Below are 246,247 nucleotides of genomic sequence, written 5' to 3'. Positions count from 1 at the left end.
CTCACCTTCCTTTCCCCCAAATGTGGCCATTTCTTAAAGGTCATTCCCTGCTGTTTTCTTCTCTTTAAAAAATGTGTGGTAAAATATATATAACATAAGATTAACCATATTAACCATTTTTAAGTGTATGGTTTAGTGTTAAGTATGTTGACTTTGTTGGCAACCAATGTCCAGAACTCTCTTCCTCTCATAAAACTGAAACTCTATACCCAGTAAACAACAATTCCCAATTTCCCACTCGACTCAGTCCCTGGTAATTTCCATTCTACTTTCTGTCTCTATGAATTTGACTACTCTAGGTACCTCCTTTAAGTGGAATCATACAGTATTTGTCTTTTTGTGACTGGCTTACTTCACTTATCATGATATGATGGTTAATTTTATGTGTTAACTTGGATGGACCATGGTTCCCAAATATTTGATTAAACATTATTCTGGATGTTTCTGTGAAGGTGGTTTTTAGATGAGATTAGCATTTAAATCAGTGGACTTTGAGTAGAGCAGATTATTCTCCATAATGCATGTAATCAGGTGAAGGCCTTAACAGAACAATGGATTCCCAGAGCAAGAGATTCTGCCAGCAGACACCCTTTGTACTTGAACTGCAACTCTTCCCTGAGTCTCCAGTCTGCCTGCTGGCTTACCTCACCAGATTTTGGGCCTGCAAAGCCTCCACTTTGTGAGCCAATTCCTTAAAATAAATTTTTTGCTATACGCATCCTATTGAATCTGTCTCTCTGGATAACCCTGACTATAATGTCCTCAAGGTTCATCCATGTTGTAGCAGATGTCAGAATTTCCTTTCATTTTAAGGCTGAAAAATACTCCATTGTATATAAATACCACATTTTGTTCATTCATCTCTTGATGGACACAGGCTGCTTCAACCTTTTGGCTATTGTGAATAATGTGGCTATAAACGTGTACAAATACCTGTTCAACTCCCTACTTTCACCACTTTTGGGTAGACACCCAGAAGTGGAACTGCTATATCATATGCTAATTCTATTTTTAATTGTTTGAGGACCCACCATACTGTGTTCCATAGTAGCTACACCATTTTACATTCCCACTAGCAGTGCACAAAGGTTCCAATTTTTTCATGCCCTTACTAACTCTTGTTATTTTCCTGTGTGTTTTATAGTAACCATCCTAATGGGTATGAGGTGGTATGTCATTGTGGTTTTGGTTTGCATTTCCCTTGTGATGAGTGATATTGAGGATTTTTTCATGTGCTTGTTGGCCAACTATATCTTTTCTTCAGAAAAATGTCTATTCAGATCCTTTTGCCCATTTTTCTTTCTTTCTTTCTTCATTTCTTTACTTATTTATAAAGTTTATTTTGAGAGAGAGAGAGAGAGAGAAAAGAGAAGAGAGAATGAATTCCAAGCAGGCTCCATGCTATTATTGAGGGGCCCAACATGGGGCCCGATCTCACAAACCATGAAATTGTGACCTAAGCCAAAATCAAGAGTCAGATGCTCAACCAGCTGAGCCACCCAGGCACCCCTCCTTTTGCCCACTTTTTAACTGGGCTGTTTTGTCTTTGCTGTTGTTAAGTTGCAGAAGTTCTTTACATATTCTAAATATTAGCCCCTTATTAGATACATGGTTTGCAAATATCTTCTCTCATTCTGTAGGTGGCCTTTTCACTCTGTTGATTGTGTCTTTTGATGCACAGAAGTTTTAATGTTTATTGTCGTCCAATTTATCCATTTTTACTGTTGCGCCTATGCTTTTGGTATCCTATCCAAGAAATCATTGCCAAATCCAAATCCCCTCTGTTTTCTTCTAAGAGCTTTATACTTTTAGCTTTTACATTTAAATCCATTTTGTGTTAAAATTTAACTTTTTTTTTTAAAGATAGTGAGTGAGCAAGTGTGGGAGGGGTTGATCCCATGAACCTGGCATCATGACCTGAGCTGAAATCAAAAGTCAGATGTGCAACTGATTGAGCCACCCAGGTGCCCCCATTTTGTGTTAGTTTTTATATATGGTATAAGGTAAGGGTCAGACATCATTTTTGGCATGTCAATGCCTCCCCTCCCCCCTGCATTTTAACTGTTCACATCTTCAGAAATTTTATCACTTACCAAGGCTTTAGTTCTTTTACTCAGGGGTGATCAAATCCATATACCGAGCTTCTATCTCTTTCCTGAACTCTAGTCCTCCATTTTCAAACACTGCTGAATACCTCATGGAAACATTGATGGGGTAGCCTATAAATTCAGTCCAATGAATTAGATCAACCTATTATGTGAAGAAACAGAGTGTATCCCATGTCCACGAGAGTGTGGCTTAATGAGGAAAAGTCATACACCTAGATATGCACTGGACATAGTAATCAAATAAACTAGGGCTCAGAGAAATAATATTAGGGTGCATCTTCCACTGTTCCAGGAGAGGCACATGGATTCTTGGGGATGGGAGAAATCTGGTCTCTAGAGTTTTTCTCTTAGATGACAGGCACATTTCATGGGATTTTCCCAGTAAGTAGGTGATACATTTCACTCAAATTTCTATGTTTTCCTTGTTCTGATTCTATGCTTACCAAGAAATCTTCCAATTCACATTGGCTTCCTAAATAGAAAGAGATAAATTAGCTTCCACTCACTGGAAACAGCTCCGTTATAAAGGAATCCATTGGTATGGATGTAAATTTAGTGATCATGCATTTGTAGTCTGACATTTTTTTTTATATTTATTTTGAGAGAGAGAGAGAGAGAGAGCGAGCGAGCATGAGGAGGTGAGGGGCAGAGAGAGAGGGATAGAGAGAGAATCCCAAGAAGGCTCCACACTGTCAGTGCAGAGCCTGATGCGGGGCTCAAACCCATGAACAGGGAGATCATGACCTGAGCCAACATCAAGAGTTGGGCACAACTGACTGAGCCACCCAGGCGTCCCAGTTATCTGACACTTTCTGAGTTTACTAAGATAATTCAGCTTCTGGACTGATGCTCAGTCGGTATTTATTGAATGGATGAATGTTAAGGCCAGGCTATACCTTGGAAAAAAGATGCCTTTGAGAAATCCTGGTTCTGCCTGCAGCATGGCATGTAACTAATGTGTACCCCATCAAACTGCATAACAAAGACAGAATATTCCTACCCCCCTTCAAAATGCATCATCACTCCTGACCTCCTCATTTTTGCTCTACTTCCAATTGCCAAAAGCCTAAATCTCAAAATTTGATTTACACTTAGGACCCAAGTTTACTTATTATTAGATTTTATTTATTTACTGTTAGATTTAGAGCACAGCTGTATCTACAGGGGATCTAAGGAAACTTAAAATAAAAGCATAGGAATGGTAGGGGTGGGTAGCTCAGTGGGTTAAGTGTCCGACTTTGGCTCAGGTCATGATCTCGCAGTCTGTGTGAGTTTGAGCCCTGTGAGCCCGGTGTCGGGCTCTGTGCTGACAGCTCAGAGCCTGGAGCCTGCTTTGGATTCTGTGTCTCCCTCTCTTTCTGCCCCTCCCCTGCTTGTGCTCTGTCTGTCTCTCTCTCTCTCAAAAAATAAACATTAAAAAAAAAGCACAGGAATGCTAAATTAATATTAGTAACAGCTAACCTTTGTTGAGCTTTTATAATGTGGCATGCAAGGTACCTTAGCACCTTATCTCACAAGAATCCTGTAAGGTCGGTTCTGTCACTATCTCCATTTTAGAGCTGAGAAAACTGAGGCTCACTAAGGCTCAGAGTGCTTAAACAGCTTGCAAGTTCATTGAGGTTGTTAATAGTGGAGCAGGGATCTGAATCCAGATGGTCTGACTTACTAGAGCATGGACTTAAAATGATCAAGAAGTAATAAGAACAGAAAAAGAAAAGTATCAAAAAATGCTGGTCAATGAAAAACTAAAATAGCACACATGTAGCTTTGAGGTTATTAGCAGCAGAGGCAAAAAGGCATATATAATGGGCTTAAGCAGCTCTCACTGTTGAGTTATAGAAAACGTATTTGTACGTGAATAGGCAATTTTTTCTCCCTGGATTTGAGTTTTGAGAGGAGTTTGTTAAGAAGGTCTTGGAGTTAATTCAGTGAATGGCACCATCTAAAGCTATTTAATAAGAAATGCAGAGGTGGTCTACATAGGGCTAACAGTCTTGATTTTACCTTTGGGACAAAGCCCAGGGTCCAACATTAGGAGTGTCAATCTTGTATATAAGCCATAGAGTGAGGATGAGGTGAAGACAGAGGGTCATATGCAGGTTTATGGCCTAGCAGTAACTGCCTCCATCCCCTCCGTTCCTACCGCTGGCACTCTTGAAGTCCATGTCCCTATTGCATTGTCTGCTTTTCTACCTAACCTGGCTTCTTTGCTTGCTCCTGGTCTCTCTCCCTCCCAAACACCCTTTGAGATAGGGAAACTGAAGGACTTCATAAAAATCTGCTTTTTTCTCCTTTTCCTGCTTCTATTCTTGCTAGGACTTGCACCCACCCCCACCTTACACATGCCTCATAGTGCAAATAATGTATGTCTTCTTCGTAAGAGACAACATCTAAGGAAGGACCAGGTATGAATGACGGGAGGAAGCCATCCTATGTGTTCCACTGGCACTAGACATCATGACACCAAGACCCTCTGGCTCCACGTAATAACACTTGGGCCCTCCTCTTTGTTCTAACCGGTTCCTGGATGCCTGAGGACACGTACAACAGACCACACTCCTAGATAAAAACCCAGACCCCAAACATAGACCAGACTCTCTCTCCTTTCCTTTCTGAGTCTCCCAGACACTTTGTCTGTAATTGTACTCTTTCTATACTTTCAATAAATTCTGCTTTCATTTCCTGCTGGCTCAGGTTTGATTTTTTAAAAAAATAATTTATTGTCAACTTAGCTAACATACAGTGTATACAGTGTAGTCTTGGCTTCAGGGGTAGATTCTCGTGATTCATCACTTACATACAACACCCAGTGCTCATCCAAACAAGTGCCCTCCTCAATGCCCATCATCCATTTTCCCCCCTGTCCCAATTCCCCACCCCCATCAACCTTCAGTTTGTTTTCTGTATTTAAAAGTCTCATGGTTTGCCTCCCTCTCTGTAACTTATTTTTCCTTCCCTTCCCCTATGGTCTTCTGTTAAGTTTCTCAAAATTCCACGTATGAATGAAAACACATGATATATGTCTTTCTCTGGCTGACTTATTTCATTTAGCATAATACCCTCCAGTTCCATCCATGTTGTCACCAATGGCAAGATTTCATTCTTTTTCATTGCCAAGTAGTATTCCATTGTATATATAAACCACATCTTCTTTATCCATTCATCCATGGACATTTGGGCTCTTTCCATACTTTGACTACTGTTGATAGTACTGCTATAAACATTGGGGTACATGTGCCCCTTTGAATCAGCACTCCTGTATCCTTTGGATAAATTCCTTGTAGTGTCATTGCTGGGTCATAGGGTTGTTCTATTTTAAATTTTTAAATTTTTTGAGGAACCTCCACACTGTTTTCCAGAGCGGCTCCACCAGTTTGCATGCGTGCTTGGTCAAAGAGGACAACCTTCCCCGATAGAGGAGGACCGTTCTTCGGTCGAGGGTATACAAGTAGCTGCGTTCCCCTGCTAGAACCTCCAAATAAGCCACCCCCCCCTTCCCGCCAGCACTGCCGAGTCCCTGGACCTGGCCTGCTGGCATCACCTTCATACTGCTTCCAGTTTAATATTTCCAAGACATTGCCTTTGCAACTTAACCTCTGTGTTTAAAAACATTTTAGTGACTTGCAAATTGCCTACAGTATGTTAAAAAGAAAACCACAGGCCCAAAATGCATCACTTAGGCCAAGTCAGTAAACCAAGACTCAATACCTGCCCTAACTGCAGTTTCAACCTCCAGGAATTGTAACCTTTAACTAGTCAGCATGGAATTTCCTGGTCAACCACTAGGAAATTTACTGATATACTCCTGCTCCAGTTGGAAGGGGATGGTGGTGGGCAACCTTGCCTAAACAAATTCCTTGCTAACAAATTCATTTTTTTTTTTAAAGTCTTCTTTGTCTTTAAAATCCTTTCTTTTGTTTAACTTAGTGGAGCTCCCCTATGCTTCCTAGATGGGATGCTATGGATTCAAGAACTGTTTAAAAAAGCCAATTAGATCTCCAAATGTACTTGAATTTTGTTTGTTTTTAACAAGTATGAAGTCTAAGTGTACTATTTTGCTGTTTAAAGTCTTCTACCACCAGACCCGACTTACCTTCATGTCTTATCATCTTCTATTTCTCCAATGGTGCTTCTTAAATTAGAGGCTTCATACCAGGAGTGGGGGGTGAGGGAGGTGGAGGAGGGAGGTGGAGCTTTGAAGCGATAGGGCCAAAACCTAGCGAGCATTTCAGACCACAGCCTCTAGGGGTCTGTCATGACCAGGACTCCCAGCGCCAGAAAAAAAGCCCAGCCCTGAGTCTGCCGCGCAAGCGCAGTGGAGCAAAAGGAGACCAACTCCCACCCACCCCTTCGAATTCAGGGGTGCGCAGGCGCAGTGGTGCGGGGGCGTGGCAACGCAGCACGCTCCTACCAGAGGCCGACGTTGAGGGAGAGGCGCCGCGAATTCAAATTCCGTAGCGTTATGCTCAGACTCCTCAACTCCTCCCTGGCCTGGACTTCGCGAAGCAGTCCCTCGGGCGAAGACGGTGAGCGTGGTGCCGTGTGAGAAGGCGAAGCGAGAGGAGAGAGGGCAGGCGCTGGTGGAAACGCAAACACGGCGGGCTGTAGTGCAAAGGGGCAGGGCGAGTCGGGAGCGGGAAAGCGTTCTGGAACCGGGGGGGCGGGGCCAGTGCATGATTGGCAGGCTAGAAACCAATGGGAGGGGTAAGGGCCTACCAAGGAGGGTGGGACCTGTAGTTGACGCCCCAAGCGCTTTTGGAGTGAGACTAGCTAGCACGCGTCTGGGGGCTTCAGATTAGCCCGGCTGTGCTAAGCGCTTTTCATAAATTGCCTTATGCAGCGGTCACTACAACCACATGTGAATAAGTGCTGTTACCTGAGAAGACTGAGGCTTAGGAATATTCACATAAGCTGCGATCCCAGACCTGGCCACCCGAGCCCAGTTCCCATACTGTTAATGGCTCCGCCCCACTGCCCATCAAGGAATCAAGGTGGAGTAGAGTCCAGTCAAGAGGACTGAGATGAATGGAATTGACCAGCTTGTTGGAGGAAGTGTCATGAAAGTGGAAATAAATACAAGTAGAGAGAGAGAGAGAAGGCCCCAGCAAGGTGTCACTGTGGGGGTTGCAGCCCAGGCTGTCTCTCCCGGCCTTGGAGCATTGCCGTTGTGCAACATGCTATGGCTTTGGACTAGCAGCAGGTGCAGGAAAGCTTTTCTTTTGGGGCTGTGTTGTCTCCCAGGTGTGTGAAGTTCAAGTATTTTCGGAGCCTAACAGCACAATAGTACCTGGAACGTACTTGTGTCAGGTTGCTGTAATAAAATACTTTAGGCTGGGGAGCTTAAACAACCGAAATTTATTTTCTCACTGTGGCAGAGTCTGGGAATTCTAAGGTGCTGGCATATTTGGTTCTTGGTGACAGCTCTATTCCTGACTTGCAGATGGCCTCCTTCCTTATCCTCATATGGTGTGGAAAGAGAGCTCCTCTCCCTCTTTCCTCTTCTTATAAGGCCACCATTCCTAGTAAGGATTAGGACCCCACTCTTAGATTTTGTTTAACCTCAGTTTTCCCCAAAAGCCCTATCTTCAAATACAGTCTATATGGGGGGTTAGGCCTTTAATACATAAATTTTGGGGGGACACAATTTAGTCTATAGCAATAGTTTATACACAGGTAAATAATGAGTGATAATTGGGTACCCGAGGAAATGAACTCTAAGAATTAATATGTCCCTGGGGGCTTTCATGTATCTTATGTCCTTTATAAGTGTATGGCATGTGCCTTGCCACTGGTGGGGATTTCTAGGGAGAACTCGTGTGGGTCGTGGTTGTCCTCCACAAAACCAACCTGAAGAGGTCAGAGTTACACCAAATGACCTTAATAGCGCTTAGTGAATCCATGATTCAAGGATTTATGCAAACCCTTCTTTAACTTGTGATTTGGCTTGTGCTGCTTTGGGAATAATGAGATCCATAATTACCACCCACAGGGAAGTGAAATAATAATTGCTTTTCTTCTGTATTGTTTCATGTTGTCATTCTGAAGTTTAGTAACCAAGCCTTTCTTTTCAGTCTGCTTGCCCTGGTGGGAGGAAGAGGGAGGAAATATAAAGCCCAAGGGCTTGGAGATCTGGCAGATGAGGGTTCACATCTTGAGTTCAAGCACTTGCTGAGTGACTGGGCAAGTCTCAATCTTTCTGAGTCTCAGCGTTTTCATCTATAAAATAGAGCTAATAAAAATATCACACAGGGTTGCTGTGAGGTTATGTGAAAACAGTTTGAAATTATTAACGGGCCCTTGGACTAGATATTTTAGTCATGGGGACTATTCTACCCACACCTCTGAAGAACAGAAACCTCTACCTACAGCCACCATGTCAAGCTGGCTATTCATTCATTTCATCAAGATTTATTTGAATACCTAATAGGCGCCAAAGTACCTATTCTGGTGCTAGGGGCAGGGAAGAACAAGACAGACAAGTTTCCTCCTTTTATGCTGTGTATATTCTGGTAGGGGAGGATTGTAAATAAGTTCAGCTAGTGCTAAGAGCTGTGAGGAAATTAAATACAGGGTAATAAGACAAAAGAGTCATTTAAAGTAGGGTGGTGTGTGTTTGGATGGGAGTGTTATTTGACCCACATGGGGTGGCCAAATAGGGAGGGAGTCATTTTTTTTTTTTTTTTTTTATTTTATTTTATTTTATTTTTTTTAATTTTTTTTTCAACGTTTTTTATTTATTTTTGGGACAGAGAGAGACCAAGCATGAACAGGGGAGGGGCAGAGAGAGAGGGAGACACAGAATCGGAAACAGGCTCCAGGCTCCGAGCCATCAGCCCAGAGCCTGACGCGGGGCTCGAACTCACGGACCGCGAGATCGTGACCTGGCTGAAGTCGGACGCTTAACCGACTGCGCCACCCAGGCGCCCCAGGGAGGGAGTCATTTTTAAGGAGGTAAGGGGAGTCCTCTAAATGTCCATTGTTTCCCACGCAGGGGTGGAAGGGAGTGGTGGACAGTAAGCACGAGGCCCAAGCTGATTATATCAGGCAGGGTAACTCATCAGTCTATAGGCTGACCAGTGAGTGATCTATTTTAAATGGAGAGGCAGTGCTGACTAGATTTTTCTCTTGGGATTTAGAACTAAGAAACATGGAAAGATTTTTCCCTTGGCATTGAGAGTTGGAGCTAAAAGGTAGAGGGTGCGAAGAGGCCCTGTGCAAGCTGAGGTTTTGGGTAAGCAGAAGCTATGAATAAGCAGAGGAGGTCAATGAGTGGCTCCATGTGGCATGTGACTGAGTGGGAGAAGGACAATCCATGGGTGTTTACTTGCTGGTGAAGTTCTTGGAGCCCTCTTAGAATCCAGACTACTTTGTAGTTGTGGTCTGCAGAAATCACACTCTGCTAGTGCCTTAGGTTCTAGGTTTTGGCACGTTGTCTCAATTTTTAATTTCTCAATATGTATATTTTCAGTAGATCTCCCTTTTACTTATGCTAGTTATCTTTTGCCAGACGAATCTTACTAAAAGAGCCATATGGATCTTGGTTTGGATCCCTGGTTTTCCTCTTATTAGCTGTGCCTTTGAAAACTAATTTCTGTAAGCATTAGTATCCAGCAACTGTATCCTTAGAGTGTGGTACAGGTTAACTGAGATAATAGTAGTAAAAAGGCCTGTGAACTGATCAAAATTTGTTAGATACCTTCCTCTTTTATTCTGATCTGAATGGTTTTTTGATTACATGCCTCCCTCTCAGTATTGACTTGTCCTAGTTTTTAAAAGTCACCCCCTTTTTTTTTAAGTTTATTTACTTATTTTGAGAGAGAGAGCATGCATAAGTGGGAGAGGGGCAGGGAGAGAGAGGAGACGGAGAATCCCAAGCAGGCTCCACACCGTCAATGCAGAGCCCCGTGTGGGGTTCTGTCTCACAAACCGTGAGATAATAACCTGAGCTGAAACCGAGTCAGACGCTTAACTGAGCCACTCAGGTGCCCCCAGAGTCACCTTTCTTGTAGTTCTTTCACCTCTGTAGTCATTTTAGGTGTCCCTAAACTGGAAGAACATCATGGCAACTACCCTTCTTTCATAAATGTATGGACACTGTCGTTAGTCTTATTGAGGCCAGTTACATAGCAAGTGGATTTCAGATTGATAATTATTTGTATTTAGAAGAGATGGGCCTGCCCAATAGTTTGGAGCAGTGACTTCCAAAAAGAGAGTGGGAACCAGGATGGAAGAGTCAGTCCTCCAAATGGTAATGAAGGAAGAAAGGGTATGGAGAAGCTATCTCAGAGAAATTTGGTTCAGAAGAGGAGGGAAAAAGGAGGCGCAGAGTTCTTAGACCTTGGCCTGGCAAGGAACAAGAAATGCTGTGGTCTCAGTATTGGAAGCTCTGGCAACCAGGTCTTAGTCCCTGTGAAGAGAGCTTCTCCCAGCCTGCAACCAGACAGAAAACTCTTTATTTCTTAAAGCTGGAGAAGTTTTAGGAGGAGGCTCTGGTTTATGCTGGAAGTGGAGGCTAGGACGAACTAAGAAGCACATTAAAGATACCTGTGAAATATGTATGTATACGTGAACCTGTGCCTCGGAAAGGACGTACTGTGCGTCATGATCTTCCAGATCTTCCCAGCAGGCTTCAGTGAGGCAGCTGTGCCAGGCGAAGGCTGCACTGTGGAGATGTGAGAGAACCATCCTGCAGAGGTAGCCAGGAGTGACATCCTCGACATCAGGGGCACAGGTCTCTGAGAGGAAGTCTGTGCACTTTTCCTGGAGGCATTAGAAGGGTGTCTAAAAAGCGAAATAATCCCAGGTAAAATGGCAGGGCAGTTTCTGTTCAGGGGCTTTGCTAGGCTGCTTTCTGTGTAACCATTTCTGATAAATGTCACCAAGTGGATTACATGATTTGGGTATGGCTTCGTGACGATACCTGGAATGGAGAGAACGTGGTCTCTGCTGGCAAAAAAGTGTATAACCTAAGGAGAAATTCCATAACTAGTATTGAAACTGCTCTTAGGAACTGTTCTAGATTTCAAGCCAGTACTTCCAGGTTTATTTTTTCCCCCTAGGACCATGGCTAATAAAACCCAGGAAGATGGTGGCATCCATTTCCCTTTTCCCTTCACACCCTATTCCATCCAGAAAGACTTCATGGCTGAGCTCTATCGGGTGTTGGACGCTGGCAAGATTGGAATATTTGAGAGTCCAACTGGCACTGTAAGTATGCATCATCAGGGGCTAAGAAGTGTCCTGAGAGACCCCTGATTCCGACACTGCAGAGGCCACCTAGCATGCTTGTTAGTCTAGGCAGAGATTTTCATGGTTTGACGTCAGGCAAAGTAGTTCTCTCAGTTTATCTTTCTGAGTAATAGTCACTTCCTGTATTAAAATGTTAAACAGAAGGGCACCTGGGTGGCTCAGTCAGTTGAGCCTCTGACTCTTGATTTTAGCTCAGGTCTTGGTCTCGGGGTCATGGGTTTGGCTGAGCCGTGTTGGGCTCTGTGCTGGGCGTGAAGCCTACTTAAAAAATAAATAAATAAACACAGCCCCAGAATCTGAGAACAATTAGGCTAAAGAATTTGAATGCCAGTAGAAACCAAGACCTGTAGCACTAAAACTTTCCAGATTGTTCTGGGTACACAACTGCTTTGATGTTGAGAAACAAATTAGTTTGGCTTTTTCACAGATTAAACCTATCGGTTTAGTCTTTAGCAACGAGGGTACTAAGTGCTGAGGGTTCCCATCAAAGGGCCCTGAGTTTTTCCTTCTGGGACTGGAATGAGAGAGGGATTTATCAGAGGGTGGCCTTGAGGAGGATTAGGGCTATGGCAAGCAGTCCCAGCCTCTTGCCTCCCGCTCAGAAAGCACCGTGTGATGGTGAGATGCCTGCATTGATGTGAAGGTCCCCCAGTGAGGCCGCGACCTCCTGGAGGCCGTCCTCCATGTCTCTGTCATCCGGTGGAGCTCGGCATTTTCGACCCACGGAAGGTTCTTAACGCAGTGCAGCAGTCCACTACCAGTCCACTGAGGTGTTTCTTAGTATTAGCAGAGGCTTCCTGGTAAATAGACTTGGGTGTTTCGAGTCCTTATTTGACCATTCTGCAACAGTTGGTGGTGGTGAACATATCCCTCTCCTTTTGTGTAAAGTGATCCCAAAACATGAGTCAAAAATAATGCATGTCATTTAAAAAGTTAAATGTATTAAACTTGGTTCTTTGGGCAGGTACTTATAATTCTTTTAACTGTTTACCAAGAAATATACTTGCATAGCACATTTGAAATTGTAAGCTTTGTGCTATTTCTTGATTTATGGATTTAATCATTGTACCTTCCTCTTGTGAGAGCTAAGATGCAGCTTTCTTACCATTTCTTTTCCTTCCCTCGCCCCATCCTCCCGTTGTAGTTAGATGGAAAGTGTTAGCCTCTCCTAAGCCGGTATGCTCTGATTATGGGTTTTCGTCTTGAATAATTTTTATTTTCCCAGGGTTGATAATTGCCTTTTAAAGTGTGTCTAGCTAATATGCCTACACCACTTTCTTTCACACCATCCAGTGGCCTCCGTAGGACATTCCATACATAAAATTACTGCTTAGTCTGGCTCCTCAGCTGCCATAACAAAATACCACAGATTGGGTGGCTCAGATGACAGAAATTTATTTTTCACAGTTCAGGAGGCTGGGAAGTACAAGATCAAGGTTTGGGCAACCTCTAGCTTCTGGTGGAAACTCTTCCTGGCTTGTGAGGGCCTCCTTCTTGTTGTGTCCTCACGTGGTAGAGAGATCTTTGGTGTCTCTCCCCGTTTATAAGTAGACCAGTTCTATAGGATCAGGGCTCTGTCCTTAGGACTCCTTGAAGGCCTTTTCTCCAATACAGTCACATGGGAGATTAGGGCTTCAACATGAATTTGGGGGCAATATAATTCAGTCTATAGTAATTACCAATTCCATTTTACCCTGCAGACTTCCTTCTTGAAATTCTCCCATTTGTTCTTACGATCTGCTTCACAACTATTGTACTAAGATTTCCCATCTCTCCTTAAGAATAAAAAAAAAAAAGCAACATTATGAAGTATAATTGACATACAATAAAATGCACGCCTTGTAAGTCCACAAGTTCAGTGAGTGTTGACAGATGGAAACCCCCATATAGCCACTGCCACAATGAAGATGCCAAACATTTCCACCAGCCCAGAAAGTTTGTTGTACCCCTGGCTGCTGTTCCTCCCCTCACATCCTGCCCCAGCCTCAGGTAGTCAGTGATCATTTACCATCTCTGTAGATGAGTTTTAACTTTCTAAAATTTCTTGAAAATGGCATCATATCATAAGTACTCTTTTGTGACCAGCTTCTTATGCTCAGCCAGCATAATATTTTGGGGATTCATCCATGTTGTGCGTATTCTTAAGTTTTTTCTGTGTTTGAGTCTCTTGTTTCCTGGATTCGTTATCTTCTTTGTTTTGGTAGAGAACATTCCTGAAGGGTTGTATGGGAGGTAAGATTTTGAGACTTGCTGAAAGGGTATTAATCTGCCTTTCTCTTGATTGATACTGATAGTTTGGTTGGGTATATAATTCTAGCTGCAGAACACTTTTCCCTCACAACTACTCCCTTTCCTCTCTAGTTTCCATTGTGGCTACTAAGAAGTCCATTGCAACCTGCACCCCAGTTCTTGGTGGTGACCTGACCCACCTCATCCTCCAAAGTTTTCAAGATCTCCTCTATCTTTTGTATTCTGAAATCTCATGTTGATGGGTCAGATGTGTGTGTTCAGTTCCTTGTGTTGGCCACTTGGTGGGCTCTTTCCACCTGGAGGCTTCTATCTTTCCATTCTGAGACATTTTCTCACATCTGATAATCTTCCTGGTACTCCCATTCTTTGAGTTTTGGACTTGCTGGTTAATTCTGTAATTATGTTTTCTTCTAATTGCCCATCTCTTTGGGCATCCTGGTTGGGTTTTGTTTTGTTTTCTTTTTGCTTTAAATTCTGCTTAAGATTTCTTTGACTTTGCTGTCCAGTCTTTCTATTCAGTTTATTTTTATTATCGTAGCCTTAATATTCAAGAACTTTTCTTATTCTTTGATTTTTAAAAATAGCATCCTGTTTTTGTTTCATGGAAATAATATCTTTGTGAGGATATCAATTATAGCAGTATTTTGAATTTTTGTCCCCCCCTGTATCATCTTGTCATGCAGCCTCCTCCCTCCCCCAGTTTTGGTTCTGTGTTTTGTTGAGAGGCTTTCCTCAACTGTCTGGTGATCTTTGGTTGTCTTCTATTGGTGTTCAAGAAAAAGCTACCACAGGGCTGATGGACAGGCCTGTGGTGCAAGCTGGCTGTGGACCACTGAACTGGCCTCTCTTTTGGGGCCTCCAGTGATCAGTGTCTGTGTGATTTCTCTTGAGCCATCCAGTTTTTCCAGAGAAGTCTCCTCTAAACTCTTGCCTTCTAGTCCTAGGCTGATGGTTAGTATTCTCGAGGGTGTCCTGGGGAAGTGGCTTCAGGTGCATGGTTTTTTGCTTAGTGTCCTGGTTTGATTTCAACTCTCTTCTCCACCCTTCACTTGACCTGCTGTCTCTGGGGCCCTCCTGGCTTAGCTCCTCCAGAGGGTGCACATCCTATCTTTTGCAGAGAAGATCTCTGCAGGCACTTAGGCTTACAGTCCTTTACTCTGTCACGTCCAGTTCTCTGCTTTTCATCTCTCCTAAAACTTGTTACCCTCCCTTCTTCTACTTTCTTTCTGTGGGGTTTAAGCCTCTTCTTCCTTTGGTGTAAATTTAGTGTGTTTCAGAAAAGAACACAGAAGAGCATGTATTTATTCTGCCCTGTTTAATCTGAAGGCTTCAGGTCCCCATCTCAGCCCTCTGCCCATTCCGTGCATCCTCTTCCTCTTCTCAGCCCTTTGTTGTTGATGTTTCTGATTCCAGGGCCTCATATCTTTGTTGTGTCTTCAGCTACCATCACATTCTGAGCCTGTCTGCATCTCACTTGGTAAGCTCTTTCTCCTGTCGCCATGTTGTTACATGCCAGGCCTCACCTGCTGGGCCTCTGCCCTGGGTGGCCACCTCCCCACTTGGGTCCTCATGATGCCTACTAAACTTGGACATGTCACCTTTTTAGCCTTTCATGACTCCACCACGTTGTGCTGACCTTCTGACCTTGTGCCCCCTGTGCCTTGTGTAACATTGCAATTTTGGGCACTCTAAAACCTGGAGTCCATGCTTCGCAGAGAACTGTGATGCCCTGCAGGTCCTGCATTAAGTTTGTGCCTGTGGGGATTTTTAGGGAGCTGCTTCCCAGCATCAAGCCCAGCACTTGCTACAATGTGGGTGTTTAGAATGAATGAATTTACTTATCTTGGCATGTATTTTATGACTGTGATATCTTGGATGGTACCCCAGGAAATAACATTGTTCAAAGCTAGGTATATTGTGGGTACTTTATTAGATTTATTTCATAACTGAGGCAAGCATTTGGTCATACATCCTTTTAACATTTTCTGATTAATACTTTTGCTGTCTTAGTAGAAGGTATAGAATTGCAGGACCTTAGTTCTCCTTTCTCTTTGTGTTAGAGTGTATTCACAGTTGTTTCTGGAGGATAACTTTGACCTTCCCCTTAGGAACTTCCTCAGCTCACTTTGAAGTGGAGAGTGCTGGCTCTCTAACCAGGTGTCTGGCCCTGGGCCATTGTTACAGGGGGATGTCTCACCTGCTGCTAGCCAGGTGATGGCTAAAGGCAGTAGCTCCCCATTTTACTGGCAATACAGAATGGCTGCTCTCCAGGTTCTGCTGGGGAGTGCTGTCTGGAAGTCTCTGCCACTCAGTATTTCTCAAAAGCTGAGAGAAATGGTATATATGGGGCTTTTCCATAGATATGTTAGAAGTGCCATTCTATCATAGGGCCTTTCAAGAATTGATGAAATAGGTTCTTAATCTAGGACAGTAATAATTGTATTATTATTACTTAATAATAGCCAAAAAAAAAAAAATCTCCAGCTGCTTACTTATGTACCATGTATTGTTCTAATCCTAGTGTAGGTATTAACCTTTTTTTTTCAAAAAAATTTTTTTTCATGTTTATTTATCTTTGAGATGTTATGTTTCATGTTATTTATCTTTGAGAGAGAGGGAGAGACAGAGCGCAATCAGGGGAGAGGCAGAAAGAGGGAGACACAGAATCTGAAGCAGCCTTCAGGCTCTGAGGTGTCAGCACAGAGCCCAATGCGGGGCTTAACCTGTGAGATCATGACCTGAGCTGGAGTCGGATGCTTAAGCCACTGAGCCACCCAGGTGCCCCTGTAGGTATTAACCTTTATGGGTAGGAACTTAATGCTTGCAGCAGTTCTCTGAGGAAGGTACTATTACTATCCCCCTCCCCACCTTTTTTTTTTCCCCCCAACTTCCCATGTTTGTACGTGTGGAGCAAAGAAGCCTAGAAAGGTTAGCCTCAGGTCACAGCTGGTGAGTGGAGGAGCCAGTGTTTGGCCAGCAGCCTAGACTCTGGAGCCTTAGCCACTGTGCTCTGCTCTTTCCCCAGCTCTGAACACCTGTGCATTTTACCTATAGTTCGTTTAAGCCCAAATTAGGTTCAGAACCCCTCTGGATACTCTGGGACCTCCTAGTTTAAGCAGGCTCGGAGAGCTGACTGCCTGGCTGGAACGTGTAGGTTCCTGTAGAGACTCGCCTGAACTGAACTGCCCTTTGGACACCAGAAGAAGCAGCCTTAAGAAACCCATGTCAGCGGCCTCCCAGAAGGACTGTGTTAGTGCTCCCCCTGCCGTAACAGAGTTTCACAGGCTGGGGGTTTCAGTAATAGAAACTTACTCTTCACAGTTCTGGAGGCCAGAAATGCAGAATCACAGTGTGGGCAGGGGTGGGTCTCTCTGAGGGTGAGAAAGAAGAGACTGTTCTGGCCTGCCCCCCTGTGTTTTATCACATCGCTTTCCCTCTGGGCATGCCTTGGTGTCCCAATTTCCCCTTTCTGTAAGGACACCAGTCTTACTGGATCAGGGCCCTGATCTTAACTAAATACATCTGGAGTGACCCTATTTCCAAATAAGTTCACATTCTGAGACACTCAGGGTTAGGACTTAACACAAGAGTTTGGGCGGAGGGTCCCAATTCAACCCACAGGGAAAATTCTGGTCTTTAAGTAAAGAATTGTGTTTTCCAGAGCAATTCGTTTGCTTTTAAAGTGTTTTGGAGACCAGGACTCATGGGGCTGTATTAAAGTGGAGAGCCCAAGGTGGCTCCCCCTTAGTGAGGATATAGGATTTCAAGCTATATATTATTTGGCCTAAATTCTTTTTGGGGGCTATTTATCTAATTCTTCACCTTTTTTTTTTTTTTTTTTTTTAATTTTTTAATGTTTATTTTTGAGAGAGAGAGACAGAGCGAGAGTACAAGTGGGGGAGGGGCAGAGAGAAAGGGAGAATCCCAAGCAGGCTCCGAGCTGTCAGCACAGAGCCCCATGTGGGGCTTGAACTCACGAACCGTGAGATCATGACCCAAGCTGAAGTCTGACGCTTAACCTACTGAGCCACTCAGGTGCTCCAAATTCTTCACCTTCTAATTTTGTTAACTTGCGATATTTATATGTAACCTGATAAGCCACATTAAATTATTTTAGGAACAGTGAGCTGTATAATTAAACCATGAATTTCATTTTCATTTCTACCTTTTTCATATTTTCCTTGGCTATCCTTTTGCTAATTCCCTTCCTGCCCTTTCCCAGCTCGGTCTTAAACTACCTTCTAGTAATTAAAGGTAGACCTTCCCTGAAGGCTTTATTAAAATGGGAAACATCATCTGGAAAGCTTTAATTTTTGTTCTCTTTTCCTGAAGACCTTTTTCTTCCTGTAGGGAAAATCTTTAAGTCTGATTTGTGGGGCCCTTTCCTGGCTCCGTGACTTTGAACAGAAGAAACATCAAGAAGAAGCACGTCTCCTTGAAACTGGAACTGTCCCCTTAAGTGATAGGAAGGATCAGCCCCCATTTCTTTCATCCTCCTTCAAAGAGACCCCAGACACCCTGAGGCCTGCCGGAGAGCCTGACTGGGTGACTCAGTTTGTGCAGAAGAAAGAAGAAAGGGACCTGGTGGACCGGCTGAAGGTGAGCCCTAGGGTGATGGGAGGTGAGAATGATCCAGGAAACAGTGTTTGGGTGGTAATTTGGGGTTGATGAGTGTGTCCTTCTCCTTTGCAGTGCCTTCTTGAGCCAGTGGTACTGTGCCCTTGCTGTCTTTTTATTTTTTATTTTTATTTATTTTTTTTTCTTGCTTGCTGTCTTTTTAAAGCTTCTTTGTTTATTTTTGAGAGAGGGAGAATGGGGGAGGGGCAGAGAGAGAAGGAGGAGGAGAGAATCCCAAGCAGGCTCTGCGCTGTCAGCACGGAGCCCGACACGAGGCTTGAACTCTTGAACCATGAGATCATGATCTGCGCTGAAACCAAGAGTTGGACACTCAACTAACTGAGCCACCCAGGCATCCCGCTTTCTGTCTTTTTAAAGCTGATGTCAGTGGGCCTTCTCTAGACCAGGGATTGGCAGTTCCATTCATTACCCACCTGGAAAAAGAACCTCACTGTTGCCATTGGCAACATGGTTCAGTGGCTGCAAACTCCATTCAGGGAATGAATTTGATTGAGAGTCCGTGGCTTCGGGAGGGAGTGTGTAGACCTGCAGTGAGCAATAGGGCTGGGACCCAGTGAGGGTCAGGGATGCTGCTGCACCCTTGAGAGTTGCCCATGGAAGGGAGAACCGCCCTGTGTGAAGAGGCACGAGGCCGAGCCCCAACTCTTTAAGGAGGGCCTGGTTTGGGCTTCCTGCGGGAGTTTCCCGTGTGGCTCCTTTACCCTGTAGGAGGAGCAGGTCAGGCGGAAGAAGCGAGAAGAGCGCCTGCAGCAGATCCGTCACAATGCACAGCTCAAGTATGCAGCCAAGCGCATGGTGAGTGTCCTCTCGGAGTGGCAGGGATGGTGTACGGGCACTGTCCCACTGCGTGGGGCCTCACGGAGTTGCTCCTTTGGATGAGTGGTCAGGACCTCAGTATTCTTGCCCTGACCCCCCCTCATCACCCGGAAGCTGGCAGCTTGAGCTGAGGTATTGATGCCTGGGGTGTAGATACCAGTAGGACAGCGAGGCCTGTGGAAATGGCATGTGTGTTGTCCTTGGTGGTAGCCACTTCGAGGCTGACTCCATCAAGGGGGCAGGGGCACCCGTACTGAGATTCCTCTGTCCCACTTGTAATGCTCTTACACAGAGACGGGAAGAAGAAGAAATGGAGCGTCTCCTCCACCTCAGCAGGGAGATGCTAGCAGAAGGAACAGGGACCGAGCCCCTAGAGCAGCTGGAATGTGGGGACGAGGAGCTGGTCCTCGCCGAGTACGAGAGCGATGAGGAGAAGGGAGCAGCTCGTGGGTAAGATGGTGCTTCTCCTTTACCCACCTCCCCTGCACTGGTCTGCATGGGGGCTCCCAGGGAGGCAGCTCCTGTGCCTAGAGAGAGGCAGCCTGCTGTGTCCCTCATGAGACATCTGAAGGGATGGAATGCCATCCCTTAAGTTCCTCATAAATGGGGGCTGTGCCTTAGGCTACAGGGCTAGGAAGGGGAGGAGCAGGGACCTGCACCCAGCACCCAGGCCACTCTTGATCATGTGCTCTTAGCTCCTAGACTACACCTTGTGAGGTTTATGATATAAATCATCAACGTATCCTTAGCCCAACTTGTTCTTTTCGCCTTCTGGCTTCTGAGTTTCTGATGTGTGAGTCCTAAGCTGCTGGGTGGAGTAGAAACACTGAAGGTGACAGCGAGGATGTTCTGAGGCCACACTGCCCTAGTGGGAGCCTCCTTTTTCATTCATGCTTTAGTTGCACAAATGACCTTCGAGGGTCTGCTCTAGGTGTGGCGTGGCTCCAGATGCCACAGACGACAGACATGACCCCTGCCCTCCGAAGCTTGCATGTAGTTGACGGCAGGGGGGTGGGGAACATACACCAGAACTGTGAAATGAGCACATTTGCCCAGGAGGAGAATAAAACTGGTGAAAGGGGTAGCGTGTGGGGTCACACCTCCAGGTGAAGCCAGGAGAGCCCTCCAAGGGGGTGACAAAGCATGAGAAAGAGCCATGGGGAGACCTGGGAGAAGAGAGGTCTAGTCAGTAGCCTGAAGGTACCCTGGTCTGGAAACGGGAACAGGTTTGGTAAGTTCAAGGGGCACAGAGAAGGCCCAGGGGCTGAGCAAGAGCGAATGAGGGAGAGAGGGGAAGAAGAGGCAGCTGTGTGTTTGGGCCTCATGGGTCCACTGAGGGTTTGGGTGTTCTCAGTGCAGTGGGGCTGTGGGGTTTCAAACAAGGGAGTAACAGGATTGTATTTGGGCATTAGGGCATTAAAGTCATTTTGATATCAGTTCTTTCCCCAAGTCACAAGTACCCCTAGAGGTCATCCCTCTTAGGCTCCCAACTTGGAAGCATTGTTTTCTGCTCCTCTAAAGGTGACTCCAGTGTTCTACATTCTCATTGACACTGTGGTCACCATGTCTGTGTAGAGTGTAACTCCAAGGCCTGAAACCTTCGGTTGACTCTTTTGTGATGGAGAAAATCTTCAGTCTGTCTGCAGTGCACCTTCTCACTTCACCATCGGGTGCTCAGCGTCCCAGCTGCCCTGACTTTTCTTTCTTTTCCCCCTCAGCTTTATTGAGATATAATTGGGTTATAACATTGTGTAAGTTTAAGATACATACCATGATGATCTGATATCTGATACATGTATGCATTGCAAAACAATCACTATGATAAGGGTAGTTAACAAATCCATCATCTCACATACTTAACATTTCTTTAAAGATGTGCTCTCCTAGCAGCTGTCAGGTGTACAATACAGTGTAGTTAATGACAGTCATCATGCTGTGACCCTAGAACGTATTATCTTATAATGGTACCTTTACCTTTTGACTACTTTCACGTCCCTCTTCAGCCCCTAGCAATCTACTCTGTTTCTAGGCGTTTGGTTTTTTTAGATTCCACTTAGGATATGCCACAGAATTGTCCTTCTCTGTCTGACTTACATCACTTAGCAGAATGCCCTCAAGGTCCATATATATTGTCACAAATGGCAAGACTTCTTTCTTTTTTATGGCTGAATATTTCTGTGTGTGTGTGTGTGTGTGTGTGTGTGTGTGTGTGTGTGTGTGTGTCAGAGAGAGAGAGAGAGAGAGAGAGAGAGATTTTCATTATTCATTCATCTGTCAGTGGATACTTCGGTTGTTTTCATCAGTGCTGCATTGAACATGAGGATGCAGAGATCTCAGTGAGATAGTGATTTCATTTCCTCTAGATATATACCCAGAAATGGGATTGCTGGGTCATATGCTACTTAATATTTCTAATTTTTTGAGGAATGTCCATGCTGTTTTCTAGAGTGGCTGTACCAATTTACATTGCCACCCACAGTGCGCAAGGGTTCCCTTTTGTCCACATCCTTGCAAACATTTCTTTCTCTTTCTTCCTTTCCTTTCCTTTCCTTTCCTTTCCTTTCCTTTCCGTTCCATTCCGTTCCGTTCCGTTCCTTGTCTTTCACAGTACAAGCAGGAGAGAAGGGCAGAGGGAGAGAAAATCCCAAGCAGACTCCATTCTCAGTGCAGCGCCTGACCTGGGCCTTGATCCTTATGACCCTGGGATCGTGACCCAAGCTGAAATCGAGAGTTGGATGCTGAATGGGCTGAGCCACCCAAGCACCTCATCTTTTATCTTTTTGGCGGTAGCCATGCTAACAGGTGTGAGGTGAAATCTCATTGCGGTTTTGACTTGCATTTCCTTGGGGATCAGTGATGTTGAGCATCTTTTCGTGTACCTGTTGGCTATTTGTATGTCTTTGGAAAAATGTATACTCAGTTCCTCTGCCCATTTAAAAAATTTTTTTCTGTTTATTTTTGAGAAAGAGACAGGGTGTGAGTGGAGGAGGGGCAGAGAGAGAGGGAGACACAGAATCTGAAGCAGGCTCCAGGCTCTGAGCTGTCAGCACAGAGCCTGATGCTGGGCTTGAACTCACAAACCATGAGATCGTGACCTGAGCCAAAGTTGGACGCTTAACCAACTGAGCCACCCAGGCACCCCACCTCTGCCCATTTTTTAATTGGATTACTTGTTTTTTGCTGTTGAGTTCTATGAGTCCCTTATATATTTTGGATATAAGCCCCTTATCATCAGATAGGTGGTTTGCAAATATCTTCTCCCATTTCTTGGTTGCCTTTTCATTTTGTTGATTGTTTCTTTGCTGTGCAGAAGCTTTTTAGTTTGACATAGTCCCACCTGTTTATTTTTGCTTTTGTTGCTTATACTTTTGATGTCCTATCCAAGAAATTATTGAGAAGAACAATGTCATGAAACTTTTTGCTGTGTTTTCTTCTAGGAGTTTTATGATTTTAGGTCTTACGTTTAAGTTTTTAATCCATTTAGACTTAGTTTTTGTGAGTGGTATAGGAGAGGGGTTCCGTTTCATTCTTCTGCCTGTGACTATTCAGTTTGCCCAGCACCATGTTGAAGAGGCCATCTTTTCCTCATTGAGTATTCTTGGCTCCCTTGTCCAATAGTACTTTACTATATATACCTGGGTTTATTTTTGGGCTCTGTTTTGTTCCACGGATCTTACGTGTCTGTTTTTATGCCAGTACCAAAGTGTTTTGATTACCATGCTGTTTGAAATAAGGAATTGTGATTCCTCCAGCTTTATTCTTTCTCAAGATTGCTTTGGCTATTTGGGGTCTTTTGTGGTTCCTAATGATTTTTAGGATTCTTTTTCTATATCTGTAAAAAATGCCATTGGAATGTTGATAAGGAATTGCATTAAATCTATAGATAGCTTTGAGTAGTATGGACATTTTAGCAACGTTAATTCTTGTGACCCATGAACATGGGGCATTTTGTCATCTGTGTCATCTCCAGTTTCTTCATCAAAGTCTTGTAGTTTTGAGTATATGTCTTTCACCTCCTTGGTTAAATTTATTCCTGAGTATTTTATTGGTTTTTTTTTTTTTTTTTTTTTTTTTTAAAGTTTATTTATTTACTTTGAGTGAGACAGAGAACAGGTGAGTGGGGAAGGGGCAGAGAGGGGGAGAGAAGAGAGTCCCAAGCAGGCCCCTTGCTGTCAGAACACAGCCTGATGCAGGGCTCAGAATCACAGACCGTGAGATCAGATCATGTCCTGACTGAAATCAAGAGTTGGACGCTTAACCAACTGAGCCACCCAGGCACCCCAATATTTTATTGTTTTTTTTTAAATGTTTTTTAAAATTTATTTTGAAAGAAAGAGTGTGAGTGGGGGAGGGGGAGGGAGAGGGAGAGAGAGAATCCCAAGGAGGCTCCGAGCTGTCAGCTCAGAGCCCAATGCGGGGCTCAAACTCACAAACTGTGAGACATGACCTGGGCTGAAATCAAGAGTCAGACACTCAACTGACTTAGCCACCCAGGTGCCCCAGTATTTTATTGTTTTTGATGCCTTTATAAGTTAGACTTTTATTTCTTTTTCAGATAGTTTATTATTAGCATACAGAAATGTACCTGATTTTTGTGTGTTGATCGTGTGCCCTGCAGCTTCACTGAATTTATTAGTCCTAGCAGTTTTTTGGTGCTATCTTCAGGGTTTTTGTAAATAAAATCATGTCGTTTACTTCTTCCTTTCCAATTTGGATGCTTTTTATTTCTTTTTCTTGTCTGATTGGTCTGGCTATGACTTCCAGTATTATGTTGAATAGGAGTGGTGAGAGTGGGCAACTTTGTCTTTTTCCTTGTCTTGGTGCAAAAGCTTTCACTCTTTTACTGTTCAGATGTTAGCCGTGGGCTTGTAATAGATGGCCTTTATTATGTTGAGGTACATTCATTTGTACCTAATTGATTGAGAATTTTTATCATGAACAGGCGTTGGATTTTGTCATGTTTTTTTCTGTGTCTGTTGAGATGATTATGTGACTTTTATATATCATTCTATTTATTGATGTATCCCATTTACTGATTTGCATATGATGAGCCATCATATTTTAGGGATAAATCCCACTTGATCATGGAGTATGATCCTTTTAATATGCCATTTAGTTCAGTTTGTTAGTGTTTTGTTGAGAATTTTTGCATCTGTATTCATCAGGGAAATATGTTAGCCTGTAGTTTCCTGTGTTTGTAGTGTTCTTACCTGGCTTTGGTATCAGGGTAATGGTGGTCTCATAAAATGAGTTTGGGAGTGTTCCCTCCTCTTCAGTATTTTGGAAGAGGTTGAGAACGGTTGGCATTATTTCTTTAAATATTTGGTAGAATTTGCCTATGAAATCATCTAGTCCTGGGCTTTTCCTTTGGTGCTCAGAGGCCTGCCCCTAAGCACAGATTTCGGGATCTGGATTAGAACCAAAACTTTTGACCCTGCCCAGGGCTGAGATGTCCAGACCTCTTTATGCATCCTATCTCGAAGAGATAAGGGCAGAGAGGCTCTGTAAACCCTTTGCCACCTGCCTCCAAGACTGCTTGCCCACTCCTGTACTTCTCCTCAAGAGGCCCCTGGGAACAAGAGAAAGAACTTGAGTGGAGTTCGTGAATATTAGAGAAAGTGCTACTTAGGGTCTGGGCCTGAGCCAGTAATCCTGCAGATTTCTACAGCTTCCAGTGCCCTGGCATTTCAAGAGACATGAGCCTCTCTGAGAACACAACTCATTCTGAATATAAAATTTTTGCTCTTCATTTCTTCACATGTCCAGCTTCTTACTAGATTTGGTTGATTTTGCTTACTGTGTGATTTAAATCAAGGCCTTTCAGACAAAGCTGACTGAACAATTATTGATTTATTTATTGACCAGGAAGGCAACCCTATAACTCCTCTTCTAATCCCCCAAAGCAATTAGCATTTCTGCTTTTTTTTTTAAATAAAATTTGCCAGGTGAGTAAAAAGAATCCCAGTGATGGCCCTGTAGGTAGAGTGTGTCTGTGAAAGATTTTGTGTTTTCTGAGGAACCTAGACTAATAATGTTGACCAAACATTCAGCCTTGTAATGCAGGATTTACCTCCCCACCAATCTGCCAGTGCACATGGGCTCTTCATTCATTGCTGGGAATGGTAGACTGAGGTGCTGGCGAGAGAAGAGATTTATCTGGTTCTGAGTGACAGCATCTTTTATTCAGTCAGTCAGCAGTCAGTTGTGACTTCCCTCAGGAAATGTGAGTGGAATTCCTGCTGTGTGCCAAGGCCTTGGTGGGACCCCTGGCATTCACAGAAGCTAGATACTCCCAGGTCCTGCCCGTGGACGTGACAGTCTGGAGGGGGAAACAGACCAAGAATAAGTTATTTTGAATGAGGTGCAGGGGGGCCATGGCAGTGTGTCAGAGGCCAGCCAAGCCTATGGGGGAGGTTGGAGAAGGCTGAACAGAAGAGACAATGTTTATATGGGGATCTCAAGGTTGACAGTTGGCTAGGTAAAAGAGGAGGTGAAGGGAGAGAGCATTCCAGGCAAAGAGAACAGCATGTCCAAGGCTCTGAGGTGGCAAAGAGCAAAGTTCTGTGGGGAACTGAGAGAATTCCAGTTTTCTGGAGGGTGGACAGTGAGGACAGAGTAGCCTTTGATGAGGGACAAGTCAGACACTGAACCTAGGCTTCGGGCATACTGTGCCCCTTTCTCATTTCCCTCCTGAGCGGCAGTAGGAGGATGGGGTTGGTGTTAGCCTGGGGGTGTCTCTCTGACTGAGCGAATGAGCACCTGCTCATTGGTGGAACCTGGTTGTTGGAATGGTCTGTCTCCCTTTGGCTGAGGGCTCCAACCCCAGCAATGCTGGCCTCCATGTGGGGAACAGCTTACTTGTTTAGCTAGTTCCCATACATGGCACATGCTCGGTACAGTGCATCTCAGTTGACCTGAGTCCCCAGGGAAGACTGTTCCGTGTTATTTTTCTCTCTCAGAGTGGACGAGGAGGAGGAGGAGGAGGACCTGGAGGAAGAACACGTAACTAAGGTAAGACATCGTGTCCTGGGTATTCTGGGATTGGTCCCCAGTCCAGGGCTGTATCCCCCTAGCTGCTTCTCACTCTCCTGGGGTTCCCCAGACCCAGACCTTGGTGTCGGTGCTTACTTGGCCAGATGGGCTAGGCACCCAGAGGAAAGGCCTCTCCTGGCAGTGAAGCCTGGGCTTGTGTGCCCCAGGGCATCCAGGAGCTGCCGTTCTGGGCCACGGACCAGTGGTATCTCTCTGGGGAAAGGGGGGGCGGCAGGCCAGAGCAAGAGCACCCTGCCCTTTGGCTCCCTCTTCTCTGGTTTGTATTTTCGTTGGCATGGAGTTCTGTGAGGTACATATGATTCTGACACCTCTCATGTTTAAAATCATTTGGTTTCATTTGTGTAAGACTCTTGTTTTCTCCGTTAAAAGTAGATATTTTGCCTCTATTTTTCTCTTCTTTTGTCGCTGTTCTCCATCTCAGAGGAGCACAGAGAGAGTTTAGCTCAGTGCCCCCCTGCCTTACTGCCCGCCTGTCTTCCAAGCCCTTTGGGAGGTGTGTGTGGACAGCCCACCCCCCAACACACTCCCCAGAATCTACTCTTTCCCATTTGGGAACCACAGCTCAGGGAGGCGGCCTGTCCTGAGATGAACAAGCCCTGTAAAGTGGCTGGATTAGCGGCTGAGCAGGACTGATGGGAGGCGCTCCATGTCGTGGGTGTTCTCATGACCTTCTGGAGCTGAGGGGATGGTGGGGACTGCCCCGGCCCTGTGTTAACTGAGATCTGCTGTGGGACAGAGTCCCCTTGCTTTAGGTTTGTGTATCTGTGGCCACTCTCCCCAGTCCCTCAGCCTATTAGACCATGTATTCCTTGATGTGCAGACAATATTTGGAGAAATTGTGGTCTCCTCTTTGAAATACCCTGCTTTTTCTCGGAGCAGATTTACTACTGCAGTCGGACGCACTCCCAGCTGGCCCAGTTTGTACACGAGGTGCAGAGAAGCCCCTTTGGCAAGGACACCCGGCTTGTCTCCCTTGGCTCTCGGCAGGTAAACAGAGGCAGTGGGTCTTGGCTCAAGTGCCGACCTGCTCCCTTCCCTGGGCCTTCATCTTCTTCAGAGAAGAATTCTTCTTAGAAGAATTGTGGGTCCGAGGCAGGCCGAGCGGTGGGAGGATCGGCCTCTTCCGGTCCTTGGGGGGCTAGGCAGGCTCTGGAGGGTTGCTGTGTATCACATAGCTGGGACCATTGTGTTGACTTTTTCTTTATCCTCTGTCTTCTAGAATCTTTGTATAAATGAAGATGTGAAAAACCTGGGTTCTGCGCAGCTTATCAATGACCGCTGCATGGAGATGCAGAGAAGTAAACACGGTAGCCGCCAGCACCCTGGAGCTGTGCAGCAAAGAGCTCTGGGACTGTCGTGTAGCCTCAGGCAGTACTGGGAAGGGGTCGGGAGTGGGGCAGAAGTGGACAAGGATGTGGGAAATAGTGTCTTAAATGGCAGTGACGGCAGAGCAGACGGCCGGGTCCTTCCTAAAGACCATCTCCTTGGGAAAAGGCGTTTTGCTTTTTGGGTCAGTGTCTAGTTCAGAACCCTGGCTCTGAGATGATTTTACTGGCTTTTTCTAGCGAACACCAAATAAAATACCAGAATGGTGTGCTGAGTACCGAGAAGTACTGGGAAGGGTTTATCGGACGCCACCCTATGGAATTGGGCTTCTGACCCCATGGACACTTACCATTCTTTCTGCCTTTGCCCCCTTGTGCCTGTGCCCCTCAGAGAAGAGCAGAGCTGAGGATGAGAAGCCCAAGAGGAGAAGGCAGGAGCACCAGGCCGCATGCCCCTTCTACAGCTATGAGCAGCTGCAGCTCCTCCGAGACGAGGTCCTGGTGGGGGTGAAGGACATCGAGCAGCTGGTGTCCCTGGGGAAGGAGGCTCGGGCCTGTCCCTATTACGGGAGCCGGTTTGCCATTCCAGCAGCCCAGGTGAAGACCCTGGAGGGTTGGGCAGTCACTCTTGGCTCTAACTGTGGCCTCATCCCCAAGGAGTTTCCTCATTCCTCTTAATTTGGGAGGATGTCACTGGCCATGGTTGGACTGACCAACACACTGCACACCAGTGACCTGTCACCCACACGCCTGGTGCGTAGGGTCAGAGGCGGCCCCAGGTGCCTTGTGGCTCTGGGTTGCAGGAATAGTTGGCATTATTGGGGACAGCAGATAAAAGCCAGGAAGGGAGGGGCGCCTGGATGGCTCAGTCGGTTGAGCGTCTGACTTCAGCTCAGGTCACGTTCTTGCGGTCCGTGAGTTCGAGTCCCGCGTCGGGCTCTGGGCTGATGGCTCAGAGCCTGGAGCCTGCTTCTGATTCTGTGTCTCCCTCTCTCTCTGCGCCTCCCCTGTTCATGCTCTGTCTCTCTCTGTCTCAAAAATAAATAAATGTTAAAAAAAAAAAAAAAGCCAGGTAGGGGTGTGCAGTCCTAGTGAAAACACAGAGTCGGGGGCGAAAGCTGAGGGGATGAAGTAAAGGGGCTGCACCAGAAACGTGTTCCCAGATGGCCTTTCAGAGGAACCTACCCACCAGTGTGTGAGAAGACAGTCTTCTCTAGACTTGCCACATTTGGTGTCATCTTTAAACAGAAAAACTGCCGGTTTGCCAGATCAAAAATACCATAGTTATTTGGTACGATTTTACTAATTGCCACTTCTTAATTTGAATGGCTTTTGGAAATAGGGTTTCGATTATGGAGACTTCCATATAAGAAAGAAGAGATTAGGTAGGTTTTCAGTGATTCAGGGAACATGAGTAATAATTTTACAAGGCAGTTAAGTGCTCATTAATATACTACGTTGAACCGTGTTGCGTGGGTGCTCAGAATTAAATTCCAGAATCCTCCCAGCCCTCAGCATTGTTGCATGCCGTGCCTGGGTCTGTTTGCCACATTGCAAGATTAGTGCCATAGATACCTGTGTGCAAATATAGTAAGATGTCCTGAGATTTTCATGATCTTCACTTTTTGAGATACTTTTCACCTCATTTTTGCTTTGTAGTATCCTACTAAAAAAGCAAAGGCAAGTATTATCCATATGTTCTCATATCCATATGAGGACACAGGCCCAGAAAGGTTAAGTGATTTATCTGTTTTCTCTTAGTGGGTGAGTAATGGAGCCAGTATTAAAGCTGGGCCTTAAGTTTCTAGTTTTCTGGATTTTCACTCTATCAGTATTCTTTTAACTGTAAAATCATCATCACAGAGAGCACCTAAAAATTCATGGAATGCTTTTATTTTTGTTTACCCTCCACCCCTTAGCCCTTATTTGAGATAGAGTTTATCATTTGCAGATGAAGAAATTGAGGCGCAGAAAGATAAGTCATTCTTCCAGAGTCATTTAGCTGGGAAATAACAGCTCCAAGACCAGAACCCAGGGCTACCTACTAGTACACCACTGGTTTTCACAGTGTTTTGAGGAACCTTGGGTGCCTCAGGGGCTACCTCGGGGGTATGGATAAGGCTAAGCAGGGGTTCCACGCTTCTCTCTGCTCCCCTCTGCCCACTGCCACTCTTGGTTCAGTCAGATTCAGATTGGCCCCAGTTATGTCTGTTTCATATTTCATGTTCCACATAAAACCTGAGGAGGGGGTCTGTTGCTAAAAGCACAGGGCTTTGCTAGAGCTTTCACTCTTGAATGCCCCTACACGTATTCTGGTTGGGAAATGAAACCACTCACACCAGGAGCTTAGAGCAGGTGGGGCTGCTGTGGCAAGGAGCCCAGCCCTGCTCAGGTGGCCACCCCCTCCTCCCAGCTCGTGGTGCTGCCCTACCAGATGCTGCTGCACGGGGCCACCCGCCAGGCCGCGGGGATCCGGCTGCAGGGACAGGTGGTGGTCATTGACGAGGCTCACAACCTGATCGACACCATCACGGGCATCTACAGTGCAGAGGTCAGCGGTTCCCAGGTGGGTCGGCCTCTCCCTTCTTGGGCCAGTGCCTGCTGTGGGGAAGAGGGATGTGGATCATCTCTCCAAGTGCCTAGACCTGGAATTCGTCTGGCAATGGCGTGGGGAAGGGTGCGCTGAGTCGAGGCAGTGGCCTCATCAGGGGCGGACTGGCTAGAACTACGGGGACCCAGATCTTAGAAATGCTGGCACCCGGCGCAGACAAGGTGACTCATTTCCTTGTTCCTCACTGGCGTATGTCATCCTGAGTCCCTCCAGCCCAGGGTGGTACCAGCCAGTTCTCTATAACCCAGGACAGTGGGGTGAGGGAAGCAGGGTCCTCACATGGTTGGACATCATTATTGTTGCTTTGAGGGGTTCTCAGTATTTCTGAAAGCCACTATTTATCGATTATCTCCTCTGTGCCATGCAGCATACACAGTATTGTGAAACCCCACGCTGCCTCTGTGCAGGCTGGTATTCCTAGTTAACGTTGAGAACTCTTGAAATTCAGGGGGGCATAAGCAGTGTGCTGCTCTCTTCACCTTGGTTGTTTCCCATGAGGTGTCCTGGCTAGCATCTTCTAGGCATGATCTAAGATATCATTGGCACAGCCCTAGGCTGCTTGCTCAGAGCCTGGGCCACCTTCACACCTGTTCTCTGTTCTCTCCAGTTCTGCCAGGCCCATTCCCAGTTGCTCCAGTATATGGAACGATATGGGTAAGACACTGCCTCCTGAGGGGGAAGGGAAATCCTGCTCAGTCTCCGGGAGAAGCAATTGGGTCTCCATCTCTGGCCCAGGCACCACACCAAGTGGGCCAGGGTGCTGTTTACCTCCTGTTTGTGGTGGTGTGTACCCCACATAGGCCGAGGGTGCTTGGGACACAACAGCTGGCTGTGAAGGCCTTGGGCCATGGCCATCCTTTTTCTCTGGGACCATATTTGTCACTGTGGTCTACCTTGAAAGACTGGACAGAAACGCCACAACTTGGGGCATTTGGAAGGGAAGCAGCTTGGGGAGTGCTACCACTTGATGTCCGTTGGTGTCTCCTCAGGAAGCGTCTGAAGGCCAAGAACTTGATGTACATCAAACAGCTCCTGTATCTGTTGGAGCAGTTTGTGACTGTGTTGGGAGGTAAGGAGCACTATGCCCACCCCAGCCCCTGGCCTGCTAAGCTTGCTGCAGTCCCTTCTCTGGATGCCAGTCAGGACACCTGGGATTTCTGTGTCCTCAAGAATTGTCTTGGCCATTGATTTAGAAGATTCTTATTTTTCATAGCTTTGTTGAATTGTCTGACCGTAGATCCTTTTTTGGTTTCTAGTTTATATTTCCCTGAGTCCTTTTTATTTTGCCAGACTTTACTTCTCAGGTAGTAATAACAGCATAGTGTAATAGAAACGGGTGACGTTACTTTGGAGTGCTCCTGTGAGGAGAGCTGCACAGGCACGCTCACTGTTGTTGACAGAGGAGTCAACTAAAGCTCAGAGATGTGACCTGCCTCTGCTTCATGAACCTAGTAGGAGAGACTAGAGGCTTCCGGCTCTAGGTTTCATACTGCTTTGCACAATTCTGTGTCACCTACCCTTTCCTTTACTATATATATGGCTGTCATTTGAAGGCTTTCATAGAAGCCAAAGTTCTGGAAAACCAGTGGGGTGTTCCACTGGAGGGATTTTGTCTAATGTCGGTGTTCCTCCCTTCCACCTCTGCCTTGCCACTGGCCACTGTGCAGCCTGGACAACTCTTTGTACCTGCGTAAAGTGGGTGGTCCCTTGGCCCCAGCCTCCTTGGAGGAGGTGTGGAAAGAATGAGATAACAAGGCTTTGGGCTCCATATGCAAACGTGGGTTAGATTTTGAGGCTTCCTAGAGCTTCCCACCCTCTCAGTGGGTTCTTTGGGTACCATAAATGGCAAAAAACCTGTTTACATGTGAATGCTCTTATTTGATGAGTACATCAAATAGTGTACACACAAAATGTGTGAGAGGATGGGGGTGGGGGGCAGAGGATCCCCATCCTGACCTGCTTGAATTCTGTTTTAGGAAACATTAAGCAAAATCCCAACACACAGAGCCTTTCGCAAACAGGTAAGAGGGCGGCCTTCAGAGACTCAGAGATGGTCTGAGCCGTTTCTGAACTCACCTCTGGGCCTGTGGTCTTCAGAGCAAGGATTCCAAGGCCCTTCTTTGTTTATCCTTAGGGACAGAGCTGAAGACCATCAATGACTTTCTCTTTCAGAGCCAGATCGACAACATCAACTTGTTCAAGGTAGAGGTTCTCCCCCTTCTGTGTCAGCGCCCAGTTTCCTTATCCTTAACCGCCACCTGCGAGCAGAGCACTGTGTTAAGACTGGAAGGAATAAAAAGTAAAGTTCTTCTGTTGTGAGTCAGTCTAGAAGTCTGAGGATCTACAGCATAGATGTTTGTAATTAACCCTTAAAGTGTCAGCAAGAAAAAAATCTTCAATCCAGAGTGAAGGGTCCTAGGGATTGGTGAGAAAAGGTGCCTTTCATTTACCATGTAAGCACAGATAGAAACTCCCAGGTCCTTAACCTCATTCCATCTTTCTTCTGGCCCAGTCTTTGCCCTGGACTAGAAAGAGCAGGTCAGCTTTGTGAGCACCATCCTGCTATTGGGCTGAGGTGGCTGAGAACATTCCCAGGGCCACTCTGTGTGACCCGCCCCCATCCTTGCACACCAGCCGCAGGTGTCTGCCTGCTCCAGACCTACTGTTCGGGGTACTGCTGCCATCACTTGACTCACAACTTAGCGATTCCAAATTACTAAAAATACAGAGCACTTGCTGTGTCCAAGGCAGTGCACCAGGTTCTGGGACCCCACGGTAGGAGGTACCATCACCATTCAGAAGCAGAGGAAACCAGGGCTGGGTGAGGTTTCCCCAGGACGACATGTACTAGCCATACATGAGTGAGCAAATGGTGCCTGGTGTGGGAGGCAGCATGTGAGCCCCGGCTTGGCCTTGAGACCCTGCTTGCTTCCCTCCTGCCTTCCCATTTTTCTTTAAACCAGCTTACCTGTTTTGATCACGGTCACTGCCATTACCCCATCTGACCGGTTGAGGCCATTTTGATGCCTTTCTTCTCCCTTTGGGTCCCGCATCCAAACAGTTGCCGGGCCTCAGAGCTGGAAGGAGCACTCGAACTCCCACTGCTTTTCCATTCCCACAGCTGCCACTTCAGGGCCGGCTCGTTTCCTCTCGCCTCCTTTCCGCTCTTCCTGGCTTCACTCTCTGTCCCTTCTCAAATCTTTCCTACACTGTCATCTGGTGAGTCCTCACTGGAAGATAGTGCCCTTTTTAGAAATCTTCAAAGGCTTCAACTCCCTGTCTTCCTTTCCAAGCTGCATATGTTGTACACACTGGAGGGCCCCCGAACAAGCCCCAAGCTTTACCCTCTCTGTGCCTTTGCTCGTATGTGTTTTTTTAAACTCTTAATCTTTTCAGGGTTCATCTTAGGTGCTGTCATATTGAAGGAGAGCACAGAAGACCTGTCACCAGGAACCTTTAGAGAGGGTTGGGGCTATGCAGACGTTAGTGAGGAGGCCATGTGCATGAAGGTTGCTCTTGTAGGAGAGCGCCGTGTTGTATGTGGGGGTGGTGGGAGAGGAGTGACCTCAGAAAGGAGGTTGACCCGGTTGGCCACAAGGAGGCTGGGTTCCTCAGGAGCTGTCAATGAATCATGCTCCCTGGGGTTTTGGAAGGTGGTGGTGTTTTTTTTTTTTTCCAGCCTAATTGTTGCATGTGCCTGCGGTGGTTTGCTTTTGCAGGTGCGGCGCTACTGTGAAAAGAGCATGGTCAGCAGAAAGGTACAGCCTCTCTTCCTGGGTCTGGCCAGGCTCCACAGCACCCCACCTCCTGCCCTCCCAGTACCTTGCTCTCCCCTGCCCTTTGGAGCCCCAAGTCACCCCTGCTCCCTTCTTACTGCAGGCCTGCTTGCTGTGTCGGGTGGGGGTGCCAAGATGCCTTGTGTTGGGGGGCAAGTTGTGGGCTATGTGGGGTGCAGCAGAACCTCCAGCCTGGGCTCCCACTGCTGCACCCTCATTCCTCCCTGTGCTTTCTCTCCCCGTCCCAGCTCTTTGGCTTCACAGAAAGGTATGGCACGGTCCTTGCATCCTCCAGGGAGCAGTCCAGACTGGCTGGGTTCCAGCACTTCCTACAGAGCCTGCAGCCCGCATTGACCGAGAGTGAGTCAAGAGGGGGAGACAGGGCTGCAGGTGGGGGCCAAGAATATCCATCCCTCACGTGTGGACTCCTCTCCTGCCTCATCTGTGGTCCCAGACCGTCTTCCTTCTGCTCTGTGCAGCTCCCGTGCCCCACGGAGATGAGGGAGAGGCCAGGGTGCCACGGTCTGCTTCCCCGCTGATGCACATCGAAGGCTTCCTTGCAGCCCTCACCACTGCCAACCAGGATGGCAGGGTCATCCTGAACCGCCAAGGTAGTCCAAGGAGGAATCAGCATGGAGCCGGGAAACCAAAGCATGAAAAAATTCTACCTTGCACCTCTCTGGGTTAGGACGAGGAGACAAGGTGGTGAAAACTGGTCCTCTGTAGCCTGGGTGGGCTGGTGTAGGTGCGGTGAGGAGGGATGTGAGGCACTGGGGAGGCTGGCATCTCACGCCAGGTTATGAGAGAAGTTGTATAGCCTACTGGTTACAGGTATGTGAGTTTTGGTTTGAGTCTTGATTCCGTCACCTCCAAGCTGTGTCTATCACTCTGAACCTCAGTCTTCATGTGCAAAAGGAGCTGGTAGTGCTGTCTGCCTCGGGCTTGTCCTGCACTTTGAATGGAATCTAATCAAAAGGGAAAGTGGTATCTCTAGTGGCTCCTTCATGGACACAACTGAGCTCCCATTTGCCTCAGACTCATGGAAGTCTTTGTTCGGCCTGCCTGCAAACCACCCCCTCCTTCCCCAGCTGGCTCTGTCTTTTTTTCAGGAAGTCTTAGTCAGAGCAGCCTCAAATTCCTGCTCCTGAATCCAGCTGTGCACTTTGCACAAGTGGTGAAGGAATGCCGGGCAGTGGTCATCGCAGGCGGCACCATGCAGCCGGTAAGGGAACCAGACCCAGCCTCTTGTGGCCCGAGTGCTGGGATGGGACAGGGACAGGGGGAAGAGGCGCTGTCCAGTGGGCCCCCAAACCAGAAAGGGGTCAGCTTGAACAGGCCAAGCAGCATCCACCAGGTGGCATTGCTGTGCTGTCTCATGCCTGGGTCTTTAGCCTGGGGCAGGGGTGGAGTGGGCAGTGGGGGTGGAGGGAGGCACATGGCTGGTGATTTGGTGCTTTTGTAGGCTAGGTACTGCACTTCTCCCAAAGATAGCCGTTCTGGAATTTCAGGCCCCCATTTTAGTGCCATTCGCTCCTTATACCCACCATAGATACGACCTTTCCTTTCTTTTCTAAATTTATATACACACACATGTATTTAGGAAAGTATTATGTTTTCGTTGTAGAAAGCAGAGACCAGCAAAAGCAGGAAAAAAAAATAGATGATAATTCCACCAGCGAAAGATTTTATTTTAGTGTATATCATTATACTAGTCTTTGTGTGCATAATTTTTACAAATATACATACATATTTTAAAAACAAAAATCTGTATCTCTACATGCTGTTGCTGTGATTTGCTTTTTTCACTCAGCAACAAATGTCATAGACATTTTTCCTTGTCAGCAGTATGTATTTATTCTACCATGCTCTGGCTGTGTTTTTTTCTGTTACATGAATATGTTATATCTTATAGAACTACTCTTCTTTTGTTAGATATTTAGGTGATTTCCAGTCTTTCTCTGTTTTAAGCAACACAGTGGCAAACAGAACCACGTCTCTGCACAGCAGTTCTGTCCTTAAGGTACACCTAGCCCAGGACTTTGGTGGAAGCCTCCTCAGTGCCCACGCAGTCATTCGTTTCTAACCTCAGCCGCTAGAATCCCCCATTGCTTTATTAGTTTCCAACTTTTCTTTCTTTTCTATAGACTTGTATATTTGTGTTCATGTATTAAAGGCATCTATAGTCATTGCTGCTTTCAATGCCCAGGTGTCTCAGACTTGGCCTGTCAGAGCCTGACGTGTTGCCTCTGGTCCTTGATGAGGCCCCACTAGCTTTGGGATGCTTTCTTGCTTTCTGGCAAGATGAAACATCCCAGCCACCTTATGCCTTCTTTATCCCATATCTGGGATCATTCATTTTTCTAAGATAACCTGGTTTCTTTTATTGGGGATTGGTGTTTAAAAACCAATATCTGGGTATCGGGGTGTTTGTGGTACTCCTGGATTATAAATGTTTTTAGGCCTTCTTGTAGACTGGGGAAAATGGTTTTAAAAAACCATGAGTCCATATTGATATTTCTAAATGAACATCAGTCAGTTATTTGACCTTACACTGTATGTCTTTTCTCTTGAGCTGAATGTTTGGTTTCTTATTACATTGACATAACTACTTATTTGCTATGTCCCATAATATACTTAAGATATACTAAAATAGCTTCATATACAGTATTATTCTAACAATAAACTATTGATGAAAATTTCATTTCTTTGCATTTATTTTTTGCCCTTAGGTATATCCTACTAAGGATGTATGGTCACTAAGGATCTGAAGTCATTTGAAGTCAGCCATTGCTTTGTGTGCTTATGTTGTGAATGTGACAGAGAGTTAGGCTTTCTTTGTTGCCATGTGTTTTCATTTTTAGAGTTTGATTTTTCATTTTAGACATATATATATTTTTTAATGTTTATTTTTGAGAGAGAGACAGAATGCAAGTGGGTTAGGGGCAGAGAGAGAGACACATACAGAATCCGAAGCAGGCTCCAGGCTCTGAGCTGTCAGCACAGAGCCCGACGCTGGGCTCGAACTCATGAGCTGTGAGATGATGACCTGAGCCAAAGTTGGACGCTCAACCAACTGAGCCACCCAGGTGCCCCTAGACTTAATTATATTTTTAAAATAAGTAAACACCTGTATGGTTCAAAAGTCAAAACTGCATGGAAGATACATTCAGGGGCTCCTGGGTGGCTCAGTTGGCTAAGCATCTGACTTCTGCTCAGGTCATGATCTCATGGTCCATGGGTTTGAGCCCCACATTAGGCTCTGTGCTGACAGCTCAGAGCCTGGAGCCTGCTTCAGATTCTGTGTCTCCCTCTCTTGCTGCCCCTCCCCAGCTCATGTTCTGTCTCTTTCTCTCTCAAATATAAACAAACATTAAAAAAAAAAAAGATGCATTCAGGAAGTCTTACTTCCATCCATTTCCAGCCTGTTCCCCATGCCCATAGGTTATCATTTTTCTTACTCCTAGTCTGTCCTTCTATGCTTTCATTTTATTTTTCTCCAGAAATAAGCAAATATATATACTTACTTTTCCTTTCCTTTGTCTTTTACATCAAAGCATAACTGGTTTTTAGTCACCAGTGTGTTGTGGCACGCCATTCAGTAGCCAGCGCCATCTGTGCGCCTCTTGCTGGCTCGGAGCTCTGCGCTGGCAGGATCCAGTGTGATGCTTTCAGCTGACCCCTCCTGAAGGGGATCACTGCACAGGAAGTATCCTTGTGCATGGGTTGGTTTGTGGAGCTGTATGCTCAGAGGGGACTCCTAGGTAGGGGGGCTGCCAGGTTGAAAGATAAAAATACATCTGATTTATTAAATATTGCCATGTTCCCCCCCAGCTGGAGCTGTACTGTTCTCTCTTCCACCAGCACTGTGTATATGTGCCTACAGAGGGATACGCTTTGGGATTTTTGCCAATTCAATAGGTGAAAACCCTGGAACTCTTTTTTTTTAATTTTTTAATTAATTAATTATTTTAATTTACATCCAACTTAGCATATAGTGCAACAGTGATTTCAGGTGTAGATTCCTTAGTGCCCCTTACCCATTTAGCCCATCCCCCCTCCCAAAACCCCTCCAGTAACCCTCTGTTTGTTCTCCATATTTAAGAGTCTCTTATGTTTTTGTCTCCCTCCCTGTTTTTATATTATTTTTGCTACCCTTCCCTTATGTTCACCTGTTTTGTATCTTAAAATCTTCATATGAGTGAAGTCAAATGATATTTGTCTTTCTCTGACTAATTTCGCTTAGCATAATACTCTCTAGTTCTTTTTTTTTTTTTAATGTTTATTTTACTTATTTTTGAGAGACAGAGACAGCATGAGCAGGAGAGAGAGACAGGGAGACCCAGAATCTGAAGCAGGCTCCAGGCTCTGAGCTGTCAGCACAGAGCCTGACGCGGGGCTTGAACTCACGAGCTGTGAGATCATGACCTGAGCTAAAGTCAGACACTCAACCGACTGAGCCACCCAGGCGCCCCTAATACCCTCTAGTTCTATCCACATAGTTGTGAATGGCAAGATTTCATTCTTTTTGATTGCCGAGTAATACTCCATTGTATATATATACCACATCTATCCATTCATCCATCTATCCATTCATCCATCGATGGACACTTGGGCTCTTTCCATACTTTGGCTATTGTTGATAGTGCTGCTATAAACATGGGGGTGCATGTGCCCCTTTGAAACAGCATACCTGTATCCCTTGGATAAATACCTAGTAGTGCAATTGCTGGGTCATAGGCTAGTTCTATTTTTAATTTTTTGAGGAACCTCCATACTGTTTTCCAGAGGTGCTGCACCAGCTTGCATTCCCCCCAACAATGCAAAAGAGATCCTCTTTCTCTGCATCCTTGCCAACATCTATTGTTGCCTGCGTTGTTAATGTTAGCCATTCTGACAGGTGTATGGTGGTATCTCATTGTGGTTTTGATTTGTATTTCCCTGATGATGAGTGAAGTTGAGCATTTTTTCATGTGTCGGTTGGCCATCTGGATGTTTTCTTTGGAGAAGGTCTATTCATGTCTTTTGCCTATTTCTTCAATGGATTATTTGTTTTTTGGATATTGAATTTGATAAGTTCTTTATAGATTTTGGATACTAACCCTTTATCTGATATGTCATTTGCAAATATCTTCTTTCATTCCATCCAGTTGCCTTTTAGTTTTGCTGATTGTTTCCTTTGCTGTGCTGAAGCTTTTTATTTTGGTGAGGTCCCAATAGTTCATTTTTGCTTTTGTTTCCCTTGCCTCTGAAGACATGTTGAGTAAGAAGTTGCTGCGGCCAAGGTCAAAGAGGTTTTCGCCTGCTTTCTCCTTGAGGATTTTGATGGCTCCTGTCTTACATTTAGGTCTTTCATCTACTTTGAGTTTATTTCTGTGTATGGTGTAAGAAAGTGGTCTTGGTTCATTCTTCTGCATGATGCTGTCCAGTTTTGCCAAGACGATTTGAAGAGACTTGTCTTTATTCCATTGGATATTCTTTCCTGCTTTGTCAAAGATTAGTTGGCCATGCATTTGTAGATCCATTTCTGGGTTCTCTATTCTGTTCATTGATCTGAGTGTCTGTTCCTGTGCCAGTACCATACTGTCTTTATGATTACAGCTTTGCAATACAATGTGAAGTCCGGATCGTGATGCCTCCTGCTTTGGTTTTCTTTTTCAAGATCGCTTTGGCTATTCGGGGTCTTTTCTGGTTCCACACAGATTTTAGGATTGTTTGTTCTAGCTCTGTGAAGAGTGGTGGTGTTATTTTGATAGGTATTGCATTGAATATGTAGATTGCTTTGGGTAGTATTGACATTTTAACAATATTTGTTCTTCCTCTCCAGGAGCATGGAATCTTTTTCCATTTTTTTGTGTCTTCTTCCATTTCTTTCATAAGCTTTCTCTAGTTTTCAGTGTATAAATTTTTCACCTCTTTGGTTAGATTTATTCCTAGGTATTTTATGGTTTTTGGTGCAATTGTAAATGGTATTGATTCCTTGATTTCTCTTTCTGTTGCTTCATTGTTGGTGTATTGGAATGTAACTGATTTCTGTTCATTGATTTTATATCCTGCCACTTTGCTGAATTCTTGGATCAGTTCTAGCAATTTTTTGGTGAAATTTTGGGTTTTCCATATAGAGTATCATGTCATCTGCGAAGAGTGAGAGTTTGACTTCCTCCTAGCTGATTTGGATACCTTTATTTCTTTGTGTTGTCTGATTGCAGAGGCTAAGATTTCCACTACCATGTTGAATAACAGTGGTGATAGTGGACATCTCTGTCTTGTTCCTGACCTTAGGGGGAAAGCTCTCAGTTTTTCCCCACTGAGGAGGATATTAGCATTGGGTCTTTCATATATGGCTTTTATGATCTCAAGGTATAATCCTTCTATCCCTACTTTCTTAAGGGTTTTTATCAAGAAAGGATGCTGTATTTTGTCAAATGCTTTCTTTGCGTCTACTGAGAGGATCATATGGTTCTTGTCCTTTTCTTTTATTGATGTGATGCATCGCATTGATTGTTTTGCAGATATTGAACCAGCCCTGCATCCCACTTGGTCGTGGTGAATAATTTTTTTAATGTATTGTTGTAATGTATTGTTGGATCTGGTTGGCTAATATCTTATTGAGGATTTTCACATCCACGTTCATCAGGGAAATTGGTCTGTAGTTCTCCTTTTTAGTGGGGTCTGTGTCTAGTTTTGGAATCAAGGTAATGCTGGCTTCATAGAAAGAGTTTGGAAGTTTTCCTTCCATTTCTAGTTTTTGGAACAGCTTCAAGGGAATAGATTTTAACTCTTCCTTAAAGGTTTGGTAGAATTCCCCTGGAAAGCCATCTGGCCCTGGACTCTTGTTTTTTGGGAGATTTTTGATTACTACTTCGATTTCTTTACTGGTTATGGGTCTGTTCAAATTTCTATTTCTTTCTGTTTCAGTTTTGGTAGTTTATATGTTTCTAGGAATTTGTCCATTTCTTCCAGATTGCCCATTTTATTGGCATATGATTGCTCATAATATTCCCTTATTATTGTTTTTATTTCTGCTGTGTTGGTTGTGATCACTCCTCTTTCATTCTTGACTTTATTTATTTGGGTCCTTTTTCTTTTTGATCAAACTGACTAGTGGTTTATCAATTTTGTTAATTCTTTCAAAGAACCAGCTTCTGGTTTCATTGATCTGTTTTACTGTTTTTTTTTGGGGGGGGGGTTCAATAGCATTGATTTCTCCTCTAGTATTTATTATTTCCTGTCTTCTGCTGGTTTTAGAATTTATTTTTTCTTTTTCCAGCTCTTTAAGGTGTAATATTAGGTTGTGTATCTGAGACCTTTCTTCCTTCTTTAGGAAGGCCTGGATTGCTATATACTTCTCTCTTATGACCGCCTTTACTGCATCCCAAAGGTTTTGGGCTGTGGTGTTACCATTTTCATTGGCTTCCATGTACTTTTGAATTTCCTCTTTAACTTCTTGGTTAGCCCATTCACTCTTTAGTAGGATGTTCTTTAGTCTCCAAATATTTGTTATCTTTCCAAGTTTTTTCTTGTTGATTTCGAGTTTCATAGCGTTGTGGTCTGAAAATATGCACGGTATGATCTTGATCTTTTTGTACTTGTTGAGGGCTGATTTGTGTCCCAGTATGTGATCTATTCTGGAGAATGTTCCATGTGCACTTGAACAGAGTGTATATTCTGGTGCTTTAGGATGAAATGTTCTGAATATATCTATTAAGTCCATCTGGTCCAGTATGTCATTCAAAGCCATTGTTTCCTTGTTGATTTTTTGATTAGATCATCTGTCCATTGCTGTGAGTGGGGTGTTGAAGTCTCCTACTATTATGGTATTATTATCAATGAGTTTCTGTATGTTTGTGATTAATTGATTTATATATTTGGGTGCTTCCACATTTGGAACATAAATGTTTACAATTGTTAGATCTTGTTGGTGGATAGACCCCTTAATTATGATATAATGTCCTTCTTCATCTCTTGTTACAGTCTTTATTTTAAAGTCTAGATTGTCTGATATAAGTATGGCTACTCTGGCTTTCTTTTGTCAACCGTTAGCATGATAGATTGTTCTCCATCCCCTTACTTTCAATCTGAAGGTGTCTTTAGGTCTAAAGTGGGTCTCTTGTAAACAGCATATAGATGGATCTTGTTTTCTTATCCATTCTGTTATCCTGTGTCTTTTGATTGAAACATTTAGTCCATTGACGTTTAGTGTGAGTACTGAATAAACCCTGGAGCTCTTTAGAAATGCCAATACATGTTATCTTCCCTCTAGAGGTTCTTATTCAGTGGTGTGGGCTGGGGCCTGGCCATGTGTATTTTGTTTTGAATGCCCACTGGTGATCTTGTGGGCATGGGCTGGGGTAAGGTCCACTGTGCCCAGTTTACCAGATTCCCTTTGGTGTTTCCACAGTTTAATTTTTTTTTAATGTTTATTTTTTGAGAGAGAGAGAGAGAGAGCGAGCATGAGCATGGGAGGGGCAGAGAGGGAGGGAGACACAGAATCTGAAGCAGGCTCCAGGCCCTGAGCTGTCAGTGCAGGGCCCCATGTGGGGCTTGAACCCACAAACTGCAAGATCATGACCTGAGCCGAAGTTGGATGCCCAACCGACTGAGCCACCCAGGTGTTCCTGGTATTTCCACAGTTTAAGTGAGACTGTCAGCACTGGGTATCAGTAATTTTTTTTCCTTTTTGTTATCTGCCAATTTGTTATCTGCCTTACGTTTTACCTCTTTTTTCTGTTCCTATGTATTTGCTGCCTTCAAGCCCAGACTTCTGTCTTCCCCGGAGTGTTTCTCTCTGTCCCCCTCCCTGTCAAGGCCCCTGCCTGCTCAGGCCTGCGGGGAGCTCATGGAGCCTTGCTGTTGTGGTCTGCAGGTGTCTGACTTTCGGGAGCAGCTGCTGGCATGTGCTGGGGTAGAAGCTGAGCGAGTGGTGGAGTTTTCCTGTGGTGAGAATCCATGGCCAGGGTGGAATGGGCCATGTGTCACACTCTGGCAGCTTATTGTCACAGTTGAGGAGGCCACGAGGTGGGAGCTTCTCCCTTTGCCAGCTCTCCGGCGAGCTTACTTAGCCCTGTGCTTCTGCACTGTGTCCCTCCACCTACGTGGGAGAGGTCTGAGTCCCGCCCACCTGCGCTGTGCAAGCAGGGCAGGTGGCAGAGTGTTGGAATTGTTCTCCTAGCATGGAAGACAAGGTTGCAGAATGCTCCTTCTGGACACTGCCTTGTAGAATAGCCCCTCCTCGGTCTCTGCAGGTCACGTGATCCCTCCAGACAACATCCTGCCCCTCGTCATCTGCAGCGGGCCCTCCAGCCAGCAGTTGGAGTTCACATACCAGAAGAGAGAACTGCCTCAGATGGTTCGTACCAGCCTGCTTGCCTTACCACAGCCTCTGCCAGGGCAGGAGAATAGTTTCTGGGGTGGTGGGTGCTCTGGCCAGTGCTTAGTGTCCAGGTGCTGGGGTCTTCCACCACAGAGCTGGCACAGAATGGCTGGTGTCCATCTAGATGCTTATCAGGGGAAGTCTGAGCGTTCCCCTCCCCTCACTCCCTGGACTGTTAAGTTTTCTTAAACCTCAAGGTGTTCCTTCAGGATGAAACTGATAAGGAAGCTGTTCATTTCCTTTGCTTCTCTTGCCATTTGGTTGCATCAGTCCCCACCTTGCGCAGGGATGCAGGTGTCAGGAGCTTGTCACTAGAGGCTGCCTGGGGTTTTCATGGCGCAGTGGGCATTGGGAGTTGGAGCAGGGAGGACATGACACGCCAGCAGCAGGGTTATTAGCTCTGGAGTGCTGGCCTTGTGATGTGTGTGGTACACTCCCCAGAAGCATCAGCTGAGTGTGTGTGTGTGGTGAGAGGGTGGCACTTTCCTGTCTGTTGATTTCTGCCCGGGGCCCTCTGGGCCCACACTTCTCTTCCCCGATCGTAGTCACCCTTGGATCTGTGCTTGGTTTTGAGTCCCAAGGTTAGGAAGCATTGTTCGGATATGGCTTCAGGGAGGGCTCTGTCTTCTTTCCTTAGATGGATGAGACGGGTCGTATTCTCTATAACCTGTGCAATGTGGTCCCTGGAGGGGTGGTCTGTTTCTTCCCCTCCTATGAGTACCAACGCCAGGTCCATGCCCACTGGGATAAGAGTGGTCTGCTGGCCCGCCTGGCTGTCAGGAAAAAGGTGAGTGACCCCCTCATCTGGGACTCCCACTTGTGAGGTCAGTGGTACCCAGGGTTCCTGCTAGGATTTCTCATGCATGTCAGACCAGAATGTTAGGCTTACATATGGGCTTCTGTTAGTTAGTTACTTACTCCCACCACTTCTAACACCTCGTCACCTCCCACAGGATTTCTCTCTAGCCCCTTACTCTGTGGGGTTCTCTGGTTCCCAGTCTGGAAAATATAGGGCTGAGAGCAGACCCTGGGACCTATGCATTCTGAAACCTTTTCCTGGGAGACATTGTCTGTTCTCCTTCAGATATTTCAGGAACCCAAGAGAGCGAACCAGGTGGAGCAGGTGCTGCTGGAGTATTCCAGGTGCATTAAGGTGAGAGGTGTAACTGAGGCCTTGGGCCCAGAGAACATCTGGAGCTGGCAGCTGCAGATATTTTGGGTGGCATCCAAGCTCTGGCTCCACAGCTTGGGCTGTTGTCTCCTGCAGTGCTGTGGCCATGTGGGAGGCACGGTGACAGGTGCTCTGCTCCTCTCCGTGGTTGGAGGAAAGATGAGTGAAGGCATTAACTTCTCTGACGACCTTGGCCGGTAAGTTGTGGGTCTCTCGTCTCCTGGGCTCTGACACCGACCACCCCTCACTCCAAATAGCAGGGACCCTGCCTGGAAGCCAATGCCATCTGAGTCTGCACCCTGGCTGACTGCTCAGGTCACTCAGCTGTATGGGGAAGTGTTTTGGCCCTTTGCTTCCAGGTGGAAGTTAGGCTGATCATCAGGGTTCAATTCACGTGGCCTTCATTGGGTTTCTTAGCTGAGAAAATGCACTAGAGGTGGAGGTACAGGGTGGGGAGGGAGGGGCAGAGCCAGTGAGCACAGCTTGAGGGGGCAAAGGTGTGCTGGATATAGCAGCTGAGGACGCATGGTGAGGACCGGGTCCTATATTCTGGCCCTTGAAGATGTGATGGAGGCCTGACTGCCCACATGCCATGGCCTCATGTTCCCTCCATGCTAGGTGTGTAGTTATGGTAGGCATGCCCTACCCCAACATCAAGTCTCCAGAGCTACAAGAGAAGATGGCCTACCTGGATCAGACTCTTGTGAGTACCTTCAGCGTGCCAAAGGATGGGAGGAGACAGCTGGGGAGAAAGTTCTGTCGCCTCTAGGGCTGTGATACCAGGGCGGTACAGCTGCGACCTCCCCACTGCCCGCTGATGTGTGCCAGTGTTTCCTGCTTGCTCCAGGGGATGGGATGTACCTCCTTACCCTCTTGAGCCTCTCTGTGATCTCATCCGTTATATCAGCTGCTGGCATTGTGCCCATGAAGACTACTGTTCTTGCTCCAAAGCCTGGCAGTGTAATTTTCTCAGAACACTAAGAAGGAGGCAAGAAGATACTGATAGATCATCTCCTCTGCCCTTCCCAGCCCAGAATCCCAGGTCAGGCCCCACCAGGGAAGGCTTTGGTGGAGAATCTGTGTATGAAGGCTGTCAACCAATCTATAGGTAGGCCGGGGACTGTTCCTGCGGATAGTGGTGATGGATGGTGGGAGAATGAGTTGACAGGGAAGAGGGATTTTACTGCTCTTTGGGGTTGGGGGGACACAATAGACACCGTGGCGGAGGCTGGTTTAACCAAGAAGCCCCAACCTCTGTTGCCATCTAGGCAGGGCCATCAGGCACCAGAAGGATTTTGCCAGCATAGTGCTCCTGGATCAGCGGTATGCCCGCCCACCTATCCTGGGAAAGCTGCCAGCCTGGATCCGAGACCGCGTAGAGGTCAAAGCCACCTTTGGCCCTGCCTTTGCTGCTATGAGGAAGGTCAGTCCTACCTTACCCTGCCCCCTGAGAGCCTCCCCACCCCTGAGATCTAGTGTCTCACTGCCTATGCCTGTCTCCCCAGTTTCACCGCGAGAGGCCTGGCCCCTCCTGATGGATGACCCACCACTGCCTGAGTGCCAGGCTCTTCCTTCACCCTGCCCACTTGAAGTGTTGGGGAGTGTGGGGAGCCAGCCTAAGAAGGTGATACCCAGGTAGAGACCAGACCAACCCCTTTCTGGAGTCAGTGGGCTGCCAGGACTGGGCACAGGTAGAAAAACCAGTAGGAGAAAAATCGAGTTGATCTGAAGAAACAGTGGGTCCTGGCCATCCTCTGGCCCACCCCGGGGCAGTTGTTCCCCTCCCTGTAATTGAATGTTTGTCCATTCAGCATGGCCCAGAGTCAAGCTTCCTGCCCTGTTCCACTGCACTATCTCTGGCCTTGCAGTCTCTCAGTGGCCACCTTCTCAGGCAGGCCCTCCTGCCTTTCCCCCCTTCTGGCTACAGTTAGCTGTTCTAGACCTTCACCCTCTCTTCAAAACTAAGAATATTCCCTATTTCCAGCTTCCTGGTGCCCATAGGGCTCTTTCTGCACCCCTCAACCCTACCTTCTTTCTCTATGTTGTTAAGAACTGGGAAGGGGCACCTGGGTGGCTCAGTCAGCTAAGTATCTGACTTTGGCTCAGGTCATGATCTCGCAGTCCGTGAGTTCAAGCCCCATGTCAGGCTCTGTGCTGACAGCTCACAGTCTGGAGCCTGCTTCGGATTCTGTGTTTCCCTCTCTCTGCCCTTCCCCTGCTTATGATCTGTCTCAAAAATAAACAAACATTAAAAACAAACAAACTGGGAAGAGTGTCCTGGGCCTTTGTTTTTAAACCATAGGGCTGGTCCCTAACCTCTTCCACAGCATTTCTTGCTCCCTTGGCTTGGCTCCAGGTCTTCCTCCAAGTCAGTGGCACCTTCCCCCTCAGCTACTTGAGCAAACTCCAAGACACCTCCTCCCCTGACTTAGCAATTATGCTGAGGGCCATTAGGCTCTCAGCAGGACTATTTTTAGAGACCCCGTGTCTATCAGGGAGACATTTTTCCCTGTGTGAAAATACCCCCGCCTCCGTCTGCACCAGCTTCCCTTGTTGACTGCACCTCTCTTCTCTCCCTGACCCAGAGGAAGGGGCCTCGGTCCGCCAGGTGCTCTGCCCCCGTTGCTTGAGCCTGGTGGGAACAGGAGGACAGACACTGGCTGGGAGGAGACACTTGCACTCTGCACAGCTATAGTTCCATGATTAAAAGTTTGCCACTGGTTTATGCTTGGTTCTTGCGGTATTATGTCTTTATTGATCCACGTATTTCAGTCTGTAGCTGGAGGAGAGCACAGGCAGAGAGCAGGGGGCTCCCCCCTCCCAGCCATTTGGCCTCAGAAGCTGGCCACCTCACTCCTTGAAGAAGGTTCCGGGCACAGACCTGGGAGGGGGGCAGTCCTCCACAATCCCTGTTCCTCCAAGGGCAGCAGGGGCAGAGCGACTCACGGGCCAGGCAGCCCTTCCTAGCCATGTCCATGTGAGGGCAGTAACTAAATCTGGGTTTTGGTGGGGAAGGAACGGCTAACCCCTAGGATTCCCAGTCGTCCTCATCTTCCTCTCCAGGTGGCTGCTGTGGGGGAGGCAGAGGCGGTATGGAGTCTGACATTCGGGCAAAGGCTCCTCCTGGCCCCTCACCGGTCCCCGTTGCAGGTCCTTTGCCAGAGATACCTAGGGGGACAGAGTTGGAGGGTGAGGGGGTTGGTGTGGGATACCAGTTCACCCAGCCCCTAGAGACTTAAAAACAGGAAGAAAGTGGCAAAACGTTCATGATACAAAATATCCTGAGCCTCCCAGCCCAAGGGAAGGCAGCAGGCTCTGCTTCCTACCTTTACGCCTCATGACCAGCTTGTTAAAGAGATCCGACATCAGGTCCCCACCTTGGCTTGTGGCTCTCACTGTAATGGGAAAGCCACTAGTAAGGAAAGATGAAGGAACCAAGGGGAAAATCTGCCTCTGGGGTGACATTCTCAGGGTTTGGATCTATTTATTTTTTGCTCACTATCAACACATGCCAGCCCCTCCCACAGCCACCATGTCTTGGAGGTTCAGGCTGGCACTGGATCCAGCACTGGGGCACTAATATGAAACTGAGTAACACAGCCACCTGAAACAGAGGGGGAGGTATGAGTGGCCCCATTGTACGGATGAGGAAACTGGCCCAGAGAGGTCAGGCAATTTGTCTGAGGTCATAGAGCAGAACTTAGAAACTGGTGATGGGATTCAAACTCAGGACTTCCAGGGCATTGCTGCTTTGTGCCCAGGTGTTCTAGTCACGCCGGCATTTAAGATTCATAGCAGGTGCAACCTGCAGCCTCAAGAGGCTTAGCAAAGCAGGACTGGGCTAACCCTCCAGGTCCTCAGTCTCTAAAGGATCTCATGTCCCCAACCATGTCCTTGGACAGCCCCTGGCAGATTCTAAGAAGATTCTCTGTTGTCATAGTTTGAGCTGGGTGAGGCTCTGTCTCCCATTAGCTTAAAGAGGAAAGTTCTAAGCAGGCTACAAAACCAGGAAGGATCCCACAGCCTAGGCCACCCAGGGCTTCCAGCAGAAGCATAAGGCAGGTTGGCTAGGTGCTGCCTTTCTGCACCACCTTTGGGGTGGGCAGAGAGCACCCTATTAGAGTCATGGCTACAAGAGAAGGTGGCCCTTTCCTAGAGCCCTCCTGGAATGGTCCTAGGATCCCCTCACCTTGCTCCTGCTCCTTCTGTTTCTTCTTCTCCAGCTTGCGCTCCTTAACGCTGCGCAGCTTGGCCTTGCCGATGCCCCCAGCCTGGCGGATGGACTCCAGGAGAGTGGCCCGGCCACTGGAGGGGTCCACCACTTCCTTGGGAGCTCCCTGGACTGTAGCTGGGAGGGGCAGGGTGTGAGGAAGAAGGCTGCTCAGGCAGGCTGCCCTATGGGACAGCCTTGCCCAGCTGGAGGTTCTGGGGGTCCAGAGGCTTCCCCTCAAACCTGGCTGTGAGAACAGGCTGTTCCTCTTGACAAAGGAAGCCAGTGGGTGAAGCCGAGCCTTGGGAGCCCATATGCAGCCTGAATGCTGACTGTGTCTGCCTGCACTCAGGAGGTCCTGTATGCAGGCACCCCTGCTCCCTTCCAGCGCCACTTGGTTTAGGGGCTACTGCAAATCTACCCGTTTGCTGACAGTGTCTGAACTTGACACATGAACCAACAAGGAGTTTTTGTGCCACCTGTGGGTTCTGGAGATAAACCAGATGTCATACTAAAACGAAAATCCCCGTTTTAAGGATTTGGATATTTTATTGCTGAACTTTTCCATTTTTTTCAGTAGCCCCTTTTTAAATAGGAATGAGGGACCACACCTTCATGTCTAGGCTCCCTCTCCCTGGAGATTAGAATTTTGGGAGGCTACAGTTTGAAAACCACTATTTCATGTACCCAGGGGAACAAGATTTTGAAATTACAATTCTTCTGAAAGTCTGAACCTTATGGCCACATAAACCTACAGAAAACCCTTCAGGAATCCAGAAATCAGAGGCATCCTCAGAACACATGTCCCCTCCCCGCCCCCAACCCCGGGGGCACCCTGCTGCTGCTCTACCTGGAGACAAGCCACCACTGCGGTCTTCTTCCCTGGCACCTTGGCCTGGGGAGGCCAGGGTCTGGGGTGGGGGTGGCGGAGCGCTGACCAGCACAGCTGGAGCTGGGGGAGGCGGCGGGGGTGGGGGTGGGGGTGGGGGTGCTATCAGCACTCCATCTTCCGGGTCTGCAACGGAAAGGTGGGAAAGTGTGATGTTCCTAGGATGCAAGTGTCCGAGCCTAAGAGCTCCTGCCCAACTCCTGTTTCCAGCTCACCTGGCTTGAAAGGCTCGGCCACCTCTGTGTGGAAGGTGGGCAGCTCTGGAATGGTGCCAGGGGCGGAGGGGGCGATGCCGGGGCCCAGGTCAGCACTGTACATGAGGTCGTCAGCGATGCCTGGCAGGTCAGGCAGGTAGGATGGCACGTCGATCTCAGGCACTTGGCCCAGGTCAGGCACATAGAAGTAGTTCTCTGGAACCTGCACGATTAGGTGGGAGCGTATGAGTCGGGGGCTGCAGGGGACCGGGGCCCTGTAGTTTGACCTTGGGGCAGTGAGCAGGGCCTCGTGCACACCCATGTACAACAGGGGGGGAGCAGGGCCTCAGCAGACCCTGAGGATGCTGGCAGACTCTCCGCTGCACCCCTCCCCGACACGCGCCCTCCATCTCCACCTGTTGCTCCAGCTGCTCCCTCTTGCTGATGGACAAAGGGGCATCGAACAGCTTTTCCTCTGTCTCTGCCCCCAGCATCACGTGGGTCTTCGTTACAGCACCAGCCAGGGGGTCCAGGAAGACGTACTTTTTGTACCTGCAGAGGTGGGATGGGTGGGGGGGGAGTCCATCATATCTGCTCTAGGCCCATGGTCCTGACCCATCTTTCCTGTTTCTTCAGCGCCACGGTTTGTACTATGGACTCCGAGGCCTTACAAGGTAAAAACCAAACTGCTCAGCGCCTGAGCCCCCCCCCCCCTCCAGCCTGCAGGCTTCTGCACCCACGTCTGATACCCCCTGTATCCCCCACAAAGCCAGGCTGGGCCCCCAGCCGCCCTTCCAGAGCCCCGCCCTCTGCCGTACAGGTTCTCAGTGGTGTTGAACAGCAGCAAGGAGCTGACGGAGCTGATGTTGCTGGGAAGGCCCCCGAGCCCCTCCTCGGCCTCATCCTCAGGCTCTTGCTTGGTGTTCACACACACAGGGAAGTATTTCAGCTTCTCCTGGCAGGATGAGGGGTGGTAACACAAGAATGGTGGGTTTCAGTACTGGGTCAAAGTGACCACCCATCCCAGTCAAAATCCTCTGAGGGGACAGAACCCTCAGTTCCTCCCCCACAGCCAAGGCCACCTCTGGTCACCCCTCCAAGTGCATGAGACCTGCAGGGCCCACTCATCCAGGGGGCGGTGCTTGCTCTGGATCCTGTGGCGGGGGCGTCTCTGTACACCAGGGTCCTGGGCACCTGTGAAGATGGAACCATACTCCTGCAGACGCTCTGGTGCTGGGTACTTGGCACTGGAGAACACCTGTGGACACAGAATCTTAGATCAATTCTTCAGGGGGCCCAAGATGCTCCAGAGCCTAGGGTGGGGTTGGAGGGGTGGATTCTGAGCAGGAGGAAAGCTTGAGGGGTGGCTGGACAGGGTGGGCAGGGACCTGGGCAACCTCAGAGGTGTGGGGATGGGATTTCTGGGACTGCTTGCCAGCTACAGGGACTCAGGGTCACATGGGCTACCTTGATGGCCTTCTTGCTGCCCTTGATCTTCTCAATCTTGGCCTGGGCCAAGGAGACCCTCTCCCCAATGGCCTGCAGCTGCCTCCGGCTGAGCTCTACTCGCTGGGAGATCCTGCCATGGAAAAAGAATCACAGGCTGAGGGCCGCTCCCCAGAAGGCTACAGCTTCCTGCATACTTGCTTCTTCCTGCAAACCTGCAAAGCCAAGGGCTTGGGCAAGGGCCCTTAAAATACAGTGTTCTCTGCTGGTCACAGCAGATCTTGGGACTGCCCGGGTGGCCTCTGCAAGGCTTGTCTAACCTGAAGAGTCTATGAATGAATTCCACTGGGTTCCTTGGAGCTCTGGGTAGGAATGGGGAATCGCTCTGGCCTCAAGTCGGTGCCTGGATGTGCCATCTTAAGGGACAGGGCTCCTGCCTCCAGGAGTTTACAGCCTCAAGCAGGGGCAAGCAGAGACAAAAGTATCGTGACTCACGTACGTAATCACCTACTTCCAGACGAGGAAACTAGAGCTCGGCAAGGATGGGTGGCGGGCAAGACTGGGTCTAAATTCAAGTCCCAGACCCGTTCACAGGGAGCTGCCCCAACATATCATAAACAGCTTGTGTGGGCAAATCCAAAGTCCCCACCGTGGTTCTCATGGTTGTGGTCAGGGTGCTCTTGGGTTTCCACTCACCCTTCCCTGATCAGTGGGCTCCAGTGACACCAGTGCCCTGCTAGTCCCCAAACATGCCAAATGTATTATCGCATGGCCTTTGCATCAAATGGAGTGCTGTCCCCACAGATAACCACAAGGCTGGCTTCTTCGCTTCACTGAGCACCCTCCTCACGGAAGCCTTCCTGGCCAAGGACTCTTAAAGATGCACCTGTCACTTCCCAACCCGCTTTAACACAGAGCCATTTGACATTATGCATGTGTGCTCCAAGGGGGTAAGGGCTTTGCTTTGGTCCCTACTACATTCCCAGTGCTGGCACCTGCAGGGGCTCGCTGAGTGACAGTACCCATATGCCCTAAATGTAAATGCATGTGAGTCTCACTTATGCTGTCCCATATTATTGAGCAATGGCAAGTTTCTTCTCACCGCAGAGTTGACAGAGACACCAGGGCATCCTCCTCCCGGTTGCTTCCCCACCTCCAAGAACACCAGTCCCTGCCTGCGACCACCGGGTTTCATATAAGCACTCACCTGGCAGGAGTGGGTGCACAAGTGAAAAACAAAAGAGGCAGAACTGCAAGTTTACTTTGCAGGGGAGGAGGACACATTGGATGGCAGAGGGGCCCCGCTGCCTCTGGGGTCAGAGACTATACAGCCAGGGAACTCTGGGATTTCTTTAAAAGTTGAACAGTCAAAGCTCTGGACCAATCTTCCTAAATCAACCAACTTCCACCAACTCTAGAGGATTCTGTCCCCCAGAGAACCAACCCGATCAGCCAATTTCACAACCGTAGGGGTCTCTGTTCCCCAAACTCCCTGATTACTCCTGGCTCCTTATGTGTAGGGAGCTACATGAGGTGGGGGGCTAGGGTACAAGCAGGTACCCAAAGCAGCTTAGTCTTCCTTGACAGACTGGTCTGAGTGGGGCAGTAACAGAGAGAACAGAGGGCAGAGCATCCTTCCAGTGAGAGAATGCAGAATCACCAGACTTGTGTGAGCTCCATCTTTTCTGACAGGAAGAAAGGTTTCCATCCACTGAGAAAGGTTACTCACGCACAAGCTACTTCCTCCCCTTCCCAACCCAGCCACATTCTGCCCCTGGGTGCTGAAGCAACGTCAGTGGTTACATAACCACTCGGCTTGAAGTCAACATGGAGAGTGGGAGGGACATCAGAACTGGAGAAGGACAAAGGCTATTCTGTTCCAGTTCTTCCATCAAGGAGAGAAGGGCCCGTTTCTCCAAGTTGCAAACATAAAGCTTAAACAATAAACCCTGGCAAATCTCCAGAATGGATTATTAAATCGAGGGTCTGTAAGCACTTCGAGGAGAAAGAGGCAGATCCCAGGGGCCAGCATTGTTCTAAATTCACAGCATTTCTTTTTTTGACAGCGTTATTAGACTGGTGTAATCAGGGGAAAGCCTTAAACACAGTGCATCTTGAGTCAGCAAGGATTCTGACGGCTTCTCACAAAATCCTGTAGACGAGATGGAGCTATGGGGGTTGGAGGAGAGCACATTTAGGAAAAATCAGAGCCAGATGAGCAACAGTACCCAAAGGGCACTGCCGAAGAACGAAATGATTTCAGCCTTGCACAAAGGCCTCTGGCAGGGCCCCATCTAGCTCATGTAACACTGGATTAGTAAACTGGGGGTACTGAACGGAGGAGGGTCAAAATGGTCCACATAGCAGAATCAAGACTCAAATAATCTCGCGAGGCCAGAAAGATGAACTGCAATCAACAAGATGAAATTGACAAGGGATGAAGTCCAGCATTTAGGTTTAAAAAGTACACAAATACAGAAAAGATGGAGGTTTAGCAACAAGGCCTGAGGTTCTGGTTAACTATAGCTCAGTATGAGCTAAAAGTGTGTTAAGCAGCTTAAAAAGGAAATGTGATCTTGGGGCACACAGCTCCTTGTCCCTCCTTCCTTCCTTCAGTAAACAGGGGACATCCACTCTCTTGGAGGCACTATAGAGAAAACAGACCCCAGATTAATGAGCTAACCTATGCTGGGCACCAACCTCTCTGCAGCTGTGTCCCCTTTAAACTGGATCCACATTTTTTATTTATTTTAGAGAAAGAGAGAAGAGAGAGCACGAGTGGGGGAAGAGGGGCAGAGACAGAATCTTATCAACACAGGGCTCAATCCCATGACCCTGGGATCATGACCTGAACTGAAATCAAGAGTTGGACGCTCAGCTGCAAAGCCTCCCAGGTGCCCTTATACTGGATCCACATTTTAAGAGTCCTCTGAATTCCATCCGGACTATAGGGTCTGTTTTCATTCACTGCTGTATCTCTAGTACCTGGGACTGTGCCTGACGTGTAATGAATACCAGCTGAATGTAAAGTGACAAGTTAACGTCCAAAGGAGGGTGATGAGGACAGCGAGGAGTCATACAAAGATGACTGAAGGGTGTTCTGGCTACAGGTGAGATGACTTAGGGAATGTGGTGATTCCCTTCAAATATCAAAACTATAACAAGTGCTGTTGGGCTGAGAAGCGAGTAGACTTATTCCGTCACCCCAGAAGGCTGCATAAGGACCAGCGGGTGGAGTTATAAGGAAGCAGACCTCTTGTGCAGATCTTCTGCACAAGAACTTTTTAGTAAACAGTTACACAGCTTTGAAAATCAGAGTCCAGCAGGATGACCACCTGTCAGGAATGCTCCAAGGGAGACTGCTGTGCAGGGCAGGGGAGAGGAGGACAGGAGCTTACAAGCATCCAAGAGCCTACAGGTCTAGGTAATGGCCTGCTTGTTGACAAAGCCCCCATCTAATCTGTCACAGTCACAGCCATGGGGCCAAAGACAGTGCAGACCATGGGTGAAAGGGCTCTCACTGCTGGGCAGTGGCAGTATGAAGGCTGCATTAGGAAGGACTGGCAGGCCATACGCGGCTGGGATGGAGTGCCACAACCCATTAGCGGCGTCTCCCGTGAGGGTGGGGGGTAGTGGCAAGTGGGCGATCTGCCATTCCTAATTGATGCCCGCTGGCTTGATGGTCTGCTTCAAGGCAGGTCTGTTTCCAAGCTTATCATGGAAGCCATGTCCTCAAAACACATTCGCCCAGACACCAGGGCTGTTTCTGCTGGCGGTGACAGGAAGGAACTGGCTTAGTTGGTCTGCTCAGAGCCTGGGACAGAAAAGAATCAGGTAACGCAAAACCGCCCTCAGGGAGATTCCCCTCTCCAAGGGAGAAGTGACTAAGATGCCCCACAAACCTGGGTCTAACATCCAGTTAGCAGCAGTGTGACCTTGAGCAAATCACTCAGCTGGCCTCGGCCTCAGGTTTCTTCAGCTAAAACAGGGACAGTGACTTCTAGATCATGGAACTATTGTAAAGGTTAAAATGAGCACTTGTATGTCTAGTGTTCCTGTACTAGCAGCTATATCCAAAGTACTCGGTTAGCATTTGCTATTGCTACCCCCGAGATTAGGAAGGAAGAGGGGCTCCAGGCACTCAGATGAAAGCAAGAAGAGGTGGTGCTGAGCTGACGTGAAGCAGGAAGTTCCAGGCCAGGAAAGAACACCATGGAGCAGAGAGCTGGGCAACAGCAAGGGCTCCTCTGGCTGGCGTGGGAGGGATTCAAGGAAGCGCCCTAGGGACCACTCCCCGCCTGGTGTGGGGGAGGTTGGGGACAGGTGGCCAGGATAGTGCTTGGGCCCGGGGGCCCCTACCTCCAACGCTCACTCCCATTCCCTCAGGGATGGTTTTCTGCCACGGCCCCTGGCCATCAGCACTCCCACCCTGCCTTCTGCAGAGACTGCTGGGGAGGAGGGAGGAGGGAGCACCCTTCATGCCCCAGAGTCTCTGCTTCTCCCCTCGCCTGTCCCACCCCTTGGCATTGAGACCCCCCTGAACCTGCTCTTGCCATTCTCTCCTCCTCCTCCTCCTCCTCCTCCTCCTCCTCCTCCTCCACTCACTGAGATGATTAGGAATGATCTGCTAATTATGCAGGCGGCTGACTGAGTGCTTGCCAACCTCGGGAGTCACCAGGTGCCAATCAGGACCAAGAAAGGAGGGGAGGGGAGGGGAGTCTGGAGGAAGTGAGGCAGAGGGGGAAGGATGGGAAAGGAGGAAGGGGAGAGAGGGAAGGAGGGGCTGGAAAGACAAAAGAGAAGCAGGGGAAAAGCTCTGCAGAGAAAAGGAACCCTTCCCCAGGCTGCGGCTTCCTCAGTGAGGTGACCACAGCGCTAGGGCTGATGGGGACACCGAGTGACAGCACTTGACCCCAACCTCCACACTGTCCAGCTCCTCTTCCCTATGCCACCCCAGCCCCCTCTGCCTTGTCATCTAAGTCATGTGAAGCCACTGACGTCTCTGGGCAGCTATTTTGGAGCCTGGCTCGTCCCAGGTGAAGATGAGGGCAGGTGAGGGATGGGCACTCTGCCAGGCAGGAGGAGAAGCAGGTCCAGGAGAGCCTGAGAGGTGCTTGTCATTCTCTCCATTCTCCCTGTGGCTCCCGCTGCGGCAGAGCAGGAGGAAGAAGGCCAGCTCAGAATGCTAATTTTCCATGAGCTCACCTACCTGCGGAACTGGGCACAGACGCCCCTGGGGCTGATGGGCCTGCGCCTGAAATGGCAAAACAGTGGGGAGGAGAGACAGATACCTGCCTGTCTCTTCTTTGCAAGAAGTTTCCAAGCAGGTGGAATAAGTTTAAGGGGGAAGATTCCAGGCGGGGGTCACATTCACTGCAAAAGCCCATGAGAAATGAGAAGCGCACACACTTGCTGACTGCTGCAGGATGGGGGTGGGAGGAGCAGACAAATAAGGCTGGGTCTGGGTACGACCCCCCACCCCACACTATCCCTGACCCCTCCTTTTCCTTCACCCCAATCTGTCATCATTCCCTCTGAAATGTCTCTCATCCAGCCCTCCCTGCCGGCAGCTCCCCTGGACTGCAGCCTCACCCCTTCCCTGCCCTGACTGCAGCAACAGCTCTCAGTGGGTCCCTGGAAGCCACCCTCTCCCCTTCCTGTCCACTCTGTGAGGGCTGCCTGCTGAGCCTTCTCTCAACTCTTCTATGGCACCCTTCCCGGCTCCAGAACCTATCATGGCTCCCTACAAGGCCTGAACCAAGACCAAAGTCCCGTCCTGTTAGGAGAAGCCCCCTGGACCCTAATGTTCTGATCTCAACTGTTCACTCCCCCACCTCCACCCTCCCACTCCCCTGCCATGGTGCATTCCCACAGCAATGAGGAGCACAGGAAGAAGAGACAGCCCAGCTCCCAAAGGCACACAATCTAAGGGGGAAGCGAGGCCCACAGACACAGGTAAAGTTGACTTTTCACACCCTGTTCTGCAGTGAAGGAACTGAATGTGTGGGGCAAGCAGTAATGTCTCTACTCCCAGTACAAAACACTCCCCGTTCAGGCCACCCTCCCCTGGGGAGCCTGGGATACACCATGCTCCCCATTCAGGACTCTGAGCCTCTGGCACCCGTTTGTGGGCCTCACTAGATGACCTGTACATGCACATTCCTACCCTGCCTAAACACAACCTATCCCTCCTATGGCCACCTTCAGGAGGCCGGCCTTCCCTGACCATGTGTAGGAGGCATGTGGGTTTCCTCTACTTCTTCCTTACTCAAGTAAGGGCCCTCATTTCCTGTAAGGAATCCACTGCTCCCATAGGCCGGGTCCCTGCACTTCAGCTGGGGCTAAACCCAGGGTGTAGGAGTAATACCCTTAACAGGGTCTATGCCAATTGGCGTGTCATGCCCTCTGCCCCCACAATGGGCTCTGGGATAGACAGGAGAACCCAGCCAGGCCAACGGGCCTTCCGAGGAGATACTGACACAGAGGAAAGCCCTCTTTCCTGCTGGACCTGAACCTGAGTGTATGAGCTTCTGGCCCTATTGCAGAGTGAAGCCTGGTGGGGAATGGGACTGACCCAGAAGCAGCAAGCTGGGATGGAATGGAAGAAACGTCAGGTACTGAGGACATCACTTAAGCCCTGCAACTCCAAATCCTGCTCTACTGATTGATTGCTGTTTGCTTCGACTGGTTTAGGGAGTTCTGACTGATTAAAAAAAAAATGGTGGCACATTTAAGTTTTTACTATTTTGAGAGAGAGAGAGAGCACAAGCAGGGGAGAGGCAGAGAGACAGGATCCCAAGCAGGCTTTGTGTTGTCAGCGCAGAGCCTGACGCGGGGCTTGATCCCATGAACTTCGAGATCATGACCTAAACCAAAATCAAGAGTTGTACACTCAACTGCCAGAGTCACCCAGGCGCCCCAATGTGCCACCAATTCTTACTTATTTCTCCCTTCTCTAGATCCCTAGAAGCCTGCACAATTAATGTTATACAACCAAGACTCCATCTACCATCATCCATCATCAGGGAAATATGAATAAAAACCACAATGAGATACCACCTTACACCTATCAGAATGGCTAAAATTAACAACTCAGGAAACAACAGATGTTGGTGAGGATGCGGAGAAAGGGGCACCCTCTTACACTGCTGGTGGGAATGCAAACTGGTACAGCCACTCTGGAAAACATTTAGGAGGATACATAGAAAGATAGAACTACCTCAGAAATTTAAAGATAGAACTACCCTACGACCCAGCAATTGCACTAGTAGGTACTTATCCAGAGGACACAAAAATACAGATTCGAAGAAGCACATGCACACCGATGTTTACAGCAGCATTACTGACAACAGCCAAATTATGGAAACAGCCCAAATGTCCACCAACTGACCAATGGATAAAGTGGATGTAGTGTGTGCGTGTGTATACACAATGGGATATTCTCAGCCATCAAAAAGAATGAAATCTTGCCATTTGCAACAATGTAGACAGAGCTACAGTGTATTATGCTAAGCAAAATAAGTCAGTCAGATAAAGACAAATACCATATGATTTCACTCATATGTAGAATTTAAGAAACAAAACAGATGAACAAAAGGGAAGGGGAGGAAAAATAAATAAAATACGATAAAAACAGAGAAGGAGACAAACCATAAGAGACTCTTAACTATAGAGAACAAACTGAGGGTTGTTTGTAGGGCACTTGTAATGAGTACCAGGTGTTATATGTAAGCGATGAATCACTAAATTCTACTCCTGAAACCAGTACTACACTATATGTTAAGTAACTTGAATTTAAATAAAATCTTGGAAAGAAAAAAAAAAAGAATCCATCTAGAGACTTACTGTTTTAGCATTCTAGACTATAAGATCCGTGGGGACAAGAACCACGTTGTACCCCTCACGTATCGGTACCCCTCAGGGTCCAGCACATTTGGCACATGGCTGGAGGTTAATGGAGTGACCAGGCACCTGGCTGTGAGGGGAGCCTGGACTTAGGTCCTGGGCTCCTGAGAAGCACCGTACCTTCTCTGGACCAGGCCTAGCCACTTGGGAGGGCCCATATTTCACCACTTTCTCCCAGGAGATAGACTTCCCGCCCTCCCCTCATTCCATCCATGGGCACAGGGACAGCGAAACTGTCTACCAGTGTCAAACACCAGGAAGGGAAAGGGCAGCATACTAAAAATCCAGTGCTCCCCTTAGAGAAAGGCAAGCATACAATCACAATCCTGGAGAGAAAACACAAATGTTTCTGATGGATTGTTTTTGGCATCCATTTCAGTCACTGGGCATGGGTGGCTATAATCTGGGACTGATGGCTCTTAAAGGCTTGTGTCCTTCGCTTATGTGTTCCTTAGGCATATTTAGCAAAAATTCCTTAGGCATATTCAGCACAAATATAGGCACAAAAGGCAAATTCCTTAGGCATATTTAGCACAAATATAGGCACAAAACGGGCACATAACACTTTTCATAACTATTGATAGCAAGTTAATGGAGGGCCACCATAGGCAGCAAAGGAGCAGAGCTGACAGCAACTGATAAAAGAGGGGATGTTTAACTGAATGCTTACTATACTCCAGGTACTTTAATTCCCTTGCAAGTTTTAATCTATTTAATCTTTACCACAATCCTATGAGGAAGGCAGCATTATTGATGCCATTTTATAGATGAGAACACTGAGGCTTAGAGAGATTAAGTAACTTGCTCAAGTTTATAAAGCAAGCAAATGGGGAAGTCAGAATGGAGCCCAGGCAGACTGCTCCAGAGGCAACCCCCCTTCATCACTTTGGGGCACCACCCTTTTGTTACATTTACCTTCTGTATAGGCTCGGGGTAGGTAGGTGATTTGGGGGTCAGGTCAGAGGCCAAAGAGTAAGAGGATCTGCTGTTTATATTAAGTCTAACTCCTCCCATTTTCTGCCCGTACTCGGGAAGGCTTCCAGGAGGAGGCCTGCTTCCAGGTGATGAAGGGGGAGGTTACATGGTGAAGGAGCAGGGGTTTCCTGGTCAGGGGTACAAGCAGGGGAGGGGGGGTGACTTGGACCACAGGAGGGACCTCCATCAAATACTTCACACTGGGTGGGATAAAAGGTCCCCATGTGAAGGCATGATGTGGGCACCAGGAAGGAGATCTAAGCCCCATTTCAGGCTTCTTCTAGCCAGAAAAAGACAAAGACCTGCATAAAGGACAAAACCTGGGACCTTTGCAAAGCAACAGCAAACACCAGTCAATAACCGCTGAGTGAAAATCATTATAGCAGAGGGTTATGCTAGATAAGCACTGGCAATACTCCTACTCAAAACCATAAACTACCCCTAAGGCCCTGCCTACCTCACCAGGGCTTCTCGGCCCCCTCAGTCTCTTACTCTCCTTGCTCCAACCACATTGGCTTCCATTCGGGTCCTTCCCAGCTCGGGGCTTTAGCTCATGTCCTTCTTTCTTTCTGGAATTTTCTTCTCAATCTACCCACTCACAATAACTCCTACTCACCCTTCAGATTTTCTCATAAATGTTTTTCCTCACATATGTCTTCCCTGATCCCCCCAGACCAAATCAGGCTTCCTGTTACCAACTCCTGTCACACCCTATTTCCCCATCACAGGGAGACAGTGATAATTCCAGAGTCTAGAGCCATAACAGCTGGGTGTGACCCCTGGCTCTGCCACTTGGGCAAGTCTCTTAGCTGTGCCTCAGTCTCCTCTAGTAAAATGGAGATAACAAGCACATGTCCTCATAAAGTTGTTCTGAGGGTTGAGTTAATGCACTCAGATCAATGGTGGCGCATGGATAATGCCATATGAATATCAGTTATTACAAAACCACTATAAGGTCTTCATCACAATTGTAATTAAATCACTAATTACACAATTGGTTACAGTCTGTCTCTCCTGCCAGAGTCCAGGGTCCCCCCCCGCCCCCCGACCCCATCACCATCCACCGGTAGAGTGATCCCGTGAACCTTTCAGAAACTGCAAAGGTGTGCAGCGAAGAAGCAACTACCAGTTCATACAAGTGAGAACCCACTTTGGATTTCTTTCAGTTAGCAAACACAGGTACGAGCGTAGGTCATTCATAAAAGCAAAGTGGCAGAACGTGACCTTTCAGACAGTGAGGGAAACCCGCACACTCTCTGGTTGGGACAGGGACACTGCCTTACCCGCTGCTGTAAGTAACTAAAGAGTGCAGCACGGTGCCTTGCACACATAAGAAGCACTGAATAAATATTTGCTGACTGCAGGAATGAGTGAGGGCACAGGCCCCCCGGGGGCTCAGTGGGATAGCATGCACTGAGTTCCCATGAGCACTTAAGAGAAAAAGTTTCTAAGTTGGGCTCCTACCTTGGGCCCCCTGGGCACAGGGAAGCCAGCTGGGTCCCTCCAAGACCAAGAATCACCAAAAGGGCTGCTCCTAGAGGGTGCACTCCCACCGCCCAGCCCCCAATCAGGTGCGGGTCGGTGGCGGCACCCACCTGCTAAAGATGTCTCCAGAGACTTTCTGCAGGTACTGAAGGGCATCTGCCACCTGCTGGATGGCCTCCTCTCGCCGCAGGTCTGGCTGGATGAGCGGCACCGCATAGGTCTGCCCCGCCAACGAGTGCTGGGTCCTCATGGGAGTCATGGTGCCTGTGGGAGGGAACCAGAGCATGAGGACCGCCCACACTCAGCCACCACTGGGCAAAGTGCTGGGAGAAGAGAGCCCAGCCCCCCACCCCAACTGTCTGCCACATGTTCAGCCAGTGCAGGCCGGGAAGTGAAGGACAGGGCACTGGGTGGGAGGCCAGGAGCTCCCAGGAGCTGGTACTCTGTAGATGCTTGCTGCGTGAATGAGGAAAGAAAATTGATAGGGATGATGGAGGCTGAAGAGAAGCAGTCAGAGAAGGTGCTTGCTGCTCTGCTAGGCACCCTTTCTGTACATTATCTCATTTCAAACTCCTGAGCCTGGATGAACAAGAAAGAAACCCTGGCTGCAGAGTTCAAAAGAGGCTGGGAGCAGAGGGATGGATTTGGGGGGAAAAATGCCTGTGTCAACTGCCAAATGACAGTCAAGTCTGGAAAAGCACAGAAAATGTGGACTCCTGAATTCTTCCCACTTTGACCCCAAAGAACTCAAGACCTGTTCCTGAGACAGGACAGGTAGTGGCTGGTGACTCTGCGTACACCAGTGTCTGGGCTCTGCTCCCCGAGGCTAGAGCTAAGGGGGGGCCAGGAGGAAGGAGGGACATGTGGGGGCGGGGGACAAGAAGGAAAAACACTCCTTCGAATTGCAAGATGAGGGCAGAGTCTATTTATACTGGGTTTAATTAACTCCGCTCCCTGGTGCCACTAAAGCAGCAATCACACTGCAGACAGCACTGATTTGATTGGCAAGGGATGTACCAGGCAGAATATTAAGGCACCGGGCCCCTATAAATAGGCCTAATCACAGCCCCTCAGCAGAAGATGGCGAGGAAGACATTAATCAGACCTGGCACTGCGCTGCACACCTGTTCTCTCAGGCACCATGTTGGGGTCCCTGATTGCAACAGAGGTGTGGGTGAGGCAGGGTAAGTGTGATGGGGAGGGTTCAGGAGGCTTCATTTAGGCTTAAGAACTGTGTGACTTCGGGTAAGTTGCTTGCCTTCTCTGAATCTCTGGTTTTTTCCATTTCCCATTCTGCAGACGGAGAATGGTACTACTCTTGAAGAAGTGGTTATTCCCAACGTCACACCATCTTCTTCAAGGAGTTTACACCTTTGCTCCCTCTGCTAGCTTCCCCAGCACTTCCTTCTACCCTACAGGTTCTCTCCTACCCTGCCCAGGCCAGGCCTCTTCATGATCTGAAATGACGGGTCTGCTCTTCAACTTTTTCTCCAGCAGTGACAATCCTCAGTTTCCCAGACCTGAAGCTGCCTAGAATCGTCATCAGGGCCCAGGAGTTACTCCCCACCTCCCCACTTCTCTTCTCTCCTATCAAATGGCCAAAGTGGGGCCAGCTGATGCCTGAGGAACCTAACTCTGAGACCACTGCCCTCCTTCCAAGGAACCCCCCTATTTATATTCATATTGATGCAAATTTGCTGGCCACTCTAACTTAATTCTGTACCTCAGTTTTCCCATCCCTGAGATCAGGAGAGGGTAAAAGGTAGAAGATACTTTCTGTGTACATCTTGAGATGCATTCCTCCTAAGTTACCCCTTCTGTGTGTGTGTGTGTGTGTGTGTGTGTGTGTGTGTGTGTGTACATTAACGTGAGGGGGTAGTACGGGGACAAATCTCCCAAACAAGGAAGTAACAGGTCCACTCAAGAATTAAGAGATTGAGTATAGCTAGTTAGTGGCTTACTCGTTCTGTCTGCAAGCATCTACTGATCAACTATTAGATGCCAGCCACGATCACAAAAAGATGAATAGGACACTATGCTAGTCATAGAGACAGCCTCAAAACAAACACCATGTGATAAGCGGTCTAATTCAGCCAGGAATACAGTGCTAGGGAGGAAGCACTGAGGAAGCAGTGATAAATCCCTCCAGAGGTTAGGGGAGTCAGGAAAAGCCTCTCCGCAGAAGCTGCATCTCCCTACCAAGCCTGGAAAGGCAGTGCAGGAGAGAACATTCCAGGCAGAACAGCTTGAACAAAGCTGTGTAGGGAATGGCAAGTGGCTTGAGTGATAAGGGTATGACGTTCCTTGGGCCATTAGCAGGCAAAAAAAGGAGAGGCCAGACTGTGATAAACACTGAAAACCATGGCAAGAAGTTTGGACTGAAACCCTTAGGCCTGTGCTGTCCAATATGGTAGCCACTAGCTGCATGTGGCTATGGGCCATCTGAAATGTGGCCAATCCAAGTTGAGGTGCAGTGTAAGTGTAAAACGTACACCAAATTTCAAAGACTTACTAGGAAAAAAATGTAAAATATCTCATCAAAATTGTTATATTGATTACAGGCTGAAATGACCATATTTTAGATATATTAGGTTAAAGAAAACCTATTACTAAATCCATCTCACCTCTTTCTTTTTACTTGTAAAATCACATGTGTGGCTCACACCGTATTTCTATTGCGTGGCACTCCCTTACAGAATCTGATAAAAACCATGGACTCTCCCAGAAAATGAACATACACCAAACCCATCTCGCAGTGCAGTTTATAATTTCAGAAGTGCATAAAGTCTTTTCTGCAAACCATCCCCGGACAGCCGGCTCCCAGGGTCTACAGCCCAGGTTAAAACCAGTGCTGTGGGCAGTCAGGAAGCAAGATCGGGGAAAGCAGTGGGAGGTCAGCTAAGAGGGGCCGGGGAGGGACGGGAGCTGCAAAAGAGGGGTCCGAGGGTTCAGTTCGGCCCACTCGCAGGGCCCAGCGCCCGGAGTGTGGGAAGGCACGTGAGGGTCACGGGGCGCGGTGGGCCGCGACAGGAAGGGAGGCCTGGTGCCCGGGGCCGCGAGTCCGGCGGGCCGCCAGGGCCCTCCCCGCGCCCCGGCCTCGGTCGGCCTGGGCCTCAGGCCGGGGGAAGACGGGCGCCCCGAGTGCAGGCGAGCGCGGAGGGGCAGTCTTTCTGGGGGCCGACGCCCGACACCGCTTCCGGGCGGGCAGCACGCGGGGCGGCGGGGTGGGAAGTGAGGCCGGGCGCAGGCCTGTGCGGGCGGCAGCTGGCGTCGGCACCGGGAAAGGGGTGCAGCGGATCCCGCCTCCCGGAGCCCCTCCCTCCCGCCTCTCCTCTGCGTCCCGCCCTCCACGTCCCCGCGCGGCCCCGGGGCCCGCGCCCTCCCCTGGCCCGCCCGCCGGCCGCCCGTTCCTCACCTGCGCGCCGCCCGCCGCCAGCCGCTCCGGCCGCCGCGCTTCCGCTGCGCCCGCTCCGCCGGGTCCTGGCGCCGCCGCCGCGGCGCCGCTGCTCCGCCTCTCGGGGCGCTCGGCCGGCTGGTGGAGCTCTGGGCGGCCAGTGGCGGGCCCCTGCTCGGAACGGCCCCCCACCGCAGCCCGGAGCCGTAGTCCAGGCGGGCGTCCCGTCCCCCCGTTCCCAGCCGCCTTTCGCCGATTGCCCGCCCCCTCCGCTCCGCAGCGCCGCCCCGGAGCGCGACCCCCGACCCGGGTCCAAGAACCGCCCTCCCTCCAGCCGTGCGCTTCATTGCGGGTCCGCGGCTCCCCCCGCGCCCTGTGGCCTGGGCTGTGCCTCCGGGGGCACCTGTCCCCTCAGAGTCACTGAGGAGTGACTGTGTAAGGCAAACGCAGAAGGACTGCCACTGTGTGAGTGCCTGGGGCAGTCGAACTCAGACAGACAGAAGGTAGAGCGGTGGGTGTGCGGCGGGGCGGGGTGACAGTTTAATGAGCACAGACATTCTGTCCGTCTCTCTGCCCAGAACTGACTCAGGCTCCTCTGAATTCTCTACCCTTGGACCTGCATCACCCAGTTGTTAGCCAGAACCCTCTTAAGTTTCCTTAGCCGGAATCCCCTCGTCTCTACATCAGATCACCCTCCATATCTGACCAGGTACCTCATTCCCCACGATCACCGCCCCCCCCCCCCGGAACCTCCGGTGCTAGCCCATCGCCCTGGCTGCCTTCAGCGAGAATCCTGTTCGGTCGGTTGAGCAAAGACTGACTATCCAGTTAGTGATTTTCTATCCCCCGTCCCCGCCCCAACCTGCTCCTTGACTCTGAATCCCCACTTGTCCATGCTGTATTTGCAAGTGACCCTGCTTCTATACCGAGGCTTCTTTTCCCCTGTTGCAAAGTCCTGAATAAATCTCTTTTCACTGCTCTAACTACTGTGCAGTTCTGGTTTTCTTTGACATGTCAGTTTGGGATGAGGAGAAAGTTCTGGAGATTGGTAGCAGTGATGTACAACAGTGTGAACATACTTAATGCCACTGAACCATATACTTAAGAATAGTTTAAACGTTACATTTATGTTATGCACGTGTTACAAAAATAAAAAACAAAGCCGGTTAATATTTTTAAAAGATTAAACAAAAAGTTAAATGCATAAAAGAAGCATCAGTCCAGAGATCCTGCAGCAGCCCCTCCCCACATTTATGTCCTTGTCTCAGAGTTCTTGGCCCCTCTCTTTTAGGGTTGCCTGATAAAAATACAGAACACCAAGTTTGAATTTCAGATAAGAAATGAATATATATATAGATATATAGATAGATATTCCAAACTAAACGAGACACACTTTAAAAAATTAGTTTATTTGAAATTCAAAATTAAGTAAATGTTTGTTTTTGTTCGCTAAATCTGGCAAACTTAACTCTCTTCTTAAAACTCTTTGAGTTTTGCCCTCCTTCCCTGCTGCCCACCCCCATCCTAGAGTTATTTTTGAGAGAGAGAGAGTCAGAGAGAGTATGAGAGGGATAGGGGCAGAGAGAGAGGGAGACACAATCTGAAGCAGGCTCCAGGCTCTTAGCTGTCAGCACAGAGCCTGATTCGGGGCTTGAACTTAGGAACCGCAAGATCATGACCTGATAAATACTGTCTTTTTTTTGACAAGAACATTCCAATGTCTTGCTGGCTGCAGCATACAATCGCCACCAATGATGACAAAGAGATGTGTTTCCACCTGTACTGTAGACTGAATATTTGTGTCCTCACCCCCTCAAATTAATATATTGAAGCACTAACCCCTGGTTTGATGGTACTTGGACATAGGCCTTTGGGAAGTAATTAGAGTTAGGTGAGGTCATGAGGGTGGTGCCCTCATGATGAGAGTAGAGCTCTTAAAAGAAAAGACACCAGAGAGGTTGCTCTCTCTCTCCACCATGCAAGGACATAGCCAGAAGATGGCCATCTGCAAGCTGGGAAGAGAGTTCCCACTAGGAACCAAATATGCTGGCACCTTGATTTTGGACTTCCAGCCTCTGGAACAGTGAGAAATAGATTTATGGTGTTTAAGCCACTCAGTCTATGGTATTTTGTTTTTGACTAATACAACCTGCAAACACATTTTCTCCTCCCTCCACCCGAACAATGAGCAGATATTTTTAATGTTTATTTGTTTATTTTGAGAGAGAAAAAGAGAACAAGCAGGGCAGGGGCAGAGAGAGAATCCCAAACAATCTCACAGCACAGAGCTTGACATGGGGCTCAATCTCACGAACGTCAGGATCATGACCTGAGCTGAAATCAAGAGTCGGATGCTTAACTGACCAAGCCACCCAGGCGGCCCTACTGAGCAGGTTTTTAAAGGTCTTTTCAGATAGTCAAAACACATCAAAGAAGGGGAAGTGTGTCATTCAGAAAGGAGAGCATGCAAGCTTGGGGCCCTGCAATTCATTCTTCATGCAACTTTGGGCAGGTCATCTAAATGAGACCTCAGCTGACTCATCTATAAATTGGGCTTGCGAGTGCTTGCCCTGCCTCCTTTTGAGAACTGCAGAGAAAGGATGTCAAAGCACCTAGTGATCTATAAAGATTATTCGTACATGAAAGGAAATTCCTATGTGCTCCAGGATGTTTGTCTATACACAGACACATACATAGACACACAGACATACACAGACACAGACACACAGACACACAGACACACACATAGACACACACACACACACCACCACCACCACCACCACCACCACCACCACCATAGCAGCCCCCAATCCAGACCACCCAGTTCACCCTCTGTTAATACTCCATAAAAGCTCTTTCCCTAATCTACTGAGAGGCTCATCCCACACCTAATATGAAAAGTTTCCTAGGAGCTGGATTGTAAAGACATTTAATCTCAGCCACTTGAGCTGCAGTGGGAATCCTTGACCTCAGGTTGGTTGGAAAAAAAAAAACCCACTGTCATCCTAATGTGTGAACACTGAGACCCTACCTGCCCTTGTTGGCCTGCCAGGTCACTCCATTTATATGAGATATCCAGGATAGGGAAACCACAGAGACAATGCAGATCGGTGGCTGGTGGGAGCTGGGAGGAAGGGAGAATGGGAAGTTGCAAACTTGATGGGTGCAAACTTTTATGTTGGGGTGATGGAAAGGTTTTGGAGTTACATAAAAGTGCTGATTGCACAACATTGTGAATGTACTAAATGCCACTGAATTTTTCACTGTATTTTATTTTTTTTTAGTTTATTTGTTTTTTAATTTACATCCAAGTTAGTTAGCATATAATGCAACAATGATTTCAGGAGTAGATTCCAGTGGTTCATCCCCTATGTATAACACCCAGTGCTCATCCCCACAAGTGTCTTCCTTAATGCCCCTTGCCCATTTAGCCTATCCCCTCTCCCACAGCCCCTCCAGCAACCCTCTGTTCTCTATATTTAAGAGTCTCTTATGTTTTGTCCCCTCCCTGTTTTTATATTATTTTTGCTTCCCTTCCTTTATGTTCATCTGTATTGTATCTTAAATTCCTCATACTAGTGAAGTCATATATTTGTCTTTCTCTGACTGACTGTACTGAATTTTTCACTTTAAAATGGTCCCTTTTATATGCCTTTTGCCTCGCTTAAAAAAAAATGACAGTGGGGTCTAAGAAGTGCTGTGTAAGCATTAGCTATTATCCAGTATGCATTCCTGGACTTCCCCAAAGGAGGGCCCAGCCTGTGTCTTATATTTTTGTAGCCTCCTCTGTGAGGAGAGTGTACTGGATGTGAGATGGAATCAGAGAATTTGAGAGCTTGAAAATACCTCACAGGTCATAGAGATGATGCTCCGCCGACGGAGGAGAGAAGGGGCAAGGAGGCCATAGGCCGCAGGCCTTTCCTGTGTGTCAGGAAAGACACAACAGTGTCCCTTGTCACCATTCTCTCAGCAAACGCTTATTGAGTGCTTGCCCCATGCCTTCAAACACGTCAGGGAAACAGACACTTGAGCAGATGATGGCCAGAGTGTGATCGTGTTTCCACACAAGCAGTGGAAGGGAGCATTGGGCTCTCAGAGGCTTGGAGTGTCCAGTTAAGATTGCTTTGTGTTGTACCACATAGAAACCTCCCTGCAGGGTTTAAGTGTTAGGAGTTTCCTTTTCCACATTGTAGGAAAACCGGTCGTAGGCAGCACAGGGCTGATACTATGGCTTCATGGTTCATTGAGGAACCTGGAATTTTCTTTCTGCTCTGCCCTTAGCACATGGCTGTCATCCTTATGGGTGTAAAATGTGTGCTCCACTCCCCAGCACTGCATCTGAGTTCCAGGTGGGAAGGCAGGAAGCACAAAGCAAAAAGGTAAAAGGGAGATATGAGCCCAGTCTATTCTCATTCTCTCTCTCTCTCTCTCTCTCTCTCTCTCTTTTTTAAGCTTTACTTATTTTTGAGAGAGAGCATGTGCAAGCAGGGGAGGGGCAGAGAGGGAGGGGGACAGAGGATCCAAAGCAGGCCCTGAGCTGACAGCAGTGAGCCTAATGTGGGGCTTGAACTCACCAGCCATGAGATCATTACCTGAGCCAAAGTCAGCTGCTCAACCGAATGAGCCACCCAGGCATGTCTGTTCCATTTTTTGAAAGCTTCCCTAAGAATCTCTATCCAGCAACTTCCTCTTACATTTTATTGGCCAGGACTGGATCGTATGCTCTGCTAACTCCAAGGGAGTCTTGAGAAGTGGGTATTTTTCACTGGGTACATTACTGTCCTGAACAAAACTGAGATTGTACCAGGAAGAATGGGAGAACGAACAGAGGGCAGTCAACTGTGCAGTGTCTGCTAGAGTGACCTAGAGCTCATTCTGGGAGTTGGGGGTTGCCCAGGGAAGTCTTTCTATAGCATGTGATGCCAGAGATGAAGTTTAGAGGATAAGTAGGAGTTACTCCGGTGAAGCAGGGTGGAGTTAAAGGCATTCCAGGGGCACGAACAGCAGGAGTGTATCAATTAAGGTAAGCCTAGCTACTGCAACAAACCGCAATTTACATAACGTCTCACTAATTAATGGAACGTCCAAATCAGTTGCCTGGTTTTCCTTCATGTTTTAACTCAGGGACACGGGCGCTTTCCGCCTTTGGCTCTGCCATCTTCAACCTAGGGCTTTCAAATTTGCAACTTTCCTTAGAAGGGGAGAAAGAACATGAAGAATACGTGGGTGGTTTGGAGGAACAGGCCTGGAAGCAGCATACAACGCTCTTACTCATATTCCATTGGCTAGGGCTTGTTCAAGTGGCCACATGTAACTGCAGAGGAGGCTGGGAAATACAGTCTATCTATTCTCCCCAGAGAAAGAGGTAGCCAGTTTGTGCAACAATGATCAGGATGTGAGAAAATGTACACTTGGGAGCGGAATAGGAAATAGGAGACAAGACCATAAGCAGTTTGATGTCACCGAAGTTCAAGACAGAGAGGGGTGGGGATGAGACTGAGAAGTAAGTGGGAACCAGGCCACAATACTGGGTACCATTTTGGGAGCTCCTACTCCATGCCAGGCAATACACTTGGTACTTTACATATATACTCTCAGTTATGTGGCGCATCTGAGTTGTGGAGAAGAGGTGGGAGATGGTCTATGTTTATTTGTCTTGCATAACAATCCTATTTCCTAGAAAATGCTTAGAGCTTTATTGTATGCAAAACATAAGTACATGTACAATATTGAATACTTACAAGAATCTGGTGAGGAAAATATTCCCATCATCCCCATGAAGTATTGGAGAAAAATGAGACTTTGAGAGGTTTAAGAACTTGTCCAAGGTCAGACAGATCCACCTCTTAATAATCACTCTCATCCACTATATTATATTACCTCTTGAAGAGGGTCTCATGTGTCCTAGTAAAGAGTCTGGACTTGAGCCAGCATGTGTCAAAACCTTGGGACCATAGCCATTGGGTCTGGAAAAAGCCATCTCATTCTGATGCCAAAACTGGGCTCCCTCAGAATTGCTCAGACTTACCTATAATCAGTGGCAGCAGGGGCAGGAAGGACTTCATGAAACCATGGATGTGTTCTTCTTGGGGCCGCACCTGGCTCTTCCAGGTGAGGAAGGTCCCCATTTTCAGACAGAGGGGACAGGGAGCTTCAGTGCCCCTCTCTGAGCCCAAAGAGGTAGTGCTCCTATCAACCAATACTGTAGAAGAAGCCAGAATTGAGGGTGGTAGGAGAGCTGTAAGGTATTCGAGTGAGTCATTTTGGGCTCAGAACTCTCTGTGCCTTTCCTTTGAAAATGGAGACCTTCCTCACCAGCGAAAAGAGAGAGGGGAATGTAAGTGGGACCAGAGGCAAGGCCAACTTATCCACCAAGCACAGTAACAATACTTTCAAGGGACCACAAAAATATTTTAATTAAAATCAGAAGAGAAAAATGAACCGTAGATTCAGGAAGATATTTTAATATATATTAATATATTCATCTATATGCCAATATAGTCATAAAACCTAATTTTTAATATTTTTTTACGAAGTAAGGTCCTCACGAAGGCAAAAGTGCTGTCTATGAAAGTAATAATGAGGCTGGTGGGTGAAAGTGATGGAGAGACAGGGAGGTGTGTGTGTGTGTGTGTGTGTGTGTTTCAAGGCACAGATTGAGGCCCCAGAGTTTTGGGCTGTCATGTCTCCAGCTCTTAGACTCACAGTCATACTTATGGTCACAGGCTGCCAGTGTCCATCTCACTGAACTCCACATATCACGACAGGCTCTAAGAAATTGCACCCTGGACCCTGGTGCCCTGCCCTGCATGGATCTGCATTACAGGAGCTGCACCCCTCCTTTCCTGGCACAGTGTCCACAGCTCTGGAATCCCACTTGTGTGGGAGCTGGACATAGGGCAGCAGGACTAATCCTTGAAATAGCTCAGGGAGGATTATCCCAGCCTCTCAGCAGCAGGCTGCACAGCCGGGCTCATCCCCAGGGAGGAGAAGGCCAGAGCAGGGTGGCTGCCCAAAGTAGGAAGACTAGGGAAGGTGAATACCCAGCAGAGGTTCTGCATGGGGCACTGCGAGAAGGGGGGCCTAAGGGGTGGAGCTAAATCCTCAGAGGTGAGATTATGCAAATAAAGACAATTCCAGGCAGAGATCTGAAGCTTGAAAAAAAATCCAGCGGTGGGGGGTGGGGGGGAATAACTTAAATTATAAAAAATTTTAAAGTATGAAAGATGAAATAATCCCTTAAAGTACTTATTTAACAACCAAGTCATTCTGACACAATAAACCATATGTGAAATGTCCTCTCCCCACCCACACACACCCAAGGCACCCACCTTTCCTGCCCCCTCAACTACCATTCAGGCTCTGGCAGCTTTTCTTTCTTACCATCTCATAAACCAAGCAAGTACTGAAATCCTGTCTTCTCCAGTAGATGACAAAGAAGGCAAGTCCCAATTTTCTGGAGCCCAATTCAGTATAGGGAGAATACTCCTGATCCTGAAAGTGTGTGAATCCGCTTAATCACTATGCAAATTGGCCTTCTGGTAAGCTCACGTTTATGCATAGAAATGATAATCCAGATAGAAGGACCAGGTAAAAAGTGGGCTAGGGGAGCCAGAGATTGGGTATGAGTCATGGGTGGCTCCCGCAGGTTGGAGATGGGGGTGCAGGGGGGAAGGGAGGCTGTTGTTTCAATGTTTGGGTGGACATGCTGAGGACAGGAGGGTCTGGGTAAATCTGGGTGATTGGAGAAAGCAGAAGCTGAGTGGTAGATCTGGGGCCCAGACTGCAGAGGCCTATGCTCTGGTAGACAGCAGTCATTTGTGGGCATTGAGCACTTGAAATGTGGCTAGTGTGTGCCACTAAGGAACTGAACTGTTAATGCACTGAATTTTAAGTAACTTAAAAATTAATTTTAAAATGGATTCAGTTATTGGAAAACTTAAATAATGTGTGAGACAACTTGGGTATGTGAATTTACTTTTTCAACCTAAATTTTGTGGAATCTAAATACAGACTGTGTATTTCCAATAAAAATTGAGGATGCCAACTGAAATGTGGCATAAGTATAAAATACCAATAAACTCTTGGGACTTAACATGAGAAAAGAAAATTTTCAAGTTATCGTTTATAATTTTTAATATAAGTTTAGATATATAGATTATATAAATAATTTCACTTTTTCTTCCCCCAATTTTTTTTCTAAGTAATCTCTAAGCCCAACATGGGGCTCAGACTCACAACTCCAAGAATCCAGAGTTGCATGCTCCACCAACTGAGTCAGGCAGGTGCCCCAAAATTAATTTCACTTTTAAAAACCTTTAAAAAATGTGGCTACTAGAAGCTTTAAAGTCACACATTTTGCTCACATTATATTTCTTTTTTTTTTTTTTAATTTTTAATTTTTTTTTTTTTTTTTTTTTTTTGAGAGAGAGAAAGATAGGGAGCAAGTAGGGGAGGGGCAGCGAGAGAGGGAGACACAGAATTCGAAGCAGGCTCCAGGCTCTGAGCTGTCAGCACAGAGTCCGATGTGGGGCTCGAACCCACGAACCATGAGATCATGACCTGAACAAAGTCAGATGCCTAACTGACTGAGCCACCCAGGCGCCCTAACTCACATTATATTTCTATTGAACAGCTCCTCCCCAGATGTAAAGGCTGTTAACTCTGGCTTCAGACGGAAGAGAAAAATTAGTAAAGAAGGGCAGAAGGCTTTCTAGGACAGGGCCGAAGATAGCCTGGTGGTAGGAGCAGGGTGGTGGGGGAGAAGGGAGAACAGAGACAGCTTGATGTGGCTATGTTAAAAATGTGTTTCAAGGGGGACCTGGGTGGCTCAGTCCATTAAGCATCCGACTTCAGCTCAGGTCATGATCTCTTGGTTCGTGAGTTCGAGCCCTGTGCCAGGCTCTGTGCTGACAGCTCAGAGCCTGGAGCCTGCTTTGGATTCTGTGTCTCCCCTTATCGCTGCCCCTCCACGGCTCGCTCGCTCTCTTTCAAAAATAAATAAATAAATTTTAAAAAATCTTTTTAAAAAATGCGTTTCAGGAGGCGGGCTGTGTCTGTTAGTTTATATCCTGAGGCTTGGGTACCTCTATACCCCTAGATCCATACCCCTCAGTGCCGCTGTGGCCTCCTCCCCCATTCTTTGTTCATGTGCTGGCAGAGCGTGTCCCACCTATAGTGGCCTAACCATTACTGGGCCACAAGCTTTTCCAGCACATGGATCATTGCTTCTTCCTCCTTGTAGGCACAGTATTAACATCACACCGTAGTTACAAGTGACATTTAGCAAATATTTTGCTGACAGATGGAATGACAGTCCAATTGCTGTTCGCTTCAGTGGACTAACCAGTGTGTGCTGGGCTTAAGAGACCTTAAGGAAAGAGGAGGATGGGCCCTGAGAGACGGGAGGCAGAGGGGCCAGAGCCTGCTTGGGGAGGACTGTCCTCATCCCCTGGGGAAGTTCCAGGGAGCCCTAGGAAGTGGAAGAGGACCGTGTCTGTGTCAATCTAATAGCCTCCTAGCCCATCTTTCATCTGGATTTTTTTTTTTTTTTTTTGCAGTAGCTTTCTAACTGGTCTTCTGCTTCCACTCTTGACACCTTCAGTCTGTTCTCAACATGGCAGCCAGAGGTGTCCTTTTGAAACATGGTAGGTCATGTGATTCCTCGGTTCAAAACCCTTATCTGAGAGTAAAGCCCTAGACCCTTAAAATCGCCTATGTGGGAACAGCCTCTGAGGTGACCCCCATGATCCCCACTGCCTGGTGTTCATGCCCTGTGCAACTCCTGCCCCTTGAGCGTGGACAGAACCTGTGACTTGCTTCTAACCAAGAGAATACAGCAAAGGTGACAGGACAGGAGTGACTACATGTACCTGATTACATTATATAAGAATACAAAATTGTAATAACATGTTGACAGGGGCAAGCCCTGGCTGCCTTTGAAGAAGTGGGCTGCTGTGTTACAAGCTGCCATATGGAGAGGGTCGACAGGGCTGGGCAGCAAGGAGCTGAGGCAGCCTCCGGTCTGCTTCCACAAGAACTGAGCCCTTCCATTTCCATCCAGCAGCCTGCAAGGAACTGAATGCTGCCATGTGAGCTTGGAAGCAGATCCTTCTCCATTCAGGCCCCGGATGAGAACCCAGCCCTGGACAACACTTTCTGTTTTTAATTAAGATATAATTCACAAGGGCGCCAACTTTGGCTCAGGTCATGATCTCTCAGTTGGTGGGTTCGAGCCCTGCATCTGGCTCGCTTCTATAGGTGTGGGACCTGCTTCGGATCCTCTATCCTCCTCTCTCTTTGCCCCTCCCTTGCTCACGCTCTCTCTCTCTCTCTCTCTCTCTCTCTCTCTCTCAAAAATAAAAATAAAGTATTTTAAGAAATAATTTTTAAAAATATATAATATACCATATAATTAGCCCTTTTAAGGTATAAAATCCAGTGGGTATATAGTATATTTAGAAAATTGGGCAACGATCACCACTATCTAGTTCCAAAATATTTTCATCACATTGGAAACTCTATATCCATCCCATCAGAGGTCATTACCCATTCTCTCCTCCCCTGCCCAGCCTCCCCCCTCCCGCAAACCACTGGTTTCCTTCCTGTCTCTGGGGACATCTTTCCTGCTGCCTTACAGAGGACCCAGTTCACTCAAGCCCAGACTTCTGCCTTCCAAAAACTGTGAGATAATAAATGTGTGGTGTTTATAGCCTCTAAGTTTGTGGTAAAGTTATTGCACAGCAATAAACAAGGAATACTGATTTTGGTGCTGGAATGGGGATGCTGCAGTAACAAAAAAAAGGAGGAATGTGGGAGTGGCTTTGGAAGGGTGTGGTGGGCAGAGCTGGGAGAACTTTTGAGGAGGTGGTAGGAGCCAGGATTGCCTTGATTTGATTGTTAGCAGCAGTGTGGACTTGGAGGGCCTGCCAGTGAGGATTAAAAGGAAGTGAGGATTTTATTGATAGCAACTGGAGGAAGGGGTCCTCATTAGGTAGCAGCAGAAAGTTTACAAACATTGTCTCCTGCAGCTCTGTGGAAAATAGAACATGTAAGTGATAAATTGGTTAATATAGCTGAGATTAACAAGCACAACACTGAGGTGCTGCCAGGTTGTTTCTAGCTGCTTCTAGTAAAATGTGAGAGCAGAGAGATAAGTTGAGGCGGAAAATGGTTTAAAAACTGTTGAATGTCAGGACTCGATTTGGAAAATTCTCTGCCTCCTTACATAGCAAAAGGTGCTAAAATTAAGAAATGGCCTCCATTTCTAACACCGGTTTAGAAAAAAGGCAGAAGGTGTGAGGACACCATCTTTTGTTAGAACATCATGAAGATCAAAGGATCAGAGTAGTATTGAGTCACACAAAGGACTGTTTCAAGAGATTAAGGATGTGCCTCCCAGAACCTTTTAATCTAACCATGGGGCCTTGAGGAAGCTTAAGTGAGTTATCCCATGGCCATCTGAGCAGGAGCTGGGTAGAGAAGGGCTTATCTCGCAGAGATCTGAGATATAGCTTTTGCCTAATGGAATAAACCCCACTGAAATCCGCAGAAGACACACAAAGTTTTTGAGAAAGCTGTTTCAGCAAGTGCACCGCCAGCTTGAACTGTAAGGGATAGAGTGCAAAATGAGAGGGGGCTGTAGGATCTTCCAAATTCTGCTGGCAAGTAAAAAAAGCTCGTAAAACTACTCAGGTACATGGGGTATCTGCGTGCCCCAGTAGGTTGGCTCAGGTCATGATCTCATGGTTTGTGAGATTGAGCCTGGAAACAGGCTGTGTGCTGAGCGTGGAGCCTGCTTGGGATTCTCTCGCTCCCTCTTCCTTTGCCCCTCCTCCCTCAAAATAAATAAATAAACTTAAAAAAAAAACCTATTCAGAAGCAAATGCGTATGAACTTCCATGAGAAAGGATGACCCAGAGGACAGTACCCAGAAAGCAGAGCCAAGAAACATGGATTATTCTCAGGTCTTAAAACCTAATCAGGGAACACCCAACATTTGCTCATCTGGATTTCAGAACTGCTGTGGACCAGTGATTCCTTTGTACCTCCTACATTACCCTTTTTTGAACAAGAATGTCAATAGCTGTTATCCCACCATTGTATGTTATGTTTATGGAGGCAGATAACTTGGTTTTTTATTAAAGTTTATTTATTTTGAGAGAGAGAGAGAGCACAAGCAGGGGAGGGGCAGAGAGAGAGAGGGAGAGAGAGAGAATCCCAAGCAGGCTCTGAGATGTCAGCACAGAGCCCAATGAGGGGCTCAGACCTACGAACTGTGAGATCATGACCTGAGCCAAAATGAAGAGTTGGATGCTTAACCAACTGAGCCACCCAGGCACCCCAGAGGCAGATAACTTTTATCTTTCGTTTTACAAGTCAAGTAAGAGGAACAGCTAAAGGAAGCTCATCTATACCTAAACCTGCTTTAGATGAGTTTCTGGACTTTGATCTTGGGGGGGAGGGCATGAATTTATTTTGCAAATGCGATGGACATGAGTCACTGGGGGACAGAGGGCAAAGTGGACAGATTCTGAGGTGACCCCCATGACCCCCACCTCTTTGTAGTCACACCATTGCATAATCCCCTTTTCTCAGGTATATGGGCAGGACCTGTGCCTTGCTTCTAATTGATAAAGTTCACTAAAGGTGACAGTTTATATGTGATTATGCATCCATGATTATGTTACATAAGATTCTACACCTGTCTTGCCAGGGCCATGACTCCCTTGCTGTCTTTGAAGAAGCAGGATGCCTTGTTGGGAGCTGCCATATGGTGAGGGCCACGCAGTAAGGAGCTAAGAGATACCTCCAGTAGATATCCAGTTGACTGAGGGCTTCCATTCAGCAGTCTGCAAGCAACTGAATGCTGCCACATGAGCTTGGAAGCAGATCCTCCCTTAGTTGAACCCTATATAAGAACCCAGCTCTGGGGCGCCTGGGGGGCTCAGTCGGTTGAGCGTCCGACTTCGGTTCAGGTCACAATTTCGTGATTCATGAGTTCAAGCCCTGTGTCGGGCTCTGTGCTGACAGTCAGGGCCTGGAGCCTGCTTTCGATCCTGTGTCTCCCTCTCTCTCTGCCCCTCCCCCACCTCTCTCTCTTTCAAAAAATGAATAAACATTAAAAAAAAAAAAAAAAGAACCCAGTTTTGCCCAAAACTTTGACTGCAACCTTACAGGGAATCCAGTTAAGCTGTGCCCAGACTTCCAGCCTGCAGAAGTTGTGAGACGGTGTGTGTCGTTTGAAGCTGCTACATTTGTGCAACCCGGCAATACAGCACCGATACAGCCTACAGCCCCTTCTCAGTCTGAGCTTCACCCACCTTCTCAGGGCAGGAGTGCCACTGGGCCCCAGGTTCTCTCTACCATAGCCACACGGTCCCTTGCTGGTCTTCAAAACCACCAGGAAACACCTGTGTCCTGTCTTGGCACTTGCTCTCCCTCTTCTGGATGCCCTTCCTGCACATAAATACATGACTCACTCCTTTGCCTCATTCAGATTATTGCCTAAATTTCACCATTGCAGTGAGGTCTTCCTTTGTCACGCTTTAAAAATTGTAGCACACCTCTACCTGTCCCCAACACTCCCTACCTCCCTTTCTTTATTTTTCTCCAATGTTTTTTTATCATCATTTTTGCTCGTTTTATTTTTTACTGTATCGTTCCCAGATCATGGGATGTGCTCATTAAGTACTAGGAGAGAAAATAAATGAACCGTAGGGATTCGTGGATGTTGGGGATGGTTGGGATAATGAAGAGGAAGAGACTGTAAGGCTGGAGGACATTTTCTAGCTGGTAGATTTCTATTGAGTCTAACTTCTAACGTACTTTCCCTGGACATACTCCCTATTATAGAAAATCTGATCCTGCAAGTTGGAGCTGACTGTGGGTCTATCCCTATGTCCTATAAAATAGCAATGGCTATAAACACTGAATTACTTGAAGCATGTCCAGGGATTAACACCTAGTAAGTGGTTGGCAGTGATGGATAGGCCTGTCATCTGACCCATTGTACACATGCGAACACCCAGATCCAGAGAAGTCAGTAAAGTTGACTAAGGTCACTCATTTATTTTATTCCAGATCTAGGAACCAGAAAGGCACTCTCCTGACTCACAGTCCACAGTTGAAGAAGTGGCTTACCAGGAAAGCTTCCCTAGGAGGGGTCAACCCACAGCAGCTGTGAGTTCAAATCCAGCTCTGCCACCAAAGTGCCCCATGTCCTGGTCAAGCTTTGTCCACCTGAAGAGAAGCTGATGTTACCCACTGAGCTGAAGGCGGGTCACTTTCTGACCAGACAGAGAAGATGAGGGCGCTGCATTTGCCGGATGCTAGAGGCCCCATGTAGACACATGAAAAGGCAAGAAGCCCTGACCCACAGAGGAACAGGGCCCTCTGGGAGCTGGCCAGACAGGAAGGCAACTGGGGAAACCACAGGGCCCTCCACAGGCCTTCCTCTGTCCGTCTTCCTCTACACTTCCTTCTCTCCTCTTCCTTCCTCCTTCTGCCTGACTTCCTCTTTGACTCTCTGTCCCTCCTTCTCTCTTGTTTCCTCTCTTCTTTATCTTCTTCTCTTGGGTTTCTCAGTCCCTCCCTTCTGCTCCCTCTGCTGCCCCTCTTCCTGCCTTTCTCAGCCTCCTCCAAGCCCAGCCTCTGTGAGGCAGCACACCCCTCTCCAGACCCCAGAGCTGGTTGTGGTCTATGGGGGAGCTTCAGTCAATCTGTGGAGAATGTGTGTACATGGACTGAAGTAATGGACTGAAGTAATTCCTGTGCATGGGGAATGCTTTGCTCCGACTTCTTCCCAGCCAGGTCAGTGACGGAGGCATCTGCACTGGGGTCTACACTTCAGAGACCAGTCACAGCCAGAGGTCAGGACTGCATTGTGGGAAAATCGATGAACCTGTTCCTCTCCTAATCGAGCTGTGTGACTTTGAGAAAGTTACCTAACTTCTCAGAGTCCCACTTTCTTTATGTGCAAAATAGAAATAATAACCCACCTCAGTGGGTTTTTTGAGGATTCAGTTCAATCAAATAAGCATTTCCCTAGCAATTTCAATGTGCCAGACACTATGTTAGTTGCAGAGGAAAACAAAGATGGATTAGATATGCGCTCAAAACTCAAGGCAATTGGGAGAAACTGACATTTGAATTAAGCTTTATTCAAGCAGAATGAAAAACACGAAAGAGAGGTGTAAAATGTACTATGGGAACAGAGGAATATGTGATGAGCCCTGATTGGGAGAAGGGTGAGTATTTCAGAGGTGTTTTGTCAAACAGAATCACAATAGGCAAAGGGAGGGATGGAAAGATAAAGATCGAAGAAGGGATGTGAGCCAAGCTATGTAAGCATGAAGAGGGATAGTGTTTGGAGGAATGTCCTGGTTTGGGTAGAATATAGGATATGGGAACCTATACACATAGTGAGAGACAGGAAAGGTAATTGCTGTCCCATCGTACCAATATTTTTTAGGCTTTTAGACCTTTTGATTGTAATCCACAGCAAGAAATCCATGTTATATCTCTGGTCAGTACATAAATATATACATCTATGTATAGATAGACCTAACTGAATCAGAAATTTCAAGAGATAGTATCTAACCTTAGCACATGTTATATACTCTACTTTCTTTTCTGTTCTATTTACTTTCTTTTTTTACGTTTATTTATTTATTTTGAGAGAGAGAGTGTAAGTGGGGAAGAGGCAGAGAAAGAGGGAGAGAGAGAATCCCAAGCAGATTCCATGCTTTCAGTGTAAAGCCTGACACAGGGCTCGATCTCCCAAACTGTGAGATCATGACCTGACCTGAAACCAAGAGTCAGATGCTTAACTGACTGAGCCACCCAGGCACCCCTTTGATTTCATATTTTTAAATGACCCATTACATTGATTTCATGACCCACTACTGCCTGAGTTTTACAAAGTACTGCCGAGGCAATGGGAAACCATTGAAAATGTTGTAAGAAGGTAGTGACACAACTTCCTTTGGGAACCCCCTCTGGTGGTGGTATGGGGAGTGGTGAGCAAGGGCAGAATAGGAGGCAGAGTGAGCCATCATGTGGCCATGGTCACTGTCCAGGAGAGAGCACATCACCAGGGCTGGGACTGATCAATGAGCCCCAGGAAAGAGCTTTGAATGTAGTTGTCCTTAGCACATGTTCTGGAGTTGGAAAGTGTGAAGTGTTGTCTGTGGCCATGTTGAAATCCCCGGAAGATGAGGGCAGGAGACGATGGTTCCCCTGGAGCAGATCTCACGGTGGCTTCTGGGTGTGCGGCGGGCCCAGGAAGAACCCCCAACCCCGGCCTGTCATCTTGCTAGGGCTTCCCTTGGACACAGTGATGACTGACAGAGAGAATATGGCAGAAGGCCATCCTCACGGTGATCCCCATCCCCTCCACCTGAGTGTGCAATCTTCTCCATTCTTCCACATGGTTTTTCAGATCCAGGCCCAGCCCTCCGGCTGCTGCCTGTCTTCCTCAAAGAATAGGACTTGGGGTCCTATTCTCTGGGCTGTCATTATGCTCAGCCCATGACCCAGGACTCTGGATGGGGCAGACTGGAAAGAACATGTTCCTTAATACCAGATAGCTTGGCTCCAGGCCTCAGTTTTACTAAGTAGCTGTGTGATCTTGGGGAAGTCACTTCACTTCTCTGAGCCCGTTTTCCTCATAGTTAAGATGGGGTCTACCATACCTCTTACCGTTGATAAGATTAGCGGCCGCAGGTTCTCTTTTTCTCTCTCTATCCTCTTCACTCAGTGAATCTTATCAATACTTGTGACTTCAATTAAAAAAAAAATTTTTTTTTTACTAAAGCATAATTCACATAAGTAAAGCTCTCTCGTTTTCAGTGTCCAGTTCTGAGTTCTGACACATGCGTGTGGTCAAGTAACCACCACCACAATCAAGATATAGAGCAGTCTCATCCACTCCCAAATCTGTGCCCTCCTACCACATGTCAGTCAATCCACCCCGCTCCCCCTCCCATACCACTGACCTGATGTCCATCACTAACAATAATTTTTGCCTGTTCTAGAATGTCACGTAGATTGAATTATACGTATGCACTCTGTTACATCTTTCACTAAGCTTAATATTTTTGACATTCATCCACATTGTTACAGGTACCTGTAGTTTGTTTCTTTTTGTTAAAATCAGTATTTATGGATATAGCACGATTTGTTCATCCATCAATCGCTGCACATTTGAGTTGTTTCCATTTTGGGCTGTTATGAATAAAGCTGCAATGAACATTATTTTTCAAGTCTTTGAGAGGACAAATGTTTTATTTCTCTTGGGTAAATATCAAGGAGTGCAATTGCTGGGTTGTCTGTTTAACTTTTGAAGAAACTGCCTTACTGTTTTCCAAGATGGTCGTACAATTTTACATGTCTGCCAATAACGTACCAGAGCTCTGGTCATTCCACATCCTGACTAAAATTTTGTTTTGTCAATTTCTTAAAGTTTTGGCCCTTGTAGTGAAATGGCCTCTCACTGTGGTCTTCATTTTGCATTTCTTTAATGACTAATGATACCGAGCACTTTTTTTTTTCTTTAAATAGGCTTCACACCCAGCACAGAGCCCAACACAGGGCTTGAACTCACAACCCTGAGATTAAGAGTCGGATGCTTTGCCGACTGAGCCCAAAAGGTGCCCTAATACCGAGTACTTTCTATGTACTTTCCGGCTGTCTGGATAATCTGTTTTGTAAAGTGCCTATTCTAGCCTTTTGCGTGGCTGAAATTTTTTATTAGCCAGTTTGCTTCTGTCCAAACGCACTTCTGGGCTCTGGATAGATATGCCCAGGGTATTCTTGATGCTTCTGCTTAGATGTTTCAAAGAGACCTCTGCTGAACAAAAAGGTAAACTCACGACCTTCTCCCCTACTCTTCCTTCACTCTCCAACCTTGGTCCCCCAACTGAAACGTCTTTTAGAAATAGCCTCACTTTCCACACAGTGGCACAGACCAGACACTTAGGGGTCATTCCTGATATCTCTCCTCCTCTATTCTCCGGACCCCAACAGCTCCGTCTCTTTTCTTTCTGCCTATCTCTTAGCACATTCAATCTCTCTATCCCCACTACAGTCTATGCCACCATCTCTTACCCAGTTACAGCAAGAGCCTCCTTTCTTTTTTTTTTTTTTTAATTTTTTTAACGTTTATTTATTTTTGAGACAGAGAGAGACAAAGCGTGAACGGGGGAGGGTCAGGGAGAGGGAGACACAGAATCTGAAACAGGCTCCAGGCTCTGATCTGTCAGCACAGAGCCCGATGCGGGGCTTGAACTCACGGACCGCGAGATCATGACCTGAGCCGAAGTCGGCCGCTTAACCGACTGAGCCACCCAGGCGCCCCAAGAGCCTCCTTTCTAAGGAATCTTCCTCCATTCAGGCTGTTCTAACATATGACACTTAGTGTCAGACCTTTTTAAAACACAGATTTGATCACATTACTCTCATGTTTAGATTCCTAATGCCTTCCCATAATTTCTAGGATAAAGATAAATTCTTTAATGTGATTTATAAGTTTTCTTTTAGCTACTATGCCAGGCTTTCTCCTATCTCAGGGCCTTTGCACATGCTGTCCCCTCTGTCTGGAACACTCTTTCCTTTTCTTTACCTCACTAACACCTGCTTATTCTTCAGTTCAGACATCACTTCCTCAGAGAAATGTCCCCTAATTCTGAGGCTAGATGAAGTCCTACTACTATATGCCCTTAGAGAACACTATAATTTTCTTACTTAGCATTTCTCAGCTTATAAATATATATGGCATTTTAACTTTCTAGTTAATGTCATTTTAAGTTTAATAATAATTTAAGTTATTGGGGCACTTGGGTGGCTCAGTCAGTTAAGCGCTTGACTCTTGATTTTGGCTCAGGTCATGATCTCACAGTTTGTGAGTTTGAGCCCTGCATGGGGCTCTGTGCTGACAGCATGGAGCCTGTTTGGGATTCTCTCTCTCTCTCTCTCTCTCTCTCTCTCTCTCTGCCCCTCTCTGATTGCTCTCTTTATCTCTCAAAATAAACATTAAAATTTAAAAAAAATAAAAGAAAATAATTTAAGCTATTATTATAATATTACCATTTATCTTTATATTATATGATGTAAATTTTAAATGGAAATATGAGCATTTAACTCATATTTAAAATCACCAGAATTACATGATTCACATTTCGTAGCTTGTGCATGTGTATGAATTTCATTCTTACAGAACAATGGAAATGCTGCACAAAACAAACTCCAATGTTTTTATTTCACTTTTTGACACACTCACATTCTACCTGCATGCTCTACCTTTGAGTTGCTGATGAGTAAGTCAGGTCTGAAAGGAAAAAGAGCTATAGGTCACCCCCTCTTTGTATGTAACCATTTTTAGCCTAAGTGTGGGCTAATATAGGGATGTAACAACAGTTGGAAAGGATTTCATAGGCTCCCTTGGTCATTTGTGTATCCTCAAATGTCATTGCTTTCTTTCTGTGTACAGTGTAAGTTCTGGTTTGAATGGAAAGCATGGCCTCTCAGGTTTTTGGGTGTCCCTGCTCATCAGTCATGGACATCCCTTCCTTGTGCTCTGCCCATAGCGTGGGTTCACCAGAAATCTGGGCTCCCGGGGCACTGAAAAGGCTGAATGGGAATGGGGTGGCAAGGAATGGCAGACATTCATACATGTCCTCTGTCTATGTGCATGCTCCATTGTCCCACTGGACTTCAGTTAGAAAACACAAATTTCAAGTTGTCATCATTAATGACTTCAGGATGGGGACAGCAGAGCATCATACTTAGTGCAAGTCTCAGGCACAGGACCCCGTGGCTGCACAGATCACACTCTAATGAAGGTAGTCCTTCTTAACATACTTATATAGTGCTCAATAAATATGCATTACATGAATGAATGAAGAGTTGTCACCTGATACAAGAGACAGTTCCTTTGGTTTTGATAAAAATTAAGGACCTCCCTCTTCTGCTACCTTGGAGAGTCAAGGCAAACTTCAGATGGGCACCACTGCCTGGAATTCCCTGTCTTGGGGAGAGACACTTCCTCTAATATTTCAAGTGGAATAAGAGAAAAGGGAGTGAGGGGGCAGAGAAAGCTTGACAAGTCTCGCCTGTCAATTAATCACTGCACTTTGCACATACAGCATGTAACATCTTGTAGCCTGTGCTCTTATGACATGGCCTAAGTGTGAATTAAGCTTCACAGCTCACTGCCTTCATCCACTTCCTCCCCTCCCTTTCAGCCTCCACCCTGGCTCCAAGAGAGAGCTGAAGATGCTCCTTCATTAGCAGGGGACCTCTCAGACCCATCCTGGAGGGGATGGGAAGCACAGAAGCTCAGCCAAGGTTAGACTCACAGGCTGCTGGGGGATGCTCAAATTGTCTCTGGCCTTGACTTCTGGTCCAAAGTTTGGCCTATGAAGGAAGATCTCTGAGAACTGTAAAGGCCAAGAGGTAGAAGACCTCAGCTCCAGATCTGGCTTTACTCTACACACTCGGTTGTGTGACCTTAAGCAACTGATATTTCCTTCCTGGGCCTTGTTTTCTCCTCTGTCAGATGAGAAAATTAACTAGATAAGTTACCTACAAGCAGTTCCCAGAACCTGCAATGTCTCAAAAATTTCACTGGTTAGGAGAAGGGAGAGTCTCCCCAACTTCAGTCAGTGGTAACAACAACAACAACAACAACAATGACAACAACAATAATAATGGCAGACACTTACTGAGTACTTATGGCCCCAGGTGTTAAGTGCCTTATGTGCATTAACTCATTTAGTCATCACAATATTCCTATAAGATGTATTTTACCCATTTTCAGATAAGGAAACTGCGGATCTAAATTAAATGACTTGCTCAGGGTCACATAGCTAGTAAATGACAGAGCAGGGATTTGAACCCTGGCCCTAGAGTATACTTACTTAACCACATTCTTCCTGTTTTATCTAACTACCTGCCCATCCATCCACCCACCAATCCGCCAATGCATCCATCCATCCATCTATCAATCCATCCACCCATTCATCTGATTTCTGTGTAAGAGTTTATATGATAAAAAGGATTCTGCTGAAAAAATTATTTAAAAAAATAATAAAAATTTGAAAACTACTGAACATCACCATTCAAACTGGAGAAGCCCTAAAGGGTGGGGTGCTTCCCACTTCCTGGGTCATTCTTAGAGCAATTTCTGTGGGTTGGGGGTGAGAAAGAGTTGGCAGCAATCAGAAACAGAGAATATTTTAAAACAATTTGTCAAACATGACACCCACAGCTTGTGTGTAGACAGAGGCTATGTAAGAAAGCTCAGGCAGTTTGGATCTGGCTTCCCCCCTCCTTCCTTCTTTCTTATCTCCCCTGTTCTCCAGGGAAAATAGAGCTGGAAGGGGTTTAGGGATTGACTTGTATAGTGAAACTTCAGAGGGCTGAACTCAGACCAGTGGGAGAAAGGGAAAGGAAAGCATATCACAGCTCAATAGAAGAAATATCTTCCTAGCCATTTTGCCATCCTAAAATTAGATAACCATCTTGTGATGCAGAGACTCTGTTGTGGGAAAATTTGGGCAGAGACTGGTGACCAGGAATGATGTGGTGGGGATGCTTGCATTTGGGTGTAAGGGTGTGCTAGGGTCGGTGAGCTCCCAGGTCCTTTCTCCTAGATCCAGTGACTCAACCTCTACCTCCTCACTCTACTGTGGGAATCCTGAGGTCCAGAGAATGGCACACCTTGGCCCCAGCTCTGGAAGCTTATCAGGAGCAGAGAGAACAGATTAAAACCAGTAACCAGGATTCTAGACCTGCAGCTCCACCTCGAAGCTTTCTCAAGTATTCTCTCTCTTTTTTTAAGTTCATTTATTTATTTTTGAGAGAGTGAGAGTGAGAGCGAGCACACAAGTGGGAGAGGAGCAGAGAGAAAGGGGGACAGGGGATCTGAAGCAGCCTCCAGGCTCTGAGCTGTCAGCATAAAGCCCATTGCAGGGCTTGAATCCATGAACCATGAGATCATGATGTGAGCTGAAGTCAGACGCTTAACCAACTGAACCACCTAGGTGCCCCTCAAGTATTTTCAGTGACACCCCACAAAAGTCCCCCTCAAAGAAGGAGGAAAATTATTTCTATGCCCTTCTCACTGTAGGTCTTTCTGGATTGTCTCAATGTGCTTGTCATAGAGGCTGTGACCTTCTCCAAATTTAAGACAGTCCATTTACTGGGGCTAGAGATAGGCAACAATAAGGGAAGGGTGTTCCTACCTTCTGCTGAGCCCACGGATTCCATTTGGTTTACTGCCCTAACAATTTGTTCACTACTTTCCAGTTCATAAGAGCATTCATAGTCATGAGCTCAGGGAATACCAACATTGACCCATTTCACAGATGACGATGGGAAGCTCAGAGAGAGTGACTCACACACGTGCCATGACCAGAGGGGTAAAATCAGTTTTCTGACTCCAGGGGCCACTCCTAAATGCTAAAAACTATTAAGCATTTACTCTGTACCTGATATTGTCCTACTACAACAACCCCATGATACCCAATGCATAGAGATTCAGACCAGTTAGATAACTTCCCCAAGGTCACATTGATTGGAAAAAGAAGAATGAGGGTTCAAACCCACATCTGCCTTTTCAAGAACCTATGTTCTTTTCCATGACTCTATTTCATTCTTAAATCCAGAGAAGCCCCAAGAAAATGGTATCTTGGGAGAGCAGGGTATGAGGGGTCTGTTCAAGCCAGAAATCTTGGGAGGCCTCCACAATGTCTCAGAACCTGGCAGGACTAGCATAATCCATCAGGTGGGCAACTAGGGATGAATAGGGCTTCCCTAGCCCAAAAGCTGATAGCAAGAAGGCCTCAGAGACTTCTTCTGAGGCCCGTACCATGAACGGCATCTCCTCAACTGATCTTTGCTATGTGAGATGTGGAAAAAGTCACCTCTCAGGCTGCATTTAAAGGAAGCCCTGGCTGAAAAAAAAACCAGAACAGCTTTGTCTGAAGGGGGATTTCTGGCTCTGTTATTTACTAGCCTTGTCACTATTTCTTTGTGCCCCTGTTCCCTTTCCTGTAAAATCGGGTTAATAAAAATATTCCATAGGCATATTGTGCAGACCAAATGAGATCATGTATCTGTAAAAGTACTTTATACATAATATAGCGTTAATTACTTAGTAATAAAGCTGATTTTTATTGGACACATGCTCTGTGCCAGACATTGTTCTAAGTGCTTCATATCCTTTATTTCATTTAATCACACATACAGCATAAGGTCATTGCTGATCAACACTCCCCCAAAGTATTGTCTCCACGTTGGATGTCCTAATATGTGGTGCAAAGGAAAAGGGGTAGGAGCTTAGAATGGGAGACTTGGGTTCTAGTCGTGCTTCTGCCTTGACTGGCTGTGTAACTTCAAGAAAACTACCCACCCTCTCTAAGCCTCGTTTGCCACATCTGAAAAACATGCATATCTTGCTCACCACTCACTGTCAATCAAATAAAATGAATATGTGTTATTGCACAGCACATGCACTGTTTACTTATCCTTAAAATAACCTATGATACACATTTGGTTATTATTTCCACTTTATAGTTGAGGAAACCAAGGCCCAGAGATACTTAAAAGCATAAAGTGAAGTACAAATGTTCGCTAGAATTATCATCACTATTATCATACAACAAGACAACACCTGTGAAAACAGATCCAAAAGGTCATAAGGAGAGACCATATTTACTTTACTTCCCTGTAGGCTGATAGCCTAATGTATTTCTATCCCTGGCAACAGAATACATAAGAAATATATGTGAGCCAGGAGAACTTCTTGTCTGTGGGGCTTAGTTGCTCTTCTGCCGGAGGCAGAGGGTTGGATGAAATGATCCTGAGTGCCCTGTCCAGTTGTTAAGAATCCATCAAGTCTTCTGGACAAGAGCAATACTGCCACTTTCGACCCCCTCCCCCCAGCCCCACCTGCCCATCTGGAGAATTGTCCAGTCAGAGTGAGGTGTGAAATCTGTGGGCCTTCTGTGCTTATAGGAGAGGATTTGTCACCAGCCATGACAACACCCTCTGTTTTTGTCAGGTAGGTGGGGAAGGAGAGAGGTACCCTGGACCAGAAAAACCAAATGCCTTGCTATTCCTGCAATGAGACATTGATCATCAAAGACCTCATAAATATCCCTTCTGCTCCCATAAAACTACCCTAGAATTAGGACTTTACAAAATGTATATGTCAAAGTTAAGAGGAAATCTAGAAATGACTTTGTTCTACAGTCTGTTTTTATACGTTTTTATTGTTGTTTATGTATACATGTAGACAAGTACACGCACAACACACAATTTAACCAAAGTCCCACCATGTCATTTCAAAGGAGAGACATCTCTTTTAGGAATTCTTCCCTACAAGTAAGCATAATTGGTCATTATCTTCTCCCCAACTGCACTTCTTCATTCATTAAACATATTATTTGAACATCCATTGTGCTCTAGGCCCTGGGATTAGTGCAGATGTGGGGTGGGTGTTCAGATTTATAAGCCACTAATTTTTGCCCTCCACAAGATTGCAGTCCAGGAGGAGAAGACACCTATACAGATAGCTATATAACAGAGTAGTGAATGCCAGAAAGAGACACATAATAAGGTGTTTTGAGAATCTAAAGAAAGAAGAGGAAATGGAAGATACTCATGGTGTAAATGGCATTTTTACTGAGACTTGGTGGGACAGGATTTAGATATGCAGGGATTCAGGGTGAGGAAGCCACGTTAGCCAGAGTAGAAAGTACAAGAAAGAAGAGTGTTATTGGATTTGGGGAGGAGTAAATGGTCCAGTTTGACTGGAACCTACCTGGAAGTGACAGAACATAATGCTGGAAGATAGTCTAGAATGCAGTGGCAGAGAAAGAACAGTCTGACCACTGGAGAGAAAACACATGGCATAACTCAGGGAAGGGTAATCCCAAGCTCACTCTTAGGCCTGTCTCATCCAAGGTTCCTCACTTCTCACAATGTATGAGAGATGAGTCTGTGCATTAGGGTCTGAAGACAAAGTTCCAGCTGCAGCTGTCCCATCTAACAACCATCCTGCTTCAGAAAAGTCACAGCATCCTTGGGCCTCAAATCTTGTGTCCTAAGAGGGGAATCATAATCCTGACCCTGCATTCCTCAGAGGGTGGATGTGAGGATCAAATGATGATAATGCATATGAAGAGTTCTTGCAACCTGGAAAGTGCCACACAAAAGTAAGGCATTACTTTTATTTCCCTCTAGTCCAGGAGTCCTCCACATTTAGAGTACAACAGAATCACTTGAGTACTTGTTAAAAATGTAGTTTTTTGGCTTCTGGCCAGTTAAAAAATTTTTTTCTGGCCAGTTATTTAAGGACAGAAGCCAAAAATTAGGACTGCACTCACCCTCCTACTCTCAACAATTAGAAAATTGTTATATTCCAGTATAAACATATATTTGAAATCCAATTTCCAGACATTGGAAAACTATCAGCACAGGATTATGATTCTTGAGACAAGGAAAACAAACTAGGTGAGCCCTACAATCACCTTGGCTCACTGCCTAGAGAAACTTTCAAGATTGTAGGACAGGGAGAGAGAGCCAAAGCAGGACATGATGGTCTCTCTGAGTTGAGGACACAGAGAGTGGAGGAGGCTGGGGTGGCTGGAATCTATAGGGCAGAGTACTAGAGAAGAGAGAGTTACATAAAGAAAGAGCTCCAGGAATCTGCAGACAGCCTTCTTGAGTCTGCTAAGCCATACATACACAGAGTGAAACTCTATGTGACTGAGTAATTAATGACTGTGGGGGTTTAAGGTGAATAATTTCAGGGCTCAGACAGACTGGAAAAGATTAGAGTTCTGAACAGCCAGACTGCAAATACCTTGATGCTGTTCAATCAGTTGGTAGAATGATCACATCATAGTAGTAAGGATAAATTAGACAAGAGTAATGATTACTCTTAGACTTGCCTTATACAAAGCTTAAAACAAGTTTTGAGAGGATTGAGTGGGTCCACAAGTAACAACTACCTGCAAAAACAAAGTCCAACACTGTTTAAAGGAAAACAACAAAATTCAGCACTCAATAAACTCACATTCAAACCGTCCAGCTTAGAATGAAAAAATCACTAGATATGTGAAGAGGCAGGAAAATAAGACTTCAAACTAGAAGAAAACATAAACATAATGAGATGAGAAATGGAATATATAAAAAAGAGCCAAATGAAACTTCTAGAAGTGAAGCTATCTAAACTGAAGCATAGACAGAAAAAACACACACAAAAAATTGAGCCCCACTGATCTGTGGATCAACATTGATCAGGTTAGATAATTTTTGCGGCTATATCTTTAAGTTTATTGATTTTAAGAAACCTGTTAATGCCCCCCGAGTAAAACCTTCATTTCAAATATTGTATTTTTACCTCTAGAAGTTCCACTTATTTTTTTATATTTTTCACTTCCCTCCTCATTGTATTCATTGTATTTCTTTAAATACTTACACATATTTATGACAGATATTTTTAAATCTTTGCTAATTTCACCTGTCTTTCATTTCACATGTTGTTTCTATTGATTTTTCTTCTCCTTATATTAGATTATAACAATGATTAGATTATAACAATGATTAGATGATAACAATGATCATCATATCCAATGATCCCTGGAGTGCCTGGGTGGCTCAGTTGGTTAAGCCACCAACTTGAAGGCTCCAGTCATGATCTCACAGTTTGTGAGTTCGAGCCTTGTGTCAGGCTCTGTGCTGACAGCATGGAGCCTGGGGCCTGCTTTGGATTCTGTGTCTCCCTCTCTCTGCCTCTCCCTTCCCCATGCTCTGTCTCTATCCCTCAAAAATAAGTAAACTTAAAAAAAAAACAAAAAGAATGATCACTGACTTCTTACCACAAAATGTAAGCCAAAAGACACTGGAACAATATCTTTAAAGTGCTGGAAAAAAAAAATCAAAGTCAAAAACTCTATATCCATGAAAAAGAAATTTTCAACAATTGAGGAGACATAAATAATTTGCCTGGCAAAAAACAAAAACAAAAACAAAAACAAAAAAACAGCAACATAACAGCATGTGTCACCAACAGACCTGACTATACAACTATACAATATGTTAAAGTTCTTGAGATGGAAGGATAATGATACCAAATGGAAACTTGAATCTATAAAGAAATGCAAGTGGCCAAAATGGCATATGTATGAGTAAATTAAAAAGATATTAAAATTTTAAAAAGTTTTTTAAAGATAATTGACTTAAGGTAAAAATGATAGCAATATATTGTGGAATTTATAATAAATATAGAAGTAAATCTATGACAATAGTAGCACAGAGGGTGAGAGAAATAGAAACAAACTGTTGTAATGTTTTTACATTATATGTGAAATACAATATTTGGACATAATGGGAATTTATTTTTAAAAAAAATTTTTTTTAACGCTTATTTATTTTTGAGACAGAGAGAGACAGAGCATGAACAGGGGAGGGGCAGAGAGAGAGGGAGACACAGAATCTGAAACAGGCTCCAGGCTCTGAGCTGCCAGCACAGAGCCCGACGCGGGGCTCGAACTCATAGACTGTGAGATCAGTACATCATGGGAATTTAAACAACAAATATTGTAAACTCTAGAGCAATGACTAAATAAATAAATGAGCAGGTAGTGTCAACAAGCCACGAGTAGAGATGAAATGGAGTACCAGAAAATATGCAAGCTAAATGAAGGCAGGAAAAAGATGAAAAAGAACTAAGAACAAAAGAAACACATAATAAAATAGCAATACAGTAGATATAAATCTAACCATATTGATAATTAAATTAAATGCAAATGATCTAAGCATGCCAATTAAAAAACAGATTGTCAGGCTGGATTTTTAAAAAGCCAGTCCAAATACATGTTATTTATAAGAAAAAATACTTTAAATTTGAAGATATAGATAGATTAAAAGTAAAAGAATTGGGGGGGGGGGGATGTAACATGCTGTATTGTGTTTCTGTGGCCGTCCAAATTTATTATCTTACAGTTCTGTAAGTTAGAAATTTAACATGGGTCTTACTAGGCTAAAATGAAGGTGTCAGCAAGGCTGCATTCCTTTTTGAAAACTCAAGGAGAGAATCAGTTAGCTTGCCTTTTCCATCTTCTGGAGACCACTCATAGTCCTTAGCTTATGGTCCCTTCCTCCATCTTCAAAGCAAGCAAAGCAGGTCTAGTCCTTCTCACATCACACTACCCTGACCATTCTTTTGTAGTCATATCTCCCTGTGACCACAACCACAAATGATTTTCTGCCTTTAAGGAATCATGTGGTTATGTTGGGCACAGGTGTGCCCAGAGCAAAATCCAGGACAATCTCCTCAATCTCAGGGTCCTTAATTTTAACGGCATCTGCAAAATCTCTTTTGTCATGTAGGGTAACATAATTACAGGTTCCTGGGACAGTATATGGACATTTTTGGAAGCCATTTTTCTGCCCACCACACATGCAAACATTAATAATGAGAAAGCTGTGGGGCGCCTGGGTGGCTCAGTCAGTTAAGTGTCTAACTTTGGCTCAGATCATGATCTCACGACTCATGAATTTGAGCCCCATGTCGGGCTTTATGCAGACGGCTTAGAGCCTAAAGCCTGCTTCAGATTCTTTCTCTCTCTCTCTCTGCCCCACCCCGGCTTGCGCTCTGTCTCTCAAAAATGAATAAATGTTTAAAAGAATTTTTTAAATGAGAAAGCTGGAGTGGCTATCAGACAATTGCACACAGACATTCATCAAAATAGACCATAAATTAGACCATATAAAAGTTCCAAAATTTTCAATAAATTTTAAAAGATTGAACTCCTATGGATATGTTCTCCGACCATAAAAGAATTAAATTAGAAATGAATAATAGAAAGATTTGAAGATATGAAAAGAAATTTAAAAAATATTTTGCACTGAATAAATAAGAAAAATTTAGGATACAGATAAAACAGTGCCTGGTGAGAACTTTAGAGCTTTAAATACTTACACTGAAAAAGAAGAAAGACTTAAAGTCAATAATCTAAGCTTGCATCTTAAGAAGCTCGTTTTAAAAAAGCAAATGGAGGGTTGCCTGGGTGGCTCAGTCAGTTAAGTGTCTGACATTGGCTAAGGTCATGACCTCATGGTTTGTGAGTTCAAGCCCCACATTGGGCTCTGTACTCACAGCTCACAGATCAGAGCCTGGATCCTGCTTCAGATTCTGTCTCTGTCTCTCTGCCTCTCCCCCACTCAATTTCTGTCTCTGTCTCTGTCTCTCTCTGTCAAATATAAATAAACATCAAAAAATTTTTTTGAAAAAGTAAATGGAAACAAAAGTAGGTAGAAAAAAGAAAAAAGAAACATGAGAGCAAATCAATGAAATAGCAAATGGACAAACAATAAAGAAAAATCAGTGACACCAAACACTGGTTATATGAAAATATAAAAATGGATAAATATCTAGCCAGACTGACTTTTAAAAATACCCAAATTATCAATATCAGGAATGAAACAGGAGCCATCACTACACAGCCAACAGACATTAAAAGGCTAATAGGAACATATTATAAACAACTTTGTGCCAACAAGTTTGACAACTCAAATGAAATTGATACATTCTTGAAAGACACTTGTATTCATTTCTTATTGCTGCTGTTGGATTATGACAAACATAGTGACTTAAAGCAAATTTATTATCTCACAAATTTATTATCTTATAGTTCCAGAAGTCAGAAGTCCAAAATGCATTTCACCTAGCTAAAATTGAGATATTGGTGGGATTGCATTCTTTCTGGAGGCTCTGGAGAAGAATCTGTTTCCCTCCCTTTTCTAGCTTTTATATGCCACCTGCATTTTCTGGATTCTTCTCCCAAGATAGCATCTGCCCCATTCTGACATCTGCTTCTGTTGTCACATCTCCTTTCTGACACTCTCACGGCCCCATTACAAAGACTCTTGTGATTAAATTGGACCCATCCAGATAATCCTGGATAATCTTTCTATTTCAAGATCATTAATTTAATCACATATTTAAAGTTGCTTTTGCCATGTAAGGTAGCACATTCACAGGTTTTGGGGACTAAGACAGAGACATCTTTGGGTGGCCATTCTCCCTACTAGAGGCACAAATTACCAAAATGGATACACAAAGAAACTTATTGGTTGAATGGCTCTGTATCTATTAAAGAACTTGAATTTGTAGTTAAAAATCTACTCACAAAAAACCCTCCAGGTTTGGCTTCAATGATGAATTATATCAAACATTTAAGGAAGAAATGAACTTTGACTCTTCATAGCAAACACAAAAATTAACCTGAAATAGATCACAGACCTAAACTTAAAAGCAAAAATGATAAAACTTCTAGAAGAGAATACAGAAGAACATGTTTTTGGCCTTGGGACAGGCAAAAAAAAATTTAGATAGGACACAAAAAATATGAAGTATAAAAGAAAATGTTTTTCTTTTTCAAATGTTTTTCTTCATCAAAATAAAAACCTTTGTTCTTCAAAAGACAATGTTAAGAAAATTAAAAGGAAGATACTGACTAGGGAAAATATTTGTAATGTATACATCTGACTAAGACTGCTTTCCAGAATATATAAAGAACTCTTACAACTCAATACATAAGAGAAACAATTCAATAGAAGGAGTAGGCAGACAAAATAGTTAAATGGCTAATAAGCACATGAGAAGATGCCCAACAGCTTTAGTCAGAAAAATATCTATTAAAACCATTTTAAAGCTACTACTCACTCAAAGTGATAAAGTTTTAAAAGGCTAAAATTACCAAGTGTTAGTGAGGATGCAAAAACACCTGAACCTCTCATACATTTTGGGTGAAAATAAAAAATAGTACAACCACTTTGGAAAACAATTTGAGTTTCTTATTAAGTTAGATATATATTTAGTATATGACTCAGTAATTCCAATTCTAGGTTTTTCCTCCCAATAAAACATATGTTCACACAAAGACAGCTTTATTCAAAATAACCAAAACCTAGAAACAACCAAAATGTCCATTTTCAGGTGAATAGATAAATTATGGTTTATCCATACCATATAAGACCACTCATAAATAAAAAGGAACACACTATTGATAGCATAACAGAATAAATGAACCTCAAAAGCATTATGCTGAGCACAAAAAAACAAACACAAAAGAGTATATACTCTATGATTGCCATTTACAAGAAATTCTAGAACAGGCAAAACTAATTTATCTTGGCAAAAAGCAGATGAATGGTAGACCAGGACTGAGGATAAAAGCAATTGACTGCAAAGGGGCATGAGGTTACTTTTTAAAATGATGTTAATTTTGATTACATGGGTGTATATGTTTGTCAAAACTCATTGAACTGTGCATTCAAAGTGGGTGCATATTATTACATGCAAGCTGTAACTCAATGAAGTGGATTTTTTAAAAAAAGAAAAAAATTAAAATTAAAAAATGAATCACATCCCTAGTGATTCCAACACAGCAGGACTAACATGGGGCCCAGAAATCTGCATTTCCAACAAGTCCTATGGATAATAATGCAGGCTGTTTTACTTATAGAAATAGTATTGTCTCTATGAGCACCCAACTCATGAAGAACAAATCAACTAGACAAGCAAAGAAAATTCAGAAGAAAAGTGTTTCAGTTTTTGGGTACCCTCGTTCTATCCCTCAACTCCCATTCTTTACTTGGGGGATCATTACCAAAGGATCCTCCCTGGTACTCTGTTCTGCCAACTGTTGGCTCAGCTGTAGATAAGCCTCCTTCCTTCATTCTTTACAAAAGAAAATTTCCTAGGAAAATAAATGGGAGGAAAGCAAAATAAAAACATACTGCAGGTGCAGAGAAACCAATATATTTGCAGAGCACATATCCTTTCCCATAAGGTCATTCAAGTCTGGCACCAGATGGGCTTGGCTGGCCCAGCTCACTGGACACATGGTATTCACAGATAGGCCTACCTTGGGGGAACACAACCTGTGTGGAGAGTAGAGCAGTACAGTAACAGATATGCTAAGAGCACTTATAGCCCAGAGGAAAAGGTCATTTCTCTGCCAAATTAGATTAAAGTGCTCTATTTCATTCCTGAGTCCTTCCTGCTGTCTCACATATCTTCTCCATCTTCTGCCCCGCTCCCCCGTTCTGTCTACCTGTTGCAATCTTTTCCATCCTTCATAGCTTAGCTGAATAACACCTCTTCCTGATCAGATCACCATAGTCAAACACAATCTATTCCTCCCCTGAGCTCCTATGGCACTTGGCTTGAAGAGCTCTCACAGAAATTTTGATTTGTATTTTAGTTGTTCATGTGCACACCATATCTATTGTATTTGATTATAATCTCCTTGATTATAGAAACCATAAATTTATTATCTATGCTAGGTATGGCCTGCATAGTTCCTAGTACATTACTTAGCAATTAATGGGTGTTTTATGTACATTTGTTGTAGTAATTTATGAATTATTCAGTTCATGCTGATTCATATCTCTGATCTTTTGCTCATTCTGTTCCCCCTTTCTGGAAAATCCTTTCCACTTTAAGTGTTACTTTCTGCAAGAAACTTTCCTAGATACTCCAAGCTGTTGGGCTCCTGTAGCACTCTGGGCATATCTCTTATCTTATAACATACAACCACCATCATATATCAAAATTAAGTATTTACTACCTGTTTCACCTACTTAATTGTAAGCTTCAAGAAGCCAAAGATTCCGTCCTAGTCATCTTGATCTTACCACCACCTAGCTCAGTGTTTGTTAGGAGGATGCATTTCATAAATGTTTTTCTTTTTTTAATTAATTCATTTATTTTGAGAGAGAAAGAGAGAGAGAGAGAGAGAGAGAGAGAGAGAGAGAGAATCCCAAGCAGGCTCCACACTGTCAGCACAGAGCCCAATGTGGGGCTCGATCTCATGAACCGTGAGATCATGACCTTAGCCAAAATCAAGTGTCAGCTGCTCAACTGACTGAGCCACTCTGGTGCCCCCATAATTGTTTTTCACACAGAATAATCTCTTCAGAAGTTTCTGGAAGCATGAACCTATGACACACGGGGTTTAGTATATTTAGTTCATGTTCATATTAGAGTGGCCAAAATTGTCCTGAGGTGTCATTCCCCAGAGAACACCCAGCATAAACAGACTTCTCACCCTAAGTTTCCTCTTGGCTGAATGAAGGACTGGATGTTCTCTAGGGTCCCCTATAGTTCTATGACTTTTGTGTCTCAGGGAATTCCCCAAGAGAATAGATTGTTTAGTACAAAAGGCGCAAGTGTGGCTTCTCCTCAGAAGGTCTTTTTCAAATTTTTAAAAAATACTTTTTATGTTTATTTATTTATTTTAAGAGAGAGAGAGAGCGGGGAAGGAGTAGAGAGAGGAGACAATCTCTAGCAGGCTCCCTGCTCTCAGCGCAGAGCCCAACGCAGGGCTCCATCTCACGAGCTGTGAGATCATGACCTGGGCGAAAGCAAAAGTCAAGGCTTAACCTACTAAGCAACCCATGCATTCCAGAAGGTGTTTAAGATGACCCCTAACCTCTGGGATGGCCGGACATAGGAAACAGAAATCATGACCTCTCAGAGTCCCATGACTTCCTCGTTTTAAATACATTTCTCTTTCCTTTTGCCACTTTCTCTCTCCCCCGCCCCCCAACATTCTCTCAGTCTCCCTCTTCTTTCCCTCTTTCCTTATCTGCTTCTCTTTTCCTACCCGTCCCACCACACTCTCACAGCACAGGTACATCTACCTCAGCCGCTTTCCTTTTCTCCCCTGATTTATCTATCTCCAGTCTCTCGTTTATGCTGTCCCCGCGCCACCCCCACCCCTCGCCCGACTCCCTCAGTCGTCTCCCTTTTCTCCTGTCAGCCCTGCAGGAGGCCGAGACTCCTCACGAAGTCCGGAGGTGGGAGGGTGGGTGGGTGGGCCCTGGCGCCGCGGTCCCGCCCCTCGGTGCGTGTGTGAATGTCTGTGTGGCCGTGACGCGGCGCCGGCGGCTGGGAGGGAGGCTGGGCCCGCTGGAGAGGGAGGTGAGCGGATCGCTGGGGCTGCTCGGCTCCTGCGCGCCCTCACGCTCCCCGCCGCCCGCCGAGGCGCAGGCAGGGCGCAGGCGGCGGCGGGCGGCATGGAGAGCCTGCTGGAGAACCCGGTGCGTGCCGTGCTCTACCTCAAGGAGCTCACGGCCATCGTGCAGAACCAGCAGAGCCTCATCCACACCCAGCGCCAGCGCATCGACGAGCTGGAGCGGCGGCTGGACGAGCTAAGCGCCGAGAACCGCAGCCTGTGGGAGCACCAGCAGCTGCTGCAAGCCCAGCCTCCGCCCGGGCTCGTCCCTCCGTCGCCAGCCCCGCTGCCCGTCACCCCGGCCACAGCCGCCGCCGCCGCCGCTGGGCCCCAGGAACCGCTCCAGAATCACGGACAGCTCTCGCCCGCCGCGCCGCAGCCTGCGCCGGAGCAGCCACCGCTTCAGCACCACGGACAGCTCCTGGTGCAGCCCCAGCCGGGCCCCAGCAGCAGGGCTCACGCACCCCAGTCTCCCCACCAGCACCCAGTGGCGCCCGGGGCCGTCGCCGACAAGGAGAAGGAGCGTCCCCCGAGTTGTTGCACTGCCGCTGGAACCCTCCTTCAGCACAAATCCCCCGCCGCCCTCGGCAAGGGCGTCCTGAGCAGGAGACCCGAGTGAGTGGGGAAGAAGGGATGGGGACTGTTGTGACAGACAGGGAAGCAAATGGGTAAAAGGAGGAGATAAGGGGGAAACCAGGTGCACCTAAGAGTCTGAAGGACTAGAGTAACCTGAAGTGAAGAGATGAGCAGATGCTTGGAGGTAGAAGTGTGTCAAGGAGATTTGGGGGAAAGGAGGGATTGATATCAGTGTTTGAGAGGGCTGAGGGGATGCTGGAGCAAAAGAGAGCATCCAGACCATTACTGGGGGCAAAGGAGGAAAGAAATGGGTTTTAAGTTATTGGGGATACCGGTTTTAAAGAGGTTTTAAAGAGGACAAGATTGGAAGGAAGTTTTGGCGAAAATTAAACCAAAGAAAAAAGAACAGTTGAATTTTTTTAAGTTAGGAAAAATTTGGAAGGGAGTTTGGGTAGTAAAATTATTTGAATGGAGAGTGAGATATGAAAAAGACAGAGGCTTGCCAAAGAGACATGTTAAGAGCTTTAAAACGGCTAGGGTCTAGGCAGCGCAGAATTGGAATCTGAGAAAATTTAGGATGCAGGGGATACAGTTGAAAAGCAGGTATGATGTGAGAAGGCAGGGGAGCTGGAGGTAGAGGAAGATAAAGGGTGAGAGAAAGCATTTCCCAGAGGAACGAGTCTGGTTCTTTAAGTGATGCAGTGGGAGTCAAAGCCAGGAGTGGCTCTTTGGGGGAAGCTTACTCTGCTCTGACCTGAGTGGGCATCTTTCTTCTGAATCCCCATAGAACTAAAGGGGTGCAAAGACACATCCCACCAAGCCAGTGGAGGACTGTGTTATAGCCTGAGGTCTCAATCTGGCTATAGCTTTTTCCTCTGACTCAAGGAGGATTTCTGTGTAGGGTGGTTGGCAATTGTGGAAAGGGAACAATGATGAAAGGGATAGTTGACAAAAGGAATTGTTGGTATTTGGATGTTTAAATCTTTCTGTTATGGCTGGTGACTGCAAATCTTGTTTCTGCTTGGTTATCTGGTGATAATAGGAATCCTCATGTTGGCTCCTGAGAGAGATAGACTCATAACCCCAGGGAGGGACTCTAGAACCTCAAGCTCTTTACTTTCAGTGTCTGTGAACTAGGGACATGGGAAGAAGAGATGAAAGAGGACTGGAATATTCCCACCTCTGTACTGGAAAGGCCGTGACATATCAGCTTCCTTCCTCTGATTATACAGGTGATGGGAGAACTGCATGGAAGAACAGCTCAGGGGAAATCAGTACCTAGTCAGCACCTGCCCCTGACAATGGTGATGCTAAAGGAAGAGCGGGGTGGGGAGAGGAAGGAGGAGAGCCAAGAATCCCACCTTCATCCAGTCTCAGCATGTTTTAGGTCTGCAGATACTTGTGAAGATTTGATGTATTCCTTAAAAACTCATTTTCTCCTCACATCTACATAGTTAGAGAAGTTGGGTCAGGATATGTTAGCTCACGGGGTAGATTTGACTGGAACCATGGGCTCTTAGGGGTGAAGATCCAGGATGATCTGGCTTGGCAGACGTATAGCACTTGATTCAGGCCCCAAGAAAATGCGGCTTTCTTCCCCAGGTCCCTCAATGGCCCATTTGCTCTTCCTTCAGTTTCATGGTTTTCTTTCCTTATCTGGCATAAAAAGCAGAAAGTCAGTTTTCCCTCAGTGCCCATGGTTCAACAAAAGACAACATTCTTACAAGGTATTGCCTGGCTTTTCCCCCAAATGGGGGGGGGGGGGAAGAACTAGTCCATTCATTTCCCTGGGGGCAGCCACAGTTTCCTGGTAATTATCGTTCTTCACCTGATTCTTCTCCTCATGCCCTTTGATATCTCCCTTCTCTTTCACACTTTCTTTTCATCCCTTCAGGGAAGCATGAGCAAGAATGATTTAGTTAATTTTTCTTGGAGAAGGACTTTACTGTGGTCCCCAAAGTAGCTTAGAGAGCCCAAACTCTCCTTCCCAGGTGCTCTTGCTAGGAAACCAGGGATTTAGGAATCACTTGGATTCCTATCCAGCCTCACAAGTCAAAACCAGAGACAAACCATAGTGTCCTCATCTTTTCTTCTCCTTTGTCCTGCTTTTGCTTCCCATAGGAGCAAAACAAAAATAAGAAGTAATTAGAATGGTGGAGGAGAGTGGAAGTTGTTAAAAATCTTTACCTTAGAAAGTTGTGCCAGGCAATAAGAGGTTAATACCACAAGTGGCTCCTTCCTTCCTCCAGATCCTCCAGCTTTTCCCTCTGCTCTCTCTGAGGCTGGATACCAAGATACTTAGAGAGAACGCCTTACCTCCTCCCTGCAACTCTCTCCCTTTGGGTGTGAATCATGGACATCTTGGCTGGCTGAATGCCTTTTGTGCCTTTTGTGCCACTCATTTCTTTCCACGGTTTTGCCTAACTTCAACCTAAGTCCCCCTCCACCCCCACAGAACCTCAGGAATAAATCATTGTTGCTGACTACGTGTTTGGCCCCACCTTGCTTTCTACCCGTGACCCCCATTTTGTATGGCTGTCATCCTCTGCCCATACCTCTCGATGGTGCAGGGCTAGATGCAGCCAGCAGGCAGAGAGAGAGAGAGAGAGAGAGAGAGAGATTGAGAGATCTTTATGGATAGGGTGAGATGAGGAGAAGAGCAGAGCCAGCAGCCCTCTCCCTGGTGTTTCTCCTGGGGAGCTCCCTGCTGAATCAGTTCTCTACTGGGCGTGCTGAAGTAGGAAGACGGTATGGCAGATGAGGTCTTTGGATCATAATTTTACTGAAATCTTTTCTCATTTTTTATTTGTCCTTCTCTGGCCTCGTTATAGTAAGAATGCAGCCCTGGTGAGGTTGCTGAGGCTTGAGTGCGGGTTACAAGGGCCCAGGCATTGTGTTAGATGCATTATCTTCCCACACGGTTTGTCTCTTATCCTCAGAACTCCTCTTCCTGCCCAAATCCAGGAGAGGCAAGAGCCTTGGGGAACCTGGAACCAAGAAATAATGGATCGTTTAATTGTCATCAGATCTGCATTAATATGCAGCCTGGCCTCTCTCCCTTCTCCGCTGAGGGAGATGGGAAGGTGGTGGCCCTGGAGGTTAGGCCAAGGAAGCAATGATGAGGGGGTGAGTGAGTGCAGACATACCATGGAAGAAAGATGCTGGAGGGGTTAATGTTCTTTCTCTGCATGCTTCCTGGCTCTTGCTAAGCTCCAGCCCCCACTGTTTTTGCCTCTTAATGAAAGCAGTGATCTAGCTTCCTCCTCTTTATTTTTTCAATCAAGGCTCACAGCATCTACAGAATTGATTATCCCTTTTCCTGGCTGGAGTCAGAGCCTTAGCCTGATCTGGCAAAGTCTACTTCTTGCCATGGAAGCACATGACCCTCCCTTGAGGCTACTGCTTCAGTGTGACCACAGCTCCTCTGTCTGAGCACATGCTTGCACACCCACCCAGCTATGCATTTAGAGCCGGTGGATCCCAGGGCTTTCCCGTGTTCCCCAACCCTTAAGCAGAGGATTACTGGAGGCTGGGTAAGATTCCTGAATTGTGAATCAAATTCAGCTCCTACTCCCCACCTCCAAGTAGCCATGAAGTCTGGGTGGCTCAGTAGTAACCCCTGTCCTCTCTTCTCTTCCTTCGTCCTTTGTCTTCCTTTTATACTTTCTCTTCCTCACCACTTTTTCCTTTCTCTTTGTCCTTCCTTCTCTCTTTCCTCTTTCTTCTCTCCCCTCAAACTCTTTCTCTCTCCCATATTTTCTTCCTTCTATCTATCTGTTGGTTCCACGTAAGCTGCCCAGGGAAGACTCCTCTACTCCCATCCTTTAAGCATGAAATAAATCTTAGGTCAATTTTTGAGCTCCATGGTATCATACTGACTGGAGGCTGAAGGATAGTTAGAAAGTCATTAGATGTGCTTCTTAGCCTGTTGTCTAAAATGCTGATTGGAGCAGGTGTCTCTGCTCCTACTGAGTCAGGGTTGTCCTCCTGGAGATGGCAGCTCAAGTCTGGCCCATTCTGAGAGCTATTAAGAGACTGTGAAGGTCTGTCAGTCAGTCAGCTGTATTTTATCTAGTGTCCAGTCCATTCAAAACTGTACACCCTGTGCTGGGGAAAAACAGGAAAGAAGCAAATAGACCTTGTTCAACATACATGAGACATATATCGAGAAATATCTAAACAAATATAAGCAGATTGCTGCTGCCTAGAGCCACCCTCTATCAGAAGAGAACAGGGTGAAAAGGGGGAGCATATAAATCATATTGAGAGCCCTGAGAGAAGGTTATCTTGGTTGGAGTCAAGGGTTTATGTCAGGAAGAGTAAGAGCCAAGGGTAGCTGGAAGGAGGACACAGCCTTGAAGATTCAATTCACAGAGATACCTGTATTGCATATGAACATCATCCCATCCCCTAAAAGTACAGTCCCCCCTACCCTAATCACCTCCTACTAGGCTAAACCCTTTCAACAGAGTAAGAAGGGCCTTGATACTCAGAGTCCTTGTCTACCTGTAGCTGGAAGGCCTGCTTTGCTGGGGAAGCAACGAGAAGGTCAGTGCTCACCAAACTGCATATCCTCCTTTTCTTCCTCTACCCCCAGCAAGAAGAGGACTTCTTGCCAGTCAGCTGGAAAATGGGGCCAGAGTGAAGGCTCACCAAGAGGAAGGAGTGTGTGTCTTTTTGCTCACCTAGAAGCCGGCACAAAGTAGGCACTTATAAAGATCCTCTGTCCCCTGCTTGTACAAGAGCCCAGACCACTGCTCTTTCTAGTTTTTCATCCAAAAAGAACACAATTCAAGAGAAGCAAGTTACCCCTGCTTCAGGGAAAACCCACTGGGCTCTGTCCTCCTCACAAGCTCTCTGTGCCTTGCTCCATCCTGCTCTGTCCTTCCATATCCCCAAGCCCTTCCCAGGCCCACAGAGTTAGCACCATAAGGGCCCCATACAAAGACATCCTGGAACATTTTCCTATTGGCCTGAAACCAAGCAAGAGGAGCAGCAGTTGGTTCTGCTGATTCAGCAAATATCTGTGCAGCCTGAGTTTCAAAGGTCATTTACGAGAAAAGGCAGATGGGGTCAGGTCTGGGTGGAGAGCTGATGAAAGTGAGGCTGATATGGGAAAGGAGGGGAAAGGTGGGATCAGCAGTAGGACCTGTGGTCCAGAAAGAGACTTGGATCCTGAATTTAAATCCTGTGTAAAGATTTTTAGACAAACTGACCTTGTTGGGGACCCTCAAAAATTTTCACTGGGGCCCAAACGGACTCTCCATGGCCCTGAACACTAAGCAGCTGCTTAGTAAGGGGGTTCTTATAAGAAGTCCTGGGGACACTCTCATTGCGCCTGGCAGATCCCCAAATGCAAGGCCATCTGGCAGGATTTCCAAGGCTTGGGCGACTGCAGCACCTTCTTTTTCTGCTTCTGGAAAAGCACAAAGTATAGGTTCTCATACAGGCTGGAAAGGGTTTCTTGTTTCCATGAGGAAGGCGGTCACCTCCATTTCAAGGAACATGGGCATTAACAAACAAACAAACAAACAAACAAACAAACAAAGATCAGGAATAGAATGAGGGAGAAATTAGGTTTTTCAGGCTAAAAAGAACTTAAGGAAACCACAGAATCACAGAATTTTCAAGACCTAGGTGGTTAAGAACATGGCCTTTGTGGGGCACCTGGGTGGCTCAGTCGGTTAAGTGTCCGACTTTTGATTTTGGCTCATGTCATGATCTCACAATTTGTGGGTTTGAGCTCCGCATCTGGCTCCATGTTGACGATGCAGAGCCTGCTTGGGATTCTGTCTCCCTCTCTCTCTGTCCCTCCTCTGCGCTCTCTCAAAATAAACATTTACAAAAAAATTTTCAAAAAGAACATGGGCTTTGAAATTAAGCAAATCTGGGTATGAATCCTGCTCTAACATCTATGAGACTTTACATTCATTATTTGCCCTCTTTAAGCCTCTGTTTTTTTCATTTATAAAATGAGAAGTAATATATACATTGAAGAGTTGTTGTAAAATTTAAAAGTTAAATAGTATCATTTGTTAGTACTGTTCAGGACACATAGTAAGTGCTCAATACATTGTAGTATTTCTACAGATAAAGAAACCAGGGCCTAGGGCCCATCCACAGTCAGACCACAGTGAAAGACTAGAATCCAAGTTCAGGATTCCTCCATCCTTCCAAGCCTGCTTTCCACCTGTGCCCTTTTCTCATCTACCCCTCTACCTTTGGACAATGCATACCCAAGCTATTGCAGATATGAGAATGTGGAGCTTACCCTGAAATGCAGCCAAGCAGGACAAATCCTCTAACCCTTGGTGATCCGTGATGAGGTCCCATGACTTTATAGTTGGGAAATACTTCCTTAAACTCAACTAAGTGTCTTCTGTTGCATCATTGTAAGATTATTTGCACTTCTCCTAAGGAAATCAAAGGGATCTGAATTATCACCCAGTGCCCCATGGTGATAAGAATGACCTTGCCCATTTTCTAAGTGGGGAAACCACAGTCTCATCTAGTATATGAACTTGTCAAGGATTAAAGTAAAGGGTGAGGGGAGTGGAATCTGAACCAGGAGAATGCTTGCAACTTCCCTGGAATGAAAGCTATATCCATTCTTCCAAATTCTTCCATCCTGGGGATGGAAGGGTAGACCTGCTCTTTGCTTACCTCTGAGGTCAAAAAGTTGCAAACAACAGCAGAGATTGACTGAGAAAAGGAGAGTCTGATGTGTTGTGGGATTTGGGGTGGTGGTTGAGGGGAAAGGCAGGGAGCTGGGGGAGGGCTCTACTTTCTCTGATCAAGCCTAGAGAAAAGAGAACTTTCTTAGATGAAATAACATCTAGGAGAAACAAAGAAACAAACAAGCAAACAAATAAACAGAAAAGAGAGTGGGCTTCTGAAATTCCATCCCAGGGTGGTTGTGACTGTGAGGCCACCACAGGCAAAGCCTGCTATGTGTGGCCCTGGGCACCGTGGGGGCATGGGCTGTTATGCTGTTGCTTTTTGTTTGGAATATCCCATCTGGGAGGGTTATGTAACTCTGCAGGACCAGTGTATGTGCTGAGTGGTACCTTTTGTCACCAGCAGGCAGGCAGGCTACTGTGGACAGAGGCCATGCAGTCTTGTCCAAGTCCCTGCCCACACTCTGTGCTGGCATCAGGCCATTCCCTCTGGCCACAGCTGTAGGGGCTGGAGGGCTTTAGGAGCTGGATCAGGGTCCTCCTGCCCTTAGGGGGAGTCAGAGCTGGAAAGGTACTAAAAAGTCCTTTGGTCCAAACTTCTCATTTGGCAAATGAGAAAACTGTGGCCGAGAGGTGACTGATGCTTCCAGATGCGTCAGTGGCAGAACTGGGCCTAGAACTCATCATCTGGTTCTCCTGACACTATACGGTAATGGGCTGTGGGCGTACAAGGCCAAACCTATGGCGACTCAGGGGACCCAGGGAGGTCTCTGCCTTCAGACTAGCTTGCCTGTGCCAACAACTCCACAATTAGAGATTCCTTACGATACTTCAAGGTTATCCCCCTTGGTAAAATGCAAATTCTCCTAGGATAGGAGAAAAACAACACATTTAGCTATATCAGCCTTCACACTTCAGCATGAAAGAGGTTTTATTTGAGCAGTGTCCAAGAGCTGATTTGATAAGGAAGGAGGATGCCATGGTGGCACCGATTGACTAAGGGACCAGGCATGAGGCTCACAAAAGTTGAAGGGCTCATGGGGGAGGCTGTTGAAAGCCTAAATGATTTTCAGCTCTGCTGTATTTTTCAGGGAACCAGCACTGCTTTGCCTGGATCTGGCAAGCGAAGGGGTAGGGGAACCCATGGCACTCCTGCACTGGCGTGTCTTGGAAAAGTAATTATCTGGGTCGTAGAGGGATACTTTCTCAGTGAGCTTCATGTGCAAGTCATAAGGCAGGAACTTAAGGAGCATCCTGACACTTGGTAATCTCTTTTGATCCTTTTTAGGATCTTAAAATACTTTTTTAGTTGGCAACTCTATTGGGGTTTGCTATGCAGTGGGAACCTGTGGACAGGAAGGGTTAAACAGGAAAGAGAGGTTGGTACTTCATGGGCCTGGAACAAATGGGGGATGAGAGGCTACCTCAACATCTCGTAGGTTCTTGATGAATACTGCCTGAATAAATAAGCTCTTAATATGTACGATCCAGGCCGGCTCAGCAGTTGCAGAGTTGAGGGAGGCAAGGGTATGGTGTCAGAGCTGAAGAAGATCTCAACTGGAGGGGAGGCCCCACAGGGGAAGTAGGTTGTAGTTAAGCCCAATAGCCCAGTTTCTGCAGTTAGTATGCGTGAGAACCTAGATCAGTGGCTTAGCTCTTAAGGCCAGTTGGGGAGTGAGAGGCATATGAGGGCTCCTCCCAGCTAATAGAGCCCACCCCCATAGCTATCCATGAGCATGGAGAAGCCTCCCCTCCCACTGCCCCCAGCCTCTGACCCCAGACCAGTCTGGTCCTGAGCCTGGGAAGCTGTGTTAAGAGTTAAGCATGAGAAAGCCCTTTGAGTGTTTCATCTCAGGGCCACTCACACCACCCCCCTGATCTGCCCTTGGCCTCGTCAGAAGGTTATATAAGAAATAGGCAAAAGGTCTATGATGATGGGAGAGAAAGGAAACCCAAACTGTGGCCATGTGTCCAGGTGGAAAGAGAAGAGAGAGCTGGATTCTGGCCAGGAGAATGCAATGGGAACCAGTCTCAAGCTCCAGGCCTCTTTACTCCTATTTCTCTACCAGGCAGTATCAGCTGTGTTGATGGAAATGTCAGGACACTGCAGGGAGGGTGAGTGGATGTGTATAAGGTGTGGACGTGCTTGCGGGACTGAGTGGGTGCAGTTGTGCATGGGTGAGTGGGTTACTTGGGCTGGGGGAAGTGGATCACAACGGACACCATATAAAGACATGCAGGTCTCACAGCAGAACTCAGCGGGTCTTCCTCCCACTTCCCCAGGACACCCCGCTCTGGTCATACTGTCAGAACTCTGGGTTCTATCTCCTTTCTCTGCATGACTTACTTCATCTCTCTTGGCTAGCCAGTTTCTGCTGGGTCTTCCCCTCTGTAAAATGGGGCGAGTCTATAATGCCTCCACTCCCTCACTCTGTTGCAGGTGTGAAAGAGACCTGGCCTCCAAAGGCTGTGAGCTCCTGGGAGGAAGGCTGTCTGGAGGGTGGGCAAGTGCAGGGGTTGGGGATCTGAGACTCTCTATTGAGGTACCGCGTTTGGAAGTTCAAGTAGCCTGCAGCGGTGTGATACATGGAAAGCTGCCCTGTGGTTTTCCCTGAACCTGACTTTGGGTAGCTTCGGCCAGGACCTGGCACCACATGACCTCTCAGGGCTTTGGAGCCATCAGGTCAAACCAGCTGCCTCCCTGCCTCCAACCAGGAATACACTCCCCATCCCAGGCAGAGAGGCAAGGGAATTCCACGATTTCTTCCTTGATAAATGATTCCAATGCACCACGATTTTCATTCAACACATCAGTTCAACCCAGTGATTATTTTAAAGCAGCAACAGCAACACAAACTCTGCAAAGCAGTTGGGAATCTCTTGCTTGTGTCTAGTTTCAGTATTTCCTGTGCACAGTCTGGTCTTTACAGAGATACCCTGGATGCTTCCAAACCGGCTTATTTGGCATCTTTGACATTCTTGGGGCTACTTAAATGCTAAGAGGCAATCAGGGAGGGCCGAGGGCCCAAGGGTATTCCAGAAGCAGGCTGGACTCTGACCGCGAAGTCAGGACCCCTGAGTTCTGAATGCTGTGCCCACCCTCACAGACCCCAAGTATAAGCTTGGTGCAAATCCTTCCCCTTCTCTGGGCCTTGGTTTTTTCTTTGATCAAAGGGGACAATCACTCTTTGCTCAGCTCTTCAACTCTGTCTCCCCTCGATTCGCCAAGTCCACAAAAACGAGAGCTGTTAGGAGGTTGCTGCAGCACGAAGGACCTCGCTCACACGTGAAAAGTGGCTTCCAAATGATTAGAGCCTTAGGAAGGGAGCTCAGGAAGGGGGATAGAGGGAGACTGAATTCACTCTCCCTTTCAAGAAGAAAAATGAGACCCCTGCAGTGTAGGGCGTTCCCTGCAGGTCGGGGAGGTACGAGGTGAATGCTGCAGAGGCTACCAGCTGTAAGTGCCCAAGGAATTTCCACCGGGCTCCCTCTGGATTTTGCATGAAAACCGGGAGCAGCTGGAGGGGAGAGCTCAGGAATCAGGAACCTCTGCCCCCCGAACTCGCTCGGAAAGCCTGGGGAAAGCCCTTCCTCCTCTGGCCGCTTCCCCGGGGGCTTCTCCATGGGGAGGGCGCGTGCCGCCGGGCTTTCGGCTGCGTGGGCGGCTTGGCGAGCTGCTGACAGCAGGATGGAACCTCCGGCCCCCGCGCCGCGCCCCGCCCCGCGCCGAGCTCTGCGCTCCCCCGCGGGGGCGGGCACCCCGGCCGGGGGAAGCCGCGCGCCCCCCGCCTCCCGTGCGCACGCGCCCCGCGCCCCCAGCCCTCCCCCGACCGGCGCGGCGCCGCTGAGTCACCGGCTCCGGAGGCGCAGCCTTGGCACCTGTGCGTTCGGGCTCGGCCCGGCCCGCGGCGCCCCCGCCCGCCTTCCGGGGGCCTGGCCGCGCTCGCGCTGCCGGCCTCCGCCTGAGGCCGCCCTGCCCCTCTCCCTGGTCCCCTCTCCCCGCGCCCCCGCCAGTCTCTCGAGTGTGACCGTTCCCCTCGGTATCTCTCCGCCCCGCGGCCCCCTCCGACTCAGCCCGGCGAGCGCGCCGCCGCCCGCCCACGGCGTCTGGGAGCGCCCCCGGCGCCACCGCCGCCCGCGCCTTCCCGGGAGCAGAGGGGGAGGTCGGGGGGCCTCCGTGCTGCGTCACCGTGCGGCCGCTGCTGCTCCTGCTGCCGCCGCCCGCGGCCCCGCCGGCTCCCCCCCGCCCCACACCATGACTGCTCCGCACAAGGGTGCGGATCCTTTCCCAGGCCTCCCTCCGTAGGCCCCAGCCCAGGCTGGTGTGAGTGGATCCCCTTTGAAGGGGAGAAGGCGGGGGCGGCTTCAGGGATCCGGATGGTGTCACCGAGGTCCGACATCTACACAGCATCCACCTCCCCTAGCTTCCCGTGTACCCAAGACATGTCGGCGAGAGAATCCCGGCTGTAACTTAGCTTCCCGTGTTTATATTTGTGCTTTATAGGATCACATAATCTTGGGATTCTGGCCCAACCTATGATGAAGCATATGGCTTCATTTGTAGCACTAGGTTTGAATCCTGACTCCGTCATGAGCTTATACTCAGTAGCGACAGGCTTGGTTTTCGTATCTGTAAATGCGGATAGGGATAGTCCTAACTTCATAGGATTGCTGTGGAAATTAAGAGGAAATGCCAATAAAGCACCAAGCAAGGCAAGCGCCTGGCACACAGTAAGGACTCAAAAGAGCATAATAATTGCTGTTATTTTAGGACCTTTGGAGTCAGAAAGTGGTTTTCGAAAGTAGAGCGCTCTTCCTTACCTCCCTGTGGCTTCCAGAGGGTGCAGAACAGGACGACTTCTCCTTCACAATCCCTCAAACATTTGAAGAAGGGTCATCTCTTCCTTTCCTTGCCTTCCTGTCCATGATCCACACCCACCCCCCACGCCTGTCTTTTTTTTTTTTTTTTTTCTTTCAGAAGAACACACCTAAGCCTACCACTTCCTGCTCCACGTGGCTTTGTGGGTCACTCTGTGTGGCCACCTCATCACTGCTTTCTAGAACACAGGAGCCAGGAATGAGTCCTTAGCCCAGGAGGTATGGGCAGACCAGCCTGGGCACAGGGAGCCCCTCCTCACCCTGTACCAGCAGGGCAGGTTCTGGATCCTGCCCAGCTTTGGATGGCACCTGGGAACCCACTGGCTTTCTCAGCCCCTGGCCACAAGTGGGACCTATCAAGTGAGGTCAGCGAGGGCTGAAGGACTCTGTCCTCAGACTTCTGGTGGCCTGTACTTGTGCAAGTGGCTTTCGTTTTAACACCAAAAATGCTGAACGTTTCACCTGGCCCTGTTGGTTTTCATTTTGTTAATTTATTTGTGCTCTTTTTAAAATTTAAATTGCCCTTGGGGTTCCTGGGTAACTCAGTCACTTAAGTGTCAGATTTGGGCTGAGGTCACTATCGATCTGTGGGGTTGCTGAGTTGGGGCCCTGCATCAGGCTCTGTGCTGACAGCTCAGAGCCTGGAGCCTGCTTCAGATTCTGTCTCTCTCTCTCTGCCCCTCCCCCATTCATTCTCTCTCTCTCTCTCTCTCAAAATAAACATTAAGAAACTTAAATTTAAATTATGCTTTTCAAATAAATAATACATAGCACAAAATTAAAAAATGCAGGAGTTGATAGTGAAGTGTCTCCCCACCCTGTTTCCAACCCTTCATCCCCATCGCCACCCCCAAAAACTACTGTTAGCAGCTTCCCATGAGTCCTTCCACGGATAGTCCATGTAGATTCAAGCAAATACACACACACACATACATAAATGTTTGTATATATTTGTGTTTATGTGTGTGTGTTTCTTTTTACACAAATGACAGTAAGCTATATGCTGTTCTGCACCTTGCTTCCTCTGCCTAATATCCATTTGGTGATCCTTCCATATTCAATATAAAAAGAGCCACCTTATTCTTTTATAATAGCTGTAAAATATGCCATTGCATGGCTGCGAATCTGAATTCTTTCTTCTTGTCTGCTGAAGTTTGGAAGGCAAGCTCTGGGTAGCCTGCTTCTGTGTAATTCTTTGGGGTGTGTTTTTCTGAGAGGTGGGTGGGTAGGCACACATTACCTAGGAGGGCTATTTCAACTTGGACCTCCATCAGCTGCTGTAGTCTCCTGCAGACATTGGTAAATCGCGGTGGAAATAAGATTCAGGAAGTGTACTTCCTTACCTGAAAAGTCTTCACCACTCTTTTAGCTTGGCTCCCTTTGTTGCCTACGGCCATCAGGATTAGGAGAGCTGCCAGGGTGTTATAATCTCCTTCATATGAGCTGAAGGTGAGTCCTAAAGCCCCACCTCCTTCAGGAAGTCTTCCTGGACTGATAAGAGGAAGAAACTGAGGTTCTCATCACCACTCTCCCTACCTCCCACCCCTGACTGAGTATACTCCAGTCCTTGCAAAGTATGAAATCAATTCTTTATTCCTTGGTTTAAAAGTGCTTGTTTTCTTCTCTACATAAGTGTATATTCATGGCATGTGTGTTCTTTCACTTAACAAATATTTGATTGTCTACTGTGTGCCAGTTACTACTGTTCCAGGCACTGGGGTACAGTAGTGAACAAAATATCCTCAACTCCCTTTGTGAAGCTGACAGACTAAAAACTAAGCAAGATTAAGAATGAAACCATACAGGGAGGGGTGTTCTGGAGAAAAATAAAATGGAGAAGGGGACCTGGGAGTAAGGGGGTTTACAATTTCAAACAGGGGACCCTGGGAAGGCCTCCCTGAGAAGATAAGACCTGAGCAAAAGGCCGGAGGAGGGGATTCTGTGCCATCGGGTTGGGGGGTGGGGTGAGCACTCACAGCAGAGGCAGAGTCCTGGTGAGAGAAACCACCTGGTTGTTCAAGTAAGACAGGAGCAGAAGGACTGCAGGGAGAGTAGTCTGAGGCAACATCGGAAATGTTGGTGGGGTGTGGGGAAGGTGGGAGAGTGCAGGGGTGCAGCAAATCCTGGAAGAGATGCTCACCTGGGATCCATCAGGCTATTTGGAAATGTGTGGGGATCTTCTAGTTGTTACAATGGCTGACAGGGTTGATGGGGAAGTGCTGAGGGGCAAGGAATACACTTAACATCCTATAGTGCACAAGACTGTTGCCATGGTGAAGTATGTATGTTCCTGCCCAAAACACCAATGTTTCTTTTTTTTTCTTTAAAGTTTATCTTGAGAGAGGCAGGGACAGCACAAGTGGGGGAGGGGCAGAGAGAGAGGAAGAGAGACATTTCCAAGCAGGCTCCACGCCCTCAGCGCAGGGCCTAATGCAGGGCTCAAACCCAAGAACTGTGAGATCGTGACCCCAGCCCAAACCAAGAGTCGGATGCTTAACCGGCTGAGCTACCCAGGGGCCACCAAATACCAATGTTTCTTGTTGAGAAACACTGATAGGGTCTTGACGTGCATTGTGATGAGTTTGGCTTTTACTTTCAGAAAAACTGGGTTAAAAGGAACCTTGGCTGCTGGGTTGAGTTTCAGTTGAGAATAGCCTGAAGAGGAAGAAAGCCAGAAGCAAGGACACAGGCAGGACATTGTGGTAAGGTCCAATCGAGAGATGGAAGTGGTGTGAACCTGGGGTAGGAGCAGTGACGGTGGTGACAAGCAGCCGAACCAGCAGTATTTCCCGAAGGATCAATGCGGTGTGTGAGAGAAAGAGGATTTGAGGGTGAGTCCAAGAGTTTGGGCCAAAGTTATTGGAAGGAGGAGATGGGGAAGTCTGGACAGGGAGAGACGAAAGGTGAAGTCTCAGACATGTTAAGTTTGGGATGTAGACGCCCAAGTGGAGACAATTAGTAGGCATTTGGAACGGACTGGACGTATAAATTTGGGATGGCTTTGAAAGCCCTAAGACTGGATGACATCCCCAAGAAGCAAGAAAATACTAAAGAGGACTAGGGATGGAGCCTTGGAGCATGCCAGTTTCAAGAGAAAGGCTGGAGAAGTGTGCGGTGTCCTAGCACAGAGGTGTTTCAACCAGGAGGGTAGGAAGGTGGAGGCAAGCCCTGGAGTAGGGTGAGAGACGAGAACTGCCGTCAGCCTTCACAGTATTGAGGTAATCAGTGACCTTGAAAAGCATAGCTTTGGTAGCACCACGGGGGAGCTTGATTAGTGTGGGTGTAAGGAAGAAGGGAAAAGAGACAAATCAACCAAATGTGAGGTGTGGAACTTGAGTAGGTCCTAATTTAGGCCAAACAACTCTAAAAAGACATTTTTAAGGCAAACAGGGAAATTTGAACACAGATAATGGAGAATTATTATTCATTTAGTTAGGTATAATAATGATCCTCTTATTGTATCTTTTTTAAAGTTCTTATTTGTTAGAAATACATTCTGTCTAAAATGATATTATTTCTGGGGTATGCTTTAAAGTCCGCCAGCTGGGGCTCCTGGGTGGCTCAGTCGGTTAGGAGTCTGACTTGATTTCGGCTCAAATCATGATCTCACAGTCATGAGATTGAACCCTGTGTTGCGCTCTGCTCTGGACATGGAACTTGCTTGGGATTCTCTCTCTCCCCGTCTCTCTGTCCCTTCCCCTCAAAAATAAAATAAAATAAAATACTCCTGCAAAAACTATTGGGGTAAAAGATTGGTAAAATGTATGTTTGAAATTTCCCTACTAAGAACTTTAAAGGTTGACAGAACAAGAGGAACAGTAGACAGTGAGTATAGAAAAGTCTTTGATGAATTTTCTTATAAGGAAGAGTAAAGTAATGGGTTGATAACTGGAGGGGGACATGGGTTTAAGACAGAAGACCGCTCTGGAAGGTGGGAGAAATCACACATTTGTTTCCATCATACAACAGGCGACTATACTTGCTGACCATCTGCCACAGAATGGCCCTTAGCTGAGCCCTGTAGGGAAACTGAGGAAGACTGCATCACTACCTAGAGGGAAGCCACAATAATTTAACGAAAGTGAACATTTTGTCATGTGCTTGCTATGGGCTAGGCACCAGGTTAAGTGCTTTACAGACTTATCCTTGTATATGTGCTGATGACTGCTACAGTGGGGGGTGAGGCCAAAGAGTTAAGGTAAGTTGTCCTAGGGCAAGCAACCGTCATGAGGTGGTGTCCACACCCAGACCCAGGCAGTGTGATTCCAGCAGTTGGTATCTTCACCTCTGCTCTCCACTGCCTTCCTGCAGATGATGCAGTAACAGGTATCCAGATGGCTAAGAGATGCACTTGCCCCTGACTCCGCCCTGGAGACTGTCATTCACAAGACGGTTAGTGGAGGGAGGGCAGCCAAAGGTTTTTTAAATGAAACTCTCAGGATTCTGATGCTGCTCCCTGCTTAAGAACCATTAGAATAGATCGGCCCAAGCACACTCATTTATCAACACATATACACAAATATTCACATGAGTGCTGTGAATAATTAGACTAGCTGGGGGCTGGGAAAATATTAAAAGATAATGAACTATGCTGTATAGGAAAGAGGAAGGTGGAGAGAGGGGAGCTGAGCACATTATTGTTACTTAGGGATGGAAAAATCTTATTTAGTTGCCTCAAGGGCTGGAGTCATATCTGTATATTCATTTAGCAAATATTTATTGGGCTCCTACTGTGTGTCAGGCTCTGCTGCAGGTGCTGGGAATTCACAGTCAGACAAAGACTCTGCCATCACGGAGCTCATATTCAAGAGAAGACAGGTATTAAACAAGAAAATGACCATATGTGTGTGCATATAAACTCATAAGGACTCTAAGGGATAATAAGGGGATGACTGGGGGGGGTAGTTTTGCTAGGCAAGACCTCACCTAGAGATTAAATAAAGCTAGGGACAGAGCCATGTGAAGACTTGAAGGGAAAACATTCTGTGCAAAGGCCCTGGGGCTGGAAGACATGGATGTATTCAAAAAATAAAAGAAGGGAAGGGGGTGGGAGAGATGGGGTTGGAGGGTCAGATGGGGCTTCCAGAGGAGTCTGGGGGGTGAGAGACAAATGGGAAGACATGGGGGTGGAACTTTGAACAGGGAAGGGTGCACTACTGTGGAAAACTGAGTTGGGAGTTCAAAGGGCAGAAGAGGGAGAGCAGTTCAGCAGAGAGAGCCCTGGAATGCCATTCCCAATCATCTGCTATTCAATCATTTATTCCGTCTTTCTTTCAATATCTGTGTGCTAATTTCTGCTATGTGCTCGGCCTTTATGTCCATCTACCACCTCATTTTATCCACACACCCCTGACGGGAAGGTATTATTATCCCTATTTCACAGGTGTGATAACTGAGGCTCAGAGAGGTTAAGGTGGCCCACCCAAGGTCACACAGTAAGGTGGTGTCTTCAAGATTCCCATGCAAGCTTTAGCCTCTCGTACCCTGACATAGCCATCCCCACTCTAGGGGAGTCCTCTGCAGCATGAGAAGCCCTTCCCCTAGGCAAGTCCTGATGGGGAACCTGGCTCAATGTTCAGGGACAAAAAGGTTGGTGGCACCATGCCCATGTGACAGTTGTTTGTGTTGCTGCAGCTCTGAACTTGGCCTTTGGCCCACTCATCTCTGCCATGCCACACAGGACTAGGCTAGAGGACTGGCAGAATGCCACCCACACATAGCCACAGATGGATGATTTGTAGGTCCCCATGGAACATCATATCCTTCCAGGACCCACATGGTCAGGAGGGTTCATGTAGGGGCTAGAAAATCCTTGGGCTCTGTGGTGTGTGTGTGTGCACGCACATGACTGCACATGCAGAGTTGTATATGAAAATATGTATATATGTATATGTGTGTCTACATACGCAAGAGTGAATGCATGTGCATTCGCGTTTTGTGTGTGCATAGGTTTGTGTGTGCATAGGTTTGGGGAGTTTCTATTGAGTGTGAGACTTGGAGTATATTTAGGAAACATGTGCATTTTTGTGAGAGTTGTGGGTGTGTTCACAAAATGAGGTGTGAGTGTTAGGGAGTGTGTGCACATATGTGTGTGTGCAATGAGGAGCATGCATGTATATTTATGTGTGTATGAATCTCTGCACTCCCAAGCAAGTGTCTGTAAGCACACTGAGTGTTAGTGTGTAGCTGGTTCCCAGAAGCAGTGGGTGTTTCTGTGGGTTTGTGAATTGGGTTGCAGCACATGAGCAGGGCAGGTGGCTAGGAGGTAGTTGAGGTACAAGATTGGGGATTGGCTGGATGGGGTTTTATGTTTCTGTCTAACTCCAAATCTGACTATGCTATAGAGGGCAAGATCAAGGCTCTTGCTGTCACAGCCCAGAGGCCATCTCTCCTGCGATGCCTGCCTTGGGGTTGTAGGGCAAGGCAGAAGCGAGTGCCAGGATGCAGTAGACAGCAGTGGTGGGGCATGGGGCTGGAGTCTTAGCTGTGTCTCAGGAGTCATCAAACCTCCCTTGGCCTTAATTTCCTCGTCAGGTACATGGCATTAATATTAATATTAATTATTATTATAATTACATAGTATAATTATTTTTACTACCATTATTCACTGGGATTATTCATAGGGCACTCAAAAATGTTACGGTAAATCAGAAACACTGACAAATGCAGCCATTGTTATTGACCAGGATCTGCCTTCACCGTTCCTGGAAAAAGCAGTGAATGCCCACAATTGACTAAGGGTGGGTGAGTAACACTGTGTAGGTGCGCTTCTCTGGTACGAGGCAGGATGTGGTGTGAGGCAGCCTCTGTGGCTGGCATGGGCTCGGTGGCTCCGATCCGTCCTCTCAAGCTGGCTGTCCCCTGTAGCCAGGCACCTGTCTGCCAGGTAATAGAGAGATCTCTCATGAGAGGAGCTGGCGGGATGCAGCCGAGCGCCTGGCTCTGTAATTCCTGCTGAGCCGCCCAGCCTGGCACCGGGAGTTCTGCTGGCTGGCTCCCTACAAAGACGGCTGGACTTCAAACAAGTAGGCTTCAAGATAGGCGACTGAACGGCTCAGGGGTTGCTGGCAGGGCCACTGTGCTGGGCAGGAAGGAGAGAGGGCAGCAGGAAGCTCAGGGGCTCAGAGGAAGCCCTCATGCCTGAGGCCCTGAGCTTCCTGCTGCGTGGAGGGAGGAGGAGGTTGGGGTCCCCTGTCACACTCAAGTGAGAGACCGACTTTCCTGGTCTGAGTTAGGCTTCCCCCAGACTGCCACGTTGATGCCAAGGCTGTGTGATATTAAGCAAGTATCCTGTCTCTCTGAGCCTCCTCATCTGTAAAATGAGGATTAAATTGAGACAATGTCTGGAAAGGGCTTTGTACAGCTGCACATTTGATAATAATGGTGGACAGGTCTTTGTGGCATGTACTTGGGCTTTTGTTGACATATGTACACATTTCACGAATGTGCATGTTTAATTCCCCATTTTTCTCCAGCACCCTTGGTAATAAGGACTTTATTCACACATTGAGTCAACAAATGATATCTACTGCATGCCACGAGCCAGACTGCATGCCATCCTGGATGGAGAGGCTAATTGGTCCCAGGCGCTGCTCTGCCCTGGAGAACTCACTCTAGTATAGGGAAAGATGTATACATAAACACTGGTGACGCAGCGTGGAAAAAATTGATGGTGCGGCCCACTGGGGTTGGAAGGAGGCTGGTGTGGGAATCCAGAGATAAGAGGGTCCAGCTCAGGCAGGGGCAGGAGCTGAGGCCAGCAGGGCTGGGGTGCAGGCACGGCAGCAACAGGGGAAGGCTTTGCAGAGGTCTGGGTGCTGGGCCCTGGAGGGTGGGTGGAACCTGGAGATCTGGAGATCGAGGCAGCCTGGGATCTCTGGTGGAGGTGTCCATGCATTTCACTCTGTTTCCTAATGATATAATTCAGAGATGGATAGGGGCTGTTATTGCAAGACTTTGCATGCAACTCCAGGGCTGGGAGAGAGGAATTCTGGATCTAGGGAGAGCAGGGGCATATTGACGTGGCCAGGCACACTTCTGAGCTCTTTAGATATATTGGTTCATTGAATCCTCATGCTAACCCTTGAGGTAGATGCCATTAGCGTCCTATTTTACAGGTAAGGAAACTGAGGCTCCGGCAGGCCAACCTATTAACTAGAAAGTAGCAAAACCAGACTCTGGACTCTGGACTTGCCGTGGCCTGTATTGGTGCATGGTCCCGTATCGGTGCATGGTATGGACATCGATTTTGACTCTGCTCTCTGCTAAGCATTGCACTAGCATGACATGGGTTATTTTGTTTGATCTTCACAATAACCCTATGAGGTAGCTTCCTTTATGATCCTCCCTCCTCACAGCTGAAAATCTGAGGCAGAAGAAGGTCAGATGATCTGCCCAAGATCTCACAGCCATCCCAGTGGAAAGGTAGGGCCTGAATGTATGTCTTCCCAAACCTCCAGCCTGCTTGCTTTCCATGGGACCATGCTACTTCCTGTAGTTTAAGGGGCCTTGATGGAATTCTTCCCTAGAGTATGTGGCTCCCTCACTGCTCCATGCCGGTGCACTCCTAGGACCCGAGGACCTCAGTTCAATACTCATTCCCCCCCTTACTGGCTGTGTGACCTCAGGGAAACCAGGTCACATCTCTGTTCCTCATCCGCAAAGGAGAATAACTGGCTCTAACTCACAAGGTGGTACAAAGGGTAAAAGATAGGTAAGAAAATGCTATATAAACTGTGAAGTGCTGTAAAGAAGGGAAGAGACAGCAGCACTGTGTGCCCATCACTGTGGTGAAGGTGACTGATGAGGACTGCACAAGGCAACACCAGCAAAAATAACCAAGTGGGATCACATCAGACTAAAACGCTTCTGCACAGCAAAGAAAACCCTCAACAGAGTGAAAAGGCAACCTACAGAGTGGGAGAAAATACTTGCCAAACATACGTCTGATGAGGGGTTAATATCCAAAATCTATAAGGAACTCAATAGAAAAGATCCCCAAACATCTGGCTAAAAAATGGGCAAAGGACCTGAATAGACATTTTCCAAAGAAGACATACAAATAGCCAACAGGTACATTAGAAAAATGCTTGGCATCACTAGTCATCGGAGATATGGACATCAAATCCCCAATGTATCCCATCACCTCATAGCTGTTAGGATGGCCATCATCAAAGAGGCAAGAAATAACAGGTGTGGGTGAGGTTGAGGGTGGAAAGGGGGCCCTGTGCACTGTTGGTGGGGTATCAGCTGCAGCCACCATGGAAAACAGCATTTTCTCAAAATCTTAAAGATAGAACTACCATATGATCCAGCGATCCCACGTTGGGTATTTACTTGAAGGAAACTAAAACTGAATCTGAAAGAAATATCTGCATTCCCCTGTTCATTGCAGCATTATTTATAGGAGCCAAGATAGGGAAACAGCCTAAGTGTCCATCAACGAATGAATAAAGAGTGTGCTGTAGATATACACTGAAATATTATTCAGCCATGAGAAAGAAGGGAATCCTGTCATTTAAGACGACATGGATGGACCTTGAGGGTATTACACTGAGTGACATAAGCCAGACAGAGAAAGACAAATAATGCATGGTATCACTTATGCATGGAATCTTAAAAAAAAAAAAAAAGTCAAACTCAAGAGTAGCACGGTGATTGCCAAGGGCAGGGGGCTGGTGAAAATAGGGAGAGTTTGGCAAAAGGGCACACCCTTTGAGCTGCAAGATGAATCAGGCCTGAGGACCTCATGTAAAACATGGTGACTATACCCAGGCTGACTCTGCTGTCAGTTTAGCAAGCAATGAACAGGTAATCAGTGGCAGGCCCTGTGCACGTGCATAGGGATATAGACACACACAGGGCCCAGAGTTGGCCATTTGGCTGGAAAATGGAACAACTATTTCAAGAATGGAGCGACTGCCATTTATTATACACTACTGTGGGCTATGGACGAAATTCCTAAAGTATATTTTCTCATTGAGTTCCTTCAACTATCCAGTGAGGTACTACTATTATGATGTCCATTTGAGTGATAAAGGAAGATGTTCAGAGTGGTTAAGAGACTTTCCCAAAGTCATAAAGCTTAGTAAATGGCAAAGGAGCTATGTACGTCCAAGTCCTCCTGATTCCAAGCCAAGGTCTTTCCCCTGTGCCTGCCACCTCCACGAAATGAAAACACTTTTTCAGAAGGGCACTGTGGTGGTCTGAGAGATGGGCTGGGAGGTGGAGCTGCAGTCAGGAGGCCATAACAATGAGCGGCCCCACCCCGGTGTGGCCTTCAGTCTGCCTCATGCACAAGGAGCTTGTTGTGCCCGTTACCTCTTACGACACTCAAAGCAACGCAGTGAGGTCATGGGTTTCACAGATAAGGGGAGAAGCTCAGAGAGCTCAAGTGACTTGCCCAAACCACACAGCTAGACGTCTTTCTGGAACTCGCACCCAGGCCTCCTATTTGGCCGATTGCACATCTCCAGCTCTTTCCGTGGCAGTAAAATAACTTGGGGGCTGGAACCAGGCCTGGGTTCAAGTTCTACCTCAACATCTTCCTAGTGGTGTGACTTTGACCATGTTACTAAATTTCTCTATTCATCTGTAAAATGGGAATAATAATATCTACCTCTCCAGTCCATCATTTCATGGTTATCGTACATCAAGTTTCTAGCAAGCAGGAAGTGCTCAATGAGTAAATGAACAAGCAAGCAGTTATGGAGTGTTATTGGCTCTGAGCTCTGTGGGGGAGAGTAAGGAGGAGAGGTGACCCTTTCTGTTAGGAAGAGAATACCCTGATGCCTTTTTAAGGAGATGTGAAGGGAGATGGGGTCCACTGTTTCTCATTTGAATTGAGTGAAAAACTTGCAAAATCCGCATGTAAGTAACTACAAGCCACTTCCTTTCTCTGCCCCTGGCTGCTGGATCATCTGTAAGCACTTGCCTTACTGAGATCTTTCCAAAGCCTTCCGTGGAAGACTGTGCAGTGGCAGATTGCACCAATGAGCAAAGAAAATCTACCCCTTCGTTCGTTGCCCCCATGACTGGAAGAGGGGGTGGGGGCCCAGGAAGAGGAAGTCAAGATGGCACCCTGGTAGGTCTCTGCTTGCAATAGCGCTGTGGTTGCTGAGTTCCTCAGTGACGAGGACTAATAATATCAATAATAGTCATTATAAGATTTTGCATCTGTGCAGGGTTTATTATGTTTCTCCCAAGGCAGTTTCACATTCAAAGTCTTATTGAATCCCTATAATTCAGTGACATAAACAGGGCAAGAATAAGAGCCTCATTTACCATGACTTGACCTTCCAGAGGGCCCACAGTTTTGAAAGGGGAGCTGGGTCTCCAGCTCAGCACTGTTACCGCTGCACTTCTCAGGGGCTCTCGGCCCCAGGCCCAGCTCCAAAATTTCCCCCATTCAACCATCCCCACCCCCAGTTTCTCATTGTCCTAGTTTCTGGCCCCCTGGACTCCTTTGGCTCAGTCATGAGCCATCTGGTCTCTGAAAATCCAATCTAGCGGTTGAAGGAAAGGAAAAATCCGGTGTTTTTTATTGCTGCTTGGAGGGGGGTTAATAATTAGGTGATCTGGGGGCAATGGGAGGAAGAAAGTTAGAAAAGAAATTATTCTAAAGCCTCTTGATGAAGTATCAAGAAGTGAGAAGGGGGAGAAAAAGATTTTAGTCTTAAAAACATCAGCTATATTAAGGCACAATTACATACAATGAAATTCACTGACTTTAAGTGTATGGGTTTAGACAAACCGTCTACAGTTCTGCAACCATGACCTCAATGAAGCTATAGAACATTTCCCTCACCCCGAGGACCCCTTGTTCCCTTTTGCAGTTCACTGTCTCCCTCCCTTATCACTGAGACTGATCTGATGTCACTGTTGTTATATTGCTCTTTCTAAGAAGTCATAAAAATGGAAGTCATACAGTGTGTAGACTTTTGTGTCCAGCTTCCTCCATTTAGTATGATGCTTTTTTGAAACTCATCCACGTTGGTGCACATATGAGTAAGCTTGTTCATTTTATTGCTGAATAGTATTCCATTGTATAGATATACCACAATGTGCATTTACTGGTTAATGAACATTTAGGTTGTTGCTGGTTTTTTATAAAACATGTATTTTTATTTTATTGATAAAAACTGGCTCTACGTACATTTAGAACACCTGGACCATATGTGTGCAGGATAGATCATTTCCTGAATTTATAGACAGTGCTTGGTGAGGACATGTACCTGTGCCCTCCTTGTATTAAGTCTGGGCCAGTTCTACTCCCTCCTACTCCTCTGGCCAAGGTGCAGATGCTCCCAAAGTGGGAACCACTCATTTTAGTCACATGGTTTAAGACATGGATATTCAAACCAAAATATGGTGTTTAACTTTATTCATTGTATTTTATTTTACTCTGGTAAGAACACTTAACATGAGACCTACTGTCTTCAGTTTTTAAATGTACAATATAGCCTTGTTAACTACAGGCACAATGTTGTACAGCAGATCTCTAGAACTTACTCATCATGTGTAATCAAAACTATGCCCACTGGTTAGCAATTTCTCATTTCCCCCTCTTCCCCAGCCCCTGGTAACCACCATTCTAGTCTCTGATTTTATGAGTTTGACTATTTTAGTTACCTTCCATAAGTGGGATCATGCTGTATTTGTCTTTCTGACTGACTTATTTTACTTAATGTCTTCAAGGTTCATCAATGTGGTCATGTATTATAGGATTTCCTTCTTTTTAAGTCTGAATAGTATTCCATTGTATGTATATACCACATTTTCTTTATCCATTTATTCATTGATGGACACTTAGATTGCTTATAATCTTGGCTATTGTGAATAGTGTTGCATTGAATACTGGGGTGCTAATATCACTTCAAGATCTTGATTTCAGTTCTTTTGGATAAATACCCAGAAGTGGGATTTCTGGATCATATGATAGTTCTATTTTTAATTTTTTGAGAAACCTCCATACTGTTTTCCATAGCAACATTTTGCATTCTCATCAACAGTGTACAAAGATTCCAATTTCTACACATCCTCCTCAACACTTGTCATATACATATGTTTTGATGATAGCCATCATAACGGGTGAGGTGATACCTCATTGTGGTTTTGATTTGTATTTCCCTGGTAATGAGTCACATTGAGCATCTTTTCATATACCTGTTGGCCTTTTGTTTGTCTTCTTTGGAGGAATGTTTCACTCAGGTAAAAACTCAGCTCATTTTTAATTGAATTATTATTTTTTTTTTTTTTTTGCTCTTGAGTTGTAGGACTTTCTTATATATTTGGGAAATAAACTGCTTATCTGATACATGGTTTGCAAATATTTTCTCCCATTCTGTATGTTACCATTTCACTCTGTTGTTTCCTTTCTGGCTTAATGTAGTCCTACTTGTGTATTTCTGTTTTTGTTGCCTGTGGTTTAGGTGTCCTATCCATGAAACAATTGCCAAGGCCAATGTCGTGAATCTTCCCCCGGTGTTTTTTTCCTTCTAGGAGTTTTATGGTTTCAGGTCTTATGTTTAAATCTTTCATCCACTTTGAGCTGCTTTTGTGTACAGTAAGATACAGATCCAAATTCATTATTTTGCATGTGGATATCCACTTTTCTCAACACCATTTGTTGAAGAGACCCTCTTTCCCCCGTTGTGCATTCTTTGCACCTTTGTCAAAGATTAATTGAATGTACATGTATAGAATTCCCAGTTTTATTTTACTGCTGTGAACGTTTAGTGCTATGAATAGTTTTTATCAATCTATGTTTATATTTATCTTGGGTAAATACCTAGGAATGTGATTACAGGGTCATGTGGTAAGTGCATGTTTAACTTTGTAAGAAACTGCCAGAGTGCTTTCTGAAGTGTTGCACCATTTTACATTTCCACCAGAAAGATGTGTGTGAGAGTTCCAGGTGCTCCACACTCTTTTCAACACTTGCTATTTTCAGACTTTTAAATTTTACTAATTCTGGTGAGTGTGGAATGGTTTCTCATGGAGGTTTTAATGTGCATTTCCCTAATAACTAACCACTTCATTAGTATATTTTCTTTGGCAGAGTATCTATTTTAAATCTTTCGTACATTTTTTTCCATAAGGTTGTTGATCTTATTATTAAGTTGTAAGGATTATTCATTTTTTAAACAGTGTCTTTCAAAGAGAATATTTCTTATTTTGATGAAGTCTAATTTATTAATTTTTTTCTTATGATCTGTGCTATTTGTGTCCTAGCTAGGAAATCTCTGCATACTCTAAGATACACATTTTCTCCTGTGTTTTCTTTGAGAAGTTTTAAATGGTATCTGCTACTTTAGGTCTATATTCCATTTTGTATTAATTTATATATAAATATGGCACAAGGTATGAGGTTAATTTTATTTTATTTTAAAATGTTTTAACGTTTATTTTTGAGAGAGAAAGAAGGAGACAGAGCATGAGAGGGGAGGGGCAGAGAGAGAGGGAGACACAGAATCCAAAGCAGGCTCCAGACTGAGCTGCCAGCACAGAACCTGACACAGGGCTCAAGCTCACGAACCACAAGATCATGACCTGAGCTGAAGTCAGACGCCCAACTGACTGAGCCACCCAGGCGCCCTGTTCTTGTTTTTCAAAGTTGTTTTGGCTATTCAGCCTCTCCCACCCCTCAGGAATAGGAGTGACCTCTGAGCAAGGGAGTGACCTTTTCCTCCTATTCCTCATGTTTAGATAGAGAAGACTTCCTGGAGGAGGTGAAAAAATTAAGAGACAGTGAAAAAAATTAAAGGAGCTCAGTCTTCAGGCTCTGCCAGCCCTTGTGATGATGGTACCAGGAGGGGTAGGTGTCAGGGAAGTGACGGGAAATGATTTTATGATTTCTGCCTTTTCCTGGAACTCAAGGAATCTCCTTTGGAGAGGTTCCCTGGTGGTTAGATCTGCTGTGTTCACCTCAGTGAAGGAGAGGAGGGGGTTCCTCGTTCAAAGTTGCCCCTCTGGGATCCTGGTTTTGCCTCCTTGATTCTCCTACTGGGAGTCCCCCTTCTTCATGCCTCTACTTACTGTGATGTTGTACACACCATTAGTTCCTCCAAACTACTCTACCATTTTTATGGCCATGCAGTGGAATCCTGAGTCTCAAACTGGATATAGATGTGGGAAGTGATAGGTGTACAGTGTCCCAGAATTTCGAGGGCCTGGCCCTGGCTAAAGCTTTAATTAGCTCCTAGCTAAGTGCCAGTGCCCTGAGTGGTGAACACACTCTGCCTCTTTGCCGAGGATCTCGGGGACATTTGCTGAAATTCCGAACCTGACCCCCAGGGCACAGGTACACCTGGTGGCAGGAACTGGGGTGGGGGGGTACGTTCTCTGCCATACCTGCATACTTGGGTGATGGCTCTGAGCCCTTCTGGTTTCTTCCCTGTCTCCTTCCTCCTCCTCCCCCTTCTCCTCATTCCTAGGGGCTATAATCAGACATTTGAGATCCAGACAATTCCCTAAACACTCTGATTTGCCCCAGGAACCAAGGGCTGGAGTGAGGGAGATGAGGGTGTCTGGAAGACGGAGCTGGGACTTTGGTCAGGGAACTACTCTAGACAAATTACTTCCCCACTCCATGCCTCAATTTTCTCATTTGGGAAATGAGGGGTCAGATTCAATTATTTTCCTTATTGCCCTTTTACAAAACTAGATTAGTTACATTAATTATTAGTCCATAATCTATAGATTATATGTAATCCATAAGCAATAATTTATTAAATTAACACAAACCCAAGATAAAAATGTCCATGATCTGTCCTGAAATGACATTAATATTTGTGTAGGTTCCTGAAACTTTCTAGTCCTTGTTCAGGTACATATCCAATTTTAATGTATTTACAGTAATATCATGAGTAGGAATTTATATTTAACATTTTCAGCTAACATTACACCAAACATATGTTTTCCTTTTCCATTTTTTGCCTACGTTGTCCCAGTGCCTTCTTGCTGAGGTAGCCAGTGTGAACAGCTTAGTTATATATGCACTCGTATAGAAATAGAGCACAATGTATAGAATAGGAATTTGAGGGAGAGGGGTCCTTGTTTATTTTACAAAACTACATATGCTTCTCTGAAGCTTCCTTTTCTCATTTAGCCATACGTGTGGAAATCCATCCAGGCCAAGAGATATCACACATAATTCCATATAGAGGTACAGTGCACAACTCCCTGGTATAAATGAAGCTATCCCAATTCATTCAACCATGCCCTGATTGGTGGGGACTCGGGTTATTTCCAGTTGTTTTGTTTCCCCCACTGAAAACAATGCTGCCACAACATTTTGTACAAATACTTTTGTGAACAGGTTACTTACATTTCTAGGGTATAAAATTACAGAGGTGGGATTGCCAGGTCAGAAGACATGTGCTTTTTTTTTTTTTTTTTTTTTTTTAGAGAGAGACAGAGACAGAGACAGAGAGCAAGCAGTGGGGTGGGGAGAGGGGGAGAGAAAGAATTTTTTTAAAAAATTTATTTATTTAAATTCAAGTTAGTTAACATACAGTGTAGTATTGGTTTCAGGAGTAGAACCCAGTGATTCATCACTTACATACAACACCCAGTGCTCATCCCAACAAGTGCCCTCCTTAATGCCCATCACCCATTTAGCCCATCCCCCCACCCATCTGCCTTCTAGCAACCCTCAGTTTATTCTCTGTATTTAAGAGTCTTTTATGGTTTGCCTCCCTCTCTGTTTTTATCTTCTTTGCCTTCTATGTTTATCTGTTATCTTTCTCAAATTCCACACAGGTGAAGTCATATGATGTTTGTCTTTCTCTTACTGACTTATTTTGCTTAGCATAATACCCTCTAGTTCCACTCACTTTGCTGCAAATGGCAAGATTTTATTCTTTTTGATCGCTGAATAATACTCCACTGTATATATATATTCCACATCTTCTTTATCCATTCATCAGTCAGTGGACATTTGGGCTCTTTCCATACTTTGGCTATTGTTGATAGTGCTGCTGTAAACATTGGGGTGCATGTGACCCTTTGAATCAGCATTGTTGTATCATTTGGATAAATTCCTAGTAGTGCAACTGCTGGGTTGTAGGCTAGTTCTATTTTCAACTTTTTGAGGAACCTCCACACTGTCTTCCAGAGTGGCTGCACCAGTTTGCATTCCCACCAGCAGTGCAAAAGGTTTCCCCTTTCTCCACATCCTAGTCAACATCTGTTATTTCCTGAGTTGATAATTTTAGCCACTCTGACTGGTGTGAGGTGTATCTCATTGTGGTTTTGATTTGTATTTCTCTGATGATGAATGATGTTGAGCATCTTTTCACGTGTCTGTGACCATCTGGATGTCTTCTTTGGAAAAGTGTCTATTTATGTCTTCTGCCCATTTCTTCTCTGGATTATTTGTTTTGTTTTTTTGGTGTTGAGTTTGCTAAGTTCCTTATAGATTTTGAATACTAACCCTTTAGAGAGAGAGAGAGAGAGAGAGAGAGAGAGAGAGAATCTTAAGCTGGGTCCACACTCAGCTCAGAGCCTGACGTGGGGCTTGATCTCATGACCATGAGATCATGACATGAGCCGGAATCAAGAGTCAGAAGCTCAACCGACTGAGCCCCACAGGTGCCCTACATGAGTTCTTTTTCATTTCCAAAACAGCTGTAAAACTTCACAACCACACAGGTGGGAGACAAGGGCACGTTTCTCCCCACATTCACACCAGCACTTATCGTAACTAGTCTTTTGAATGTTTGCCAGTATGGTGGTTGGGAAATGGCATCTCAGTGCTGCTTTAATTTGCACTTCCTTATTGACTAGTAAGGTAGAGCATCTTTCCATCTATTTACCAGCGCTTTGGATTTCCTCTTCTGTCAACTGGGATTCCTAATCTTTGCCCATTTTTTCTACTGGGTCTGTCTTTGCATTATGAATTTGTGGGATCTCAATGTAGGATATGAAGGCCTTCTGTCAGAAGGATATGGCCTTCTGTCATATGTGTTGCAGATATATTTTCCCACTCTATCATTTGTTGTTTGGCTTATGAGAGTATCTTTTTCCATACAAGATGTTTTCATTGTATGTAGTCAGATATGTTTCTCTTTCTTAATGGTGTTTCAATTTCCTGTTTTGTTTTGAAGTCTCCGCAACACATAAACTGTATTCCTAAATTTCCTTGTAAATCTTCCCTTGTTTTATGTTTTCTCACTTAAGCATGAAATCTTTCTGGAATTATTTTTGTCAGATTAAGGTAGGCTCCAACATTATTTTCTTCCATGAAAAGAGATAAACTCAGCAGTTTCTTTCTTTCTTTCTTTCTTTCTTTCTTTCTTTCTTTCTTTCTTTCTTGAGAGAGAGAGAGAGAGAGAGAGAGGGCACAAGTGACAGCAAGTGAGCAAGGGGTAGAGAGAGAGAGAGGATCCCATGAGGGGCAGAGAGAGAGGGAGAGAGAAGCCCGGCTTACCCAAAGCGGGGTTCATATTTTACCCAAAGTGGGACTCATGTTCACCTGAAGCGGGGCTCCAGCTTACTCGAAGCTGGGCTCTGTTCACCTAAAGCCGGGCTTGTGTTCACCCAAGGTGGGACTCGAACTCACAAACCATGAGATCATGACCTGAGCTGTAGTCAGATGCTTAACCATTAGGCACCCCAAACACAGCAGTTTCTAATCTATGCTCTTATAATCCTGGGGCCCCCAAGAGACACATGGGAGGTGGCTACCAAGACTGGGACCAGCAGATCAAGGAGGCATAGACCTCCAATTCCCTGACCATAGAGGGACCACCTTCATTGTTTTACAAAATGGGCTTCCAGGAAAGATTGGGTTTGGACAAAGTGTTCTGAGGCTAAAGGAAGTTTTAAAAATGTCTTTTGGGAAATCTTTGGGGGCCCTCCCAGGTCTGTCATTCTCTGACTCCATGATGGTGAATGCTTGCTAAGGGAGAGAAGACCACATGTCAGCATACCTTCATCCAAAATTAATTTTACTGTTAAATCCCAAGGTGGCTCAAAGTAGATATTAGAATCACAGAGTTTTAGAGATGGAAGTCACCTTGAAAATCATCTAGTCTAATGGCTCTCAATTCTGATTACCTTTTGAATCACCTGGGACCTTATAAAAAGTCCTTATAAAAAGTCCTGGACCTTATAAAAGTCCAGACCAAGTGAATCAGTCCCTGGGGGTTAGGGCCCAGGCATTGATGGTTTTTAAAGCTCCTGGTGATTCTAATAAGCAGCTAGGGTTGAGAACCACTTCTCTGGTTCAACTCATTTACTTCATTAGTAAGTAAATTGTGGCCTGGAAAAGGTGATGAGGTATCACACAGCTGGCTAGCTGTAGAGTTGCCACTGGAATTTCTATCTCCACCTCCGGGTTAGCGTTTTCATTTGCATCAAACAAATTCCTCATCAAGCACCGTGCCTTGGATTTTCAGCCAGCAACCCTAAAATCTCTGTATGAGTGCTTTCTACCTTCGCATACGATCAGCTTAAACACATTCCCTGCATACAGTTCTGTGCACGATGGGTGAATAGACCTAGTTTGGCCTTGCCAGATCATAGTAGGGAACGGAGTCATAAAGAACTTAATGATAAACGGGAGGGCTGAATAAATGGTACATCCTATGCAGAGGACAGGGCCGGGGATGGGGGTTGCTCAGAAGGAGGAGGAGGAGGCAGTTGATGGGAGGTCCGGGGACTGCAAGCAGGAGGTGGTGTTTGAACTGGGCCTACTGCGTGTTGGAGAAGAGCCAGAAGCTCCTCCCTGGAGTAATGTTAACACAGGTTGAAGGGTTCTCAGGTCAGGTGGTGGGGGATGTGTCAGTGCCAGCTGGGCCCAACGTGTCAAGGCCGCCCCTGACCTTCTCCCTCTTGCTCTGCCCTCAGGAATGAGACCGTGCTGCACCAGTTCTGCTGCCCAGCCGCTGATGCCGAGCAGAAGCCCGCCTGCTCCGACTTGGCCTCCCAAAGGTGGGAATGCATTGGTGGCCGTCCTCCCTTCCCCACCCCCACTGTCCTTCCCCTCGAAGCAAAGCACACTGCACAGCGCCATTCGGCCTCTTCCTCTGAGTCCTGTGTTTTTGTCTGTCTGTTTTTACCTCCTGCCTCATGCCTTCTATTGCTCTTGCCTTCCTCTGGTCCCCAGATGAGCCATTCCCAACTCTGGAGGCCATTATACCCTAATGTTCAAATGCCAAACTTAGGCTCCTTCCCCTAAAGAGCCTACATAAAATATCATCTTTTTAGAAATCAAGGGAAGTTAGTTGGATTATACACAGAATATATAATCACGTGGTAGGGTGTCTGGCACTAAGCAGGTGCTCAGTCCAGGGTTGTGCCTGCCTTTTCTATGGTAGCAAAGATTTATTCTTTTCTTTCTAATCTTTCTCCTCCCATAAAAGAGCCAAGATGACTGAGTTTTAATTGTCAGGCTTTTCAACCTGCACTGAGTTAGCTGTTGACCTGGGAAGGAAGGGGGAGAATGTTGAGTCAGGGGTTGGTCTCACTGTCCCAGGCCCGCTTCATCTTGTTGTGGGTTAGTCATAGTCCCTTTCTCATTTATTAATTTTTTTAATTAAAGAATTTTAAATTAATTTAACTATTTTAAGTAGCAAAATATCAGATCACTTCCTAGTCACTGATGACATCTTAGGGTAATAAAACTTAGATATATATACATATATTTGATGGAACGGGCCCAGCATGCCAATCTAATCAGACAGAAAATGTGAATTTTACAGCACATATTTGGGGTCTCTCCAATAATGCCAACAACATAGCGGTCTTCCGTAGGGAGTAGTCATCATCGTCACAAAACCTATTTGTTTAGCTTTTACGTGTACTATAAACTTTTCCTTTTAATGTGGAGTACCTCCACCTCTAAGTTTCTGTGCGGAATTATCATCACGTTTGCAAAGCCTGCACGGGAAGGGCGGTGAGTAACAAAGTGCTGAATGGATACAGAAACGCTGCAAGGCTGTGGGCACCGCCTGCTTCCCACAACGTGGCCCCTCTTCTCCACAGCTATTTGCTGCAGACGTCTTACATTGTGGGACTAACACCTAACAGCCGCCTGAACAGGTGCTCAGTGAGTTCTTTGGGTTTCTTAAGCTCTAGACTCCCCTGGAACATAAGCGTAGGTAAATAATTCTGTGCCACGCAGATCATTTCCTCAGCTAGGGTAGGAGAAATGAGAGTCACTCTGAGTAGCTGAACTCGGTCCCTCTCCCCTCCACCTCCCATTTTGTGGCCCCTCCTCCTTGCACTTCTGTGCTTCTGTCTGTCTTCCACCTTCACCTGTCTCTCTGCCTCACCTCTCTCCTTCTGGCCCACATCAAATTCCTCTCCTGTGTCTACATCCCGGGGCCTTGGTCACGCTTTGTTCTCTTTCCACCAATTCTTCTTAGTTCTGCACATTTCTCTCTCTTTTTTTACTTGTTTCTTATGTCACTGGGAGTCAAGATACTTGGATTCTGGCCTGAACTTGGCCTCATCTACAGTCTCCTGTTGTTGGGATGAACTTGGGCAAGTTGCTCAGCTCCCCTGGGCCTCAATTTCCCAAGAGGGTGGTCTGTCAGGAAAGTAACACTGACGCATAATCTCATTGGGTCTTTCAGCTGCTCAGCGAGGTTAGACCAGGCTTTCTTGTCCCTGTCTTATTTGAGAGCAGAGTACGTTTCAGAGCACTCAAGGGCCCTGCCTATAATCACGTGGCCAGAAAGTACCAGCGCCCAGACTTGCCCTGAAGGCTTGTCACTCCTACCGCTCACCATTTCCTTGTTTGAGACTGAGTGATTCCATGATCTTTCCTCCTTTATTCCTTGGAGAGCACTAGGTAGGCATCAGAGATGGTAGCTATTGACACAAAGACACAAAATCACCCCTGAAAGGCATCACTACTCATGTTCCCTTAAAGGGAAGTCAGAGCCGGGGTGTAGGCAGGACTCTGAGGTGTCAGAGTCAGGCCAAAGCAAGTGGCACTTTGGGATCCTTCAGTCCAGGGCTGAGGGAGGTGTGCTTGTTCCGAGGGTGACCAGGTAGGATCATGGAAGGCAAAGAGAGGGACCGAGCGCTGTGCCCATGCCCTGGGTGGTCTGTGAGTCAAGTTCTGTGCCCGGGGACATAAGAACAAGTAAGGCCACTTGCGTTCTGGAGGATCTCCCCATCTAGTTTCTAATTTCCAAATTGGAAATGGCTCACCTGGAAACTGGAAGTAGACAGAAATGGGAGAATGTGAGGGCAGGAGAGAAGAGAAAAGAGGACAGAGAGCAGAGTGGCATCAGGATGATCTTCGAGGAAAGAGACAGAGGGTCCTGGTTCCTTCCGATGGGCTGTCACTGTTCAGACACACAGCTGAGTCTTCTTCCTAAAAATCTCCTCCTTGGCAGGCGGGGAGAAGGGCTGTCTAGTCTGCCTCCCACCCCGTCAATCCAGCTCCATTCAGTAAGCATTTAATTGCTACTACCCAAGCACAAGGCATCATCGAAGATGGATGACAGGGTGCCCTCAAGCTCAGTCCTAGGGGTGTGGCAACAGGAATCCTTCCTTGGATTTTCCATGGTCATCCTTTCTCTCACTTCTCAGCCCTCTTATTCCTTCTCATGCCCACACCCCTCTGCCTGCCCACCTGCCCTGTGGCCCTGGACCCTGGTGGGAAGGGATGGGGGGGGCTGGTGTGCCATGTGGGAGAGAGTGACAAGTGTATGTGGGGCAGGGGAGGGGTGCTCCCCCATCATGGCTGCCAAGGGAATGGGCCTCTTTCTCAAGATTTGGAGTGGGAGGGTAGGAAATCTATTATCTTAGTTTTCCCTTGAAAAGGCAGGTGCCAAGGTGGGGGACAGAGGTGCTCTGGGAGGGAGGGTAGGGGGATGTTCGGCTATGGAGGGACTACCCTCCTGCAGCCCTCCCCTCTGGGTGGGACAGGGAGAATTACGCCCAGTTGGTCCAGACCTTCAGCTGTTGTCTGCCTCTGTTCCCAATTATTCCAAGTTGTTCTGTTTCATTTGTAGTTTCCTAGAGTGTATTTCTGCCTCTCTGTCTGTCTATTTCTGATGTCAGTTTCTCGGCTTCTCTGGGAGGAGGTCCTCTGGATGTTTTCTGACAGTCCAACAATGTATGTGTCAGTCAGTCTGTCTGTTCCTGGCTTCCTGGGGGGATTGCATCCTAAGAACGTTTTCTCCCATTAGACCCCCACATCCTTGCTCCTAACCCTATCTGTGACCCCTTTACACCCCCTTATCACTTTCCTTTAACCAGGTGCCCCACCTCCACAGAGCATAGCCTACACCTCCCCAGGAATTTCTCTGTGAGAATCTGCCAAAGTCAGAGATTGGGCTGAGGGCTAGCGTGGGGTTGGTGGGTCACAAAGCCCTCTGGGCCACCCTGGGAGATCCTGGGCTGGGCTGCAGGGCTCTGAGACAAGGTAGGCTCTTGTCAGTCTGGCTTCCCACCAGCTCAGCCAGGCTCCAGCCCAATCAGCCTCTGAATCTTCTGGAGATAAGCCCATTGGTCTGCACAGGAGACCCCAATAAGAAACCTAAGCCAACTGATCAGGTCTCAGGGTCACTGGGACCTTTGGTGTGTGACCTCAGAGCTGGCTCCCTGACATTCTTCTTCTGCACCCCAGCTGAAGCCAGTGGTGATCAAGATCAGCCCAACTTGAAGGGTCTGTCCTCTCCCTGCCCCACTCCAAGCTGTGGGACTTAGCAAGAATCCCTTTCTTAAGAACTCTGGACGAATCCCATGGAGGCCTCACGGCAGCTGATCACCCACAGCCCCATTGGTCATACCAGTGGAGAGGAGCCGCCACAGCCGGAGGCAAACCCTCAGCCCAGAGGAGAGACTAAGGGGCCAGGAGAAACCCTCCCCCCTCCCCAAGAGACCGATAAGCCCCAGCCCTGGGTTGGAGGGTGGGCGTTGCTAGGACAACCTGCCCCAGCCACCTGAAGAGAAGCCTTGAGGGATGGGGTCTGGAGAAACTCTACCTTGGGATGTGGAGCCTGCCAGGGAGTGATACCCCAGGAGGTAGGAACACCCAAAGTTGAGCAAGTCTGGAAGCTGGGTTTCTGTAAGAAAGGAGCCAAGGGGTGGCATCAGGGACTGGGGGGCAATGGAGTAGTTATGGGGCTGGCAGAGGCCTCTGAGGGGATGGTGAGACCACCCGGGAATGGGCCTGGGTTCACACACACACCTCCCAACCCCCCCCCCCCCCCCCCCAGCCCAGGCAAACCCTCTGTGCTTACCAGGGCACTTAGGCCCTCAGGTGAGAGCTGGGTGGGGGGCGGCGTGGAACCCAGAGCCGGGTGCAGTAAGTGTGTGCCAGGCTCTTTCTTCCCCCTTCCCTACCTCCTCCTGCTGCTAGCTAATGACAAGGGCTTTATTCTAGGGAGCTGAATAGGCTAGTAATTGCAGCCCTACTTCCAGTTCCATCCCTTTCCTCCCTCTTACGCTCTCCCTGACAATGACCCTGGAACTGGCCAGCCACCACGCAGCATCCAACAGAATGGCAGCCCATTTGTCTCTGTGGGTGGCAATGGGGCCGAGTGGAGGAAGATTGCCTTCTATTAGTGTAATGAGAGGAGGCTTGTAAGGGTGGGGTGGCGGCTCAGCTAGGGGAAGCATAGGGAGGAAACAGAACAACTCCCTCCCCTGGGGAGCCCTGGGGAAGAAGGTACTCTGGGCCCCAGTGAACTCAATGACTCACCCCTGGTATTCGGTCCTACCTGCCCAGCCTTCCTCCAGGATGGAAGAGACACTAATATTTCTTGAACATGCCAGGTATGTTGCACTAAGCACTCTGAGTATTTTATCTCAATTCTGTGAGATAGCTGTTATTCAAAGTTTTAGATAAGGAATCTGAGATGGAGAGAAGCCCCGTGTCTTGACAGAGGGACCTTGCTAATCAGTTCTGGAACTGGAAGGTGAACTCAGGTCTAACTCCAAAATGCAACCACTTTCCACAGAGCTGCTGCTAGGGTTTTTTCTCTTTCTTTCTTTCTTTCTTTCTTTCTTCCAGAGCACAGGAGAAACCCTTCTAGGCATTTCTTTTGATCTTAAATAACATCTATTTTCTCTGATTATAAGTTATACTTGCTAGTTGTTGGAAATGTGGAAAATACAGAAATATAAAGAAGAAAATAATTGAATCCAGTTATATAGAATTAACCACTGTCAATATATTAGGGTGCAACCTTCCAGGGTTTTATTTTTCTAAGCACTGTATTTTACATTTTCCCCCCATAAAAAAAAAAAAAAAAGATTTTGTAGCCTGCACTTCCCACTTAGTATATGGTGTCCAGAGAGAACCTCCCGCCCTAAGCAGCCTCTCCGAAGCCCCCATCCTTTCCTGGCGCTGGTCTGCACTGCTAACCAGCCCGCAGACTGGGCGGTGGGTGGCTGTGAGCTCTGCTGGAGGCTGCACTCTGTACTATATCCTTGAGGAAGGGATTTCCTTCCAAGGATGCTGTCTGGGAGAGCCCTTCGTTCGCATTGCTGGCGCCTCTGTCCCGCCTCTTGGCTCTCCCCAGCTGGCCTGGGGCATGATCAATGGACCAGCCAGTGTTTACTCAGCGATTACGGAGCAATTAAATTCTCAATCGATACAGTTTAGTCTTCAAACAGCTGGGCTAGGGAGACTCGGCATCACGCGCCAGCTCCATCAGTCACATCCCCAGCTCTGGCTCCGAGGCTGCCGGGAATCCTGCCCCACCCGCAGTGGAGAGGGTAGGGGCTCATTCTGGGACTGCGGAACTCTGTCCCCTCTTCCCTAGAGAAGCACAGAGAAGACACGCTTCCCTTCTAGGCCTGAGTGGGGCTGGAGGGTTGGCCCACCTAAGCTGCCCAGCCCCTAGGCTCTGGGGTCTCTGCCTCGGCACAACAAGAAGGCAGTGGGCAGCAGACAAGGCCAAGGGGAAGTTGTCTGGTCTCCTCAGCGTCCAGCGGGTAATTCCCAAAGGCCTTGGCAAGGGTTGGGATCATGTGACCTAACACAGTGCTCTGACAGTTCCCATGATGACCTGCCCTGGAATGGATCATCTCCTGATTGTGGGGCCCAGGTGGGATTCCTGAGGACTGAGGACATCAGTCTGGCCCAGAACACAGCAAACCTGGACTCAAGTGGCAAACAGCAGGGGGAGGGGCGGGGCTGCTCCTTCTTATTTGGGCTTTCTGAGCAGGTTAGGTTTGCTCATCAGTGTCCTGAGGATTTCTGTGTAGTTACGGCAGAATCTGCCTCAGCTGGGCTTTACACCTGAGGATAACCACAGGCAATGGCAGAAGAATTTGGTCCTGGAGCTAGAGAAACCTGTTCCCTGACCAACCACGTGGTCTGTCCCTTCATGTCCATGCTTTTTGTCCCATCTGTGTCTTCCCTGCCAGACTCAGGAGGCACAAAAGACAAAATAGATGTCAGAATACTTTGATACCCTGCTAGGGGATGGCCCCCACACCCATACCCCCAGTTCCAGAGAGTATTAGGAAAGCTTTGTCTTGTCATGGTTTTTGGCTTTCTGTTCAGTGAGTTTTCCTCAGCTGCAATGTGAAACTTGTGTTTGGAGTCAAGTATTTGCCCAGGCCGATTTCCTCATGTATTTTTCCCACCCAGTGATCCTCTAAGACCAGTCTCTTCATGAGACCTCCGTTGTCACCAAAGGGCATTTTCAAACTTCCCTGTCCACAGGCCTGGGCTGGGTCTGTGTCATGTGAATGAGGCCAGGCTTGGGCCCACCTTCAAAGAGCTGTGAGTTAGGACAGACAGCTTTCTGTCAGCAGTGTGTTGAGAGATGATTAGAGAATTCCTCTTCAGTCTATTATTTCTATTCTGTGTCCCTTACCCATGAGAGAGGGAAAGAGAACACTGGCTGTCAGCTAGTGAGCCCTTGCTACGTGCTAGACAGATATTAGCTTACTTAATTCCCACCAAAGGTTCATGAACTGCTTTCAGTCCCAGGTTTGAGGACAGAGTGAGGATCAGAGCTGATGAATGGCTTGTCTAAGGGCCATATCCCTGGCAAAGGGCGGAACTAGGATTTGAACGAAGTATCTTTTGCAGGTGCTGCCGCCAGTCAGGTGACCAAAGAAGCGGGGGGGGGGGGGGGGGGGGGGGGGTGTTCTCAAGCACAGGAAGTGAAAGCATGGTGGGGGAGTGAACAGCAGGCTCTTACTTCTCCTGCCACAGGAAGGGGGCTGCTTAGAGGGGGCTCCTCAAAGAAAGCCTGGTTTGTGGGTCAGCGACGGTGAAGGCTGGCCCTCCACCCTACAAATGAGGCTTTGAGGACTCTAGGCACCTGGAGGTAAACACATCAGAGCAACCAAGCTGAAGACAGGAATAACTGGGAGAATATTTTCAGGGGGAGAAAAAGCTTCAGGCTTTATTATTTAAAGAAATAAACATAACTAAGTATACTACTCCCAGAACAAAATGAAAGCCACCACAAGGAACATCTAACCATCTCTGTTCCGCTGGTGTTCATTAATGCACAGTTTTGTCCAATTTAGGGAAAGAGATTCTTTTTTTCATTTCCCAGAAACTTCTTGTTTGAGTCTTTTGGGTATTCCTTTTTTTTTCATTCCCAGAAAGAGTAACCTCTCTTTGCAAGCCTGGAGATTTTAATTTTTTTTAAATTTTTTTTATTGTTTATTATTTTTGAGAGAGAGAGAGAGAGACTGAGAGAAAGCAGGGAAGGGGCAGAGAGAGAGGGAGACACAGAATCGGAATCAGGCTTCAGGCTCTGAGTGCTCAGGACAGAGCCCGACACAGGGCTCGAACTCACAGACCGTGAGACCATAACCTGAGCTGTAGTCAGCCACCCAACCGACTGAGCCACCAAGGCGCCCCAAGCCTAGAGATTTTTCTAACCTCACTCTTAAGCCTTTTTGGTTTGGGTTTGTTTTCTCCTCTGAAAAGTCATCTTCACCCATTCATTTGTCTTTCAACCAATAACATGACCATGACAATAATTTATGATTTCAGTGAGTGTTTCTGATATATGACAAAAAGGGCTTTAAATCTGTTTCATCAAACCAAAAGAGAGGAGATCATCATAGTCTGCAGCAAGTGGTTTAATCAGACAAGGCGTTCTTAACGATTCTACTGCCTTTGACAGAGGCCTTGGAACAGCTTAAGAAAGGAGATTCTTAGAGATTTTGTGTGTGTGTGTGTATGTGTGTATATGATGATTAAAAAACCACAAAAAGAAAACAAAAACAAAAACCAGGAAAGACAGCTGTCTGTGAAGGAAGACTGGCATATGATGCTGTCCCTGACAGGCAGAAGAGCTAGCAGGAGCTATTGCTTTTGAACCGGAGGGTTTCTGGCTGGAAGGGACCCAAGTGATACACCACTCTTTATCACACAGATAGGAGACTGAGGACCGGAGGAAGGTGCCTTGCCCGAGCTCTCCCAGCTGGTGACGTGCCCAACAGGGTGTAGAACTCAGGCTTCCTGAAGAGCTGGGGCTTTCTACCACCAGCTCCATGCCTCAGTTTCCCCCAGCTACTACATAAGGGGGTGAACCGTCTAATGTCCAGGGTCCCTGTGGCAGTAATTCTGTAAGAAGACACTCTGCCTTGGGCCGTGGCAGCAGGAGCACCCAGGAGCATTTACAAAGCAAAACAAAGGGCAAGTGGCATGGCAGGAACATGGGGGACAGTGGACCCAAGAAGCAGATGGGAACGGCAACATCCAAACTCGTGCGAGCACACATAAGAAAGGAGAAGCGTCAAGTGGGCCGGTGCACGGGTTCTTTCTCCATTCTACTGATTGTTAAAACACAAAAGGGAATTTTCAAAAGGAGGAAAGCCTCGCCTCGCTCTGAGTCGTCCAGGCTCTCACAACCACCTTCTGTCATTTTCCCTGGTCCTCGCCCCACTCCCCGCATCCAAGGGCCTGTGCTGCCTGGGCGCTGGACTTTGTCCCCCGGGATGCTCCAGGAAAGAGCCCGATACCCGCTTCCCTTCTGCCATGCATGCAGCTTCCTTCATTCCAAGGACAGAAATGATGGAAAATGAAGGAAGTTTCGGTGGAAAGCTGGTCATAACCTTAACTAACATGTGTACAGGATGCTCCGGGTTGTAAAACTCCTTCCCAACCATTCACCCATCTGATCCTCACCACAAACCTGTTAAAGGCCACAGGGGCAAGAATTACTGTGTCCGTTTTCCAGCTGGGGAAATAGGGGAAAGAAGCAACTTGTTCAGGTTCCAAAGAAGCTGACAGAGATCAAAACAAGCCCGCATAAAGAGAGGGGCTGCAACAAATGGGGGGCATTAAGGCCTGCTTCCTGCCTGTCACTGTTTGCGCTGCCTCGACCATGCTCCACCACCCACACAGACTGGCAGGATCTCAGCGTGGTTCCCATGTTCCACGTCTAGGCTGCAGGTTGGCAGGTTTGGAGAAGCGATTAGGTGACCCTGAGGTCCTCAGATTTCAGGGGACCTGGCTCACCAGAAACAGCATTATAAGAGACTTGTATATTACTATGAATTTATTAATTCATAATGAGCAATGATACCGGTGAACAGGATACTCACAATTACTGATTAATAACGAACTTAAAAATATGAGAGTCTCTTTTCTTCTCCAAGTGCAGAGGGGTGTGCCAGATGAGTTTTGTGGATGCCCTTCTAGGTTGGACAGGAAGATCTGAGAAGTGGGGAGGTAGTAAAATAGTACCCTGGGCTCGAAGATAAATTCAGGAAGACTTCAAGGAAGTACTAGAATGTGGAGCGGTTGAGAACACAGACAGAGCAACTCAAATCCAGGTCTAAATCCTGGCGTGGCAACTTACAAACTCTGTGACCTTGGTTAAATTACATAAACCTTCTAATCCTCAATTTGCTTACCTGTAAAATGGGGATAGCAGGAGCAGTTACCTCTTACAGTGGTTGAGGGGGTTAAATGAGATGATTCCTGGAAAGGTGCTTGGCATATAGGAAGCACTCAGTAAGTGCTATTTGAAAACTGGATTTTTCAGGAGCAGAGAGGGAGAAATCAATCAAGATCCAGGAGTCCCAGAGAAGGGGACTAGAAACTCAGGTATGACTAGGAAATGTTTAGAAAGAATGGGCTGACTACTTTAGGAGATGAGGGTCTAATGGCAGAGCCCCTGGTATGGCAAGTAGGAGGGGACACACTACCTGGAATGTTGTTCAGAGTCATTGAGACATGCCCTTCAGAAAGAGGGTCTAGTCCCTCCTTTGGATGGCAGGTGATGGGCATGGAGAAGGAGGCATCTTTCAGATGTTTCTATTCAAGCCTAGCCTGGGACATAGGCTGCTGGAAAGAGCCCAATATCTGAATGAAAGAGAGACTCTCAGAATTAAGGGACCAATTTGGGGAAAAGATCAAAGAAGCTAGAGACCCAGATGAATGCCAATCCAGTAGGGCCAACCGGCCCAGAGAGTAGATTTTCTAGACATCAGGGCAGGAGAGGAAATGATTTCACCCAGCACCAGGCTGTCACAGTGCAGGCTAGGATGAGATTAAGAGCAGAGGCATTTTATCAGAAAATTCTTGCCAGCTGACAGTTTGTTCTCTTAAGAAGAGGAAATGGGAGCATCTGGGTGGCTCAGTCGGTTGAGTGTACAACTTCAGCTCAGGTCATGATCTCATGGTTGGTGAGTTTGAGCCCCACGTCGAGCTCTGTGCTGACAGCTCAGGGCCTGGGGCCTGCTTCGGATTCTGTGTCTCCCTGTCTCTCTGCTCCTCCCCTGATCACACTCTCTCTTTCAAAAATAAATAAAGATTAAAAATTTTTTTATTCAAAAAGGAGGAAACGGTCGAACCCTTTCAGGGAAAGGTTTATGGCCTGGCACTGACCCCTGCCCTGCCTGGAGGGGTGGGTGGTTCCCCAAGCTGGGATCTCTGAGGCTTCTTCCCAAAGCCAGTGTGCCATGCATTGTCCCTTCATCCTAAACACGTTTGGAGAGACGTGTGAAACCCGCAGACATGTAGAAAATAGCACAGCCATTCTGATACTTGTGAGCTTGTGAAGGTTTCTTCGGTAGCAAGAACGACTGAAGCTAGACATTAGGAAGAACTTCAAGTCGGAAAGCAAAAGATAATGAAGGTGACTGAAAGGAAATAGGTCAATAATCTTGTTCCATAGAAACTGGATGGATGGCCAGAGCAGCGTCCTACACTACTGGGCATTTGCCATTTCCATCTCTTGTGTCACAAGACTCCTGTTTGGGGTCAGCACACACCTGACTGCCACAGACACCTGTAGGCCATCGGAGACCTTTTCCCTGGCTTGTGGTGAAATTGAGTCTGTGAGGAGCTGGGAGAATGTCTTTCCCTGGAAATAGCTCAAGATCCAAAAAAAATCTGCTCTGCTGGGGTGAGGTAGGGCCGATCTGAGTGGGACAGGAGGAGGATGGAATAAAGGGACTTTATAGCCATGAGGAAACAAAATAGCTGGGCGTGGCCCAGCCTCTGGGATGTACTGTGTGTGTTGCGATCATCACCATCCCTCAGAGGGACCCAAGAAGGATTAGATGAGGTCTTTGCTCTCCAGGGAGTCATCACTCTTGAGCCAGAAGGTGAGGAAGTGCCACATGCCCAGATGAAAGAAGGAAACCTACATTTACAGGGCATCAGTAGGTCCCAGAAGCTTTATGGACATTGTTTTGTCAACTCTCCCAACAGAAGAGGAAACAGGCTCTGAAAAGTTAGGGAACTAGCCAAGGCCACACAACAAGTGAGTTGTTAGATTTTAAACCATGGTCAGTCTGGTTCTTCATCTCCCACTCATTATATCCTGCTGCCTCCCAGCCCTTATACCTCCTGGCAGGATTCTCTTGGCATCGTCTGTAACTCAGAGCTTCAGAAATTATGCTGTGCAGAAAAGAGCACTACTTTTCCATTTAAAGAACTCTCTCACAAGAACGTGAGAGAAAGATAGTTCAAGTTAAGGACTGTTCTTTATTCTGAAGTCACTTCCTTCCTACCTTTTCATATTCGGAAACAGAATGAGGTTTTTGCTTTTTTGTTTTCTTGTTTGAACAGAATAGCATGTTGGAAATCCTAAAAAGGAAAAAGATAGTTGTTCATTATATAGGGCTTACTGAGCATTTTACACACCTTAATTCTCTACCTTAATTCTCCCATAGAGAAGAAAGCGAGGCACAAGGTTAAGCAACTTGCCCAAGGTCACACAGCAAGTCGATGGCAGAGCGAGTGTGCAAAGCCAGGCCGTCTGGCATGGAGTCCTACCTGCTGCAGCGCTGTCCCCATCTGTGCACTGGCCAACATTGCCTGTGGCCTCCTGTGTTCCCTCCTCTCAGGGACCCCAAAGCACTCACACCTTGGACCTGGCTCCCAGCTGGCTCATGGGCTGATGTCTTTCTTGAGTACACCTCTCCCAGCATCACTTATGTGGCTCCTGAGAGTCACCGTGGCCCATGGTAACATACCTAGACCATGGTGGTGGTGGTGGGGCGGGGGAATAGGTCCTTAAAGAATGAGTCCATTTTCTTTCCTAAAAGTCTTCCTTGCTGAGACAATGGGTGCAGCTCAGCTGCGGCCAGATCCCTGCCATCTTTTCTGTCCTGCCAGCATGGAGTTGCAGGCCATTGCCCTTGGAGAAGGACCTCCTGACCTGTGTGGGGTCTGCAAGATCTCGAGTGTTCCCGGACCTGCCCCGTGAGCACACTATGCAGGCTTGGTGCTGCTGCAAAAGCAGCCACCGCCACTTATGTAAGGACAAGGAAGAAATTTGCCCCCAAGGAAAAGCAGGAAATAATAAACACAAATTCAGGACAAAGATTCCTTAAGAGGAGAAGGAATATGTGAGGTGTCAAAGGCTTCTAATGTGCCATTTCTTGAGCTGGGTACAAGTGAAGATTTTTCTTTACACTTTATACATATGTCACTCATATTTCCATATGTAAAATGGCTCATAATAAGAGAAAAAATTAAATAAAATCCAGAGTTTCACCAGGCTGTAAATACGAAGTGTTGCCTGCACTGGCTGTGTGACGACTTTAGGCTGTGTGTCCAGAGATGGTTTTAAAGGCAGTGTTTCTGGAGCTTCCTTGCAGGGTTGGGTGCCACGAGGATGTCAGGCGTGAGAAATGTCTTCTCTTAGGGACGATAACACAAGCAGACATAAACGGTGAAGAAATCTGAGGTGCATTTAGGGGTACAGTGAGTTCTGTGTCTGGGCTTAGAGAAACATGCATTTGTGAAATTGTGTGCTGTGTGTCAGGGAAGGGGCAGAAAGCAGGTAGGATGTCCTTAGAGCCTGGTTTTGTTACCAGATCTATGCCTATTTGTGAGAAAATAAAATGCTCAAAATATTAGGATTCCAGTGGCAAGAAGATGGCATTAATCAGTGTGCTCAGTTTAGGAGCCTGTGAGGGAGGTGTCCAGAGGAAACTTCTAGATGAAATTTCCCGGGAGCACAGCAGGTTCTGATGTGCCCAGGTGCTGCTGTTCCCTTGTGGGGTGGGCTGAGTAGGGGAGGCTGATGCCCACACTGGACATCTGGGGACAGTCTGCCTGGGCTGCTTCTGTGACCATCCTTGAGTGCGCACCACGGTACTGTGGGCCTGGATATGGGGAAGGCACAAGTCCAGAGGACTGTGGTTCCTTTGACAGGAAACCCCTAAAGACAAAGCAAACCAGCCAGCACTTTTTTGGAACAGCTATGAGACCAAAGCCCAGAGTCTCCAAGGAGCTGACAAGAGAGAGCATCACTTACTCTCTCAGGGCCCTTGGGAGAGGGGAAGGAGAAGCATCTGTCACAGTCAATGAATCCAGGGCAGTTTCTGCAAGTGGATGAACCCAGAAAGCCACAGCTGCCCTCCTCCAGGGGTTTCTATTCTGAGACCTGGCTTCCAGCTTGGATAATGGAGGTCAAGGAGCCATGGGCTGGGGCAGGTGCTGCCATGGATTAAATGACGTAAAGGAAGTAAAGGGAGGCTTATGCTGTGTCCTTGGGTGTTGAGGGCAGAGGAGCCAGAGCCCAGCCACTGGGCAGGGATGGTGCAGTGTGGGCCTGGGGCCCATGGAGAGGAAAGGAGAAATGGAGAAAGCTGAGCCTCTCCTTCCTTCCAGATGTCAAAGCATTTTGCAGAGACTGTCCATTTCATGATGAGGAGACAGAGGTCCAGAGAGAAGTGGCATGCCCAAGGTTATACCAAATGCTGCAGGCAGAAGCCAGATTGGACCTTGACTCACAGCCCAGTGTTCCTTCCACCACCTGGAGTAGCATTTTCTAGCCTGTCCTTAGAATGAGTACAGAGCGACTCTGTTTCCAGCACTGGCCCTCTGTTCACCTCAGATTTCCCCAGTACTATCTGGGACCCAGAAGATGCTTGGCTTTCCTTGCTTGGTGCCTTTATTCTGACCATCTACGATCACCTTATTGATTCAGACATGGGAGATAAGGAAGTGTTTTAGTAAAGGCTGAAAAGTCTCCAGATGTGAGCCATGTTGTTAGCTTTTTTCTGCAAAATGCCTAGTTTCTTTGTCCCAAAAGCACTTTAAGAAAGGCAGGCAGGGGCACCTGGGTGGATCAGTTGGTTAAGCATCTGACTTTGGCTCAGGTCATGATCTCACCAGGTTGTGGGTTCAAGCTCCGCATTGGGCTCTGCACTGACAGCTCAGAGCCTGGACCCTGCTTCGGATTCTCTGTCTCCCTCTCTCTGCCCCTCCCCCCCCCCCTACTCTCTCTCTTTCTCTCTCTCTCTCTCTCAAAAATAAGCTTGAAAAAAAAAAAAGAAAGGCTGGCAGAGTTTGGGCTAATGTAGTGCAATTGGTCAGGACTTCTGGAGATTCTTCCCACATGAGGAATCCTTTAGCCCCCCCAAACCCTCCTAGCAAGGTCTCTAGTAATCACTGCTTTAGCCTTGCACAGATGGGAAAACAGCCTCCCTCGGCCACCCACCAGCACCAACACCAACAAGCCCCTCAGGAGGTGGGCCTCTAGGTGCCTCCTCATTCCTTTCTCCACCTTCATGCCAAAGGCCATCACTCAAGCCAGCCTCCGGTAGGGCAGCATGGACCTAAGTGCCCTCTCCTGGCTCTTGCACAGTTCTCCAGTTACCTCCATCCTTCCAGCTCCTGGCAGGGGGCGACATGGCTTTGCCTGGGAGCCCAGGGAGGACACTCACTGACCTGAGTCAGCTCCCTGGCAGAGGCTGTGTGAGCACAGGGTCCTGCCAGGTGCATAGAAAGGCTGTATTTCCAGGACACTTGGGTGGATCAGTCAGTTAAGCATCCAATTCTTGATTTTGGCTCAAGTCACGATCTCATGGTTGCTGAGACTGAGCCCTGAATCCGGCTGTGTGCTGACAGCACAGAGCCTGCTTGGGATTCTCTCTCCCTCTCTCTCTCTACCCCTCCCCCACTCATGGGTGCACTTCCCTCCCCCCCAAATAAATAAATAAACTTAAAAAAAAAGAGGCCATATTTCCCATTGTGGTCAGCATACCAGCCTATCTATGAATTAATTTTACCTTTCTCACTCTCTTTGAAAGGAGATATTCACATCCCCACTTTGCAAATGAGCAAACTGAGGTACAGAAAAGTTAGGTATCTTGCCCAAGTCAGCTAACGAACAAGTTGCAGAACCAGGGGCCTCACTCCACTCAAGCTCTCTTACTTGTGAACAAGGATGCCGTCAGTGCTAGGATAACAGTAAACAGTGTCTGAAAGCTCTCAGGTGGGTGGTAGCCAAACACTTTGTCTGTACGACCAGAGCTGCCTATGGCCCTTGGCACAGTCTTCAGCGTATGGCAGATAATCTGTGATCATGTCTCCAGAATAGTGTTTTTAGCCTGGGTCTATGGAGTCTCTAAGGCCTCAGAATGTGAAGGTAAAATTTGGCATGTATGAAATCATGTTCATTTTTCTGGAAAGAGAGCCCAGAGTTCTTTCAAGGTGTTTCAAAGTTGTTGGGAAACGGGAAAGGTTCTACAGGTGTGTGGGCAGGCAGACCCAGGTAATCTTTGCTGTCTGGAGAAGAAGGAAGAAGAAAGAAAAGCTGGTTATGTCACTGATTTGGTTCTCTGGGAAGCAGACTCTGAGTTGAGGGTGCTGAATGTTTCCTAGAGGATGTGCTTGGGATCAACACAAACGGAAAGGAGGGCAGGAACATAGCACGGGGCAAAAGAAAAAGTCCAAGTGACAGAAGTCCAACAAAATGCTCAGCCAGTCCCAGGTGAGCTCTGAAGGGAGAATGACCTACCAAACTTGCCCCATGTTAAGTAACAATGGCTGAGCCTTTATATCCCCGCCGCAATCAGTCACTGGATTCCGACAGCTCTGGGAAGGACGTGACTTTGGGCCAAGGAGACACTGCCTTTGAGACACTCCCTGAAGGAGCTGAAGGGGCTGACAGCAGAGGGCAGTCTCCCAGAGCTGGGCAACAAGTCATTCCTTGAAGGAGAGTCTGGGTGGTGCATCACTGACCCTACCTCAGTACCTCTGCCCTTGGGAAAGTAGTAGAGATTAAATGATGTCCATCCATCGACCTGTCCAGCCATCTATCTTTTCATTTAACATTTATTAAACATGTCTTATGAGCCAGCCCGCTGTGATTGCACTGGTGATAAAAAGATGTACATGGCATAGTCTAACAGAGAGAGACACATCAATGAATAATTAGAACACAAAGTGGTCATTGCTGAAATAGAGGCGAGTGCCAAGAATTATGAGAGCACATTGGAGGGTGGGACTGATTCTTCCCAGGGGCAATGAGTGCGTCCTGAAAGAGTTGACAAAGCAGAGAAAATGGGGGTGGGAGATTAGGATCATGGAGAGAAAACATCTCAAGGCAGAAGAAGGTTATTGAGAGACATAGTGGTCTGAGAGGGCTTGGCAGATTTGGGGAGAACTTCAGTGTGCACAGAGTGGGTGGATCACTTGGTGGAAATGTGGCTGGAAGGGGAGGTTGTAGTAAGATCACAAGTGCTTCAAAGTCCACGCTGGTGGACCTCATCTCAGGAGTATTGGGAAGTCACTGATGGGTTTTGAGCAAAGTATTGGCATTAAAGTATGTACATTTTATGAAATCAGCTTTGATAGCAGCAATGATAGGATGGAGTGGTCACTAGAACTCCAGGGGAGTCATATATATGCCATGCTCTCTGGGCCCCTATCATCCCTCCAAGCACATCCCTCAGCTTCCCACGTAGGTGACACTCTTTGATGTGATGTTCAGTCCCAACACACAGGTCATTCTGGTCTTGGGCACATGTAGTATTCCTCTGAGCAACTGCTATTCCCCCAATTTCTCAAAGACTTTCATTTGCCATGCTCAAATCCTGTCTTTTTCTCATGTGTGGAATAACCCCCATTCATGGCCTGAGTCCTTGTATGTTTATTGGTCTAATGTCATATGGGTGCCACCAAAGCCTTCTCAGAACCCTCTTGTTTTGGTGCCACCTACATTCTTTTTCCCTTCTCAAGTGGGTGTCCCAACCCAGGAAAGATTCTTATGACTAGCATCTCCTTTATGTCATCAGTCACACTAAGTTTCTCTAGGCTAGTGGGCTGCCATTCAAGGAATCTGTTTCTGTACAGCTGGATAATGAGCCCAAGATAGCTAACATCACCAGCCTCTCTCCCCCCTCCTCTCCCTCTCTTCTCCTTACAAGAATCTATGCAGGTCATGGAGTGAATACCATTCACACGATTCCTGTCCAAGTGCCAGGCTGCCTGAAATATGACCCACTGGGGACAGCAACTTCATGATGTCAGGTCAGCCCAGTAAACTCTAGACACTCAAGGGGACATAGCCTGTGTCTTGCAAAGTGTGATGTTCTGGGCATTGGAACAATGGGCTTACGGTTCCATAAGAGACTGGGATTGAAGTAGGTGATCTCTAAGTTGAAGTATATGGCCTTCTAGCTGCAACAGCTAGGATGAATATTCTAAACTCTTTCACTGGCCCATTTTTATAGATGGGGTACAGAGAGGGAAAGAGAGGCTGGGAACATTCTTTTGATGAGAAGTTTTAAGTACTCAGTCCTCTACAGCTCCCTGAAAAGTGACTACAACACAAATCCACACAAGGAGCATTGGACAAATGTCTGCCTAGGGCATACCTCATATTGTGACTGGTACAGCCAAGGAGACTTCCTGTAGGTGGTAGATGTGTATGGATTCGTCAGAGGTGATGGATCCCATGATTTGTGATCCCCAACATCAAGGTCCTTCACTGTGTTGTTGCTCCAGTGGGTGGAGAACAAGGGTGGGAGGAAGCCTCTGTAAGCCAATTGGCCTTTGCTTCTCTCCCTAAAGACCATGGGAGTTAGTCTGGAGGTCTGGGAAAGACCATGAGCTATGATGGAGAAACCTTACTGTTTGTTTTGTGAAGGTTGAGGAGGGCTAAATGTTGAGAACCCCTTCTCCTTCCACATAGAAATTCTCCATGCTGTTTTTCTGGGAATTCCTTTGAGACTCCATGCTGTAGGTTTCCAGCTCCAAATACTGCCACCACTGTGGTCATCATTTATCAAGGACTACTGTGTGCCAGGCACTGTACTAAGTTCTTTGCAAGCTATATTTATTCCTCACAGCAACCTTGCAAAGGAGTTAGGATGCCTGTTTTGTGGAAATAGAGGCACAAGGAGGTTAGGCAACTTGCCCAAGTTCACATAGTAAGTAGCAGAAAGAGGATTCTAACCCAGGTTTTCCTGACACCAAAGCCCATGTTCTTTTCTCTGTACTGTATAATCTTAAACTTTGCCATATTGATGACATTAGTTCTGAGTCTCCCATAGCTACTTTATACCACACAAGTGAGTGGAGAAGTCTAAGGAGGGAAGGCAAGGACAGAGTCCTCTTTCTAATACTTTTCATCATATACTCGGGTTGGGGGGGGGGTGTCATAGTCTCTCAGATCCCTTTGCATAGAGGTGGGCAAAGGCAGAGTTGGTTCCATCAGCCAGACAGTCTGGAACCTTGGGGCTGGTGGGCCTTGGTGGACTGGCTTTGGCACTGGAATCCAAGCTTCCAGAATTCCAAGCTTAGAGATAAGTAAGTTCTCATCATGTGACAAGTAAGGAAAACTGACACAGAAGGATGAACAAATTACCCAAGCCACAGAGCTAGTTAGAAGCATTATGTATGCATCAGTGTATGCGTTGGTGTGTGTGTGTGTGTGTGTGTCTGTGTGTGTGTTGGGGGTGTGTGTGTGTGTGTGTGTACGTGCATGCATGCATGCATGTATGTGTATGTGCTAGAGATGACAGTGAGGGGTCTCCTAACTCCCAGGCCCTATGAATGAGTTCAGGAGATAAGGCCTTGGAGTCTGTCTATATTCAGAGGGGTGGACCACAAAGAAGGCTATTTTTAAAGTCTGTTTTGGTTTAACACAAGTAGTTTATTTGGGATAAGGTGACTCCAAGAAATGCCAGTGTGGGGGTGGGGGATGAGACACAGAAGAGAAGGAAGCCAATACATGTTCATTAATGATCAGGTCATGGCTTTGGCCACTGGGCATTTTTGGGAAATGGCATGGAATGTGCCTTGGAGTTATTCTGCTCAAGGGATGAGAGGCCAGAGTATTTATTCACCTGCCTTCATCATCACTGGTTGAGTATTGTTATTGGGGGGCATCAACTCCTCCAGAACCTCTTGCCAAGCAGACTCCCACAGTAAAAGAAAGCATAGGGCTATTTTTAAAGGTGTTTGTAGTCCTGAGTAGCCACCAGTTCTCTAAAGATTCTGGAAAACCTTTTAGGGTGAAGAGGCTTGGGCATTAGCACCAAGAACAGTCTGGAGAAGAGATGTATGTATGAGACTGAATGGTGCCCCCCAGGCCCTGGAGGCAGGTTGTGATAGAAGAAGGAAGGGCTATATCTGTGTGCCCTATGGGAAGAATGGGTAAGTCTTATGACAAGATGAGTTGCAGTCAGATCTTCAACCAGTGAAAACTGGTGAAAAAAAAACCATATCAGATAACTAGAGCTCATCCAACTATACAACTCGATTAATGGCCATACAGAAAGTGATGGAGGAAAGAATCATGCATATAGAGGGTTTCCTTAGGGAGTTTGGGGCTCCTTGTTGCTAGGGCCAGCCAATGCGCTCTCCTTTATGGGAGCAATGAGGCCAGGAGTATGGGGAGGATAGATGGAGATTGAGTGGAAGGGTTCGCCACTCATCCTTGGTTATTCTAGTACCAGGAGGCTCCAAAGTTGGGTGAAAGCAACACGAAGAGGTCTCTTTTTTGCCTGTTGGTTTGGGGGCACCTTACATGGAGGCAAAACTATAAAGGAAAGAAACCCTAAGTATTGCCTGGCTCTTGGGCCAGGGTCACCCCACCTTCTATAAGAAAGGGAGATTGGAGGGCTGGACTAGGTGACATTAGGGTCCCTTCTAGTCCTGATCTTCTATCTCTGTCTGCTGTCCCTTGACTCTTGCTCTCCCTTCAATTCATCCATCAACAAGTATTAACTGAGCACTGATCATCTGCCCAGCATTAACTGGGGAGCAGGAATAAAATAGAATATGGGTCCTGGACTCTAAGAGGCGATAGATGGGGGACATGAGTTAACACTGACTGAGCACTTATTCTGTGCCAGGCAGTGTGCTAAACACCGTATATATACTGACTCCTCTGCCCTCACCATAACCTGATAAAATAGGTACTAGTACCTCCACCATACAAATGAGGAAGCCAGAGATGGGCTCAGAGGAAAAGCAACTTAACTGAAGCCACACGGTGGTAGAGTATGGATTTGAGCCCGTGCTGTAGCCACGATGCTTCTGCTCCTGGGAAATAGAGATAGACTCTCTAAGTGCAGCTCCTAGTGTGCTAGCAGATGGAGCGGTCAAAGCTGGAGTTGCTTGGGAAGGCTTTATGGACAGGTGGCTTAGCACTTGGCCTTGAGGGAAGGATGGAACTAGGAGACTGGCCAGGGAGGGGAGCAACCTGAGTGTATTAATTCCCCAGGGCAGGCTGGGGTATGACGGCTCCAGTTAGCAGGTATCTCCTTAGGGTAAGGAGGTGGGCAGCAGCTATGGCTCAGCCTCCTGGGGGCTCCATGGGAGGGGAGGAGAGGCCAGGAGCCAAAGACAGATCTTCCCCTAGACCCAGCAGGGCAACCACCCTTCTCTTCACAGACCCAGTCCTAAAAAGCTGGTGTCCGCCTGGCCTGGAGGGGTTTTATGCTCAGACCAGGCCTGTAAGCATCACTCCTTCCCCACAGTCATTTGGGCAGCATAAAGATGGAGCTGGTTCAGTGTGTGGATCAGCTTCTTTCCAGCTGCCTAAGCCACTGGCCAGGGAACCAGACCACTGATAATGATGATAGTTAACACTTACATTTAGCAAGGACCCTGAGCCAGGCACTGTCTTAACTTTAGCTAATGTAAGCCTTCCAACATCCTTATGAAGTAGGTACTATTACTGTGCCCATTTTATAGATGGGAAAACAGAGGTACAATGAGGTTAAGCAGCCTGTTCAGGTTCCCATAACTAATAAGAGTCAGAGTCCAGATTCCAACCCAGGAAGTCTACTCCTACCTACTCTGCTGTACTGCAGAGCAGAGGTTTTAAGCAAGCAGAGGTTCATGAGCTCTGATCATAGCTGCTCCTTTCCTCTGCCTGGGATACCCTCTCCAAATTCAGGCTCTCTTCCTTGCCTGAAGCTCTTCCCTGCCAAGGTAGCCCCTCCCTAGAGGTGACTTCAGGAGGCACCCCCAAGCCCCCACCACTAGGAAGGCCCATCGCTGCCTGAAAGGCCAGGCCAGAGTGCCCAGTCTCTCTCCTCACCCCCACACCCACATGCACCCTGTCCCGCTCCCCCCCAACCGAGCACCGTTGCCTTTTGTTCACAGCGATGGCTCCTGTGCCCAGGCCGGTGGGGGCATGGAGGACTCCGTGGTGGCAGCGGCGGCGGTGGCAGCCGGCAGACCCAGTGCCCATGCCCCGAAGGCTCAAGCCCAGGAGCTGCAGGAGGAGGAGGAGCGGCCGGGGGCGGGGGGTGCCTCCCCGAGGGCTGGCTCCCACCGCGCGGCCTCCCCCGGCCGGCAGCAGCCTGCCTTGGCGACGGCGCTCTGCTCCCACGCCCCTAACGCCTCCGATTACGAGCTCTCCCTTGACCTAAAGAATAAACAGGTACCCAGGGCCTCCAAGGGGGGCGGGGAGGGTGGTGAAGGGGCCCTGCCTTCGGGGGCTATCCAGGGTATCTCCCCACTTGGGCCCACCTCTGCTGTGCTGTAGGCACGCCTCTTTTGCCACTAGTTCTTCCAAATTGAGCTAAGTGTTCTGCCCATCCCTGTAGCCCAGTTTGTCAGGCAAGCAGCCTTAACAGGGCCTGGGCCACACCCTTGCAATGCCTGTCCCTTAGGCAGCATGTCCAGAGGTCTGCTCCTCTTGCCATGTGCAGGATGCCTAAATTGCCCTCACAAATGTCTAAGCAGGTGGCCCACTGTTCTCTGGGGAAGCCCCTACTTCCACTGCTGCTTAGAAGAGATAGCCCACTCACATGTCCAAGTAGCAAGCCCCATGTGTAGGCACACTTAGGTTCAAATGAGATGCAAAGATGGTGGTCTCCTCTGGGTAGACTGAGGATTCCCAAGATAAACCAAAGTCCCCTATTGGAGAACAAATTCCATTTGTGTGTGTGTGTGTGTGTATACTCATGTGCATATGCTTAGAGAAAGATATCATGACTGAATTTTGTTAAGAAAGAGCATTGAACTTGGAGCCATAGACATAGGATCCACCCCTTGGTCTCGCTCTAGTTAAGTCTGTGACTGGGAATGCCAGTTAAGCACTCCGGGCACTGGTTTGAAATTGGGAATTAGACCTTGAATCATCTCCAAATGTGTAGGTTTTAAAGAAACATTCTTAACTCCATGGACAAAGTGGGTTTGGGGAAGGAAAGCTAGTAGAAAGGTCACTAAGACTGAATCAGGCCAAACCAACTTCATTTCTTTCCTTCAGCATCAAGGTCGGCTGGAGGTGGAACATCTGGTTTTCAGTAAAGTATTTAACAAAATCTCCCATGATATATATGTGGACAAGATAGGAAGTGAATCGGATGACAATATAGTCAGGTGGGTTGTTTTCAAACAGAATTCTCAAAAAACGTTGGTTTTTCCATCCATGCCATTTCCTGGTGCCTTGAGCGGTGCACTGTCCTTGGTCCTGTTCAGTTCAACCATTTTTGACAAGGCACTACTTTCTAGTGACACAAAGCTAAAGGGAACAGCTAATACCTTGGTGATAGAATCCAAGATTTTGTAGAAATCTCATCCAGACATAAAGATTTAAATGCGAAAGTCTAAATGAAGCAGGGAAAGAGCTAAAGTTCTGCTCTTAGCTTTGAAAAGCCCACAGCATTAGTATAAGATAGGCAGGCTTGGTCCTGGGAGAGAGAACTTGTGGCTTCGGCTGACTGTAAGCTCAAGATGAATCAATAACCAGTGAAATGGCTGCCAGAGAAGTGAGTATAGCAGCCTTCACAGGAGGGTGGATAAGCCTCAGTATAGGGGAGCAGCTGGCTGGAGCCCCACACTGGTTTCTGGTCAGGGCCTGTCTGGAGCCTGTCCTTGGTTCTTGGGGCTTCATTTAAGACAGAAGTAAGAATCGTGAGGATTCCAAGGTTCTCCTAAGAAGGAAAATAGGATTGGCTGGAGTCATATGGAGAAATTGTAGACGTGAAAACAAGTTTTAAATATGGAAGAGCTGGCATGTGAAAAACGGATTTGATATATTTTCTATCATTCCAGTCAAAAATAGTGGTACTAACGTATGAAAGCTACAGAAAAGGAAGCTTTTAGCTCAATTAACAATTAGAGCTGTTAAAAATATAGAAAGTCCTGCTTGTGAGGTAGTGAGTTCTGTGTTACCGGGAATGCCCAGGCAGGGGCTGGAAGACAGTCCATCTGGAACACTAAGTGTGATGTGGGTGGTCAGTTGGCCCAGATAAGAAGTATTCTCAATTCCACATGACTATGCTCCTTGAGGACAGAGATCATGTCTTACCCATCTTTGTACCCTTCCCCCAGCATCTAGCAGAGTTTCTTGAACATAGTAACAGCCCTCTGAGTGAATAATTTTTGAACAACTATGATGTGCAAAGCAATAAGAGAGTGGGGTAACAAAGAGAAAAAAGTGCTCCCTACTTGCCCCCCCCAAAAAACTGCAGTGCAATTTAACGAATATCTGGTGACTAATACCAAAAGAAACCTGTACTTCAGCTTAGGCAGGAGAGTTAGTTTAATTCTGACTGACTAGGTGGCATATGGAGAGCGATACAGGCTTCTGATTGGCATCATGGGCCTTTTTATAGTAGACACCATTCTGAGAGATGGGTTTGCATGTCAAGCCAGCAGGGGTGGGGCGGGAAAGTTGAGGGTGTGACAGGCACCTTTATGCTGAGTGAATGCAGCTTCAGGGAATAGCACATCTCCTCTGGCTCATGTATCTCTCTAGGCCAAGCATAAGCTGGGGGCAGAAGGAAGAGGGCAAAAAGTGAGGGGGCTAGAGAAAAGTGATTAAAAACACGACACACGTTTATAAGAGACTGAGCTCAACTCCTGTCTCTTCTGCAAATGAACTGTGTGATCTTGAACAAGTTGCTTAGATTCTCCAGGCCTCAGTTGTCTCTTAACTCTTTGGGGCTTCATACACGCTGTTCTCTGTGCCTCTACCACTAACGTTCCTGCTCCCCCCCTCACTTGGCACTCGGCCTCAATTTGTTCTCCCTCCTCCTCCCTGGCAGCTTTCCCTGCCCTCCCAAAGCTGCATTGGATGCCCCTTCCCAGAAATCCCCTAGTACCTAGGGGGTACTGTCATTGCCCTTCAGCCCTGTATCATCATTCCCTGTTGACTTGACACCTCCTAAAAGGCAGGGCCCATAACTCATTATTCATCATTATATCCCCATCATTATATCATGCCTGACACTGTCCCTGGCATGAAGAAGATATGCTCAGGGATGGAAAGGGGAAAATACTAAATTAGTGACCTGAAGGGGGAGAGGTGAATGAAGCCTGGGTCCCGGACCTGACTTTGCTATAGGTTTCTTTAAGATCTAGGATTTAGTATCTGATTCTGTCATCTCCACCAGTTGTGCAAATCCTATAGTACTTATACTAGAAAGATCTTGGGCAATCATTATCTCCCCAGTCCACCAACCTGCCAGGCCTGCTCCATCAGCCAGTCCAGAATCTCAGGCACTGCCTGTGGCTCCTTTCTGTCCCCACACCCCTCCCCCCCCCCCAAGATCTGCTCCATCCCCAAGCCCACTGATGCTACTTCTTAACTATTTCCCAAATTCTACCCTCTCCTGCCAACCCCACTGCCCCCACCCCAAGCTAGGCCACCATCACTTCTCACCTGAGCCCCTGGGGAAACCCCCACAGGTTCCCCTACTTGGAGCTGTGCCTCTCCTAACCTGATCTCCACCCTGTAGCTGAGCCCTCTTTATAGACAGCACATCAGATGATGGTATTTTGCTGTGTGAAAGCCTTCCATGGCTCCTCACTGTGTGTAGGACAGATTTCTCCTGGTTCTTCTACCATCTGACACAACCCCACATCCTGCCCCACTGCCATGCAGGGTTCCTGCCATCCCCACTCACCTTTCTCCAGATCTCTGTGCTATGGTTTGCCTCTGGGCCTTGCCATATTTTATTTCTTCTGATGGGAATACTCACCACCTGTCCGCCATCACACTTCATCTGGGTGATCTCTACTCATACTTCATGTCTCAGGTCAGCATCCCCAAGCCTGGGTGTGTGCTTTTACTGCGTGCTCCACTGCTGACTCCATGCCATCTGGTAGCTGTCCCACTCGTACAGGCAAGGACTATGTCATTCTCAGGGCTGTCACACAGTTGAGCGGATTGTGCACAGAATACCTTCGGAGCAGCCAGTTACTTCATGGTCTGTGTGAGGAGTGAGCACTCCCTAGGGTTCTGTGTTAGGTGATAATGCTACTCTTGCTCACCTTTGTTTCCCCACACAGCACAGTCCCTGGTGCCTAGGACATGCTCTGTACTGGGGGAAAACATGAGAGAAAGAAAGAAAGAAAGAAAGAAAGAAAGAAAGAAAGAAACCTGCCTCTGGGTTTCCCTGTTCTCCCAGCCCCCAGGGCCTCGCCCCACAATCACAGTGGGAAAAAGTGCCAGCTTCTCTGGGACAGCTTTTCCATCCTCCATTCCCTCTGCCCTCAGCTCCCTCACTTCATCTCACAGTGAGCCCGGGGCTACAACCTAGGGGGACAAGGAGGGAGCATGTAGATTCCTTTGGAGGATTCTTTAGAAAAGTGGTGTGGCAAGGATACATAGGGCACCCGAGTGGTTTCCAAATTCATTCAGGTTCTCTAGGGAGTTTGTATCCTGTTCTGTGCCACCGTTGAGGAGCAGCCCACTGGAGCTCATGTGGGATGTCCAAATGGCATCACTGTGTATGCTGTCCAAGCCAGGGGACCATGCAGCTACGGTCAGTAGCATCCAGGCCCTGCCCCCCACCCAAGTCAGGTCCTGGGTGGAAACTATGTTCTCTTTTTGGAGAGCAGACCCTTCCACAACAGATCTCCCATACCTAAGCCTCAGGGTCCAGCCTCACCAGGGGATACCTTCAAGGGGAGAGATTAGGGTTAGGGTTAGGGTGGCCATGTTTCCAATTCTCTGGGTCTCAGTTTCTTCACCTGTGAAATGAGGGATTGTACCAGAATATCTAAGGCTCCTTTCTCCTCTGAAGGCAAGAATCCCACCAGGGCATGGAGGGCACCTGAGGACCAACCCCCAGAGCATGATGGTGAAGGCAATGCTCATCAAGGATAGTCCTGTTCACTTGCATCCGGTTCAGGGAACAGAATTGCATTGCTGTTCTGTGCAAGGCTTGGGACACCACAATACAAAAGACACAGGCACAGTTGTCAGGGAGCACATTCCAGAGATGGGCACTGACTTGTAACCAGTACTAGCTAGCACTAATAGCATTAACTATGTGCCAGACATTTTCCATGCAATATCTCCCCAGACCTGCATAATATCCCAGTGAGCTAGGTACTACTACTATCTCCATTTTAAGAATGAGAAAATCACGGCTTAGCAATATTAAGTAACCTGCCCAAAGACACATCCCTAGGTGTGCATTCCTGGTGCAGCCAAGACTGGGACTCCACAGTCCTTGATTTTATCCAGAGTCTTCCACAGCCTCCTCATCCCAGTGAAGGGGTAGGTTCCAAGGAAGCAGTGCACAGGGTTCTGTGGGAGCACTGGAGACAGCAAGAAGCCCAACCCGGGGTTCAAATCAGGCTCCCCGCAGCAGCTCTACCTGAGACAGTCTCTGTGATCCAGGAGTAGCTGAGCCGTCGTACCCCCCTACCCCTAGCTGGCTGTAGTCAGAAGAGGTTCCCAAGAGCATCCCTGCTCTTAGGCAGGCCTCAGTGCCCTGCTGTGTTGAATGCTTGCTGTATTTTGGACAGTTGGACAGGGAGGTGGGCACACAGGGAAGACGCGGGGCTCACAGCCTGCCCAGTGCAGGCCGGCTTCCCTTGGGGCGGCCCTTAGCATCTCCAAGCTCCTCTCTCCCTACCCTAGACTGTCTGCTCCTAAGCCTCATGTAAGGCTTCCCTTGCCAAGTTCTGCAGCCTCATTCCATGTAATGCTTTAACATTCTCAGCTGGGAAATCTTGGATCAGAGGAAATCCTTGCTCACATGTGAAAGCCACCCCCACCCCGGCCTGGCTCCCTCATTCCCCAGCACTGCAGCCCCCCAGCTAGCTGCTCTTCCTCCCTCACCCTGACTTGGCGACCATCTCTCAGCGGCCCTTCTCAGACTCAGCTGCTGCAGCAACCTGAAAAGAGGGAGCATGTTCTAATTAACACTGAGAGGCTCGTTAGGCAGACAGAGCCCCCTGAGCCCCCCTCCACTGCTTCTTCTGGCAGAAGCAGAGAGATTGCTCTCTTGGGAGGAAGCGAGGCTACAATTACCCATGATTCATGGGGTTTAGGGAGAAGTGAGATGAGCTGTTCTTAGGCCTGTGGGCCCAAAGACCCCTCCCCACCCTGGGGACCACCCTCCCCCCATATCCAACTCTCTTAGCTCTCTGACCTGGCCTTGGTTAAGAAAAGGGTTAGGGGCGCCTGGGTGGCTCAGTCGGTTGGGCGGCCGACTTCGGCTCAAGTCATGATCTCGCGGTCTGTGAGTTCAAGCCCCGCGTCAGGCTCTGTGCTGACAGCTCAGAGCCTTGAGCCTGTTTTGGATTCTGTGTCTCCCTCTCTCTGACCCTCCCCTGTTCATGCTCTGTCTCTCTCTGTCTGAAAAATAAACGTTGAAAAAAAAAAAAAAAGAAAGAAAAGGGTTAGGGTTGTTGGGAGGGCCAGGCTGGGTGGACAGAACTGACCTGGGACGCTGCCAAGTTCCCGAGCCCTGTGGGAGGGAAATTGTATATGTATGTGTCTGAGAGAGTTGTGGGGGAGGGGGAGGATGGAGCATTTGACTCCAAGCCCGGATCCGGAAGAGAGCCTAGATTTTTATTTGCCCTGGGACATAGGACAGAGTTCAGTTTAGTTCATGTCTGCAAACATTTATTAAGCCCTAACCATGGCTCTGGCTCAACACTGGGCACCAAGAATGTAGAGACAGATAATACCATCCTTCCTGTAAGGTACAGTCCATGGGAATACAGAGAGCATGGAGGGTGGCTGCGAAGGATGGAAAGAAACAGTGGGGGACAGTGCAGGCTGGGGTTGCAGCAGGCACGAGGCTGGAATAAATGGGAGATGGTTGTGTTAAATGCACTGGAACAAATGGAGAAGATCCAACAACTGAATTCAAATATCATAGTGAGCACTTGGTCCTTGCCAGGCTCTGGGCTAGGTGCTGTCCATAGATCAGGGGCCTCGAATAACTGATGCTCTGTTGGAGTCAGGATAGGGGGTGTGGAGAGAAGGAAGGGTGGGTTAGTTAAATATCACAAAGATTAGTGGAGAAAACTGGGCATCCAAGACAAGTGAGAAACAACGTTCTCCACAGGCACCTAAAGTGGTAAGATCCCTGTCTGGTTGGGGAACTGAGGAGGCTTCACAGAGGATGCCCATTTGAGGCAGGTCCTGAAGAAAGGAGAGAACATCATGGGCTGAAGGACAAGGCTGAGCAAATGCTCAGAGCAGGAAAGCCTAGTGTGGGCTGGGGGAGGAGCAGGGGTCGAGCCAGCATGTACAGAGGCTTGGTGTAGTAGTAGAAAACGGGAGGTAGGCTGAGGCCAGATTGCTCAGGGTCAGAAGGCCAGCAGGAAGCATTTATATACTTATTTGGGGCAATGCTCTCAAGCAGCTGAACGTCTGTATTCACATCTGCTCCTCAAGAGCCTTCATCAGGGTAATGTAGTGTAGGATGGATGGTGGGTGTGAGAAGGGAGCAGGGAGGCAGTGGGGAGGCTGCCAGGGTGGTCCAAGTGGGGAGTCGAAGAGAGCCCCATGTGGCAACAGTTTGGTGGAAAGGTCAGGATGATGCAAAAGGTTTTGGGGGTGGGGCAGGTTGTGGAATAAAGGCTTGGAGGCTGACAAATGCAGAAGGTGGGCAAAGGAGGATGCATGGACAAATACAAGGTTCCCAGACTGGATAGCATAACAGCCAAAGTGCTGTAAGGTAAATAAAGAAATCATTGAGAGCTGATTCGGGGAGGTGGGGCAAGGCAGTGGCTTTGTATAGGTGAACAGAGGGATCTAGGATCAAGCTTAGGAATTGAAATTTGAGAGTCATTCACCGAATCATCATTGTCATCAAATAGCTACCACTTACTGCACACTGATTATGTGACAAGTTCATATGAAATGATTCAATTCTCATAACAAGCTACAGAGTCTGCAGGGTTAGCTTCATAACAGATAAGAAAACTGAGAGTTGGAGAGGGGCGCCTGGGTGGCTCAGTCGGTTGAGTGTCCGACTTGGGCTCAGGTCATGATCTCACGGTCTGTGAGTTCGAGCCCCGCATCGGGCTCTGTGCTGACAGCTCAGAGCCTGGAGCCTGCTTCGGATTCTGTGTCTCCCTCTCTCTCTCCCCCTCCCCTGCTCATGCTCCGTCTCTCTCTGTCTCAAAAATAAAATAAAAACATTAAAAAAAAATTAAAAAAAAAAAAAAAAAAAAAAAAAGAAAACTGAGAGTTGGAGATGTTAGGAAACTTGTCCAAGGCCAACCAGCAGAGAAGAAGCAGATCTGGGGCTGATTATCTCCCCTAAGGCTTGTTCATCAGCCGATTAAAGTACAGTGAAGTTATGATAGTGGACAAGGTTCTCACACAGGAGGTGAGAAGATACTAGCCTGCAGGACAACTGTAGAGTTGCCACAAAGGCTCTGCCGGAGATAGTTTCCCTCTTAATTAGTTGTTAATTATCAGCTACTGGAGGCTGCTCTAATGACCTCCAATGTAAAAGTCATGGAAGATGTCCAGAAGTGCATGGGAAAATAATTCAAATGTCTCTGCAGAATGGAAGATGGCACTCATATGACTTGTAACTGGCATGCTTAAGGATTTTGAGGTCAGAATATAGTATGGAAGTGCTGTATGGAAGCAGGCAAACCAAGGTAGACTGGGTCATGAGAGCCGAGGTCCGAGTTTCAAGGTGATAAAAATACGAAGAGCTGCAGAAAAGAGGGAGGAGGAAGGTTGAGGATGGACCCTCAGGTTTCATGAAGAAAGGTCTCTGGTTACCTTCATAAGAGCCATTTTAGAAAACCAGTGGGAGCAGAAGACTGATGCTGGGGGCTCAGGGCATATAAACTTGGATCAGCCATTTGCCATTTGCTCATGGAGTGAGGCAGAGGGTGTAGACTAGTGTTCCAAGAGGTTTGGTGGAAAACAGAAAGAAAGATATTGGGCTAGTGCCCCAGAGCTGGGGAGTCAAGAGGAGTTATGATTTAGCCTGGGGAGATCTGAGAGGGTCTGTAGGCAGGTGGAAAGGGGCCAGTGACACAGTGGAGTTTGGAAACACAAGTGAAATGCATCCGCTCCAGGAAAAGAAAGTTATGGGTTAGTTAGGGTGGTTTTTGAGAGTCACAAAGATAACTTTGCAATTAAGTCTTTAATCCATCCAATAAATATTCCTTGAAGGCCTCCTATGTGCTGAGCATTCTCCAAGCACTGGGGATAAAGCAGTAAACATGGCAAAGTCTCTGCCTTCATGGGACTTACAGTATAGTGGAAGATTTGATGAACCAGATTCAAGATATTTAAAATCTTGTTTTCTTCTCTGCTTGGGTGACACTGGGGACATTGGCTAGTAGAAGTCTCCTAGGGTTAGTTCAGCCAGCCTTCTGCCTCCAGATAGGATGATACTGTGCCAGGGGGATAGACATCTTTACCATTCTGGAAACATTTCAAGCAATGGGATTTCATACCTTCCCTCTGTTGCCAATGGCATCTCATAACCTGAAGAGAATGCTTTTGGGTCTAAGGTTTCCCTTGAAATGTGAATAGGCCAGGTGGGAAAGAAATATGAATTCCTCCCTGGTGTCAGTTTCTCATGGGACTTGAGGAGGGATAAGAGTGTGACAGAAATTGACGGAAGGAGAAAGTTAAGTGGTCAGTTTCCCTCACTCTCTATAACTTCCCCCTTGGAGTGCTCTCCTGCCTAGTCAAGGCCAATCTCCATTCCAGACCTCAGGGAGCCTGGCAGGGTTCTGCAGGGAGACTGAGCTGAGCTCTCTCCCCTCTGACATGATTTCTGCAAAAGCAGTGATGAAATGCCTCTGAGATGTCAGAAATTTCTATGTTTCTCTGGAGATCCTGGGTACGTGATAAAACCCCATAGGCAGAATCCTGATGGTCCCCCAGATTCCTGATGCCCCTCTCCGAGATTCTTGCCCCCTGATGTGCACATCCTGTATTGTTCCCTTCCCTTGAGTGGGGATGGGACTAGGGGGTATAATAGGATATCACTCTGTCATTAGGTTACCATGCAGTTGACCTTGACCAAATCCAAAGGAAATCATTCTGGGTGGCCTGACCTAATCAGGTGAACCCTTTAAAAGGAGGTGAAGCCTCAGAGCCACTCCTCTGGTTGGCCCTGAATGGCCAAACTACTGTGTGGCCAGGAACAGCAGGCATCTGTAAGTGAGGACCTCAGTCTTAGAATCTCAGGAAACTGAACTCTGCCAACAGCAATGAGCTTGAAAGAGGACCCTGAACCTTGTGTGAGACTGCAGTCCCAGCTGACATTTGATTTTTTCCAGGTGAGATCTCAAGCACAGAACCCAGTTGAGCCATGCCCAGACTACTAATGTACAGAACTATGAAAAAATAAGTGGGTATTGTTTTAAGCTGCTGAGCTTGTGATAATTTGTTATGCAGCTATAGCTAACTAATACACTTGGTGTGAGTTTTAAGAGTACCTTGAAAGCCCTTTAATATGAGGATCATGAAGACATTCTGCTTAAGGCCTTGTACCTCGTGACATGCAAACCCTTCTGAGGGGAGCCATACAGGAGGCCTTATTGGCCACTCAAACCTCAATAAGCTGAAGTTTCCCAACTATCTTCCAAGAGGACAGCTGGATTTGGGAAGAGAGACAGCATAATGCCACTAGGTTTGGGGTTGGGAAGGGCCCTGAATGGCAAGACGGAAGAGCTGAAGGCAAGATTGAGGTCATCTCCTTTTACCTGGGATTGTCCCTGGGGTTTGGGGTTGTATCTATGAGATTTTCTGGTCTAGAAGGGTGCCTCTGCTGGTCCAGCGGTGGGGGGCACCCACAGGGAAGGAGCCCAGGAAATTGTTGGCATTGTGAGAGGCAGTCACTCCAGCTGCCGTCCCTGGTGAGCCTCCTTCAACAGGAGGCAGGTTGAAGCATGGTACTGAGGGACAAAATTAGCCTTTCTATCTGTCCCATTCCATGACCCTGGGAAACATGGTGAAATATTATTGGTTGCTTATATCTCATCTAGTTAGCATCTACTATGTGCCAGCCCTAAGGCTGGGTGCTAGGAACACAGCGTTAATCAAACCCCAGTCCCAACCGTTATGATGATCCCAGGGTCGGGGATTTCCGCAATGCACTGATGTGAATGCTGAGGAAGAAAGCAGGTGAACAAGGTGTAGCAGCGAGTTGGGGTTTTTTTTAGCATTTCTTTTTAATTTTTAATTTTGTATTATTTTATTATTTTAAATGTACACACAAGTAGAAAGAATACTGTAGTAAACTCCCAGATAACTACCATTAACATTGTGTCATCTAACAGTTCCATTTTTTTTTTTTGATGAAGTATTTTAATACAAATTCAAGATAACATGTGTGTCACCCATAAGTGTTTCCATACGCATCTCTGATATGAGCCTTTAAAAATGACTACCACAGGGGCTCCTGGGTGGCTCAGTCAGTTAAGCCTTTGACTTTGGCTCAGGTCATGATCTCACAGCTCAGGAGTTTGAGCCCCGCCTCAGGCTCTGTACTGACAGCTCAGAGCCTGAAGGCAGCTTCGGCTTGTCTCCCTCTCTCTCTGCTTTCCCCATGCGTTCTCTCTCTCTCTCTTTCTCTCTCCCTCAAAAATAAATAAACATTTAAAAAAGTAAATTAAAAAAAATAAGTAACCACCACAACAAGCAGAAGTAACACACCTGTCCCCTGCCCCCAGGACATGGCCAATCCCTGGAAGCCAGTCCCACATCCTACCTCTCTAGGAATCTTGGCAAGTATCCATGACACGCTGGGAGTTCTCAGACTTGGCCCCTCCGTACCCGCCAGCTGTGCACTGCCGGGCCCCGCCAAAGCTTAGTCGGTGACTCCCAGTCCTAACTGCGCTCTTCCTCTTTGGTTCTTTTCGCAGATTGAAATGCTAGAACACAAGTACGGGGGCCACCTTGTGTCCCGGCGCGCCGCTTGCACCATCCAAACCGCCTTCCGCCAGTACCAGCTCAGCAAGAACTTTGAGAAGATCCGCAACTCCCTCCTGGAGAGCCGCCTGCCGCGGCGGATCTCCCTGCGCAAGGTGCGGGCGCCCACGGCCGAGAGCCTGGCGGCCGAGAAGGCGCTCATGGAGGGCTACGGCCTCATGGGGCTGCCGCTGGTGCGCTCGCCCTCCCTGCCGCCCACTTTCGCGGGCACGCTCACCGAGCTGGAGGACTCCTTCACCGAGCAGGTGCAGTCCCTGGCCAAGTCCATCGACGACGCCCTGAGCACCTGGAGCCTCAAGACCATGTGCTCCCTGCAAGAGAGCGGCGCTTACCAACTCCACCAGGCCCTGCACGCGGGCGCGGGGCCACCGGGCCTGGAGGCCGAGATGCGGGAGCTCAATAGCGCCCGCCCGGCGCCCGGGGAAGAGGCCGCCGAGGTCGCCGGCCTGCCCCAGGGCCACAGCAGCACCCTCATGATGGCTTTCCGGGATGTCACCGTGCAGATCGCCAACCAGAACATCTCTGTCTCCTCCGCCACGGCTCTGTCGGTGGCCAACTGCTTGGGCGCGCAGACCGCCCAGGCCCCGGCAGAGCCCGCGGCGGCGGGCAAAGCGGAGCAGGGCGAAGCCCCGGGGCAGGAGCCCCCCGAGGCCCCCACCGCGGGTCAGGGGGGTGCTCCCGCCGAGAACACGGGCGCAGAGGCCGGAGCCAGCGCCGCCTTGGGCGCGCACCCACCTGGGGCTGCCCAGGCCGTGGTGGAGGGGGCCGCGGTAGCCGTCTCGGAGGCAGAGGCAGAGGAGGAGGAGGCCGGGGAGGCGGGGAAGGAGACGGAGGCCGAGGCCGGCGACAACTCGGAGCAGCTGAGTAGCAGCAGCACGTCCACCAAGTCGGCCAAGTCGGGCTCGGAAGCATCGGCCTCAGCCTCCAAGGAGGCCCTGCAGGCCATGATCCTGAGCCTGCCGCGCTACCACTGCGAGAACCCCGCCAGCTGCAAGTCGCCCACGCTCTCCACAGACACGCTGCGCAAACGGCTCTATCGCATCGGCCTCAACCTCTTCAACATGTGAGTGAGCACCGGCCCTGGAGCTCAAGGGACTCCCAGGCCGCAAAGGAGAGGCGGGGGCGGGGGCGGGAGGGGGAGGACCTGTAAAGGTGAGCAGGGAGCCAGGTAATTGTCCTCATCCTCCCAGTTCCCTCCCCTCACGTGGCGTTTGTGTGCCGTGCCTGCTCCTTGAGACACTGTGTAGGAATACACGTTCTATTTTCCATTGTCACAAATGTATTTTAAGGATTAGGGACAAAACGACACATCAAGCCCCGTGCTTTCACCACTATTACTGCTTACGATGAAGCTAGGACTTGAAAAGCGAGAGAATTTAAAAAAAAATACAGTATTCAGTGAATAATAGTACCGGTCGTATGAGGATTGAGCAGAAATCATTCAGGTAGGACCGGAGTTAGGGAAACAGCATTATCTTCTGGGGATGATGTCAAGGAGACAGGAGAGGATGGGCGAGGAGGCAGTGACCAAAGGCCAGTGGGGTGGGAGAGGAGAGACCTAGAATAAGGAATACAGATTAAAGGCAGGAGAGGGACATGGATAAAAGGGGGAGACAAGGAAGCTGGGGTGAAGCAAACAGAGGGGGGACAGAAAGAGAACAGGAGAACGGAAGCAGAAAAATGGCATCCCCAGCCAGACACCCAGTCAAAACTGTCCTAGCAACTAGAATGTATACAGCTGGTGGCAAGCACATGTTGTTCCCATGGAAGCCTCAAGTATAGGTTCACTCATCTCCACCCTCCATTCACCCCTTCCTTCAGAGCCCTGAGCCAGGAAATAGAACACCCCTTCCAGCCACATGGACGTGCATCTATTCACTCAGCTGTTATCTATTGAGTACCATGATATGGCGACCACAAAGACAGATAGGACGCATCCCCCAGTCTCAAGAAGCTTGTATTCTAGAGGGAATAGCGCCCGTTCATGGCTCACCTTGCATAAGACATCTTGCTAACTTCTGAACAATATCTACAGGTAGCATTACTGTGCCATCTTATAGAAAAGAAACAGGCTCACACAGGTCAGGCGAGTTGCACACGGTGACAGTGACGTAGCCGGTGAGCTTCAGGCCGGTCTGGCTGCTGGTCCATCGTTCTTTCCTCCAAGTCAGGCTGCCCCCTGGTGAACCCAGCCCCCACCCTCACACCTCCACAGCACGACTTCTGCGTGCACGCTCACACGCACACAGATAACTGCGACCCCTCAAGATAGTGCTTCTCAAACTGTGGTGAAGGACCAGTTTGGGTTTTTACCTGACATATTGTGGGCTGATACTTCTGTAAAATGCAATAAAAATGAACTGCTAGAAAAACAATCACATGCTTGGTTATCCTGAAAATGTCAAAGTGCTATAAAAGGTTCTAAATGCTTACCCTCTCTCTCTGTACTTGTCTTCTCCTGAACCAATAAGACACAGTTCAGGGAACAGCATGGATGTGCAGACCACACTGTGAGTACATTTGCCTGAAGACATGGCACCCACACCCACATGTAGAGACTGGAGCCTGAGAAAGTAAATGGTGGAGAGCAGGAGTCTATGGACACTATGGACAGTGTGGTAGGAGAGCTCACCTCAGTCCCTCAGTCTCACCCTCCTTCCAGATTCCAGGCTGGGAACTGAGTATAGACAACAGAATACAGACAGGGAGGAAGGGCTTTGGTGGCAGGACTCAGGGCCCTCAGGGAACACAGAAGAACACCTCTCCACCTGTTCTGGAATTCACTCATTTTGGCCAAACCTCCTCCAACCCCTTCCCTCCCCATGCTACCTTCACTCCTGGGTGTGTGTGTGTGGTGGGGGGGGGGGGGGCGGTGTGCAGGAAGGTGAGGCTCTGGAGAGAGGTGCTTTGGATCCAGAGCCCCTCTGCAGTGGAAGGAATCCTAGCATTTCATAGGAATTCTTCCCAGAAACCTCCAGGCACCTTTATGGGCTCCATGGGCTGGAAGAAAGTAGTCATGGATGGCCTTGGCTCACTCTCTACTCCTTCTTCCCACCTCTACCCGCACCCCTAGAAACCCGGACAAAGGCATCCAGTTCCTGATCTCCCGAGGCTTCATCCCTGACACCCCCATTGGAGTGGCCCACTTCCTGCTCCAGCGCAAGGGCCTCAGCCGGCAGATGATCGGGGAGTTCCTGGGCAACAGCAAGAAGCAGTTCAACCGCGATGTGCTGGAGTGAGTGCCCCTCTCCCTGGCCCATCCACCTAGGGTCCCCTAGGATGCAGGGGAGTGAGCAGGACCCCTGGAGTCTTGGCCCAATCTTGACCAGCCTCTGTTTCCCCCTCCAAAGTCCTGTAGACATTTACTGAGCGCCCTCTGGCAGGGTACCATTGAAGGAACCAGGGGTACAGGAATGGTCAAAGGAGACAAAAAGGCCTCCCTCCCTGCTACCCTCAGGGGGCAAGAGAATGAGTCTGGAAAAGAAGGGGACTATGTCTGCACTGGGGCCATCTCTGCCTGGTGAAAGGCCTCAGCCCACCCTCTAGCGGGCATCTGCCCCGCCTCCAAGCCCCCAGAGGCTGGTCTGCTCCCCACATGGACTCAGTGTCATATTGGTGGAGGCAAACAGGAGGCAGAAAAAAGAAGTTAGACTGAGGGTTTTTAGAGCAAGAAATAGAGTGATTCTGTAAAGATATATTTACCACCAAGATCAATAGATGGGGGCAGGATGAGGGGACTGCTGCGTTCAGCTTTGTTCATGTGGAGGCTTGAGCACATGAGAGTCTCTTCACGCTCGCCACCCCGGGAGCCACAGGGCATGGGGTGGCATCCCTGGGGCCTTGGAGCCACCTCTCCCTGGCAAAGAGAGGGTGAGGCCCCATGAAGCCTGATCCAGTCTCCTTAAGCTCACTTCCTTCTTGAAGGTCACCATGATGTAAGAAGCCCCCCCGCCCCGCCCCACTTCCCCCCTCTCTCTTGGGTAGTCAGCAGAAGTGTTTCCTCAGAAGTATTCCTGAGAGACCTCTTTCCTTTGTACTTGCTCTCAGAACAGCAAGGGCCTGCTACATGGGGGCAGGGGGCTCCTGCTCAAGGGTTTGGGAGCATGGGCTGACTGGCAGGGTTGTCCGTGTCCCTGGAGTGGGAGCTCAGAGACATGGCTTCTGTTTATGAAGGAGTTTTGGTGCTGTGTCTTTCTACAAGTCCCTGCTCTCTGGGCCTGCATTTCCACGCCTGTAGAGTAGAGGGTTTGGATTATGAGGGGTAGACCAGTTGTCCTCTGGAATCCCTATCACATTTCTAAATTCACTGGTAGTTGTTTCACTGAGTACAGTCCAAAGAGCAGGGGCTTGGACCCAGCTGAGGGACCTTGAAATCCCTGGATGCCCCTTAGTTGACTGAACCCCAGTCCTGCCTCTGACTCTCTGCAGCTTTGGACATTCAGACCCCGCCCCCCTCCATTAGGTCTTAAGATGCTCTGAGTGCCTGCAAAGAAAAGTAAACTGATAGGTGTGCAGGGTTTCCTTCTCCCCCTCCTTTCCTCTCCCTCTCCCTTGGGCTCCCCTTCCTCCCCACCACTACCTCTGCTATGCAGGGGGCCCTGAGGGGATGCCCTGAGGAAATGATGGAAAGAGGAGAAAGATCAGGTTTTCTTTGTCTCCTTCCTCACCGTGTTTTCTCCCATCTGGCTCATCTCTCTGGCCTTTTCATTGGCTATTTGTCCCCGTTCTACTCCTCTGTTCCCTAGGAGGGGGCATGGGGGGGGGGGCTATGCCTCATTGTTTAGTTCTTCCCAGCTGCCCCCACCCCTGGGTGACCCTGCTTTGTCTCTCTGCTCTGGGGGCACAGGCCCTGACTGACTGCTGTCTCTTCTGCCTTCCCCAGTCCCTGTGTGTCTGGCCCTGAAATTCTGACCTGCTAGGCCCACAGTGACCTGGAGTGCTAGGAACACATGCTTTTCCTCCAGCCCCAGTGGTGCCTCCACAGCACAGTGCAAACTGATTACCATCCTCCCCGGGAGACTGAGTGTGCCGGCTGGAGACAGATTAGCACTGCAGCCCAAGCTGGGGACCCGGCTAGCAGCTGAGGTGGGGATCTGGCTCTGGATGAGAGGGCAGTGTGTGGTGGCAGGAGAAAGCCGGGCCTGAGAGGGCTTGCTCTGAACCCTGGCTCTGATCCTCGCATGCTGGGAGGCCTCCCCTGGGCCTCAGTTTCCTCACCTGTAAAGTGGGAGGGTCGGGCTGTGTGCTCCCAGAGGTCCCTTCGACTCCTGTGAATCTGTGGTCTTTCCCACTCCTCAGGGCCTTTGTAGCACACTGGGATCATGCAGAATTGTTTGCCCTAAACATCCAGGTCATGCTTTGTCATGCTACCGGCTCATCCCAGAGCAGCCCGCAAGCTCCAGAGCAGTGCTGGGGGACCAGAGTTCTCCATTTGTTCCACAGACGTTGAGTGCCTACTCCGTGTTGGGAATGAGGCTGAGCTGGGCACCCGTGGGAATGTGGGATGGGGGCAGTGAGGAATAGGCTTGGCTGTGGGCTGGGGGGAACTTACAGACCCAGGTGTCAAGGGGAGAGAGGAGAGGAGTATGGAAAGGAGACAAAGGGCCAAGGAACCTCCAGCAGGCATTGTGGTTTCAGGAGAGTGGGGAGTGCAGACCAGAGCCCTAGTCTGCCCCAGTGGGTGCCTCAGCCCCTCGTGTTTTGTTCTGCAGCCATGCAGGCCCCTGGTGCTGAGACCCTGGCACGCTCAGCCGCTACACGTAAGAGCTCCACAGAAAGGAGCCTCTTCACCCAAGTGCGCGTTGCTGACCGGCTGGCTTGTCTCCTGTGGGGCGCCCACAGGAGATGGAGAGCCAGGAAAGGGCAGGCACTCGCCGGGGAGCCAGACGTTGGGGTTCAGAGGGTTTCCCTGCCACCCAAGCCAGCTATCCTGCACCCTCTCAGGGTCTGCTACCTCTTCCTTCCTCCCACCAGAGAAAACACACAGTAACAAAGTCACCAGTGCCATTTCGCTCAGGCTGAAAAGGCTTCATTGGGATTCCACACAGCTTCCCTGCCCCCGCCTGGTGACATTCAGCATGTCGCGTCTGTTCTGTACAAAGCTGCTTGCTGAATAAAAGGACATAAATCACCCAACCCCTTGGAGACTGAGACAGCCCCAGCCCCAGCACTCTCCAAGATGCAGCCAGGCAAGAAGAGGAGAGGGTGGAGGCTTCTAGTAGGGGATGGGGTGGGACCCCCACCACGACCAACTGCTTGTGGGCCTGTGGAGGAAGGGAAGAGAGAAGGGGCTGAGCAGAATCCACCTCAGGTGCTGACTTATGTCTGAGCACCCACATCTGATGTGGTGACATTGCCTCCAGAATCTGACCCTTGGTGCCCTTGGAAGCTGATCTCTTCACTGCTTAGTACCCTGTTTCCATGGAAGATACACTCCAAGAAGGAATGTATTTAACCAGGATTTATCAGATAATAATAGAAGGCATTCTGAGCTCAAAGGGCCACATCCATTCCACTGGTTACCTAGGAAAGTTTTGGGGTTTTTTTTATCTTATTTTTTTAAGTTTATTTATTTATTCTGAGAGAGAGAGAGAGAGTGAGTGGGAGGGGCAGAGGGAAAAAAGGAGAGACAGAGAATCCCAAGCAGTCTCTGCACTGTCAGCACAGAGCCTGATGTGGGACTCGATCTCATGAATGTTGAGATCATGACTTGAGTGGAAATTAAGAGTTGGATGCTTAACCGACTGAGCCATCCAGGCGCCCCAGCTTTGGTTTGTTTTTAAAGGAGAAACCAGCCTGTTTCCTCACTTGTCAAATGGGAAAAATATTACCCATGTCATATGAGTTAAAATTTTTAAATGCATGTAAAGTGCTTAAGTCAGTGACTGATGCTTAGGAAGTTGTTTATAAATATTAGCTATTTCTGTTATTATTTCTCCCACTTGAAAACACAAGGCATTTAACACCTCCCCACCCTGGCCAGGGAAACCTCAGACCACCCCATGTCTGGTTTGAGATCAGGTCTATTCCCCGGACAACGAGAACATGCTGAAGCTTGCTGGGGAAGGGAGAGCTCCTTTGGGGACCATCCTGCACTCTGGGGAAGCCCCCTCTGATGCCGAGGAGAGAGGGGCAGTGTTGGCTTAGCAGAGGGAGCCAGACATCAGCTGGGGTTAGGATCCGTTGGTGCTGGAAGCTTTTCTCTCTGTTTTCACATGGCTGGGAAATTTGACTCTGCTCTATTTCCCTTCTGAAATGTTCGCTTCAGCAGGTTTGAAGGCCAGTGGACGGGGGAATGTTCCACGCTGGCTGTGAGTGGTCTCTTTTCTGGGCTGGGTGATCTTTTCCAATGTGAATCACATACACATGAAGGGCAGCAGTGTCTGTCCTTTCCATAGCAGTGTGCGAAGGGCAGCTCTTGGGTTGGGTTGCCAGAAGAGTTTCCTGGGTGTTCTTTCTCTCACTGTGTCTACTCCCATCTTTTGTTCAATATTAGAGTTTGACATTTTAGTCAGACTGCATTATTTCATTTCCTTGGAAATGTGTTGGCCGGAGTGTAACAGATTTATTCTTCTTAGGGGACATTCAGAAATGAAGACAGATTGTCTGTCAAACTCAACAGGCTGGAAGGCTCTAGCCTTTCATGGCTAGGAAGAAATTACTTGAGAATATCCTGCCCATTGTGTCACGTGTAACCTCAGAATGGTTACTTTATTTCTGAAGAATTCCACTGAAGGAGAGAGGAGGCTGGGGCCCATGCAGACCCCTGTGGGTCTGGAGGAGGGTGGAAGAGGCCCCGGGTAGGCAGAGATAGACTTTGGGGTTATTTCCACTGCTTTGAAAGTTTGACACTGCGGCCGCCCAGGGGGATGGAAGGCGGGAGTCTCTTCTGAAAGTGAAGTCTTTAAGTTTATGATCTTGACCCCTCACCTCTCCAGTGCCCTTCCCCCTTGCCCCCCCCCCACCCCATCATACACACACACACACACACACACACACACACACACACTGACAGATGAGAGATTTTCCTTAACAATAAAGAGTCATGAACATTTCAGACCCACTTACTCCTATAGTGGAGATTTTTGGACCCCAAGCATGGGGTGAACAAGTCCAGAGTGGAGACTCCCTTTGGCTTGGTCACGTTAGCATCTAAGTTGGGCTTTCATACAAAGACCTACCACCCAGCCCCTTCCTGATAGCTCGGGTCCTAGCTCTGGAGGGCTCTTGACATCCCTATGTGATTCTCAGGTGTGGCTTCAACCCACCACTCGTTGAAGTGGGATTTCCAGGGAGCAGGATTCTAGGAAAGGGGCTTCCTGAGATTACATTCTCCTGGGGTTTTTAGGAGGGCCAGCTGCGACTGAGCAGGCTGTGAGACATAACACTGACAGCTCACATCTATCAAGCATTCGCTGTGTGCCAGCAGGCACTGCGCCAAGACCCATACATGCAAAATCTCATTCCGTCTTCACAGCAGCTCTGTGAGGTGAGTGCCGTTGATCTGTGCCAAACGTGGGAGCAGAGGAACAGAGATGTTAGGTAGCTTGCCCACAATCACAGAGCTAACCAATGGCTGAGATCAATGATGGCAGGCACAATGGTTCTATAACCCAAGCCGCCCTCCCCTGTGCCTTATCTCAAGGGACGTGTGGTCCAAATGCCTTGTAGTTTTTGTCAGACCCCAGTAGTGAAATGTAGTGCTGGAAGACCCCTTGCATGGCCTGCTGGTCCAGCCGTCTCATCTCACCCGGGCAGAAACTGAGGCCGGGAGAGAAGAAATGACTAATCCCCTGGCCAGTGGCAGATTGAATGAAATCAGGTACTATCCCGTCCCTTGACTCACCTTTGCTCACTCTGCTCATCTGAAAAGAAAGCGGGACTGAGAAACTGATTCATAAAATCTCAAGAGGTCTGAGCTAGAACCAGTTTCCCCTCTCCCTGATAGATGGACATTTTAAGGAGTCAGATGAATGTCTAGAGATGGAATTTCAGGCAGATGGAACTGTTCATGAGGGAAAGGTCTTAATACCTATGCTAGAATGGACTTCAACCTCACTTACTTGATATGTCAACTCAGACTTGGTCTCCAGGTGCCTAATGAAAACTGTCATTTCCTAAGCTCTGTTACAGACCAGGCACTTTATATAATAAAATGTCTCTTTCAAAACTCATAACGACCTGCCCACTAGATGTTATAGTTGTCTGCTCCATTCTGTAGATGGAAAAAGGGAGGCATGGAGAGGCTAAGGGACCTGAACTGAAAAAGGCTAAATGATGGGAGCCAGATTCAACCCCAAGGGTGTCTGACACCAACAGCTGACTTCTCATTCCACCCACTGTTAATGGCACAGAGCAGTGGTTCTCCAAGTGTGGTCCCCGGAACGCCAGCAGCAGCATCACCACCTGAAAAGCTGTTAGCAATGTCAGTTCTCAGACTCTGGCCCAGACCCGCTCAGTCAGAACTCTGGGGGCAGCAACTGTGGGTTAACAAGCCTGCCAGGGGGCTCTGATGCCCACTCAAGTTCGAGAACCCCCAGCAGACAGGGATGCTGCCCCAGGCCGAGCAAAGGGAGAATCACCTCAGACATCCACATTGACTTCTAATTCACTTGGGTAGTTTAAACTTGGTTCTTTTGGTTCCTGAGTCCTCAAGGTGTGACTGGCAGCCATCCCTTCTGGGGCCCTCCCCGACGAGATTTTTCTTTGTTCCCATGTCACCGTCAGGGACGCTGGCAGGTCCTCTTGCGTCAGCTCCCTTCTGCTCTATTTTCTGAGCCACGTTGCACTTTTCCAAAAAGCCTTGACCTTTGTTGGGCATGTTATGAGTTGTGCCTAACAAAAATAACTCTCTGGTGGATGGGGATATTTTTAATTGAATTGTATGAGCCAAGAACTGCAGAAATAAAACCAAGGTTCCTATATCCCATGGCAGTAGGCGGTTTCATTTTCCATCCTAATCCTGAAACCCGGGCTTAGTCTCCTCCCCGAGGGCCAGTGCCCCCACCCAGACCCTCCCGCCCCACCGCCGTCTGCAGCACATGCACCTCTGCCGAGCCTCAGCCTGCGTGCGCCTCACCTTCCAGATCTTTGCTGTCTCTTCTGGCCAATTAAAAATCCCTGCTGCTATCATTACCTATTTTCAGCTCCCAGTCAGTTCCTTTGTCTGCCAGACGCTGTCTTGCTATCATTTAAAAAAATTGAGATGACGAAATTCATTTTGATCACAGTCGTGTATGACGCTTCATTTCCCTGCAACACACTGACTCCACGCATTGATCAGTATTAACAAACAATTTTATGCCAGATCGTACCTGTGTATGCAGACGCAGGGAACATCTGTGCTTCTGCTTGCCCAGCCCCTGTGAGGTACTTGCCACAGGACAGAGAGAGGGGGAGGCCTGGACAGAAGCTTTGCTCCCCTGATTCACTCATTTGCGGATCCGCAGCAGCACCTCCCTGGGCAGGTGCAGCCGTGCTCGGTTGGAAGCGGTTTAATGGGCACCAGTTAGCCCTGGCTCTCATCACTCACTCACCTGCACGTGAGGCTGAAGGAAGTGGGAAGCACATGTACTCCACCCTGCTTCACCGCCCACGGTCTGGAATCTGCAGGGCCATTTCCTGGGCAGCTCCGTCCAGTCTCGGGGTGAGCTCCAGATGACCTTGGCAAAGCAGGCCTGGCAATCCTGGACCGCCGGGCAGAGCTCCCAGAAGCTCAGGCCCCTGGGCTCCCTCCCCAGCCGAGCACATGCTCAAGGTCCCATTCATTCACCCAGCTGGTCTCTCACTCACGCATTCATTCATCCCGGGAACAGTTATTGAATTCGTATGTGCGCCAGACATGCAGAGGGGAAAAGAACTGCCTGTGCCGGAAAGAGCACAGAGCCGAGTGGGAAGACAGGCAGGTAAATGTTATGACACAGGAGACACCTGCACTGGTGGACAGACGCCTGTCTGGGATAGCATGGAGGTCGAGGGGGACTCCTAGAGAGACGGATCGCTCAACAGGGACCTCCAGGTAGGGGTTGGGCAGCAAGAAGAAAGAACACTGTGTGCAAAAGCATGTAGGCTTGAGAGCCAGACTGCAGGAGGGAAGGCGGTACGTGAAAGGGGCAGAAGCTGAGTGGCTAACAGGGCCTTGCTTGCTTGGCTGAGAAACTTGGGCTTCATGCTAGGGATGTGGAAAGCCCTTGAAAAATATAAACAAAGGAGTGAGTGGCAGGACCAAATGGGTGTCCTGGAAGGATTGTTCTGGAACATGACTTGGAGGCAGGGAGGCCAGTTAGGGAGGCTACTGCAGTCACAGTCGTGGGGAGAAATTTGAGGAAGGAGGAGACCCTTAGCCTGGGCAGTGGCCCAGGAGTGAGGAGTCCTCGGAGCCTGGAGACATGGTGAGGCAGGTGACAGGCTGGAGGAGAGCAGAGGCAGCCAGATCGCAGGAAACAGCCTCCTGAGCTGTTAAGGATTTGGAACAGTCTTTGCATGTGAATATATTTGTGCTCTCAGGCTCTCTAGGGTAATTCGTGAAATTATACCAAATAAACATGCATGTATTATTCAGTTTGGGAGGGGAGATGCTGGGTTTGGGGACATTTCATCTGAAGAATTCCTCAAATCAGACAGTGTCAAGTATTTACTGAGAACATGTTAAAATATTAAATAGCAGCTGAAAGGTGAAATGCGGGCAGCCTGACTTCCCTGCAAGAGTTGCCAGCACAACCTGTGGTCTTGTGAGTGTTGCCCCCGTGACTGCCATTCAGACCAGAGCGCCCAGGGGAATTCAGCAACCAAGGCACTCAGAAGTGTGTTGGTCAACTTCCAATCAAATGCAGAGTCTATGGTTTACATGTGCCCTCTGGACTCAGCAACGTTGTCTTTTATAAACAATACAGATCAACCAAAAAGAATTAACTAGTCGTGACTAATAATAAAATTAAAAGGGTGGGGGCACCTGGGTGGCTCAGTCGGTTAAGCGGCCAACTTTGGCTCAGGTCATGATCTTGCGGTCCGTGAGTTCAAGCCCCGTGTCGGGCTCTGTGCTGCCAGCTCGGAGCCTGGAGCCTGTCTCAGATTCTGTGTCTCCCTCTCTCTGACCCTCCCCCATTCATGCTCTATCTCTCTCTGTCTCAAAAAAAAAAAATAAACGTTAAACAAAATTTTAAAAAAAATTAAAAGGGTGAATGCATCACAAGAGAGAAACACTTAAGAGCTGTTGAAGGGGACATTCAGAGCCAGCGAATTGGGTAAGGCCACCTAGAGAGAGGTTGTTAAGAGCAGGAAGGGAGGAGTGCCTGGGTGGCTCAGATGGTTACCGGTTTGGCTCAGGTCATGATGTCACAGTTCATGAGTTCGAGCCCTGCATCATGCTCTCTGCTGTGTGGAGTCTGCTTGGGATTCTAACCTCTCTCCCTCTCCCTCTCTCTCTCTCTCTCTCTCTGTCTCTCTCTCTCTGCCCCTCCCGTGTGTCTCTCCCTCTCAAAATAAATAAATAAACTTTTAAAAAGTCATTTAAGAAAAAGAGGGGAAAAGGAGCCTGGTGTCTAGTCTTAAGATAGAGGTGCAGCAGAAGGAGGCCCTTCATGAAGGAGGTGCACCTTCAGGGAGGAAAGAGTCAACCTAGGGGAGGGTGGTGTGAGGGAAGCAAGAGAGAGGAGTGTTTCAAGAAGGGAATGATTAGCATGTCGGTGCTGCCCAGAGGCTGCTGGGATGAAAAGTTGGTGCCATTGGACTTGCAACATGTCGGCCAGCGTGGCCTTGACAAGCAAAGTTTCCGTGGAATGCTGGAGGTAGATGCTTGGTTGGAGCGGATTGAAAAGTGAATGGGATTGAGGATGTGGAGACAGCAGGCATAGGGACCACCTAGCAGTTTGGCTCCAAAGAAGAGTAGAGGCAAGGGGTAGTGACGGGAGGCAAAGAAGGGTCCAGGCAGGGTTATAATTTGTAAAATAGGAAAGACAAGACTTTGGGTGCTAAGGACGATGGTTTAGTAGATACTAAATTGGTACTCCAGGAAAGAGCATCTCAGACATAATGTGTCCAAATCTGCAGTCTCGGTCTCTCCTTCAGCATATGTGTCCATCCCATCGTGGACTCGGCATAAAAAATAGCACCACCAGGCCCTCGGGTGCTCAAGCCAGGGCTTGGAGACTCACCATTGACTCCTCTTTTCCTCACCTCCCACCTTCCCTCCATTGCCCGCTCCCATCAGTTCTTCCTCGAGGATGTATCTCAGATCGCCCATCCACTTGGTCTCCACCTTACCCTAGGCTCCATCAGCCCTAACTTGGGCCTTGGCAGTAGCATCCTAACAGGGCCCCTGCTTCATTCTTTTTCCCTGCCATCCCTTTTCCACTCATTCTCCCCCAGTAGCCAGAGAAATCTTCATAAAACAAACTGGCTTGTATCACTCCTCTGATCATATCCTATTGTCTCCTGTTGTATTCAGGCTAAACTCCGAAATCCTCTTGTGACTCACAGAGCTCTGTCTGGTCAAACCCCTGCCTGCCTCTCTAGCCCCACAGCCTGCCACTCTCCATTGTCCCCTTTACTCTCTGCATTGCAGACTCATTGACCTTTCTAGGTCCTTGGAAGTTCTTTCCTACCACAGGGCCTTAGCATATGCTTTCCCCCCTCTGCCTGAAAGCTCCCCCACCCCTCCCTTTCCCTTGGTCAGCTCCTCATCATTCAGGTCTCAGCTCAATGTCATGTCCGTAAAGGGGCCTTTCCAAAATATGAAATACATATTTTGTCCTCTCACGGAAGCCTGTCCTTTGCCTACATAGGATTCGCCACAATTACAATGAAATGATTATTTTTGACTCTGTGTATAATGTTTCTCTCTCACCAGGAAAGGGTCTGTGTTTGTGTTGTTTGTCACTTACACCAGGTCCCAAGCACAGCGTCTTGCATACAGGAGGAAATGCATGTTTGTTGGAAAGAAGGAAGAAAGGAAGGAAGGAAGGAAGGAAGGAAGGAAGGAAGGAAAGAAGGAAGGAAGGAAAGAAGGGAGGGAGGGAGGGGAGAAAGAAAAAAGTCACCAGCAGGGGCCAGAGAAAGCACCAGAGAGGGGAAGGGGGAAGGAAAGAGGTTGGGGATTGCTCCCTGCTGTGGCTTCTGGGTGCCCAGGCCAGCTCTGAAACTGAGGGATGGCCCCACAGCTTCTGTGCTGACTGCCAATAGTGAAGTGACTCCCAGCACGTGACTGTGACCATGATGGTGCCCAGTTGTCCCTCCCCTTGGCCCCTCACTGGCTCCAGCCAGGCATCAGGGTAAGACAGCTGCCCCCAGGGCATCAACACTAGATGGGGAAGGAGGCAGGCTTGCCTGGCCCAGGAGATGCCAGCAAGGCATGTGATGTGTGCAGCTCCCCCTGCAGGAGCAGCTCTTTTGTGAGCTGGTTTCTTCACATGTAATACAAAATAACAGGATAATGGTTAATATCGCACAGGATGGAGAGAGAAGATGAAGTCAGGGTGCACTTAGTGACAATCCTCAGTAACATGAGCACAGAGGGCGCTTCCCCCGCTAGTGTTGGACCCCCGTTGAAGTGGAGACGACCCCTGGGGGAAGAGGCCTCACAAGAGCAGGAAGCCTGGCGCAAGCCCCTTTGTGGTCTCAGTTTCGCCTTCTGCAAAATGGGGAGATTATACACCAGAAAAGACCACCCAGAAACATGTGATGTTTTTCACCTTAAAAATGATCAAAGAGGGACTGATGTCCTTGGCTGTCCTGGGTAGAGGCCACAGGGTGGATTTGGAAAACTGTCAAACAATCTGCTCCTCACCACAATTGCAGGGTGGCAAAGAAGGATGGGGAAGAGGAGATTTTACATACTGGTAGACACAACAAAATAGGAGAAGCCGTGGGTTGGGGGGGGGGGGGCGGCGAGGGGAGGGGGGCGGAGCCTGGATGGCTCAGTCGATTGAGCGCCTGACTTAGGCTCAGGTCATGATCTCACGGTCTGTGGGTTGGAGCCCCGCGTCAGGCTCTGTGCTGGCAGCTCAGAGCCTGGAGCCTGCTTCAGATTCTGTGTCTCCCTCTCTCTCTGCCCCTCCCCCACTCGCACTCTGTCTCTCTTTGTCTCAAAAATAAAATACACATTAAAAAAATAATAATAAGAGAAGCCGTGGGAAAGAGTGAGAGAAGAGGAGCAGGGACTGGGTCACGGTGCAGCCTGGGCTTGTACCTCGGGAGAGAAAAGAGAATCAGGCTGAGTGGAGGAGCAAAAGAGTTGTGGATGATTGTAGGATGGCAGAGGCCCCTGAGGTGAGGGGCTGCCGGGACAGGCCTGTCAGGAGAGAGCACAGCCTCAGCCCAGACCACAGGCCCCACCAGGAAGGTATACAGTGGTTCGCTGGGAGGAGGGAGAGAAGCAGTCGGTCATCGGTCATTGCCAGCTCTATTCCAAAGCCAGCCAGAAATGGCGCTGTGGCCGCCTGCTGTCCGGGAGCCCTCTGTCTGTTCTGCTTCTGGGCCCTTCTCAGAGAGCGGGGGCAGTCCTGAGAGGTCACCTGGCCCAAAGCCCAACTCTACAGAGAGGAAGGCATTTGTTTCCTTGGAGACAGTAGTGCCCTGCCGTCACTCAACACAGCTCTTTCCCTCCTGTCTGTGGGTTTTGCAGAACACATTCAGATTTGTTCCCCAGGATCTGAGAGCCCCAGGACACTGCCCGCATTGAACACTGATGCCCCAAGCTGGCAACTGCACGGAGTAAGGCGGGAATACATGTGTGTGTCCACGTGTGTGTGGAGGGGGCGCGGCATCCGTCTCCACGTTTTTCCTCCCTCACCGCTCTGCAGAAGCAGCCTCTGAGAGCCTGACAGGGACGCACGAGTGCCCCTGAGCTGCTGCCCTGGTGGCCTGTGAGTTGCTGGACTCACTTTGCAAAGGCTCCACCTGGGCTGGACCCGCCTCCTTCCCTTGCACTCAGCTCAGCTACTAGCTTTCAGTTCTTAAGAAACACCTGGAGAGCTTGTGAAGAATGCGGATTCCCAGGCTCCGCCTCTACATATTCGAGTGGGTAGATCTGGGGTGGGGCTCAGGGAGCTGCATTTTAACAAGCCACTTCGCAACTCTCACACGGGGTCTTTGAGATGTAGACTTTCAGCCCCATGGCCCAGGCATCCTCCCATGAAGTCCTTCCCGCCCCCCCCCTCCCGCCCCGGCCCTGTGCGCTGGCGTTTCCACCTGGCTGAGTCTCAGGCTCTGGGCTCATTCCTGGAGCTTTTAGCCGCAGCCCCGAGCGAGCCAGCGAGCGAACGCGCGTGCGGGCTGCGTGTCACCTGAGCGAAGGCCTGGAAACTAGGCCATCGTGCTTGGCTGAGCAGATCCTACTTTCTCCCAACTGCTCCTCTGCCTCCTTTGGCGGCCCCCACCGCCAAAGGAGCTTCAGGCGGTCCGCCCTTGGAGCACTGGGGCAGGGGGCACAGGACAGAGACTCTGAGGGATATGGAGGCCAGGTAGGGGTGCGGTGGACAGGCTGATGGGGCGAGTCCTGGGCAGCAGCTGGACGCCAGGCTGGGGGGCTGGGGGCCATCCTGGGGTCCTCCAGGCTTGGCCAGCCTGGGGCCCACTGCCCTCCCCCTGGGCCTTGACGAGTTAGGCGGGGGCCAGGATGAGTGGGTGGGGCCCCTCTGCTCCATGCCCAGCAACACCCACCCCTGTCCAGTCTGTTGTACTGTCCTCCACACCCATCTCCTGTCCTTTTCCACCTCTCTCTCCTCTCTCTGTCTCTGTCTCTCCCCTCGTCTCTGTTTGTCTCTTGTTCTCTGTCTCCGTCTCCCCCATTTTGTGGGTCTTTCTCTCTCCTCTTTGCCTCCTTGCCTTTCCTTTTCTGTCTCTCTTGCCTTCTCTCTCTGTCCCTGTTCTCTTGGTCTTTCTGACCTGACTCTGTATCCTCTGTGTCTCTCACTGCCTCTATGTCTGTCTCCTCCCTCCCTATCCTTGCTTCCCCGGCTCTAGCTCCGGTCCCCTTGCTGCAGGACCACACTGGTTCACCTCCTCTGATGGCCTCACTGTCTGGGTCGGTCATGCACGATTCATAACTCCTGGCTGTGCTGGGCTAGGGGATACATGGGTGTGGGCCCCATGATGCTTGCTGCTCCTGAGGTTCACTTGCCAGCCTGGGAGTGCTCAGGGAGGACGACAAGAACTGCTGAGAAATCAGAGTAGCCTCTCCCCAGGCTGGAGCCGGGGGCTGCTACCACCAGTTTCTGTCTCAAACACCCAGACGCTGACATTGCCACTTGTCATACTTGAGCCACATTCTTGCCTCGGCCCCCCAGTGCCACCCTCCCTCTCACTATCCAGGCAGACAAGTCTGAGAGGAGGCTGGGCTTGACTATGAGGAGGATGGGCTCCCAGCCTGAAGATGGCCATCTCCCCTGTGGGAGCCGAGAGGGAGGCTCCTAGCCTCCCCTTTCTAGAAGTCTCAGTGATGCTCTCTCCTCCTGTTCCCCCCTGAAAGGGACCACCAGGCCCCTGACCACTGTTGTGTGGCTGTCTCCCATTGCTTCCTTCTAAAAACTGACACCAGAGCCAGGGTTGAGTCAGGATCTCTGAGTCTCCTAGGTGGTGGGCCTTGCACAGGCACTGGCATCATGGAGGAAGTGGGTCCTGCTTAGGGCTCGTCCCTCTGCTCACACGGTCACTGGGCAAATGTTCCAAGTCCCCCGGTATGCTGGGCACCAAGCCACACATTGGGCTCGAGCCCGGAGCTCGCCTCGCCTTTTTGGGCAGGAAGGCAGGCAGTGACCAGGCCGTGACCCTGTGGCGGTGGCGGCCGGGGCTGTGGAAGCAGAGGGGCTGCTGACCCCAGTAGGCATTGTGGAGCTGGGTATGAAACGACCAGGAAAGAGGAGGCTGGACCACAGCACGGGTGCAGAAAGGGGGGAAGTCATCTCTGGGAGCCTGGTGGCACGTGGGAGTGTCTGCAGTTCTCAGGCACATCAGGGCTGCTGCTTGGCCAGACCTGGATCCCTGCCCGCTGCTCATGGCCCTGGGGACAGGCCACCCCAAAGGAGGGCAAGGCAGCAGGAGGACAGGAGGGGCCCTGGGAGGAATGACACTGCCTCACGTCCCCACCTCCATTTCCCCAGGCACTGCAGGGAGACATTCAGATGCAAACTCTCCAGGGCTAGATAGAGGTGGCATTTCAGAGGTAGAAGGGCCCTTGGGGAGCAGGACTCTGACCTCTTTCCTCCTCAGAAAAAGAAACCAAGGCTCTAAAAGATGAGTCTTCACCAAAAGACACAAAAAATTCAGTGGTAGGCCCAGGCTCAGAACCCGGCCGTGTTTGTCACACTGTTCCCCTCCCACATTAGGCTGATTTGTCATTTACTCTTCAGAGGCCACAGCTTCCCTGAGAGCTCAGGGCTCCTTGGCTGCAAGGGACCTTAGGATGAGCTCACTCCTTTCCCATCTGGCCTGAGGCAGACCCCGAGGGGTGGTACGGGAGGAGGGGTCCGTCACCTGGAAGCCCAAATGGGCAGAGAAACTAGGCTCCTAACAGGACAGGAGCAGATAAGTAAATTGCATTTACTCCTATTTCAAACCTTTGCCTGACTCTGAGACCCTCTGAGGCTGAGAGGAGACGAGCTGGGAGCTAGAAGATCAGCCTCCTTCTGGCTGTGTGGCTCTGGATAGCCCCCCTGGCCTCTCTGGGTCTCCGGCTCTTAGCTATGGAGACAGCAGTCAGCCATCTGCCTCCCAGGGCTCTTGTGCTGGAGGAAAGATGGTGTAAGGGAGGGTCCTCTTAGGTTACCAGAGGGAGAATCCTGGCGGTCCAGTGGGAAAGGGGGCTACACCTTGCACCCTACTCCTCAGCTGCCTCCAGCTGAGAGAGGATTAGGGGCTGACCTCTCCTCAAGAACCCCCCCTCCCGACCTGCCCTCAGCTGTGTGGTGGACGAGATGGACTTCTCCAGCATGGAGCTGGACGAGGCCCTGCGGAAGTTCCAGGCCCACATCCGCGTGCAGGGGGAAGCCCAGAAGGTAGAGCGACTCATAGAGGCCTTCAGGTAGGACCCCCATCCCCGCTTCCCTCACACAGCCCTCAAAACACACGCCTGGGATGTGGGGCACCAGAGATGCTGGGGGGTCCATCTGGGGCTGGGAGAAGCCCTCCTGGTGGGGCGGGAAGGGTGGGGGGCTGGCTGCAGAGGAGGGAAGGAAAGAAAAGGGACAGGAGCCCTTGAGCTCTCTAGGCTTAGAGCAGCGCCGGGGCCCTCCAGGTAGACAGGGTGCATCCCACCCATCCCCATGGACCAGCAAGTCTTTGGTGAGCATCTAGGTGTGGTGACGGGCTCCATGGCTGTGTGACACTGGCCCTGTCCCCTCAGTGGGGAAGAGGGCCAGGCTACAGGGACCCGATGCCCTCAGAGAAGTGGCATCTGTCCCCCCAACGACTCCCCACTTCTGGAGCCCAGGGAAGGGGAAGAAGGGCCTCAGCACCCCGCTTGTGTCCCCACCGCAGCCAGCGCTACTGCATGTGCAACCCCGAGGTGGTGCAGCAGTTCCACAACCCCGACACCATCTTCATCCTCGCCTTTGCCATCATCCTCCTCAACACCGACATGTACAGCCCCAACATCAAGCCCGACCGGAAGATGATGCTAGAGGACTTTATCCGAAACCTGAGAGGTAAGGAGGATGGGGAGGAGGGCCGAGGCTGCTGCTCAGGCTCCGTTCTGTTCAGCGTGAATTCTGTGTCTGAGCTGACTGTAGATTGTCACCCTAGCAGCCAGGGGCACTGGACACTGCTCTGTGGTCCCAGTCACACACAGCCATCTGGAAAAGTTGCTTGCATGCCAGGCATTGGGGGAGTTTCCAGGAGTCATGGCCACTGCCCTACATCAACCAGCAAGGGCCCCTGGGCAATGCCCCTTGCCCTCCGTGGAACGTCCTCCATTGGTTGACTTCTAGGCCCCGGCCACACAGCTGGCGCCTATGTGTGCCAGCCCTTCCCACCGCACGACAGACGGAGGCTTTTAGGTCTTGGGTCCATGGACATCAGCCTTGCAGATAATTTCATGGCACCCAGCAGCCAAGTCCTTCTCTAAATGACATAGTGCACCACCTAGCAGGGATCAGAGCTAAACTGGCAGGATGTGATGTGTACTCAACTCACTGGCTTTTTTTCTTCTTTAGCACTTAAGGAATCAAAGCTATACATGCACATCATTTAATAAAGTCAAATCATTCTACACGGCTTGCTACAAAAAAAAAAATTAGTCCCTGCCCGTCGCCACTCTTCTGCCACTCTCAACGTTCTTTTTGCCATTTATCGTGTTTCTTCTATATCGCGAAACCACGTGCTTCTTCTTCCTTTTTTTTTTTTTTTTGTTCTTATTCCTTTTTTTAAATTGCTATGAAAGCAAACCGTAAGGTGTACAAATCTGAAAGCATGATGAAGTTTATGTTCATATGCATGTGTGATCACAGCCGGCTCTCGTTCCAGATCATTCCCCTGGCCCCAGAACATCCTCTCATGTCCCGGCCCAGTCAGTGCCCCTGTCAGAATGCCAAGGCTCCTGACCTTCCGTCCCCATTGACTAGTTGTGTAGCTCTTGAATTTCATATAGATGGGATGAAATAGTATCTATACTTTGTTTTCTTTTATACACTGCTACTTGTTCATTTTTAAAAATGTTAAGCATTATCTATTAATTTATATCTTAATCCGTTCGGGTTGCTATAACAAAATACTACTGGCTGGGTAGCTTATAAACAGACATGTGTTTCTCACAGTTCTGGAGGCCAGGAAGCCCAAGATGAAGGTTCTGGCAGATTTGGTGTCTGGTGAGAGCCCGCTTCCTGGTTCCGGCTGGGGCTTTCTCACAGTGCACTCGCCTGGTGGAAGGAGTGGGCTCTGTGAGGTCCTTTTTACATGGCACTGACCCCATTCACGGGGACTCCACCTTTATAACTTGGTTTCTAAAGGCCCCACCTCCTAATACTATCAGTTTTGGGAGCTAGGATTTCAGCATATGAAAGGGGGAAGGGAAACACAGACATTCAGACCATAGCAATTTCATAGAACATGAGCATTAGCCCTCTTTGATCCACCTTCCCCAACCCACCCCCACTAAAACTACCCTGAATCCCCATGATCTTCTTACAGCTGTAGCATTCTTTTTGTGACGTCAGTGTTTATGGTATTAAAGACTAGGTAAACACAGTTCAAAGCTGAGTCTTGAAGTATAGCATGATTACAAACCCTTTCTATTTCTCCTTTCCATGGAGTGAATACTTGTGTTCTTTTCCCATTTGCTCAACTGTCTACATACCTGCCACTGATTTATCTCCAAACTCCCCAACCTAAGTGTCAAGTTCCTCTCTGCATGTGGAACACGGAGAGGTATTCTTCTTGAGGTCTCTCTCCCAAGAGCCTCTAGTCTCTGCTCCTATCTCGACAGGTGGCTGGGCCAGCTGCATGCAGTCACCTGGGATTCCCTCCACCATCATCTGGGCACCTCTTTTGTCTTGTTCCTGTGTTTGGTTCCCGTATCCTAGATTTCATAGCTGGCTCATTTTTAGTTTTCTTCCATACGAAAGGTACATTGGCCGCAAATTTTTGAGAACTTGTGTGTCTGGATATTTGTTTTCTACCTTCACTCTTGATTGGGAGTTTGGCTGGGCATAGAATTCCAGATTGGAAACACTGAACTCAAAATTTTGAAGGCATTGCTCCATTGTCTTTTAATGGACAGTGCTACTCTGCCATTCCAATTCCTCACCTTTTGCATATTATTTCTCTCTCTCTCTCTCTCTCTCTCTCTGAAAATGTACAGGCTCTTCTCTTTCTCCTTTGTCTTCTAAATTTTCCTGATGTTTCGCCTCATTATGGTTCTTTTTTAAATTGAAGTATAATTGATGTCCTATTAGTTTCAGGTGTATGTCATAGAGATTTGATATTTTTATACATTGGGAAATGGTCCCCATGATAAGTCTGGTTACCATCTGTCACCATACAAAGTTATTACGGTATTATTGACTGTATTTCCTGTGCTGTACATTATTATATCCCCATGACTCAATTTATTTTATAATTGGAAGCTTGTACCTCTTAATCCCCTTCATTTATTTTGCCCACCCCCAACCTGCCTCCCCTCCGGCAACCAACAGTTTGTTCTCTGTATTTATGAGTCTGTTTCTATTTTGTTTTGTCCATTTGTTTTGCATTTAGATTCCACATATAAGTGAAATCATACTGTGTTTTTCTTTCTGAGTTGTTTCACTTAGCATAGTACCCTCTAGCTCCATCCATGTTGTTATAAATGGCAAGATTTCATTCTCTTTTATGACTAATATTCCATTATACACACACACACACACACACACACACACACACACACACACACACCTTCTTTATCCATCATCTCTCAATACACACATAGGTTTCTTCCATCTCTTGGCTGTTACAAGTAATGCTACAGTGAACATGAGGGTGCAGATATCATCTTCTCTGTACTGTCTTTCTGGAACTCATGTTATTCAGATGTTAGATCTTCTGGTTTGATGTTCTAATTTTTACAGTTTTCTATTTTCCATATTCGTCTTCTGGTTGGACTTTCTTGAAGATGTCCCTTGGCTTTATCTTGCGAGTTTCCTACAAATTTTTTCATTTCTGCTGTCATAGTTTTCATTTTTAATAACTCTTTTCTTCTGTAAATATTCCCCTTTTATAGCATTTTAGTCTTGTTTTGTAGATGCAACTATCTTCTCATATATCTCTGATGGTATCTGTTTGTTTTGGTTACTCCCTACTTGCCTCTATTTCTTCTGGCTTCCTTTTTCTGTTTTTCCCATACTTCTTTCTCTCTTGTGTTGTAGACTTTCCATATATATTTGATGAAACTTGATTGTTATCAAATATTTAAGAGTGAGCTAAAAGGCTGATTAAAAACGCTGTGAGTATGGGTGGGGGGTTCTGAGTGGTGGGCCTTTTCATACGGTGATTAAACTGAGCTGTTTCATTGGGACACCCTTACTGCAGTATCTTCAGATTTTTCTCTTGTGCTGGTTGATTCCCCAGAAGAGAAATGTCCGATCTGTTGACCAGAGGGTACGAGTCTGGCTGCCAATAGTCTAAGATCTTTTGGGTAAGAAGGATTGAGAGGGTCTCTTAATACATAGACATTAACTCCATGCTCCAGTTTTCAGCACAGACTCCCACCTTGGACTGGGCTTGGGTGCCCCCACCCCAGAGTTCCTGGTTCACCTCTTCCAGAGGACTGACCTTCAGTCCGCTGCTGAAGCAGAGGAAGGGACAGGGAGATCTAAATCCTTTTTAGACTTATTATCAACCTATTTTCCTGTTTCCAGCCTGACCTCCACTAAAAGTGGGATTCCTGTTGCCACCCATTCCAGAACCCTTTGGTGGTTCTGTGGTGTGCTGAATAGCTTGTAACTTCTCAGCCGGCTTCAATTTCCACTTTCTCAGGATTGTTCATGCATCCACTTTCCAGGTCATATGGTGCCCTTGTTTCTTCCCCCATTCTCTTTCTCTTTGTGTGTATATGCCTCTTTAAAAAATTCCCTTTGACCAGAATATTCAGAAGGAGCACAGGTGTGCAACCTGCCATTCCGGCTGGGAGCCTCTGTGTGTTCAGTCCTGGTCCCTGCTCTTTCTTGCCCCCAGCCTGATGTCTTTTAGGCCCCCAGGGGTGCTGCATGGGCTAATTTGCCTGACTTGAAGAACCAAGATCAGATGTGGAAGAAACGGGGTTGATACAAAGAGTTGCTCATAGAAGGTATAATGTCATCTCACTAGGTAGGAAATCTCCTTTGAGGACACTTGCCAAAGTTGCTTTATTTTGAATGTTTCTGTCTTATAAGAGAAGCATATAGTCATTAAAAAAAGATTTAGGAAAGGTAGAATGAAGAAATTTTTTATGGCTTCTCTTTCTACCTCCCAAAGAATTTGTTTCCAAGTCAGTATATTTCCTGCTAGTATTTTTTGTTCCTGGAGTTTTATTACTATGAAGTAGGAGATGGGAGTAGAGTGTCCTTACCTGCATTTCTACAGGGGGCTGTCTGGCTCCTCTTCACCTAACATGTAACCACCACCACCTCCCCACACTCCCAGTGAGGGAAGAATCTTGTCACACATTCTTAGTTAACAACTAATCAGGGGCGGGGATTAGGTGTGAGAGGGAGGAGATCCAAGAGAGAATAAGACAGAACATCAGCTCGGCACCTGGGTTGTTCTGTCAGTTAAGCATGCGACTCTTGGTTTTGGCTCAGGTCATGGTCTCATCGTTCATGAGTTCAAGCCCCATGTTGGGGTCTGCGCTGTCAGTGTAGAGCCTGCTTGAGATTCTCCCTTTCTCAAAATAGATTTTTTTTAAAAACTTTAAAAAAAAGACAATATCAGCCTTCAAGTTGTTCTCATGGGGGACAGGGAGTGGGGTGGGGGTAGACAAATACACAGAGCACAAGAAGAACTACAGAAGTGAGGCCCTGAGTGGGAACATGGAGGCTGTATTTGAGGATGAGGAAAGAGACCAGGGAGGTGAGAGTGGATGTTCTGGTTATGGAACAGCAGGAGATGAGACTGCAAAAGTGTGTTGGGACCATATTGTAGTAGTTCTGGTGCCTGGCTAAGGAGTCTGTCCTTAATTCAGTGGGGCTGGGAAGCCAGTCACTGAAGGTTTTGCAACAGTGGCAGGGCAAAATCAAGGCCACCCCTGCAGAACATCAGCCTGGTGGGGGCTTCCCCTCTCTGGCTGCAGGCCTCTGACACCTCCATCCTCTGCCTCCCTCGCCTCCCCTTCCCTTGCCATGTTGGTAGGTGTGGATGACGGTGCTGACATCCCCAGGGAGCTGGTGGTGGGCATCTATGAAAGGATACAGCAGAAGGAGCTCAAGTCCAATGAGGACCATGTCACGTATGTCACCAAGGTGGAGAAGTCCATTGTGGGTATGAAGACGGTAAGTGCCCACCACAGAACAGCACTCACCCCGTGGGAGCCACTTCCTCTCCCATGGCTGCCAGGCGCCCCCCCCCCCCCCCCCCCGCCATCTCGCACCTGCCTTTGTCTCAAGACCAGCTGACATCTCCCAATCTCCTCCTTCCCTTTCAGGAACACTTTTCCATTATTTGCTCACTTCATAGTAATTGAGTCCTTACTCTGTGCCATACACTGCACCCTCCGTTTTCCCTTACCTCACTTCCTCAGTGCTACCAGCTACGGCAGCAGAGAGGCTGAGGTGAGATGTTGGGAAAGGCTGCCCAGTGGTCTAGGGTTGAAGCATCTGGATGGCCAGATGGGGAGACTTAGGATGAGATGGATACTGGGCTTTCCTGGATGATCCTACTGAATAGAAGACAGGAAAGAGGCTGAAGTAGGCTCTAGACTGTGGTAAGCCACTGGTGTGCCCCTTAGTTGTGACCTGTGTCGCAGGCAATATGGTCCATGTTGGCAATGATTCTCTGTAGTTTACTATTCATATGTCAGCAGAGACTCTTCATGCCATAAACTGAAAGCATGCAGAGTGGGTTCTGGTATTTGTCTCCAGTTTCTCCTCCCTAAATTGCTGGCCTAAGAAGCAGTCTGAGGATGTCGTCTGAGCTCTACACTGAGCTCCTCTCTGCAGGGATGGCCCTTTTCTGCCCCGAGCCTTTCTTGCCGAGGTCTGCAGTAGATTGTTTTACACACAGCAGATCTGAGGTATCCCTGCAGTCCCCTCCCTCTTGCACACTTGCATTTGGGTGTGCGGTAGAGAAAGGGACAAAGGGGCCACTTTGCAGGCTGCAGCCTGGGTCATGGGGGTTGACAGCAACCAGATTTGACCAATCTGGAAGCTCTTTTCAATTTCCATTCCCCGTGCCTTCATCTCACTTACTCCAGTGTAATGAACGCTTCTCCCCAAGCCTTGCTCCCCAAGAAGCATGACGAGGGAAAGAGCCCCGGTGAGGAGAGAGGACGGTTAGGGTCAAGTTCAGGCCTTGCAGTAGAAACCTTGGCCTCCATCTGCTTTCCCAGAAAGTGGGTGCTATGGGGTGGGGAGGACTGTGAGCTCCAGGGCTCCTCCCCTAAGTTCCTGCCTCCACCGAAGGTGCTGTCGGTGCCCCACCGCCGCCTGGTCTGCTGCAGCCGGCTCTTTGAGGTGACAGATGTCAACAAGCTGCAGAAGCAGGCCGCACATCAGAGGGAGGTGTTCCTCTTCAACGACCTGCTGGTGGTGAGTACACGGGCCAGGCCGGGGCCACCTGCTGCCCAGCTCAGCCTTAGCCCTGACCCCAGAGAGGGGCGGGGAAGGCCTCAGAGACTTCACTCAGAATGCCACAGTCAGGGGCTGATTCCTCTTGCACGACACTGTCCCATCATGGGGGGTGAGGTTGCTTAGCCACATAGGGCTACTTTGTAAGTTATGAAGCTGAGGCTCAGAGAGGTCAAGTGATTTGTTTATGGTTCCACAGTCATGGTGGGAATGAACCAGATCACAGATCATGAGCCTCTCCCACAGTACAGGAAACCTGGGGCGGGACAGGACAGGGGTGTGCTTCTCGTCCCACAGCCAGTGGGGGATGGTGGGCCTGAGCGGGGCCTGTGCTGCCTGGGGCCCAGGGGATGCGTGCATGTGTGTGTGTGTGCACATGTGTGTGTGCATGTCTGTGGCGTACTCATTCTTTGTTCTTTGGAATAGGTATCCATTCCACAATATTTAATGAGGGTCAACTATGTACCGGGCATTTTTGTAAGTGCTGGGAAACAGCAGTGAACACCATCGGGTCTCTGTCTTTCCCTCGTCTCCCACATCCTCTCTATCCATGAGTCATGGTGGCACTATCTCTAAAATTATCCCACATCTAACCATCCACCCCTGAGCTCCACCTTGCACAGAGCAGCAGAGTGATCCTTCCAGAGTACAAATCGGGCCTCATATCTGCCATGTTTCCCATGCCAGGCAAAGGAAGCCCGCACCCCCCACTTGGAGGCCTCCTGGATCTCTGACCTCCCCTCCCCGCCCTCCACTCCACAGCTTGCCTGCGCTGGCACCTTGGTCTCCAGAGCTGAGTCCCAAGGGCCAGGCTCCTTCCATCTCAGACCTTTGTTCTTGCCACCACCCTGCCAGACTTTGCCCAGCCACCTCCCTGTCTTCATTCAGGTCTCAATTCAAACATCACCTCCTCCCAGAGGCCCTCCCTGTGCACCTCAAAAGGTAGCCTGCCCAGTTACCTTCTATTCCTTCCCTATTTCATTCTCTTTAACACTTGTCAGTTTCTGGAATTACCTTATTTATTCCTTCACTTTGGTTTTCTTCTGCTTATTATGCTTTATGGATCAATCCATTGGTTTACCCCCTGACCGGTCTTGCTCCGCAGCTCTGTTAGGCACTCTGGGGGCACAGCTCTCTCTGGCTTCTGTGCTCCTGTGCCTCCAGGGCCCAGCTGGGAGAAGGTGCTGAAGAAGTGTTTAAGTACTGAGCAACTGGCTAAGTTTCCATTTTAGTTGGGGAGGGAGATAGGAAATAATGAAGGAAACAAATAAACCAGATAGTATCAAATTGGGAAAAAGGTGGTGTGAAGACATGAAACCCAATGACGGGATAGGGAGGAAGGAGGGGCTGGGGTTAGGGCCAATGTGGTTTGGTTTGTTTTTGTTTGTTCCATGGGCTGCTCAAGGAGATCTCTAAGCAGGCGGCATCTGAGTTCAGATCTAAGTAATGAGAGCAATCCAGCCATGCAGAGAGCCGCAGGGAGAGGTGCGGAATGGGGATAGCATGTGCAAAGGGCCTGCAGCAGGACCAAGCTGGCCCTATTCAGGCCACGGAAAGGATGACAGCAGGGCTTGAGCATGAAGCCAGAGTGAGGCAGGGACCAGATGGGGAGAGGCGGGCAATGTGCACTTCTAAGTGCAGTGGGAACAGCCACTGAGGGCTTTTATGCAATACAAGAAACCCCATATTGTGATACGGTATGTGTATTTATATACCTGTTATATGTGTGTGTGTGTGTGTGTGTGTGTGTGTACGTATGCGTGGATGTCAACGTGTGAATGTACCCTAAGTATATAAGCGTGCACGTGTGTTCATGTTTCTTTTTGGGTGTGTGCTCACCTGTGTCCCTGTGTGCTCGTGGGCCTGAGTGTGCACACATGTGTGTACACACTCAGTGCATGTCTCTCTCCCTCTCTTGAACAGATTCTCAAACTTTGCCCGAAGAAGAAGAGCTCCTCCACATACACGTTCTGCAAGTCAGTGGGCCTGCTGGGCATGGGGTTCCACCTCTTTGAGAATGAATGTGAGTCTCCCTCGGCCCCGGAGATGTGGCCAAGGGTATTGGGGAGAAGTTGGAGGCTGCAGGGAGGGGGAAGGGGGTAAGCACCCCAAAAGCCCCGTCCAACTCTCCACACTGGGCCGGCTCCTGCCTCACTCACTGCTGCTCATGGCCGTGGGGGCCTGGGGTCTGCTTTCCAGATTACTCTCATGGCATCACCCTGGTGACCCCGCTTTCGGGCTCTGAGAAGAAGCAGGTGCTGCATTTCTGTGCCCTGGGCTCAGACGAGATGCAGAAGTTTGTGGAGGACCTGAAGGAATCCATCGCTGAGGTGACAGAGCTGGAGCAGATCCGGATAGAGTGTAAGGACGCGATGGCCGGGTGGGCGGGCGGGCTCAGGGTCAGCGGGGAACACAGGCTGCTTGCGGCACAAGTCTGACTCCTCGCCCCACTGTGGAGCGAGTGTGGGGTGAGCCGAGGACGCTCCTGCCATCCCGAGGCCACCCCGGCCCCACTGCACCATCACAGTTAAAGCGAGGTGCACATGCTCCGGTGGGGCTGTGGGGGTGCCCCTTGGAACAGGGGACTCTGTGGTGTTTGAGCAACACATCCAAGCCAGCCGACCAAGGCAAGGAGGCAAACCCAAAAGGCCTGGCGACCCAGGCGCTTCTCTTCCCACCGAACTGCCTTGTACAGCCCCTCCCCCTGGATCCAGTCACATTCACGCATTACATCTGGTTGTGTCATTTTCCTTAATCTCTTTTAATCTAGAATCATAGTCCCCCCGACTTTGTTTTTTCATGAGATGGTCTTTTTGAAGAGTCCAGCCTGGTTTTCTGACTATCCCTCACCTAGGAGTTGTCTTTTTTTCCCCCTAAGGAATGCCTTGATTCTTGATTGTTCCAATTCAGGCATTGTAGAAACTATGAGGGGTCTTTGTAGGTCCGGGTGGTTTGCCAGTTACTTTGTGGTTTAGGAAAAGAGTGGCAGTGGCCTGCAAGCTGTGCCCACTTGCAGGCTTTTGCTGCTTAAGCATAGATCGCCTTTATCGGGAAGTTTAGTAAGAATGGATTCAGAAACTAAACCAGAAAGTACAGACAGACTTCAGGTCTGCCTTATACGGTCACTCTGTTGGAAAGTGGTTCTAAATTAATATAAACGCATTAGGCAATAGGAAAGGCAGTGGGAGTTTTGGGAGCAGGGGACCAACATGACAGGGCAGTGCTTTTTAATCAGCGTTTTTGGAACACCTACTACGTGCCAGGCAGTTTGCCTACAGCATTCACAGTGAGGTCGCAAGGTAGGTGCTTGTCCGCAGTTCACAGACGAGACCCAGGGCCACTGAGGGATGTGCGTATTAGAAGGGCGTGCGTATTAGAAGTGGAGAAGGTGGCACTTGCGTTTGAGTCTGATTCTGAGGCTCATGTAGTTTCTCCTCTGAGAACGACAGAAGACGTGCCGTGTATAAGATCGTCAGGAAACCGCTAAATCCGGTTGAAACAAAAACCCACCAGACCAGACCGTACAACTCGGTAACTGCTTGGGTGGTAGGGGTGTACATTCCCTTGTCTGCGCTCTGGGGGCAACCGCGAGCTCAGCAGGATAACAGACAGACTCTTCAACGGCTGGACTGGATGCTCAGAGATGCCACCTTGGCTGTTGATCTTGAACATGCTCAAGGACACACCCTCAAATGTCACTGCTGTCACTGTCAAAATGTTACAGATGGCTCTGCACAGCCCTGGGGAGGCATAGCACACCAATGGGCCCCATGCTTGCTGGAAGAGATCCCTTTTCCCCCATCAACCCGGGAGCGGCATCCCTGTCCCTTCCAAAGTACAAAGGAGTAGACATTGCCAGAAGCAGTATATCAAGAGTGAATATCATCTCCTGCTGTCTAGAGGGCAGGGGAGCAGAGAGAGAGCCTCACGTCTGGCTGGAAGTAACAGCTGAGAAAAGATGAAGTACTGGTGAGGGAGGCAGGGAGGGAAGGAAGTAGAAAAGAAAATGAAAACAGTAATAGCTACCATGCGTTACATGCCCGGTACTGGGCTTAATGCCAGACCTATCATATTGTTTAATCCCTGCCACAATTTTCCGTGAGGCAGGTAGGATTGTCCTCATTTTACAAATAAGGAGAGTCTAACAGAGCTTAAGGAAGCTGTCCAAGTTCACACAGTCATGACAAAGCAAGATTCGCACCAAGGTCCTCAGACTCTGTGCTTATAATTACGATGCTAATTTCTCCAAAGCCAAGACAGCCCTTTTCCAGGGAGGGATGACCCCCCATTCAGGAGAAGTATCAAGTATTGACTGGTGGTGTACTTCAAGCAGTCAGGACAAACTGTTCTGGTTTGGAGTGTGCAGTCCAGTGTCCCTGGCTTCCTGACAACTAGAGAGACAGAAAATGGGACCCAGGAGAGCGGCCTTAATCAAAGGAACTTGAGTTATGTCTCCTGGAAAAGAGACACTGAAGGAGTGATTTAATAATCGTCAAACCTCTGAGGATGGTAACTGGCGCTTCTCTAACACCGCCGAGAGAACGAGAAGGAACAGGTTGACAGTCTAGGGAGAGGAGTCAAGGTTGTGGTCAAGACAGATGCCCTGGCCACACGGACTGCACCCCACCGATACCCTCGGTGGGGAATCTCCTCCCTGGGAGAGCTCTGGAAACCCTGAGGAAGGTCTGTCCTGCTGGGCACAAGGTGGGCAGGCTGGCTGTCACCAGCCATCACCGAGGTCCACTGGTCCAAGTAATTTGTTTCTGCTATAATAAAAGCTAATATTTATTGAGCACCTGCCTCCAGCCAGGCCTTGTTCTAAAGGGCTTTGATGTATTTCCTCACGTAATCCTCTTAACAGCACTTTGAAGTGGGCACCGCTGTCCCCTCCGGTAAGGCATGGAGAGGTTAAGTAAATTGTCCAAAGCCACACAGGTAGGAAGCCCCAGAACCAGGATTCAGACCCAAGCAGCCCACCGCCCTCTCTTTTGCCTCTGACATTCAAGCAGCTAATAGCTTCCCCCCACACAGAGATGGAGAAACCGAGGCTCTAGCTGTGAAGTGGGGTGCCAGACTCAGACCACACTTTGTAGCATGTCAGGGAGCCCCCCTCTTCTTGTTCTCTCCTCATTCCTCTTCCACCTCACTGTGCTTGAGGCTGGGTTCCTCTCTGTTCACGGGCCTCTCTGTCCTGCAGGGGAGCTGGAGAAGCAGCAGGGAGCAAAGACGCTGTCCTTCAAGTCCAGCGGGGCACAGGTGGACCCACAGTCCAAGCACGGATCGCCTACAGGTGAGCCCTGGTTCTGCTCCGTTGTCCCAGGCCCCAGGCCTACAATGGCCCTGGGCCTGCACGGGGGCCACCCTCTGCCCCCGGCCTGGGGTTCCTGGGGAATTGGGGTGAGGAAAGTACTTGTTCCCATGGCCATTTCTTTCTGCTAGGAGCTCCAGGCTTAATCTCATGGGCCTTAGTGGTGTGAGTGAGAAGGAAGGCGTGAGAGGAATGTGTCGATTTACATGCTGCCCTGAGGCCCTGGGTCCCTGTGAAAAACAACCATTCTTCCTGGAGGAGTCAGGCCAAGACAGCCCTAACCCCAGTCAGGGAGCCTCCTACCCACCCCCTCCCACCCACACCCAGGCTGTCTGGGGACTCCGGTTCACTGGAGGGGGTGACAGGTGTAGTAAAGAGAAGCAGCATGAGCCCGGTAAGGAGGGTGGCCAGGAGGGTCTGGAAATCTTGATCTGCCCGTCCAGTCCTTTCCCTAAGGAGCCACGAGTGCTTTCCTCTCCCAGGCCACAGTCAGCCTGCCCCCAAACCCAGATAAACCTCCAAACCTAACTTCCCAAATGGTTTCTTCAAATTGACTTATGCACTCCAGACACATCAAGCCAGCCTCAGATTTTTTTTTTTACCACCTTTGGCCACGTTTTCTAGACCTGCCTTATTTCTTCCATGGACATCTTCCTACTTTCTACCTCTTGCCCCTCACCTTTACCCCCACCCACAGGGGGCATGGGAAGAGTTACCTCCACCCCCACTCTGCAGTCCCAAATAAAAATTAGAGGGAGAGATGGTGTGAGAATTAACTCCCATCCCAACAAACCCCCAGCAAACCATCAGAACTGTTCACTAATTAATTAATTCAGCCATTTGTTCTTTCATTTAACCAACATTTATTGGGTGCCTGCTGTGTGTCCCCTGCTAAGCACTTGAAGACCAGGGTTCCAGCAAGACATTAGCTTGAGCTGAGACACTCCGGTGGGTTTCAGGCTGGTCCCCAACCCTCAATTACAGCCATGACACCGTGATGCCAGGACAGACAGCATCACAGCACTGGTCACTCAGCTAGGAGATGAGATTCATTTTCCAGACAAGACCTGGGGCTGTTTTAGCTGCATGGAGATTCTCACTCTGATATCATCTTCTGTGTATGGGTTTGACCTGCCATCATGCAGTCATAATTCTCCACCCTGCCTGATTTTTCAGCCGGCCCCTTCATGTCTGTAAGGTCACAGTATACGAGTCGCTGCTTGTTTGCACAGCTGTTGAAACTCCAGAGCCAAACTTCAGTTGTGATTAAGCACTTGACACCCCACCCCACTCTGCATCCCAGCATGCCTCTTCTGGAAGCTGCACCCCCCCAATCAGACCAGGATGCATGTCTCCATGGCCTGGTCCATCAGTCACCTCCCCAGTGGGGTTCTCCTAGGTTCCAAATAACGGCAGAGCTCCCTCTGTGCTACAGAAAGCAGGGCGATGAGCACAGCAAGGGAACTTGCTCATGCGTGAGCGCACACACACACACACACACACACACATGCACACTGTGTTGAGAAGTCACAGGGGCTCCAACAGAGGGGCTCTAGGTGGCCTGCTGGGGGCAGGGGTGGGATCCAGGAGCTACTGAGCCAAAAAAAGCTACCACGATGTCCCTAGAGATCTGCAGGGTCCCCGGTGCTGTGCTGGCCCAGTCAGAATGCCCCAGCAGCAGTTACACAGCCATCATCAGCTAAGCTTAAGCTAAGCATGCCAGGCCCTGTGGTGAGTGTTCTACAGGTCCCCGCTCATTGAATCCCCACCACTCAGCCAAGTAGCAGGGGTAGAAACACAAAAGGAACACGGCCCCTCCCTCAAGGTGCCTGTGGCTGAAAGAGGCAGATTAGTGCAGTGCCCACAAACACACAGCAGAGCCTCCTGGTGTCTCTGAGAGCCAAGAACCAATGCCACCGCAAAACCAACTTCCACAGTCCATACCGGGGAACCTTTGACAGTGGCTCAGGCTGTCAAGACTGAGCAATGCTTGCTGAGACTCAGTAATGCTTGCTTAAAAAACCTCAGAGATCTTCTAGGCTGGACTCCCAAGGTCGCACAGCTAAGTGGCAGAACCGGGCTCCGACTTCTAGCCCCCGCCCTGGGGCTGCACCTCCGTCAGGAGTGGCATGGTACCCAGAGTCTTCTGGCCACAACGTGTAACTGCAAGGATGCTTGGTATTGGGGGTGGAGGGGTGGGGTGGGGGCTGGGAGGGAGAGGCAGGGATTTGTGTCAGGCTGGTTGGAGAGTGAGCCCTGTGCTCTTTGCATTCAAAGCCAAAAGGGAAGCTGCCCTGGGGGAGAAGCCGGTGGAGAGCACGGTGGAGGTAAGTGGAGGCCTGGTTGCCCAGGTGAGTGGTTCCGTGCACCCCCGCTTGTCCTTCTTCTCACTGTCTCTGTTGTTTCTCTTCTCAGGTATTAATCAATGCCTCCCCAGCCCGACTCACCATTTTACCAATTTCAAGAGATACAATTAAAAGTTACTGCTAGCATGGGTAATGCCACTGTTCCAGCACCTAATAATGCCACAGCACTTTCTGCCCATTCCCCAGCTGAGTGCCTTCTGAGGCCGAGCTCCCAGACCAACACCTGCAGAGATGCCCATGCCACCTCCATAGCGACCCCACCCATCCCCCAACCCACTCCCCCAGCAGATCGCTCACTGATCCCCCTAGTACCCGCTCTATCAGGGAAGCCACTGTTCCCTTTTCCTCAGTTGCCCTATCCTCCATAGGAGGGAGCCTGGGCCCCTCCAGAGACTCACCCCTCAAGTCCAGCCCCAGTGACCACTTCCACCCCGGATCCTGCCCTCAGCCGCCTCTTGGGGCAGGTGGAGAACTGGAGGGGGCAGCTGAGAGGGTGGAGCTCCTCCCTGGACCGGCTGGTCCATTCGGAAAGCTGGCCATGGCGTAGGGGTGTGTGCAGGAGCTGATGAGGCAGAACAGGGTTGAGTCATCCTAGGGATTTCACTGGGGGTGGGGAGCAGGTAAATTTGAAGACTGTCCGTGTGGGGGGGGGGGGGGGTGCCCATCCCCAAGCCACATAGCCACAGAAGCTGGTCCTTGCCAGGCCCCCAAGTGTCACCTGGGGGGCATTCAGTGGCCCCTACAAGCTTTGCGGGGGCCCAGTCCTCCCCCACTGCTCCCCAGTGAGCCTTCCCCTCCCACGCCTCTGCCAGGCTTCCAGGGACTACTAGCTTCTCACACAGACACCTCCTTTCCCAGCCCCACCCCAAGCTGGAGGAGCCCCCACTTAGAGGTCTGAGGGAGGAGCCTGCCCACCCCAGGGGTAGCCCCTGTTTTCCCTCTTTCCCCATGGCCCCCACCCCCCACACACCTGTGTCTGGAGGAGGCACCTTTACACGGAGGAGCTTCCTGCCCCGGCAGCTGACAAGCCCCCAGGGTGGGTATTCCATCCCCTGCCCCCTCTTCTCCCCATCTTCCTGCAGCTGCCCATTCTCTAGCCTTGCAGATAAACACACAAAGTTACCAGCCTTCCGGTTTGTTCTACCAGCCGTGCCCGTGCCTTAGCCTGACCTGCCCAGGGAGGACAAGTGACCTGATGGCCCGTTCTCCCCTCCCACCCTGCCAGAGGGCCATGTGGCTATCTGCAAGGCTGCCACCCCCAGCCAGCCCCAGGGCCCTGCCAGCCTCTGCTCCCCTGCACGGAGGGCAGCCTCGCTGCTCCCGGCCTCTCAGCTGGACCCCAAGCTCTCTTGTCCTCTGCCCTCTCTCGTCATTGCCTGGCCGAGCCCCTCTGGCAGGCGCTTCTCCATCTTCTCTGAGCTGTTCTGACCTGCTACTCATGTTCCATCTCCTCTCTTTCTTTCTCTCTCTTTCTCTCTCTTTTCTCTCCCCTTCATCAGCAGGAAGGTGAGAAGGGGGTCAAAATGAATGTTTTGCTGTCACTTCCTGCTGCTCACTTACCATTAGAGATACGGGATCCAGGCTGGGGTGGAGATGAGGGAGATGCAGACAGTGGAGGGGATCAGGAAGCGAGAAGTGAAGAAGAGGAGGAGCCAAAAGCTGCGGGGCTGTGTGGGCGGGAGGGTCACGGCAGCTGGGAAGAGAAGGCAGGCTCAGGGGATCTGGATTAGGGTGGTCAGACTTCTGCTGTACAGTCTGGGGGAGCAGGAGGGCAGAAAGCCTGCGCCCACCATTCAGGCCACTTTTCTCGTGGGGAATAACTCAGAATCCATGCAGGTGGGGCAAGGAGCCAGTGCCCTCTGGCAGCAGGGGGCAGAGGCCTTCTGTCAGAATGAGGTCCACAGAGGGCTCCCCAGGAGGAAGGTGGGCCCCAGCAATGCCCTGTGCCTGCCCTGTGTCCTGGCAGGGCACTGAGGGACTCGGGGGCTCCTTCGTTTCATTGGGGGGAATCTCAGGCCTAGAAAATGCTGCCAAGGTTGGAGGTTGAGAGGGAAGAGCAAAGCCTGCAATGTGGATATTGAAGGGGCGGACGGAGCCGGCGCTTGGGGAACTGTGGAGCAGCCCAAGGGGAGGGCACAGGCCCAGAGACTGCACCTTCTGCCGACAATAGGATCTGCTGGTTTAGGTCTCTGAGATAGTTTTGAGCTGAGCCATCTTGGTCTAGGCCTGGCGATCAAGGCCCCTCCCCTACAGCATCGATTTCCCCCTCTGTGCTCTTCTGGGCAGCCCATCCTGGGTGACGGTGCCCAAGGGCAGTAGGATGGGTCCTCAGGGTGAAGATCTCAGCCACTCCAGAAGGCCAGGTGTTAGAAGGGGACTGAGGCATGTCGCACCTACAGGCTGGGGAGCTGGAGGGTGAGGAATTAACCCCTCCCCTCCCAGAAGGTGCTAGCTCCCTTCCTCCCATTTCCTCAACCTCCCCCTGCCAGCAAGAGGAGGCCAGGCTGGTTCACAGTGACTTCCAGGGGCTGAGAGAGGGGGTGAAGATTAGAGTCCTTTCTGGGTACCCTCTCCTGCAGCGGGACACGTTTAACCGGGACGCAGGCTGGCCCAGAAAGGCAGCTAGGGACCACACTCTGGCCTTGGCTGTCTGGGCTGCTTTCACATGCATGGTTTTGGCCTTGGGGATCCAGGAGGATCCGGTAGGTCCAGATCACGTATTCAGGGGGCCCTGGCATTTTGGGTTTGGGCACCTTTGTAATTCGACAGAACAGTGAAGCTTCTCCTTTAACAAAGCGGGCGGAGGAGGGGGCTTGAAAGGCTCAAAGATGACTGACTGTCCTTCAACACAGCTCTGAGAGGCAAGGAGGGGGCAAAGACCATTTCCCCTGTTTTCCAAGCTCAGAGGTGGTAGAGAGGGAGGCAGAGAGAGGTTTGCCTGTGAAATGTGATCGCAGAGCACTGCAGAACCCTAGGGGCAGCTGGCCCAGGTGCCCATCTCACAGGTGAGGAGACGGGCTCTCCCTTCCCCACCCAGGGTCGGCACTTGGGTTCAGCAGTCAGGTTTGCTCCAGGTGGGTGGAGAGATGGTGGGTCCAGGTGAGGGCTGGGAGCCTCCAAGGGGCATAGGAGACAGGAATGGTGGGGAGGGAGGCTCAGGGTAGCCAGTCCTAGCAGCTGGGAATTAGTCTTGTAACATTTCATGCTTCTCTGGCTGTTTCTAAACTAGGTGTCAATTCACAACAGGCTTCAAACGTCTCAGCACAACCCCGGGCTGGGGGCCGAGAGGGGAGCGCCGGTGCCACTGCCAGACCCGCAGCCTAGCCCCTTGAGGGAGCAGCCCCCGCCGCTGCCACCGCTGCCACCCACACCCCCTGGGACCCTGGTGCAATGCCAGCAAATTGTCAAGGTCATTGTCCTGGACAAGCCCTGCTTGGCCCGCATGGAGCCCCTGCTGAGCCAGGCTCTCTCCTGCTACACCTCGTCCTCCTCCGACTCCTGTGGCTCCACACCCCTGGGTGGCCCAGGCTCCCCAGTCAAGGTCATCCACCAGCCTCCGCTGCCCCCGCCCCCACCCCCCTACAACCACCCCCACCAGTACTGCCCGCCCGGCTCTCTGCTGCACCGGCGCCGCTACTCCAGCGGCTCCAGGAGCCTGGTGTAGACTCTGCCCCCCCCCAACCCTGCTGCTGTCCCAGGAGGGCTGGCCGCTGGGGGGCCCTCAGCTGCACCCAGCAGCCCCCACCGCCCCTTTGCTCGCTGCTCCCCAAGCCCTGGCACGATGCACTACTGGTCACTGATCACCATCATTTTGGAAAGAGAATCCCAATCCTTGGCACCTGGGTTTGCCTCGCCCAACCCTGCTCTCCTCACTCCATTGAGCACCCCTTCCCCCCAATCTGGAGACACCACCTCACTCTCCTGGGGCCCCACACAGCCAGGCACGTCCAGGCCTCCTCTTCCTCCTGCCACCACTCTGGCCACTTGGGCCATGGACTGAAGAAAGCGAGAGCTGAGGGCCTAACCGGCTTCTGAGTCTTGAGTGTGTTAGGCCCCAGGCCTCAGGCCAGGTAAGGAGGCTTCCTCTGCTGCACCCCAAAGCCCAGCAGTCTCAGGAGTTTGGTCACACCCTCTGCCTCCTCCCGGGGCCTTTTCCTGCTTTCTCAGGAGCTGGGCCCTGCCTGCCCAGGGCTGCTCAGACTTCAGGAAAGTTTTGAGAAAGGTTAAGAGGGAAAGATCAAGTCGGCAGAGCCATGGAATCGTGAGGTCCTACATCCATAAAATCCAACTTTTAAAAGGGTTTCTTCGTTTTCTAGCCCCAGATATGACCTGGCCAATGCAAAGTGCCCAGGGCGTGGACTTAAACACACACAGGTTCTTCCAATGTGGAAGTACAAACAGGGAGAAGGAGCAGTGATTTGCCCAGGGACAAATGCAGCCAGCAGAGGTAGAATTTGGACCCATGTCCAGACTCCCTCTTGAATGATTTCTGTGGCCTCCAGGAGAGGTTTGCACACATCCACGGGTGAGAGGAGCAGGTGGTCCAGAGGTGCTTGCACGCCCCCTGCTGCCATCCCAAACCAGCCCTTCAGCCTTTAAATCCCTGACCCCCCTCCCCCACCCCAGAAGGTGCCAGACCTGCCTCCAGTAGGAGTGGCTAAAAGACCCCTTCACCTTCACAATTGCAAAGGAGAGCCAAGCTGGGCTGGCTGACCTCCCAGGTCAGCTTTTATGAGACCCCACGGAACCCAGGCAGCCCAGCCCCAAAGACCTGGGGCAGCAGCATAGCCTGCCCCAATTCCAGGCCTTTCAAGGAAGTTCTGTCCCAAACCAGGCTGGACTCTCCAGTCCTGTGCCAAGAGCTCGTTGCTGTCCTTCATTAAGATCCTGTCCCACTTGGAGCCCATTATCAAAGCATGCCAAGAGATGGCAGTGAATATCGGGCAGGTCTAAAGTGAATCTGCTTCTTCCTGATGCCTACCCTGTGCCCTAAAGGGAGTGCCCTGAGCCAGCTAGGAGGCACAGAGTCCTCCCCCACTCTAGGAGGTTCCAGATGACCTAGTTTCGTGTGCGTGTGTGTGTGTGTGTGTGTGGTCACCCAGACGTCAGTATGATGTCACCCAGTGAGTTTATTTCTGGCTGTGTCTTTGTCAGCCTGGTTTCCATAACTTGTGACCAATTTGCTGCCTCCTCCCTCAGTGGCTGCCCAGCTAATGTCCCCCGTCCTTGTTGCCCTGGCCCCTGTCCTGGGTCTTCTCTATAACAGGTGGCTCCAGTCCACAGCCTTTTGGAACAGACTGGCTGACAGACGGGGCACAAGGATTCAGTCCCCTCTGGTGCCCTTGGCCAAGGCAAGGATCACCCTTAAAAAGTGCAGGCCTAGGCCGCAGGAGTCGGGGACTCAGGAGGGAGTGGATGAAGCTCAAATGAGAAGCCGTGCTGGAAGGGAGTGTAGGCAGCAGGGAGGAAGAGGGGCTGTGAGGCGGCTAAGTGTGCTCATAGGGTGGGGACCATGAGTGCCAGAGCTGCTGAGAAGGGACACAGTCTCAGCCATCGGATCCCCTTGTCACCTACTCACATAGTGCTTCTCGCTGACAGCGCCCACCTCCCTGTTGATGGGCGTGCCAACACTGGCCCCTCCCCCCACCTCTGCCACAGCCCTAACCTTCCAGGTCAGGACCAGCCTCAGGGCTGGCATGTGCCTGGAGCCTCTCTCTGAGGACCCAGATGCTCAGGCATCTCAGGGCCCCTTTCCCAGGTGGGGGCTTCCCCCCCGTCACTGCAGTGGCAGCACTGGGAGGCCTGGCCTAGGAGGCAGACCAGCCTGGGGTCAGCAGCACGTGGCACCAAGCCCAAGCTATGAGGACCTTTTAATTCCTGATGGCCTGAAGCGGGGTGCAATGGGGCCCCCTCACTGTTGGGGAAGCAAGAGTTCCCATTGCCTATAACCGCCCTCCCCTGATCAGCCAACAGGCTAAAGTTGAGACCCACCGCTGGACCTGTCCCCAGAGCCTCATCCCCAAAGACCTGGGATAAGCCTCCTGCTCCTCCCATGGCAGCAGCCGTGGCAGAGCCTCCAGCTCTCCCAGTGAGCCCAGCTGCAGATGCACTCGGCTCCCCCTGGCTCCCAAGATGGTGGGGGCAATGGAGGGCTGACGGCCCCCAGACAGCGTCCTGGGTACATGTCCGATTACCCCAGGGTGGCCCCACTTTATCAACTCTTTAGGCCTTATTTTAGAGGATCTGGGCCCCTTGCTCAATTTTATCCATCTGGCCCCAACTCCAGAATCAAGAATGGGAAATACAACTCCCTTTCCCACACGGTTTCAGGCAAGTCCCACCCCACACCTGGAGTAAGACCCGCCCTGGCAGCTTGAGCTGGAAGCCTGCCTGCCTCCAAGGGCACACGTATTGATTAGCCCTGAGCCCTTGACCCCTGAGATCCTTGACACCCCCCACCCCTGCATCTGTGCCCCCACAGCCTGCCAGAATGTGTCTTTGTGTCCAATAGGCTTCCCTGGTAACCATCCGTCCATCTGTCCCTGTGTTCTGCTGTATATACCTTCTTGCTGCACCCCACCTCCCTGCATATGCCCCTTCACCCCGCTGGAGAGAAACCTCTCTAGGGAAAGGCAGGGTGGCTGCACCCAGCGACTAATCCAAATGGCAAATATTTTGTAACAAAATAGCCCAGAGGTATTTTATCTGTTCAATTCATAGAGTTTTAGAGATTATATTGAAATATGTCACTTGAGCAAATTTTGTGTTGGTTGCATTTGTTTTGTTCTCTCAGAGGGAAGTCCCACTTTAAATCAGAGTGTCTGATTGTCCAGAGGCCAAAGCCAGAGGCTGTTCTGAGGCCCTCCGACCTGAGGTCTTTGAGTGCTGGACTGCCAGTCTGCTCTCTTCTGGCCACAGTGATGTTACCCCTCACCCCAGGAGGAGGTACCTCTGTGCCACCATGGGACATGGTTAGGAAGCCCCAACTTAACTAAAGGAGACTTGGGTTTGGGGGGTCATATGATGGGTCAGAGCTGGGGACGCAGGGCCAGGGAGCTGACCCCACCAACTTACCTGTCAGCCAGGTAAGAGAGCACCTAACCGTGGAGACCAGAACAGTTTTGGGGGGAGGAGGCCCCATGACTGGCAGTGTGCATCTCAGTAGAGTGAGAGACAAGGGACCAGGACCGCATCTGCCCTGCATGACTTTCTGCAATGGAGAACAGGGGCATGTTGGGGACCCAGGGTCCCACTGACCATGGTCAACCCCCCAAAGCCTGACTGTCCAATCACAGGTCTGCTTTGACAAGCCCTGTGTGGAGGGCACCAGGCTCAAGTGAAGGGACTGAGGGAACACTACTAGGGAAGGTACACGGAACCACAGAGTGTGGGGGTGCAAACATCTGTGGGTTGCTGGAGGGGATGCTGAGATTTGGTGGCGGCAGGATAAGACGAAGACAAGGTGGCTGTAATGCAGGAGAAAACAAGAAAATCAGGGCTAGGGAGAGACACAAGGGGCTTGGGCCAGCATTCACAGCTACATGCAGTGCTCACATCAGGCTCCATGGACAGAGGCTTCACAGAGAGTGATTTCTCCTGGCAGAGGAGAGAGGAGAGAGCCTTCCAGCAAAGCTGAAGCATCAGAGGCACTGCACCATGGGAAAAAAGCAACCAGCCAAGATGGTGGGGCCAGGGACACCTGCAAAGAGGGCAACCAGCTCTCCTGGTGACCAGAACCCTGAACACCCTGAAATCCAGACAGCTCCCCAGGTTGGGTCCCATTATCCCCTGCAAAAGTGGAAAGGAACATGACCTCCACCCTCCTTCCAGGAAACGGGAAATTCCAGGAGCAGCCTGGGGCCAGCTAGGACCTGTCCCATCCTGGGAACTCTCTGACCCAAGAATCTGAGAACAGGCCCCTCGAGAGCACCCCTGAGGGGACCCAACTCAGCCCAGGCCTGGGAGAGGGCCAAAGGCCAAAAGGGCTGCTGCTGTGTGAGAACACAGGCTAGCCACCATTCTCCAAGCCTGCCGACCCCTGAGGTCATCTGGAAGGAACGGCCATTCCTGGCTCAGCAAGAGAGGAAGACCATTGTCTCTAACAGAGGCCCCTGGATCCATCTGCCACAGGGCTGGAGAGCCAGGGCCAGTGACTCTCCCTGGTAGTGACCCTTTGGGGGGAAACTCAAACTCATCAGCCATTGACTTAGAATGTTTCCAATAAGGGAGACAGGGATGGATAGGCTTGTAGCTGAGAGCAATGGACCAGAACGAGATGCCAGTGCTAGAATCCAGGGAAAGTCAACAAGGCTACGAAGCCCCAGCATGCACCAGGCCCCGGCCTGGGGGTGGGGGGTACACAGTGAATGGGACAAAATTCCTGCCCTCCGGGAGCTCACACAGAGTGGTCACACACACAAACAGGCCAATTACTCTCACATAGTGAGTGCTGGCACGCTAGAGGTGACAGGGAAGGGCTGTGTCAGAGTGAACAGTCAAGGAAGGCCTCTGAGGGGAGGCATATTCAACAAGGTCAAGGTCAGGTCTGAGGGCAGGTGAGCAGTTCAGAGACCATCTCCACAATGTTGAATGGCCAGTGTTTTGAGGCAGAAACGGAGATATTTCCTAATATATGAATTTACTTACATGAAAATCGTTACTATCTCTTACTTAAATGCATTTGAAGAACTACTTACACTGAGGAAATAATAAAATTAGGCTTCTCCTGGAAAACTCCGGACAGATGGGCATGATAATCAGTGGGAAAGGAGGTGGGTTGAAAGCAGGCTGTCAGGCTGTTCCAGAGGCAGGCCGGGTGGGGGTGGCGTTAAGGGCTGGGCCGAAGCGGGAGGACCCAGGCCACCAGTGCAGGCCCCAGAAGAGAAACACCCACAGTGAGGAAATGCTGTCCTGCCACCAGGCATTACTGTCCAGACCCAGGGCTCCCGTATGGTTCTGACTCCTGATGGGGAGGAGCCCACCCCAGGGCGCCATGAGCCCACAGGCAGCACTCTTCCCCCTCCCTGTCTAACCTGTCACCCCAAACCAAGGGGACTCAGGTTTGCAATTTAAAATATAATAGGGGGTGCCTGGGAGGTTCAGTCAGTTAAGTGTCCGACTTGGGCTCAGGTCATGATCTCATGGTTCTTGGTTTCGAGTCCAGCGTGGGCCTCTGCACTGACAGCTCAGAGCCTGGAGGCTGTTTCAGATTCTATGTCTCCCTCTCTCTCTGCCCCTCCCCTGCTTGTATTGTCTCTCTTTCTCTCAAAAATAAATAGATAAACATTAAATAAATAAATAAAATATAACAGCATGGACTCCATGGCCCATTACCCACAAGGCCCTGGGATTGGCACCTTTTCCGACCTCAGCGTGAATTTCACAAAACTGTAGTAGGGTTGATTTCTCATCCAGTAGGATAGGCAGAAGACCACTGTGCACCTTGGCGAACCTACCTTCCTTCCCCAGCCCTGACGGATGTGGCTAATTGACCACTGCTTTTCAGGAATCACCACCAGTCAACAAATGACACCTGGGATGAAACTCAGTTACCAGCCACCCATGGTGTCCTTGTGGAGCCACCTTGAGGGAAGCCATGGATGGAGAGGGTTTTAGAGCAAGAGGCCCAGTCAGACTCTGGGTCCCAGGGAGGAAGTCTCCTCAAACACCAGCAGCAGGGGCTCGTGCCCACTGTTGTCAGATTGCCTGTGGAAAATGGCTCGGGAGGACGCCTCACTATTCCTTAGCTCAGCGATGCTCTGCTCGTCTGGTGCTCAGGACCGCTTTTCTTGGGGCTCCACACCGCTCCAGCATCCTGTCAACATCCTGCCCAGTAGGTCCCCTCACTCCTCTACTCACCGGCCACCAGCTCCCTCTCTCCTCTGACCCACAGAGTGAACCACTGAGGTACAAGACAGCAGCCAGGGTCACAGATGCAGGTGGGGAATGCCAGGGGGGACGGAACTCAGAAGAGCTCTCCATCCCTGGGAAAAGCATGGCTGGGAGAGGCCACCACCAGGCATTTCTGGCCTTGAGAGACCCTTCACGGGACAGGGGAATGTGTTCCCTCCAGGAGCACGTGGGGCCCAGACAGAGCCCAGTGGCCTGGAGTCACAGGCTGAGCTCTTATGTGCTCCCCTCCCCTTCCCAGGAAGGAGCCAGGCCCAGCGATAGGCCCCATGTCCCAGCCTGGAGTCAGAACTGGTTCCACTGGGAAAATTCCATTCTGGAAGAGGCTGGAGGGTGAAAGAACTGGGTCGGGAGATGAGGAGGAGGGCTGGAAACTTTTTCCTCTGTCCCTCCATCCCTCCTGCAGGTCTGGGTGGCTCCTTTCCCGAGGGAACCAGGCGCCCTAACCCCATTAGCCAGCCCTGAGCACCTCGGTGCTTCCTGCTTCCATGACCCTGAAGAACCTCAAGGCAGACTCTGGAAAAATTGTGGGAACTAGCTGCGGGAAGGCAGGAAGCCACCAGGAGAGCTGGCTTTTATTCCCACATTCCCAACTTCCCTCCCCCCAGCACCCCCAATCCTTTTTCCTTCTAAGACGTGTGGGCTAGGAAGTGGCCTCCCCACCAACCCCCAGGCTTAAGGGGGTTGTGCCACCCCCTGTGCCACCATCACAGGGAGGCACAGGGTCCCAGAACATCCGATCTGGAAGCAGACAGGTTAGTCAGTCCAACTGCTTCCTTTTATGGATAAGGAGACTTTCATTTAAGACGTTAAATTAAAGCCTCAAAAATAACAACAGAATAATCCTACGGGCAGTAGGGGGAAGGAAATAACAAAGACAAAAGCAGAAATAATGAAATAGGAAAGACATACACAATAGACAGAATTAACAAAACCAGAAGTTAGTTCTAAGAAATGACTAATAAAATAGACAAAGCTCCCATTTGACTACTGATCATGAAGATGAGAGTCGTCACAGATAAGTACGTTAATGCAACAAGGGTTAGAACTACTCGCACTGCAGAAATGTGGTTTTAAGTAGAGACTACTCCAAAAAAACTCCAAACAAACTATACACCGTATGACAACACATTTGAAAACCTTCACAGGGAGAGACTGGGTGGCTCAGTCAGTTGAGCGTTCAGTTCTTGGTTTCAGCTCAGGTCATGATCCCAGGGTTGTGAGAACGAGCCCCATGTCAGGCTCTGTGCTGAGCGTGGAGCCATCTTGGGATTCTCTCTCTCTCTCCTTTTGCCCCTCTCCCCTGCTCGTGCTGTCTCTCTCTTAAATAAAAAAAGGAAGAAAGAAAGAAAGAAAGAAAGAAAGAAAGAAAGAAAGAAAGAAAACCTTCCCAGAATGAATACTATTCTAAAAAAAACACCTTACCAAAACTCAGTCAAGTACAAACAGAAAATTTGAGATGTATAATCATTAAAGAAATTTTAATGGGTAGTTAAAAATCTATCACCTCCCTCCATGAAAATGATACAAAACCAGGCCAAATGATTTTGCAAAATTCTACCACGCACTGAAGGAACAGATAGTTCTAATCTTACATTAACTCTTTCAGAGAGGAGAACAAAAGAAGGAAATTTCCCAAACTCCTTTTCTGGAGTCATTTTAAAAACAAAAACGAAACCAGACAAGGCTTATATGAGAAAAGAGAAACTACAGGCCACTCTTGCTCCTGAGCATAAATATAATACTTGTAGAGGCAAAATAACACACTGAATCTGGCAGTAAAGAACAAAGAATGTGATAAACCATGACCGAACTCGATTAGTCCCAGGAATTAAAGATGGTTAAATATTAGAAAAACCCATTAATATAATTCACTACATTAACAGATTAAAGGGGAAAAACAATATGATCATTTCAATTGATGCAGAAAAGGCAATCAATAAAATTCAACATTGAGGCACCTGGGTGGCTCAGTCTGTTAAGTATCCGAGAGCATGGCTTTGGCTCATGTCATGCTCTCACAGCTCGTGAGTTCGAGCCCCGAGTCAGGCTCTGCGCTGACAGCCCAGAGCCTGGAGCCTGCTTCAGATTCTGCATCTCCTTCTCTCTCTGCCCCTCCCCTGTTCACGCTCTCTTTCTTTCTCAAAAATAAATACAAAAAAAATTTTTTTAATAAATAAAAATACAAAACCAGCAACCTTAGAACAGAGGAAAATGTCATAGCCTTATAAGTGATACCTACCCAAACCTACACCAGCCATCACACCTAGGCGTGGAATATCAGAACGCCTTTCATAACTAGGAAGGATGGTACCTGCTCCCACCATCGCTAGTCACCAAGTGAAGGAAAAGGAGGAAAAATGAAAGCATGATGGTCGGAGAAATCAAATTGTCACTATTTCCAGACAGTCCAATTATTTGTAAAAAGCCCTGAAGAATCAAGAGGAAAAAATCATTAGAATTTATTCAGAGGAAAAGCCTGCAGCCTGGTAGGGGCTGTTTCTCCTCTGCCCCACAAGCCTGCCCTGGCCACTCTCTGGCCTCATCCCCACCCTCTCACGGGGCCCCTCCTCTCACCAATAGACCCCAGCCCAACTGCACTTGCTGAGGACCAGCCAGGTGGGCGCAGGCTGCCTTCACGCACTCTGGTAGGCCGGGAGCCAAGTAGGGATGAGGGCACGGAGTCTCTCTGCGGGGGCCTACCCACTGCAGATGTGGACTGTGCGAGCTCTGGTCTCAGGGCCAGGCCCTCCGGTGCCGCTGAGGACGCCCTTAGCAGATCGGTGAGGTGGTATGGGCAGAAAGAGCCTCAGGACGTGATCACATCAGGAGTTTGGGCTGGATTCTTGTTACATCAGCGGGGCTGGATGCTCACCCTCCAGAGGGGCTCAGCTTTGGCCTTGTCAGGGAGTGAGCTCTGACCACCATGCCAGCGGTCATACTGGAAGCACAGAGTGCTGGAATGCAGGACACCGGGGCCCACAGCACCAACCCACCTCAGCCCCACGTAACTGCTGGGCCCTCAGCAGCCCTCTGCTTGTGGTCCTCCCAGCCTCTCTGTATTGATGACTGGCTAACCAGCTTTTCCTCCCTGTCAGATCCAATCAGCCCGTGGTCAACAGGGAGTGGGCACGTGAGGACCTGGGTGGCAGGCAGGCCTCACCTGCCTCAGAACCGGGAGAAGAGGGCAAGACCCCAGGGTCCGGGGATGGATTTGGAGGGCCAGAGGTGGTGAGGATGTGGGAGAAAGGCAAAGGACTCAGACAGGAGGAATACCAGCGAAGCATCTTCTTCCCAGAGTGCTGAGGGATGCCTCTGACAAGAGGCCACAACTGACCCTTGGAGATGGGGATTCTCGTATGCAGGGAAGCCAAGGGCCTATAGTAGTTACCTGCTGGTGCTTAATAAACTACTCCAAAATTCAGCAGCTTAAAACACTCACTGTGGGTCAGGAAATCAGAGTCCACCCGGCTGGACGTTTCTGGCTCAGGGCCCCTCGGGAGGTTACAGTCAGTGTCAGCCAGGCCTGCGGTCATCTGAAGGCTTGAGTGGTGCTGCAGGATCCACTTCCACTGTGGCCCATTCACCTGGCTGACACATCAGTGATGGCCCTTGGCTGCAGGCCTTGGCTCCTTCCACATGGGCCTCTCCATTGGATGCTTGAGTGTCCACATGGCATGGCCATTGGCTTTCCCCAAATGACCCAAGAGGTCAAGGCAGAAGAAGCAGTTTGCCACCACTCCATCATATACACTGTGGATCAAGAGTGGTGGGTGCCAGGAGGTAGGGATCACTGAGGACCATCTTGGAGGCTGGTTACCAGGGCCCTTAGGGGAGTAGGAGGTAGGAGGTGGACTATAAGATTTATCCAGAGAGCGCCTTCTGTGCCTCTGCCTATTTTAGGACAACGTGCTAGCCTTTCCAGTGAGCTGAGCTCAAGCCCTGTGATTATGATATTTCCCCCACAGACCCCAGTCCTGGCTCCTTCTTCCAAAATCTCATTAGTCTGTGCCCCTCTGCCTCAACCTCCCCCCACCCCCACCATCTGATTCTGCTCCTTTCCCCTGCCCTAACCCCCATTCCCATAACCTTGTCCTCTCACCTCCACAGCTAAAAGCTTACAAGGCTGACAAGCATTCTCTCTGTAAGCATTCTCTCTCTCTCTCTCTCTCTCTCTCTGACTGAGTGGGGGGAGTTCTGATCTGAGGCTCAAGAACCCACATCCCTGGGCCACACTGGGATGGAACAGAAGGGCACAGCTGTGCTTCCTGTCTATAGGGACAGCAGACACAAGGGACCCAACCAGAAGTTAATAGTCTCCCTCCAGGTGGCCTCTACATGAAGGATGGATTTGGGAGGTGAGCTGGAGGAGGAGCCCAGGCAGTTCCTGGAGGCCCCAAACCAAAGCCAGCCCTCTCTTATGAGGCTCTGCAGGGAGCGGGGTGGGAGAACTACAAAAGTAGGGTGCCAGTCTAGATGGGGGAGCAGTTTCTCCTCACAGACCACAGCCTGCAAATGGGAAGTCCACACCCCAGGGGTCAGAGGCTCCAGTGTCAGCAGAGTTCAAGGCTTCCTCAGCTCCCAGAGCTCTCCCAGCTCAGGGGTATTGGCTGGAGGGGACTGAGCGCACCTGAGTCCACTCCTCAGCTCGCTGGATGGGAGGGGGAGGGGCCAAGCCCAGGCCAGCACCAAGGTCCAGCCAAGCAAGGGGGACATACAGGGAAAGCAAAGTGAGCAGCTGGGAATGGCAAACCCCCGCCTTGGGAGGTGGGCTCCCCGGAAGCCCAGCCTCAGGTGGGGAAGGGATTCCCAGGAAGAACTCGGGGTGCCTAGAAAGCAGGGACAGTCTTAGCCTCACAAAGTGGAGGAGTGCCAGTCAGGTAAAAATGCTTTTGCCTACAGTAAAGGGGAGGATGATTTCTAAGCACATTTGGATGCGCTGGTGGGCTGGGGAGGCAGCTGAGGCCCCAAACTTCAGAAAAGCCAGCTTAACCTTGTCCTTTTTGGCTTCGGAGTCCACTCTACCGTGGGAGCTGCCGTGTCCTGGCATTTTTTTCTTTTTTTTACTTTTTTTACTTTTTATTTGAGAGAGAGAGAGTGGAGAGAGGGGCAGAGAAAGGGGGAGAGAGAATCCTAAGCAGGCTCCATGCTCAGTGCGGAGCCCGATGCGGGACTTGATCACACAACTCTGAGATCATGGCCTGAGCCAAAATCAAGAGTCAGATGCTCAACTGACTAAGCCACCCATGTGCCCCATGACACTTTATATTTATCTCTGAAATCAAACTTAGCCATCCCCCTTCCTTGAGAAAGGGAAGAGCTCAGGTGGGAGGGGGTGTTGACCAGGATTAATAAATTACATCAGAGGGTTTACAGAATGGGAAATCCATACATGAACAAGCCATGAACCACCCCTTCTCTAGGCACAGGGATGCCTGAGACCACTTCCCTTTGGTCCCCCGTCCTGCTCAAGCAAGTGTTCCCGTGCCCTCCCTTGCAGAGTTCTCAGTTCTTCCCCCACGGCACAGATTATGTGAAAAGGTCAGGTATGAATAATAGGGACTGGGGGAGCCTGTGGCAAACTGGACAGTGCTTGGAGGCGTTCACCTTCAAGAGTTGTTCTTTAAATATCATACTGGCCAAATCATAGTTGCCATATCAGGCCACCAGTTTAAAACTCAGCCTAGATGAGATGAAATCAGACCCCAAGTTATAACCCTGCATCTGCTCTTTATGCATATATGCGCATGTACACACACACATATACACATACACACACATATACAGATACACACACATATACACATACACACACATATACACATACACACACATACACACGCACATACACATACACACACATACACACACACATACATACACACAAACTCCTGAAGTAAAGTGCTCTGGACACTTTGAAGAGTCAAATTGTTGGGGTGCCTGTGTGGCTCAGTTGGTTGAACGTCCGACTTGGTTTCGGCTCAGGTCATGATCTCACAGTTTGTGAGATCAAGCCCCGAGGCATGGAGCCTGTTTGGCATTCTTTCTCTCTCCCCCTCTCTCTCTGCCCCTCCCCCCACTCCACATGTGCACTCTCTCTCTCTCAAAATAAATAAACTTAAAAAAGAGTCATATTGTTACTCATTGTGGGCCCGATAAGTGGTACTCCATAAGCTATGAAGTTGGTCTGAGGTCTCTTTTCCTTAGTGTTCCCTCAGCCCCAACCGCCCCATGAAGGCCCTCTGACACGCCCTGCCCGCCGCAGACCACAGAGGCTCTGTCTTGGGTGCCAGGGTGGAAGACGCAGTGAGAGAGGGGAATGGTTGCAGACATGCTGTCTCCAGTGGGGCCCCCGAGCCAGAGCGGAGACCTTCCCAGACAGGCTGGGAGCTTAAAGCCAGGGAACCCGGAGCACCAGAAACTCCTGGTGAGTTTACGTGGAGAGAGGAAAAATGGGTGAGGACCATGGGTGTCTGCAAACAGTCTGCAGAGATAGAAGGTGAGGCTCAGGGCCCCACAAGCTGGGGAGAGCGAGTGCCCTGCCAGAGTCCAGACTACATAGTCCAGAGTCTATTGTAGGGCAACCGCCTACAATAGAAAATGCCATATTCCAGGTTGAAAGGGCCCAGGCTAAAAAGCACAGCACACTATGGGGAGGTTGCAGGGGGCTGAGAGGCCTGGCCGACCTCAGCGCCCCCCATGCCCTTGCAGCTAGGCAGCTCCAAGGCAAGCCAACTGTAATGGGGAGCCCTGCTTGGACCATGGGAGGAGGGTATAGGAAGTATTTAGTTTCCAGAGGGCGAGAGCTTATACAGGGAAGAAACAGCCAGCCAGCCTGCGAGGGCAGAGGAGGCAGGGCCAGGGGAGGCTGCACTGCTCTCATCCACCACCAGGTGGCAGCAAAAAGCACTGAACCTGCCTCACATGTCCCTAGGGTCATACAGGAGCGCAATCTGGCTGAAGCAGTTTCTCTCTATCCCTTTCTCCTGGACCTCCTTCTTCACCCACTAACTAGTCCAACAAAAGTAAGCACAGATGTGCAGAGCAGTCAAAGGGAGGCAGAACCCAGGGGTCTGGACATCTGCCTGTGCCCAGCGTGCCAACGTACTTGTTCTTACAAGCGGAGAAGCCCTAACAGCTCTGGATGAAGGACGCCAGGCACTCTGAAGATGGAACTCACCCTGGCTGGACCGTGGCTTTTTACTTTGGCCACTGGGCAGTGGCTCTGGGTGACATCTATCTGTGCATCATTGCAGACGGCTATCTATACAGGTGGCTGCCCTTCTTCCAGCTCCCAGACCCTGCCCCAGGAAACTCTCCTGGAGTGGCCTACCCCACCTCTTCTTCTCCTCCCTTGCCTTTGGCAGGAACTGGCATAATTTTACAGGGACATGGGGAAAGGAGCATCCCAAACACAACACCTCTCTCTCTGTGGGAGACCAGCGGTCTTTCAGACTCCAAGGAAGCGGGGGGAGGGGGGAAGGAGAGATGGAAAATGGCAAGAACAAAAAGATCCAGAGAGGAAATCTGGCCAGATGAGTATGGGATGGCAGAGAAAATGCGAAGGTAAGGATGCCAATCTGGGGAGAGCTGCTCACCCCTCTATAGAGGGGACCACTCTCCTTCCCACCCCAAGACAAACAGAAATGGGGTGAGGCAGAGAAAACTAGCACACAGCAGCAGGCAATCCATACATGCTTGTTAAATATGTATAATGGGGAAGAACACCGGCCTGAGAACAAGGACACCAGGTTTCAGGCATATCTCTGACCCTAAGGAGCCAGAACTTGAAAGAGTCACTTTCTCTCTGGTCCTCGGTTTCCTCATCCATGAAGTCAGGAGGTTGGACAAAAAAAGCACAGTGGCAACTGGAGCACCTGGAGCACTGTATTTGAAAGGACTGTGAGGTGGGAAAGACTCAGTCAGCAATGTCTGTTGCAGGCATAGGAAAGTACAGCCACCCTCACCATGCATTTGTACAGTCTAGGGATCATCTCTAAGTTCTTTCCATTCCAATGCTCCATGAGTTGAGGACAACATTGCAGGAGGCATGTGGAACTAGGGCTGCAGCTAGGGACACTTTAAGACAATGATGGCTTGTGAAGGCTTGCCTCTTGGCTGTTTCTCAAGTTCCTTCCCCATGGACTGACTCCAGAACACTAAGCCTAATGAAGCACCCCTCTAATGGAATGTCAGAATCCAATAGTGTGTTCGTTGTCATTTCCAACATGGTGTGTTCCATTGGGCTCTCCAAGCCAAAGCATGATACATATTCCCATCAGTGCTACCCTCCCAATGCACAAATATAGTAAGCTGTAACATCCCAGATACAGGAACATCCCTACAGTGGGAGTTCCACACAGTGTAATATGTTAGAATCAGATGGTGGACTCAAAAAAGACCACCGTCCTTTATAAATAAGAAGGTGTGTTCCAACAGTATGGCGTGGTGCAGTGGGACCGCCTCTAGCCCACCAGAAGGAGCTGCCCTCGCTGAGGAGAGAGCAGCGTGGCCTCTGGCCGGGGGCACCCATGAACATCACAGAGGTGCTCAGCAGGACTGTGGTAAGGGACAGAGGCAAAGGCTGTTTGCTGTAGTGGCCCTGACAGAGGTTCCTGGCTCAGTGGCCACTTGGCTGCTGGCCACGTCCTACAAGTGGGTCTCCTTCTCCCCAGTGATTAGTCCTTCCTTTGTTGGGGAAGGCCCACAGTCCTGGCTGGTACCACGGTCCAGACACAGGTGTTGCTTGGGCTGCGGGAGGCTGGGGTCGGGGGTGGTGAGCTGTTGCAGGCGCTGTGGAGAGAAGAAGGAACGAGTGGGTGCTACCGGTGAGAAAGGCAAAGCTGTTTCATCCTGGTTGTATCCCCAGGGCCTGGTACAGAGCCAGGCACACTGGGGGCAGCCAGCACGATATGAGTAAATACATGAATAAATATTTTGAGAAGAGAGAAGAGACGATCAATCCCGTGGCGATTAAGAGCATGAATGGGCTGGGTTCTAGTCCCAGCTATGTTACTACATATGCAACTTTTTAGGCAACCCATTTAACCCCTCTGTGCCTTATCTGTAAAACGAAGATAATAATAGTACACAGCTCATAGTATAGTGCCTGGCACAGGGTCAGTTGGTCAATAAGTGCCTATTATTTTTTATGAGGAGCAGTACTACTATTATTACTGTTATTGGTGCCATCTTCTTCCCCTCCTTCTTGCCTTGAATGCAGATGTGATGACTGGAATGATGACAACCTTCTTGTGACCATGAAGTGGTAAGCATGATGATAAAAAGACGTGCTCAGGATGGAGGTGCAGAAATAGAGGAAGAGTTTGGCCCTAACAACTTCTTTTCAGCAGCTGAACCAAACACCAGCAGCACCCATCTCTGGTCTCTTGATGTAAAAAGAAAATAAGCCTATTGCTTGTTGCAGGTCGGGTTTTCCGTTACTTGTAGGCCAGATAGATTTCTGCAAGTGTAATGTCTTTGTGGAGCATGCACTATCCCCTTTTGGGAAGGCATGTCTTAAACTCTAAACAGGGAGCTTTTGCCCATGCCTCCCCAGGCAGAATTAAGAAAAGAAACCAGGAATGAACCATGATAGCTGGTTATTAATTTCCTGGGAGCAAGGAGTTTGTGCCCTATAAATCTCTGTCTGGGCACCTTGAAGTTCTTATTGTGACTCAGTTTCCTCCATAAGCATTTGACAGTGTACCCATGGTCAACCTGCCCACATGATCAGCTGGAGGTCAGATTCTGAAGGTCTAGGACTCTAGGTCTTTTGAGTGTTTCTGGAAATGAAGCCATTGGACTGGTCTTCAAAGGCCCTTCTCTTTGAGATTTCATCAGACCAAAAAGCTGTCCCACACTCAGAGCTGGGCCCCGCCCATCGTGCCCTGCCTGCAACCTCACTCAGCAACCCCCTTTAATATATCACTTCCCCTGACCCCTACCTTCTTGAAGGAACCCTGGGTCTTCAGAAGGGTGATGATGATGAACAGAGGGACGCAGACCATGGAGGACAGAGCCAAGAACCAGCCGATGGAGTAGCCCCAAGGAGGGTACACATAGATGTTGTTGTATTTGAGAGGTGTGTACTTGCTCAAGGAGAAGAGGAAGGTGGCCTGGAAAGAGGGAGAGGTGGATGCAGATTAGACAGAGAGCCCTTGAAATCCTCTCTTTAGCTGCTTAAATATCCAGTGACAGAGGACAAGTAAAATACACTGAAGTGGGGGCGCCTGGGTGTCTCAGGTGGTTAAGCATCCAACTCTTGATTTTAGTTCAGGTCACAATCTCAGTCATAAGATCGAGCATTGGGCTCAGCGTGGAGTGAGGAGCCTGCTTGGTTCCTCTCTCTTTCACTCTCTCTCTCTCTCTCAAATAAATCAACTTAAAAGAATACACAGATAGATAAATAAATACACTGAGGTGCTTCAATGAGGTAGAATAGTAAAAGCCATTACAAGCTGTGGGCCAAGGCATCACTCCATGGAGGGCTGAGACAGGAGGTGCGGCGGTGGGGGGGGGGGGGGGAGGGAGGAGGAACCCTGAGCAGGCAGACAGAAAGAGACCATAACTGGGAAGTCTGGCGGCTGGATGGAGGCGCTATGAGAAAGGAAGGGAGCAGAAACTGGAGGGTAATGATGGTAAAGCAGAGAGATGACATGGTCCCAGGAAGGAAGGGCAGGAGAACCAACCCAGAAGTGGAAATGGACCAGCCTCCCAAGGTAACTGGACAGGCAGGAAAAGAGCCCCAGAACCCGGGCATCCTGTTCCTTGTCCCCGAGTCTTCTGGATGTAGGAGGAGATATAGGGGTAGCTGGGTGGGCACATACCAGGCAAAGTCCAGGGGTCAGAAAGAGCCAGGAGATCTTCACCAAGGGCCATGGCCGGTAGCCAATCATGTCTTCAACGTTGTCATAGAACCGATCTGCCCCTGCCCAGGTGGGAGGGGAGTGTGAGAACAGGAGGAAGGGAAGAACTCACAGTATCTGGGAAGGACTCACCTGGCTTTGCACTCTTCCCCCTACCCTATGAGGGGAAACCGGATCCAGGCACATGAATGAAATGGGTCCCTGGCACCCCAACCACAAGGCAGGGAGCGAGGAGGAAGAAGGGGCTGCCACCAAAAAGCCAGGTGCCCTTGAGAGAGTCACCTAACCTCCCAGTTAAATCCTTTGGCCCCTTGTCTAGGAATGAAGACCCTACTAACCACAGAGGTGGGTGAGAGCCTAAAATGGGCACAATGACTGTGCAAACACTCACTTATATATGCCTCAGACATGACTTCAGTTTCAAGTCAAAACAGCAAAGTTCCCACTGTTCCAAGCATAGCGTGCTGAACTCACATAGGGCCAGAAAGCCTCTGGGAATGGAACAACAGTCTAGATTCGACACTCTGGAGGAGCCACTCTGTGTTCTTAGAAAATCTTGCTAAGAGGCTTGCTTTGTGTTTGTGGAAACACTGACTGGATTTGTTTACTGTCCTTCTGTTTCCACGTTTGCTCCAGATCCAGATCCAGATCCAGCCAGTCTCCCAAGAAGAAAAGGGCCGCTGATCGGGAAAGACAGTTGGAGGGCCCCCTAGCCCTTCCTCAGAAAAAAAAAAAAAAAGAAAAAAAAAAAAGGAACTTTCCGCTGATCACTGATGGGCATGAAATGCCACCATTAGGGAGTCATTCCTTTGGCTTCTAAATTTTTCCCGCAGTTAAAAACCAGATGTTACTAGGAAGGGGTAACATACTAAGGTTTCTCAGCTACTTATACCTTTCTGTGATTGAGTTTATCAGATCTTCTTTGAGAACAAGTTCTGAGGAGCAGTAGGGGAAAATCAGAAAGACATCAGATGCTTGAGGTGAGAAGACAGGTGACCTGTCCCAGGAAAGGAAAGGACACCAAAAAAGAAGGCCCGGGGTAGCAAAATAAAAACCTTCTCGTGGCTTTCCTACCTATGCCCACTACACGGCACCCACCTACCCTCTCTGCCCTGAGCCTTGTTACACTAGCAATGTGTTCCCCCCCAACCTGGTGCAGTGGAGTCAGATGGTTTGGGTATGATGATGCCTCCCCCACTTACTCTCTGTGTGAGCTCAGGCAAGAAACCTACCTCTCTGAGCCTCACCTCCCCTGCACAGGCTGTTGTGTGGGTTGAGAGAGAATGTATGATACAATCATCACGTTGCTTGGCATTCAGCAGTGCACGGACTCCATGCATAAAGATTTCTCCTCTATTGTCATCAGGCACAACAATGGCATGGATGTCACAGCACTCAGCACCACTGGCCAGTTGCCCCAGCACTGAGGGGGGTCAGGGAGGTTGAGGGCAGTCAATGGAAGGCAGAACTCACTTTAGTTTAAGAAAGAAATGCATAACAGCCACAACAAAAAAAGCTACCTCAAAAACGTGGGAACGAGTTTTCTGTTCCTGGAAGTATTCAAGCAAGGTCTGGGTGGTAACCTAGAAAGGGAGTGTGGAAATGTGTGGAGGCTCAGACTACGTGGCCCTGAAGATCTCTTCTGACTAGGACTCCCACTGATGAAGTGCCTCCAGCAGTTTCCGCATCAAGAAAACGGCACACTGTTGTTTCTGATTCCTCTCACTAGCGCAGGAAATCAGTTTTGTCCTTACCGCAGCTCTGTCTGCCACAATGAGAAATGCCTGGGTTCCCAGAGGCGGACAAAGTTCCCAGAGAAAAGAACCAGGGCAGCAACACCAAGACCTATAGAAACCAGAGGGCTGGCACACCCGGCCTCTCACAACCTTAGGGATAGGCTCTCCCCGCCTCCCCCCTCCACTTACCATACACCCAGCTGATGCAGATCACTTCAAACACTGCCAAGAAGAGCAGGCATATGCCACTGGAAGCGTAATAATCAAACAGCTGGAAGATATACATCCCGCCCTGCAGAGAGACAGGGAGAGCTGGGCCTTGGCCAATGGGGGAGGGAACCTGCTCCTCAGGGACAGGGCGCACACCCATCTGGGCACACATCCTGCTCGGCCCATGGGAAATTGTTCCTTGCATCTGAAGGCGGTTTGGCCAGGCAAGGCAGGCCCTGCATTTAACATCGGGACAACAACCTGACAGCTACAGGGACACTGGGAACTGTCTGCCCGGGATCGTATCTCCTAGAAGTTGGCCCCACCTCACTCTGAGAGTGCTCCGCTCCCCTCTCCAGGCCCGAAGGACAGCCAGGGCCAGACATTTACCGTGTTCTTAGGAAAAGGTCCCTCTCTTTCCTGTGGGGTTGGGTGGGTGGCAGAAGGTAAGCCTGAAGCTGCACCCACCTTCTTTAATATGAGGAGGGGAATCTGGCTAAGAAGGGCATTCCTGACAATGTCATTAGACCAGCTGGATCCAACCATGCCTGAAACCAAATATCCCTAGACTTTGCAGTTTCCTGGCTCCCCCAAGGCTCCCTTTTCTGCTTAAGCTAGCTTGCATTTGGTGTCTATCACCCAACACGGAAAGACAGCTAACTAACACAGGTAGATTCTGCCTCGTGGTCCCCACAACCTTGCTGTGAGGAAGGTGGGCTCTGAGAAGGGTCACCAGTGCACCCCACGGCTCCCTCAGCCTGGAGCCCCGCCTGCAGGCCACCCCCCTCCGCTCACCTCCGTGACCAGGAAGAGCCCTAGCAGGTAGCACACGATGGCAATGGTGAGAATGAGAAGTTCTCGCCTCCCGCTCTTCCGGAGCTGACCGGGGAACATGTCCACAGAGGCTGTCACCAGGCACTCCACACAGACAAACTGCAGGCAGGAGGGAAGCCAGGGTGAGAGGCACCGCCTGCCCTTGGGCCTTGCCTGGCGTGGCCTTGCCCTGGCCGCCTCGCACCCCACTCACCCGTGCTGATGCACAGGAGCGCAGGAAGGGGCACAGGGGCAGAAACAGGGTGGCCAGCCCTGCCCTCGGCCGTATCTCTACGACCGAGGGTCCCAGCAGTGAGGGTTGGAGGGGGAGATATGTTCCGTCCCCAAGATGGGGGCGGGGCTGTGGGGGGAGAAAGCAGGTGGCCCCCCTCACAGAAGAAGGTCTTGAGGCCAAGGGTCACCCAACCAACTGCAAGGACAAACCCTGGAAAGTGGAGTGGGGCTTGGAATGTAGGTCAGGGGAAAAGGAGTTGGGGGGGGGGGGTGGGGAGGGAAAGCCCAGAACCTCAGAAGCTGGCAAGAGGGTCACCAGGGCAGGGAGGGTTGGGGTGGGGTGACGAACCTGGCTGTCCAGCCCTAGGAAGATGAGCATGATGAAGAAAAGGCAGGACCACAGCTGGGATAAGGGCATCATAGTCACCGCCTTGGGGAACGCGATGAAGGCTAGACCAGGACCTGCAGGCACACAGCACAGTCAGGAGAGCTCCTGGCTCTCACTGCCCTGGCGAAGAGCCTTCTCCCAAGGCACTGTGTGGTTCAAGGGGAGTGGTTCAAGAGATCAGGGTAGTTTCACCCCTTACTCTGCTCTCTGGTTCTGGGGAGTTGGCTGTGCATTGGTTTATCCATTTATCCATCCCTGCACACAACCGTGGGGCTACCCGCCCTCAGTGCCCTCCTCCACCTCCCTCCCTCCCATGAGAAGGCCCAAGCTCTGCCCCCAGATGCTGAAAGGTTCTCATAAGCCAGCTGCTGGGACTCCTGCCTGGGACCCTGTAGGAGGGATCTGTGTTCCCTGACCCCCCTTCCCCTCAGGGCCCAGACAGCAAAGTGGTACCTACCAGACTCAGCCACTTCGGAGATGGGCATCCCCTGCTCCTGGGCCATGAAGCCCAGGATGGAGAAGACCACGAACCCGGCCGCGAAGCTGGTGGCGCTGTTGAGGAAGCAGAGGGCGATGCAGTCCCTGCGGGGCGGGGCCAATGCAGAGGAACCAGGAAGGAAAATGAGGAAGAAATCCATCAAGGGAGGGGAGATCCAAAGACAGCAAGTGGGGAGAGGGGAGGGAACAGGAAGGCAAAATATGCGAGAGGAGAGAAATGGAAGAGAGAATGGGCGAAAGACCACGGTCATGTGGTGGAAGGTGAGAGAAGAACGTGAGGAAGAAAGAAGAGGAGGGAAGGAAGACACTGAGTCTGCAAGATGAAGCTGATTCCCCGACCTCACTGCAGGCAGGTCTGGCGCCCTGGGGTCCCGCAGTGTCCCGGCCGCCCAGCCCTACCTGTAGCAGTTGTTGTGGTACTTGTTGTAGCTGCCCAGGGCTGTCAGGCACCCCTGGCAGATGGCGAAGGAGAAAAAGATCTGGGTGCCCGCGTCCATCCACACCTACGTGAGACCCCAAGAAAGTGGCAGAGGGAGTGGGAGGGTGCCCGCCCGTCACCCCTCAGCCCCAGCGGGCCCTCCTGGGTGTGCCCTCAGAGTCGCTTATTCCCCACTCTCTGCTCACAATCTCTTCACTGGCAGGCCAGGTTTAAATTTGCCTCTTTTGGGGGAGAGGCACCTGGGTGGCTCAGTCGGTTGAGCATCCAACTTCAGCTCAGGTCATAATCTCATGGTTCCTGAGTTCGAGGCCCACATCTGGCTCTGTGCTGATAGCTTAGAGCCTGCTTTAGATTCTGTGTCTCCTTCTCTCTCTGCCCCTCCCCAACTCTCTGTCTCTCTCTCAAAAATAAATAAACATTAAAAAAAAATTTTTTTAAGTAAATTTGCCTCTGGGGCACTTCGTAGGCACCAAGTACTAGAATTTCTCAGGTGGAGTGGAGGTGCCTAGAGAAGGCAAAGCCTACCTGCAGGGCAGAACTGAGAGCACCTGCTCATTCAACAAGTGCCACAGGCCACTTCATTAAAATATAAAGAAAAACACCACCAGGACTCCACGGGGAGGGGGTGCAAAGAATGCGCTCAGACAAGTCCTAGAGGAGGAAATACAAATGGCCAGCAAATCTGTGGGAAAATGTCCAGCCTCACAGCAGTAAAAAATAAAAAAAAAAATTAAGACAACAAAATGATACTATTTTGATCTATCAAATTACCAAAGGTTAAATTATTATCAAATCTCTCATGGGCCCTGCAGAAAAAAGGGTACCCTCCAATACTGGGGGAAAAAGTCCACATTTCTCTAAAGCCAGTACATTTCAAGAACCTTAAAGGCACATGCTCTTTGACTTAGTGATTCCAGGGCTGACTGCCATCAGGAAATAATCAGAGAGGTGGCAAGAGATTTAAATATGGGGTGTCCAATGCAGCTGTATATACGATCATAAAAAACTACATGACCTTAAATGTCCAAGAATCAGAGATTGAGAAAGTGAGGACCCCCACCCCAGGGGTGAGCGTTCAGAGGACACGGGGCCTTGTCTGCTTTGCCCACTGCCGCACTCCATGGTCAGAGCGCCACCTGGCACTGAAAGAGTCCTCAGTACATTTTGGGTGAATGAGTGACCGAATGGATGATGGATGGAGGACATATTATGCAAGGATTTAAAATGACTTCTACAAATGAATGTGATAGCATGAAAAATGCTTACAATGGAATTTAAATGAAAAAAGATGCATCTCTCTGTATATAAATATCTCAAATACATTAAAACAAAGATACACAACACCAACTAGAAAAAGAGTTGGAAGGAAATATACTAAAATGCTCATAGAGATGATACCTGAGTGGTAGGATTACAAGACACCTTTATCTAATTTTTCTCCAGTGGGGATATATTGCCTTTAATCTTTTTTTTAAATGTTTATTTATTTTTGACAGAGAGAGAGAGACAGAGCATGAGTGGGGGAGGGGCAGAGAGAGAGGGAGACACAGAATCCCAAGCAGGCTCCAGGCTCCGAGCTGTCAGCACAAAGCCTGCTGCGGGGCTCAAACTCACTGCGAGATCATGACCTGAGCTGAAGTCAGACGCTCAACCGACTGAGCCACCCAGGCGCCCCTTTTTAATTTTTTTGCAGGAGGGAATATATTGCCTTTAAACCAAGAGAAAAGCAACTACAGATTTTCAAAAGTACAGCTCTGGTTTGGGGTGAGAGGCATCTGGGAAAGAGTCCCCAGCACAACCCCTACCTGGGGGTCCTTGAGGCGAAGCAAATCTGGCTTCAGGTAATAGATGACACCCTCATAGGCTCCCGGAAGGGTGATGCCTCGGATCAGTAGGATGATCAGCATCAGGTAGGGAAATGTGGCTGTGAAATAAACAACCTGGAGGGGAAGCGGGGCCAGGTCACTGCTGTTGGGGACACAGCTGCCAGGAGGTACCAGGGAGTCTGCGGTAGTCCTCCTGTCACCCCTCCTCAGGCAGCATGAGTCACACCTAGCTCAGGGTCCGACACCTTCTTAGAGATGCTGAGAGTGTGTGAGCACCTGTCTTCCTTTACACATTCCAGCGGGTCTTAGGTGCCCTGGCAGGCAGACTGTGAGATATACATCAGCAGGGCAAAGAGGGAACAAAGACAGGGAGGGGTACAAGCTTCCAGCCATAACATTTCGAAGACTATTTCAGAATTCAGGGGCGCCTGGGTGGCTCAGTCGGTTGAGCATCTGACTTCAGCTCAGGTCACGATCTCCCAGTTCGTGAGTTCGCGCCCCACATCGGGCGCGAACCTCTGTCCATCACCCACCCCTGTCCCTCCCCCACTCACTCTCTCTGTTTGTCTCAAAAATAAATAAATGTAGAAAAAAAATAGAATCCAGAATCTGTTCTCCCTTAATCCCTCACCCTAGCTGGTCTCCCTATGCCCCTGGTGAGTGTGGGACGTGGTGAGGGAGGGGGAGCAGATCGCCGCAATGACCTGTGGCAAAACTTAGACTGCACTTTTCCAGGCTTAGGGTTGGGCAAGCAGCAGTGGCCTGAGCTCTGGGACATGGAGACACTCAGATGGGTCTACTCGGCCCCTGACCAAGTTTAGCTCCTTGACCCACGGGGATGGCAATATCTGTGTTATTATCACTATTTCTAGTTTTATTATAATTACAACAATCCGCGGAAAGGCAAGGCTGCCCCCCAAGAACAGGTTAATCAGAGAAGTCAGCATCCCGTCTACTACTGGCTTTAAAAAGCATGAGGCATCCACCTCAGATTCCCTGGGTTGAAAATAAGTGTTCAAGTCTGAACTCTCTCAACACATACAATAAGCCACTCTTGTCCATTCTTGGCTTAAACCCCCGTGATTATTGGAAACTCACCACCTCAAAGATAGTTCTGTGTGCTAGTTCTTACCAAACATTGTCTTGTTGTGTTGTTAGGTGCAAACAGCAAGTCGTAAAAGTGTATGATCCTAATTGTGTAATATACACACATAATAGATACAGATATACACAAGCATACTTCAAAAGGAAACTAGAAGGCAATACAGCAAAACATTAACAGGGATTAGTAGATCCAAACTGCCACCATGCTGGCTCCAACAGTGATTAGGGGGACTTTTATGCTTCTCATTTTGCTCTGCATGTTTCTTATGTAAACAGGTCTTTTAAAGTAATATTGAAAGAGAAAGTCCTTCCTTGTGCTGAGCTAAACTCTTCCTACCATTTTCCCCTGCTCTCACCATGCCTCTCCCCTAAACTACTCTTTCAGTTCTCCAGAGGGACTCTGTGAGTGTCTCCATGGATTCTGGGGGCTGCAGAGAGCTTACCAGGAGCCAGAACACCTCACCTTGCCAGTGGACTTGACCCCTTTCCAGATGCAGAAGTAGCAGATGACCCAGGCGAGCAGGAGGCACAGGGCCAGCTCCCAACGCAGGGCCCCTAGGTCATGGATGCCTGAGGTGATGCCCAAAACACGTCTCCTGAGGATGGAAAAAATGAATAACCAGGTGAAAGGCTATAGGGGCACAAATAGCCTTTGTCTTCAAGTCTCTTGATTCTTAGAGCTGACCCCACACATCTCAGGTTCCAGGCTTCCCCACCCCATCCCCCTGCACCTCCCCTATGGCCATGCCATGTTCCCACCTGTAGTCTGTATGCCCCTGGCCGTTAGAAGACCAAATCACGTAATCCCATAGGTATCTTTGTCTTTCTAACCATCCAGCTTTCTCTGTTGTACAGAGAGATAGAGATAGAGAGAGAGAGAGAGTGAGGGTGGTAAATAATAAATGGATAAGTAGATGGAGAGTAGATATTCAGGTTGATGCACAACTACATGGGTATCAAACAGAGGGGCTGAATGTGTTTTAGTACCTAAAGGGTGTAGGGAGTAGTGGAAATGTGTGTGCGTAAGCGTTGGTGGACATGTGTGAGGTTTGGGTGACATGGGGTCGTAAATGTGTGAGGGTGTAGGTAGACACATGTGAGTGTTGGTAAATAAGTGTGGGTTTTAGGTAAGGGTGAGGGTACAGGTACACTTGTGTCAGAACGAAGGTGGACATGTGGGCATGGGCAGATGTAAGGGTGTAGTCAGGGGAAGGGTGGAGGTGTGAGTATAGTGTTTGCCAGTTTTTGCAGTACAAATGCTTCCTCCTTGCCCAGTTTCAAGCCACCAACATGACATCACTGAACACAAAGCTGGGGAGCGATGTGCACAACCAGCTCTCCTTAGCTGGGACAGACTATTTGCCGTGCACCTGTGGACACGTGTGGGTTGATGTGAGTGTTCCCTCATGGCTCAGTGATGTGCCAGGTGGGGGTGGGAGGTGGGTAAGTGCTGAAGAGCATGCACAGAAAGGCTTGAACTTGTACTCCAAGTCCCAGACCTCAGACATCCAAATTTCCTGCTTGGGGCCCCTTAGCACATGGCATCCAAGCCCAGCACCTACTCCCAGAATTCCATGACAGGTGAAGTGAAGTTCTCAGACGAGGTCACTGTGCGGGCTCCCGAACGGTTCATAAAGTCCACGCAATGCTCTGTTGGGAACAAGGGGTGGGGCGGGGGGCTGTGCATCAGCTGGGGACGAGATGGGGAGAGATACCCTCACATCTTAGTCCCTCCAACCCTCTGACCTTGCAGCCCAGCAGTCCCCATAATTCCCAGTCCCAAGAGCTTCCCCTGGAGCCCCCATTTCCCAGGAGTTAGCCACTCAGGTGGTTCATGAGACCATGTGCCTCCCTCCTCATGTGCCTCACACTGCTCTTGTTCCAGTGAATCTGGCTGTTTCTCTGGCCACCCCACCCACCAACCTCTGACACAGACCTCGGATCCCCTCTGCCCCTATAACTTGCTCACCCTCTCTCCACTCAGCAGATGAATGGACTCAGTCCTTGGGCTTGCTCTTCCCCCCACATGGCTTATGCTGTTCACATTTTGGGTCCTTCTCATCCTTCAGGCCTCAGCTAGCTCTTTCCCTCCCACTGCTGTATAGTTTCTGCAATGTTTCTTTCACCCATTGCAATATGTGATTGTTTTATTAACTTGTCTCTATCACTAGACCACACATTCAAGGAGGGCTGGGGCCATGTTGCCAGTGCTCACCCTTGGATCTCTAGCACCTGGCACAGAGGGAGTGAGGATAACCCCCTGCAGTTATATAAAACATTCACAGTCTTGTTGGATTTTTGGTTCTCCTAGTGGGAACCTAGTCTAGGCTCCCACAAAACTGCACCAGAGGCCACAGAGCTTGGCTTTGAGGCAAGTTATACCATGTGCTCTGTCATTGTTCGCCATCACCAGCCACCACAGGCCCAGCCCCTAAGGAGAGGCCCCCTCCCGGGGGCTGAAATGATGGATACCTGTGTTCCAGGTATTGGTACAGGTTGTCCAGGGCAGCTCAGAGGTAAAGGAGCTGAACAGGTAGAAGAGAGCCCAGGCGAGGATGATGATGTAGTAGATGTTCAGGTAGGACTCAATGACCACTGACGCCAGACCAATGCCTTCGGGAGTAGGGCAGGCATGGGGAGCAACAAACAGAATCCAAGAGATCAATGTTAGCCCAACAAAGTCACATAGAAGCTGCCAGCTGTGGCTAGAAGGACATTGGGTACTAAACGAACAGAACACCCGTGGTTTGCTTGTTGGCCTCAGAAGCCATTTACAGCATATTTTTCTTTTTAAATTTATTTTTATTTTTTAATGTTTTTTAATTTATTTTTGAGAGAAAGACAGAGCACGAGAAGGGAAGGGGCAGAGAGAGACACAGAATCTGAAGCAGGCTCCAGGCTCTGAGCTGTCAGCACAGCCCCACACGGGGCTCGAACTCACGAACCATGAGATCATGACCTGAGCCGAAGTCAGATGCTCAACCTCCTGGGACACCCAGATGCCCACAGCATATTTTTCTAAGTAAGAAAAGCAGGTTACAGAATACCATCTCAGGCATTCTTCCACTTTTGCAGTATATATTTAAATGTATACTTTTTTTTTTTTTCTAATGAGATAAAGTCTGGAAGGATTGTCATCCAAAAGTTAACGGTGGTTGTCTATCTAGGTGATAGGATTTCGGCTCATGTTTTAAAGTTTGTTTGTTTTTTACCTTTTGTCCATCTGCATTTTCTAGTTTTTCTGTGACAATCATGCATTACTTGTAAAATGAAAAGGGACTGGAAGAACAAAGTAATTGGGAAGCGTTGGTAAGAATCAGCCTCAAGATAAGTGCAAAAACCAAAAGAAACCAGCAAGGAAAAAAGAAAGGAGAAGTGGTCGCTGACTGTCAAGAACTCTGGAGCGTGAGTCAGTCTCCACACGCCACCTCGCTGCAGAGCGCGGGGCCAGAGTGTTGGCAGAGGCGTTCTCACACCCAGGAGCAGCCTGGAGGCTGGCTGTGGCTCCCTATCAGGGGAGGAGGTACCAAAGGGCAGGCACAGTCACCCCCACCCAGCCCGTCTGCTCCTGCAAACGTGGGATCTTTGCCACAGTAATTTTAAAAGTAGCACGTTGCCAGGGAGGCTCTTAGTCCCGAGGTGTGAAAGCTGGGCAGAAGACGGATCACAGGCCTGTTTGTCCTGAGTCCTGAGTCCTCGCCCCGGGCTCAAGAACGACTTAAGGAAGGCCAGCTCAGCCCCAGGGCAGGTCGGAGAATCAATGCTGACTGTCAACAAAACCACCCCTTGGCCAGGTGAGCCCACCCCGATTGTCTATTCCCGCTGGCCTGGCAAACTCGACCAGAGGCCATCCGTGTTTTCCTGCATCTGGGTCCCTGCAGAGCATCCAGGCATTGGGGGACGGGAGCCCTAAAGTGGGCATGGCCAGGGCAACTTGGTCCTCGGGAGGGGTGGTGGCTGGGGCTGCTGATGGTGAGGAGGGTCCCCCAGGGGAGCCGGTGGCGGGAATATTCAGAGCGCGCATACAGACGCCCACACACCCAAACAAGCGGCCACTGTGCCACCACTCACCCGCCGGAACGCACTGTGCTCCCACCGCCCGCCCCGTAAACACCGACCTGACCCTGGAGGAGGCAGGGTGCCAGGCTGGGGAGGGGAGGTGCCCCTTCTCTGAGAGGAGGAAGCTTGTGCCTGTGTGCAAATTGAAGAGGGAGGGTGGGCGAGCACAGGGTGTGCCCAGGCTCCCTGGGAGGTGAACTGTGGGCTGGGCGCAGTTAGGCAGGTGGCGGGCAGGCAGTAAGCAGCCTGGACCCTCCCACCAACATAGGTGCACACACCTTGAGTGAGCCTTTCCCTGAGACTCCAGGCCTTGGAGTCTCTTCAGCTTGGAAAAGACAGAAGGAGCAGCAATCGCTCCCCACAACCCCCATCCAATGCTTAGTCTGCTCCCCCTGTCTGTGGTGACTCCCTTGGAGAGTTAGTACATGCGTGCCAGAGAGGCCGGCCCCTGTTTTGGACACCCAGGGGCTCACTTGGACCTTGGGATAGAGCCCAACTGGCTGGGACAGTAGGCTGCTCTGGGGTCTGGAGCAGAGCACTGAGAAACTCTGTGCTCCGGCTGAGGCCACAGCACTCCTGGAGCAGCCAGAACTCATGAGAAGAAATGCATGTGGGCCAAGCTTCCCCCTGCCCCAGCCACTCACTGCTGCTGCTACAGGGGCCCCATGGATGCCCCAAGAGGGATCAGTACCAGACCAGCCTTGTACCCCAACCAAACCCCCAGTCAGTGGTCAGGGATCCGGCCTGCTCAGGAACCAGTGTTTCTCTACCATGCCCACCCCTGTCCAGCCTACCAAGCTGGGCAGCAACCCCAGATAGCCTAGTCCCTGGGCTCCCTTAGGGACTGACATGAGGGAAAGAGTCCTCTCCTCATTTCAAATATGCAAGAAACCTCTCGGAGACCAGGATTGGGTTTCCCACTGGCCCCCAGGGGACTGGTCCAATCAATTAAAGATGGGGTCAGGGAAGGACACTCCAAACTGCTCACACTAGTGCCAGCAACTCCATAGAGGGAACAGGAACTGTCCCTAACATAATCCCGAACACAAGAAATAGCATGAATTTTCAGCTCAGGGAGGCCTGGGTTCAAATCCTTAGCGAATGACCTCATTTTCTCATATACAAATAACTAAGAGAGTTATTACTGGAGGATTCAATGAGGAAATGCATGTAAAGTGCTTACATGAGCCCTAACACATAGCAGGGCTGAGCAGATGTTAGACGACATCATCATCATCATCATGACTATTGTTATGTACTCTGGGACCACGCCATGTACCCAGGAACAGCTTTCCAGGAAGCCAAGGAAGATGAAGCTCAGGATTCCTCACTTGCAAGGACCCCTTCCAAGGCTCCTCATCTGAAGTTTCACTTGCAATTTTGTGCTGTCTTTCTTGAGGAATGCCTTCTTCCCCAGCATCTATAAGCTTTGGGCCCCACAAAGTCTGGCGACACTTCCTGGGTCATCCACAGCACTTAGCACGGGATGAGAGGAGATGACTAGGAAGCAATGGCCCCGAAGGAAGGGGAATGGGGTGACGGAGGGATAGAGGCCCTTGGGGGCCCTGGTAGGAGGGAAAAAGGGAACACTCACCCTGGAGAAGGGGGCAGATCTTCCTCCAGGCTGTCACGCTCCCTTGGCTGGTGTACTGGCCCAATGCCACCTCCAAGAAGAACACTGGGATGCCACAGGTAAAGAAGAAGATGAAGTAGGGGATGAAGAAGGCTCCTGTGGAAGAAGGAGGCAGGAGCTGAGCCCTCAGTCCTCGGAGACCTATGCCCCAGTGCTCGTCACCCTCCTCACCCTCCCAGGGGCCCAAGTCGGCTTCCTCCCATCTGCCAGCAGGGACAGGCAGAAATTTTCCAGTCTGAGCCCCACTCAGGATAGGAAAGACCTTTGAAGAAAAATGAGTAAAAATTTAGGTGGAAATCCTAACAGACGCACTATTTATTTTCTCAGTGTGCTTCACAAACTCAGTCAGTTTATTATTTTTGGAACAAAAACATGTGTTCTGTATAATTTGATATGCTTATTAAATTATCAAGTTTGTTACATGTTAGAGAAAAACAAACAAAAACACCTTGGAAAAATTATTTTCCCTCTAATAATTTTCAGAGGGTTTTTTTTCCCCTCCACCAGGCTCTGGTTTGAACTGGGGTCTTAGCAGACAAGGCCCTTCCTCTGCTCAGGCAGATTCCGGGCACTGGGGTTTCAGTAGCCATGTGATAAAGCACTGACCTACAGGCCCCCACAGGAGGCCAGGCCTAAAAAGCATCTGATAAATTATGGAATTTGAAGACAACCCTAAGCCATCAGTGCCCACTTCAGTCACTAAGATAGTGACCTCACCTCAGAAGTGTATCCATGGGTAAATGGAATATTGTTTACTGTACAATAATAACACTTAGCACCTATTTGCTGCTTACTATATATAAGGCATTCTTTTTTTAAAATTTTTTAATGTTTATTTATTTTTGAGAGAGAGAGAAAAAGAGACAGAATGTGAGAAGAGGAGCGGCAGAGAGGGAGGGAGACACAGAATCCAAAGCAGCCTCCAGGCTCTGAGCTGTCAGCGTGAACTCACAATCCATGAGATCATGACCTGAGCCGACGTTGGATGCCCAACCAACTGAGGCACCCAGGTGTCTTTGTAAGGCATTCTTGTAAATGCCTCACCAGCATCAAAATCCTTGACAAAGCCACCTCCTGTGGGGTAGGTACTATTGTTATCCCCATTTTACAGATGGGAAAACTAAGACATAGATGAGGAAACTGAGACACAAACCCAGCTGGTCTGATCCTGAGTCTGTGCTCTTTTTTTTTTTTTTAAGAGAAAGAGAGAGAGAAAGAGCTCAAGTGTGAGCAGTGGAGAGGGGAAGAGGGTGGGGGAGCTCAAGTATGAGCAGGGGAGAGGAGCAGAGAGAGAGAGAAAGAGAGAGAGAGAGAGAGAGAGAGAGAGAGAATTTCAAGCAGGCTCCACAATCAGCATGGAGCCCAATGAGAAGCTCAATCCCACAACCCTGGGATCATGGCCCGAGCTGAAATCGAGAGTCAGACACTCAACCGACTGAGCCACCCAGGCACCCCGAGCCTGAGCTTTTAACCACTGCATCATAAGACCTCTCAAGTAATTCACTTTACTTTGTAGACAAAATAGAAAGTGCAAAGGGAAAAAACATTGTACACCTTTTCAGTTTTTTGTACACACACACACACACACACACAAACACATACATACTTCCTTTTTTGCAAAAGTGAGAACCTACTATAATTACTTGATAACCATTTAAAAACACATCAAGAACCTATTATATCAATAAATACATATGTCATAATTTTAATGGCTATATAGTATTCTGCCTTATGCATCTACCCTAGTTTTTTCCATCAGTACTCCCACTGGCATTTTTGGTTGTTTTATTGGAAACTCTGCTGTGATCCGTTGTCCACAGCCTTGTGCACTTGCCTAATTTGCTCCTCAGTATAAGTTTCCAGTAGACAAATTTGTAGGTCAGAGGGTATGCATATTTTTTTTTTTTTTGGCTTTTTTTGTGGTAAAATATATATAACATGAATTTTACTTTTTAACCATTTTTAAGTGTACAGTTTCGTGGCATTAAGTACATTCACATTATTATCCAACCATCACCACCATCAATTTCCAGAACCTTCTTACCCAACCCAATCTGAAATTCTGTAGCCGTTAAATAGGAACTCCTTGTTCTCTGCCTCTCCCCAGCCCCTGGTAACCACGATTCTACTTTTTCTCTGTGAATTGCTATTCTAGACACCTCATAAAGAGGGATCATACAGTGCTTATGCCCTCAAGGTTTATCCATGCCATTTTAAGGCTGAACAGTATTCCCTCTTGTGTATATACCACATGTTTGTCTATTTGTCCATTGAGGGACATTTGGGTGGATTTCCACCTTTGGGGTTTGAACATTTTTTTAAGGTCTTTGACGTGCATTTCCAAATCGCCTTCCCAGACTCTCATACCAATCTGCACTGCCAGTAGCGATATGTGAGAGTGAGACAGAAGGATTTGTGAGTCTTCTGGGCCCTACAGAACCATAACAGCCAGTAACTCTGCGAGTCCTGATGTCCTTTTTAACCCCAGGTTTGCCGGTACATCCTGAGTACTGCTAGAACATTCCTCAACCCAGTGCCAGTACCATCACTGACTCCAGTTTATGTGGCTTAGGTGGCTGAGGGGCAGCGTTCAGAAGTGTTTGGGCTGGGGGCTCTCCCAGAGGGCACTTTCCCAAAGTCTGGTCTGTGGCGGCCTGTGACCCATGGACCCCTTCTGCTGGCTTGTGTGGAGGCCCTTCTCTCTACTGAAGGAGACAGTCTCAGCTCTACCCTAGGCATGTAGACTTCAGCCCCACGGAAACTGGGGAGAGCTCAGGAGGCCTGGAGATGGGCCGCTGTCAGCCTGAGTCCACCCCAGAAGGGCAGTGAGGGCCTGGGCCATGGGCAGCAGTGTGAGGAGGTTGGTCCTGGATCGCCTGGATGGTTCCTCCATCCTTGGCTTTCTCCCTGGGTTTCCAATGCACTATCACTGCAAACACACTCCCCTCTAATGAACTTCTGAGAATCCTCACCTGGGGAGATTGCCCTGGCCCACATTTCTCTTGGCATCTGCCCAGACTCTGGGCACCAGAGGCCTGAAGATGCCCCACAGGGATCTGTGAAGACAGGGTAACTTGAGACGTGTTTATAATCTCCCTCCCTCTGCTCTAAGGTAGGCCTTATTACCTCTGCCAAGCACACACTCCTGAACCACTGAGTTTCCATTGTCATCTGGAAACTCAGAATTCATAAAATTCTCTCTCCAAGTGAACCATTTTTTGAAGATGATCTAGTTTAGTGACTTCCTGCTTTCTTGTGACCAAAGACATTATTATACCAATAACATTGTTTTTTATCCCTTTGGAAAGATTTTTCTCTACAAAACTATTTATTAACTAATAATAATTATTTATTAAGCAATAATAATTGATTCATTTATCAGTAAAAACTATACTTAACTGCTGACTGAGAATTATGGTCAGTTTGAGATAAACCCTATTATCGCAATGAGTTAGTACAATTGTAAAAGCCTAAAGCAACGAGTTGACATTTGAGTTGGTCCGTGAAGTCATATCCCCCACACAGATCCATTATCAAGTTGTCTGCAATGAGGAAACATGTGTTACTACTTTCCTAAACCCCCACACACCAGTGACCTCAGATTGGGACCCTTGATCTGGCTCAGCGTCTCTTGTTAAAGGTGAGGGAAACACGCCGGGGCCGGCAGGGGGGTGGGCAGTGTGCCTCCTCCAGGTACTTAGGTTGGGGCAGAGCTCAAGTGAGGACACAAGGGACAGAAATGAACACAGACCCTGGCCAGGAAATGCAGTCTGGTTCTGCCTCTTCGCAGATGACCCAGGCTCAGCCCAGCGTCACTGCACACTGGCACAGGTGCTTGTCTCCCCAGGCCGCCCCACAGTACAGAGGCCACAGCCACAGTGCAGCCACCAGGTGGGACGAGGCAGCGTGGGCCCTGGAACCTGAAAACCTGTCTCCTTTTCAGACGGCAGGGAGAGGATGAGGGAGCCTGCGAAGCAGGCTACCAGCTACCAGCCGGTTCTACGGTCTTGGGCAAATCGCTAAACATTCTGAGCCTCCACGTGCTCTATGAGATGAGCGCTCAGCCTAAGTCCTCTTTAGCTGGAGCATTAACGCCCTGTGTGTCCGTGAAACTGGCCTAGGACGGTTCAGTTCGTGAGTTCAAGCCCCACATCCGGTTCTCTGCTGTCACCGCAGAGCTAGCTTTAGATCCTCTGGCCCACTCTCTCCCTGCCCCGCCCCTGCTCATGCTCTCTCTCTCTTTCTCTGGCTCGCTCCCTCTCTCTTTTTCTCTCTCAAAAATAAACATTAAAAAAAAGAAAAGAAAAGAAACAAGTTCTTCTTGCTTCCCCTGATCTCTGGCCAGGATTCATCCCCCACTCCCAGGCCTGGCTCCATAGCCCTGACCTGCCAGGAAACCCCAACGCTATTTCTTTGGAGCCATTAGTTCAAGCAGCTTGTAATAATAACTGTAAGTTTTGAAACACAGAACAAGTTACATAGTAGATACTCAGTAAATACTTGTCAAATTAAATACAAATCGTGTTTAGAAGGATTTTCTAAACAACGATTATCTTTAAATAGGAATGTTTCTTCTTTTTACCTTTCTGGAATGTTTCTAATTTCACAATATACATATGCGATTTGCACAAGAAGAATAAAGATATTTTCAAAAGGGAAAGATGAATCTGTCCAGTCACAGGGGCGCCTGGGTGGCTCAGTCGGCTAAGTGTCCAACTCTTGATTTCGGCTCAGGTCATGATCTCACAGTTCATGCGTTTGAGCCCTGAATCAGGCTCTGTGCTGGTAGCACAGTTCCTGCTTGGGATTCTCTGTCTCCCTCTCTCTCTGCCCCTTCCCCCACTCACTCTCGATCTCTCTTTCAAAATAAATAAAAATTAAAAACTTAAAAAAAAAAAGAATCTCTCCAGTCACAAATAAATTCATATAAATGAATTCTTCCATTTGTATGAAAATTCCAAGTAGGTAAATCTATAGCCACAGAAAGTAGATTAGTTGTCACCAAGGGTTGGCAGGGACACGGAATACAGTGACTGCCTATGGCTTCGGGGCTTCTTTCTGGAATGATGAAAATGTTCTAAAATCAATTGTGGTGATGGTTGCACAATTCTGTGAATAGGCTAAAACCATTTAACTGTACACGTAAAAAGATTAAGCTGGCCCCTTCCCACCATGCCCCTACTCATTTTTACTACCAGTGCTGAAAAATAATAAAATTAATGTTCCTTCAATTAAAAAAATCATAAACAAGGTAATATCACCTCTCTGATCAAATTCTTCTACAGTTCCCATCTCACTCAGAGCAGAGGCTACAAGATGTGGGCCCTGTTACCTCTCTGATCCCTTCCCCTACTCTTGCCCCCATCTGTCTCTGCCCTCCTCTTCAAACATGCCAGATGCACTTTCACCTCAGGACCTTTGCACTCACTGTTTGCTCTGTTTGGAATGTTCTTCACCTGAGAACTGTCCATACGATTCACTCCTTTACCTCCTTCAAGTCTTTCCTCAAATGTGACCTCCTCAGCTAAAGCTTTGCAGCTCACCTTGCTCCACATTTTCAACCCCCCCCTCCCCGCCGATGACCCAGCCTTCCCCCACCCCTTCCCTGCTTTGCTTCTCACCATTCCACAACTCGCCATTCAACATACCACGCATTTTACTTGTTTGTCTGTCATCTGCCACCTTGCACTAGGAATATGTTCTGTTTTGTGTCTAGAACACTGCCTGGCCCAGGATAGGTCCACAGTAACACAGGTCGAATGAACGAATCCTATCAGCCACTGACACTGTCCAGAATAATGAAGCATTATTAGTAGTGTATCTTACTAAACACTCAGATTCCTTGGTCCTGCCCATTACCTCGATTAAACTTCACTGGAGCCCTGGGAGGCACCATCCCTATTTCACAGAGGAAGACCCTGAGGCGGAACTAGAACTCAGACCCAAGCCCTCCAAACTGCATTCCAGCCTCCTTCTGGTTTACCACATCGCCAGGCAGGAGGCGCCCTGGTGGGCCCTGCCTGGCAGTCAAGGCACGGCTCTCCCCACCACGCCTACCTCAAAGTGAACTCACCACCTCCATTTTTGTAGCAGAGATAGGGAAACCTCCAGACATTGCCCAGCCCAATGATCTCCCCGGCCACTGACAGCACAAACTCCATCTTGTTGGTCCATTGGCCCCGATCCTTCACCTGGTCCTCGCCTTCCTGGTCCAGCTTCTCTCCCTCCTCAGGGAGCCAGGAGACCACAGGAGGCCCGTCCTCGGGGACTTCCATTTTTCTGTCCATAGCCACGGGGTAGATGGGGGGGCCGCCGAGACGGGAGTGGGCAGGATGGGGAGACAGGCGCCTGGTGGGAGGACAAGGGGTGAGCCGTGCAACCCCAGTGCATGCCCCGCCACCCCTGCTTTCTCCATCCTCGTCTTTTGTCATCCGTATAACATTGCTGTAATATCTCATATGGTTGCAATATTGTTTAATATTGTCGGACTGTTGATTTTCTTCCCGAACTCTCAAGGACTTTTACACCTGAAGTTACACTTTGCTCTCATAACTCAGAGACCAAATATTAGTTTGTCCATTTTGCAGATGGAAAAACCCAGGCCTCGAGAGATGAAGACCACGCAGGAGTGGACTGGGAGGAAAGGGCTCGGGGTCTTTTATTCCGAGTCCCTTTTGAGCTTTACAGCCAGCCACCATGCGCGCTGGGCCCATCTGCCCAGCTCCACAGGGTCCATTGAGTGGCGCCAGCCCAGCCTCCGGCCTCCAGCCCAGGAGGGATCGAAGCCTGCCAGGGGTGATAGGAGGTCAAAGGGCAGGTGTGGCTTAGGTGACTGCATGGTCTTCCCCTAGCGGTTGTGTGCTCACTCCCGTGCCAGGTCATTGATCGGCTCAGGGTAAACATGGGAGCCAGCTAGCCCTGGGTGTCTGATTGGGAGGGAAGGAGAAGGTGGGGCCTCTGAACAAGGCCAGGTGAGACCCAGAATCGGCACCAGAACCAAGTACCTACGGCCTTCGAGGGAAACCTGGCTCCTTTTCTCTCCGGCATACCTCTGTCCTGAGAACACGCAAGGGGTCCTGGTGGTAGATCCCAGGGCGAAACTCACTTGGGTAGTGGTCATCTCCAGGTCAAGGTGGTCCCCTCGTGGGAGACCCAGAAGTGGCTGCCCATGACAGCGGGTCACTGCTCTTCCTCAGTCCCTGCTCCCCTAAAGAGCCCAAAGCTCCCTGAACTGCCAGAAAAATGACGTGGTCGTTCTCAGCTTTACTCTGTGCCTGTCATCATCCGTTTGTCAACCCCCGGGAGATAAATTGCAGCACTGCGGTGTTGTCCTGGAATCCGTGTTTGCCTTCCCCTCCCTCCCCTACACACAGCTGCCCTGAGGCCACCTCCGCCTTGGCTCCCAGTGAGCTGCCAGGAGGAGGTGCCTGGGCTCCAGAGGGAAGCGCCCACCCACTGCCCCTCACCTCCAGGGGCGCTGGGGGAATCAAAGTGACCAGAAGCTACCAAGTGCTCCATGCTTCTCCAAGGCTCTAGACAAACACAAGGGATTCTTTTTACTAAAAGAAGTGTCTGTATTTATTTGTTGGTCCTTTTAACCCAGGCAACAGCCCAAGCCCAAGTCAGTTAGAAAGGCGTGGCAGGAGCCATTTGAGGTTATGGAAATTTTTGAAGGTGACTTCGAGGGTACAGGTTATCCCAGGAATGGGAAAGCCTGGCAGGGGGAAATTCTGGTATGGGGACTCAGAGGGTTCCACTGCAATCGCAGCCCAGGACAGGAGATGAGGAGAAGCACCCAGTGGAAATCAGAGGTCTTGGGCCTCTGGTGTCAGGGAGGAGGGAAGGGAGGAAGAAGGAAGGGAGGAGGAGGAGAGGGAGGAGGGGAAGAAAGCTCCCAGGTTCAGAGGAGACTGTCAGACCTCAGGTTGGGGGGGGGGGGGGTGCTTTGAGAGCCAGAGTGTCAGGTTGGAAAAACAGTGCAGTCTGGCCCCAGGGGGAAAAGTTGGCGGGTACCCGAATGAGCTGTAGATGTTGTTACATAACTGGGGTTAGGGCACCCTGACCAATGGCCCCCAATTCATTATCAAACAAATGAATGGATGAGTGGAGGAATAAATGAATGAATTCAAAAATGTTAATGGAAAAGCACCAGACATGAAACCCAAGTTCTAGTCCAGACCTAGCCAATAATAATATTAACAAAATTAACATTGTGCCAAAAACATACACTTCTTTGTGTACGTTACTAAATTTCATCTTCATTAAAATATTTGACGTAGGTATTACTGTTAACTCCATTTTATAAATGAGGAATTGAAGCTCAGAGAGGCTAAGGAACAGGACTTGACACCCACCAGGTGTTCAGGAAAACTATTTTTGAATGATTTGAATAAACTTACCAATACACTAAGTGGTGGAGCTGAGTCTCTAACTTGCTGTGTGACCTTAGGCAAATCACACCTCCTCTCTGGGCTTTAAGTCTCCCTGGAAGAGAGAATGATCCCTGTTCAACAAGGGCATTGGGAGGGTGGGGGGTAAAAATAAGATCCATGAAAGACAAGGAGAGATTTTTGCCTTTGCCTGACCAAGTACCAAGTACCAAGAGCTATAGTGTAGCTCAGCTCAGGGTGAGCCCGAGCACACAGGTCACCAAGGGGGTGGTCAAGGGACAAGCCTTACTTCGCAGACCAAAAGCGGCTGTTCCAGGGCCCAGCTGTCCTGGACAGTTGAAGGAGGGGAGACCTGCTGGGGCAAAGGAGTAAACGGAGGGAAAACCAGAGGCGAGTGCAGGATGAGGAAGCAAATCTGAGAGCCCCGCTCGGGCACAGGGTTTGGGTTGTATCGGGATGGGGGAAGGGAGACAAGAGAACATACATTGATGAGCTGATAATGACATTTTTTTTTTAATGTTTAAAGGTTACTGGGAAGATCATAATTTGTGTGTTAGAATGAAAAACCGGAATGGCAGAATGAAAGCAAGAGCATGCGAGAAGGAAAGCTGGCCTAGAGCCACGGCAAAGCCAAGGGGAAACAGGCTGACAGTGCAGCAAGTGCGATTCAAGTTAGACTCAGGGAAGAAGTGTCCAGGAGGATGTCAGACACAAAAACAAGCCATACAGAGCTCTCCTTCTGGGGTGACTTTTAAGAAGCCAAGAGGATGGCACACCCCACCTTTCCGCCTCCCTCACCCCGTCCCCACGGTACCCTTCTACCCTCCCCAACCCCGTGTGCTAGGAATAAACAACGGTGTCATCCACAGTTGAGATGCCTTCCAGAGATCCCCCCCTTCCCAAGGGTCCACCTGTCTCGGTCAGCTCTCCAGCCGCTCGCACCACTTTCCCACCCCCGCTAAGCTGGAGCAGGGCACAGGGCACAGATTGGAGCTCACCGCACATCCATGCCCTCCAGAAGCAAAGACACCTACACCCACACTGGGCTCAGTCTGCCCATCGAGGAAATCTTCAAGAGGCCTATCAAGTCCGGAATTAACCGTGTTCAGGAGCTGGGCATGAAGACGGAGGCCTGGCCCAGGGCTAGCGGAGGAGCAGACAGGTGGGGAAATGCCGCCCCCCGTGTGCCGCCGGGATCCCAGTGCAGCCCATCACCCTCCCGGGCCAGCCCCGGCTACGGGGGCGAATGGGATGCCCCAGCCCCTGCTGCAGCCCACACCCACATACCAGTTCCTTTTTCCGTACACACACTGGTGCCGTTCCCGTCACGTCCCTTTGCACACACATACCTGTGTGCATGGCACCAAAACCTGACTCCGTCTAGTCCTTCACACCCTGTGGGCTGCTCACTTCAGCTGGTGGCCGCCTGCACCTCCCAGCGGCTCCCTCGTTGCCCTTCCCTGGCACAAGCATGCTCATGCCTCCCCAGCACCCTGAGCTGAGGCTGCTTCCTCCTTCTGGGAGACAGTTGGCTCCCTGCTTGCCCTGCCCCACCTGTGGGGGAGGGCAGAAACCCCTCATCTGCGTGGCTAATTGCAGGTCATGGGCCCTCAGGAATGCCCAAGCTTTCTCCTGTCTGCTCTCCCTTCCCACATCACTGGGCACTGTCTGCTTCCCCTCCCTGTCAGTCAGGTGACCACCCCTCTTTCCCTGCTTGTCTGGGGCCAGCCCCCGATCTCTGTACTTTCCCAGGATGGTCCCTAAGCATGGTTTGGGGAAGCTGGGGTGATACCCCTTGTCCTGAGTCCCAAGCATCAGACTTTCCTCCGGTCCCAGGTTTTTGTACCACAGACGCACACACTTCTGCAAAGCTTTGCCACCTGGGACTCAGCCCTCCAGCCCCTCTGAGGCACCTCTTAGGCACTGCGAAGGCACATCCAGTCCTCCACTTCCTGCTCACCTCAGTCCTGATCTCCGCTCCCGTGGTCAGCTCAGCTCCATGCCTTGGGTCCCCAGGACAGTCCCGGGGAAGCGGCTTGCAAGAATACCCAGAAAGACGGGACCTGAGAGGGAAACTGTCCACCTCTTCTCCTTCCCTTTTCCTCCCAGCTCAGAATCCCGTCCAAGTTGTTGTCCTGGGACTCCCAGACAGAAAGCAGCTCTGCGTGTGTGTGTGTGTGTGTGTGTGTGTGTGCGCGCGCGCACGCTCACACACACCAGTGTATTGGGAAGTGAAGGGACAGAGAAATACCACAAGCAACAGGAGGGACTGAAGCCAAAAGTTTGTGCACCAGGATTACAACATCTGACTTCAGGAAGCCAAGTCCTCTGTCCCCAGCCCCCCACCCCCATCTCTCTCCTGCTGTGGGCTGCCCCCCCCCCAGCCCTCCTAGTGGGTGCTGTCCCAAGACGGTCCCTCCAGACCAGCTCAGAGACTCATACCCGATCTCATCTCCCTCCTTTCTTTCGTCCCTCCCGCCTTCCCCTTTCTCACCGTGCCCCTCCAGCACCAGCAACTTCTGAGGGAAGAAATGAGGATGTACAGGTCAGGGAGCAGCCTTCTCTCACCAGAGGAGTAGGATGGGAGCCACCAACCCCACGGTGGAAACTGACAACCTTAGGAGGGGAGTTGGCCTCAGTGACGAGGGCTCAGGAGGAGGGTGAATCACGCACTGGAGTTTTCCACCAAGTACCTGCCCTCTGTGGTTTCAAGGCAAGGCTCTGGACCTTCACAACCACTACCCTATTCCCTGGGATTTTCCTAGAGAAAGTGCCCACAGCATACTTCAAGAAACCTAATCTAGAAAGGACACAGGTTTACAGTCAGACGGACCTGAGTTTGAACCCCTCCTCTGTTCTACCAGTCAGGGCAGCTAGGCAAGGATCTGAGCCTCAGTCTTTCAATCTGTAAAGGGTACAAAACAATGTCTACCTACTTTTCAGGGTTAAAGACAATATGGTAAATTGCTTAGGATATTGTAGGTGCTTAAAGGCGAGTGGGGGTGGGGGCGGTCATTGGTGTTTGTTGTGTGTCCTCGGGACACAGGGGATGGGATGATGGGTGTCTGGGCCCAGGCAGCAGTAATTATGTTCTGGTGACCTCTCAGCACTAAGGCACACAGCTGAGACAGCCTGGCAGCTGTCAGTGGTGAATTGGTATTTGTTGAATAAATGTGTATGCCCCCAGCCATGAGTGAGTTCATCCAGAACGGGGTCCTTATCATTATTCCTGAGCATGCCCTCGTGGTGCTGGGTACAGGACCGTCCCCTGGTCGGTCATTCATTCAGAACAGCCAGTGTCTCTTTCAAGACAGTGAAGGTGCTTTTTCAGCCCCAGGTGCTGAGGAGGGAGGGGAAGTTGTGGGGAGCAAGGGAAATTTCCCTTTGCATGAACTTCCCCTTCATATTTTAGAACTTCCCAGCAGGGCTGGGGTGTGAAGTGAGAATCTCGGTCTGTAGTTTTCCATCAAGCAGCCCCACTCGGTGTCTCTCAGGCCCCTCTCAGCATGTCCTGTGGGGATCCCCAGCAAGAGAAAGCCAGAGCGAGTCTCCGGCCTCAGACTCTTAGCCTCTGTGAAACCGGAAGGTTGGCTCTGGCAGAGCCACACGGCCTCAACCAGAATTCACACCCCTGTTACCCCTGGGCTCAGCTGGGACGGTGTGACCTGCATTGCTGCATCTGCCCTGTCCCTGCGTGTTGGGTCCACCGTAGTGCAGAGAGACACCAAAGTCCATGAGATTACAGAACAGTGGTGACAGCCGTCCCAGAACAAAATACCCAGCCTCTCCATGAACGGAAGCGAGAGGAAAGAGAATCAGACGAGGCAGGGGTTAGATTCCCTAGCTCATTCATTCATTCAAAAATTTTATTTCAGGGGCACCTGGGTGGCTTAGTTGGTTAAGCAGCCGACTCTTGATTTCAGCTCAGGTCACGATCTCACAGTTGGTGAGTTCGAGCCCCACATCGGGCTCTGTGCTGACAGCGGAGTCTGCTTGAGATTCTCTCTCCCTCTCTCTGCCCCTCCCCTGCTCCTGCTCTCTCTCTCTCTCTTTCTCTCTCTCTCTCTCAAAATAACTAAATAAACTTAAAAAATTGGGGGGCGCCTGGGTGGATCAGTTGGTTAAGCATCTGACTTCAGCTCAGGTCATGATCTCACGGTTCATGGGTTCGAGCCCCACATCGGACTCTGTGCTGACAGCTCAGAACCTGGAGCCTCCTTCGGATTCTGTGTCTCCCTCTCTCACTGCCCCTCCCCAGCTCATGCTCTGTCTCTCTCTGTGTCTCTCTCTGTCTCTGTCTCTCTCTCTCAAAAATAAACATTAACAAAATTTTTTAATTAAAAAAAATTTTTTTTATTTCATACCTACAATGTGTCAGGCTTTCTGCAGGGACCTGGGGCTATGCACGGACAGGCAGTCTTACTACCTTACCTTCAACTTGTAGAGCAGCTGCCTTGTTTGCTCTGGTCTCCTTCTCACTTTGAGCCCATCCTTACTCAAGCCCACCCTGGCCCCTGCAGCTTCCAACCCCCACTGGGTATTCAGACCAATTAGTAAGCTCCCAGAGGCCAGAGACCCCAATCTTTACAAAAGGTAGGAATCCTGAAATTACTTGGAAAGCCTACCTAAGACTGTGTCCACACTGGGGAGGGTCCAGAGACAAGATGAAATACAGTTAAATGACTCAGTCATCTTGCTGCAGTGAGAACTGTGAACCCCATAAAATGTTCTCCTCACCACCTTCATCTAACCCCATGCATGCTTTTAGAAGGCCTGCCATGGCACCTACTGTGTGAGCATGTAACTTTTGTTCCTGCAGTGTGTTGTTTCCTAGGGCATAAATATCTAAAGGGTGGGGACTGCTTCATAATTCCTTGTTTTTGCCTCCAGCATTTAATGGAGTGCTGGCTCAGAGCAGACACTCAGTGTTCATTGGATGGATGGATGGATGGATGGATGCAAGCTGAGGGAAAAAATCCATCCCAGTTTTCCATTTTCTGGAAAACCATTGCTCTCCTGGAACCAGGGGATAGATTAGGGCTTGAAGGACTCAGGTCCCGCTTTTCCTGAACAATACAGCTAGTGCCAAACCCGACTCTGGGGCCACGGGATGCAGAGTTCTTCTAGGGCTACCTCTCCCTCGCACCCTTGCAAAACGCCTAGCCCCATAAATGTGTAGCCTTTTTCTGGGCCCAGTACGACTTGATGCCTGTGGCTGGAGAGGCGGTGGGGACAGCAAAGACGCCTCTGAACTCTTCCTGGCCTAGTGTCGTGGGGCTGGAGCCACGGGAAAGAGGATGAATTTGCTTGAATGTGTCCCCAGGGCAGCTCTCCCTTACACCCTTCACTGGACTCCAACAACACATTGATCTAGGTATTCTTATTTCCATTTTACAGAGGAGAAAGTGAGGGTCCAGAACGGTGAACCGGCCCAAGGTCA

The 246,247-nt window shown here is 48.8% G+C and overlaps 4 protein-coding genes and 1 long non-coding RNA gene across 13 annotated transcripts; 3 read left to right on the top strand and 2 right to left on the bottom strand.

Moving 5' to 3' along the window:
- Window positions 1–6,521: 6,521 nt before the first annotated feature.
- DDX11 (DEAD/H-box helicase 11) lies at window positions 6,522–46,637 on the top strand. 2 transcript variants are annotated; one of them, XM_060658729.2, is made up of 28 exons: window positions 6,522–6,634; window positions 10,722–10,911; window positions 11,168–11,315; window positions 17,958–18,206; window positions 18,954–19,040; window positions 19,354–19,511; window positions 26,021–26,072; window positions 26,994–27,101; window positions 27,334–27,421; window positions 27,831–28,036; window positions 29,853–30,005; window positions 30,658–30,704; window positions 31,040–31,119; window positions 32,027–32,071; window positions 32,185–32,252; window positions 33,770–33,808; window positions 34,075–34,186; window positions 34,306–34,437; window positions 34,936–35,048; window positions 42,690–42,762; window positions 43,069–43,172; window positions 43,834–43,983; window positions 44,281–44,349; window positions 44,464–44,564; window positions 44,986–45,070; window positions 45,397–45,475; window positions 45,636–45,790; window positions 45,873–46,637. In XM_060658729.2, exons 3-28 carry the CDS (start codon window positions 11,172–11,174, stop codon window positions 45,900–45,902), a joined length of 2,727 nt encoding a protein of 908 aa, XP_060514712.1. In that variant the 5' UTR covers window positions 6,522–6,634; window positions 10,722–10,911; window positions 11,168–11,171; the 3' UTR covers window positions 45,903–46,637. The 2 variants fall into 2 exon arrangements, with proteins under 2 accessions (XP_060514712.1, XP_060514713.1); XM_060658730.2 differs by lacking the exons at window positions 45,397–45,475; window positions 45,636–45,790; window positions 45,873–46,637 and adding an exon at window positions 45,275–45,388.
- Window positions 46,638–47,088: 451 nt separating this feature from the next.
- On the bottom strand, window positions 47,089–65,006 carry WASHC1 (WASH complex subunit 1). Of its 2 annotated transcripts, none has more exons than XM_060658742.3 (11): window positions 64,887–65,006; window positions 61,582–61,735; window positions 51,128–51,239; window positions 50,772–50,918; window positions 50,479–50,615; window positions 50,077–50,212; window positions 49,682–49,883; window positions 49,428–49,592; window positions 48,557–48,715; window positions 47,694–47,762; window positions 47,089–47,535 (listed from the first exon to the last, which is right to left on the bottom strand). In XM_060658742.3, exons 2-11 carry the CDS (start codon window positions 61,728–61,730, stop codon window positions 47,396–47,398), a joined length of 1,416 nt encoding a protein of 471 aa, XP_060514725.1. In that variant the 5' UTR covers window positions 61,731–61,735; window positions 64,887–65,006; the 3' UTR covers window positions 47,089–47,395. The 2 variants fall into 2 exon arrangements, with proteins under 2 accessions (XP_060514725.1, XP_060514726.1); XM_060658743.3 differs by lacking the exon at window positions 64,887–65,006 and adding an exon at window positions 64,096–64,751.
- Window positions 65,007–65,126: 120 nt separating this feature from the next.
- Window positions 65,127–65,848, top strand: LOC144616949 (uncharacterized). Its single transcript, XR_013556896.2, has 2 exons — window positions 65,127–65,330; window positions 65,444–65,848. It is a non-coding gene; the product is annotated as an uncharacterized LOC144616949 (long non-coding RNA).
- Window positions 65,849–98,823: 32,975 nt separating this feature from the next.
- IQSEC3 (IQ motif and Sec7 domain ArfGEF 3) lies at window positions 98,824–203,316 on the top strand. 7 transcript variants are annotated; one of them, XM_078450188.2, is made up of 16 exons: window positions 98,824–99,517; window positions 104,076–104,180; window positions 130,885–130,968; window positions 152,792–153,071; window positions 164,738–165,867; window positions 167,878–168,039; window positions 183,697–183,819; window positions 184,275–184,441; window positions 189,594–189,733; window positions 190,862–190,987; window positions 192,950–193,049; window positions 193,226–193,387; window positions 196,224–196,316; window positions 198,612–198,661; window positions 198,750–198,829; window positions 201,930–202,040. In XM_078450188.2, exons 1-15 carry the CDS (start codon window positions 98,964–98,966, stop codon window positions 198,822–198,824), a joined length of 3,351 nt encoding a protein of 1,116 aa, XP_078306314.1. In that variant the 5' UTR covers window positions 98,824–98,963; the 3' UTR covers window positions 198,825–198,829; window positions 201,930–202,040. The 7 variants fall into 7 exon arrangements, with proteins under 7 accessions (XP_078306314.1, XP_078306309.1, XP_078306312.1 ...); XM_078450183.2 differs by lacking the exon at window positions 198,750–198,829 and having other exon boundaries at window positions 201,930–203,316; XM_078450186.2 differs by lacking the exon at window positions 198,750–198,829 and having other exon boundaries at window positions 201,947–202,142.
- Window positions 203,317–216,249: 12,933 nt separating this feature from the next.
- SLC6A12 (solute carrier family 6 member 12) lies at window positions 216,250–242,708 on the bottom strand. The gene is made up of 16 exons (XM_060658750.3): window positions 242,157–242,708; window positions 240,817–240,901; window positions 238,491–238,765; window positions 232,379–232,513; window positions 229,198–229,338; window positions 228,288–228,375; window positions 227,189–227,321; window positions 225,601–225,735; window positions 223,756–223,859; window positions 223,316–223,440; window positions 222,820–222,932; window positions 222,219–222,356; window positions 221,403–221,505; window positions 219,439–219,539; window positions 218,557–218,727; window positions 216,250–217,402 (listed from the first exon to the last, which is right to left on the bottom strand). Exons 1-16 carry the CDS (start codon window positions 242,164–242,166, stop codon window positions 217,259–217,261), a joined length of 2,001 nt encoding a protein of 666 aa, XP_060514733.1. The 5' UTR covers window positions 242,167–242,708; the 3' UTR covers window positions 216,250–217,258.
- Window positions 242,709–246,247: the final 3,539 nt, after the last annotated feature.

This window comes from Panthera onca, chromosome B4 (genome assembly GCF_046562875.1).
Source record: "Panthera onca isolate mPanOnc1 chromosome B4, mPanOnc1 haplotype 2, whole genome shotgun sequence".
NCBI lineage: Eukaryota > Metazoa > Chordata > Mammalia > Carnivora > Felidae > Panthera > Panthera onca.
Note: the sequence above shows the minus strand (reverse complement) of the source record. Positions and strands in the feature narration are given on the sequence as shown.

What these genes read in the sequence shown, in the direction of transcription:
- DDX11 (XM_060658729.2), top strand. Translation starts at nt 11,172, where the DNA reads ATGGCTAATAAAACCCAGGAAGATGGTGGCATCCATTTCCCTTTTCCC. An exon ending in TCTCCCTTGGCTCTCGGCAG is followed by an intron (nt 27,102 to 27,333) that starts GTAAACAGAGGC and finishes TCTGTCTTCTAG; the next exon opens with AATCTTTGTATAAATGAAGA. An exon ending in ACAGAGCCTTTCGCAAACAG is followed by an intron (nt 32,072 to 32,184) that starts GTAAGAGGGCGG and finishes GTTTATCCTTAG; the next exon opens with GGACAGAGCTGAAGACCATC.
- WASHC1 (XM_060658742.3), bottom strand. Translation starts at nt 61,730, where the DNA reads ATGACTCCCATGAGGACCCAGCACTCGTTGGCGGGGCAGACCTATGCG. An exon ending in TGGATGAGTGGGCCCTGCAG is followed by an intron (nt 50,616 to 50,771) that starts GTCTCATGCACT and finishes TCATCCTGCCAG; the next exon opens with GAGAAGCTGAAATACTTCCC. An exon ending in CAGTGGTGGCTTGTCTCCAG is followed by an intron (nt 48,716 to 49,427) that starts GTAGAGCAGCAG and finishes TGCCCCTCCCAG; the next exon opens with CTACAGTCCAGGGAGCTCCC.
- IQSEC3 (XM_078450183.2), top strand. Translation starts at nt 98,964, where the DNA reads ATGGAGAGCCTGCTGGAGAACCCGGTGCGTGCCGTGCTCTACCTCAAG. An exon ending in CCATTGTGGGTATGAAGACG is followed by an intron (nt 189,734 to 190,861) that starts GTAAGTGCCCAC and finishes CCTCCACCGAAG; the next exon opens with GTGCTGTCGGTGCCCCACCG. An exon ending in CGGTGGAGAGCACGGTGGAG is followed by an intron (nt 198,662 to 201,929) that starts GTAAGTGGAGGC and finishes TTTCTAAACTAG; the next exon opens with GTGTCAATTCACAACAGGCT.
- SLC6A12 (XM_060658750.3), bottom strand. An exon ending in GATCTGCCCCCTTCTCCAGG is followed by an intron (nt 229,339 to 232,378) that starts GTGAGTGTTCCC and finishes CTACTCCCGAAG; the next exon opens with GCATTGGTCTGGCGTCAGTG. An exon ending in GGGTCAAGTCCACTGGCAAG is followed by an intron (nt 225,736 to 227,188) that starts GTGAGGTGTTCT and finishes CTTCCCCTCCAG; the next exon opens with GTTGTTTATTTCACAGCCAC.